Raw genomic sequence first — 232445 nt, forward strand, 5'->3', positions numbered from 1 at the left:
GTTGCCTCTATGAACATCGTTCTCAAGAACCTAGTATAAGTCTCTTTCTGATAAAAAAAAGAAAGAAAAAAAAAATATATAAAATGTTAACATGTCAGGGAAGGACGCATGATTCACTATGGTTGACAATCCAAGATACTAGTGAATCCATAGTCCCCATTATATCGTGGAATCTCTCTAGTAATATTCTCTTTTTTCTGGGTAGATAATAATATTCTTGAATGATGAATAGGACGTTAATGTGTAATATTTCATTTTACCAATAAAATGTTAAACTCAAACAAAAACAATTTGGAGGAAAGACAAGTGTTTTCGCCTGATTATTCGATAGTTACGATTGTGTCTGCATCAGAACCAAGCCAGTAGTACCCAACTGGAACACGACAGTTCGTCTTCTGCTTAGGTAGGTTATCTGAGGTAAATCTATGCACAGAAAGCTGTCACCATCTTGCTAAACACCTGAACTTCATTGCAGATACGAACTTTGTCTATCTACATGGGTGGAAGCACGCATGACCAACAAACTCCCCATGCCTTTCTTGATCCGACCAATCCTCACTGGCGATTTCAGACTAGTGTTTATTCAATTTTTAGAGCATGAAAGCAAGCATGTTTGCTAAATTGCCAGAAGCACGTGTATTTTTATGGTTTTTCTGGTTTTCTCTTCTGCCAACCAAAATTATAAAAGGGGGTGTTTCTTTGCAATAGCCTCCAAATTCCCAGCTAGTTAAAACCTAGTTAAGAGCGGTTGGCTATTACAGTCTCCTTGATCTTGCTGGGTTCTGGACATTGGGTTTTGCTTAACAAATCAAGCGGAGAGGTAAGAATGGAGAACGGGCTGAACAAATGGCATTTCAAGGCGAGGAAGGATCTTACTGGTGGTTCGGATGTCACCGTTAGAGGGATGGTCCACAAGCTCTTTGCTGCTATTGATCCCAACGACACTAGACCCACAGTCTCCCTTGGCCATGGGGATCCTTCTGTCTTTCCTTGCTTTCGGACCACTCCGGCAGCTGAAGATGCCATTGTTGAATCTGTTCTTTCTGCTAAGTTCAACTGCTATGCTCCCACCGTTGGTGTTCTTCCCGCCAGGAGGTAATCATTAGTCTTCTTATTGGTTTACGCACACAGCTACACGCGTTTGGCTTCAATGCTAGGCAGCACTGAGCTGAGAATAGTGAAAACAATACGGGTGGTCGAGCAGAATTGATCATCACCCTTCACAGCACTGAAGCACAACCCTAGTTACACACCAGTGCCATCCACAATCCCACAAATCACCTCCCCATCATGAGCCACTTATGCTTTTCCATCAAACAATAGGGGTGAAAGTGACTAGACCTGTAAATGGATAGCCAAAATCCGCCTCCGAATTCGCATTCGTATTCATTTAAGGGTATCCGTATCCGGAATTTTTCTTACCGGAAAATATCCGTATCCGTCCGCTAAGCAACCGGATCGGATTCGGATAATTGCTTATCGGATCGGATAATATCCGGATAAAAATTATCCGGATAGAGTAAAGTATTTAACATATTTTCTTTAAAAATGGATGATAATCGGATTCGGATAGCGGTATTCGGTAATCGGAAATTAGAAACTTATAATAAAAAATATAAAAAAGTGACAATTATCAATCAATAATTGGATAGTTTATTGGATCAGATTATTATCGGATATCCGATAAAGTTTCGGATTTGAATTCGGATGCCTTCTCTAAATTTTTTTCTAGATTCAGATTTGAATTCGAATAGTGATTCGCTAATCGGATTCGGATATTGGTGTATCCGAGCCGAATCCGATCCGTTACAGGTCTAGGTGAAACTCATGTGAGATTCAATAAAAATCCCACATTGGATTCATTTTATCAGTACCCAATGGGTAAATTCTATCCCTCTTGTGTGACATAGAAACATGAAAAAACTGCAGAGTAAAGAATTCATACTCTAGAAATTCATATCAGTTTTACTTAAATATTGATTTTCTTGATTTAGTAGGTAGCGGATATAATTCATATCGGATATAATTCATATCATCTCCACCGCACACTGTTGCCCAAGGGGTGTCCCAACCTGCCGGTGCCTCTTTCTCCCACAGCAAAAAAAAACTCAGAGGGACTAATATAGATTAGCAGTCACCAATGAGAGGATGAAACCTTAATCGTGCGGGTGCATCTCGCAAAAAAAAACCAAGGGACGAGCAGGCGATAGCCCACCAGACAAGCACACATGTTGCAGTCAATGAGAGGATGAAATCCCAATCCTGCTGGTGCATCTTTCTCACACAAGCAAAAAAAAAAAAAAAAAAAAAAAAAAAACCAGAGGAGAGGGCGACAGCCCACCCACCAGACAAGCACACACGTTGCAGTCACCAATGAGAGGATGAAATCTTAATCCTGCTGGTGCATCTTTTTCACACAAGCAAAAAAAAAAAAAAAACCAAAGGAGAGGGCGATAGCCCACCCACCAGACAAGCGCACATGTTGCAGTCACCAATGAGAGGATGGAATCCCAATCCTGCTGGTGCATCTTTTTCACACAAGCAAAAAAAAAAAAAAAAACCACAGGAGAGGACGACCAGACAAACACACCTTGCAGTCACCAATGAGAGGATGAAATCCCAATCCTGCTGGTGCGTCTTTTTCACACAAGCCAAAAAAAAAAAAAAAAACAGGATAGATGATAGCCCACCAGACAAGCACACACGTTGCAGTCACCAATGAGAGGATGAAATCCCAATCCTGCTGGTGCATTTTTTCACACAGAGAAAAAAAAAAAAAGTCACCCAAAAAAAAAAACAAGTGATTGTTTGTCATTGGATTGGTACAGGGCAATTGCTGAGTACTTATCAAGTACTCTCCCGTACAAGTTATCTCCCGATGATGTGAATATCACCATTGGTTGCCAGCAAGCTATCGAGGTTGTTATATCAATCCTGTCTCAGCCTGGTGCCAACATCTTACTTCCGAAGCCAGGATATCCTGCCTATGAATCCCGTGCTGCTTTCAGCAACGTCGAATTTAGACATTTTGATCTCCTGCCAGAAAGGGGTTGGGAAGTTGATCTTGATGCTGTGGAAGCTCTTGCAGATGAAAACACGGTGGCCATGCTTATCATCAACCCTGGGAACCCCTGCGGGAATGTTTTATCTTACCAACACTTGCAGAAGGTCAAAACAGAGTAGAAATATCTTTCTTTCTCTATCTGGGTTGTCAAATATATTTATTTCAAAGTCATTAACATCTGATTCTATGCTGTTATCTTTAGATTGCTGAGACTGCAAACAGGCTTGGGATAATGGTTATTGCTGATGAAGTTTACGAACGTATTGCTTTTGGGAATAAACCATTTGTGCCCATGGGTACCTTTGCAACGACCGTTCCTGTCATTACAGTTGGGTCCATTTCCAAGAGATGGGCAGTGCCTGGATGGAGATTGGGTTGGCTCATCACCAATGATCCCAATGGCGTCCTCAAAAAGACCAAGGTAACAACTCTCTCCCTCCTCTCTTTCTCCAAACAGCTCTGTTCCACAGGGCAGGGGTGCCTGGTTTCAACCTTCACAGGGTGTTGAGACAGTACTTTATTGTCTTCTTTAGCTTTCCATCTTTTGTGGAGCTGTATCTCTTCAATTTTCAATGTAGAATGCATTCAATCTGGACAGCTATCTTGACTTCCTTTGTTTCTTCTTTATAGATTGTGGAGAGTATTCATGGCTGTCTCAACATCTGCGCTGAGCCTGCAACTTTCATTCAGGTTTTTCTCATTGCTTGATCTGAGGAACATATCCATATTTGCTAGTTGTAATCCTTCAACATTAACAACTTGCAAGTATGACCATGTAGTTACCTGGATAAGCATAGGAGTAGGCATGGAGTAAGTACAGGAAGAGATGAGTACACTTTTACTTTCGCAGCATTTTAGTATTAATTGCAATAAAATATGAAGCTACAACTTTGGCCCATACCAAATTCGTTAGTGTAACCTTCAAAAATTAAAATTTTATTACTTAACATGATCTGGATAAGGATACTAAGGGAAAAATAGTATCTGTACTAATTATTTTAGATCATGAGTTGAAACTCCCTAAATTACTTTATGCTGGGTCTATGTATTTGATCTTCCCCCTCCCTCTTCCAAACCTAATATAGAAAAAACAAGAAGAATAACCAGTCCTTGCCAGTACTTTGACTGCACAATGCTAACCCCTTTTGTAGTTCATTAACACCTTCAAGCCCTTCTAATCATGCTCCTAGAATTAGAATGTAAAGAAATACCAAACTTATGAATGAATCTCAAGAGTTCAAACTTTTACTGCTAGAGAAGAAAATCAAAAAGTATAACTAAAAGAAGTCAAGTTGATGAATCTGAATTGTGCCACACCAACATAATAGTAATATTTGGCTGTGTGCACTTGTGCTTAGATGTTACCTTCTGTAGATAAGGTTAGCCCCAAAAAATGTGAAATGCAATAGTGATATAATAGAGCTATTAATAATTGTCATGTATTTTATCTTTTCTTTTCGTATGAATTACAAATCTCATTTTGGAGAATCTCGAGGGTATGTGGCTTCTTGTTCGATATGTGAATTATTTGACTTTTAACCAATACATTTAAAATTGACATCAGTATATTGAAGTTGACAAGATACCATCTACCCTTACCATTGCTGTTGTGTTACCTAACAAGTTATTCATCGTAACAGGGGGCGATTCCTCAAATTATTAAGAATACAAAAGAAGATTTCTTTGAGAATATCCTCAATATATTAAGGCATGCTTCAGAGATTTGTTACGAGGGATTAAAGGATATTGATTGCCTTACTTGTCCACATAAACCAGAGGGATCTATGTTTGTGATGGTAAGAATACTGACCAAGTTATGAGTTTTTTTTTGCTTGAAATAAAAGGATTGTAAAAATACTTCTTGCTTAACATTTTGTGCTGCAGGTAAAATTAGATCTATCATGTCTGGAAGATATAGTTGATGATATTGACTTTTGCTATAAGCTGGTCAAAGAAGAAAAGGTGGTTCTTCTACCAGGTGAGGTTTCTGCCTCTCTATAATTGTTTTCAAATATACTAAGTAGGAAACTGCTTATTTTTAAAAGTTTATTTTATAAAATGTTTCTCTCCCCCATCCATTACTACTGCAATTGATCTGCATTCTTTATTTGTTAAATAGCTACTAGTTCTTTAGCACTTTTTCTTTTATTTCCATTTTGTAGTCGTCTCTATTAACTCTTCTCCGGACTATTACTTGTTAGACGCTGAATTTCATTGTGATGACTTCTTAAAATTTACCTCTTTTCTTTACTACTATGACTTCATGATGCTAAACTTCCTGGTGATTTTTCCCTAAACTGAATTGTGTTCTCTAAAAGTATGGGAGTAGCCAGTGAAAATCATTGCTTTCCATTTTCCAGTAAACATGAATCTGTTTCAGAGAATCATTTGGTTCTCCACAGTAGCTTCATAGTGAATTTTATTTATGTGGATATCCCAGTGCTAAGAAATTGGTAAACCAGCATTCACAATTCAATACTCTTGTGAATTGGCCTATTAATCATATACTGTTTTAGAGCTTAAAGCAGTACGATAAACAATGCTTTTGGTTTTATAATTGCATTGGTTTGGGTTATGACTGCATCAACCTTACATTACATATGCACCCAAAAAAATCTTCCATTACACACTTGTGAGAGAAGCAGTCAGAGATCACTAGTGCACAATAAAAAATCTGCAACTAGTTGCATCTTTACCCCAATAATTGATTCCACGTAAAAATTACAGAAGATCGTGACAATGAATTCAACTTTGAAGCTTCCTAATGCTTCCTCTACAAAATTCTTCTCCTATAAAATCATCTTCTTGTGTTTAAACTTTTCTGTGAAAGTTAGCTAGGTAAATTATTTTTGCAAGATATTTATTTGTTTAAAAATATTGCTATTTGACTGTGAGTCCTTTCAGGTCCCTTGTTTTGGGTGATTGGTGGTAGAGTTAAACTAAGAGTGTGTTTTGCGTTGCCATTGATGACTTTGAACGCTATTTGTTGCAGGTGTTACTGTGGGATTGAAAAATTGGATCCGCATAACTTTTGCTGCCGAGCCAACTTCTCTTGAAGATGGCCTAAAGAGGGTGAAATCATTTTGCAAAAGGCATGCCAAGAAGCAGTAACAAGCCACAATCATGGTGATCATCAACAAGACGTTGTATCCCATGCTCCATATTATTATTAGTATCATCTGTGATCATTTGTTCAGTGATCAACGCATGTTTTCATTTTATCAAAGTTTTCCACATTGGATTCAATAACGAGTATTGTACTAAGATTTCATGGTGATTGTCAACATGACGTTGAATCCCATGCTTCATCTTATTACTATTGTATGCTTATTATCCAACGATCAACAAGAAATGTTGTAATTTAATTGGAACTGTTCCGTGTTTCATAAATTTATCAGTATCGTATTAAGCTTTCTCAGTCTCAGATTTGAGTATAAGATCCACAGATCAAATATGTATAAATTTCTACCTAGACTCCATACTGTATCGTAGGCATTGCAGGGTAATCATCACCCAAAGAACTTTGGCAATGGTTCTGCAAACGGTGTTTGAGCAGCAACTCAAAGCCCGAGGTACCTTTCTTCTCTATAGATAAAGTGAAATCATCGCGTTTGATCCTATTTGGATCTCTCTCTGCCTTAGGAGATTCCATAGAAGATGAACAAAAATTATAGAGACGGAAATTGATAATGCAAATAAAACCCAGAAGAGGGTAGATTTTTCCCAGTGAAACTGAAGACAAAGATTCATAAACAAAAGCAAAATAGAATTAGCCCAAAAAGATTCAAATCTCAAGTTAAGAGGGCCGGCAAAAAGAACATGTTTCCCAAACCTATATGACAAAAAGGCATGCTAATGAGGTTGATTTATGCAATTGCAGAAAACACAACTACCATTAGATTTAATTTATTTAGTTGTCTTACCGTTCACAGCTAGACAATTATGAATGGCACACCAAAGAAAATTTTTAAATTTGAGATGCCGTTAAAGGCCTTCAAATGCTTCCAAAATCTGGTTTCGTTTGGATCCAAAGAGAGAATTACAAGAATCATCTGAAGGATTGTGTGTATTTTTGAGAATTTCAGTTATGAAATGGGCAGGGAGAAAGGAAGACAGCTTGTCCAAACCTCAGGTGCCATTGTTTGTAGAAGGACCATGATGCAAGGAAAGAGGAATGCCAGAGTTAGGGATGGAGCGGATCCAAGGTCCTCCCAAAAGAAGGAGTCCAGAGAATGAGAGTTTAGGCAATACCACTCTAGATTTTTTTGTTTTTTTTGTTTTTTTTTTTCGGTAGAATACCATTTTGGATTCTGGATCTCTTCTTTTTCCAGATTTTGGGTTGAATGGGAAAGTACGGTAGTAGAGACTTTTCCGCCTTATAGTCTACATGATAATATGGAACGGTTCCCGGGCGCAAAAAAAACCCTAACCAATTCTTGTTTTTTGGTAAAACTTCTTAACCAGTTTGGATTCTTGATTGAGAATGGTTTTTTTTAGGTTTTATTTATTTTGTTTTCTACATTTTCCATTACATCCTCCGTAGATTTTTTATTTCACGTTATATTATGAGATTTTTTAAAATTGTAATAAATCGAAACATTTCTATTATTCTAAAATTTCCAAAATAAAGGGTTGGTCCACTATTTCATTATCAATTACATAATTATTTAAAGATAGATAAAAAATATATTTTATGTCATTAACAAATAATATATGAATAAGGTTCATCCGCAATATGAGCTTCTTCTGTCTCACGACCCAATTCCTCAAGGTCATGTCCTACATATTCACTATCTAGAGAAAAATATTTGGTAAGTTTCAAAAGACTTAGCAAGATCAAATCCAACAAGATATAAACATGTTTAAAATAATGTATTGAAATAATACAAGAAATAGAATCAAATACAATAAATTATGCAATAATGCTAATGCATAAAATTATTATTTTATTTTATTTGAAAACAATACAATGCTCTATGCCGTTAGATGACCTGCCGGCGTTACACACCCTTGACATGTGTATTGCTCTATTTGGAATTCAACACATCATACCCCATGGCCCATGCCGTTACATGGCATGCACGCGTTATACAACCTTGATATGTGTGTTGATCCCTCCAGTATTATGATGGGTTTTCCCAATAAGAATGGATCCATGAAAAAATGTTTGGCTAGATTTTTTCGGTTGCCGACTTGACACACCAACCCTCCTCCTTTACCCGGGTTTGGGACCGGCAGCAAAACTTATGATAGAGTCCCTAGAGCGTTAATTTAGCAAGTACTAGAGAAAAGAAGTATTGCAAGTAAATATGTAGATATAGTTAAGGATATGTATGATGGTTCGGTGACTAGTGTTAGAATAGTGGGGGGACAAAGTAATGAATTCCCGATAACAGGTTGGGCTACATCAAGGGTCAACTTTAAGCCCATATCTATTTGCACTGGTAATGGATGAATTAACCAAAGACATTCAAGATGAGGTCCCCTGGTGTATGCTTTTTGCGGATGATATTGTGTTGATTGATGAGACCCAAGTGGGGATTAATACCAAATTAGAATCATGGAGAGTAGCTTTGGAATCAAAATGCTTTAAACTTAGTAGATCGAAGAGCGCAATATCTAGTTTGTAACTTTAGTCATGATCGGAGATGATGAAGTGGTGATACTTGACGATAAAGAGATTCCTCGAGTGATTGTTTTAGGTACCTAGGTTCAATCATAAGTAAAAGAGGTGATTTAGAAGATGAGGTTTCCCAAAGAATTAAAATAGGGTGGATGAAGTGGAGAGGTGCATCCGGGGTCTTATGTGATCGGCGTATTCCATTAAAGCTTAAAGGAAAATTTTATAGGACCATTGTCCGACCAGCTATGATGTACGGTCGAGTGTTGGGTGTTAAAAGAATCATATAGATAAACTCGGGAGAAATGAGGATGCTAAGATGGATGAGTGGCAAAACTAGGATGGATAAGATAAGAAACGATCATATTAGAGTTGGTCCGGGAGTTGCTCCCATAAGTGATAAGCTTAGAGAAAGTCGTTTAGGTGCACGGCCACGTCAACGGAGACCTATAAAGCCTCCTCGGAGAAGTGATATAATCCATATTGAAGGAACTAGAAGAGCTAGGGGTAGACCTAAGATAACCTTAGGAGAAGTGGTGAGAAAGGATATGTATAGCTTAGGCCTTGTATCTAGCATGGCCTTGAACAGAACCGATTGGAGGGCAAGAATCCATGTAGCCGACCCCATTTAGTTGGGAAAAGGCTTATTGTTGTTGTTGTTGTTGTCCCAATAAGAATGGATGAAGATTGAATTTCATGTCTTCGTAGATTCTTAAGGAAGATTCAAGATCTTGGCTTCTCCAACAAGACAAGTGCCACACTCAATTTGGACTCTTTATAGAGTATATGTTGATCGAAGGGAGCAAGGGATTCTTCTCCACAAATTATAGTGACTCCTCAATACAAAGGTGATGGACGGAAGATAGAATGCAGGTTAGGTGAGAATAACAATAGCATTTACTCTCCTGCAATTACTCCAAGGCATTGAATAATCTTTGAGTCCTATATCCCTTACCACAAGATCTTGTGTTACCTTGAATCTGACTTTACCATTTGAGGTGGCTTCCCATTCTTAGAGGCGGCCCACTTTAACAGTTCTTTATTTGCGGAGTCAACAAATTTAGAACCAGTTCAGTCCATCTTTGGACCAACTCAGGACCTCTGCAGATTCAAGAGCAACAGGTATGATAGTAGGACTCTTTCTATTTTTCTGGAAGCCGAAGAAGTGTACGATTAGTTATAGGGGGTGCCTTGAATAAATAATGAAACATTACATACAAACTTGGAACATCAAATCGTGTTAAATCCCAATGTCTTAAGATAAAAGTAAGAAAGTAAAAATAAAAAAAATGGGGATATAAGTCAATGTTTTGAAATTTATGGATTCAAATAATGAAATAATTTCTTCAGGATGAATCTGGAGAATTCATTCTACAGATTTAAGTAGCCAAACAATTTTTTAGGATGAATCCACATATTTTATTTTACAAATTCAATTTAACCAAATGGTTAATTTTATGAATCATGACTTCATGAATTTGAGATATCTAGATATTTCAAATCTCTAGATTGAAGTAACTAAATAAGCCCTTATCCAATGGATAAAGAATCCCAACGCCCAACTCGTTTCTGACTAGATCACAACAATTCATCTTTTTGCCTAAGTTTTAGGTTGTCAAAAGTAAATCTATTATATATAGAAAGCTATCACCATCAAAACACAATGTGCATATATAATTAAGTGAAAAAAATTACTTTTTCTTTAAAATGAATCGTATCAGGTGCAAATAAAATTTAATATAAATAATGTGCATCTATAATTAAGTGAAAAAACTACTTTTTCTTTAAAATGAATCGTATCAGGTGCAAATAATGGGCCCAAACCCCCCCCCCCCCCCCCCCCCCCCCCCCCCCCCCCCCCCCCCCCCCCCCCCCCCCCCCCCCCCCCCCCCCCCCCCCCCCCCCCCCCCCCCCCCCCCCCCCCCCCCTTAAATTTAATATAATCCACTAGGATAGGCAGCATCCAAGGATCGCACATCATCACGTGAGACGCACTAGACAAGAAATATCCCGTATAAGAAGCAAATGGGTTAGCTCAAATCGCATCATTTAATGCTTTTCGTTACCAACTCGGAAAAGCATATACTGTATCGGCCGACACCTGAAATATATCTCAGTCACGTACCCTTCCTCTGGGTGGAAGCAGACAACGTTTGCATTTGCACAATTCCATGCTGACAAGCAGCAATGTCATCAAGAACTAAACACGCTTCGTATTTTTGTAGTTTCCGTTGCTTTTGTCTTTTGCTAACCAAAGCGTCCAAAATTATCAAGTGAGTGTTTCCTTTCAAGTTCCACTAGTCTCCAAATTGCCAGCTTTTCTAAAACCTATTTAAAAGTCATTGGCTATTACAATTTACAGCCTCCTTGATTATCGGTGCTGAAGATTGGGTTTCGTTTAACAAATCAAGAGCGGAGAGGAAAGGAAAGGATGGAGAACGGACCCAAAAAATGGCATTTCAAGTCGAGGAAGGATCTGACATCTGCTTCGGATGTCACCGTTAGAGGGATGCTCAACAAGCTCCATGGAGCTATAGATGCCAACGACACTAGACCCACAATCTTCCTTGGCCATGGAGATCCTTCTGTTTTTCGTTGCTTTCGAACGACGCAGGCGGCTGAAGATGCCGTCGTTGATTCTGTTCGTTCTGCTAAGTTCAACTGCTATGCTCCCACCGTCGGAGTTCTTCCTGCCAGGAGGTAAACACTAGTGTCTTCTTGTTGGTTACACACCGCTGTTTTTTTACAATCCCACCGGCACTCTTATTGCGTCTTTTTCAGAAAAAAGAAAAAGAAAAATGTTAATGTTGGGTTGGAAACTTGGAACAGGGCCATTGCTGAATACTTATCAAGTAATCTCCCGTACAAGTTATCCCCCGATGATGTGAATCTCACCAGTGGTTGCTCGCAAGCTATCGAGGTTATTCTATCAGTCCTGTCTCAGCCTGGTGCCAACATCTTACTTCCAAGACCAGGATTCCCTGCTTATGAATCTCGCGCTGCATTCAGCAACCTCGAATTTAGACATTTTGACCTCCTGCCCGAAAAGGGTTGGGAGGTTGATCTTGATGCTGTTGAAGCTCTTACAGATGATAACACGGTTGCCATGGTTATCATCAACCCTGGAAACCCCTGCGGGAATGTATACTCTTACCAACACTTGCAGAAGGTCAAAACAGAGTAGAAATATCTTTCTTTCTCTATCTGGGTTGTCAAATATATGAATTTGAAATCGTTATCATCTAATATTTCTACACTGTCTCTTTAGGTTGCTGAGACTGCAAGCAGGCTTGGGATAATGGTTATTTCTGATGAAGTTTACGAACGTATTGCTTTCGGGAATAAACCATTTGTGCCTATGGGTACCTTTGGAACGATAGCTCCTGTCATTACACTTGGGTCCATTTCAAAGAGATGGGTGGTGCCTGGATGGAGATTGGGTTGGCTCGTCATTAATGATCCCTATGGCGTTCTTAAAGAAACCAAGGTTACAACTCTCTCTCTCTCTGCCCCGACTGCAACAGGGCCGGGCTTTTGCAATCTCAAGCCTAGCCCTATATATTCTAATCTAAGTCCATTCTCGCCGATCTTAATTCAGGGCCAAAGATTATTGTTTATAACCCTAAACCCTATAGGGCCAAGTCAAGCCCATTCCAGCACTAATTGGCCTTGTCCCTGGCTCTATTGGCCCTGTCCCTAACCCTGATTGGCCCTAATTGGTCATGTCCCTAGCCTTAATTGGCATTGATTGGCCATATCCTTGTCCATGTTCCTAATTCATTGAGATCAAACATCAATGTCAAAATTAGGGCAAGGATTAGACCAGAATCAAGGCCAGGGTCAGGGCAAAAAATCAAGGATGGGTCGAGATAGGCCAGCGGCCAAAGAGTAATCTTAAACCCTGCCCAATAATATTTTGGTCCTAACCTGCCCTCAAGCCAAAATCTTAAGCCCAAATAGGGCTCAAGATGGGTCAGGGCTGTCAGGGCCAAACTTACACCACTACCCCCGAACCATTTGTGCCTATGGGTAGGGGTGTAAATGGATAACCGAATTCGCATTCACATCTGTTTATTGGTATCCGAATCTGTCTGATTACTAATAAAATGCGGATATGGTATACCCTTTCTTATTGATTATTATTCATCCAATAAAATTATCTGATTAAGTTATTTATTTAGATTTATTATTCTTATTTTTATAAATTTTTTACTTGTGATATGTGATTATTTTTTTAGATTTTTTCTACTAAAATAGCTACCAAAGTTGTTAAATTCTTAAATTTCAAACCTAGCCCTCACAAATAAAAGGGTAAAGATGTAAACAGGTGTTGCAAACTTGTATTCAATCTGTATCCATACCTATTTAGTAGAGTCTACTTAAGAAAATAAATAATCTGATTATCATCCAAATTCGACAGAATCCATCCAAAAACCGATAGGATATAATCCGAATCTATTCAAATATAATAGAATACAGATATGATATTACCACTATCCAATCCGAATCTTGTCGGCTTACACCCCTACCGGACACCCTACCTATGGATGCCAGTTTTCATCACTGGGTGTTGAAACACTTTATTGTCTTCTTTAGCTGTCCGTCTGTTATGCACTAAGTTCAACTTTCCCGCATAAGACGGCATATCATCACTTTCCTAGGCAGTAACTATGAAACACTCATGTATCTATTTTGTTATAAACACAAAGCACTTCTTTAAAATATAAAAGATAAATCTAGTGGGGGGTTTTGTCTTTTCAATTTTCTATGTAGAAGGCATTCATTCTGGACAGGTGTCTTGACTTCCTTGTTTCTTCTTGTATAGATTGTGGAGAGCATTCATGGCTGTCTCAATATCTGCTCCGATCCTGCAACTTTCATTCAGGTTTATCTCATTGCTTGTTCTGGGAAACATATCCTATATATATATATATATGATAGTTGTAATATTTCTGACATTAACAACTTGCAAGTATGACGATGTAGTTAAGATTCCAAGAACTTTACCATAAAGATTATTTTAACCAAGGCATTTGAAATTGACATCAATATGTTGAACTTGACAAGATACCATCTACCTAGCTTTACCACCGCTGGCTGTGTTACCTAACAAGTTATATATTCATCATAACATGCAGGGGGCGATTCCTAAAATTATTGAGGATACAAAAGAAGATTTCTTTGAGAATATCCTGAATATATTAAGGCATGCTTCAGAGATTTGTTATGAGGGATTAAAGGACATTGATTGCCTAACTTGTCCACATAAACCAGAGGGATCTATGTTTGTGATGGTAAGAACACTGACCCAGTTATTAGGGTTTTTTTCACTTGAAATAAATGAATGGTAAAAATACTTCTTCTTAACATTTTGTACTGCAGGTAAAATTAGATCTATCAGTTCTGGAAAATATGATTGATGATATTGACTTTTGCTACAAGCTGGTCAAAGAAGAAAATGTGGTTTTTCTACCAGGTGACTTTTCTGCCTTTCTATAATTGGTTTAAAATACACAAGTAGGCAACAGCGTACTTTTAAAAGCTTCTTCTATAAAATGCCCCCCCCCCCCCCCCCTTTCATGGTTTCCATATTTTCTGACAGTAAAAATGTTCGCTTGCATTAACACTGAAATTGAAAAATCTGGATCCTTTATTTGTTAAATTGCTAATATTTCTTTAGCACTTTTTCATTTTATCAGATTTATAGTTGTCTCTATTAACTCTTCTCCTGACTATTACTTATTAGATGCTGAATTTCAATGGATGACTTCTTAAAATTACCTCTTTTATGACCTCATGATGCTAAGCTTCCTGGTGATTTTTTCCTAAGCTGAATTTTGTATGTTCTAAAAGTATACAAGTAGCCAGTGAAAATCATTGCTTTCCAGTTTCCAGTATACATGAATCTGTTTCAGAAAATGATTTGATTCTCTACAGTAGCTTCATAGTAATCTCAAGGAGAATTTTATTTATGTGGAGATCCCAATGCTAAGAAATTGGTAAAACCAGAATTCATTATTCAAATCTCTTGTAAATTGCCTACTAATCATATATGGTTTTAGAGCTCAAAGCTGGATGATGAACAATGCAATTGGTTTGGGTTTTGGCTGCGTCAATCTTAATTACATATTCACCCAGAAAGGGAAAAAGAAAAGAAAAGATCTTACTTTACATATTTGTGAGAGAAGCAGCCAGCAGTATCAGTAATACTCGATACAAAATATGCAATTAGTTGCATCTTTACCCCCAATAATTAATTCCAACGTAAAATTAGAGAAAATTATGACAGTGGATTCTTTGAACCTTCTTAGTGCTTCCTCTAATTACAAAATTCTTCTATGAAATCATTTGCTTGTGTGTAAACTTTTCCTTGAAATTTAGCTAGGTAATGACGTTTGCAAGATATTCGTTTGTTTAACAAAATTGCAATCTGATTGCTTGCTCACTCTTTCTTTCGGTACTTCTTGATTCAGATGGATAATTCAACTTTGTCCATTTGAGAAAAAACATATGGTTATCCACTATAGACCTGGTGATCTTCAGTCAACATGCTAAACTGTTTTGACAGTAGGGTGTCCATGCTCTAAGAGAAATGAATAAACTTTTTCCAGGAGGTATCCTAAGATACTGAACGATATCATGATCCGAATCTAATTGAACCATCCAGGTTATATGCATATGCTTGCAAATTACTCTCACAACATAGGCTGCCTGAATGTGTGCGAAATAGGAAATAGAATTCTTACCTAATGATTCTTGGAATCGCCTAGCATCAACAAATTGGTTTCTGCTTTCCTAGTCCCAACTCCTATTGTCTATGGTCTTCTATCCCAATATATCTCTTCCAAGTCGATCGGAAACACATCTTGACACGCTTCTTCGATTCTGTGATTTCAGTTCTGATGGATAGCTAAGATGACCTAAGATCTTTGAATTTTATTTTCATGCTCTGAGGCACGGAGCGATAACATTGCAATTGTAGCTCTCATGTTCCACATTTGAGTGCAATAGAGGAAGATAAACAGAAAAAGAAAAGAGAAAATAGGGGAGCCCAAGTCAAGTATCAGAGTGTTCAGAAGCTGTGTATGCACTGGGGATTAAAGGGTATGAACCAAGAAATCAGTAGAGGTATTGAAAGAAGCAATTGCTTGGTCTCTTTCGTAACCTGTATATACAAATATGTTTAAAGTTGACAAACATGTTCCTTTCCCTTCAAAATTTGCACCCATGAGCTAACAGCATCCACAACCCACCAACCTTCACCATCATTTGTTCCTATAGAGGCAGTGCGTGACATTTACAATTTGACCACAACATGGTTGTTCAGCATAATCATGTGGTCTAAAATAGCTATCTAAATGAATCGTTTGAAGAAGGCTGTGAGTCCTTTCAGGTCCCTTGTTTGGGTGATTGGTAGTAGAGTTCAAATAAGAGTGTGTTTATGTTAGCCATTGATGACTTTGAACGCTACTTGCTGCAGGTGTCACTGTGGGATTGAAAAATTGGCTCCGCATTACTTTTGCTGTTGAGCCAACTTCTCTTGAAGATGGCCTAGAGAGGGTGAAATCATTTTGCAAAAGGCATGCCAAGAAGAAGTAACAAACTGCAATTATGGTGATCATCAAGAAGACGTTGGATCCCATGCTTCATTTTATTACTGGTATTTGCATGCTTATTGTCCAATAATCAACAGGAAATGTTGTCATTTAATCAGAACTGTTCTATATTTCATAAATTTATCAGTACTGTTTTAAGCCTTCTTGCTTTCAGATTTGAGGATAAGATCTACTGATCCATTTAAACATGTAGAAACAGGATATTATTGAGACATTATTACTTATCTTGGCCTATGGACAGGCCATTAGGTAGGTAATGATCCACTGATCTACATGAAATGGATCCCAAGAATGAAGAGGTTCTGTCCATCCACGCGGTCCTCACACACATCCCTTTCCATCCTTCACACACATCTTGGGACCCTTCTGCCCTTTGCAATCCTCAGTTCCAAACCTTTTTTTCTTCTCCAAAGTGGTTCTCTTTTTCTTTTTTTGGGGGGCCCAAAACTCCAAAGTTGGTCAACTTTTAAAGTTTAATTTATTTAGAATTTGCGTTTTATTCAAAACAGACAAATGAAAATGACCAGGGGAAAGAAGGAAAAAAAGCTACTTCATTTATTTTCCGTGAATTGTGAACTTTCATATGGTTTCATACAGATTCTTGGAACAGAGATTAAATTTTGTTGTGACAAATGTGAAGAAGTCATGAACCGTCTCAAAAAAATCGCGTAATAAACGATTCCCAGATGTCAACCAAAAAAAAAAAACTATTGCCAGATTTCAGAGGTCAGAGGATATGCTTCTCTGAAGAACACCAAAAGTTACTTAGCAAACTCCCCCCAGAAAACCATAGCAAACCTCACTTGATTCATCACCGTCACATGATGGATAATCTACAGTGTCTTGATTGATAACTAGATAATTGGATTCAATTGAGGTACGGGGTTTAAGACACAAGTGACCATAATAAGCTGAGGAGGAATAAGTTGGGAAACAAATTATGGGATGAAACGGAGGAGCAATTCTCCTCTTTTCTTTTATTTATGGATACCCCATTCTTCCATGTAAAAGAAACACATATACAATATCAACAACTGTACAGTTCAAGTGGTATACATGTTTTCAAGTTACAGAGAAATTCTTTCCGAGTCTCAACCAGCAAGAAATCAATCCCAGGAAACCTGACTCCATTGTTTGGGAACTTGATTTCTCCCCCCTTTCTATAACTCTTATGAACTCTTCTGTGCTTAATTTTCCATCTCGGTTTGTATCAAACAAGTGGAAGACAATATCAACCACCTTGTCTGTGAGATCGACGCCACATACCTGTATCAAATAGACCAATCCATTAGGAAATAAAGTGACAACCTACTCACATATACAACATTTGAAAGAACTGAAAATTGGAGTTATACATGGGATGCAGCTCGTTGGAAATCTGCCCTTGTCAACAAACCATTAGTTTTCCCCTCAACGAAAATAGCCATGGACAATGGCAGCAGTTTTTTTCGAAGCTCTGCAAAATCCTTGAATTCATTGAATGTAATTCGGATGTCTCTGAGACGTGGTTCATCATTAAGCACTTCAACCCGATCAAGGAACTTGTTTATGTGTCTCATATCAGCCGAAGCAACCATTGACAAAGCAAAGTCCTTTGCTGATATGGTTCCACGTAATTTGTGATCATAATGAGCAAACTCCAACCGCACAATCTAATTCAAGAAGACATGATTATCATCAAATAAATGACAACATAAAGAGTAGGAACATAAAATTCACTGCAGCGCAAAAGATCAAGACTGGTAATATGATCAACCGCAAACTTGAAAATGAAGGCCTCAGCATTATTGTAGAAGGAACAAATACCTAAGTTTAAGGGATCAACAGTGGAGAAAACAGGAGATAAATGAAAGAATAAGTAAAAACTTAAAAGGGAACCTAATTCAAAAAATATACTTCCCACAAGCATGAGCACACAAAAAAAAATGCTATGAAAAACGATATGATGTTTTAGAAAAGTTCATATTTAGAAGTCAACCAGTAGGATCTCTATAAAAAATAAAAAAAACAACAATGGCCTATAATATGTTACCCCTAGGCAGTCGAGTAATTCAAGAATCAAGTAAAGAGAATGAAAGAAAAAGGATGAAAAGAAAGGGGAAGACATACCTCATCATGTAAATTTCTCAAAAACTCAACAAACTTGTCATGTTGCAGCTGTCCTTTCCCATCCTTGCCAAAGAAGTGTTCCAGTAAACCCCCATTTTCTACAGGAGTCCCAACTTTAAGCCCAGTTCGCCGTCCATCCCTATGTTGATTACCTTGTCTGTTATAGGCCCGCATCAAAGCCATCACTTTCTTAAATTCCTCCTTGTCTATCTCGCTGTAAACGGATATAACTGATCAACATCACATACAAAGCACTAGCAAAAATAAACAAGTGGCAAAGCCAGCAATGTAAGTTGGAAAACCATTTCAAATGGTGAACTAGCGAGTAAATAGTTACCAGAAGTTAATAGAGTTATATTTTTCAGTAAGATCATTTATCAAGAACACTGAAAAGAACAATATTTCCAATTAATGCATGAAGAACAAACTTCAAGCTGAAAACTACCCTGAGGAGGGCATTTGACAAAAGCTTTAGTTTCTCTTCCTAATGTACCCCAAGCCAGACTTTAAACTCATTTCACAAGAGCACCATATTACCACGCCAATGCTGGTCACTATATGCAAAAGAAGTTGAACAATTTTCGGTTAATATTTCCTAGCATATTTGTTGTTTCTACTGACAATGATACTCCACTGACAACTGTATGGATGGCATGTCCTAAATATGTGCTGCATACTTTCTTCTTCTTCTTTTTTTTTTTTTTGGGGGGGGGGGTCAAAATGTGCTGCATACTTCAAAAGTACATGGAAGTTTTTTCTCAGCTTCACAAAGCTAAAGCCAGCAAGATGACCTACATATTGAATATAAGGACCATATACTATCCAACATCCTATTCCCTCAACCACTTCCATATCCATTAACAGTGACCTACTCAAAGGGACAAGGCAGCAAGTTACGAAGACGAAACATACCCATTATGATCAAGGTCAAACATTTTGAATGCCACAGAGAAGCTAGATTCCGGAATGCTCAGGAGAGTTACAAAAAAGATATACCTGATAAAAAACAAAAATGAATTGATTGGTCAGAGTTTCAGTAACAAGTAAATGATTTTTTTGGAAAGAATCTTAGAATCTGATTGAAAATCTGATTTGAGAAAAAGTTTTTGAGAAATAGAGAGTATAGGTTGGCAACTAACTCTGCGAAAGAAATAAGTCCATCATTATTAGTATCAAAAAGCATAAAAAAGTTTGAAGGATCACATCGCAACTCGCCAGGTCTTCTCTCCCCTCTCAAATACCCTTCTCTGACAAGATTTGATTCAGATGGAGGAAATACAGGAACAACTGCTCGCATCAAATCTGCTGGTGTCATAAACGATTCCCCTTCTGGTGTTCGAAAAGATGCAAAATACTCAAAAACCTGAAGACATTGCACCAGTGATGTATCAATTACTGCCTAGTACAGTCCAAAAAATCATTTTTGTGACATGGACCTTTATTTTCAATTTTTATAAAATCAGATGTGATAGAGACTTGGTTCAATATGGCATACAGTTTGCAGCTTAACTAGTCTAATGAGTTGAAGCAATCTCTTCCTGCTGTGTGTCTAGATATTATCTAGTATATTCTTGTTACTCTAAGCATCTTGTTCAAAAGGACCTCAAGTTGACAATTCAGAGGGGGCACTAAAAGTGTGCAACAATAAATGATTAAATTCCTATTCAAATGACACTTAAAGAACCTTTAAAGTCTTAAGTATTCAGATCTTCAAGTAGATGCAGGTGAAAACAGAAAACAAGTAAGACAAACCAAATACCTTAGTAAAACTTAAGGATGGAAAATGGTGGATAGTAACATACACATAAAGAATAGAAGTATTATTGCATTTGTGTATTACTAAAGAAAAAGCCGTCTGAATTTACCTTTTCAGGAGGACTTTGCATCCTAATGCGCTTTTCATAGTTAAAGAAAATTTTCCTCCTAAAATTATCTGCAGAAACACGGAGATAGTTATTCCGAGTTCATAAGTTGTATCTTGGGTTAAACATAAGAAAAGAAGGGACCAACAGGAACACCAAGAATAAGAAAGAAAGATGACATACATAAACTGGTATAAGATAAATTTCGACGCAGGAGTAAATGAAGAGTTTGCCAAATTCCAATTTTTGGGCTTCTGAGTTATGTAACTCAGATTTCATGAGCTGGACAAACCTTAGTATATAGAATATTTTCCTCCCAGTACATTCAACAGTAAGAAGCCTTCTTGCAATTTTCCACTTAGCATTGATTTGTCAAAGAGGAAACCATCCAAGTTGATGTAACAGAATAAGACAATAAATAGATTTTAATAGCAACAAGCATGCACTAGATAAAATTTAGATGCACAGCAATTTAAAAGCAATTCCACACCACACAAACTTTAATTACCTTTCCTCCAAGTAACAAAATTTTCCCATAGTTTTCCTCTGGATATTAGGTTTGCAGAAAAGAAGAAATCCATTAAAAGATAAGTCAATCAACATATAAAAACAACTACCTCAATGTCAGCTTTTAATGAAAAACACATTGTTCAATACAAGGGGGAAAATATATACAGAACACTAATAATATGAAAACAAAGACAGATTTTTATTAAGAAAATACATTGTACAGAACAAATTAAAGAAAATACCTCCAAAAAGAAAACGAGAGTTATTTTCTGCAACAGCATCTTCAATGGTGGAATGCAGTTGTGGATCCTCCTTGGCCGCTGCAGTTGACCAATCGGCGTAAGTGGTAGAAGGAGAAGAATACCAATACAAGAACCCGAATCCGGAACCGACGGCAATCCCTGAAATGGATTTTAGGAAAGAAGCAAATGCAGAGGGTTCCCACTTTTCTCCGTTGACGTTGGCCGCAACAAACAAGCTGGATGAAGGAGAACGAGAGGAAGACGGAGATGAAGATGAAGATAAACCTCTTTCTTGATTAGAAAATGGACGAAAGTTGAGCCTGCAGATCACTGCGAAGCGGCCGATCGAAGGTTCGTATTTGTTGAGTGAAGCTCGGGAATACATAGTATGGATTTGTAGAGACACAGGGGAAAGAAGAAGCAGTGATTTAATTCGTGGAGAGACCAAGAAAGATGAAGGATTTGCAGGTGAGGGTTTATATATTTAGTTTTTGAAGGCTGGGATTCGGAAATGGCGGAAATGCTTGGATTTTTAGGCATTTTTAGTTTCTGTTTTGTCAGTTTCTGTAACCGATTTATTGCTTCTAACGGTTTTTTGTAATGAATGATCCGCCATTCCCGCGCCCGGTCTAATTATATTCTTTGGGCACAAATGTGTGACCCGCCGAGCTTGGGTCACCCAAACCCATTGGTCTGGAATGCTAGTGGCTCGAATTCACATCCTCTGCAACCACTACCACAACGGCATCAGTCATCGGCCAGCCCCTTAAGAAAAGTCTTACATTTGGAACGTGATGGATCCAAAGGTGGAAAGACGGTGATACTCCTTTGAATTACTATACTTTTTCTCCACCATTGGATTGGTAAATATTTCACGTGGTTGACTCTCCTTAAAGATTTGATGGATGACTGATACCCTTGTAACTATAGAGAATGTGAATACATAGGTGGTTCTGACTATCATTGGGCCATAGAAAAAGATCACTTGAACCAGGATCAGCCAACCAAAGGTTGAGTAGTGGATTCCCCTGAAGAAAGGTATCCCAATGTTGTACCGCAAACCATGGAAGATTCCTTGACTATGGCTGAATAACATTCTAGCTTCTTGTTACAATCTCAAATGCTAATTCTAAACCTCTTAAAAGGCCTTGATATTTTCTTTTTTCTTTTCTTTTTTTTTCTTTTTTTTTTAGGTAGAAAAAGGCCTTGATGTTTTCACTTCTGGAAAATTCATTACGAAATAGGTGGTATGTTAAAACAGTTAAAGACCCAACTTCCCTACGGGAGGTCTTGGGTTTGCACCCACTCGGCGGCATTAATATAAAATTCCCCCTGAGAAAGTAAATCGTGGTGCGCGCAAGCTGGTCCGGATGAACCTCAGTTCCCAAAAAAAAAAAATTCATCACGAAATAGACCACGAGCACCCCTGATGTCTTAGGATTACCAATGGTACACCCATGAAAATTCAACTTTAACCACCCACACTACGAAGAAATCTCAAAAAAAAAAAAAAAAATCCTCCAGCTGGGCGAGCTCGATTTCTAGAGTCTAAATAATCCCCTGTTAAGGGAGAAAATTGGGTGCTCCCCTGACGCTTCCTCTCCACATAATAGTGGTAGGTCTGGTCCCACCAGTAAATATTGGAAGAAAAAAACTAAGAAATAGAATTTCAACACTCTATTTTATGGTTCAAAAGTGTGCTCCTTTCCCACGAGTAAATGTTGGAAGAAAAAACCTAAGAAATAGAATTTCAATACTCTATTGTATGCTTCAAAAGTGTAGAGGAGCACATTGTTCTCTCTCCAGACGGAGAGTTGATCTACAGTTCTACACACTGATTTCTACTCGCCAAGTGTGGTCTTTTCTAGGCTTTTAAATCGATGGACCCGAAGATTGAAAAAGAAATGACTTGGGAAACTGAATGGGCTGGGCCACATTCATGACTATATGTAGTGTGGGCCTACACCTCATCCAAACCTCACCACATGTGACAATGGACATTTGGCTGGACCATAACCGTACCTTAGAAACTGTGGGATCCACCAAGAAAAAGAAATTTGAATACGAGCTCAACAGATCTTTTACAGTCACACTCACACCCAGAAGGGTTTTTCCACAGAAAAGAAGATTTGCGGCCAGTAGCAGACAAACCGTTTTTTTACAAATCACAGATAAGATTCCACAATCAAAATGTAATCCATTCGGTTAAAAGGCTTAGCTTGCTTTAGGTTAACCTAACTCAATAAATAACAAGACACAGTTCACAGTAGAGTTTGAAATCATGAACCCTTAATACATTCCCCACCATTCTTCTTTCCAAGCCGTGATTGATGCTAATCTTCTCATTCCAAAACAAAACATTGGGTGATTAGATCACATGTCTAACAGTTAAGGGGATTTGGATCCAATTACAGCCGAGGGTCCCCATAGCTAATTTGTCAGTCTCAACTACTCTGCAATTGAAGTGAACCCAGAAACTGTTGTGCACATTATCCCCTGCTTTATATATACACGAATAGACAACACACCCACCTATATCTCCCAAATTCATTAAGATATCTATGTTCACAAGATATGGACTGGTTCTCCTGGTTATCTAAAACTGAGATTCAGCCTTCACTTGTGCAGGAATACAGCCTTGCTTTTGCACGCAACGAACTTGGGGAAGAAGATATAGCTTACTTTAATCATGAGTTCCTCCAAAGCATCGGCATATCCATAGCCAAGCATAGGTTAGAGATAATCAAGCTTGCTAAGAAGGAGAAAGGTGGAAGCCCACATCCTGTGTCGAGGCTTATTATAGCTGCAATCAAGAAAACCAAGAGGTGTCTTTCCAGTTATATCCACACATGGGTTCATGGTGATGACTCTGCTCTCATGGTTGTCCAGAAGCCTAGTAGTGGTAAGCGTTGGAGAGAAGCCATGTTGAAGAGGAATAAGAGGCAAAGGATGCTCAAACAGGGGAAGTTGATGCTCTCAAATGGAAATCCAGGTCCTAATGGTGGTGGGGGAAGTCCAGTGGCTCACCAAGTCCACAAGGACCAAAAATTCGATGGCGACTCGAGTGCTGCTGAAGAGATCAGGTGGGATGCTTTGTTTCAGGATTTGAAACCAACATGAGTTTCTATTGAATTCTTCTTCCCATTGGAGAGAAACCGTTTTTAAGTAATTGCACCGCCAGAATCTTCGCTTCTGCAAGTAATGTTGGGGTATGAGGTAATAACACACTAAGCTCCATAGGATCTGCTTCTGTCACAATTTCTTTTTACCTATTGTGTTGCTGTGTTAGCAAAGAGAGCATTTGTGAGTCAGGCTTGGTTTTGAATCTTTCTGTAAGCGATTTCAGTGCTTGGTTTCTTTTTAACTGCTAAGTAAGAAATTCAGTGATCGTATCAGCATAAACTATTACTAATCCGCTGAAGAGACTTCATTGCAGAACACGTAGTTGCAAAGCTGTGCAAACCAGCATACAAGAAATAACGTGCAATCCAATCAATCTCATTTATTTATTTAGGGGATGGGAGAGAGAGTGGGGGAACACAATCCAATTAATGTCACAACCACCATTAACAATGGGAGCACAGTTGAGAGTTATAAACCCACAGATACAAAGAAAAAAAATCTGCAGGAATAAATAAATAATGAGCTTCTACCATTTATATCCTCGAATTCCACTGAAGACCGTATCTCCAAGTTCAAAATTTTACACACAGAAAATATGTAATAAATCTTCCTCCAGTCTTAACACCATGGGTACCAACCACCCTTATATTCGCAATAGTACATGATTGAATGGATCACCGGTATATGAAACACCCACTTTCTACAATAAAGATAGGTGTAAATAAGGCTTTAAGACAAAAATTGGCACTCACAAGTCACCCCAAAAAAAGAATTGGCACACCAAGCATACCTATATCTAAATCCAATACCAGTAACATCTTTTGCTTGACAAGCATGAAGATGCATCAAATAACCAAGATGGGTGAAGAAAGCTTTCCATGCAGCAAAACACACCCAATACTGCAAAAAATCTCCAACAAGAACCCTAAATTCTCTAAATTTCGAGGGCACATGCACAGATTCAAAAACAGCTGAGGCAGCCAAGGTAGAATGTACTCCCATATAAACAGTTTACCTTTATTACTATTCAGGGGCAACAGAACATTGAACTCCCTATCAATGACCTGCATTTGGGTGACGGAAGGAACCGCCGGCATATAGCATCTGATAAACAGGTTTGATTCTAATACTGATGATTAAGCTCAGCACAGATCCAAGACCACAGAAACCGGCTAGGACCAAAAATGTAAGCCTAAAGCAACTAGGACCCAAGCAGGAAGCACTTTTTTCAAGCAAACCCAAGGCGTGCTGTTTTGCTGCCTCTTTATCGTATATATAACCAGCAAGAAGGCCTGAGAATAGAAATGCACCAAGAGGATTACCAATCCCTATGAAATTGTAAATTATACCAAAGTTCTTCAAACCGAAAAGCTCAGAGGCAGTAGGAATCATTATAGAAAAGTGAGCCCCATAGCAGATCCCAAGTAAAGCAATTGCTGCATAGAGGGTACCACTGAGAGCTGAAGCGAACAAAAGGTATACAAATATCATGATTACTTGCATGAATGACAGCCAAACTGTTCGAGGGATTGTTTTTGATCTGCAAACAGAAGAATCTCATACATCAGAACAAACTCATATAGGTTCATAAAACAATATGGAAGATGCCTGTAATATCTTATCTAGATGCAGCCTCATTGCTAGTTTGCTACACAATAGCAATGTATGGTTATACCAACACAGCAAGCCCTGAGTGTAGATACCTCACTGATGAGATCATAGTGCAAGGATCAAATTCATCAGATCATCATAATCATACAATCAATTGCTTTCTGTCAGGTGGTTATTATAGCAGGATAGGAAATAACCAATCAGAATGATTTTGGAATTATGGTCTCCGCAGCAAGAGCATACTAACCTCATTATATTGTATGGATCAGACGGTTATAATGTTAGACAAAGGAAATTCCAAATCCTACTTGTCCCTAATAATTACGTTCTCTTTCCACGAGATATGGCTAATTGATCAAAACAGAAATTTTCAATCACTGTGATTTAATTCTACAATTAAATGCTTAATGCCTATTTTAATTTCATGTAGTTTATTCAAAAGGGATAAGAGTTCCCAGAGAACATTATACTAAGGGGAAAATAGTACTGACCTGACAAAGTACTCAGAAACAGCACCTCCACCAAGCCTGCCAAGAAAATTGCAAAAACTGAAGATAGACAGCAAAATTGTTGTATCATTCACACCCTGTGCAATCCCAATCTGCGCCAGATTATTGAGAACAGTAATGCCTGATCCAACACCAATGAAGTAAACCAAGAACAGAAGCCAGAAATCCGCTTTCACAATAGCTTCAAAGAACTTAAAATCATCTCCTCTCCTTGGTCGCCTCTTTCTCTTCACTGCTCCCTCTCCTTCAGCTAGGAGAACAGCAATGCTGGAAGCATCATCAGTTTCATCTAAATGGCCAAGCTGTGTTGCTGATGTAGATGGTGTCAACAATGGCTCTGTTTTGTCTGACTTGCCTCCATCTGCAGTCAGACTCTCTGAAGAGCTAAATGGCATGTCAAGTATACCCGATTTCTTATGATCAGATGGATATAACGTCATCTTTACTGGGATTGCAAAGGGAGCCATGAGAATGACAACCATGATAGCAACAAAAATATAGGAAATGGGAGCACTCAAGTCGAGCACATTTTTCAATAAGTTGACTGTGAGAAGATATATGCTAAGAACAATACTGGTAGCTTGGACAAAAAGAAAATGACTATCTTCTGCAGGATCATCTTCCGATGCAGGCATACAAGGCCGAACAAGATACATTATTGCAAAACATACAAGAGGGACACCAAGTGTGAGGAACAGCAAGAGCTTCGAAGAAGAGTTCTGCAGCACTGCACTGTAGATCTCCGTATAAACTGCAGCAGATAATCCTGTATATCCTTTGAGAATGCCAGCAACGATGCCCCTGCTGAGAGGGAAGTTCCGCATGTTAGTTACAAGCCCAGCCGTGTTGAACCAGGCACTACTGTTAGTGGCGACACAAAGAGCAAGCCATAACTGCCATAATGATGACACTGATGTAAGATAGACGTACAGATACAGCCAAAAACAATATTCACAATGAAAGTAAGATATTAGGCAGCATAAGTAAAACAGGAGAGACAATAGAGAAAATCCGTTGAAATTGCAAACAATAAATTACCTAGACGTGAGGCATGAAAGAGACTAAAGTGGTATGCTATAGATAGTTATCATAGCTTTCTGATCATTTATTAGCATGATATTTTTACTCAGTGAACCTCACTAGTTGACCACATCAAGCAGGTGCAGCTTAAAGCTCTTGTGTTTGAGGGAATCCAATACAAATCAACTAATTGGATGATGCTAAACCGATTTTAGACTGGATCTACACATATCTGCTCCCAACACTACTTACTAAATAAGAAGGAATTTGTTGGGATCCTACTCATGTAACAGAGGGAGACCGACATGAAAATTTATGATGATAGAAGTGAAGAGAGCTCCATTTTCTCATGTCATCTCACATCAAATGGTTAGATGTTAAACAGGATTGGAAATGGAAGACTTAATGGACCCAAAATGCTGGAGGCTCCAAGAATTTGTTACACAAAATTTATTTTTTTGACTTTTTTTCTTTTCTTTTAGGGCTGGTTTCTTCATTTTCGGGGAGGGAAGTGGGGAATGGGTTTATTTGAGGTGCCAACATGGGACATTATGTTAGTCTAACATAGAGGTTCCTATATCCAAGACTTTTTGGTACCAAAATATTGAAGGGTTTCGGGAATTTATATTGTTTGTAGGACTAAAAGGTCCCAAAAGTTTTGAAACAGTTCACAAATTGGTACTTTTGCCAAGATAATATATTTGTGGGAAGGATCTTGCTCTGTTCTACTCACTGAAGCAAGACAGTCAGCAGCAACCTATTGTTTGGAACACAGATCTTTCACCAATTAACCATGCCAACACTATTACCCGTAACCCAACAAAATCTCAAATTATTATACACTAGCAAATGAATTTCCACTCTCTAGAGCAGGGCCTTAATGCCCTGAAGACTTTAGTTGTAATCAGGTTCCCAACAAAAGTAGCCATACCATTGTATCCTTCTGGCAGTGTACAAACACTATCAAAAAGGATTCCATGAAGCTGAAGTCAAGGTTTGAGAAACATAAATACCATGTCATACAGTTTACAATCTCTAGCCTCATTCTAGAGAAAAGGGTAAGGAAGCTAACTCTCACAAAGAGTTTGATTTATGGAGCTGAATAATAGTTTAGCACTGATCCTTTCATCATGAAGGAATACGACATATGACAAGTTTCGTAGCTTTGTAGCTTTGATATTTAATTACTTAAGTCAAACTTCAGAGTCAAGTGTATTCATGTCTACTGAATATTTCTTTAGGCAAAATAGATCATGACTGGAGTTCAGAGGTATCTTAAATATCCTGTTCTGCTAATTAGCAAAATTCTGAAATCAAATAAATACAGAGACAAAACAAAACCCTATAATCAATCACTGCAACCAAATTAATTGGCTTATAATCCTTCAAATCCTGAACCTGGAACCTGCCCCATTCTTACAACCTATTCATTTGTTTTTACCCAATCATCAGTGAAGAATCCTTAATCCAATCATTGTCACTTATTCTACCAATTCTGACATCTCTAATCCAACACCAAAACTTTCCCACCAGGGCTGGTTTTGAGCATGGTGAAAAGTACGTTAATGTTGAGCCAAGTAAATTATAAACAGAATAGCAGCTGGGTGTTTGGTCTGTCCTGTAAACTAGAAACCAAAGTGAACTACCTAACTCTAAAATTGTTTTGAGACAATGAGTTGGCCATCCAAATTTATAATGTCATGCAGTTCCCAGGATAGTAAGCAAAAATACTTTCCAATAGACAGTCATTGTTTTGTGCATTTAATTGCCTATAAAATTTAATTTCCAAAAGAAGAGTTATTTCCACCCACACATTGTAGGGTCTGTTAGTTCTACTTTGCTTACGTTTTATTTTCTTGGGGAACCAAACTCCCAAAATAGTTCTCACCTTAGGTTATGTTTATTTTTCTGTCCCCGACTATACTCACTTTGCTCGCATTCGATGCAAATCAGATAAAACCAGGTCCAACCCCCAATTAATTTCATTTTCCCAACCCAATCCTCAAATTCCATTTCAATGCACCGTCATTGCATCATATGTCGATTATAGGTTGTAGGTCTTCCTATCCTGCATAAAACCCAAAAAGCATCTACATCCAATTACCATAATATTATCAATAACAAGTCGAAAAGAAATAATATTTGACTCATTATAGCAGTGATACCAAAGTCTTAACCACCTAAAGGCAATGAATTTGATAGCTGAAACTCAATTCTGCAGCTTACTGCATCACCCATTTAGTAGAATGTGAGTTTCACTCCCAGTTTCTAGTACTCTAGAAGCAGCAATTGAATCTTCCCTACTTCTTGGAGGATCTTGCTCCTTATTTTGGCTAAAATAGCATAAAAAAGCAGCTTAATGTATCTCCCAAATTAAAAACCAGTAACCATCCTTAGGCATATCTTCAGATAAGGTATTGTAAAAAAGTTGTTTTGTAGGGGGGGGGGTTTAAAGAACCCAAAAATTCCAACTGGAACTTTTACACCAGAATTTCTACCATATTATTTGATGAGCCCTTAAAGGACAATCACAAGAACATATATGATCCTGTAATTTGCCACACAAATCCAGACAAAAGAAGAAGAAGAAGAAGAAGAAAAATATATTTCTTCAGGGTGGAGAGGCCGAGGAGTTTACTAGATCATGCTGCTAGGTCAAAAGTGCAGACACATATGCATATATCCTAGCTCACTTATCTAACAAAAATAAATAAGCAAATAATTCAACTCAAAGACAAAGGCCATGCTTGGCATTTGTCTAGCGATTGGATGAGGATGATCGTTGTTTTATTTTAACCATGCACAGATGACTATATTATCCAAAGGTCCAACTGATTATTTGAAAATCCAATGCTCATAGGGAGATCTCATTATACTCGTTAATCCGGAACCGAAAAAGTACAAATTGGTTTATTCATGAATCATGACTAGGATAAAATCAATATCAGTAAGTACGCAACACAAGTCAATAAACTGCATAATCAAGTGCTGAAACTGCAAAGCCAACTACCACTACCACAAACTAATAAATCCCTGAAGCGCAGACAAGATTTTTTTTACTCGTTGTCCAAAAGATAGGTTTGCTTTTCAGTAGCCCATCGATCGCATTAAGGAAAATAAGTGAAGAAACACATTAAAACATGCTAGAAAAACCATTGATCATTAATGCACAATAACCAGATCAAATCGTCCTCTATCCTGATTAGTAACCAATTAGAGGACGAGGATAAAGAAAGAAAAAAAAGGATTAAACTTTGGGAAAAATAACATAAAAACAAATCCTTAAATGATCAAGGGTGGAGATGAACTGACCAGCCAGTAAGGCAAAGACTGAACTGTCTGGCTTACAGCAAGCCAAATAACTCCATAACCCAAGAAACAAGAGCAAGCTCCAATGAAGAGAATAACCCAAGGAGGAAGTATATTGCAGACGACACCGGGAATGATCCCAAAATTCTCACCAATATCATTGGCAACTCCAAGCATGGTGAGCTGCTGTTGGTTGAAACCCAGAACAGATTTCAAAGAATGTGAATAGAGAGGGAAATTGTAACAGTTCCCAACAGCCACCTGAACCCAAACACTGGATCCAAGACCCACCCATGGAGGCCTACTCCCTGCTTTCAGAACCACCATTTTGGTTATTCTCAGAGTGAGAAAGAACTAATGTGGCTCCTGAAACAAGTCCCTCTGTGTCACCCAGACTATACTCTCTTGCTCGTCTTTGGTACTTACGAATTACGATTCATTTTGCCTCTCTTCCTAGCCTCTTAATTCCCTTTTAAGACAAAAGCGACACAGAGAGAGATGCGTAGAATATAAAACAATTTTTTCGGTGGGAGAGTTGGAAGGTACCCATTTTAATTTTTTTCTAGGCAGATGGGGTAAAATGACAAAGACACTCCGTGTTCCGTGTTCCTTGTTTGCTTCTTTCTTGTGCTTTTCACAGAGCAAATGGTGATATGGGACGGAATGTGAAGGTCATTTGTACAACTAGCAATGGTAAGAGGTGTCATTTTGATTTCGATCTGACGGTTAAGACTCCATTGATAGGCCTAAACGTTCCTGTTAGCTCATTTCAGACACTTGTCAAGTTTACAATGCTTAGGTAGGTGGTTGCCATGCCATGAACGGTGCAAATTTTAGGTAAACTCGTAAGATTGATATGATGGTCATTAACATCTTTTATTTTTTGATAATGATGGTTGATTTGAAATATAAATTTCTTTAAGCAAATTGCTTCCCATCTCAGAAAAGTTACCTAATTCATTCACATCCCATTTTATGTCTTATAAGCATACAGTTTCAGTTATGTGAGAACCATTAGTGTTAAAGAAGGAATACTGTTAAATTGCGAACTTGGGTTTGTGTCTATTAGTTTGAATACTACTTAGATTGATCTCTGTAATTCCAGGGGCTGTTGAATGAAACAAATCCTAACCTGAGCATCCAAGAGCAACTTCAAAGGGAATCGAGTTGTAATCATAGTAGATGATGTCTGGACTGAAAAGCATTAAAGAAGAATAACACGATGATTAGGAAACTGTTCACAGAATGGACCAAAGTGTCCAAAGTAAAAGTAAGTCCAACTTTTGGTTGTCTTTTCTTATAAAATATAAAAAGATTGTGAATGTATTAAAAAGTAATTTGCTCAATTTTTTTTGAATATTTTTACTTTTGATAATTTAATAAAAACAATTTTTTTCAAAAAATTGTATTTTTTTTAAAAATTATGTCTAGAAAAAAATTTTAAAAAAAGAAATTCAATATTTAAGAGGTGAATTGACTTCTAGACTTTGACATAGGAACAAGACACAAACATGCTTTCTCTTTCAAAAAGTCATGTAAATATACAAAGATGAGCAAGATTCCAAATCAGCTCATGACATTCTTTATGTTCTTGTCATTCTTAGGACATTTTACATTCTTTTTTAAAAATTTTCCTTTCATTAGTGCCGATGAAAATTTTCTCAGAAAAAGGGAGACATAAACTAGGATATGGGCTCCGTTGTGAAAATCTTCATTGCTAAATCTTGATCACATGTTAGATGATTTAATTCATCATAAATTTAGATGAGATCTCAAAAAAATCTAAAAGTATTCTTAGAATTACTTAAACTTCTCATCATCTTGCTTGCAGCCCATTATAGAGGCCACTGAAAACTATCATTTTCATGGTGGGCACCTTCTCATTCTCTCCACAATTGTTTTGAAGGCGAGGGTTTCTATAATTAGATTTATTTATTTGTTTGTTAAGCGAAAGTAAAATTTCTTAAGTTGTGAGCTTCCACTTTGTGTGGCATGAGTCTTGCTTTTCATCTTTCTGGCCTTTTTAATTTTGACCAAAAGTGTAGTTTTGTTCCACTTAACACAGTGACAACCATGGTTAACTGAAACATAATTTAGTATAAGCTGTCATGTCATAGATTCAAAGGTTTTTTTTTTAATTCGAAGGTGGTACATAAACATCATACATGTGTGGGCCACTGCAGCCCCAGGGCCCCAGAGTGAGAGAAGCATCAAGAGCACAACATATACATCAAAGGCCCACCACCCACTAAGCAACTCGGCCCCCCAGAGTTTAATGATTAATATCCTTAGTGAAACTTTAGTTTATGATTTATTTCCTCTCTGGGCCGCAGGAAATGATCTGTTGAACCAGGTTCAGCTAACCAAAAGTTGAGTAATGGATTCCCCAAAAAAATGAAGAGAAGCCCAGGAATCCCGGTTGAGGCTTGTTGTGATGCCCACCCAAGAAAGGTCCACAAGCTTGGCTTGTTAGGTTTATTTTGAGACAGGTTTACTTCCTCACTGTGGTAGTTATAGGTGTCCCAATTCCAAAATCATTTGTGAAGTTGTAAAAGGGAATCCAACATTGTGATTGACACAAAATTGAAGTAGGACTGGGGGTTGAAGAGGAGAATTTTTTTCAGATTGAAAAAACCCACCTTTTAATTAATCAAGCAAAGGTTAGAGATAATCAAGCTTGCTAGGAAGGAGAAAGGTGGAAGCCCACATCCAGTATCCAGCCTTATTATAGGTGCAATCAAGAAAACCCAGATGGGTTCATGTAGATGACTCTGCTCTCATGGCTGTTCAGAAGCCTAGTAGTAGTAAGCGTTGGAGAGAAGCCGTGTTGAAGAAGAATAAGAGGCGAATGATGCTCAAACAGGGGAAGTTGATGCTCTCAAATGGAAATCAAAAGGCTGCAGCACCTACCAATGGTGGTGGGGGAAGTCCAGTGGCTTAAAAATTTGATGGCGATGCGTATTGGTCTAGTGCTGCTGAAGAGATCAGGTGGGATGCCATGTTTCAGGATTTGAAACCAACATGAGTTTCTATTGAATTCTTCTTCAACTGGGGAGAAACCATTTTCAAGTCATTGCACTGCCAGAATCTTGGTTTCTGCAAGTAATGTTGGGGCATGAGGTAATAACACACTAAGCTCCATAGCGTCTGCTTCTGCCACAGTTTTCTTTTTCCTATTGTGTTGCTGTGTTAGCAAAGAAAGCATTTATGAGCTAGGCTGGTTTTGAATGCTCCTATAAGCTATTTCAGTGCTTGGTTTCTCCGAGTAAGAAACTCAGTGATACGTACGTATCAGCATAAGCTATTCTCACCCAAATGAACTGCAGGCAATGGAACCTTTACTAATCCACTGAAGAAACCTAATTGCAGAAGACTATGTTGCGAAGCTGTGCAAATTAAACAGCATTCAGGAAATTAGGTGCAATCCAATCAATCTCATTTATTTGTAATATTTTAGGGGATGGGAGACACAGTGGGAGAACTAATTAATGTCACAACCACCATTAACAATGGGAGCAAAGTTGAGGCTTATAAACCCACAGATACAAAGAAACACTCTGCAGGAATAAAGAAACCCCCACTATTCAATTTGAAGTAGGCGACAGAGGATAAATCATCAACAGTATATAATGAGCTTCTACCATTTATATCTCTGAATTCCACCGAAGAACGTATATATCCCCAAGTTCATGATTTGTAATAAATTTCTCTCAAAGTCTAAAACACAGAATGAAGCCAAGGAAGCAGCAAGACCATACATGATAGTGTGCAATAGCACCTCGATGTCTATGGCACTCAACCTCATTTAGAACCACCTTCATTTTGTTATATAACCTTGGATACTAATTAAGATTTCCAATTTTCAGCAACTTCATTTTTTCCGAATGTTTGACAATTATCCTTATATATGTTAATTTATACAATGAAATAGTCAATACTGATACAATCATCAGATCTATATAAAAATAGAGGCATTATACAAATAAAAATAAGAAAATGACACCAACTTATTGGAGTACTTTAATAATTAATCTTCTTTTGTAAAACTTTGGTTCATGATTCATTATAGTGTGGACACTTTTTAAACCACATAATATGTGTAAAGTCATTCTACTTTAATTCTGTAAGAGATTTTCATTTGTTATATTTTTCAAAAAGAAAAGGAGAATGGGAAACACTATCAAATTGCATGATGCCAACACCTAGGCAAATGAGCGTGAAAAATGCTACCATTAATGAAATAAGAAAAATAGCATTAGCGTGTTGCCGCAGGTTAATGCAACCACGAACAAGGAGACAATTATCTCTTTGTCTCCCTCTCACCCTGAAAAACCAAAAAAAATATATAATATTATTAGAATACATCCATAAGTGCAATATGCCTTGCCACATTAGTGATGAAGTCACAATTGCAACAGTATGCTCTTGACCTTTCAAACCCCCTTCCCCTTCTCTTAAATATGGGTTTCTCTCATCTCTAGATGTATTAGTAGTTTTCATGGAAAGGGAGTATAAATTTTGTTTGTACACACTTGTGTTAAAGAGTTGAATGAATCCTCTAGGGAAGGTGCCATCATGGGGACTGAGAGAGTCCTCTCAGTTTTTTATAGGATGACACATTTGCATTATCTTGGAATATGACTGGTCTCCATAGTTGGATGGGTTCAATTCTTATTGGCGGCATATGTAATATCCCTATTCTTACCCAAACTTTCAGTCAATTCTTTTTGAGGTAAAAAAATCTCAATCCGATGTCTGCATTTTTTTTTCTATAACAGTTTTTGTACATTTATTGCGCACGCGGCCCTGAAGCAAAACTCCAGTGATAGTGAAAGACGTACGAAATGGATTTCGGTGGCTTCTAGCCTCTGTTTTTGATGCCTTGGAGCATACAGTTGTGGTTTGGAGAATCTTATCCTTGTTGAACGGCGACTGATGAGGAAGACATGAGTGGCGCGCACGCATGTAACTGATGAGGCATCTGTGAGGTTCCTGTGATCAAATGGACAAAAAGTGGGGTTCACCCCCATCATGTCCACAACCAACTTCGCAGGAAGAAACACTGAGCCTTATCTCCAGTCCTCATCATCTCTTCAGTGGGGTTCACCCCTGATGTCCACAACCAACTACCCAGGAAAAAACAGTGCCTGCTTGTTCCCAGTCCTGATCATTCCTCATCACTTCATCCTTTAATTTCAGACCCACTCTTACACCTGAACATCTAATTGTGTACTTAACCGTTCGATCGCTAGCTCATATCCCCTCCTCTTGCAGAGAGCGGTTCCTGAAGCCTCCAGGGTCCAATTTCCGCTACTACAGATAGATTCCAAATTTCCCACACATCCTCCATTGACAGAAGTCAAGATTATACACGTAGAAATGATTTAAATGGATACTAGAAAGTCTGAATTCCATTTGTACGCATACCTCTCTGGGAAGTGGGAAGCACATCCACTTAATTGGATTGATTCGGAAAAAAAATTCTCTGCTGTGTTGTATTTTCTTATTAAATTATTGACTGAGATTAAAATTTTAATTTTAAATTTAAAAATTCTCAATAATTTTGTATTTACTTTGTTTTTTCAATCAATCATTGGGTAGATATGTACACTATTTTGCACAGCGGATGATATTTTCCAATTGATTCAGTTTTTTGTGTTTAACGCTTAAAGACACAATTTGTTTGCTAGAATAAAAGTGAAATAGAAAAAAAAATCATGAAATCTAAAAAGTATAGTTTATTTAATTCATGAAGTGAGAAGTAAACAAATTTTCTTAATTTAAAAAAATTAATTAAGAAAACTTGTTTAATAAAATGGCATCTTAATTTTTTTAGTTTCATGTCTTTTCAAAATTCTTTAGAATAAGTGTAACTTTGCAGAAAAATATAAAAATTAATAAATTAGAATTTACATTTAACATTTTTTCAGAATTTTTTTTTCTTCTTTTCCATCTCTTCATTCCATTATATATTGGGCCAAATATTATTTTTTTCCCACTCTTAAGAATTAGTTGATTTGCTCTGGCATTCATTCCATGTTACATTCAGCCGCAATTGGCTCGTCGAATCACCAAATCCGTACGCACGACGACAGGTGGAAACACCAGTTACGGATCTCACCAGACAGATTCCACCTGGACAGCCCAGATGTATCATTACACTCTTACAAAAGGACCTACGCTAAACTAAAGATAGCGATAACACACCATAACCGCCGCCCAAGCACTCTCTTGACTCATTGAGTCATTTCACAGATGACCCCATGTCATTCCACATTTCCACCCCTACAGTGGTCCTCTCTATGGAAGGTTCTAGCGCTGAAGGAATTTAATTAAGCACCTCCATGCTTTATCCCTTCATTTTACCCCAAAAGATTACTCAGCTAATAATTAATCTTTCTTAGGGAATAGATCATGAATTTGATCTGTCGTAGATGTTATGCTCTCTATCCCTAATACAAAACCATCGATACTAAAAAGAAAATTTATATTTTATATTCATATTTTAAATTTTAAGAAAAATTTAAATATGAATCTCTTAAATAGACCATAAATTAATATTGAGCTTCTTTAATATAATATATTTCCAAAAAATATATAATATATTATTATATTAATCTCAAGTAAATATATTAAAATTTTAAATGTAAAAAAACTAAAATACTTTTCAAATTATTTATTTTATTATTTTAATATATAATTTTAAAAAGAAATATATTAAAAAATATATAATAATAAAACATATTAAATAATCTAAAAGACATTTTAGTCTCCCATGTTTGAAATATAAAAAACGGTGATATTAGTTTGGTTAAACCACACCTAATATATTTCATTATAGAAATCTTATAGAAATAGTCCACCAAATCCACCCTAACAAAACTCAAAAAAAAAAAAAATTATGGTTGGTGAGTAGCTTAAACAGCTGTCTCTGCTTCTCGTCCCCACACGCATTCCCCTACCTCTCTCCCCCCGCTCCCATTCAAAAAGAGGAATAAAGTATAAAAGAAAAAGGTAAAAACAAAATTCCTTCCAAAGATTTCTCCAACCTAAAAAGCGGAAAATGCTTTCAAACGTAACGGGAACGATCCCCCACTCCACCACTATGGCACTGAGCTCTGAACCCTATTTTACCCATTATTTTACCCTCAAGGCCTCAACAGATATGCCTTTTAGTAGTCTTCCAGTCTTCCCATTTCTTTTCTTCCTTTTTTTTTTTTTTTTCTTTCAGCAGTTACTCTTTGCAGCTTTACTGCAGCTTTTTAAGGGCGCGCAACTCAACAGCCTCGAAATTATCGAAATTATTTAATTAATCAAGTATGAATTTCTGTATATTGTAACTGAACGTCAAGCTTTCTATCATAGCAGCCGGTGGAAATTAATTTGTCTTTTAAATTAAACAGGGGATTTGTTGGATCAATTATTGTTTGACTTCCTTTGGTTCCCCCATCTCTTCATTCAGTTTTCATTTCCAATTTAATTTTTTCTTTTTAATAAGTGTTCCAAGTTTTAAAAATGTATTTTCTCTTGTCCGTCAAGAATCATCATAGCTGATTCAAGACTTGCAAGTCCAAAAAGTCCGATACTTCAAGATCCATTTATGTCCAACCCCTGATAAATTATGATGTTCTCCGATTCTTGCTGATTCCAACTTACTGGGGGTTCTTAATTTGCACAGAAGATCAAGTCCCAAAGTCCAAATTTCCAGAAGTCCGTTCAACCGTTGTTCATTAAGATGTAAAGAAGACGTAGAAGCAACAGCTACTCGTAAAACAAGCAGGCAAATGAACGCCATACCTGCAACTCCAAAACACCAAACCAAATAATCATAATAAACAGAGTTTAGTTGAACAATCAAAGTCAAATTAAATAAAAACAAATGAAAAATAACATACCTTCACGCAACGCAACGAAGTAAACGGATACGAGCAACGCATATACTCAGGCCGGACGAATATACCTGGCACGGATGACGGGAAACGTCGAACGGGAATGGAATGGATATACAGAACATGGAACGGAAATCACCACACACTGCATACACAACAGATGCCAGACCAGATCGTTTAATGAGAACAGATCACCGGTTCTGTTAATCAAGATGCCACACAAATTAATTGATTGTTCGTTTAGATAATTTTATGTTCCAGTTTTAGATTTAAGGTATGAATTCTTCGAATCATGTCCGTCAATAGCCATCATTACCACCAAATTGGCATATATTTATATATACAAGTCGGGTCGGTCCAGTCTCTGCTTTTGGGAAAATTGGATCTCTCCACCTGGAGAGTACAAAAGAAGGGGGGAAATCTTCACGACGCCAAACGGCCGATCGATCTACTGCTCCACGCCACAGCTCCTGCTCGCTCGATCAGAGCGCGAAAACGCAGCTACCTCGCCGGCGTTTGCCATCGCCAGTGGCCAAACACGGGGGAATACAAGAGATTTTTTTATAGGGGATCGAAGAAATATAATGAACGAACCTGCTCAACATTTCATAAATCTTCGGCTTTCGACATGATTGAAAGCCGGCTAGGCCTTGGCTGGAAAGCGGCTCTTCTCCTCTGCTGATGAGAAGAAGGTCGGATCAACGCAGCCAAAGCCCTTCTAACCAAGTCACCTTCAACTGTACCGATCCGAACCAAAGAATTCGTCATCGCCGACCTCCGAGCGTTCAGCCGATGCGAGGGATACGATCCTGAGTGATGGTGATTCTGAGGATGGAAGTTTTTGTGGAGACTGCAACGAAACGATCCAGGATGAGTCGTAGGCGAGCACATGCAGGTTCTCCTTTGAGTTGGAGCAGCAGACAAAGGATTCTTATTGTTCTTCACGACCTGCTCACGAGGTGAAGCAGAAATCGACCTGCCAGGAGAAATAGACCGATCGATCGAGAATCGAACGGAAGGCGCAGGAGGAATGGATCCATAAAGGTTGACACGAGTCGGAGAAGACGATCTGTGAAAAAAAGCAGACGATGGGGAAGAAAAGCTGGAGGTGGAGAACGCAAAAGCCGTCGACGACGAAGCCGCCGTCGACGAAGAACAGAACCTCCCTGAAGGGGAGATCGATCTCGGATTTAAGACTGGTCCACTGGATCTGGTTCTAGAAGAAGCCGCCATTTCTACTAGAGAATCAGGACTGAAAGTGAAAGAGAAACAGAAGAAGAGGAGAGAAGAAAAAGAGAGAGATGGGAAGGTAGAGAAGAAGATCCTTCTTCCAAAAGGCCCCGTTGGCTCTCTATTTCGGCAAACCTAGCTCGCCTCAACCGCTTCATTTATAGGATCGAAAAGCAGGAGACGAAAAGAAACGGTGGTTAAATGTCGGTGTAGGGTTTCGTTGTTAACGTTAGTTAACCTAACCAGAGCAGAAGTTGGTTCGGTTAGGACAGAAAGTGGGGTTAAGATTCCGAATTCGGATCCAACGGCTACACGAGCTGTGCCTGCACAAAGAGACGAAATTTTGAGCCGTTTTGTATAACAGCTTTTCAGGGCCAATTTTAAGGCTGCCACGTATTCGCTGAATTATTAGTCCCAGAAATGTTGTGAAACCTCGAAAATACCTGGTTCCAGTGTTTGTTGAGATAACTACGGATTATGCCATTTTCATATGACGAATATAGCCTTCTTCTTTACTTCATTTTTTCATAAAAGCCATCCCATGTAGGAATATTTTATAGAGTCACTCAAGTGACTCAACTCTTGAATCTCTTTTAAAAAAAAAAAAAAACTCTTGAATCTTGAAAAAATGAGAAAATCCTGGCGTCACCATTTGCGTTGACAGACGTTAAACAGCGGATCTGTTCTGCCACCTGGATGAGTGATATGAAGATCTGACCGTTGGATATTATTTATTAGATTTCAATTATTTCCTTTTTTTCCTTTTTCTTTTAAGTTTCGTTATACACCACCGTTTCAATAAATAATCACAAAATATATATATATATATATTTTTTTTTTAACAAAATATCCTCGCCCAAAAGGCAAGAAGTAAAACTCAAGTCAACAAAAGAAGAAATGACCAAAGGCGGACAACCACCTATAGCCATAAAAAAAAAGCAAGAACAGGCAAGAAGAAAAGGTGGGAAATCGAAAATAAATAGAAAGGAACATAAGTTTGGGCAAGATAAAAATTGTTAAAAATGATAGTAAACAAGGAGAAAAGAAGGAAAAGTAGGTGTTATAAAAGAAATGTATGACTATTACCCCATCTACTAGACTTGAAACCACAAATGAAGATAATGAAATTCATCAAATCCATAATGGCAAAAGTTCATTATGGATTTTGGAGGTTTTTCATTATTTTAAATAAAAATAAAATTCAGAATAGATGCCAAACAATTTAAAATAATGAAAATTTCTCATAATTGACAATGATAATTGATACCAAAAAGAGCCTTAAGTACATGCAATGTTCAATTCTTTCAAGTAAACATAAAAAGCACATTGATGATGTAATTGTGGTGCACCCAAACTGGCCTAAATAAACCTCATTCCAAAAAAATAAAAAATAAATAAAAATACAATAAAAAAACATAAATTATCAATTTATTCAATCTATGTCTTGTAATGAAAAGTAAGAACAATACATAACACATGATCGTACAAGGTATAACTTTCAATCTGACTTGGTATTATTTTTGTAGTCAAAATATTAGATTGGTAAACCCAATTTTGCCTGAATTTAAGATAGTCGGAGCAAGAAACTTATGCTTTGATACTATAGCGTCACACCCCACTTGAAGTGCATAGGCTCAAAATATGACCGACATGCCACAGTCACACCACACAATCCAACATATTTGCATGTACTTACCTGATTCTTATTCTTGAGGTTTGATTTGGTATGAGAGAATTATTACTTTCCTCTAAGAAAAGTAAAAGAAGAAAGCTTGAGAATTTGATGGATATAAATTGTTCCTTTCATATTGGTAGGATCTTTGATGGTTTCTGAATTTGCACGAAAAGTTAGGTGGATGGTAGGTTATTTAGAAGACGTATGAAGTAATTAACCATTCCTAATCTGTCTGTAATGAAGGTTACTTATTTTTGTTAACCATTAATCTCTAATCATCCATCATTGGTTTGTGACTTTGTGTGGTGGTGTTGGGTTTGTTTGTTAGGACAGCCAGCTAGGTTGGGTTGGAAACTTGGAACTAGGAAGTTGGAAGTGCAATTTGGAGATTCCATACAAAAGAAAATGGTCCCTTACTTGAAAGTTGAGAAACGGCGGTCCCAGCACCAATTAAGGCAATTATGTCGGTCTCACAAACACAAACTCAACCCTTTGAGATAATAGAGGTCGTCTCGTGTCGTGTCGTGTAAGACTTGAACCCCACGAGCACGCGCGCGCGCCACGTCCCACGTCCCACGTCCCACGTCTATCTCTCTCTAGTCTCCTCTTTGGGTTGGATTTCAATTTTCAAGTTGAAGTTTGAAGTTTGAAGTTTGAAGTTTGAATGGTAGTTTCGTTTCTTCCTTCTGGAATGTGACTGGAAGCTTGGAGGACTAATTCAAAGCAAATCACGCGCGTCGCGCGCTTAACATGTAATAAAATTCGTTAATGCCCTTAAACGATACCGGCCGACGACGGAGACGGATCTTCTATTTTGTCACTTCTCCACGTGTTCTCTCTCTCACTTTCATCTCCGTCTGATAGTGATATTTCAAACGATTATTCTCAAATTTTTTAAAAATTTATTAATATTTTTATTTTGAAAAATCAAAAGATTACTTAGTTCTGCAGATATTGAATATTCAGCTTATAATGACTCCCTCGTGTTAATGAAAAAGTCATGGGATCGAAAAATTGGTAGTATATTTAATGTTTCTATCTTTTAATATAAAATTAATACTTTTAAAAATTATATTTTTTGTTTTAATAAAAATTAATACATATTTTGTTTAAATGATTTTGATTGATAATGACATCAATTTAAATCGGTCAAAATTAAGATTGTGTTCACAATTTTGATCATGGTTTTGAAATCAATAGTGATTACGAGATTCATTTAAGTTGATATAGATTTAAATTGATCCTTATCAGCTTGAACTGAATGAGGTTATCTCTGACTTTTGTCTCAGAAAAAAACTAGAGTAAAGTACAAATTGCACGTTTTAGTGAAACTTAAACTCTATGTTGCACGTTTTAGTACTATGAATTATAGATTGTACACTCTCAAAATTACAAGTTGTACATCATCACTTTGCATCCAAGATTCTATTCAAGGTGCGAAAGCTCGTTGGTTATTGCCAATTCGCTACCCAACGAATCGGACAATATGACGAGATTTTGTGTAGCAAAATTTTACCGGCACGTGAAATTTCGTTGGACAGAGGAAAGAAAATTGCTTAAGGAATTGGCAACGTGAAAGACGGATTGAATCTCAGGGGAAAACATCTAGTTTCACAAAAGATAGAACTTGAACCAAATCGAAAAGGGTTGGATGATCATTAGCTAAAAGAAACCCTAAAACCATCTGTAGAGGCATTTCCACATGTGATCGCAAGTTCAAGACTAGCAAGAACGAAGAATGAAACGAACAAAATATACCAAAATCAAATAAAAATTGCAAAGGAAGACAAACAGAAAACAGAATTTTCAAAAATAAACAAGAATGGAAGGGGAAACAACAAAAGACAGAGAATCAAATTGATCGATGCGACTCTACGGATTCCTAGCTGGTGGGTTATCACGAAGAAATGTAAGAGAGAGAGAGAGAGTCAAGAAAGAACGGAGAAGGGTTGGCCGGTGGTTGCAATTCAGTGAATCGACGGTATATCACCCAGTTCGGTGATAAAATGGTGAGATATACGCCGAAAATTCAGCGATATCTTGCCCAAGTCGTGGTTCGGTCTCGGTTTCAATTCGCTATGAATCGAAACCACTGAAATTCGACGATATTGCGTACCCTGATTCTATTAAGTTAGGAGCTAAATCCATATTACCCTATTTATGGTACAATGATCCATCTACCCTCATTTAAACTCTCTCACACTCAACTCTTAGGTGGGTAAAGGAAGGATTTTTTCCACCCATCTTCACTACACCTCACTAAAAATGGATCTAAATTGATCCTTATCAATAGGGGTGTCAACGGTGAGGTTTGAGGCAGTTTCGGGCTGAGAACACCTAGCCCAAACACGGCCCATTAGCAAAATAAGGCGGGCGTCGGTTGATGTGGGTTTGGGCAACGGTGATTCGGGTGACATCGGTATGGGTAAAAAACAAGAAAAAACAAGTGAGCATCCTACAATAAAAGCAAAAATTATATGGAAAGCATAGTTGCTATTGGTCAATTTCCATTAAAAAAAAAAACCCACCCATTCTATAGAAAATCAATAACCTAGATCTTAAGTAGTAAAATGATTATTTGATCTTAAGTAGTATAATGATCCATCTACCCTCATTTAAAAATTAAACCGTCTCACACTCAACTCTTAGGTGGGTGAAAAAAATCTAGGATTCCTTCACCCATCTTCTACTTACACCTCACTACAAATTGTCAACCTAATGAAACCCCCCTCTAACCAATTGATTCTTTATCAGCTTGAATTGTTTGAGTGTTATCTCTAACTTTCATAATACATCTTTATAGCTCTTTGATGCTGTTTCATTTACATGAAATTGACTAGAAATCGAGAACCACTATCTATATCGGATAATCCGATATTTTCAAATTTGTTGGTTTTTTTTTTTCTTTCCCTTTCCTAAAATCACTTAATTTCCAATATTACCTAAATACAAATATGAATTAATTAACTTTTGGAGCCCTCGTTAGATAACAGTGATTAATTTAATCAACCATTGGAATCAATATTATTGATGAAAGAAACAAGATCATCAGCTGGTCTCCCACGATCTACTAGTGTTTCTGTGCATAAATATCAGGAGGAGGAAGGAATCTAAGCTAACGGCATCATTAATAATTAATGGAGCCAATAAAATAAAAATAGAGAAGTAGTAATTTAAACAATAATTAAGAAGAGAAGGAAAGAGAATTAGTTGGGGAACGAGCCCAAACCCTAATAATAATCTCTTAGAAAGTAATTGCTGGATCCGGAAAGTGTTGGAGTTTAGGTGATCATGCCAGCTAAATCCATCCTTAAATTACACTAAAATTCAGTTTAATATGGACCAGCCATGAGTTGGCAGTTGGACCTTGGTACAAACTAGGTTGCAAATTCCAAATCCTACCCAAATAAAATAACTCTAAATCAAAAGACCTGAAAAAGATTTATACATATATAAAGAAATTACTTTTTACAAAGTGTTATTGGAGAACTGCCCATCATTTGGCAGGAAAAGATTAAAAAAATAACCTTATTCATTAACTAATCTCTAGAGATTTATTCACTTTGACAAAGTTAAGCATTTTATAAGTAAAAGGTCAAGAGTTTAAATTTCCTTGGAACCTAAGATTTTGTTCGTCTATATATTAGATATAAACTCTCTCTTCCCTTGCCTATATATCAAGCTACACCTTGAGGACTAGTTGAAGTGCTCGTAATTAAAAACCCCTAGGTTGATATTAATAATTTTTTTTGCTAAACTTTAAACAAGTATATAATGATGATAAATTTATTTGAGTCTCTTCAAATTATCTCCCGAACACTTGGTTTGTTTCGTCCTATCAAACCGTAAAGTCATTACCAGTGAGAAACTTTTATCATGGTTGAACCCAGATGATGACATGAAAAGATCTTTCAAAACAAAAAAAATAAGAAAATAGACCTTTTCTTCTTATCCCTTAAGTTATACTTATCTTGTTTTTAGATATTTATCTCACACCACGATGTAAGTTACGTCTCTTTTATACCTTAGTTGTCTATTGTGAGCACTAAGCTAGCCTCGATTTTTAGTTACTTTGAAAGGTTAGCATGATCATAATTCACAAGATAATATTGAATTGCTCATTTACTATTTTTTTTTTGACACTGGGATAAAATTATGATTGGTGGTTGATGAAATTGCTTGATCCAACATAGTTAAAATTGAGCCAAGTTGTAATATCTTAATTTCAAGATTAGTTCTCTATATTCCATTTGTTATTGATGGCAATTAAGTATGAAAACCATTATTTATGTGAAGAAAATGTCTCTAAGCCAAGGTGCTTTTTATACTATCTGTAGCTTATGTAGATATTTTTCATCAAGAAAGAATGATGGTAGGTACCTATTAATTCTAGGTGATGTAACATTCATACAAAAGAGTAAAAAGTTGTAATATTTTCAACCTTAGTTTGCATGATACATGGTAAATTAGAATGATTTTTTTGGTAGAATTTAGGAGCATTTGGGAGAGTACAAACTGATGAAGCATGGAATATGTTCTTCTGCAACATAATTTTATATATACTTTACTCCAATAATGTGGAGTCATGTTTAAATTATTATTTTCTTAAAAATTTTATGCAAAGGTGTTGTCGTTGTTGCTTGTATTTATAAAAGACCTAATCCGCAAGTTGTGATAGACAACCTTTTTAAGCATATAAAATCTTGATGATTTATGCATGATAAACAAGGAATATATCTTAATTTTTCTTCGTTAATAAAAAATTTGAGGAAGTATGAATCAATTGGGTTCTTGGAATAATTTTTTTGGAACTAAACAAGGGGTTAATTAGATATAATTAAAATTTTATAGTCAAATTTGGTAGGTTAAATTCATGATGTGTGTTGATGGAGAAATAATCATCTTATATGCAGATCTACATGCCGCATAGGTGGAGAGTCTTCTTGGTTTTCTGAGAGTTCAAGTTCAGCATGTTTCGTCCATTACTAATGAACTTGTGCAGGGACTACTAAAACAAAACTTTACAAAAATACGAATAATGTTTATAACTACAACTACAGTCACACACTAATTAAATGGCTGCCTCTACAATATAATGCACATTAATTCAAACCCAATATTTTCAATCTTCAAATGTTCCATTAAATTGATGCTTATTATATTAGCAATATTTAAGCTCTATTGAAACAGTACTAATAGGAATCACCCTTTCTCAGTGTGAAAAGAAATAAGAATGAAAGCTTTGAGATTTCTTGAGCGGCTAGAGAATAAAATTGAAATTGAATTCCAATATATTTGGTTCTTTGCAAAAGAGTAAAAGAAAGCAACTCCCATCCTCTTTTGCTTCTCTTTTCTTGTAAAGAGGGTGACAACACGCTATAAAGATTCCTACTTGGTTGGACGTTTTGAACCAAAGCAGCTTCTGAAAGGTCACAATTGACAGCCATGCCCAGGCTAAGAACCTTTCTTCTTCTTTCTCTTCATGTGAACTTTAACATTCAAAGGTGGCTTTGGTGGACCAAAGAACTGGTCCTGAGAGGGACTGAACCAAACTACTAAACTAGAAGGTTGGAAAAATGGAATCCCTAAAGCTGTCATGGCATTTGATGTTCAACCAATTCTACCAAACCAGCAAAAAGGATATTTCCAAGCCTTTTTCTTTTTTTTTGTTTTTGAGGTAATCAAAATATCGCAAGTCCTTACCTATATGCCGTTTAAGTTAGGGCACACACAAGCGTATATGTATCACCATTGAATTGTGATTTTCATGTGTTCCCTAAAACGAATCTTTTGGGTCTATATATCAAACTCCCTTTGCGAGATATGGTGAGACATTCTTAGGAGATTTCTTTTGTTAGGCACCGATGGTGGGCTGATTTTAAGATATTGTAACCGTAATTTGAATGTTGACTATTGACCAAAGATAGAGAGTCATGCAACTACATGTATCTCACCTCTTTGATTTATTTTATTATTATGAGATTAATAAGGTATGGCAAACATTTCCAACTCTACTGCAACCTTACTTAAAATTATAGGAATATAAGCGAGTCCAATATTCACCTAAGGCTTTGTACCAATATTTATTAGGCAATGAAAAATATGGTAAGCCATTCCATCATCACAAATATCTTTATCATAGAATGAGGACTTGTAGATCAACATTAGATGCAATGGATCTTCCTTTTAATGACTTCTTATCTCGTGCTATCCACATTTAATTGTATAAAATGACGTCGAGAGGCGCTCCACTAAGGAGGAGAAAGACAATAAGAATAGAAGTGAGAATAATCCCTCCAAATAATTAAAATCTTTTTTTACCTTTTTTTTGTCTTTGTCTTTATTAAATGCTTGATGTGCGGTGAATAAATTTCAAATTGAGCAGACAGATTACAAGATATGGGATGAAACTTAAAAATATTTAATTACATAATTAAAAATTTAGTAGATGAAAATTTATAGAATTTGTTAATTGGTGATATCAAAGTAGTGGTGATTAGGAATGAATATAATCAATATTAAGACAAAATTAAGGATTGAATGAGTCAAATTCTCAATCTTAATTATATATTCAAGAAAATATTTAAATGTTTAACTCATGTTAATATTAAAATTTGAACCCAAACCATATTTGGAGTTTAGATTGAATAGGAAACAATAGGAAAAATTACACCTACAAATCATTAAAGAAAAGTTTTTTATATATATACATATTTGTTTTTTTTTTTTTTTTTTTTTTTTTTTTTTTGAAAAATACCATTAACAATTCTACCAAAAAAGGAAGACCTCTATTGTAATTGTTTATTGAGGCGCGTTCATTCTTTTTCTCTTTGCAAATTAATTTTATTTATTTGTTTATTTGATGCACCACCCTTACTCATAAAATATCGTTTCACCCTTGTCATTCCCTGAGTTGGAGATTGAGTTTTCAATTTCCACACGAAAAGAAAAACCAAAACCAAAACCAAAAACCGAAAACTAATTAGATATTCAATACAGTTACTGAAACGATCCATGGGTAATCTTTTAGTCAACAAACCTATGAAAAGATGGAAAGAAGAAAACAAAGATCTGGGAGAAAATTAGACGATGATCTATAATACGTTTTTGTCTTTCATTTCCATAGTATCAATACAAGAAAATTAATATACAACAGTTCATATTTACAGAAAAGAAAAAGAAAGATAAAGACACGCAAATAGAGATGAAGAATGAATCCAGGAATCCATGATCAAGAAACAGCGAATGCATCTCATGCAGTGGGTGTAGCTAGCTATTCCTCGTCAAATAGAATCTGGTGGGTTTGGGCTGGAAATTCCTTCTCCTTCGAAGCTTATGGTTGGAGGGTTTGATGATTTGGAGAAGGAAACCCTTAAGGAGACTATCCTTAGAAGCGATCATCTTCGACGATTCCAATATGTTTGATCCGCTTGAGAGCTTGTTACGTTGCTGGGTTTTACGGTGGAAAGTACAGCGAAACGAGCCTGGGTGTGTTGTTGGAGAGCACAAGCAGGTCGATCGAATGCCTCTATTACTCTTAAGGGATTTTGAATTACTGCGAACTGAGCTTCTTGAGGCTGCCATGGCATCACTTTCTTCTTCTTCTTTCTCTCTGGTTTTATTTCCTTTTTGGAGTCTTTGGTTAAGAAACCAAGGAACCCAATCGTGGACGGTGATATAATGTTTGAATATATACTCACAATCATACGATGTAAGTACAAAAATACCCTTAAGACTTTCATGAATTTTACTTTTTAATCACTTTCTTGTAGGGCTGCAATCAAAGGTTTAAAGAATCTCACGATACCAACGATACCAGCCAATAGGTATCCATATTTGACCTAACCAATATGATACATCTCGATATGTCTCTCCATTGAATTACACTAAAATATAATAGTTAGAGCGATACAATACTTGATAAAAGGCCATATGTCTCTTAAAATCACTTGACTGATACGATACTCTAAACCTTGGCTGCAATAAGGACAGGTTGGGTCGGCCTTTCCAAGATCCAAAACTACCCTCCTGGTGGTGGTTAAGAACATTTCCACCTTCAGCTTGACTTTTTTTTTATTTGTTGGGCAAACCCTCACCTTGCCTCAAGGCCTATTATTCTTTTCCTCGACTTTAAACCCCCTGATGGCCATGCCAAGCCTAAAATCGCTTGATTATCCTTGATTGGACCTTGTCGAGACAGGTTGGTTTGTCATTGTCTCTCCGTATCCTTGGCTATTCTTGAACTTTGACTCTATGCCGCTAATGAATTTGATATAAAAAACAAACGAAAAATTATGTAATTAGCTATTTTTAGGTTTTCCTTTACAAAAATAACCACGCAATGTATCACTTAACAAAAGTAGCTAAAAAAGAGTTTGCATTTACAAAACTAACAAAAATAGCTAATTACATTATTTTCTCAAAAACTAATCAAATTAAAGAGGAAAAATTACTATTTTGTCCAAAATGAAAAAATCACTTATTTTTCATACCCTTTGGACATTTTTATTCCCATATTGGTATATTCAATTATAGGGGTAAAAATGTCCAAAGTGATGAAACACCATCATTTTGGTTAGTTTTATAAATGCAAATTCAATTTTAGCCAGTTTTGTTAAGTGAAATTTTGAGTGGATATTTTTGTAAACAAAAACCTAAAAATAGCGTTATTTCCCCGCCTGAGATAGGATGCGTCTACCTGAAACACCACCTAGCGGATAACCTAAAATACCTGAGGGCCCTCGGCGAATCAACGTGATTGGGATTGAAAAACTAATTACTTGAACCTAGAAAAAAAATACAAAAGTAGATAGCATTAAATGTTAAACAATGTCATTAAAAAAAAGGGGGATAACTCTTGTTATCCCTTGTATTTAAGGGTGTCAATCAATATGGTTTCGGTAATTTGGTATGATGCCAATTTTGAATACTAAAAATTAGAACCGTACTGTACCGAATTTACATAGTACAGTACAATTTCAGTATTTGCAAAAACGGTTCGGTATGGTTTCATTATTAAATCGGTGTGGGAAAATATTTTAAACACAATATCTAGTGCAGTATAATTTTGATACGAACGAATCCATGCCACTTTTGTTATTAGTTCATTAAGATCCTAATGAAATTGCGATCAAACAATTGATAGAATATGATATTAATAGAGACAAAACAAATGAATCTAAAAAGATGAATGAAGAACAAAGTAAGCATATCTAATTAAGGATAGTGTAGAAGTAAAGTGTTTTAATTATAAAATTACCTTGATATCCCTTAAGTTGGTACGGTACCAATTCGGTACGGTTTCGGCACATACCGAGACGGTATGAGTACCTAAAACCTGAACCATATATAACCAGAATAAATTCGGTTTCGGTACGTACCATCTCGAATTTTGAACTGTGCGGTACGATACAGTTTTAGATGGCATGGTTCAAGATGGTTAAACGGCTTTGGTACACAATTGACACCTTTACTTGTATTATAGCTTAATTACTACTTTATCCTTTATATTTTATGAAATTACTAATCCAACTTAGACTTTACTTGAATTACTATTGTTTTCCCCTACCGTTAAACTTCGTTAGTTAAATAATGATGATAAATTATTTAAAATTTTCAAGATAATTTATTCTACTTATTTACACTTTATATTAAATTATATTATTACCTTAATAATTAGAAAAAACAGTTTCCTATTTCCTATTGGCTGGTTTCCTCTTTCTCATCTGATCATATCATATCCGACCTTATCTGGTAAAAGAGGAGAGAGAAAGAACAAGGCACATGTTGTGCGCCTTTCCCAAAAATAAAAAGATACATGTGGGCCTGTCATGGACATTTTTGTGGTGGACGTCACCATCTTACCAAAGTCCATACTTCAAGAGCCGGGTCCAGTGCATCCAGAAAACCTAATAAGCCCACCTGGCCCACCACATCTTTTTCTCTTGTAGACTTCCCATGCCTATCTATCTCTCTCTGTCCCACCATCTGGATTCTGGCCAGACACAAGCGAGGCATAAAATATGACCATCTGCCCTAGAGTAGGGCCCACCTCTTCTGGTGTCCGATTGGAAGGATGCAGGTCTTTGGAGAGGAAATCAGAACTTTTGATCTTAGGAAATTGGAATAGGAAAGGCATGTAGACCACAACAACAGAGAAATGAAGGAAAAACAAGAGAGGATGATTAATTGAGTTGCAAAAGAAGTGCACAGGAGAAGGAATTTTACATTATATTCACATAAGTCAGAAGTCATTGCTACAAATGCAGTATAGGCAAAACTCATGGCTGATTTAAAAAAGATCATGAGCTGAACTGGAGCTGCTTCTCCCACTTCTTGTTAATGGTCCTCATCATGCTGTTTGATTTGTGGATGATCAACATCATAATGCTTGGTATATACATGGTGTTTCATCTCTCGAGGATAGATTATCCAGAAGATCAAAGAAAACATCACTGAAGATGACATTATCACCAATCCGACATAGACCCATTTACTGGATCGGCTAAGACCAGGACAATGGTCCTTACTGATATCTGTTAATGTATCTTGCACAAAGGTGCAGTCTGTCAGCTGAACTAGGAACGGAGAATAGCGATACAATCCATAGCTTACATTCACTGAAGCTGTCATTTGGTTATAGATGGCTGGTGTCATCCGGCCTTCTGTTGTACAAATCCCATCTTTTGACACCTCACAGACATACTTCTTCCAAACCTGCATGAAGCACCATAAGTAGTTATGGTTTGTTTGAACAGTTCTTCAATGTGTGTTAGCTCAATACCTGTGTTGCATTGACCAATTCCACTTCTCCAACTACACATTTCCTATCCATCATGTCGGGAAAAAAGGGGTTGCAGAGGAGAGGCATCAAGGGACCAGATTGATTGCAATATAACTGCTGAAAGTTGGGACTGAAGTTTCTGTTGGAGACATTGCCAATGTAGTTGTTCACCACATTGACCAATTGATAACTAACTTGCTTGGTTCGTAACAAGGATTCAGTGGCTGTTGCATTGTCCACACAGGGGAGAATATCATCTAGAACCGTATTGAGAGCTGGGTTTTGGACCCATTCATTCATTGCAACACAAGTGTCCGCAACAGCACTAGTACATATGGAGAAAATGAATTAGACTTTCATTTTTATTCCCATGTTTGACAAAACAGTTATTACGAGAAATTTCTCAATCAGGTGAGGAAGCCTAAGGATGATATACCCAACAAATAATATGCTGAGCACAAAGGAATTAGATACACACAATAAAAACTGCAATAAATATGAATCTGAATGAAAATAGAAGTAGACTTGATTTGTTAGCTGCCTGGAGATCTACATAAAGAATAATAAATGCTTTTGTACATTTAACCGATTCTAACTAATAAACTTACTTGTGGAGCAGAAGAAATACACCACATAGAATAAATGTGCATGCTACAAGAATCCATCCAATGATCAACAATCTGCAACAATTATTGCAAAAGCATCAATAAGAAATTGAAACAGATATGTGACAGCAAATGGATAGAAAGGAATGATCAAGAGATCTCATAATATATAATCACTCACATGTACACAAGAAACTGCATGCCGAAAACAGACAATACTGCAATAGATAATCGAAAATAAAAACATTATTGATAACACACAAACATCTATAAATTGGAGAATCAATCATCAAGTGTGTGGCTAAAGATATGAATAGGCTTACGAAAACCAACAAGGGCCAACCCCAACATCACAGCTGCAAGTATATTAAGAGCCTTTATCCTGCATTGCACAACAGGAGACTAATTTGATACTCCAACAAAGCATAAACATTGTCTGAAACAGAATTAAAATTCTTAAAAGCATTAGTGTTTACATGGTAGTCACCCCTCCTTTTATTTGATTTGAATTATCAGTGGCACGATTTAAAAGAGTGCCCATAGAATTACTAATCATCGCGTCATCTTGATCGATCTTGGTTCTGAGATCTGGGGTCATGAAGACATTATTCAACCCAGTATTCTTTGAAGAGGCAAGATATACTGCAACATTCCTAAGGTTATCTACGACAATATCTGCTTGCATCAAAACATAATCCATTGTATCCACAATACTCCCATGAAATTTCCTCTGGCCGGTGAACGAAACTATGGATCCAATGCTGAAACCATGGAATGAAATACCCCCAGGGGGTTGGTCACACAAGTTAGACAAACAGATATCAAGCAAAGAATCTGCAGGAAAGAAGCCATTTTTCTTCTTCTTTTTCTTAAAAAGAAATGAACCTACATTGCAGCAATAGTAAATATGATGAGAAATACAAGGGAGACAGTACAAGCAATGTTGGAGTAGCCATATCGTGGTGGTCTTCGGTGACAGCAACAACAAATACAGATGCAGGACAAGCATATCCCAAAAACCACTAACCAGATTGCAGCAATGATGAAGAAAGGAACAGCAGTAAAACCTACGGACTGAATTCAAAAGCAAACTTTAGTGGTTGTATGGAACAAATTAGCTAATCAAAGCTGAGATATTTCAGAAACCATGAACATTTGGAAATTGCTTCATTTATGCATAAAATGTATCGGGGAATCGGCCAAAAATAAACACAGGTGATAGTTAATCAATTCAGCAATTTAGGAACTCACAGCAAAGTAATGTTTGTTCTTGAGGTTCCATCCACCAGTATAATACTTGAACCCATTGAGAGGGTCTTTCCTATATGTTCTATGCTCAGCAAATATGTGAAATGAGGAGTTGGTTGTACCATTTCCCTCAATGACGGACCTCCTGGTTCCCCAGGGAAGGAACCCACCAGATAGTTCCTCATCAATCAACCCTGCAAATTGAAAAGAGATGGGAGAAGGGGAAAACAAAAGCCCATTTTGAAATTAACAAGAAGGGTTCAAAGTAATGGAAAAATAGGCCTCGAAAGTCACCTGAATCGGGTTTCTCTTGAAGACGTTGTGACTGAATAATTCCACCAGAGAATGAGTAGGCGGTTGTGGAAAAGAAGAGAAGAAGGGTAACTGAAAAAAGAAGAAGAGGAGGTTGAATACCATGATCTCTGAAACATGGCATTATGGGCTATGGCTCCTCCGTAGTCCTCCTATCACATTCTCCTTCCTCTTTTTTTCCATTCCAAAATTATCTACGACTGATTTTTAAATTTTATTTTGGGATCGGATAACGGCCCAACTGATTTTTAAATTTAAAACCGTCAAAAATTGTCGGTTTTGGAGGATTTTCCTGGAGAAAATACCTCACGGTCCGTTGTCCAACTGAATCTGAATTATAGCTCGGGCACTGAGTTGAGCTGTTCCTAATGAAAAGGTTAAAGTTCTTGAGGGCATAATGGTCATCTTTTATGGCAATATGTGTAAGACAAAAAAAAAAAAAAAAAATGTAACATTCAATTTTTGAAAGCTTGAAAAACATTGAGGAAATCAGGGGCTTATTATCATCCCAAAAGCAAGTAGGGGAAGTGAAAAGGATCTGGATCGGCATTTTTGTCAGAATCAGCTTAAGAGTGATTTTACAATTTCAACAATTAATATAATCTTTCAGTTACTTCACCTTTACTATTCTCATTGTTTATAGTCAAGATGAAAATTGAAAACTGAAATTAAGAATTGACTGCTGTCTGAAAACCTTGTTTAATTGGATCCGCAACTGCTTGGCTAAAAAGCCCCTATCAGTGGATGAAAAACCCTAACATGGAGAATCAATTCATGCCCAAATTCTCCAACGATGACCCTGATTTGGGTTCTGCAGGGTTTAACCTAAGACTTCCAAGGTCTTATTCCACAAGCAAAGTGGGTAGTTTCTAGTGAGGGACAGTGTTGGGTGATTTCCAGCGGGGTGAAGGAAAAGATAGGTAAGTTAAGTATGGTATGAGAAACAAAGGTATTTTAGTATATTTATCTCTTTTAATTTCACTAGAAAGTACTTTGGTAAACACGAGTTTTGGACCATTTTAAATGACTAAAATGTAAAAAACTCTATTAAAGTACCATAGGAACAAAATTCACGATGACTTTAAAAAGATGAGCTAAGCTGGAACTTCTGAAGAGGCTTTATGTTCTTTTTCATTGTTCACATCATGCTGTTTGGTTTGTTGATGATCAACATCATACTGTTTAGTGTAGACACGGTGTTTTCTCTCTCGAGCATAGATTACCCAGAAGATCAAAGATAGCATCACTGAAGCTGACACTGTCACCAATCCGGCATAGACCCATTTACTGAATCGCCTAAGTCCAGGACAATGGTCCTTGTTGATTTCTGTGAATGCATTTCGCACAAAGGTGCAGTCTTGCAGCTGAACTAGGAATGGAGAATAGCGATACAGCCCATAACTTATATTCACTGAAGCTGCCATTTGGTTATAGATGGTGGGGGTCATCCGACCTTCTGTTATACAAATCCCATCTGCTGACACCTCACATACATATTTCTTCCAAACCTGCATGAAGCACCATAAGTAGTTAGTTTGAACAGTTCTTCAGTTGCTAGTGTTAGGTTATGTGTGTTAGCTCAATACCTGTGTTGCATCGGCCAATTCCACTTCTCCAACAACACATTTCCTATCCATCAAGTTGGGAAGAAATGGGTTGCAGAGGAGAGGTATCAAGGGACCAGATTGATTGTAATATAACTGTTTATAGTAGGGAGGGAAGTTTTTGTTGGAGACATTGCCAATGTAGTTGTTCACCACATCTACCAATTGATAAGTAACTTGCTTGCTTCGTAACGAGGATTCACTGGCTGTTGCATTGTCCACACAGGGGAGAATATCATCTAGAACCGTTTTGAGAGTAGGGTTTTGGACCCATTCATTCATTGAAACACAAGTGTCCCCAACAACACTAGTACACAAGAAGAAACTGAATTAGACTTCCATTTTCATTGAATGTTTGACAAACACTTATTACAGGAAAACTTCTTTCTAAGGTCAGGAAGCCTAAAGATAATATACCCAACAATCATATGCAGAGCACAAAGGAATTACATACACGCACAATAAAACTGCAATGAATATGAATCTAAATGAAAATAGAAGTAGACTCAAATTTTCTTATAAACAGGTGCAACCCTGGTTTGCTTAGAGAATTAGCTTTTCCTAACATATACTTGGAGCTTAGATTAAGAAGTAACAGCAGCATTATATAGTGATGAAGTATATATGTTTTTCAATGGTCCATCATCTCTTGTATGATGTCTCTATGTTTCTGGTTCACACACACGGTGCAATCTATGAGACAATACATCAATTTGTTTTCAGTTGCCTTTCCATAATCATTGATGCTACAATTGATTCCCTCACTTGTAAAAGCAAATGTGAATTGGAAAGTTTTTAGTCACTGATGGACTCCCAATGTTTGGGGCCCTATAAATTTTTGGCTCACTACATTGATGATGTTCTGGCTAGGTTCAAGATGCAAGATTTTAAGTGATGAGATGTTCATTTCAGGCATGGGATGAAGTCAACCAATACAAAAAATGAGGAGGATGGTGATGAGAGCAATTGCTTCGAAAGGAAAAGAGGGAAGAAAAGTTTCAAGTCTTCTGACTCATCTCTCCTCCCTCACTATGTGTCATCCATTTAGAAGGAAGATGAAGATGGTTTCAGTCCCTACCTACATATGAGCTCTCTGAGAATTTCTTTTCTCATGGCTCTAGTACTTTGGAAGCTAAAATCGTCTCTTCTCTTTCTATGAGAAATTGAATTCTTTCTCCTTATTTTGTTCAAGAGTTGAACAGTAGTAGCAAATGTTGTCGTTGGAGTATGTCACACTGTGTCCCCTATTTTATAAGGGGAAAACGCTTGACTAATAATCCATGAAGCACGTTTTCCTTTTTTTTTTTTTTAAAGAAAAGAGAAGTAGTCTGCCACCACTAAAATTATAAGAGAGAGATAAACAAGCAAAAACTGTTGGGCCTGGTACTACTCCAGCTATGAGAGAAAGATATGAGCAGGTCAGAACTATGGAGATAGATTAATTGGTTATCAACTTCAGAAAGCAGAGGCAATTATTTCAAGAACAAGAGACTATGAAGGAACTTTACAATAAATCATGATTATTGAAACATCAGAAGATGACGAGAAGTTTCAAGCCTAAGAATCATTCAATTGATTGAGCAGGTTGATTGAGCAGGTTGACCTTTCATATTTTTCTTTGGTCAGTTCAAATCACAAAATGATGTTTAATGTATAGGTGGTTTCAAGCTTATACAAGACAATGTTAAAGTAGGATTTTGGGAAGGGATCCTGCAAGGAAAGGGAACAATTTCATATTAGAAATGCAAATCATTTTATTTCATATGCTTCATGGTGAAAAATATGATTTCATATGTAGGATGTATGATCCTTGGTGAATCCTGTTTCGAGAAAAGCTAGTTTTGGTGGAAATAAAAAATAGTCGTAAAGCAGCATATCCTAACAAAGAATTTCAGATCCCAACATTAGCTGCCTGGAGATCTAAATAAAAAATAATAAATTTATTTAAGCATCAACACTATTCTTACTAAATAAACTTACTTGTGGAGCAGAAGAAACACACCACATAAAATAAATGTGCCTGCTACAAGAATCCATCCAATAATCACCATTCTGCAACAATTATTGTAAAAGCATCAAGAAGATATAGGCGATGACAAATGGAGAAAGGAATGATCAAGAAATCTCATAATATTTAATCACTCACATGTTCACAAGAAACTGCATGCCGAGAACAGACAATACTGCAACAGATTATCAAAATAAGAACATTATAGATAACCCAAAAAAATCTATAAATTGGAGATTAAATATCAAGTGTGTGGCTGAATATAAGAATAGGCTTACAAAAACCAACAAATGCCAAGACCAACATCACAGCAGCGACTATAATAAGAGTCAGTCTCCTGCATTGCACAACAAGGGATTAACTTAATACTAAAACAAAGCATAAACATTGTCTGAAACAGAATTAAATTCATAAAAGCATTAGTGTTTAGTTGTTTACATGATATTCACTGCTCGTTCTATGTTGTTTGAATTCCCAGTGGCACGATTAAAAAGAGTGCCCGTAGAATTACTAATCATCGCGTCAGTTTGATTGATCTTGGTTTGGAGATCTGAGGTTATGAAAACATTATTCACCCCAATATTCTTTGAAGAGTTAAGATATTCTGAAACATTTTTAAGGTTATCTACGATGGTATCTGCTTGCATCAAAACATTATCCATTGTATCCATAATACTCCCATGAAAATTTCCCTGGCCGGTGTACAAAACTATGGATCCAACGCTGAAACAATGGAATGAAATAAAGGTGGGGGTCACACAATTTAGACAAACACACATTAAGCAAAGAATCTAAAGGAGAGAAGCCAAAAAAAATTGAGAAAGGAACCTACATTGCAGCAATAGTAAAGATGATGAGAAATATGAGGGAGAGTATATAAGCAATTTTGGAGTAGCCATATTGTGGTGGTCGCCGGAGACAGGAATGATATATACAGATGCAGGACAAGCATATCCCAAAACCCACGAACCAGATTGCAGCAACAATGAAGAAAGGAGCAGCAGTAAAACCTACAGACTGAATCCAAATGCAAACTTCAGTGGTTGTATGGAACCATATTCACCAAATAACTTAGAAAATTGGTCAATCAAGGCTGAGATATTTCACAAACCATGAAAATTGGGAAATTGCTTCATTTATGCATAATAAGCATCGGGGAATCAGCCAACAATAAGCACAGGTGATAGTTAATCAATTCAGCAATGAAGGAACTCACAGCAAAGTAATGTTTGTTCTTGAGATTCCATCCACCAGTATAATACTTGAACCCATTGAGAGGGTCTCTCCTATATGTTCTATGCTCAGCAAATATAAGAAATGAGGAATTGGCTGTATCATTTCCCTCAATAGCGAACCTCCTGGTTCCCCAGTGAATGAACGCACTAGATATTTCATCATCAATCAACCCTGCAAATTGAAAAATTGAGGGAGGAAAGGGAAAACGAAAGCCCATTTCAGAACCATTTCCCGCCCATTTTGTAATTAACAAAAAGGGTTCAAAGTAATGGAAGAATAGGCCTCGAAAGTTACCTGAATCGGATCTCTCTTGAAGACGACGTTGAGACTGAATAATTCCATCAGAGAATGAGTAGGCGGTTGTGGAAACGAAGAGAAGAAGGGTAACTGAAAAAAGAAGAAGAGGAGCCTGAATACCATGATCTCTGAAAAATGGCATTATTGGCTCCTCTGTCCACCTCCTATCACTAAGTTTCTAATCTTATAAGCATTGTGAAGAGAGCAGAAGAGAGCAGAATGGCAAAGCCAGCTAACAGGTAACGAAGTTACAGTTTACGCGCTTTACTGAAAATGGGTCCCTTCCCCACACAAGGAGACGAGTCAGGGGAGCAAGAGGGGAAGCCAGATCGTCTCATGAGTCGAGTCAACGAATTCATTTATTAGAGTAGAAGTAGAACTGTAGAACTCCCTCTCCCTCCCTCTCTCGTAACGTGGACATTGAAGTCGTTCCCCACTACATTTAAGTGGCGGGACCCACTGGGTTTTGTGCCATGTGTCAACTGGGCCCACAAGATGTATTACCCATAGATTTCGTTGGGCTCCCACGGTGACTTACACAGTTACACCTTAGGGGAGAAAATATAGGAAGGAACATTATTTACGGCTGATTTTTAAATTTCAAACCGTTATGACATATAATTGTCGGTTTTGGAGGATGTAACGGTCCTAGTTCCTACCCAACTTGACAAGGATGTAACGGTCCTAGAGTCTCCGACATGGATGCGATTCGTACTCTCTCTCACACTCTTTCACAGCACATTCAAGAAGGAAGATGGTGTTGCTGGTAAAGATTCCCAACTCATAGCCATCTGCGAAACTACTAACATACCCCAAAATGCTTCAGAACTCTGAAGTAAGACTTGGTTAGGATTTCATTAATCCAGTCTCATGTTCCAAAAGGCCCCAAGTATTAGGCTGGCAGCTGCTACTGGGGGCTGTGAATCTGTGATGTTGTAAGGCATAAGATGTGCAGAGCTGGGCTGGGCCCATATTGGAGTTCTGGTTCGAGTGGGCTCAGTAGCCCAACTACTATTGACCATGGACAACGATTGTGTGTGGGATGGAAAAAAAGAAGAAGAAGAGAGAGAGTGAGAAAGAGAGTAAAATAATTGGAGCTATACAAGATCCTTAAAGGACATTAGAGGCTTGCTCTCTTCCCAGGACTAATTTTCAGCGGCCTCAATTTCTAGACACAAATGTTGTAGTAGATTCTCTAGTAAGGATGGTCTTGTTTTTAGCGAATGAGAAAAAATGCTTAAAATCTGATCCGTAGATTCTTGATCTCTAAGTAAAATGTTTCAAGCTCTGCTTGCATTACTGAATAAATAATCTTTCTACCAAAAACATCAATTTGTAAAAAGTAAGTTGGACATGTTGATTCCGGGAAACTACTAGGATAACCCATTAAAGAGATGAACATATAAGACAATCAAGTCTTTTTTAAAAAGGAAGACGCATGCTAGACAGACCCCTTTGATATATATATATATATATATATATATATATATATATATATATATATATATAATAGACCCCTTTGATATTGAGTTGTAGTTTACTTCTTTATTTAATGTCGGTTTTCCCTAGTTGGTCTCTATAGTTTGTATTGGGCTCTTTTTTAGAGGGAATCTCGATGAATACCAGTTATAAAATGCAATAACATATGATATTAAATCTTGGATTAGAATTCTACACTTGACTTCCCCTTTGAAGGAGAAGACTCAAACTCCTCTACTTTACTTTACAGTGATAATATCCTTATTTCTTTTTCAAAATAAATTAAAGAAGCAAAATCATCTTGTCAACTAGAGGTAATCAAACCAAACCACCAACTGGAGCTCTTTAACTCATTTTCATTTACCTTCTGCTACTACTCCTCTTGTTTTGGTGTAAAAATGTGAAAAAGTTATCCCGAAAAAGTTAAATCTTGTTAAGCTGGTGAGTCTAATGTGATGCCTATGATGCTAATCGACCATTGGATAGCTACCACCACATGAATTTCATAAAAACTCAGCCACACAAAAGACAAGTGCAGGTTATACAAATTTAAGTGAAATAAATCATTTTTTCTTTGATAGGAGCTGAATCATTTTTTAGTGCAATTGAGATTTAATGGAATCTACGTGATGTTCATCGGACATCAACATTGAGTATCAAAGACACCACCACATCAGCACCAGCCTAGTAAAATCAAAAAAGTCAACATAAAATTGTATTTATTAATAAAAATTTAAATTTTTTGTCTTTTAATGGAATGGAACATTAAATAATTTTCAACATATAAGAATTTAAATTGGTTGTGAAATGTAACATGAAACAAATTGGAAAAATTACAAAATTAATCATGCCCTCTCCACTGAGAAGTATTGATCTCTCTACCACTCTACCAATCTACCAATCCTGCATTGGCACTATTATTGAATTTCACTTAATAGAACTAACCACTGTTTCTTTATTTCAATTTACAAATAAGACAATAAGAAGTTTAGGTTTACAAAACTAGTAAAAACAGTGTTTCTCCTTCTTTTAGGGGCATATTTGGTTACATGAATTTAAAATCTATAGATTTATGATTCAATTTTTTTTTTCCTTTGTGGAACTCATGCTTTTTTTAATATTCAAAATGTTGTTTGCAAGGGTTGATTCTACTACCTTTCCATTAAGAAATATGGATTTTATCACTAAAATAATCTTGCATTGACCATATTAAAAAAAATAACTGTTTGATTAGCTTCAAATCTATCACAGTTTGTAGAATTCAGTCCAATTACTCTATGTGAATCCGTAAATTTTCATCCATCTTAAGAATGGAATCCATGAATTTCGCTCAATACCCAAAAGTGAGTCGGTTCATGTTTTTAAGTATTAAATCTCTGATTCATCAATGTAGGGATAAATCCCTAGATTCGGATAACCCAACAGGCTCTTATTATGTCATTTTCGCCCAGTAAATCCTCCAACCCATCCAAAGACATACGTCCCTGCCTTTCTTTGCTTCAAAACTCCGACATCCACGAACGCGAATGGTGGTGATGGAAGATGAAAGAACCTCTAAAGAGTTCTGATGTTAATTAAAATTTTGAAGCAAAATTGATCATAAGCATACTAATTGTTGTCACGAAGACGAAGACAATGGTTTTAGTATATTTTTTTCCCCTCAAAAAACTGATCAGTTCTTTGGTCTCGTTAAGAAGTCGGTTGTCAGAGGCGGCAAGGTCAAGAGGTTCATAATAGTCTTGACAATTGCGGTGGAAAATATCGACGTGGGTACACAGGAGCCTGGCTGAAGAGTGAAGACGATGGCATGGAGCGGCGAAGCTGGGGAAGAATGGTATTCTTGAGATTTCCGATCCATTCTTCATGATAGTAAGGGCGAGAGCTTTTTTTTTTTTTTTTTTTGACCAGTAGTCAGGCCAACTGCTTTCATCATCTTGGAAAGCAGCTTTCCTTTTCTAATCTTGCTCTTCCTGGTTTCTATCATCCTTGCAGAATAGCATCTGGAGACTCGAACTGGTTCAATGGTTTCGTTCAGATTGATGTTTTAGTTGTATAATATACTGGTACAGATACAAGATGGGTAAATATTGGGGTTTCAGTCACTGAAATCTTAAAGAATTTCAATTATTCCTCAGCTTTTTTCTCATGAATTCTCGTTCGATCATCATCTAATAGGTGAAGCTCAATTACATGAAGATTCTTTCTCCATCCCAATCAAAAGAAGGGGCTGTGTGGTAGAACATGGAAGTGGGGTGGCTCCATTGATGGTAAAGGAGACTGCAACAATGGCAGCCTCCAGAAGATAGTGGTCGAGAGGATGAGATGATTTACGATAATATTCTAAACTTAAAGCCAAAATTGATTAGGTTTGTAAAGTTAAACTCGTTGTAGACACTTTTGTAAAAGGAAAGCTGAGAGTGGATAATCTTGTAGTTTTCCCAAACAAATTTTCTAAAGTACAATTTTTGAGCTTCTGTTGATATTTCACCTTAATTATAATTAGAAATCTATTGCTTTAGTATGAATTCTCAGTGAATCTCTACTTAAACAATGATTGGACATCAGGTATATTCCTCTCCACAAGGGATTGAATTCAGAGACACAAAGGTGATCATTTCAATTAATTAGTAACCTTTGAATGGGTTGGTTTACAAGCTTAACGAATAGTTTTTTTTTCAATTGATATATACGTATTTTAAAATTGAATAAAGAACTAAAAAGAAAGATTCCAAGATAAATTGATGGAGTTGGGATCCCTATCCTCAATCCACAGACTAACCTATCTGTAAAGCAAGGAATTTGTAATTAAAGAGCATTCTGGTACTATCTAACTACCCTAAAACATATTTAATCTCAAAAGCAATTTGTCTTCCATTGAGTATTACCGAGATAATCATGATTATGCTAGTCGCTTTAGCAAGTGGCTAAGTACCCAGCTAATGACAGTTACAAGAAAAATATTATGTATAAGCAAGATTAGTTTATTTGATCTTGAAATAATGATATCAAATGACTAATAATAATCAATGAATTAAGCATTCTTTATCACAACCCCACCATGAATTATTTTCATCATTGCAATCTCATCTCCATTGTAATTAATGAAATTAATTTACAAGAAAATTAAAAGCATGAACAAACCACAAGTCTTTTCCCTTGGGAAGAAAAAGAAAAAAAAAATCTGTAGAACTCGCCATTAACCACCAATCACAGACAAACAACAAGAACACATAATGATCAATAACCACAAGAAGCAGGCACACCACACTGAATCAATCAGATGTTGTAGTGTCGATATGAAAAAAGCGGGAACAACTATAGATGGAGCAGAAAGCTTGCAGAGTGGTCAACAACAAGAGCATAATAGCTGCCAAGAATGTGAGGAATTGCCATGAACCAAATATGTAACTCTTCAAGAATTTCTTTGTCTTGACACTCCATCTACCATTGTGATACTTGTTGACATCTTCAATCACCTTATCCAAGAAGGGTACTTTGTTTAATCTTACTGACCTACTCATACCATTCCATAGTTCATTCACCTCTTGATCACTGTTCAAATGGTTCAAGACAATTCCTTTCTGTCTGAGAACTTTGACATCCTCTTCTGAATCTATAATCCCATTCATCAATTCAACATAGCGGGTAAAGAACAATGGCCCTGATGCATGTGATGCTTCATATGCAACCAAGTTTCTTAATACCACTTCAGTGTTGACATCTAAGCTAATACTGGGCAGTCGAAATGTGAATTTTTTTGCATCAAAGCTGATGCTACTGATGTCACCTTTAGTGGCTACAAATCTGATACCTGATTTGTAGAGCTCACTTGCTGAAGGGATACTGATCTCCTCCAACAAAGGAGCCTTGCTGTGATCTGTCGACGAACTTCCGTTTTCGGCTTTGTCGTCTTCTTTATCTCCGGCAGAGAAAAGATACTCCACAGGTTGTTTTAAGAGGGAAAGCACAGGAAGACGAGTGATGATTGTCCAGGGTAATTTAAGCACTAACCTAACAGGTCTTGAAAGTAAGATTGTTTTAATGACACGTACCGGGGTTTTGTTTAGTTTGGATAGCAGCTTCCATACATAATTGAAGAGCTTCTTCACATCACTAGAATCCCCAAAATTTTCTTCTTTCTTGTCACCCTCCATTGGATTATCATGTTGATCTTCAGGAGCAGCTTCGATGGTGATTTCGAATTGTGCTTCGGATTTGGGTACAAATGTTTTGTACAGAGAATCAAGCAAATGAGCACAATCAGTGACTTGGAAGTCGGGCAAGTCGTCTATCATCTTGAAAGGATGAAGCTCTTTACATACACCCATTAACATGGAATGCAGTAAATCATCTGCTTCATCCAAAGATGAACACTGAACTTCCAAGATCGTTCTCAATATGAAGAGAGGAATTTGATTCTCAAGCATAAAGAGATCTCTAAGGATAGCATTATGAGCTGCTTTCCTTCCTTCATGGTCCACCAAATGAGACATCATAGGCACAGTTGGCTTGATGGGTTTACCTTCTTTGATGGCATAAACTTGGAGGAACTCAAGCAAGAAGCAAGCATCCACTGCCATCATCCATCCTAGTGTTTCGCCATTCAATTGAAGGTACTTGTGAAAGCAAGCACGGATCCTGTTCTCATGTTTCTTCAATTTTTCAACAAGGTTGTCGAATTCAAGGCTTTGGATGAGATGTCTCCGAGCCCTCTTGGCAGCAGCAACCTTGTATCTCTCCATCTCATAAAGCTCTGGTCGCCAAGGGTGGTATGGGCCAATTGCAACTTCTTGAGGAACATAGCAATCAGGCTTGTTAGCTAACAGAGATTTGGGAACACTGAAGATACTCACTGGCACCCCTGAATCGTCTTCAAGCTCTTCATCGAGTGTTCGACGGATATGAGAGACCCAACCAGATTCATCAAATCTGGAATTTGATCTTGGTGTGCTCATGGTAGCAGCGGTAACTCTGGGAACGTTACAGACACCTTTGATTTTGCTGGAGCTCAGAAAGACCAAAGAAGAGACTGTTATGGATTCAGAAATGATGTTTTGATGCAAACTAATGTTGTACTTTGTTGTTCTTATAAAGTGGGCGTTTGGACTTATTGCACACATTTCATGTGAAAATTCACTAAGCTAAAATATTTATCAACTGTAGAAGAAAATGACACTGCCAGCCTACCCTTAATGACTTTTTCGGCTCTTTGGTAAATTCCAAGATGTTACAAGGAAATTATTATACATACCACTACTAGCGCATGGTAACATGGAAACCCTAATTATGTTTTGGAATCTAGGTGTATCTTTTGTGTAAAATACACTTCTGATAGTCAGGATTAGTGACAACAAGTAGGTCCATAACACCATTAAAATACATTTGGATGGAATTGTTGATCGAAAACAACACAAGTTAGGTATTTCAAAACCCTATAAAGTATCTGTATTACCAGGCGTTATTTTGACCACAAGTGAAGCCATCCACAGTCCAATGGAATCACGCACGTGCTTTTTTTATTTTTTTTTATTTTTATTTTTACTTTTTTAATTATATTATTATTATTTTTTTTCCAAAGACAAAATCCAGGAAGAACTCTTGTGTCTTTTGAATACTTAGCCTTCAACGGGAGAGGGACTTGAGAGTCGTTGTTCATCACGTACCAGAGTAACTTGATCAACGCCATGCTCTTCACATTTTTATTTCTGGGTGGGGTAGTATATCTAGGTTGAACTCACATTTTAGGAGCCCAGAAATGCTGGTGCCATATCCTTTTCTCAAATTAACAATATGTATACCTTTCTTACAATTTAAGTTACTGTATTCTTGAAGATTCAATTAGAAAAACTAATGGCAGTGTAAGTTTTATTTGGTGCCTGCTTCATATGTAGCCTACATTCGGCTAGATGCATGTGGAAGGTATTTTTATTTGCAGAGAATAGAAGCAAAAGTGCCCAGTGATGATGGATATTGTGTGTGTTCTGGGAAGATTGTAGATTAGAGCAGTGACCACATGAGCTTTCCTTAGTTAATGGCCGTCACCACATGATGAGTTCATTCTTTTCCTTAAAGGTCACATTCAGTACCTTGACAGCCTAGCCAAGCAATATCCCTTTCGATCTCCAATAATATGATCAATTTGGATCATCATCTCTGAGTTAAATTGTCCAGGGATTCTATCACTGCCTTCAACAACCAGTCAGTGCTCCGGGTAGTCTCATGAAAACAGTTAGAGATCTTTCATGTCAATTTGTTCAAGTGTCCTTATACAAAACCATCTTGTAACACAAACCATGAAATCTTACGATTATGAAACAAAAACACACGGCTGCCGTCTTGACCACCACCACCACCCAAAGCTTATCTACCCTTAGCTACTTTCTGGCACGTTTCAAACCTCTCACTATCGTTTCTATCCCTAATCAATAAATTACATATTACCATGGAAATTTGTGATTTTGAAAAATAAAACAAGCTGCCATTGAGTCCGCCTCCACCCAATGGTTATCCATTCCTTGCTTCCTTGCACTTTCCAAACTTCTCACTTCTGCTCTTCATTGATAAATTACATATGATTGTCGAATTTTGCGATTCTGAAACAAAACCATAGGTATGCTACTATTGAGTCTGTCTCCACACAAAGGTTATCCACTCTTAGCTCCCTTGCACGCTCCAAACCTCTCAATATTGCTTCTGCCCCCAAATCAAAATTGTATATGTTGTAATTTGTGTAGTTTTACTTGAAAATTCAAAAATTTTCATTTGCTAGAGGTTGAGTCTTTTCCTAAAAGGCACCTAGATGCCCAATGGGTGTATCTTTTGGAAGGCTAGTTTGGTGGCTAACAAGCACGCCTTAAGGGAAGAGATATATCATTTGGAGACAACCTTCGATGGTGTCTCTTGCTCTCTTATATAAAGGTGGGAGGAGTTTGTTATTTTTGCACGAATGTTTTGAAAAGATTTGGTTTTCTTTAAATTGTGTCATAGAAAACGAATTGGTGAATGTAACTTTACGGATTCCTAAATCCATTAATTATAGAGTGCACCGTGGTTGACTGATCTTGGGGGTGAAAACACATTGTTGACACGTGTGCACAATTCGGGGGTGTTTAAATATTTAAATACCTTAAAAAAAGTGCTGACCACTATCGGCACGTTTCAACTCCGTTACCTTTTGTGCATCATTAAATAGATATATACAATGATGCTTTCAATAAGGAGATCATTCATGCTATTCAAAATAAGATAAGTTTTCATTCTTATGATTGTATGTCTTCATTTTTCTTATATGATTGCCCATGATATCATTATTTCCCCAACAATATATTACCAATTTTGCGATTTTGAAACAAAAGCACAACTGTCATTGAGTTTGTCTCCGCCCAAAGCTTATGCACTCTTAGCTATGGTTCAAAATGATGTTAAAACAACAAAGAAACAATGCCAAACACAATAATGGATTGAAAAATGAAGAATTCTGTCTGTCAAAAGTTTCTTCAGAATAACAATATTCAGCTAATTTTCAAAAGATGCACAAAACATGATTTTATAGTGCCAAGAAACTCTACGAGGAAAAAGTACAAAATTAATAAAATGCCATTGAAAATAGTAAAATGCCCAAAACGCCCTTAAAACGATCACAAAATGCAAAAAAAACGATGTCCACCTCCGCAACACGTGATTTCTTCTCACTAGCTCGTTTTGGATCAATGTGACTAATTTCAGCCCATTCCAAGCCTGGGACCCTGTGATACCCCATATGCATCATTAAATATCTTGTGAGATTTCAAAAATTTTGAGGTCACCAAAATGAAACATGCTTACCAAACGAAAATGATTAGTATATTGCAATTCTAATGAAATTTCATCGATATTTCCGTATTTTCGTCGGAAATCTCAAATTTTCAATTGAAATCTTGGATTTTAAAAAGTAAGTGTGAGCCCCACTCAAAGGATGTAGTGAATTGATTTTTGTGGACCACTTCTTCACCAACAACAACATATGATCAATAGGTTTCTTCCATGGTACAAAGTGTCGGCGATATATCGCCTTGTTGTTGGGGGGGGGGGTGACACGACTCCCCCTAGCAACACGACACATACCAAATGTCGAAGATATATTGCCGAATAATCAGCGATATGTTGTGAAAAGTCAAATTTTTTGCGATATATCATCAAATTTATTATATTTAACAGAACATACTCAACATAATTGTATAATGAATTGTAGACTTTAGTACTTCTCTTCACTAGTTTTGTATTTATGTTCTATTTGCATGTTTACATTAGTTTATATGAGTTTTCCGAACTTCTAGTTTTGCCCATACATAGCCGAGCATTTGTCAATCAGAAACTTTAGATTAAGTCATGTTTTAGGCCAAAATAATGCTCCTAGTGTATTTATTAGCTTCAAATTAAGTTGCACAACAAAATTCAAGCCAAAACAACCTTAAATACCCCCGAAATCAGGGGTCGAATTTTCATTGACACCCTGCCAAAAGTCACCGACATGTCTGTGAAATGTCACCGTCGGTGGTGTCACTAGCCACATAGTCAGAAATTTCGGACCTTGGTTTCTTCACAGTTTGGCCTATTTATACCCTATGAGGGAGAGGGTACCATGTGACTTGTCATTGGGTCATAATATGTATTGATGTGTTGTGGTTATAATACATGGAAATTGGACACAAGATGGGTACAGAAACAATATTTGGAAATAGACGAGCTCAATCTTTCAAAGGGATGAAGTGATTAGGGCCCGGTTTGTTACATGAGTGAACCCATCAAATTTTTTTTTTTCTTGGGGTGGGTGGGTGGGGGGTGGTTAAACAGCCCATCAATTTGTCACGTGTTTTAATTTCTCACTTCCTTTTCCTTCTGAAACTAATCATGAATTTATATGATTGAAAATTCTGCAGTTGGGTTATCCACCTCATGCAAATCCACTAAGCATCCAAAACCCAAATAGCCAAGGACAAAAACAATAAATGAATTAAAAAAAGACAAACGCAGATTATGTTATTTAATTTTTGAGGTAATTATAATAGGTATTTGATTAAGCATGCCTTGTCACAACCCACTTGACACAGTAACTTGACTCATCCAATTGTTGTGTTGATACGAAGTATACCAACACAGCCAAATACAGAGCAAAATGCTTGCAGGGTCATCAACAACAAGAAGAGAATTGCTGCCAAGAGTGTCAGGAATTGCCATGAACCAAACACATAACTCTTCAAGAATTTCTTAGCCTTGACCTTCCATCTACCACTGTAATACTTGTTTACATCTTCAATCACCATATCCAAGAAGGGCACTTTGGTTAATCTAACAGACTTACTCATACCATTCCACAGCTCTGCTACTTCTTGATCTGTCTTCAAACGGTTCAACACAATACCTTTCTCCCTGAGCAGTTTCACATCCTCTTCTGTATCTAAAATCCCATTCATTAATTCTATGTAACGTGTGAAAACCAGAGGCCTTGTTGCATCTGCGGCTTCATATGCAACCAAGTTTCTAAATACTACTTCTGTGTTAACATCTAAACTAACACTAGGGAGGCGAAGTGTGAATGTTTTTGCATCAAAGCTAACTGTGGTGATATCACCTTTGGTGGCTACAAATCGCATACCCGCTTTGTGGAGCTCACTCACAGATGGGATACTGATCTCTTCTAACAGAGGAGGCTTGTTATGATCATTTGAATTCGAATTTCCATGTTCGTATTTGATATCTTCTTCAGCTTCACTAAAGAAGATATCATGCACAGGCTGTGCAAAGATAGAAAACCCAGGTAGACGAGTGATAATTGCCCAAGGTAGTCTAATCACTATCCTAACAAGCCCTGGAAGTAACATCGTGTTGATGAACCTTACAGGGCCTGCTTTTAATTTGGATAGCAGCTTCCATGTCACTTTCAAGAGTTTCTTCAAATAACTTGAATCTTCCACTTTTTCTTCCTCATCATCATTAGAAGGAGCTTTTTGATCTTCCGAAGCTTCAACGATATCGGATTGATAGGATTTGGGAACAATTGTTTGGTACAAAGAATCGAGCAAGTGTGCACAATCTGTGACTTGGATGTTGGAAGAGTTCTCAATCATCTTCAATGGAGAAAGCTCTTCGCATAAACCCATTAGCATGGAATGCAGTAAATCATCTGCTTCATCCAAGGAAGAATACTGGAATTCCAAGATCTTCCTCAATATGAAGAGAGGAATTTGATTCTCGAGCATAATTATATCTCTGAGGAGAGCATTGTGAGCCGATGATCTCCTTATTCCTGCATGGTCTACCAAATTTGACATTGTGGGTTGGATTGATGTTTGAACTTTGCCATCTTTGATCGCATAAGTTTTGAGGCATTCAAGCAAGAAGCATGCATCGACTGCAACCATCCAAGCTAGAGTTTCAGTATTGAAATCAAGGTACTTGTGAAAGCAAGCACGGATCCTTGGATCATGTTTCATCAATTGATCAACGAGGTTTTCCAACTTCAAGCCTTGAAGTTGTTTTTGAATCCTCTTGGCAGCAGCCAACTTGAATCTCTCCATCTCATAGAGTTCCAGCCTCCAATAATGGTATGGACCAATTGCAACTTCTTGAGGAACGTAGCAATCTGGCTTGCTAGACAAAAGAGTTCTGGGTACATTGAAGATGCAAACAGGCACCCCGGCATCGTCTTCGAGCTCTTCTTCAAGTGTTCGACGAATTTGAATTACCCATCGCTGCTGATCAAAGCTGGATTTTGAACTTGAAGCCATTGTTGCATTCCTAGAAGATAGAGTGAAGGTTTTTTTGTTTTTCTCCTTCTCTTCTGAGAGGACACAGTTAGTTACTGTCACATAGATGTGGTTTAATTAATTCAATGCTGTGTTATTCTTATAAAGTATACGTTTTACATTATTGCCTTTAACTTCAACGTTTCACAAGATAGAATACCTCTCTTGTCTTGGCCGGTGATCAAAACTTTAACATTTTTCATGTGAAAATTTTAGTAGTTAAATTACTGCAACGTAACGGAAATAAAGTGATCTTACAATTTTTTCTGGGAAAGTGATAAAGTTAGATCCGCGTCAATTCATTCAAAGATTCTTTTCTGGCAGAGAATTTAAGCAACGACATGGTTGACTTAGTTGGGATTTCTTTTTCCTGTCCTCGGCTGCACGGACGTGAAGAGGTTATGACAGCTGTTCAATTTTCATCCAACATGCTTCAGAGCGGGTGAAAAATCCAAAATAAAATCTAAGACCTAATCACTGCAGAAATCATATTTTGTGAATGTGAGAACCGCAGCAGATATGGGTGTTAAGGGATAATCGAAATTTGTTTTTGAATTCGTATTTGCTTCTGAATTCAAATTCATCCGATTGCTAATAAGATGCGGATATAGTAATGTTATTTTCGACCAATTGTTATTCATCTAATAAAATTATTCGATTAAGTTACTTATTTGGATTTATTTTCTTATATTTATAGATTTTTTATTTGAGATATGTAAATAGATTTCTAGATTTTCTTCTAAAATAAATACCAAAGGTACTAGATTCTTAAATTTCAAACTTAATTCTTACAAATAAATGGAAAAGATGTCGAAAAGTTGTATTCAAACTATTCTCATACTCATTTAGAAGAATCTACTTAAAAAAATTAATTGTCTGATTACCATCTGAATCAGTCTAAAAACTGATAGGATATTATTCGAATTCGAATATAATAAGATGTGGATATAGTATAACCACTACTTGATCTGAATCAGATCCATTTAAACCCCTACTAGCCCACCTCCTCTCCCTTGACACAATCCACCTTGTATGTCTCGATTTCCATGGAGTTTTGGCAGAGAAAGAGAACTACAAATTTTCCTATTTCAGATACTTCTTTGTGACGGCTTGTGGTAACTCCATCCAATTAGTGCTTCTCAGGAACAAATCAATTTAGGAGTTCTTAAGATTTTTCTCGAGAATGTTACTAGTGATGTTGTTACTTACCCAGAGCACTCAGAACAAGCTCGCATGAAGATCATGACCACGATGGATATTTCACCGAAAAAAGAGAAAAAAGAAGAAGAAGATCGCCATAGATGTGGTTTGTACTTTGAAGAGGTAAGGTAGGATCCCTTATGTGTTTGGAGGTTAAGGTTAGGGATTGGTAGAAAATATGTATTAATCTGTGGGAGTTTTAGCCGTAAATTTCTTTCATCAAGCTCAAATCCAACAAAAGGAAAAGGAAAGTTGTTGATGTTGATTTCATGAATTCTTCTTTTATGTTCTACGTGACAATGTCATAACTTGACGTCTATGCGGATAGCGCGAACAAAAATCGTCTCAGTTGGCAAAAAGACTAATGCTTTATGACATGAGGTCAAAAATTCGAATCTTCTTAGAATTTGGGATGAAATCGTATTTTATATAGAATAGTTAACCTCCCCCCCTTTTATATAGAACTACCATTTCTTTTGAGTTTTATTTCTTTATTTATTTATTTTATCCACAAAGAAATTTACTAGAAAGTAAAAGAGAATATATAAACCAACCAAACAAAGTCCACCCTAAGAGGGAGAACAGAGAAAAGATAGAAATTGACAAGAAAAATATAAAGCATCAAATCAGCGAATTAGGTGAAAAGAAGGATCGAGTGCGAAATAAAGTCTAAGAGCCCTAAGAAGGGAGAAAAGATAGAAACTGCCAAGAAAGATATGAAACATCAAAATCAATGAATGAAACAAAGGTGAATAAAAAAGTTCCAAGTGTCCTGTGAATCACCACATTCAAGTAGGCCTAAGCCTTTACTTTTTAAAATGTTTATTTGGAATCATTTATCCTCATCAAACACATTTGCTTATTTGCCGTTTTGAACTCTTTCTTCTGTCACATAAAAGTCTTAACAAACCTAAGAAGGGAGTAAAGGTAACCCAACAAACCAAAGATGGGAGAAAACATAGAAATTGCCAAGAAAGAAATGAAGCATCAAATCAATGAATGAAACAAAGGTAGGAAAAGGTTTGAAGGGAATCTTTTGTCCTTTGAATCACCACATTCAACATTCCGGATCATCTCTTTGTCACGTGAGCACAACCACATAATGCAGTGGAGTTCATAAGTAAAAAATAATAAAATATTTTAAAAAAATTATTACATAATCCTGTGAGCCCCTGTGATTACAAAGACATCGGAAACCCCGAGGGGGAGATGATGCGGATTCCATTCAATAGGTCCACAGTGTCAATTTTCTAAAATGCTTATTTGGAATCATTTAGATTTTTTTTCATTTAATTCATTTAAGTTGGGTCAAAACTCTAGATTGTCTACTTAAATAGTAAAAATTGCATGCTACCTACACTAAGTCCTTTTAAAAAGTTACCAGTTATTCATTGTTATTTTTTTGCTAACTTTAAATGAAATGACCATTTTGCCCTTTACCCTTGTTGATGGACAATACCAAAATACACCTCAGTTGAAAATTACTAAAATGCCCTCCCATCATCCCTCTCTTCAATCAATAATTCTGGCGAACGGATTTTGATGCTCCAAGCAGAACTTGAATTTGGAGGTGAAGACCTGACTCTGTTCAACCCTATATCCGTTAAAGATTCATAGAGGGTTGAATCCATGGTGGTTATATGAGTCTATACGGGTCAGTGGCGTAGTGCAAGATGGTGGAGAAGCTAGGCATAGGAGTTAAAATTTGGATCTCCACATTTGGGAGGATTACTTCTTGACCCTTTTCGGCTTTTCCCACTTCTGGATTGATTTTCCATCATCAGATCAGAATCCAAATCTTCCTTCGTCTCTTCTTTAATGGTGAAGGGGAATCATGGAGGTCCACATAGATTCTGCAGCATCAAGAGTTCCAAATCTAGGGCATCTTCTTCAATATTCATGGAGGGAGGTCCACATAGATTCTTAATTAGTTGAAGCAAAATAAAATCTGATTTTGATGTTTTGCATGCTAGTAATTGCCTCAAGCAGTGATCAAGTCTTTAGATCTTTCAATAATAGCATTGTTGTAGTTTCAAAATTTTAGAGGACATTTTTGCCATAAGGATGTGTGCGCAAGGTTGAACTGCAATCAACGACCTCACCGGTGAATTAGAGACCTTTTTTTGTAAATTTAAAAATTTAAGTGAGCTTTGATAAGATAAATACAAAATTTATTTTTTCTTTCAACCCATAGAAAAGTTATGTTTTACCAATAAGGTCACCATCTCAGAGGGTCCACGGATATGAAAGAGATCTAGGGGTTTTTCAGTCATTTCCGTCCAACTGTACTGGACATAATATTAAGCCCAGCCCAGCCCAGCCCAGCCCAGCTTTACCAAATATTAGGTGACCACCACTTGGGCAGGTTACTTTGGTTAGCTCGACCCAGCTAGCTGCTTCTTGTTGGACTTTGGCTTTGGGCTAAATTGGAAAAATGAGAAATTTGAGATGAGTCTTTCTTCGGAGGGTACGTATAACCGTATAAATGAAGTATATCAATCTATTTATTTAGAAAGCGATAAATACTTGCGTTAAAAAAAAAAAGAGAGAAAGGGTAAAATGGTAAAAACTGCAAATACAAATGCAAATTACCAAAAAGGATAAAATTGTATTATTGCATTAACTATGCCCAAGGTACCGGTTGTGACCAATACTCAATATATATCAACTTGTATATATTCGGACTAGCTGAAAATTTTCAAAAGAGAAAAAAAAAAAAAAAAAAAAAAAAACTTTATAATCTACATAAATGCTATATATATGAATTTTAATTTTCTTTTACAGGGAAGAAGGGGAAAAAATTAATGATTGTCTAGAAATTGAAGTAACATTTGATCATCATCTTTTCATGGGTTATAGTTAATGTATTTTAAAGTGCTCTAAGAAATCTTTAATGCCCCTCAACAGAGGTCACGTTCAACAGACCCTATAAATGCCTATGTAGAAAGAAAGCTAAGAACAAACCTAAAATAACCTTAAGAAATGTTGAGAGAAACGATATGCATAGTTCAGACCTTGTATGATTCCAAACAAAACTAATTGAAGGACAAGAACTCCTCTAGCTTACCCCAATTAGTTAGAGAAAGGTTTATTATTATTGTTGTTGTTAGTTGTTATCATCTAAAACATCTTTAATGTATATATACAAATATCTAAGGAACAAGACAAAAATGAGAGAATAAGAATACTAATGGTAAGCATGGGATAAATTTGACTGGTCAAGTTAACTTCTCTCTCTTTTCTCGAGGTATGTAGCAAGTGAAGTTGTCTCTAATAGTCAAAGTCAAAGGCAGCCCCTTCCTTATCAAGGAAATTTCTTCTTTTAGAAAATCCATCAAGAGTGACAAAGATTTTAGGATTTTAAACACTTAAAAGAAGATGACAACATTAGTTAAGAAGATGGCTAACTAGGTTTTGAACTCATTAATTTCAATTTATTACTTTCACTATATTACTTGAGATGATTATAATAAGGCAAGGGCACGAGTGCATCTTTGAAGTTTTTTATTTATTTTAAATATTTTCGGCAAAAGAGAATTTTGTACACCATGTAGCTATGTTCACGTGGAATGACCAAATAAAAATATGTATAGTAGTATCAATAGGTTATAGAGTGGTCATTATCTTGCAAAGAGACAAGCTAGTCATTTCACCTCCTTTTGACATAATTGTTAAAATTTGTATTTTTCTTATTATATAATATACAATCTTATATCACATTACATCTCAAGGTTCTTGTTTTATTTTCTCAATTTGCTGATAGTAAAAATTTTCAAAAAAATATAATAAACTTGTCTTCTTATTAATTAAATAATTTTATTTAAACCAAGACACAAGGTGCATAGTTATAATGTCATGTAATAATGCAACTGTTGTGACATGTGAGCACCAATAAAATTGAATATTGCATGATGGAACCCTTATGCTCTACATAATATTTTATTACCTAATAGAATTATATCATAAATAATGTTGATAATGTCTTCTTGTTCCAATGCTTTGATGATCCTAACAATCAAATTACATTGATGGGTATCATGAATTCTATCCTATCTGATATCATGCTCTAAAAACTAACTGAGGTGAAATTAATCTCATAGCCTATGAGTAAGGAGGAAATATTAACCAAAAAAAGACAAAGTATGGGTTATAAGATTAAAACGTATAGAACCCATATGAGCCCTTACTTATATCACATCCACCTTGTTATGGCTTAAAAATCTACTGCATAAACTTACTTAACAGTTTCAGTTCCCAATGAAAGTGCATGTATATATGCATATATGCTATTCAAATAATACTGAAGCAAAACCCCGAAACCAAGGAGATTTGAGTTTTTGATTTCTTACTTAATGAGGTGTTTTGGTTTACAGAGATGAGTGTAAAAAACAAATATCACAAGAGTATTTTAGAATTTGTATTAAAATGTCATTGAAAATTTAATTTATGATTAATTTTTCAAAACAATACGTGGCCTTAACAAGGCAAACCATTATCAAAAGCTTAAACTTGGAGAGCCTTTGGAAATTGTACAATCGATGAACTTGGAATTGGTAAACACGTGATGCCATTAAGACAAAGTCCCCGGCCCCGACCGATTGATTAATCTAATTAAATTAGAACCCAAAACCTATGAAAATGGAAGAAGAGAGAGAGAGAGAAGTTGGAAGCAGGACCTTGAAGAAGAAGAAGAAGAAGCTAAGGCAGGCAATTGAAGTCAGTTAATTAATTTGCTACTTAACACAGAGGAGACCTGTGAGGAATCCTTTTTCTTCTACTCATGCTTGTAGCCATGTCTTCTTCTGAAACTCTATTAGCAGACCTCACACACACGTACAGACCAGTAGTCCTCTTCTTTCTTACAAACTCAGTACAAACCATGCTGCAGCTAATGGTCTCAGACCCTGAGGATCCCGAAGAACTCATCATGGGTTCATCACAATCCACTACTGATGAATGGGTTGTCTCATTCGTCGTCTCTTCATCTTCTCCTGTGTCTTGAGGAATCAAGAATTCTGGGCTAAGTTGTAACATCTTGCAATTTCTCAAGTATGGTGAGAGGTCCTTATTATGCTTCAATGCAAATTCCACCTAATTCATGATTATAAACAAAATATAAGTGACAACATAACTCACCAAAATTCAAAGCTTAAATTTCAAGAGATTCTTATAGCAAATATGATATAAGATGTACCTTGCACCCCAGTGAACAATGAATGTAGGGTTCTTGAAGGCATCTATCACATGAAGTGCAGTAGTTGCCAGTTCCCTTAAACTGTCTACTCTGAGGTCTCTTCTTGATGAACACCACTTTGGCACTATTAATGGTGTAGGCCTGTAGCCACATAATTCAACAAATAAAACATATAATTTAGTCATGATGAAGTTGAACCAAAACCTTAATAAGGATATGAACAGTTTTAAGAAGAAATTAGGAGAGAGGACTGAATTCTGCTTTCTTTGAACACTAACCTGAACATTTAGAGCAGTCTATGAGCTTCTCAAGGTCTTCCAGTCGAACAACATCGTGATATACATATCGACGAATCTGAACGAGCCGATGAAACCGGTGAGAAGACAAACAGTGGGGGCAAAGACTGTTGCAACAATCCAAACACAAAATATTCTTTTCATTCTTCTTTGCAGTCTCATGTGTTGAGCAGCCCACAAAGAACTTGTGTGTGTAAAGAGCTTCTAACCAAGCAGGCTTTTGAATTCCCTACACAGAATCAGAATTGAAACTTCTTAAACAACAGAGTAATGAATTGAAGCTAGCCTTCTCAAACAATTGAGTAAAGACACAGTAACTGATAATCAAACAAGAAACCTACCATGATCAAGACAGCTCTCCTTGCCTTAGTTATTAACTAAGAACGAATAGAGTTTCAAGAGAGAGAGGTATTAGGTTATGGAGATAACAGACTATTTATGGAGTGCCCTAAGAGAAGATGGAGAATATATTTATTCCTTGGTGAGATACACAACATTTTGTCAAGAGTACCTGTTGTAAGAAGAGATACAATAAAGAAATAAAGTGAGATTAAGATAAGAGGAGAACGTGGGCGCTGTTTCCGTGTCTCCCATTCTCTACCCTTTAAACTATTTTTCTCATCTCCCATGGCACAAGAGCTCCAAACCCTTAAAACAAATCCATTTGAACCAGTTAAACTAGAAACACTTTTTTTTAAATTCTTCTTGCTGCTTGCCCAGTATGTATATGTGCCAATCAAGTTTTCTTTCTTCTGGGTTTAGTCTTGAGTACTATTGGGTGATGAAAGAAATAAAAATAACGAAGAGAAACCCAGATTAAATAGTTGATTCGATTCATTAGTATGAAAGTGATGGCATTTGTGACCAAAAAAGGAGAAATATCATAGGTAGAACCCCTGGAAAAATGGGACCCATGATCACCGGATGCATGCCACTAGCTGATCACTGATTGCTGGAAAAGTATGGCAAAAACATATATAGGTGGAACCCTGGTTTTGGGGATGTCAACCATGACAACATTCAACTGCTCCACTATCTATAATTGTGCTTAATAATTGTGTTTTGTTTTCTAATAATAAGGTTTAAAATGTAAGAAAACCTCGGAAAAAAAATACATTACTAGTTAATCACAGCTCCAGTTCTTAGGACTTGATGATTTAATTTATTGGGTTCTTGATACTAATCTCATGTGGGACTTTGAAGCACCCCAAGGCAGCTGTGACCAAGAGGTAATCTCGAGAGTTGAACTAATTTTAAGTTTTAAAGTAAAATAGAAACTATTTTGAAGTATCCCTAGGCTGTAACGACTCTTGTCTCCAGAAACTAAGTGTTTTTGGTTTTAATAACCATAACATATGCCTTGTAGCCTTGCAGGAGCTCTTGTATTTACTGTTAATTAAGGAATTTTCATGATCTGGAGAGTCTAGATAGCTTGCATTCACAGTTTTAAGGGTGGCGAGCATCGCATGGTTTTTAACTACCATACAATCGCTAATGTTTAATTCTGTCTTTCATTCAAAAAATTCCCCATAGATCAATTCCAGAAAGCTTTTCACCTGAAAATCTCAAAGTGAAGATGGGGAAAAAGGATGATTGCTCTTGTTTTATTTAACTATCACCAGACATGTCTACTTATTTGATTCAATGGCTTTTCATGTTTTAGAAAACTAAAACGGAGTCAAGAATATACACATTCATAGCAACATTGAATATTTGCCCCAAAGAAAAACATATAAAAATGTATATATATATATATATATATATATATATATATATATATATATATATATATATATATATATATATATATATATATATATATATTTTTGTTAAAACTAACTAAAATATTGATTTTTTAAACCTGATAGACTTATTTATTAGTGATCATCTAGACAACTTCCTTAACGCATTGTCAATCATTATTTTGGTTGTCTGAAAACAATAAAATTGAGGAATTGAACTTAAACAGCAAATAAAATAGTGTATATAATGAAAACATTAGTTTTATTTACACAGAGGAAAAAAAACTGATCCATAGAAATAAAGAACAAATTCAGGGAAGTCAAAAGATAGAGATACATTCCCAACGAATTCACCAAAAAAAGAAGGGGAAAAGGAGAAAGGGGCAGCAAAGTTATATATAAGCTTAGAATTAATTCTAAAAAATAACATGGATCCTGTGTAATCCACATACAATTCATAGTAACCAAAGGTCAAAAAGAATGATGATATTTTTTTTTTTTTTGTTACTACGACTTTCATTCGGAAACAACAGACTGAGAAAAAACAGAGAGACACAGGAATTCAAGACAGAATAGCTAGCTAAAGAGATAGTTTAAACAAAAGGGAAATGTTAAAGAGTACCCTTGCTCCACCATGTAAAAATGTCTAAGGAATGATCTTAAGGCATCAGATGGATGCACCTTCCAAAGTAGATAAAGGCGCACATCAATTCGAAAAAAGCAAATGAATTATACATCTATGGGATCAACTGAAAATATTTCAATTATTACAACAAATTTTGCTTATCAATAGAGCAAAGATTACGATGCCCTTCTCCATAGTAAAATTCAGACTATGAGATGGCACATTCTTTTGGTGCCTTAGTAATACTTTTTTAGTTATGGCGTCTCCTTTCTCACAGCCAATGCAATTTCAAGTGGAGAATTGCAAAAAGTGGCTTTCTGTTTGACAAATATTTTGGTTATCAAAAATTTATAATGAATCTTTCATTTTATAAATGGTGTCTCTTTTGAATTAACATATAAAATAATCTAATAATAAACAAAGTTGGCTACACGTTTAAATTTATAATGAATACCTTGTAAATATTGACACCTTTATTTTCAAAAGGTTGTGCCATTATATATCATGTCTTCAAATGTTGCTTAATTAATTATTAGCACAAAACGTTGTTGTGAATTGACCTAACTTAGACAATCATTCAATTTGGAGGCTGCAAAGATATTTCATTTCTCAAGTGGTTAAACAACCTTGTCTAGTGCAAATTGTAATTTTTTTTTTCTGATTAAAAGAAAATCTATATAGAAGAAGAACTATTACGAATAATGACATATGATTTACGTACGAAGTCAAAATTTGAAATTTTGCCGGACTTTCAAAAAAATTGACCTTATTTATGGAGCACGGTAGTTAATTTGCTTATCCCTATGTTTAGCCACTAGAGAAGAACATCTAAGTGAAGTAGAAGAGAATCTCCTCCTAGTGAAGTACATACATGTAAAGAGAAAGAAAAAAAATTGTTCTTGACTGTAATGAGTTGCAATCTACTTTCATCCATAACCTCGATATCAGGATTCTATGGGGATTTGTCCTTGAATTTTAGCAAAAACTAATCACTTTTTTTTGACATGCGTTGATGTGCATGCGTGCCAATAGAGAATGTGCAAACACACAGAATAGTTCAAGCACATAAGAACAAAATAGGAAGTTTTATGAGATTAGGAAGGTGGGTAACAAGCCAACAGGGAAGATTGGTTGGCCCGTTTGGTTCCAAGAGCTAAATGCCAGGGTCTGGTTAGAAACGTAGAACACTGAGAATTCTGATTAACTAAGCCATGATTTCAGGTTTTGATCAGGTAGATAAGCCAAATTTCATTCTCAAACCTGACAATTAGTTCATATAAAACCCCAAGTGTTGACTTAAGTACCCCAGATGAAACCACGAATTGATTCACCTGATCTGATCTTTTGTTTGCTTACCGTAACGAAGGATTAACTAATCTTCATCAAGAACAGTGTTGAGGAACCCAACAAATTAAAGAAGATAGTAAATTAAAAGTCATAGATATCACCGACTAAATAATCCCCAAACCAAGAAATTTAATGCGAATGCCTTCAACTGGTAGTAATAATACTTAAATGATGAATTAAAAGATCATATTTGGAGTCACTAGCAAAATTAACAATAAAACCATGAAGAGTGATTTGAGCAACGAATCAAGTTGAACCATGTACCTATTGACTAAGGACCATGGGACCACAACTGAAATAAACAGCCCTCCAGCAACCCCTTAGTTTTCTAAGGCATTGTGGTGGTCCTAATGACAAATCTCGTAAAATTCTTTAAGGTTCATCAAAGATTGATTTTGCTTCAGTCTTGCGCATTTGATGTGCAGGACTATAACTGTTAGATCAAGATGAAATCTCGACCACTGGTTGCTTTTAAACCAAAAGAGTAACGAGTCAATCCAATAGTCGTAGGATGGTAGGACTGAAGCTTGGTCAATCAAAGATGCCAGCTGAGCCCTTTAGACTTGTTTTAACATCTTTCGTGCCCATTTACTTCTATTTTACTTTAATTTTTTAATCTTCTATGGAATCATTCAAGTTAGCAACTTTACAAATTGGATTAGCTTATAACACTCTAAAATTATGAATTCAAAATTTTGAAGTAGTGGGCCAGAGTTTTTTGAGGCGAAACGCCGAAACCCAACTCACCTGAAACTTAAATTATTTTGTTTTTGGTAGAACCCTGAAACTTAAATACGAAAGGTTAAATATATTAAAAATTATTAAAAAAAAATAAAGCCATTTTTTATTGTTACCAAGCTATTTATTTATTTTCCCCTAATAGAGGACCACTAGTGCATTAGTCATAGCGTTAGCCTAGTTCATCAATTGATGGACATTAATAATGAAAGTGGTAATTACCAAAAAAGAAAAAAAATATGAAAGTGGTACATGCATTTGGAAATCGAACTGGAATCGACTGATTTTGATTCATATTCGTGCTGAATTTTTTTTTTTTTTTTTTTTTTTGAGGGGGGGAGTGTTGTAGGGAATTTAGACTATTTAGTATTTTCACATTCCATCACTTGCATAGGTGCATTGACTCCCAAGGTCTACTAAGAGGCCATAAGGGCCAAAGGCCCCTAAGTCCGATGGAAATTGCACTCACACCCCTTACGCGTCAATTTACAATATTAGGGTCTCTAGAGCTTATTCGCGGCATCATTTTGGGGAGTTCCTAGATTTTTTAACCCAATGGATAATTAGAATTTTTTTCAGTGATATCATGCATATGAAAAGTTTGTCTATGTCAATTTATTTCTACTATTACAAGGGATGCAAATGTTATTGCTGATTCTATCTCCAGGTCAGTCTTTTCAGTTCCTCCACACATCTTTCGATCTCAATTTTCCCTAAACCATGAATCGATCTTCAGCTTTCACTTTTTTTTTTGTCACTAAAATATCAGAAAAATAAAATACACAAGGTTCTTGGTTGCGTGGACAAGCTTGCTTCTTCCGGATTGTGTCATTTTTCTGGAATTTTAACCGATTGTGGCCAACTCCCAACCAATTTCGATCTTATTGGTATAGAATCCATTATGCTGTCCAATTTCCGTGTTTTATGCAGCAGTGTTGGGTTAAACTTAAACCATAAAATAGTAGGAGAAGAGGTGGTGCGCACGTGCGTGGGGGGGAAAGGAAGGTCATATAATAGTGAAACTCACGTGCAAAGGAGGATCTAAGGGTCTCAGAGATCTGACTCTGAATTAAATTTCAGTCTAAGTAAGTGCATTATTCTTAATTGGATTGATCATCTCCACAGAACCCTGTACCACCCGAAGACTACCCTTAATTTAATTGCTTTGTTTGGCTTTCTTCTCTGCATTTATGGTCAAAGACTAAGAGGCCCACAGACACTATCACTGCACGAGGGAAGGAGAAGAGGGAACCAAAGCCAAACAAATGCGATTAATGACATATACTAACACTCTTTGTGGAAAGTCTGATGAACTCAGTTGAGTGATTCAAAGATCTACTTTGTTTTGTCAAAAGTTTCGGCAAAGCTTCTCGTATAATTTTAAATTAATTAGCTTTTGAAGCCATCGAGGCCATGTTTTCCGTTTTGTCTTGACTGTTGTTGAGTTTCAATTTGTTCTTAGTTACTGGGTTGGCATTTACCTGCCATTGAGATGTCCATCCAGTACCATTCCCATGTAAAATCTAAGTGAAATGGCTTCAGTGGAAACTATCTGGGTTTTTTTGGCTAACACATTGCCGATACATATGTACAAGCTAAAACTTGCAGTAGCCTACCTACCATTTATTAAAGCAAATATAGGACTTAGCTATTTAATCATCAAGGCCACAATAGTTTGTACCACCTTTCTTTACTTGTGTTCTGAGCAACACATCCAGTCATAATTTTGCAACTTAATTAATTTGTGATGGTAGTCAAATCTCAGCATCCTCATCAACTACAATCATTCTATAATTTGTTCCTTCCACTAACAGTATCCTGCAAGTCTGCAACTCCTGTTCTATAATATATTCCTTCCATTAAAAATATCTTGCATTTTTGCAACTCTTGAGAATGGGCTTTCTATAATTTTCTGTTTCAGTTGTAGGTTTTTAATTTGGGATATGAATGACTGAAGCAAGTTGAGAATCACCAACCTCATTTAACATAGCAGAGCAATTTATATCATCAAGCTAACTTTCCACATTATAGCATCAAGTTGTTCTAAAGGCTTCTCACCATCTCTCTCAAACAAGGTTTAAAGTATCCCACGATACCATACGATACTAGCCAATACGGATCCATATTTGACCCAACCGATACGATACATCTCAATACTTCCCCTCTATTAAATCACTAAATACATTAACCAAGGATCAATACCGATCAAGACAATACGCTCTAAAATCACCGCCAACACGATAATCAATACCGATACTTTAAACCTTGCTCTCAAGTCTCAAAGATCCTTAGGTTTCAACTACCTTAATTCTAAACATCTGCCTATTTCCATTACATATCATCAATAACCTATAACCCTGAGCTTTATTGATCATATTCACTAGTAATCTCCAAAAATAATCTGACCTGCTTTTTCTTAACTCCCCATGTTTCAAAGTACCTGTCTTCATTATGCAGCAGAAGGCCATACCTCCATATCCCCCCTCATCCTTAGGATATTCTAAGCGAGTCTCACCCACTTGCAAGAAAAACTCAATGTATTCCACCACTTTGTATCATCCAAAATAGTAAACTAGTAATTGACCCAAAATATCAGCTCAACATGTATGTATATGTATTGACAATTAACCTGACCCTCTGCATTTATGTCATCAACTTCCCATCTCCCTAAATCAAACCGCATTAGACCAATGATCAAAATACAACCCAACTTGTTAAAGGGGCTGTTCTAAGGCTCATACAACTGTATCATTGAGTTCCAAAGACCAATGATCAATTGAAAGCCCTAGATCCAGGCTGGATTCAAGTCTATTGCTGGTCCAGCTGATTGCAGACTCAAGTAAGCTCTAGCCACTATTGGCATGATAAAATTTCAAGTTGAACTAGTTTGGTCTAGAAATATAAAAAAGGGGATCTGGACTTATAAGTTAATTTTAGGTTGAGCCTGGCCCAACTTGTTGGGCTCGAACTAATAGTAGAGCATACACATCTGACTCAACTGAATTAGGTCTGACAAGATGTAGACCCTGAACAAACCAAATTGGAGGTCACCCTCACTTCAGTTCTTTGATTATTTACATTGTGCAGACTGCAACAAATTCTAACCTTTCAAGGCTTTGGATTCTCCAACCAAAAGAAAATAACAAATATGTGGTACAAAATGAATTTTATTATACATATCATACAAAAGATTGACAAGTAACAATATATGAATTGTATATGGGAATTGTTTAAATGAAGCCAACCTGGTCTCAAGGCTTCTGTGCAGAAAACATAATGAATGATTGTTGCACTTTGCTGCTATAGTTAGTGAGACCACAGGATGTGCACAAGTCCTCAATCTCGTTTTCAGTCAAATTGTAGTAGGTGTTACTTTCCAGCTGTAAGATAGTCTGCAATTGATCACAAAACAATCAAGCTTGAGTCCCTAAACATATTTGGACAAGAATTCTTACAATTGACTTGGCCTTAAGGATAGTGTACGATCAGGCTGTAAACATGAGGCACGCACATAGGGATGTAATCTCTAAAAAAAGAAAGATCAATAATCTGACCTGCTTTTTCTCAACTCCCCATGTTTCCATATGCAGCAGATGGCCAGAACTCCAAATTCTCCCTCATCCTTAGACTCTACTCTAAGCAAGTCTCACCCACTTGCAAGAAAAACTCAAATGTATTCCACCACTTTGTATCATCCAAAATAGTGAATTAGTAATTGACCCCAAAAAATCAGGTTAACATGTATGGATAATGTATTGACAATTAATCTGACCATCTGTATTCATGTTATCAACTTCCCATCTCCCTAAATCAAATCACATTAGACCGATGATCAAAAGACAACCTTACTTGAACAGGATCTGTTCTATAGGCTCATACATCTGCATCCTTGAGTTCCAAAGACCAATGATTAATTGGAAGCCCTGATCTAGGCTGGATTCAACTCTAGTGCCGGTCCAGCTGATTGCAGACTCAAATCAGCTCTAGCCACTATTGGCATGATAAAATTTCAAGTTGAACTAGTTTGGTCTAAAATATAAAAGAGAATCAATTGATAACAAAGTGAAGATTTCCAGTACGGAGTTTTTAAAGGAACACAATGTATGGCCATGTGCAAGCAACTTAACAAAATTCCCAAAAAGGAGACCTTATATGCAATGCAAAAGAAGGGTGGGGCCACTGCATGTAATTCTTATTTTATTCTTCCAGGTCAAATAGCAAAGTAAATGTCGAATGGTCCACAAAGTTTATAAGCTAATGAAAAGCACAAGGAGATTTAGCTACATGCTAACTTCTAACCATTAGAAAATTCAATGTATCTACTGAGTTCACCAGGTCAAGCTTGCTGGTAACACACAAATGCGTGGTGTCCCATTTATAACCCAATATAACCAATGATGGATCTGGATTTATAAGTTAATTTTAGGTTGAGCCTGGCCCAACTTGCAACTTCCCCACAATTCATTGGGCTCAAACTAACAGTAGAGCATAGACATCTGACCCAACTGAATTAGGTCTGACAGATGTAGACCCTGAACAAACCAAATTGGAGGTCACCCTCACTTCCGTTCTTTGATTGTTTAAATTGTGCAGCCTCTGCAACAAATTCTAACCTTTCAAGGCTTTGGATTCTCCAACCAAAATAAATAACAATTATGGGTACAAAATGAATTTTATAATACATATCTCATACAAAAGACTGACAAGTAACATGAATTGTAGAAGGGAATGTTGAAATGAAGGCAACCTGGTCTCAAGGCTTCTGTGCAGAAAACATAATGAATGATTGTTGCACTTTGCTACTATAGTTAGTAAGACCACAGGATGTGCACAAGTCCTCAATCTCTTTTTCAGTCAAATAGCTGTAGGTGTTGCCTTTCCAATGGTAAGATAGTCTGCAATTGATCACAAAACAATCAACCTTGGGTCCCTAAACATACCGGACAAGAATTCTTACAATTGGCTTGGCCCTAAGGACAGTGTACAATCAGGACATGAGGCACGTACATAGGGATGTGACAACAGAAATGGACAATGGTCTAACCTAGAATCTCTTCCAAGCCAAATATCAATCAACTTGGATTGTGGTCAGTTGAAATTATTGTACTCATGTGGCCAATCAGAAGAGAATGTACAACCAGTTACCAAAATTTGGATCAAACCTCCAGTTCAAGATAATCTTTTAAAGCTGACATATTTTACATCATGGTTTTCAAATCATCCACCTAGGTAGTAAGGCAGTTTTTCAATTGCCTGGCTTGCCACCACTTTATTGAGATGCAGTTTTTCAGTTTATTTTTCACCTAATCGTTACCACTTTGTCGCCTTGTGCACCTTATTACTGCCTAGACGCCAAAGTGGTTGCTTTTTTGACATGTTGTAGATAATAATATATACATTTTTTCCAATCAAATTTTACTCTACAAAGCCATCTATGAATTTAATAGTTAGTCATTTCAGAATCGGGAGTCAATGAATCATTAGATGGACAAGGCACTTATTTGGCATCATACTATCATGAGGTAAGTAAAATGTAAAATTATTACTCTCATTTCATACTTATAATTTGATATGGTTCATACTCATATGTTATGATGCTTGATGAGATGAACTTATGTTTGTATTCTTTTTTGGATAATCTTTCATAACTATGATTCTTTTTTTTTGGATGAATAAATAATATATTAAAAGACAAGCAAACAACCAACAAGGGAAAATACATGAGAACAAAAGGAGAGATTGGGGGAGGGGGGGGGGGAAGAGGAGCACAAGCTCAAGAGAAGGAGCAGCGAAACCCGAACAACAAAACCTATTCGGGAGGGGCAGGGGAGGGGAAGAGAAAGCAATCCAGAGGAAACATCAAAGAAGATGGCTTTCCAAATCAAATCCAGGGATCGAGACTTGGAAGTTGGAAGTCCATCCTCTAAGGTTGCACTCCCGCCAGATGTGATGGATGGAGACACCAAAGACAAGCTTGCCAAGGCAGGCGCAAATAGAATTACCAGCAAAATTCCTCAAGATCCAAGACCATTCACGAGCAAACCCATGTGAGCGTCTTGAGCGGGGCCAAATGGAGGCAAGGCCTTTGTCCCAAAGGGGGCAGGAAAAAGGGCAAGCGAAAAATAGGTGATCAATGTCCTCTGAACCATGATTCTTGAATGCTTATTTTTTTAGATAAATGTGATTCTTGAATGTTTGTTTAGCTTGTAATAGAAATTTATTAGTTTAAAAGTAGTTGTATTGAAAAAAATTGACCCAACCGCTTTTGTCGCCTTATTGCCACCTAGGCGCCACTTTGTCGTGTAATCGCCTGGGCAAAGCCCCAACTTCTTTGGTCACCTTGCTGCCTTGACAACTATGTTTTACATGCAATATATATGTCAATATAAGGGCTAAGATACAGCATGCAGATTTTACCCTTGCACTCCACAGGATGTTGCATGTTGACATGAGTGGTAGGCCTTGCTCTTCAAGATGAAAATGGGTAAACACTGAGATAGGTTTGTTGACCTGACATTGCCTGAAAAACCTAGATTGGTTTTTCAGATATAAGGCAGGAACATGGCTGGGATATCAACATTTCAGGTCCATCTGTTAAGTCAGGGTGGCAGAAAACGAGCTATTTGCTGCTGTTATCTTTATTTTTTGGATTATTTTCTATGTTGCTAGTCAGAATAACTTTCTACAGCCCTTTATGTTTGGGGGGGGGGGGGAAAGGGATATGGCCAAGAGTGGGCTATGGTATATATGACCCAACACCCTTTCCCTGCCCTCACCCTGTGTGTCATGTACTTCTGAAAATAAGAAAGAGAATAATAAGTGTGACTATACTAAGATCAGGCACCTTGTTTTGTTTAGTAGAATCGGGTGAAAAACAAGAAGGCTTCTCTTACCAACTCAAATAGACAAATGATGGATGAATAGGGTAAACATTCAGACAGAACCAATGCAAAAAAAAAAATTATCATTCATCTCAAATGAATCATCCTCCATGTCATGGAATCATGGATATCATTTTCCACTGCAGTTACAACACAACAATTTTATTATTATTATTCTTTTTTATGAAACTAGATTTCTTATTTCTTATTTTGCCATATTTAATTCTGTCTGTGATGAAAAAACAGCATACAGATACTGGATGGCAGGGCCTATTTTATACCAAATGTTGGCAGCTAGATACCTACAGCTTGTACAGTTTGGGAAGGGGTTTTGATTGATCAAAAGAAGAATCTACTTCAACCGATATGCCCTTAGGCACGGCCATACATAACATAGAAATCACACTCGGAAAAGGTGGACAATTAGCTAGAGCAGCGGGAGCTGGAGCCAAACTGATTGCAAAAGAGGCTAAATCGGCCATGATTTGCTTGAATCTTATATTTCGGATACCAAGGAATCACATAATAGAATATCCCCAGTTATTTTGATCTCTTTGTTGAGATTCAGGAATAGTAACCGATTCCATAAATCTATGGAGTTCCCGAAGTAATTGATTTATCTTATTAAGATATTGCAAAGCACGTACATGGTGGAACTGCTTTTCCACCCCTGCTTTTCCATCTGATATTCCTCTCTTTCTATAATTATTTATCTTTTTAAGCCTATTGGGCTGCTCATTTGTAACATTGGTTTTTCATCCTACATGACAAACTACGAGAAAGTTATTTGAGGTTCATTACCATGTTCAACAAAGGCCTTGGGTGCCTCAATGCTGAGAAGTGATTTGATTCAGATGGAAGGAACTAAGGCGGGCAGGCCTAAAAAGAACCTCGGAGAATTGGTGAGGAAAGATATGACTAGTTTAGGCCTTGAATCAAGTATACCTCAAACAGAGCTGATTGGAGGACAAGAATCCATTAGCTGACAACACCTGGTTGGGATAGCTTGAGTTGTTGTTCAGGTTTTGATATCGTGTGTACATGATATGGAATGCTAGGCAACCTTATCTAAGGAGTTTCAACCGATCGCTAGAGCAATTGCACTAGAAGTTAAAAATATTCATAAACAATTTTTTTGTGGAGGGGGTTGAATAGTAAGTAATTCAGAATATAAAATTGGTGCATTGAATCTACTACCTATCCAAGGAGTTGTAAAATATTTGGACACCCTTAGGGTTTTCGGGTGCCCCTTGTAAGACATAATAATTGCAAAAAATAAAAATGCCATGTCCAGTAGGAAATATTCACAAAATATGGAATAATGGAATATAAAGAAAAGAAGGTGAAATACCTGTCTGTAGGGTCTCAGGAATGAATTATTGAAGCCAATTGCCAGAAAAGTAGTTCCTACAAACACTCCACCACTTCGCAAGATACGACAGATTTCAGAAACCTGGTCGATGATAACATCGTTAGTCACAATAAGCTTAGCTGCAGTTTCAGATTGGAATCAAAGTCTGAGTCAATCATCAAAATATATCAGGTTCAAGAAAGAGAGCATGTAATGCCACAATAAGAATAAAGAATAGATGGGCACACATTAATTGACAAATACAAAACATAAATAACAGAACTTGATAACATCACTAATAAGTTAAATGATGAAGTAGAAGATAGGTTGCCATATGCAAAGAACTGATGAATTCATCGATATAGATTGACATGGCACAAGTTGATGCTGTTAAAATGACACGGAGTGGCAAATATTATCACTTGCACTGAGGTGGTGAGGTAGACATCAGTCATCATGAGTTAACATCTGACCATTAAAAACAGCGAAATAGCAAACTTAGTTCATTCATCCAATCCCAAATAGTAGGGCTAAGGATTAGATGAGTTGGTTGAAACAAGACCATATTATGGCAAAAAAGAAAGAAACAGATACTTGTCATGCAAATAACAAGAATTGTCTCACTGCTTTGAGATATAGATGGAACACATGCAACAGCATGCCATAGCGAGCTGTAACTCCCTAACCTAGTAAATGAGCTCAGTTGCATTATCTCGAAGACAGAATACTCTCATGCATTATATTGGGGCCATTGGAAGCATGTTCATTTATAATATAGATAAAATCATAGCCTTTACATAATTAATATAAGGACAACCCCAACAGCAACAAAGGACATACCCTACGAAGAATTACAAACCACCCCTGACTGGAAAAGTGTCATGACCAAGCATTAACAGCCGCCCCCCTCAAGCTAGAGCATCTGTATTCTAAGCTCCAGCTTGGAAGAACAAGGACAAACGTGACGAGCAGAAACTAACTTAAGTCTTGAACAGATTAGCCATTGTAGAAGGTGGTAACCTCCTTTCAGTTGCAACAACAAGATAAGCACATTCACCATTAGTAAAGAAGTAGGAAGGAAGATACACATCGCAACAAAGAAATTCAGGTACCAGATGAACAGCAATGAATACCAGCCACAGGCCAAACAATTAATAGCAATAGTAAAATATTTTAGGCCAAACCTGGTAACTAGCAGCAAGGAAAGATGAATAAATCATCATTCCAGGCTAACAATCTTCAAATAAGAAATACAGATAAGAATCTGACTGAGACACATGCAGTAACTTTCATAAGAAACCAAGCAGTAACCCTCGTGAAAGGACAAATAAAGATCTTTACGAGGAATGTGGTGGTAATAATTTCCACAAAAGTGACACAAGTATTCAATAAGGAGACGCAGAAGCAAATATGCACTCTTCAATAACCATATTGAATCTTCAACAATCATATTGAATCTTCAACAAGAAAAAATCATCTCCAATATCTCTGAACTCCCACTCATGTGCAGTACCATACGTGGACAACAAAGTCCATCATCATGTTGTAGAACAACCAGCATTAGCAACATAAAAACCAAAAAATAAAAAAAACAAGAGCAGATACAGTACATAAGATTCTCAGATTAGTCACATTTTAAAAACCTTGAGCACAAAAAAAAAAAAAAAAAATCTCCATTAGTGCCAACTGCATTTGCAAGATGTAGATGGTAACAACCATAGCTATATTAATGAACCAGTGCCACAAGGTATGATCTAAACAAAAAGACAGCATGAGACATGACAGACAATGATCTGAGGAGGATCAAATCACCAACCATGTTAAAAACAAAATAATAAATAAATTACAGCAATAGCATCAGTACATGCAAGTACCGATCTTCATGATTCCTCATAATTACAGCCTAAACCTTGCTTTGGATCGCTATGGACCCAGCCAAAAGGAGAGTAGCCAAAAGTTGAAAAATACTGGAAATACAGTAAAAATTTCAACATTTACAAGCATAATGGCAATCTAGTAATTGATTGAAAGTTCAAATGCTAACAGAAAGAAAGGTTGACTTGGATGGAATTGGATGATAAGTGGAGGGTAACTCTGGAAATAAATAAGGAGATTAAATAAGCATAATAAATAGAAGATACAGTAACCTTAAAATAACAATAGGGTAAAAATAACATCAATTTGGGAATGGGGTTCAAACCATCATTTGAAGCATATCTATAACATAAGGCCAGCAGTAGAATCATTCAACTTCAAAGAAGAGATCTTGTTCATACAACCTCCAATCAAACTGAGATTTCATAGGTGGACTCCTACTTTAATGTCTTCTGATTAGCAACCACTAGAAAGCCAAATCACTGACCAACAAGGAATACTAAGTTTGTAAAAACTGGTGGTGAAAGGTGAGGCAGGTCTCTATATCAATTTGATTCTCACAGAGTTTGATCACCCTAGGGAGAGCTTCCTTCAACCCAAGTCCAAATGATGTAACCCCAGGTTTGGGCTACAAAAACTTCAGGATCTCTCCTTAAAAACACCTCCACTGCTGCCTAGGCAACTTAGAGAAGAACCAAGAGAAAAAGGGAGAGTTTGAAGAAAATTCTGGGCAGTAAAGGGAAACCGAAAACAGAAAGGAGAAAAGGGCTTGAGCAAATAGCAAAACTGCTCCTCACTTACAATCGCAGGCCTCAAAAGAGCAAAGAACTTCTGAAAAATTAGATGGATGAAGCACAAAACCAGCCGCAGGTTCCCCTAGGGTTCCCCATGACTCTCTCAGCAGTCAGGTAATCAAAAACAAAAAAATTTATTCATCAAAAAACTGTCTTTGCTTACAACCTAAATTGGTATTTATAGACTCTACTAATTCTTTCCTAATTTGACTCAAACTAGACTCTTGTGAAAGGAAATAACTCTTTCCTATTTTGAATCAAACTTAAAAATAGGACTGATTGTTTTTAAAAAGGAAACTACTGCCAACAGTTTACTTAACTCAAACTCTTACCTAATTGGAACCCTATGACTCTAGCAGAACCCATTCCAGCTCTTAAGACTTATCCTAGGGGCAGTAAAAGACACTAATTACTCCCCTGTTTTTATGAATTATGCTAGAGGCTTTAGCCCCTCTTTTGGCCCTGCCTGGACTACCACTGGCTGGATACATCACTAAATGTGAAAGAATAGAAAGGAGAAAGCTATAAATCTCATATGGGGGACCCCGAGTACTGCTAGAACAAAGTAAAAATAGTGACCAGGTTGGTTCCGCCCAATTATTGTACTTTTGTTAGAGGTGATCTCATTACATGGTGAGTAAGAAACAAACAACTATTACGAGGTTTAGCGCTGAGGCAGTAGTAAAGAACAATGGCTCATAGAGTTGCTGCAAAGTTTATGTGGCATCCCTCATCATCTCTGAATATGGTTTTCATTTGCCTACCCCTATGAAGATGTATTGTGACCACCAAACTGCAATCCATATCGACAATAATCTGGTCTTTCACAAGATGACCAAGCATATAGAAGTAGATAGTTATTTTGTTTAAGATGCAGGCTTGAAGAAGTTTATTGAGACAGCTTTTGCCTCTTCAACAGCTGAGTTGGTTAACATGTTTAATAAGCCCTCATTTGTTCCTAGTTTCACATTTTTGTTGTTACAAGATGTGGATGGGGTTCTCTGTCTTTCTACTCACTTTAATATTTCGGAAGTGTATATATATATATATAAAAGAAGGCCTGCAACTAGGTATTCTGAATTAGCCACAGGTAGCCTCCTCCCCTTGGCTGCTTGTCTCAATCACTCTATTCTCTTCTCTTTTCTCTGTTCTCCTTCCTCTTTTTTAATCTTGGATCAGGATGACTTCTAACAAAGGCACAGGGACAGGCCTAAAATGATCTCAAAGAAGAGGTGAGGAAAGACATGCATAACCTAGGCTTTGTATCAAGTACGACCTCGAACAGAGCTGATAGGAGCGCAATGATCCATTTAGCTGGCCCCATCTCATTGGGATAAAGCTGAGTTGTTGTTGTTGTTTATAAAAATAACCATCCCAGTAGGCAATGGCAACTAATGAAGAATTACAGAAAACTGGTTTGCTGGAAAAATATTATTATAAAACATCCTAACAGTATAGTATCAGTACTCTTATTGGTAGTCTGACAGCCCATGGAGATATCACTGGATTGGACCATTATCTGTACTAATGAAATTCCTTCAAACCAGACAGAAAGGGAAGGGTTGCAGAACGTTCAACAATGAAAAAGACAAGCATCCAAAACAGAAGTAAGAAAAATAAGTAAAACTAAAGCCTCCCCAAAAAAATTAAGAAAACTGACTCATAGAAGTCAAGGACAAGAAAACACTTACTGCATTGGAAGGAGATGGCCAGCAATGCAAAGCTGCACCAGCATGAACAGCATCAACTGAACCCGATGAAAAGGGAAGCCTAGAAACATCTGCCCTGACCAGAGCAAGATTGCTGCACACCACAACCAGAGCACATGAAATATTATAACACAGATAAATCACACAAGTGGGGCTCATTTTATTTAAAATACATCACATGCTGGGTTATATATGTATCGGGCCTTCTATGTAATAGGTAGGCATACGGGATTAATTTTATTCATTTAGTTTTGAGTATTTTATTTTATTAAGAAATTGTTATTTCTTTGTTTCCCAAGAAATGGATAGTCTTGCATGAAATGGTTTTAATCATGTGGACATTTTTTCTGTCTAGTTATCTAAGATAGGAACACTAATCCTAGCTTTAGTGGGAAGAAAATTTCCTATATCAATTTCTTCTCTTTCCTGTTGCAAGTAAACTTTTAGTTTCTATTAAAAGAGCCCAGGCCATCAAGCCACCCATGACTTTGATCAATAAAGAAAGCTCTTGAATATATTTTATATTTATCCAAAAAAAGTAGTCCTGTGGTGAATCAGAATTATGTTGGTTCAACAGGTTGGTTGATTGCTATTCAAGCCTAGGTCATGGGTGGTGATTCTCAGTTTATATTCTTTCTCCTTTCTATCTTTGTATTCTATTTATAGTTGCCGAAACTCACGTCAGTAAGAATTTTATCAGTTTCTGATCTAATTGACCAATTACTTATACTCTAGTTGCTCCAAATTCAACACCAAATTGGGCTTCTTGCCTTAGGAATAATTCTAGAGTAGGTTAACATGTACTAGGCCTTTGATCCATGGGTTTACTTTGTGATAGGCCAATCTTATGGACCTAAAGTAGGGGGGATTAGACTAAGCACAAAGATAGCTTCTATACTACACTAATTGTCTAATTCCTTTTAGTTAGCCGACCCCATTTCATTGGGAAAAGGCTGCTTGTTGTTCTTGATGTCGTATAATAATTCCTTTTAGCTGAATTGCATGCAATGGTTCAATTGGTTCAACTTTGATTCAACTTAAGTTAGCACATGACTAATACATGATTAATTAGTAGAATCTAATTAGTATTTTATTCTAAGACTATTTTAGTTCATTAGTTTTCTATATTTTTATTCTTTTTTTTTCTTTCGTCCTTCCTCTTCTTCTTCTTTTTTTTTTTTTTTTTTTTTTTTTTTTTGGGGGGGGGGGGGGGTGGTTGGGTGTTGGAGAGGTAGACACTTTGAGTTACCTAATAGGTTAAGGATTTGGTTAGGCCTTTCCTTTATAAGATAGAAGTCCATTTTTTATCCTTTTATAAAAGGTTGTAAGTCTTCTTTTCTTTTCTTTTTTCTTTTTTTTTTAGATGAATAAATAATATATTGAAAACAACAAGCAACACAACAAGAGAAGATTACAAAGGAGCCGAAGGAGGGGGGGAAGAGGGAGCACCAAGCTCAAGGGGGGGGGGTGAGAGAGCAGCTGAGACCCCAGAAACTAACAATTAACCTATTTCTGGGGTTGTCGACAAAAGGGGATGGGGAAGGGAAAGCAATCTAGAAGAAACATCAAAGTAGATGGCTTTCCAAGTCAAGTCTAAGGATTGAGATTTGGAAGTCCATCTTCTAAGGTTGCACTCCCACCAAATGTGATGGATGGTGGCACCAAAGAATAGCTTGTCTAGGCGATCACAAGTGGCCGGCAAAGTTCCTCAAGATCCAAGTCCAATCACGAACAAACCCATGTGAGCATCTTGAGCAAGGCCAAATGGAAGCAAGGGCTCTATCCCAAAGGGGACGAGAAAAACGGCAGGTGAAGAAAAGATGGTCAATGTCCTCAGAACCACTCCAGCAAAGGGTGCAGCTCGGGTTGGCGGAGATATGGCGGCTAATGAGGTAAGGATTGGGTAGGAAGAGCATGGTTGAGAGCTCTCCAAAAGGTGAGGGTATGGCGGGGAATGTGACCTTTGAACCAAACCAAATGGGACCAAGGGATTGGGGGATGAGGGGAGTGGAGAAGGTTTTCAAGCAGTGGAAGTGGTGAAGGATTTGGATGGCGATGGGGACCAAATGGTGGTATCACGGGCAAGTTAAGGATGGGGGGGGGGAGAGCATCCCAAAAATGTGTGAGACTGGGGTGGGGAAGAGGGAACCAAGCCCCGTTGGAGATGAAGATGTCAAGGGTGGCAAGTCTTAGGGATGTGAGTCTCATAGCCAGTGCGGGGGCCAAGAAGGTTGTAAGTTGTAACATGGTCTATCATTGAAAATGAATTGATTCATGAAATTGCTATGCAAGCTGCCACTGTGTTCTTCTATTTGTGTGAGAATTGGTGTTTAATGGCTAAAATCTAAATTGTGGTGGGATTGGTGCACAAAATCTACTTAACTCCTTATTGGAACAGTTCAAGTTTTTGACCAAGACGGGCCAAAATTTCAGTTAAATCTCAGTTTGCCAAGAAACCGAGATGAAACGATAGGGTTAGTTCTGAAATTCACTGGTTTTGACAAGTTAGGTTTCAGTATTTTTTTGACAAAATATGACAATATTTCAAAACTCTGATAGTTCTCAACCAATATATACCAAGTTATGACCAATTTTGACTCATTTCAACCAAACCAATTTCAGTAGCTGTCACTAATTTCAACAAGTTTCAGTAGTTCCATAAGTTTCAATGGTTTTGACTAGCTTTGACCAGCCCATCACAGGTCAATTTTTACACCCAAAATCCTTTATTTCAACCTATCTTGGCCATCTCTAATTCTGGCTGGACAAAACCAGCCTTCAAACTGAGATCTTGATCCTTGCTAGTTAGTGGGAGGTTTGGGAGGTTCTAATTATGCTGCCCTTTCAACCAAGTGAATATCTCCTCCATCAACAAGGTTCTAATTCAAGTTTTAGACTCAATCAAGCTGCTTTTAAAACCTGCAACTACCTACTAGAAAATCAAACACAAGATTTTTTTTTCCGCAATAATTCTGCCCAGCCTGCTGAAAGTTTGACCATTAAAGCATAACCCATAGGAAGACACAGTCCAAGTTTCATACCTCATACACCCAGCCTATTGATTGAAATGACCCTTTTACCCTTCGGTCTCTCCCAGGGATCCTCCATAACTCCATGTTCAACAACCTCGTTTAATCGTGTGTGTGTATATATATATATATATATTCTCTACCCTACATCAACTTGACATAACCTCACCTTCAACCCTGATCCCAACACTCAAGTGGGCCCCACAGCAGTTTTGGCCCATTCAAATCGGCTGATTCATTCATGATCCTGGTTAACTGGCTCCCAATGGTTCCCTTCAATGCCACTACTTGGTTTTCAATCATTCATATTTAATCCTCCATTAGTGCTATACTGCTTCAGCAAGTTCAGCATGTTATGACCATTGAATATTCTTGTTCTTGAGTTCCTTGCTCGTCTGAAATTCTTCAATCTCCTAATTCACCCATCAGAATTGCAAATTTTAGTAAGCTGTTCTTGGGTTAAATATACCTTTCAACTAGCATATTGACCAGATATACAAACCTGATATTCTTTTTTTTTTTTTGGGTAAAACTGTAAAAGATATTCTAATATTTATAATATAATCAAATGTGGTTCCTACTTTCCTGTGCTTCTGGAAATTTCCATTTGTTTCTAAGCTCTAACTCCTAATGTCCTAGGAGACTCAAAAAAAATTATGTTAATATTTTCTTCCAATAGAGACATAGTTCTATAGAAATCAAACAGATAAAGCACTACAGATTTGTACAACAGAAAGTCATGTATCTACTCTCAACAATTTGAGGCAAAAAAACACGTACGAAGTCAAAATAGTGTCATCTTTCTTAATAAAATCATAGCATTGGCGAAGCATATTCTCAGAGAAGTCCAATGCTATAACTCCTGAGTAAGTCCCAGACTTGGCAAATTTTCTTGAAAACAATCCACTTCCACAGCTCACATCCACAAGAAGACCACCTTCTGCAGGTGTGAAGTATTCCTGAGCCATTTTGAACTGCATGGAATTGATGATGCCACATGATTAGTGCCCAGAACAGCCGCAGAAAAGATAAGAGGAACTACCTATGATATCAAGATACTTCAATTGCTTGAAGTACTCACTTACACATTCACCAAAATTGCTCCATGATACTCCTTTTGTAAGAATATTTATGGATATTATATATTGTATTCACATTCTTACAGTGACCAAAAACAAGTTAGCATCAGAAAACTGAAAACAAAAAGGAATACCTCTTCATCAGGACCTGGAAAGCCACTCCGACCAAAATTTTGGCGCCACCCTCTCTCATACAAGAATGAAACAATTGGGCTCCTAGCATGCATTCAAGTAGAAACAGATATTACAATATTAGCCAATATTAACATGGATTACATGTCAAAAATGGAGTCTGCATTCCGAAGAAGAAATATCCGGTTCCAATCAAACTACAATATTAGAAGTTAACAACAATGTTAGAACTTGGTCAATAAACTACAATAATTTTTTTGGTGAGCATATTTTGCAAAACTTGAAACTATGCAAATGTTATACATGTGAATTGCCAAAGTACAAAACGAAAACATGTTTTACATCAAAGATTAACATAAATAAATACCAAGTTTTCTTTTTGATTTTCAAATGAATGGGTCAGCTAAATGAAAGAAGGAAATTCCAGCCATCATAATGGAGAAAGCATACCTAGTTACTCTAAGGCAAAAGCAAAACAACTCTTGCCACATATGACTGGAGGTCACAACTCTCCCAACATACATAGATGGTCAATCAACCCATGCAAGGATAACTCATTTGCAAGGGAATCTGAAAAATAGAGCCCAAAGTTTTGTGCTTTTCTGACATGTGACAAAATTTTCAGTGGCCACTACTAAAGAAGGATAACCAACCATAACCGTAAACAAGTCTATGAACCATCTCTAGAAAGTAGAAAGGGCACCCACAACAAATATTTGTTGATTCTTTCTCTGACAAAGTCACTCAAGCTGAGAATCACAGTATCAACACCAAAGATTTGCATATGGAAATAAATCACCACCCAAAATGAGTGTTCGATGTTTGGATTTGACTCGTTTTTTCTCTTCATCAAGAAGAATGATGTGCATCATCGGTCTTCTATGGAAATCCATAAGAAATATGACGACAGTCTCATTTGATCTCTCGAATGATTAACTTTGTTATTTTAGCACAACTACCTACCATGAATATAAACTGTTCCTCAGATACATGTGGACAAGCATTCTCTATTTGCATAAGTAGACTGGCATAAATCCAGTGGAAAAGTTTCATTCTAAATAAATCATGTTCAGGTCCCCAATGTGATGAGAATGTCTCCCACCACATAAATTCAAAAGAAACCAGCAAAACCATTCTATTACAGGCAAATTCAGTTTGCAAAAGAAACAGCTCCGATGCTTTTTCTTGTAACAAGAAAGGTAGTATGTTCTATATTGTGAACAAGGTAGACCCCCCCACCCCCCCCCCCCCCCCAAAAAAAAAAAAAGGGGGCCCGAAACCCAGACTCAAAGGCCCAATCCAAAGCTGGCTGAATACCCAAGGGGTATTTTGGTCATTTTCCAGCCCTTTTGGGCTCAAGAAGGGTCTGGTTGTAACCCCCTCGATCCAAGGGTCATGGACCTATCTTTATTTTTTTTGTTTGAATTATTATTTGCAAGTTATTTGAAAGCCCTTATGTAGGTGAGATTCCCAGTTAGGTTGGGATCCCGCAACTTGAGTCCACTTTAATCTCCTAATTGTTGGGACTCCATATATTTGGATCTAAGTCCTCTGAGTTAGCTATTGAGTTTTTGGGGTTAAAATACTCAGCCAAAATTAGAGTTAAAGATGGAGTCCTAATTGGAATACATTTTAAATTAAGATTCCTTTTGGATAATTAGGTGTTATTTTCCAAGATGGTTTCTTTCTATTTGTGGTCGTTACTCATTGAGTTATAAAGGGGATCCTAGTCTATAAGAGATTCCCTAGTTGAGTCAAGTTAGGTTTTCTTATTAGAGTCCAAGTCTTTTTCCTCCACTCTACTTCATTGTAAGACAAGCTGAATTCGTAATGTCGTGGTCTTGTTGCTGAATTTGAGTGATCTTCTTCTTCAAGTTCAACCATTCTTCTTCAATTTCAGCAAACAATCTTCAAGTCCAACAGCAGCTTACCTTCAACTGCAAATAAGTATACAGCAACCCCAGCCCCTTCCCAACCCCTTTTCCCCCTTCTCTCTTCCATCTGCAGGACTCCCCTTCCCTTCCAGCAATAGCAGCCCACCCTCTCCCCTTGAAACTCCATGAAACCTAGCCCTTAGCTGCTCCTTTGACCCCTAGAAGGATCAGAGACCCTAATCCTACCCTTAGAATTCCCATTAGGCTGCAGAATTTCCGCTATTCATCTTCTTCTGTGAAACCGTGAAACCCTGAAACCCTAATTGATTTAGAATTCCTAATATCTCCCTAATCCCAACTCCAATCACCCTGCCCATTTAAAATTAGTCTCCCACTCCTTTCCTAGCACTTGATCCAAGCCCTAGCCCTATCCTGGGAAACCCAAACCCACTGGGACTCTTCAAACCAATCTTAAATCAACTAGTACTGACCTAAGCCTACTGGACTAAACCTGAAACTAGAAAACAGCAATATCAGCCCTTCCCAAGGCAAACTGAAGCTATCTAACCCCATTCCTAAGATCAAAGCACTTAAAACCCTAACATGGAGATACACCACAGAAACAGCAGAACCCTAATTTCTTTGTTCTTCAACTCTAAACCCTCCTAGAACCAATCCCAAACCAATTTCTAGACAGAACCTAATTACGGCAAAACATTGATCCTTAAAACCTTCATTCTTTCAATTTCTAGCCTGGCCGAACCCTTCTAGGGTGCTGTTAGTTACTTAATTTCTCCAAGAAATATCCTCTAAGACCGCTGGTTCATAGAGAGAGGATCCTGGAGTGAAACAATTCTAGGGAAATAATCCTACAAGTCAAACCCTAGAATTTGGTTTACACCATTCTACGGGTCAAGAACATGTAAATCTGCACAGCTCAGCAGGTGGGCCCATTAAATGGGGATATCTCTAAATCAAACCTATATTCCATTAAAGGAATTGAATAAAATGAAGGTAAAAAGTTTTATCTATACAAAATCTGTTCTTCTTATTATTCATTTTCCCATTCTTTTCTTTTAGGGTTGTCTTGTGCATGTGTGTGGGGGGGGGGGGGAGGAATTCAGAGTACTTTCATCATTACAATAGATAGATTAAATTTATGGAAGCAAAAGCTTAGACTCTCAGTAAGTATATGAAAGGCATAACCAGTTGCCCAGTGCATGAGGCTCCCACCACTGCAGGGACTAGAGTGTCATAATATATGCAGTCTTACATCACTGCATTCACAAACAGGCGATTTCCGGCCTTGGGCAACCTTCTCATTGCACCAACGCCCACCCTCATTTTGTAAATGTATGTAACCTAAAATATTTGGACAGAAAATGGCCCCACGTTGTAAACCAACAAATTTCTAACCCTTGAAATACTGCATAGTTGATTGAGTTCATTTAAGCAGCTCAGCATTGTTTCTGGTTCAATGCATACAGAATACTTATATTTAAAGTAAAAAAAAAACACTTCCCATACCTGAATAACTCAGTTCTATTTGGTTTGAATTCAGTGTAATTCTTCGCTCCAGAAGTAACAGTGAGATCCAAATAGAGATCCTTGCTGGAGTATGCCTTGTTACATCGTTGACACTTGAAACCAGATCTGTATATTGCTGGCCTGCAGTTTACACAATTGTTAGTCAGATGAAACAGGATCAAGCATCTGAAACAAGTAAATTAAATGGTTGCACTCACCACATATTGTTACTTACAAGTTAAGACCTGGAGGGCCCTTTCTTATCAATGGTTCATAACATACTGGGCATGAAAACAAGTCAAGTTCCAAAGAACTTTTCTGATGAGTGCTAGAATCCTGAAAATGAAAATTGTTATCCATTCAAACAAATATTATTTTGTACAAGAACATTAAACCAAGTAGCAAGTAACAGTTGAACAAAAAATTTCAACAACGCAGTGGTAAAAACTGTAACATGTACATATATTAAGGAAAGGACTTGGGAGGATTAAGAAAAAATCTGAGAAATTTCTCATTGGATTAACCATGCAACAGATGAGCATCTTTAACAAATCCTCCCGAATGGCACATGAAAAACATCTTCAAATTGTAGCATTATTTAACTGAAATTATGAGCACAAGGACACTACTATGGTGCAACCACCACTTCCGAGAAGCTCCTGCCAGAATCAGTGCTCCTTGCAAAACCTCAAGGTTCTAAGCCCCAACTCATTTATTTATTTAGACTACATGTCTCCAACATGGCACCATAATAACTATTCTTTGAAAAATGTGAAATTAGTGAGGGGGATATCATAGATTCACGTTATGATGTCTATGATTGAGATGTTAAGCACCTCTATTCAACCAAAGATCTTAGCTTCTGTAGTCAAAAATAAATAAATAAAAAGAAAACAACCCAACCCACCGATGAGCACAACTTTCTATCTTGTATGAGAAGATGAATGTAGGATTAGTGACCATCTAGATGCAACAATTCCATTTTAAAATCATTCTACAAGATGGAGTAGCCCCAAATTTAACAAAATACACGAGTAATGAAACATAGTGAGTGCTAAAATGAATATATAAACTTAATTATGTATATCCTGGTAGGTATGGCTTTTAACTTATAACCTATTACACGCTCACAGTAAAACTAATTCATCATCAAAGAGAGATGCACATGGTTCTGGAGCAGAGTATAAATCTACAGGACAGAATACAATCACCATCTGAATTTTTAAGCGATTAATTGGTTATAAGATGTTAGACACCAAACATACTACAGTTACCTCTGCATTCTTTACAACTGACCATCGAATTTGTTAGCAAATGCAATCTTACCTCCGAAGCTCTTGAGAGTAAAAATGCACATAAATGAAGCAACCCAAATTCCATAAGCCAATTCATATCGTGAAGGATAAAATTAATACCGGTTCAGTAGCGACTGCAGAGCTGGCTCGGATTCTGGTGGGAAAATGGAGTGATAGACGACGCCGGGGAGGAGAACGACACCCTAAATCGTAAGAAGGGGAAGAGTTATTTCGTGAAGACATGGAAGCGGATAGGACAAAGAGACGTAGAGGCCATCATCGTCGCAATTGAATATCAGAGCTTTGAGTTTCTTTACTCTTCTCCACTCGCTTCGCTTCGTTCTTCTCCATTTTTAAAGGTGGAAGTCGAATGCTGCAGAAGTGTCGTAAGTCGTAACCGCTACAAGATCCTCAAAAAACAAGTGCACATGTAACAGACACGTGGCAGTACCCAAGCCCCAGTCAGATAGTTGTACAGTTGGATGAAACTCCACCATCCGATTCGTATCAAAGAAATGATGGATCGAAGTCACTGTGGGACCTACTTAACAAGCGGGGTGAAACAGAAGGTCCCCGGACTCCCCCTCTCTCGAGCAATGTGGTTGCAGACTTGCAGTTTGCTGCAAACCCATTTCAAGTTCAAATTGATTGGGGAATTTTCAATCGATTATTTTCATCTTCTTCGCAGTTAGTCTCTATTATTTTCAATCGATTGGGGAATTTGACCTCTCCCTGCATGATGAAGATGAAACCATGAAGGTAAGAAATATCTTTTTCATATCAGTTTCAAATTGAATACTTCGTTTCTGAAGAGTATGGAGTTCTACATTTACATCAACCAGGAAAACTGAACTAGATCCTTTCTGGTTCAACATCTGATCCAATTTGATAACTACTTTCCGACAATAGAATCACGGTATTACTGTACGTTTAACACAATGAACTCTGATTGACAGATGCTTCTAAGGTTCCATTCCAATGCCCTCAGCCGAAGGACCGTCAGGGGTGATTATCGAGAATGATATCCTTCGGCACCTTGGTCTTTCACGTATTTGCAGCTGACGGACACATCTCACTTTCATCAGGTAAATAAGCTTCCTTGAATGTACCAATTTGAACATTTGAAACTTGTATGACTGCCCATGATGAACATCTATACTTGGTATAGTAACATAGAGAGAGAGCGACTTTGCTATAAACTATTTAAGAGAATATCCACATAATCTTCGAGAACCATCTGAATTTCCAGTTATAAGACTATGGTTCCTGTCTTCCTGAGGCTTGATACTACCTATTTATGGCTGTCCCTTGTGTTGGATGGCATGCTGGAGAGCTTGCTTGTTATGCAGCTATGTTGGTTCCTCATCATGTATTAGTTGCAACTGAGTAAACAGAGAGTGGATGCCTTCAGCTCCAATTTGAAGGCATGAGAATGGGAATTCTGTTCAAACCAGAAGCCTTGGAATGTTTATTCATGAAGGAAATATTTGTTGTCTACTCTTGGTTGAAGCAACATAACATCCCATAACCCATGTTGAAAAGAACTGACATGGCTCGGATGCTTGGATTGAAATTTTTTACTCATACCCAACACCGTAATAACCAAGGACGCCTGCAACTTCCAAAATTTGTGCCAAACCTTCATGGTGGCTCTCAGACATCACTTTTGAAGAATAATTTGAATTGAGTCTCTGAAGTCCTGCTATCGATGCAGAGTATGGAGGCCAAGCAGAGGGGATGCTCCCAAAAATTTACTCAGCAAAATGTATAGTTTGAGGTTGAAAGATCTTAGTAAAACATCGAGGAAATGATAAATATGTTCCATTTAGTAATAAATACGAAGCATCAACCTGATCTCTCAACGAAGATATTTTGGAACAAATTCTGCTAATTCAAATCAAATTTGCACTCAACTGAAATATTAGGTTCCTTTTTGAGGAGAAATCATAAGTTTAAGTTTCATATTGTAGATACATAAATTTCTGTTTTCTTACTTCTTGGGTGCATTTGACAGTAGATATTTCTATATCTGTAAAAGACGGAAGAGGAATCATTCAAGATTTCTTCCTGGTCTTTTTCTTCGAGAAAGGCAGATAAAATGAGAAATGAAGTTGAACCTTATCACGTGATTGATATTCAAAGTTTCCAAAACGTTTAGGTGAAATTTGAAATGTCTTCTCCTTTTTGGTGCATAAACGGGTTGACATACCTAAAGTTCAATAATGTCTGCATTTTATAAGAAATCCAAGAAGTACATTTTGTTCATGCATTTCCAATATTACAATTGGTTAAATAAAAACTTTATTGCCAGAGAGATACTGAGTGCATTCTGAGCAAAGCATACTAGGTTCAACAATCACATATAGTTGATTTCAAATTGACAAGACAATGTATCATTCCTATATCCATTTGAATACTTGAATTCACCATACAGCCAAAAGGCTTTTCTGGAAACTCCTTTATTCATAGCTGCTAAACCTTCCTTCTGTTGCCACCTGGCAGTCTACGCCTAGGGATGCCTGAGAATCATGAAGGCCTAATCCTAGCTTGGCCAATCTAAAACTTGTTCACCATGAAACCTGCATACCCATTATCCATAATCAATTAACAATATCAATGAAGAATGGCAAAAAATAAATGATGTAAATGAGCAATTCTTACCATGGAGATTAATTCCTTCCGCAAAATAGTGAAATTGAAATAACATAACCTGTTAGACAGTAAGACTACAAGTTTTTTGGAACATTGGAGTCTAGGGTAGTCAGACCAGTGGATTTGCAAATGGGGCAGAGGTTTTTACATCTTAGCCATTGCTTGATACATGCACTGTGAAAACCATGTCCACAGTCCAGAACACCCAACTCATTTTCCTCCACATACTCATCCTGTCATTAAGCCAGTGCACCAATATCCTGTCACTCTTAGTTCTCTGCAAGGATCTATGAGCAGATTAACCATTAGATTGAAATAAGTGAGAAAGTCCGAAAATATGGTACCTGACAAATACTGCAGGATTCCTTCGAAGAATTATTGTCCGAGAATAAGAAGTATTTTTGAAGCTTTAAATAGTGGTTGATTACTTCTTCGGACAGCCCTGTGCATACATTCCCTATATGATCTTCCAAAGCCAGTAACTCCTAGGGAAGATCAAGATACATAATATGATAATAGATGCAGGGTGGGAAAAGTGAATCATACTTAATAGAAAAAGTTCATGATGTTACCTCATAAGACATGTTATCCACGTCTAGATGCATGCCTCCATAGTGGTGTTGCAAATCAGCTACATCAGATGATGGTGATCGACTTAGAATCAGAATATCCTGCTTATGATCAGCAGGTGCTTGTAAGCCAATGCAAACCAGTGAAATTGTTGATTGACATTTGAAATGTACATTTTTTTTTTTTGGTGAATGATGTTAGAAAGTTTTAATCATGGAAACACAAACAAAATAATTTACCTTTGAACAGGAAAAATTAGACCTCAAAATTATGGTACTTTATGAACTGCATTTATGATTCTAGGATTCTGGCATCTAGATGAATACAACACATAAAATGAAATAACAACTGTGAAGCGTGAACACTTGAAAATGATTGTTTTGTTTCATGACTAATTCTTTCCCCAGCTGTGTCAATTTCATTGCAATGATTCTTTCATGTCGATAGTGCTTATAGTTCATACAAGTAAATGAGTTGGTACAGGTTTTACCAAAAAAAGAAAGACGAGGTGGTATGGGCACTAGTCCAAACTGACAGGCAACCTGTATTTGACTCTTCTTACCTGCTTGGGGCCAGTTACTTAGGATTTAATTGGTTTTCCACTTAAATCCTTTAATGTCCTTGTTCTGTGACTGTGGGGCTTGCATGCACAGACCAGAGAAAATAGTCAGGCTGTAGGCCTGATACACTCATTAAGAAAGAAAAAGAAAAATAAAAGTGTACAAGTAAATGAAAACCACATGGTAAGTATTTTCTTCTTAGAAAATAAAAGTGTTCTTTTTTTTTTTTTTTTTTTTTTTTTTTTTTTTTTTTTGGGGGGGGGGGGGTGTTGGGTGCATGGGGGTGCTACTGCAGTGAACAAATCAAAATCTTAGTTGTTCTTGTCCAGAACATCTATTGAACAGTACAAAATCATCATAATTTTTGCAGGAATAGGTCATTCCTAGATATTAATTTCCTACCTAACCTTTTAGAGCACCATCTTTAATTTATTCACTTTGAACATGAAACTATTCCTTCAGTTATCAAACTGTCATCTGTAAATAGTGTAGTTAATGTTGGATTTGAAAGTTTCTGTTGGCTAGCCTTTTGTCCCAACAATAATTAAATAAATGGTAACTGTCTTCTAAGTAAAATATTGGAACAGGGGGGACATACAGGGAAATCACATTATGCCAGTGTCCAGATGGATCATATTCTGGAGATGTCATGGACAAAAGAGATAAAGAAAATGTGGTACTGCAATGAGTAATAGCATTTGTGACCACAGACCACTAACTCATCATGGCCTGGTAACTTATGCAAATTGGATGTACTCAGTACCAACGGAAGTGTAATCTCAGCTCCATGACTGTATGGTCTCATATTCAAGTCTGATGCAATGCATTATTTTGGGTGTTATCATAAATTCCCAGTAAGGTAAGCCTATTTATTGTCAAAACAGGTGTAGTGTTTATCTTGTTTCTACTATGTTTATCATTACTGTGGTTTGTGTATGTTTTACTGTGTATGGATGAAGGTGTTGGCTTAGAAAATGGAGATGTAATTAGTGCTGAATCAGAATGGGATGTGAAGTGAATTAACCTTCAGGAAGATTGAGGTTTGAATTTTCCTAATAGGAACATTTCAAAAAAGAGACAGACACTAGAAATTAGAAAAGGCTCTGGTTTTACATGAAATGGGACACTAGAGATGTCAGTTTAGCAGGTAAAATGTCCAAGCTACAGTTAACCTTTGACTAACAAAAGTGAACTGATTTTGGAGGAATTTATCCAATATGTTGGAATATGGAGACATACACTATTCCTTTATGCATTACATAGATTGAGTTAGAGGTAGCTTAGTAGGGAGACATCTATCATAGAGAGGAAAAGACAAACCTCAGCTGGATGCCTGAATTGTCCTTCACTACCTGCTGTTAACATTCTTAATAAGATTGAACCTGCTATTATACCATTTTCCAGCCTCTGCAAGAAAAGAATGGATTGCAGATATTGCTGTCTTAAAGGATCCAGTTCACTCACTGACCACATTTCATCAAATGGCAATGAAGGAATTTGGGGAAGTTGGGCAGATAAGGTATTTCCACTTCTGGAGCTAAATCCAATGGTAGGAAGGACAGACCTCTGGATCACGGCCGGAACACCACGAGAAATTCGAGGAAAAGGAAGGCAGCTACTAATTACCCAACTCAGTGATGGTGGCTGGCAATTAACTGAACTGGATTCTACTTGAGAGCCCAAAAAAGTGCTGCCAATAATCTCAAGTATGTTCGACAATGGAGGTTGTGAAAATCCTGAGATGCCTCTGCCTGTGATTGTCTCTGGCAATGATGTAGGATCCCTACTGTAAATTACCACAGCAGTGGATGAACTAGCACCTGTTGAATTATTTCCTGGGATAGATCCAGCATGAGGTAGAAGCTGTTCTGGATCTGATATGTGAAGTGAATATGAGTCTCCTGTCTGTGAACCTGAACTGTACCATTCTGAAGTTTGACCAAATAACTGATCAAATGGGAGTGATCTTTCATATGTGGATGCACAAATCTGCAGGATAGACACAGCTAAAATTGAGTCAAACTGGAGGTTTGAATTTTGAGACATGTAGCAACACGCATCTTTTCAGACTAGAGCTTTAAACATGTATTAGCCTCGGTGGCTACAGAGTGAATATACCGAACCTGCTCCATACAAATTAACCAAATCCTGGTTGACAAAGATCCATCAAATTTGTATGTTGTCATTGACTTTGAACTGCCCTTTATACCATTGTTAGGGCTTGAAGCCATAAAATGTTCTTATAAGGAATTAATGCCATTAGTCCAATTGTAACATGTACCAGATTCATAGATGGAAGATGCAAATAACACAAATGTATACCAGGACAGACTCACATGATCAGATTTTGACATGATATCAACCCTCTTAGACCCAAGGAGAGAAAGTACTCCAAGGTCATCATCCAACTGTAACAAACTTGGAGTTCCACTTAAAGGTTGGTCAGAAACACCTTCAGAATTCCTATCATTATTTTCAGATACATCACCCTGTAAGCTACTTGCACTGTCCTTACCTCTTCTTCTTTCACTCCTACATCAAAAGAATGAACAAAGGAGGGGGAGAGGGAGCATAAGAAGTTACGAATTTTTCTCATTCAACAAATGGTGAACAACAAATGTAACCAAATAGAGAAACCATTGAACCAAATTCTGTGGTAGACTGTAAATTGAAGCAATTTTTTTGTGAAAAATTTTAACTGTGATGAATGTTATGTCCAATGAAAACAACAAGCAAAGTACAACCCAACTTGACCAGTGTTAATGATGCAATACCCTCTGCACTCTCCCCGTGTTCAAACCCATTTTCATTGCTCACGAGCAAGAAAAGTAAGTCTATTATCCAGATATGAAGGATAAAATAAAATAACCTAAAACCAGATGTCTTGTTGGTACTTCAAGGGTGATCAGAATCTATGAACTTCAATTCAAATAAAAATTACAACCAAGGAAAGAAATCCACTTACACAGATCGAATTTGTGTGTTCTCACCCGAGGGCAGCTGAGAAAATCGATGCATGATTTCTCTACAAGAATGGATGAATCTGAGAAGAGAACAGAAAGAAAGATGGATTGACTGGGGAAATTAAAGCAGACAAAGCGAGAGCAATGGATTGGTCGGGAGAAAAAATCAAGCAGCTCTAGCCATCTTGTGAATCCAAGTGAATATAGGAGGGAATTTAGTTATGGACGGTTCTGGTGGCGGGAATTTCCAACGGTAATTAACGACCAGGTGTACCGGGAACCAACGACCTCCAAACTCTGGATTCCAATGAATTCCCTATTTTTTCTATTTTTGGAGGGCAATTTGGTGATTTTACGAAAAAGGGAACGCCTAACCGGCACCCCACGAAAAAGGGGATTTTGAAGCCCTAGAGTGCTTGCAATTGATGGACTGGGCTAGACTCATCCAGGCCCAAAGACCTGTTGTCCGTTGAGATTGTAGCCATGGGCCGCATGGTAGATTTGGGCACATCTCTGGCCCATACAGCCTGCTTTTGCTTTCTAATCTTTAATATACTATTTTTTTCTTGTAAAAAATTTATCACCACCTCTAGAGTTATTCAACTTATCAGAGAGCCCGTTATTAACACCATTGTAGGTTTTAGTTAATTTTCACTTATCTATTTCCAATACTACCCCACATTCTAAGTTTAAAAACACTATTCATGATGCATATCTTCCAAACTTTGTGAGGATCTATGATTGCAAGAATTAGTAGTCATTATCTCACAGATTGGAGGGGGAGAAAAAAAATGAGTCAAGCGTGGATTTTTGTTCAAGGTCATTCTTCTTATTTAAAATATTTAGCTTACTCACATCAACATTTAACTATGATTTTTTAAAAGCATTAGATGTCTTTGGTATACTTTTATCTTATAATGGTCTAATTGATAAATTGGATAACTAAGGGAGTGACATTAATTTTAAAGGGTAACTCAAAAGGTGGCGCTAAAAATTTCTTCTTCTTCTTCTTCTTCTTTTTTATATCCAGAGGAGATTCACACAAACCAACTTATACGCATGTTGACTATATCCTCATAGACATAGTTTTTATATATAAGTCAAATATAACACAAGGCTTTGCCCTTAGTAAGTTAATCTTGAAGGGATTTGAACTCTTGACCTCACACTATGAGGTATTAATCCTTTACTAACTGAATAACCTATAGATCTTGTTTAATATGCATTTTCTATTCCACTACCTAAAGAACAAAAAAATAATAAATAACACGGGGAAACCCACAAGATTTGGATCTTTTTTTCCAAGATATTCAAACCAAAAGTATCATTTTCTAACATATTCAGAAGATCAGAGCTCAGAGTCCTGATGAGTTGAAGAGATCCGCTATTCCCTCCAAATGAGCAATGGGTTCTTTCATTAAACATCTGAAGAGACAAATGAAGATTCCACACGTAACTTGCTTGCATGGAATGACATCTCCCACACTAAATCAACGGGCACGTAGGACGAAGGGTACATCTTTTCTCATAAAGATGTTTGGTTGAATTTCAAAAGAATAATAAAATTGCACGCAGTGCCACAGACATTGTGTTGTTCAAAAAAAAAAAAAGAATTGCATCAAAAGCTGAAGACCCGCTATAATTGATAAGAATCATACAACACCGGTCGGCAATCCAATTGAGCATCACTGTTACGACGTGATTTCTTGTTCTACATTTTCATGACTGTCATTGATAGAAGACAACGACACCACTTGCAGACGAATAAGAACAGACACAAAAGTAAGAAAAAACCAAACTAGAAGCTTCACCATTTTTGACCTTGACAGAAGCATTTCTCTTGGGACTCCATCTAAATACAGTGCAAATAGACTTGTGGTTGGAAGACCCAAATGAATTTAAGTTCCTGTTATCTCTTGTCTTGCAGATGTAGGTCAGGAGTGAGTCAAGTCACATCCAAGGGTTGGACACATGGTCGGACAATTCATTAGCAAATGTTTGCTAGAAAAGCCATCGCCATTGAATCAAGCTTGTCAAGTAGTTGAGTTCATATATGCAGGAGAGAAGCAAAGGGAGGGAGGGTGTGGGGTTCTGGGGGTGTGGGGGGCTCACTTCCATGTGACTACACATCAGAAACATGTGAAGGTTTTAACATAGGTATGGGAAAACTGAAACCATATGGTACATCAACAAGAAAGAAATGTGAAGAACAATTATATTGATAGTTTTTGTTTGGCTATCACAAGTTGAGACAATTATGGAGGTGATAATTTGGCCAAATTTTCAACATACAGACATAACATGGCGTGATATTACCTGTGATTGTGGAATTTGATAGTTCTTGTATAAATATTCATGTAGTTTGAATCGGTGGTCTAATCGACCAAAGCAACCTAATTGATTGAGGTGCTCGACTCTGTATCTTCAAGAATAAATCAATACAGAGGGCTAGAGCCAAAAAGCATTAATGCTGGAGAAGAAAAGGAAATAGAGACAAGAACCACGGACCCCCCCCCCCCACTAAGGAGAGTACCAGTCAATAGGAAACTGAACATAAGGCCCTTATGGATGACGCGTCCCTGAAGGAGAGCACGAAATAGGTTAAGAGGACTGAAGATTAAGCTAAGACTTGCTTCATCTAGACTCTTAACATGTCAAGCAAGCAAGCAATTGCAGAAGATCCAACAGGCATTCCTTGACAGATTAATCTATATAAACTGTAGCTCAATATCAACCGAAGGTAATTAAATCCTACCCACTCTAATAGATTTGTCTTCTTCTTTGGCTCTGCAAATTTTTAATTTAGGGTTCTTAGCACCAAATCTGCTGGGAAAATGTAATACTCCACATGTAACTTGATCGTCAGAGATGATTACTTGATTAATACACAACCTTGTTTATCTTCTTGAATAAGTGCAGAGTCAATTTTCAGAAGCAATCACTGAGCCATCTATCTTCAATTTGGAAATTCACTTAAATTTGTTAGTTAAATGTTGATGCATACTTTACATGATTGATTAATGCGAATTCTTGCTCTATGTGATCGTCTTGCCCTATATATAATTGTTGTAACAAACACCATGAAATAACGAATAGAGAAACAAAAAACGAAAACACATAAGGATTTAAAGTGATTCACACACCAATATGATATGCTACCTCCACAAGCGAAAAAGAAGAGTTTTTCACTATATAGAATGAAGAAGAACAAAATGAGATCTCACAACCAATCGCCAAGAATGGTGTTACAATAACTCCCACCCAAAATCCTAATTGAAAATTCCAATCTCTCAATAATGTGATAGGTGAACACAAGATATATATATATATATATAGACTCCAATTCGGTAAATGGGTTGACCTATCAGCCCAAGCCCTCTGCTATCACCACAAATCTCTGCAAACAAGTCATTTGAATCACCCACTAAAATATATCGGTACGGGTCTAACATCCAAATCGGATATAACAATTCGGATAAAAACATATCAATAATTTCTTCGTCTTCTCAAGCAAATTAAAGAATACATAATTAATCTGTTAACAGTGACCTAAACTACTTGATGTTGGCTTATTTCAGACACTGGAGCAAACCTGAGAGAGGTAGGTTGGGCAAGATTCATTGGGACTTGGATCTTAAGCTTTGAATGGTAAAATTTGAAGTTTGAACACGGCATTGTCAACTCGTATAACTAAAGGAAATCCTTAGAAATGGAAGTTTTGAGTTTTACCAGACATGGATATGGGTGCATTAAAGTTGGGTTCTGTGGTCCAATTTACCTCAACACCAATATTTCTAAAAACATGTGATGTTTCCATGTCTGCAGATATTTGTTTCAATCCCACCCAATTGTGTCTTCTCTTTTTACATTGCTACAACCAGACCTAACTTTTTCATATTATAAGAAATTTTTTATTGTTACACGGCTTTCAAATCCATAAAAACGCTCCAGCTGTTAACAAATCCAAAAATAATACAGTAAATCTTACTTTCATTACAGGGAACTGATGTTGGTATTAGGAATCTGAAATTTTTTTCCAAGTGAAAAAACAATGCTATTCTGTCATGTGGTTATTTTCTTCTAAGCATAAATCAATGTCTTTGTGTTTCAAAAGATAATCCAACCACAAAGAGTAAGACCGTGAAATTTTAGTTTAAATGACTCTAGTCCATCTTCGCTTGTCCTGAACTTAATCTGAAATAGGTTTCTCACCCATGCAAGTTGTGACTCAAGTCGACTAGAATTGAAATTAAGGCTGAAATTTTACACAGGAAGATCATGATTATCAGTTCATGATCTTATAGAAGTGTTGAAACTTATGTCCTACGGCATTAGCCTATATAAGCCATTTTACTAGGTAAACTAAGTCTTCCAGTACTCAATCAAAGAGAAACAATGTTGCAGACTCAATTAAGCTAAGTCCCCGAGTTGATAAGGGACTTAGGGATGATCATCTAATAGAGCGTAAGGTTTTGAGTTCTACTCTTCATACCCTTGGAGGTACTCTGAAAGAAAATTGAATAATTCTCATTCAAACTCGAAATAACTAATCAACCCTTTGCAGCTTACTGGTTCTGGGCCTTCCAAGTCTGGAGCTGCTGTCCACTTCCCTTTGCAGGACTTTTCTTTCATTTGTAAGGTTTTCTTCTTTTTCTTAATAAATTTATACTTGTAAAAGTAAGAAACCACCTCTAAAGAAAATAATAAAAGTTGGGGGATATGTACAATTCAAACATCAGAAAACGAAACAAAATCTTTAGCAGGTGAAAGCTCTTTAATTTTCTTTTCATTTGCTTCACTGGGTTTAATAGGAACAGATGCTTTTAATGCAAATCTAATTCATAAACCCAAATTAATCAGTTCTATGCAGTTTTTGTCCACAGCTGCGCGAGCCATTAATTCATATCCCATAGAAACCAACACAACCGACAAGGTCCGCATGGTTTAAACGCTTTGTGTGCACTTGAGAAATCTGAATGGGATCCAAAGTCCCTCAAGAAGGAACATTGTTTCGTAACAGACAAATTTTGATAGATACGTTTATATAAGAAAGCAAATTGTACTTTTTTTTTTTTTTATGCTCATTATTTTCCGCTCTTTTAGTATATATATCTAGACAAACACAAGACAAGTTATCGACCATTCAAGGCCTTTGCCCATCTCAAAGTTCTAAGAGTGAAAGAAAGAAACAAAAGAAACCCATCTCATTTTGGTTTCCAGGTCTGTTATTATTATCAATCTGCCCTTTCCTCTTCATCTTCCTCTTCTCCTCTGCGTTCCTCTTTTCAGTTCAGCCCCGGACAGAATGAGACCTGCTTTACTAGCGTTCCTCATGCTCTCTGTTGTAGTAGAGGCTCGAGGTATGAAGTCTATTTGTAGTGAATGTAAGAATGAGAGGGTAGTCTTTCTTTGGAACTATTGTCTAATTTGTTTTTCTCTGTCTGAAATTTAGGAATTCGAGTACTGCAACAAGAGTTTGCTTCAGCTGACCATCAGATTTTCCATGTGGGTATTTGAATTTTCATGTTGTTAAAATGATTCGTATGGACTTTTCTCTATTCTTTTCATGTTGATTTTAATGGTGACAAGGGTTTGATGATGCAGGACGAAAATGAGAGGAATTCGAGAAAAGAAAGTGATGGTGTTGGTGTTGGTGTTGGTACTGTTCTTTGCAGAAATGGGCAGTGTTCAGGTACCACGAAAAGATTTGTAGATTAGACAAACAAGCAAGCCCATTAATATGGTCCTAGGAGTCACAGACCTAAGCTTCTTAATTTCGATCTCTATACCTCTACTGTTCATCTTCTGACTGGTTACAGACACTTATATTATTTGATATCTGACATGAGAAATGGGTTTTTGAGAAGAATAAACACCCAAAATCTTTCTCTTTGTCCAAAGCTTCTCCACGTATCACTAGAAGGTCTCTTCTTGTATGTACAGATGCACAGCTCGTTACAATAGTTCATAAGATAAAAATAAAATGTTCTTCAGGTTTGAAACTAAACTTATGAAGCTCCACTATTATCTATTTTTGCAGGAACAAGAAGTAGAAAACTTGAGAACTTCTCTACCTCTTCGACTTCTACAAATTCAAAGGTTAAGCTAATTTTAAGGAAGTCAAAACATAGAGACCCCTTTCCCACCCTCTCTCTTTTTCACTTCTGTGTGATTCTAATGCTCTTCAATATGTTTACAGAAAGTGAAAAACAGTGGGGAGGCAGAATGAAACCCGCAACAAAGCATCTAGACATACAAAGAGATGAAAATTTTACCGTTGAATCAATGCCCGTTTCTGGACAAAGGAAGGTTTTGCCAAAGCGGTATCCAGATATTATAGACATAGCAGGGATGGATTACTCTCCGGCAAAGAGAAAACCTCCTATTCACAACTGAGTATACCTGGCGGCTAATGGAACAAGACAAAAACTGGGTGCTTGAGTTTGAGAGGAGAGAAAAGGAGGATAAAAAGTGGCAGTGTAGCAGGAAATGCTGCAGTTTTTAGGTTTAGGGTCTATTAATCGATCTTGTACATAGTATCATTATACCATTTTGATGATCATGTACATGCTATTTACTCTCTTTTTTTTTGGTAGGACATGCTATTTACTCAGCCCTCAGGGTTTCAGTGTTTCAGTAAGCTTTGCAAGCTATCAATTATTACATATATGGGAAGGTGCCAAAATAAAATGAGTATAATTTAATGCCCTTGAATTGTTAGTTTCATGTCTTTGTTCCGTTTGATAAAGAGAGTCAGAGAGATAAATTATGAGAGAGATTCTGCTGAAATATTTTTATTTTATGGTTCAATGATGGTACACATTACAGAAGCTTTAATGGTTTACCAGGGTACAGATCACAGAAGCTTTATTGTTTGTTCCTGAAACACTGTTTAGTTTCTAGTCCAATCAATGATAGTTCAGAAGTTCAAATTAAGAGAATTTGGTGGAACTTAGAAGAGACAGGGTCACAGGGATGAGATAAAGCAAGCCTCAGCTAGCTTTTCTCTATACTGCAACTCTGATCTTGAAACAAAGCTACTTGCATAAGGTCTCAGAAACTTCTTGAGAACATATATGAACATGACAAGGCCTATGTCAAGCCCCTAACCAACAAGTCTTCTTGTCAAACGGTATTGGTATGCAAGGTTTAAAGTATCCCAAAATACCATACGATACTAGTCGATACGTATCCATATTTGACTCAACTGATACGATACATCTAGATATGTCTCCCCATTGAATTACACTAAAATATATCAGCTAGAACGATACAATACTCAATACAGGACGATACGTCTCTTAAAATCACTTGACCGATACGATACTCGATACCAATACTTTAAACCTTGTTGGTATGGCCTGACTAGATTGGCTTCAACCGTATTCATATTAGTTTCTGTAATGGGTTGCTTTGGTTTGGTTTAGATTCGAGACATGCTCGATCGTAAATTATGAAAAACTATGATTTCTTGATGAATTTCGTGCTGGTATCATGATATAGATTTTGGTATGCTATTTGATCAATTTGGATTTGTTTCATGGGCTAACTTTTATATATATATAGGGGAGAACCTCCGACCCCAAAAATAAAAACCCAAGGAGATTTGACTTAAAGGGTTGTTGATGTTTCCACCTAAATCAACCCCTTGGGTTAATTTTTTCTAATTTTTGACAAAGTTACCAAGGTTCCTCTGGAGCTAGATATACCAAGTGAACAGTTTGTACACACCTTTATGAAGAGGAAATTGTTTGGGTGCTGCGTAGTAAATGTGCAGTGTTGTGTTACGTAGTCAAGATCAAAACTAGGATCAAGATTTCGATCTCGACTGTTCATCTCGCAAAGTTATTCTCTACACTTGTAAGAAACAAGTGGTCATCAAAATCTCAAGACCATACACTACACAGTACTACGCATTAAGTACGCAACACCCAAACAAGACCCTATGAACAACGCTATAATGAACCTACACATTCTGATGAACCAAATCTCAGGTTCATTTATACTCTGTAGATATGGGTCACAGGAGGAGCATGGAGGTGTGTAGGGTGCCACTAGAAAACATCAGAATGGACATCACAGGAGTGGTTGGGTGACTCAATATGATAGGTTTATGGCATTATATGACCAGACCATTTGTGTGATGGTGTATGGTATTTTGTTACTGTAAGCGTACAAAGGCCCACTAGGAATTTCTTCATGGGCTCCTTTGTTTCCCCAATTGAATGCACTGGTTGAGTGGTCACATCTTCGGGGTTGGATGTGGGCCCCCATTATTTCTCTGTTGGGCCATGCAACGGTTGGTCCAGCTTTGGAGAGGTTAGGGACGGAAGTCGGAATAGGGTTAGATTGCATTGAAGGCAGGCATGATTGTTCCTGGACAATAATGCTAACAAATAGTAGTAGCATACATGCACTAAATGTGAGGTGTGTAAAGTTCAACATGTGTTTCCGAAAAGTTGGACGTTTATCATCATTGAGATATCTATGTATGGAATAGCAAAGCCCATGGGCCCTACCTTCTTGGACCACTGACCACTCATGCCGTGCCATCCCTGTCTGATAAGAGCCATGCCCATGCACGGTGAATCAGGTTAATTGGTGACGGTAATTTACAGAAGTTTCTTCTACAAAATTATTAAATTACCCTTGGTTGTTAGGTTGGAATGTGGTTGGATAGCCGCCTCCGTGGGTTAAATCAGAATCAGATTTAATAACAACACCATCACAAGGATGCGATTTTACAGCTCTAAACTAAATAGTTAGGGAGTAATGGGAGAATGATTGAACATTACCATTCAATGATTTAGGTGGGTGGGGGTACTAATAGTTGAACCTGATCGTTGAGGGTTGTCCGATCATCCAGCTGGCCCAGATCTCCTCTTTGGTCCACATATTAGAAGTTCATGTTGACCAACCTAACCGTAGGGCTTTAATTAACTACAGTGTTAGGCTCTACCATGCACAAGCTCTCATTGGTGATACAACGGCCACATTGCTTGAGGCGGATCTCTTGGTAGGTGAACATATTTTCTTCAATCTAGAGGTGTAAGTTTGGCCCTGATGGCTCTAACCCGCCCTAAACCCAAGTTGGACTTGAGCTAAAGGCCCTGAACTAGGGTCAAGGGCGGGCCTGGAATAATTTCCTGGCCCGCCCAGTTCATCCTTGATTTTGACCTGATCTTAGCCCTGATCTTAGTTTTAATCTAGGCCCATGATTTGAGTCTGAACCCTTCACCCATATGAAGATGAATTAATTCTAATCCACATTGGTGAATACTTGACATGTGTCAAATTTTAAAAACATGATCATGTTTTATAGAAAATTAATAAAAATAAATTATATCTTCATTACCAATGTAGTAAGCATCAATCTAATTTTGGTCTTGATCCTGACTCTAATTTTGGCTTTAGTCTTAATGTTAATTTGACCCTAATCATTTACTAAATTTTTACCCTAGTCTTCATATTAACATTGATATAACTATAAGTCTCGATTTTGACCTTCAATCATTTTGATCATATTAAACTATGAGTTTTATTTTTTTATATTATGTTTAAGGTAATTTTTATTTTTCCGAACTAAGTCATTCTTAATTCCTAAAAAACATTGATTTTTTTTTAGGACTAAGGTGAGATAATATATTATAAATAATAAAAACTAGTATATAGAGAATCAATATTTAACAAATATACACCCCAACTTCTCATCATGAATATTGACATCTTTCCTTTGCCTCCAATGTGATATTTCAGAAAAAATTATTAAGGGCAAATGGTTGTGTTTGTAACTAAAATATCATTTTCTTTAACTATGAAAAAAAATTAATATTAAATTATCGTTGATTTACTTGTTAACAAGGTTTTAAATATGAATTTTTTTTTTGTTGAATAAGGATATCAATGAGAGAGGTTTTCAAATTTCCATCACCAAAGCAATGGGAGACTCTCAGAGCTCAATATAGAATTAGGGAGTGAATTTATTTATGTTTATAGCAACATTATTAACTTATTGATTATTTTATCATTTTGTAAGAGCTTGGATTATCTTAAATTTTTATGAATTTTATTTTTATTTACTTGTAATATTTATATTTATTTTTATGAATTTACATTTGATATTTTAGGTCCAAGGATATGATCAATTAAAGCTAGGGACAAGGTCAATTAAGCCCGAGGGAACAGGTCAATCAGGTCAAGAACAAGGCTAGAGACGGGGGTCAATTCGAGCCAATCGGGGTTAGGGAGGGCCAAGTGAAGGTCGTGGCAATCGAGGCACGAATATCAATCACCACCCATCGCGACCGAACCAGCCGACCCAATTAGTTGAATGAAGGAATTAGGGCGGGAATGCCTGCGACTTGGCCCTAGAGAAGCGGAAACAGCTAGAACATATATAACCAGACATCTGATCAGCAAGCCTGGACTCGAAGAGAGAGCCCCTCTATCAGGCTTGAGCGTGGGCATTATCCTCGTACAACAGAGGAATACGCAAGCACAGTGGTGTGCCTGAGTCAAGAATTGACTCTCCTAGGTGTAGTCATGATCTTTGGCGGTTGTTGCTCGGGAGGTCCGAACACCCGTTCCCAAGCACTGTCGATTTGTCTAGTCTAATGAGTACCTTGGGTTTCTCCAAGCCAGAAATCTGATCAATTAAAAGTTTAGATCTGAGCTTTTATTTACTTGATTTTTGTTACTTTTGGTAGTGAAAAGGAGAAGATTGGATTCATCAGAACTCTGGCTTATAAATCCCAAAGAATTTGAGATGATTAAATAGCACTATTTGAATCGCAGATTAATTAACCTAATCTAAGATACTGGGAAACGAAACCGATTTAACAAAAACAAAGAAAAAACTGTCTTGCCAAGTTCCAGTTAAGTCCGATTCCTGGATCTCAATGCTCTTTTTTCAGTTTTGGCTTGAGTTTTTCAACAGGAACTGGAGCTATCTCTTCTTGTCTTCTCTCTTTCATCTCTCATCTCTCATCTCTCATCTCCTCCGCCTTCTCCCTCTTAGGCTCCGGCAGTTTCAAAAACCGGAGGAGTTTGAGAATGAAAGGAGGAAAATCCTCTTCGGCTCTGGCAGTTTCTTAGATCGATTTTGAAATGCGGTTTGAGATTGAAAGGAGGAAAATCCTCTTCGGCTCCAACAGTTTCTCAGATCGGTTTTGAAATTATAGTTTGGGACGATTAAAAACCCTAATTGTTGTTTCATCTTTTACTATCTTTGCTGCTCTGAAACCTGTAATTCGTAAGCTTTGTGATTGGGGGTTTAAACTAGGGTTTTGTTGGGTGGTCGGAAAACAAGAAATGAAGAGCACTATTGATGTAAGTTAGATAGGGTAATTACGTAATTTCCTTGTCTTAGAGCGAATTTAAGTTTTAAATAATTTAAATAAAGTAAGAACAGTTGATAATTTTATAATTCATTTTAACAGCAAATGTAATTGTGGATAACTTTTAATTATTCATGTGGGTACCATTTAATTTACTCTCTCATTTTTGAGTGATCTAGGCAACATATCATAACAACCTTAGTCTAACCAAGTTAGGTAGAACGAATCTGTTGGTAGAGCTTTGAAGAAGGTTTTCCAATTTTTTGGGATTATGTGAAAAAGGGAGTTACTTAATTTTAGCTATAGTTGACACAAGGTGGAATATGTCTGATCTTTGTTTGCTGCTGCAGGGGTGCTCGTGCTCCTGGATGTTCTACAGTCCGGATCACCTCTCCACTTGGGGAACATATACGTCTTCATCAACGTTTTTTCACCACTAAGTAGGGGTGGGACCTATATATATATATAAGACTTACTAGGGTTCCCACCTTTGAATTATTTTCTCAATACTCAGACATAGACCACACACTTATTGGGTGGTGAAGAAAACTACTTCCTTGACAAAGGAGGTGGTCTAGACTCGATGCTTTTAAGTATCTTTATTTTTATCCAACACCCAAAAACATTCTAGGACAATTATTGAATTAAGAAAGAAACAACTAGCACATCCATGGCCCAAGGAGACATCATCCAATAGTGAGAAAGAAAAGGGATTTGTACCATCCAAGCTTTATTCAATTATTCAATTAGTAATGATAGACACCTCCAAAATGAAGAGGTCATTCATTGAGTTCAACATTATTAGTGGCACATTAATAGCCACCACCCCTTAATATAAAACTACCACTTCCAACATCTGAAATAAAATTTCCCACCCTAAAAGCTGCCTAACCCAGTTTAGGTTCGGGCCCTACATCTATGACCCTTCCAGATCCAGAGGCAACCTATCCCACATCCAGTCTCTTCATGGTTCCCTACTTAAATCTCTGATCATGTGACTAGTATTGTTTTATTAGGACTAACGAACAATAATGAGACTTATTAGAGTTGAAGCCAAAGCTTGCCAAATCATCCATCCAACTGCACCTCATTAGTCTAAATGATAATCAAGCAAGAACCGAATGGTTCAAACATAAAAGAGCCTTGATTCTTCATGTATGGCTTCTGTTTTAACACCTTCCACATGTGGCATATAGTGGAATACAAGCCAAGTAGGGTTAAAACAGAAGCCATACATGAGGAGTCAAAGCTGCTAGAGGGGTTGTAAATTTTGCATGCAAAAAATCCCTCGCTTGCATGCCTGAAACTGTCAAGAAGGCTGCTGGTGAGAGCTGAGTTAAATTATACAATAAATGTTCAAAGAAGAAACACCACCAACTCCTGTCTCATAGAAGATAAGAGGGTTTTCACTTTTCAGGTGGAGAGAAACAGGAGTGCAAACCATTTCAAGGAAGTGACCGATCAAACACCTTGTAGGCAATAATTGATGGTCTTGGAAAAGTAACATTTTTTATTGGCCTCAATGCTGTTTTGGGGCATTGCTTTGGACTTGCCATTACTCATTGCACGGCACCAGTTCCTGGCAATTATAAAATCAACTCAGGCTTGGCAAATGGTATACGAAGGAAAGCATATTTGACATTAACTACAATTGGAAAACGCTCACTGCAGGAGTACACCATGCGTTTTTTCCTGTTCCCCTGTGACAATAGGAGAATGAAATGACCTCTTTGACATATGGTAGTCCCCTTGTCCATGAAACTTCTTGGGGGCCCAAGTAAGTTAGCTTTAGCTTTAGGAATGGATGCATACGGTACCATACCATAACTACGATGCTTGCCACTCCAGCTGCATTATGTATTACTAAGGACTGATTTGCTCATATAATTTTGCTTTATTAAAAAAAAATACAATGGTCGTAATGGCTACAAAACTTCATGCCCTAGCCATGGATCCGATCAGAGTTCAAATTCTTACTGATGACGACAGGTTTTACATTCAAGTTCCATGATGGGATATTTTAGTTTTTTCTTCTGGTAAATGGGAAATTCTTAATTTTTTAATCCATGGTTCATCTAGTCAACTCACGACATCAAATAATCAATTCATGCACACCGATCTACATCCTCTGGGTCAGCTTACGCATACCTCAACTACATTTAACATTTTGTGAGGGTGTCCTCTGGCATTACAGCCAAGTGAATTCAAATTAAAAGGCAAGAAAGTGGGAGTGGACCTTTTAACATGTTTTCTAGTTTTTGAAATTCTTTTATGTTTTATTTTACTCCCATTTTTAGTTTGCTTTCATGGAGCGATCCATCCATGTTGTAGTTAACAACCATGTATTCTTCTGCGTTTAGAAAATGAACCACGTTCTTCCACAGGAGACTACTGCTGCTTCACAAAAAAACCGTACACTTGAAGGAACTTGCTTCAGTCTTGTGCATTTACATCATGCGAAACAATGCAAGATGTCCAAATTCAATCACAACCATTAGTATTCAACGGTCGAGGTCAAGATCAAAATCTCAACTAAAATCTCATGTCCTACGGTCCAAAATTCTGCTTATGGTTAACCGAAGCAACCACACAGTTGAAGAGCACATTACAAACATGCTTTCCAAGTCGGCCCGAATGATAAAGAAGCCTTTCGTTGGACGGAGAGTTCCGCATTTACTATATCAATGAAATCACTGATTAACTTGCACTGCTAGTCTGCTACAACATCCTAGCTCAAAATCCCCGAGTAACTCCAGTCTTCATGCCCCTAAAAGGTGAGTTGTTTTAACCAGACATTTCACCTTCGCTTGAACCGCATAACCATATAAGGTTAGCATTTTCCAAGTTACAAGAAGGGGTGAGATTATGAATCGAATCAAATCGAATGGAACTAAATGTTTAGCAGCTGGATTAGGCTGAGCTTGTCAGATCTTATTTAGTGCTTTGAAATTTACTTGAGAGTGTACGAAGCTTGCAGCCTAGTTTGCGGATATTTTCTGATGCAACTACCCTGCGGTTACATGTTACAAGGTACTCCCTCGCAATTCCTCGCCTTCCCACCACTAATTTATAATAATCCCCATTCCGTGCAAAAGACCCTAACTGATGCGCTGCTAGACAATGGTCATATTCCTTTTGAACCAATTCTGCACATGCTTTAAGCCCAACCAAACATCAAGATGTGCACAAAAGCCCAAGCATGGGAGTCAGGCTCAATCTTATGTAAAAGGCCAATGAAGAACTATCTTCCAACCAGAGACCCCATGACCACCAATTATTCCTTTTGGTCAAGAAAAAAAAGGAAATGAGAGTCAAAAGTAGTCAAGTCAATAACCTATAGCAAGACATGAAAACCAACCAACCAAACGACATTGAATTTCCTGTAAGACAAGAAATCCATATATCTGGCTCAAGCTTATAGCTAATGTAAGCTCGTAATTTGAGTGACCTTGGGTAATCTCAAGAGAACATGATTTGAACAAAACAGAAAAGGGTTCATATGTCATAGTAATATTAAAACCTTCAAAAATGGCAAAACTCTTCAGCCCTACACAAGGAAATATGAAAAGCCATAATCGACATCATCTGACGAGAACTGGAAAACCTCTCACATGCCTGTAAAGGCCTTCTTAGCAACTCCACCAGACGATCCCGCAGGAATCACTTTCACCACATTAAACCTCACTGTCTTTGACAGTGGCCTGAAAGAAAGGGAAAAGCACAAATTTATCAGTTTATGGCAACCTCTCATCGATAAAAAAAAATTTCCAACATTAATGGATAGGAAAATATAAAGTGAAAGGATTGAACCTGCATTGGCCAACTGTAACATGGTCTCCTTCCCTCACACGGAAACATGGAGATATGTGTGCTGCAATGTTTGAATGCCTCTTTTCATATCTGAAAATAACAAGAAGGAAGATTCAAAAATTTCAGCCCAATTATATTGAAAGAGGAAAAAATAGAAATATAAAGCAAGGAGGTGATAGCAACCAGATCTTTTACCTCTGATATTTTTTGACATAGTGAAGGTAGTTCCTACGGACAATAATAGTCCTCACCATCTTAGCACTATGACAGGTTCCTGATAGAACACGGCCCCTGATTGAAACATTTCCAGTGAATGGGCATTTCTTGTCAATATATGTTCCTGTGAACAAGAAAATGTTTATGTTATCTGCAATTACTAAAGTTCCAAGATAGACTACCTACAAGAACTCCAACAACGTACCATTTTTTATTTTTTTTTGTAATCACGTACCATTAACATTTTATCATTACAAATATTTGACAATCAAACCAGCCTGTAAAGTACATCCACCATCTAATTCTGGAAAGAGATTAGAATCAAGACAGAAACTCAGACAAAGAAGTTCAAAAACCAGAACTGCAGTTCGAACTGAAGGAGTGCCTCTTGAGAGCATGATGGAGTCATGGCTGGAGTCGTAACTTGTAAGTGATGATCTTCAAGAAGTTTATAACCACTTTGGTGATTTCTTCACAACATTATTAATTCTAGGTTCAAGTCATTGTAAATACCTAATTGATCTTTCTGACGATTGGAGATATCACTTTTGATAACTTGCTGGATTGTAATACCATTGTGAATTGTTACTGGCAAGGTGATAAAATTCTAGATGGATCTGAGTATTATTCACAGTAGGGGTCCATTAGTTAAATATTGAGGCCCCTCATCTTTTGTATGACCAAGGATTGAAGCAACTTAGATAGTTGCACTTGTGGAACATATATGGTGGACATATGAAAGAAACCCAATTTGGGTGTAGAACCATGGATGTACAATGAGTCAAAACTAAGTCATAAAAAGTAAACATGAATATGGCAATGAAAATGTCCACATAAGATTAAGAAAAAAAAAAGGTCTACATAAGCTGCCTAGAACCTAACAGAACAATAAGTCCCGACTACCTGCATTTTTTTAACAAAAACATATGTTGCTGTGTCAAAAATCAAATAGAAAGAGCTAGTTTTCTCCTGGTGAACTATGATAGTGAATAATAGGACCTAATCGTAAATTGACCCACTATGGATGAACAGAATTTTAAAATACAATTAAAAATAGTTTCTAAGTCCCATTCATATGTTGGATTACAGGAAGAAAATCACCACATTATATTATAATTGGTAAAATGAAGTAATTAAAATCATAATGAAAATAAATTAAGACTAAAAATAGATCCAGCTGTCATTGACTATCAATGGTGCATGGTTCACAGAATTTTACACAAGTATTATACGTATTTCTAACCCTAACCATCATATAATAAGATTATTACTTTCACAGATCATGGGCTGCATAACATTCAGGGCACATCACAAAATAAATCTATTTCAAAATCTTTAAGACGCAACAGAATCAACTGACAAAAAATCCCTGGGCAACACTTCATAAATCTTCACTTAGAAAAGACCAAAAATTTAACCACTCTACACACATGCCGGATTTTATTCTTATGTGGAGAGCAATGTAGTCTGTTTCGTTTCGGTGAATTAGGAAATTGGGAGCCAAAAAGTTCAATTACTTCTTCTCTTTCTAATAAGATAAGTATTTTATACATATAAATATGCATTCGTCAGCAAGGATGTGTTTAATTCATATGAAGAGAATTATCAGTAGGTCTTAAGTTATCTTTGTGAAAACAAATACCTTCAAAGTAAATGTTAAGTGACAATCGACCAATCACCGGCAAAAAAGCAAAATCCAAATGAGATGCTAAAATACTCAGAAGTACTCAAACAACTTAATAAAAAATCTGGGCAACAGAAACTACGATAAGGAGAAAGCAGGACACAAACCTTCAATCGCTTCTCGAGGTGTCTTAAACCCCAACCCAATAGTCTTAGAGTAGCGGTTGCCACCTTTCCCAGGCCTCTTTCCCTTCCCAGATTTCTTCGAGCTGCAGATTTCAAGATTATATAAGCAAAGAAACCAGATCCAAGCTTTAAAGGTCAGGTATATATATCTTACCATAAGAACACCTTAGGCTGCTTCAGAAATGCCTTCTCCGTCTGATTACAAAGAAGAACAATTTCAATTCGATCAGAATAAACGAACTGCTAAGTACATACGAAGAGCGCCAATGAAAATACTATTGAAATGCAGAGAGAAAGAAAATTTTCTGTCTCTTCGTATTAAACTGGAAACCAATGGCTTACGAAATAAGCGAATACTTCAGATACGCACCTGTTCCGCCATAGCTAACGACTATCGACGAGACTGAGATGCACAAAGGCGCAGAGAATCCCTATCACCCGGCGCAAACCCTAAACCAAGAAGAAGCGGAGAGTCCAAAAACCCTACCCTTTGTTGAATATAAAAGTGACGGGAGAATTTCCTACCCTAATTTCCAATTTTACCCTCAAATTTTTTTTCCTTGTTTTTTTAATGCCAGTGGGGTGAGTGGAATTTTGGTTCGCATTCGCGCACGGCTCTGGGAGCCCGTCACGTGGTGCTTTATAATCCTACGGCTAGAAATGAAAGTACGGTATGATCTCTATTGCATGTCAGGAGAGCAAGTGACGATGGAGATTTTCACTCCCCTTCAAACTATCCCAGCAGCCAAGGTTTAAAGTATCCCACGATACCATACGATGCTAGCTGATATGTTTTCATATTTGACCAAATTGATACGACACATCTCGATACATTTCTCCATTGAATTACACTAAAATATATTAGCTAAAGCGATACAATACTCAATACAAGACGATACACCTCTTAAAATCACTTGACTGATACGATACTCAATACCGATACTTTAAACTTTGCAAGCAGCAACCTCTCCTCCCAAACCCTCGCTCCTCCTTCCTCCTTCTCCCAAACCACCCAAACTGAAACCCCATCCTCCAAACAACCAAGACCTAAACGATGGAGAGCTTCAATCAACATTTCAGACCCTTTGCTTGATGGCATTGATATGAACCTTGAGCCAAGGTTTAAAGTATCAATATCGAGTATCGTATCGGTCAGGTGATTTTAAGAGACGTATCGTCTTGTATCGAGTATTGTATCTCTCTAGCTAATGTATTTTAGTGTAATTTAATGGAGAGACATATCGAGATGTATCGTATCGGTTGGATCAAATAAAAATACACATCGGCTAGTATCGTATGGTATCATGGGATACTTTAAACCTTGCCTTGAGCAGCCCCTTTTTAACCCCCAACTCTATAGAGATGGACATGGACCCATCCCAGGGGTAGCAATTCGAGTCCTAAGCTAGAATGTTCAGGGATTGAAGAACCCTTCAACTAGTAGAGCACTGAGAAATTCTTTGAATTTGAATTCCCCTGATATTGTATTTCTAATGGAGACTCATACTACAGTTAGGAAAATTAAAAAATTGATTAAGGCCCTGTTTGGTTACTTGAGTCTAGAGATTTCAAAAATTTAGAGATTTCACATTCATGGAGTCATGTTTCATAAAATTAACTGTTTGGTTAGCCTAAATCTTTGGAATGAAATCTGTAAATTCATCTTGAAAAAACATTTATGAAGTTATGGTTCAAATATTTAACGTTTTTATAGTAGAAGTAAAATCTCCAGATTTCACCTCATACCATAAATATCCAAATTCACGTTTTTAGTGTAAAAAAATGATTCCCTATATTTCATAAATCTAGAGATTCACACAACCAAGTAGGTATAAATCTCTTATTTGTGAATCTAGAGATTTCAAATCTTTGAATTCATGTAACCAAAAATGCCCTAAGTCGTTTAAAATGGCAGTAGCTTTCCATGTTGAACATCAAGGAAAAGCTGGTGGGATGATTATTATGTGGAAGGAGTATATCAAAATTACCATTAAAGAGGCTGACAATGGTCATTGATACTTAATTGTCAGTTATGAAAGAAGACTCATTCTATTATGTTTTGTATGTGGTGATCCCATCCAGAGTAACCGCTAGAAGGTTTGGCAACACATTTCTACTATTGGAGTATCAAGAACGGATCCGTGTCTATTGGTTGGCGACTTTAACTCCCTCACATGGCAAGAAAAGAAAGGAGGTAAATCAAACTTTTTTTCTTTTTCTTTTTTTTGCGAGGTTCATCGCAAAGCAACGGAGCTTTATATTAATGCCGCCGAGTGGGTGCGAACCTAAGACCTCCCCTAGGGAAGTTGAGTCTTTATATTAACTGCTTTAACATAACACATTTGGCAGACTTACCTTATAATTGTGCAAACTTTCAATCTATGCTAAATGATTGTGGTTTGATGGCTTTGGGGTTCAAAGGAGCTATGTTTACACATCCAGAGGGTAAAGAGGTGAGCATCTTAACTTTGTGGCAACATTGTGAAGGGGATCCTACGGTTAAGTTGGGACAATAAATGAAATTCAATCAAAAGGCATATAAAGCTTAAAACAAAGATACTTTTGGCCGTTTTTTTTTGGTAAATTAACCTTCATTCAATACAGGAACAACACCTTACCTCAGACATACAAAGATCTCTAAGCCAGGGAGTGGAATTTGGCCAAGACGTCCTTCCTGAGGTGGACGCAGCCTTCCTTGTCAGTTACCACATCTAGCAATAAAGGAAAATAAACAACTAGAGAAACAACTCAATATAAAGGAGCTGAAAAGGAAACTAGATGTACAACTAGAGGCACCACGAGGTTCACCTCTACCCAGGGAGCCTTATATTAGCGGCCGAGTGGGTGTGAACCCAAGATCTCCCCTAGGGAAGTTGGGTCTTTAACCGCTTTAACATACCACCTTTGGCAAGCTCCAGATGGAACTTATTCTAAAGAGAAAGGTGCAACAGCTCAAAAATATGTTAGATGAAGAACCAAGGAGAGAAGAGGAATTTTGGCTTTAAAAATGTAAAATTCTCTGAAATCCTAATCCGATAATCCATCGTTTCAGGTCTGCGAATGCGGAGTTCAAGTAGAAGACAACTCTGGACTATTTGAGTTGAATCCGAGAAATTGAAAATAGAATCTATGGAGTTGGATGAACTAGAAGAAGACCCCGCTGTTTTATTTGAGTTCAAGAGGAGAGAGAAAGTCAGTTCGAAAAGCATAAAAAGGAGATTTCGCATGCACGAAAACTTATGCTAAAGGATTTAAATGCTAAGGTAAATTATACCATTGATTAGGAATGTTTAGAAGTACCTACCCTTCGAAGCCCGTCGAAAACAGATTTTAGAGATGAAAGTTATGGGGGGTGGCAAGTCACTTTGACTTATTGCCCCCACCTAGAAAGAGGGTATTTTTTGAAATCCAGCCTTTAAAACGCTATTTTATTGCTCAAGTTGCTCACAAATGAATTCTTTATGATTTTTTGAAGGCTGAGAGCTTGGGAGAAAAGAAAGGTGGAGAGTTGAGTCAAATCATTGTAGATTGAAGTGTGTCGAATCGTGGATTGTGGAGTTTATCGAACGAAAAGGCAAGGAAACCTCTCTCTTCTTTTTCTATGGGTTATTTCGGTTGGTGGTTAGCATTTGTGTTAGAGAATGTTGGTAGGAGAGTAAATGCTTGCTATTGAATGTTGGTTGGTATCATTTCACCTATTTGAGACTGATCGAACCTTTGTGAGACATGAGCAACTTTGTAAGAGCCAATTTGGGGATTTTGAATTAACGATTAATTGGAAGGATTAGAATGTGTTTTTGGGACAATATTAAGTAAAAATGTCAATTTTGGTACGGTACCTGAAATTTGGTATGGCACCATGCTGTAACAAATTTATATAGTACGATTTCGACATAAAATTAGTACAACAAAATGGCACGATTCAGTACATGGTATGACATAATTTCATTTATAAAAAACTCATTATTCTAATATTCTAATTTGTAATGTTGCCACAAGAAACTAAAGTATTGGCTAGAGCATATTAACATTATTAGTTTCGATCGTCTAGTAAAAAAAATACGGTCAACCCAAAGAATGTAATTCCAAATGCTACTGAGTTATAAGTTATAGTGCTCTCCACAAACGGTTTCTAAGAAATTTGAATTAATGCTTCCCTTACTGAACACTTTAATGTTTGAGCATACAACTGATCCCTCTTCCAGTGACACTCAAAGACGGTGGAAGTTATGTACAATGGAGGTCCGAAAATTGGAAATAGGTGACCCTGGAAGTTGTTTGGCAAACGACCCTTGAGAATCCTCCTAAAAGGAGACAATGAAATATACCATTTGCATTTCCCAGAAACGTTAATTCAGGCAGGAATGGGGTATGGTGGCTAGGGTCACCTATTCCAGTTTCACATATTTTCTGCAAATGTGCAACAGAAAGAAAAAAAAATGCCTAAACCTCAAATTGAAACCCAACTCACGTGAGAGAAATAGAAAAAAAATACTTGATAAAGTACATAAATAAGTTTAAAGTAAAATTACATAAATATTCCTCGTATGGCACGATTTTTGGTATATGGTAAATCGGTATGATATTTGGTACATACTGATGGTATAATATCTGAAACTGATATTGTACTAAACTGAATTTCAAAATTCAATTGTCATACATACCGTACCAAATTTTAAAATGGTGCGGCACAATACGATTTAAACAATGCAGCACAAAACAGTTTAAATGGTTTCGATATACAATTGACACTCTTAGACTAAGTTTCATTCTGTGGCACTAAGTCCAAAGAGGTTATAGATATGAACCTCCACCCCTACACACCTCCCCCACACAACCCTCGGGCTTGTGGGCCCCTAGTCAATACGATTGGTTGATGATGACCAGCCAAAAAAAAAGTTCCATGGTTTTTTTTTTTGGGTAAATAATAATTTATCAATATTACCATGTATAACACCTAGAGGGCTAAGTACCCAACAACCAAGGAGTGGAATGTGGTCAAACAGTTATTCACAAAATAGACCAGGCCCTCCAAACTAGGGAGTTTGTTAATCCGTTAGACACCCTTGGAACACAGTTAAAAACCCAAAGATCCAACTGTACAATAATATGTTTTACATGAACTAAATGTTGCACATCCGTTTAAAGATCCATGGGGACACAGTATTCACCATCTTGCATCGCCTATACTTTTCCAATTCTTACATATCAATCTTTAAATGATGGAAAACTTGAAGAAACACAAATATAAGGAAAGGAATGGAGAAACACGCATTGAAGCGGAGTTGAATACACACAGGCAAACAACTAAATTGAGCGAAATCTTCATTAAAACCACAATCTCCTATGAATTCACCATGTAAATCTTGCCGCATTTGATGTTTATGAGCAAATTCTTTGACCATTGGAGTTGAAACTCAGAACTAGGTTGCGGTTGTTTGACACGTATTAAATGCTAATCTGACGGTAACTATAAAAGGTAAAATAGTAATTGTAATTTAATTATTTAGTTTATAAATTTACAAAAGACTATCTCATTAAGAATCAAATTTACAAAGTAAATCCAAAAACCTAATCAAAACGATTTGCGAATTTTTGAAAACCCTATCCGTTCGGCAACTTTGCTTGTGGCTCAATACACCTTGCACATCGAATGAATTTGTTGATTGTTATTTTAGTTGAGTTCTCCATACCACTGTGAGATCATTTAAATGGGCGAAGACATGTTGATGAACTAGCAAATAGTTGCTGAAACTAAACATAGAAGAGTTTTTTACACAGCACCCCCCCCCAATTATTAGAGTAAAACTAGTGTCCACCCACTATTATGACCTAAATTACAAAACACCTACTTTCAAAAATCCAAGTTACTCACAATTAGCATTTTCTTTAAAAGGCAAAAGAAGAGAGCAATGTAATCTAGATCGGTGGGTTTGAGCTTTAAATGAATTTCAATTAACTCACAGAATGATTTGTTCTATGATTTTTCTGTATATTTGCTAACACACCGTTTACTCTATCTCGTACGTATATGACTTTTTAATGGTGGCTTCTCTGGATTACTGATCTTGTCTATCTAAAGGTACCCAACTACTATGTACGAGACATCTTACCAAAAGCAAAAGTGTCTTGAGCTAACCATCTATGGGGGTGTAATGGAAGATCTAATCGCTACAACCTTTGTATTGGGTCACCGGAGAAGTGGGCAGTCGCTAGGTTTTCAGATTCACAAATCATTCTTTGCTGATTAGGTTTTTGGGTTTCTGTTGTAAATTCAATTTTTATTGGAATAGTCTTACCCTTTATAGTCATCATTAGACAAAAATCCCTGGCAATGAAGATGGTATACAATAGCCAGAAGGGTGCTTAGTAGTGAGCGTCTAGATCAACTCTCTGCCCCAAGGAGAACAATGTGTTCCCTTGACGTAAAGGTGGGGTTCACATAAAATTCATTGAAATTTTAAACTTTTTTAATATTAATATTTACAGGGGGGCCTGAACCCTTTATACTGTTCTCCCCTGATATCTAGAGAGATTCAGACTCTAGCAGTGAGGTCATGGAAATGTACAAGGATAAGGACTGGACCGGTTGACACTAACAAATACCTTCTAGTAAAGAAGTTAGGTTTGGACTCTCCATGGTCATACATGTGATAGCATGCTTTCATGTCAAACGCACTACCCAAGCAAGCGAAGATCATGCTTTCACTACAATGGAAAGAGAAAACTACTGCTTTGACGGCATTATGGCTTAAATTTTTCTTCCACAAACACCCCCCTTTTCCTCTCCCCTAATGTGGGCACCAAGAGCACTAGTCGTCATGTATCCATTCATCCCATTAATGAACTTTGCTTCAGATAATGCGCAGGACTGTCAAGCAAAACACATTTGACCATTAGATCAAAATCTCGACCGAGATTTAAATCTCACTTGACATAAATGTGCATGATCCAAGCAATTTCGCCTACTAACTCCTAAAAGAAGAATTCACCAAAAGTCAAAAGGAAGAAATACATAAAACACAGGGAACTTACCTTGTGCGTTTTCCTTGACTACTCAAACGTCAATTCAGCTCGGAGATAACCATAATCTTGTTACATGCTTATTCAGATGGTTTACAAAATCATTTAACTAACCTTATGAGATACACAACTGCACGAGACCCAAATAGTTCCAACTTAAGTAGGAGGATAAAGTTCAGGATTCTGTCACAAAAGCTAGCAGTCAGTCTTCCGTTTGAAACCCCATTCATTGGACATACAGGAGCATTAACCCTAGATCCACACTGAACTGTGGTGAAAGGTGAAAAAGAAGTTCGCTTTCAAAACTAAAGAACAAAGTAGAGAAAATTTAATTAAAAAAAATAATCAATTGCCAGATATGTTCCAACAGTATTTCAAAGCCACCACAAAAATTGGAGTTCTCTAGACTACAAATTCAATTCCTCAACACTAATGTATGAAGGTCTAAAATACTCACATGTACATATGGGTTTGAATTCAAGATCACAGATGCTGCCAACTGTTCACCTAATAGAAAAGAAAATTGTTTATCTTTGTTAATGATCCTAGTATTCTAAACCAGAGGGAGTGACAGCGAGGATGAGAAGAGGGAGAGGGTCCCAATTACTATCACCTGCTGACAATAATGCCAAATGAAAAATCAAATTCAAGATATACATCATGTATTTATGGCACCACTGCATGCCTCCCAATATAACTCCATTTAACACAGCAATGCTTCCATGCTGCATCATCATTCTGATCTTACGAGAGCTCAACATTTTCAGATACATCACTCCCTCTGCATCAAAAAACCAAAATTCAAAAACAGGAACTGAACAAATGATACAACGTGAGGGGGCATCATCATTCTCAACTAACCAAACAAAAAGGCATGTTCTTAATATATGAAGAGCCTCTGTCACAAACTCATAATAGTAAAGAAATCAGGTCATTCTTTTTCTTTGCTCCCTTTCTGCCCTGCCTAACCAACAACCTAAATTCTGAGCAATCTAAAAGGACTTCACAACCTCTAAAATATTCAAGCATGCACCAAGACTACTAGATTTTGTTTTCCAATGTGATATTTATTTTTCAACCTGATAGAAGTACGGAGATACTATAGTGCCCCTTCAATTTGATCTCGACATCATCGACGAATTTATTGATCTATAAATACAGACGTTTAGAGTTTACTGTCAAGGCACCAATTAAATATGATGTAGCAACTTCTGAAAATAACGTTCATTAGGCTAGCAGGATGTACAGAACTTCCACCACCCATTAAAAAGTCTAATTTCATTGAAGTGATTCCAGGTAATCTATTTTGTTAACAAGAGTTATATATAAGGCTTTAGCAACAACTTCAATCAAGGTCAGCAGTTTCCTCGATGCTCGGTCATGCAAATAAGCAAAATTAAATAATAGAAAGAAATGAGTACTTGACAGCAAACCTTTTGACGCTTCGAATTTGGTGGATTCAGAGGATCACCACGCTGACACGATGTCCCAACATCTGGATTCTCCTCAGCCTGCATACATTTATTGTGCAGTTAAGAATGCACATGCATAATTCTCATGATGATTGAAAAGACAGACAGTGCACACACGCGCTCATACAAAACTTTTTCCGAGTTGTGATATAATTACATCACAGATCTGAGGGGACAAAGGAAGGATCTTGGTACATAGATATCTGCATAAGGGAGATGGGGGGAAGGGGAGGGGAGAGAGAGTCATGCATACCTGTGTGAGGGAGTCGGCATCTCCACTTTGAGATATGTAAGGCATGACTTGTCGAAGTAAATTAGAGAAGAAAACTCCATCAGAGTCAACTCCTGCCACCGCCTCCCTTGCATCCACGGCACCTCCAGTTGTCCCAGCACTTTCAGTGGCTGAAGTTGTAGGCATAGGATGGAAGGTGATATCACTGATGTGCTCCCCAGGGAAAATTGTCCTCAGCAACTCCTCCAATCTGTTGAAATTTGGAGTTCCATGGCCACTTTGGGTCCCATCACTTGATGAAACGTTATTACTTAAATTGGATTGTTCAGGTTGTCTTGAACTCGAAGTTGGAAAGCTTCCTATGGAGAACATGTAAGCTGACATTCAGATCAAGCTAATAATTCCAATAGAGAATGTTCAGATCACTTGATTAAACAAAATCCTATGCCAAAAGTGACAGATCACAAATATATGTCCAATTGAGTCGTTCCGACTGCAACCATCGCCACAAGTATGTTGAATATTACTAGGTTTAATTATGTGATTGAAGGCATGATGATACTCTCCAAAGTGAGGTCGAGTGAATATAAACAAACTGGACAATCTATTGACCAACGTAAATAAGTCAGTAACGGATGCATCAGCATTTTTAGTGTTCAAGCCACACAGGTCACAGTCTAAAATCTGACTTTCTCAACCTACATGATCACAAAGTACTAAATACTAATACAAAACATGTTTGGGGTAGTAGTCTTTGTTACAATTGGGAAGGGTATATCCATTCATCATACACAATGACAATGTCAACAGACTCAAAAGTTACGAAATCAAATTGTTTGCGCTTTCCAGCTTGTAAAACAAAAGGACCCCATGGATCGTAGGGCTTTACCACTACATCTCTCCCAGTCCCTTCGCCTCAACATTAACCTTCACTCCCCCCCCCTCCTCCATTCATAACCCTCATAGTTCTGTTTACTTAAGACTAATTCATAAAGGCATCTCTTTGCTTTAATTCCTACTCACTGCCACCCCCACTTTTTTCTTCACAGCCTCAGCGTTTCCTAGAGCCATATTCTAATTTGTTAGTTATCAAAGCAAAAGACTTGAGCAGCCATTCTATTTTCTTTGGCTAAATTCTTTAGCATAATTTGCTAATTAACACAGGTTATTCAACATATTCCTTAATGGAGGATACGAATAGGAAACAGGCTAGTGTATAACAATAATTGAGCATATTTCATATCTATGTAAATTCTTTTCAAAGCTAAAATCTTAAAAACTGCAATAAGATACACAATTTAACCCAATTTGACATGTATTCAATTAAGAATACAATTTTGACTTCCAGTTATTGGATGTGAGAACTAACAAAAACAGTGTTTGCATTAATAAAGCTTTATTTAGAAGTAAAGGACACTAATGATATAAACAATCTGAGGCCAAACAGAAGGCATCATCCCAAATTAAAATTTGAAGTGAACATCAAACCTCATCTGAATCTCAGAAGAATCATTACCTTGCTGGTGCTCAGTCACCGTGGATGCTGAATTTCCATCTCTAACAGAAACAAAAATGTTCGAACCTATATTTTGACCTTGCACTGAAAATGCTGGGACTGGCTGCTGCCTCGTTTCAGGAGCACCAGGCTGGTGTTCACCGGCCACTCCAGAGCTTCTTGCATTATCTGAATTTCCCGAAGTAGCATGCTGAACCCTAGCTAAAAGTGGATAGAACATGCCTACTGAGCCACCAGATGTACTGGATGGTGGTCGACTGATTGGAGCAGGTACTGCAGCAACCACAGTCCTGATGGGTACTACCCGTACTCCGGAATCTGCAGTAAAGGGTAGGCTACCTGATGCCCCTGAAGGTACTTGGTGGACAAATGTTGCACCACCAGAACTTCTTGATGTATCTGCCCGCATCTGGGGTTGCTGCATCCCTGCCTGATCCCCATTAGTACTGGGTGTAGGAATTGAAGACCCTATCAATAAAATGAACATAGATCAATAACAGATGATTTATGCAAACCCAAAATCAAGAGAACACAAGCTACGTATCAGAAAAATTAGCACCTGTGCGTATCCGTATGTCGATGTTCCTTGGGACAAACCCAGAACCAAGAGTCCCGCCAACCAAACCAGATCCAGGATTCACAGCTCCCATAGGGATTGCACCAAAATTTGTTCCCGGTTGAAATGGAAGAGGCTGTTCAAACAAATTCATGGTGAATAAAGAGCAATAATGGGGAAGAGCTACAGAAATCACCAGAGAATCTTCATGGAATACATATAACCTGAACCATTATAGGATTTGGGCCAGATGTGGATATGAATACTGCAGGGCCAGCATTAACTACAGATTCAGACTGTCAAAATACGAGTCATTACCATTTGTGGATATAGTGATAAGTGATAACAGAAAGGAACCCACTGGGGAAAAGAAATTTACCGGGGCACGGCCCATTCGCAATGTCATTGTTGTCCGACCAAGTTCAAGTAAAAGGGCCCCTAAATTTTGAAGTAGGATTCCAGATCCTAAGGCACTAGACTGAATGTTCATTCGTGCCAGCGGATCAGTTACATTTCCTTGATCCTCTAGTTGTCTTGTAAGTTGCTGCCAGAAGATATGAAAAAATACATAGTGTGCTAAGATACACCAACAACCAACAAAAAGAAAATTGAGCATCAAAAATCTGAGAAATTACAAACCCCTTCTCCTAAATCATGGATATCAAGACTTCTTGACTGGGGGTGTTACTAAAATAAATTTGACATGCACCCAAACACCCCAAGCTTTATTGTACAAAATAATCTTTAGAATGTACCTACCTACCCACCTCCAAAGAAGAACAGCTATACATTTGCTATCCTTTACAAATTACAAAGCTATAAAAATATATAGAACGAAGGATTGTCCTTAAGCACATACAAGTAGGCACTCTCCAGCTTGATTAATCAACATTTGCCTTGTAGATGAAACAACTTCTGCCAAAGCTGCTGGTGTCGGCAGCAATTCCTGCCCAGCATCTAAACGTGAAGGAGCACCTGGTTCTCGTGCTTCACTCCCATGGATGCCAGCAACCTGAATATTTCTGTTCAGGCTTCCACCTGCCAATGGCCATTAAGTTTTCAACCATCAAAAGAACCAGAAACATGAAAAGTGAAATATAACAAAGAAGCATCTGTGACAGGAAAAACTACTAACCATGCATAGTGAATTCGTTCATCATGCGGCTTAAATATTGGGATAAGGTGGTTAAAGAGTCGGGAATAACCTACAGAAAATGGAAAATTCCAATCACAGAAGTAATGAAATGAATGAAGTAAGGAAGATGTATGACTGATCCGGCAATTGAAGATCATGAAACTTACTGGTGGATGCAAAGGCCCCAAAGAAATTGCTGATGGAAATCGAAAGCCACCATGTGGTGGAGCAGATTGAGCACTGGTGGTAGATTGCTCAGGTTGAGAACGGACTGCTTGTGAAGGACCACTGGCACCAGATGTTCTCTCATGTCCTTCTGAACCAGGTTCCTGTCCGAAAGGAGGCTTTATAATTACAAAAAAGTTAACCACTTAAGGCATAAAATGAGAACTGTAAAGTAATTGACAGTATAATCTGCAGGATGCATCATATGGAAGAACTTGGGCCAGCCCCTTGAACATTGATTCCAACAAGCCATTGGATTTCTCATGTGAAGAAATGTCAAGGAGTTCCAGGCCGAGGCTTATAGGCTAAATTCTGGAAGATATATGGCATGGAAAGGAAGTTCTTCGTGGCCTTCTAATGGCACTCTTCAGTGGCTGGTAAAGTAAATGTAAACTACTGAGTCAATCAGGTTCCACCCTTTGGGAAGCATATCAATATGGAGCTGTCTGGCCTCAAAATCCAAACTCAGATCATATTTTCATACTAAAACTTTTTGCCTCAAACTAACAGATTTACTGGTTCTTTTTTCTTTTAAGTTTGATCTCAGATTTCAGACTGTCATCAGGCTTATTATTGGAATCTGCTTCGCGGAAGCTTCCAATGATTCTCAGATCCGAAAATTTCTTTAAACCCAACAGTTAGATCCTAAGAATCTAACCAGTGGATTAAATGTGAATTCTGATATCATATTCTCCCATAATTAAGAGCCTGAAAAAATTATGGCAGAATCTTATCCCTTGAATTTTATATTAATAAAATACACAAGAAATCTGGTTTCATTCCTTGAACCTTTAGCAAGCTGAAGTCCTGTTTATCTCATTGGTTTAATAATGGCACTGCATTCTTGGCTTGGCTGGATAAAGTATTTATAGCTGGTTTTTCTTTCTTTTTCAGCTTCTTACATATTGTGTATTTCTTCTTCAACCATCCCAGCCCTGGGAATTTGGAGGAGAATGATTTCTATCCGTCACAAAAGTTTACAACAAATAATATCCATTTCTTGTGTCTTACCAACAGTCTATGCAACTAACATTACCAACAAGATTCCAAGATAAACCAAAATTTGAGCCTACTGTATCTTTGGAATTTGGTACCACAAATTTGTCTGGTTCACCAATTTAAAACTAAGCTCCTTTTTTTGAAAATAAAGTCAAGCTTATTAGTTCTACTACAGGCCATCTCCATTTTCACTTTTCATCGAAATCGATTGTCATTTTCTATTCTGTTATTGATTTACATGTCCAAAGGAGAGATTCAAATGAATCCTTGAGGTTCTCTCACGTCATACTTCACCGACCATCAATTTGCTAATTTTGTTTCAGCTACCCTCCAAAAACAGTAGAGATTCCTCCAATGTGAGCTAGCAGTCAGGGTGTTCAAGTCTAGAAACAGCCTCACGGCAAAACTAGCGGTACATTATCAACCTCCCAGACCTTGCAATGGCAGTAGCCTTGTGCATTGGGTAAATAAAGAGACGCTTTTTACTTTTCCTTTCTTTTTCCTTTCTCTTTTCGGGTAAGTTCAATCAATGTCCCTCTCACTAGCCGGGCATGTGTGTGACTATGTGACAAGTAATAGTGCCTTGGATTCTATATCCAGCTATTTCTTCATTGAGCTTTTGCTACTCAATTTAAAGGTTTCCGCATTCTAAGCTACTCTTCTTTCTCTACTACCTGAATAAATGCTCTATTCCATTCCCATCAACCACCTTTTCAAATGTTTATTGGACTTAGTTATCTTTGATTGTAGAGCTGGAGCTTGAGAGCTACTATATTCTTGTTCAGTTGATGGGTAGTTTTTCTTTTTCTAATGTCAATGCGTTATTCTTGAGAAGGGCGAATACTGAAGACCTTCATCCCACAGTTTTCAGATCCTTGAGTAAGATAACTCTTCAAAATTCATCTCCCAAATCAATGGAAATAACACCACCATAAAAATCCATTTCTTTAAACTGTAGTCCCAGATCCCCAGGGTCTGAAAAATATATGGTTAGGCTCATGCATTTGTTTTTCAACATCAATCCTTTTGTCTTCTGAATAAAGCATCATTATTAATTGAAAAAGGGTAATGCAATTGCCCCCAAATAAAACAGATTGCAAACTCAGAATGGCCAAATGGTACATTTTACCTATGGCAGGCCTCACCCTCTTAGTACCAACATGAACCAACTTAAAATGATAACTCAGGTGACTTTGGGACAGAAGGGGGTGACTGGCTGAGATGGGTATCAGAGATGAGCAGTCATTCAGCTAACACAACCAGTCATTGACCAATAATGGTCAGACCACAAAAACTCCCAGAGGAGTGATGCACCAGTTAAACTTACACCATTGACATCCGCATTTTCTACCAAGTAAAATATAAATAAGAAAAATAATAATAGGTCTTATAATCTCTATTGTATTGTCATTGAGTGTTACCCTATGATTGACCCCTTCGCTACCACTTCCAATATTGCTGAAAATAGATGTCAGAACAGTTGAAATAATCTGCTAAGACATACGAGAAGAGGGAGCATAATTAATCGCAGATGAGACATAATAATAAAACAAAAATTCGAGCTCCATCTCTACTCACTACTCACCCGGTTTAGATCTGGAACACCACCATCCCCTTGGTCCGCTATGTTGAAGGTTCCAAGTACTACACTATGAGCCACATGATTACCTTGACCCTGATCATTTGCTGCAAATTACAAAATTGATAGATCAGTTAATTTCTTGAACTGAATTATTCATTCAGACAAATATGCATACTGAATATAAGATAACTAATGCATTATGGCAACCTAGAATACAATCAAATATGAACAACCTAGAAATAAGAAGGCAAAGATGTTCTCTTCAAAATGCACAATTGATGAGGACATCCAGTGGCGGAGCCACGTAGGGACCGAGGGGGGCCATGGCCCCCCCGGATTTTTGAAAATTTAAAATTGCCTACATATTTTCCTAATTTTTCTCACTTTACGTGTGAAATACCACTATTTGCCCCCCCCCCTCCAAAAATTAAAAATAAAATTTAAGATATAGATGATGGGTACAAGTGTCATTCTTAATCATAATCAAATGGTTATCATTAAACCCCTAGTTTTAAGGAATAAAGGGTTAAATTCTAATTAACCAGAATAGGTCCCAGTGCATCCTGTATCACTGAGCAGGTTCAACATTCCTGTTCATCTTTTAATAGCTAGCACATCACATGAAAACCAAGTAAGCTAGTTAAAATAGGTAACATAATCCAATTTTTCCTAGTCCCAGATTTCACCTATATGAGCTTAGACACAACCAAGACTCACCCACCAGATGAGTTTAGATACACTATTGAAGTCAATTTTTCAACCAGAGAAAAGGTATTGAAGTAAATTTCTACATTGATATTTAGCAGGTCAACATAGAATAAACCTGAATCTTTATACATATTTCCTAGTCAAGAAATACACATATTTGGTTTTCTTTGGCATTTGCAGGACCTCTACCATCACTTTGAAAGGCTAAGGTCAATGAGGCCAAGTGCCTTCTCATTTCTTTGAACACCTTTCAACCCTAACCACTGATGCAAGGGTAAAACTAGTCTAGGATAGATGGAAACAACTGGGCTACCAAAGATAAAACTGCACATTTGTATATAGATATGAGTTATATCAAATGTTGAAATTTCAGGACCTTATTCTTTGTGAAGTCTAGCGGATACTCTTTTATTGTCCTAAGGTATTCTTGGCTCGATATTGTCTGTTTGGAAATCATTTGCATATTACTTTTTAAGTGGTCTGCCTTGTATCCTACGGATTATTAATTAAAATCTTTACTACATAGGAAATAATGTGGGGTTTGTGCTTCAAATGTTAATGCTCCATTAGCTTGATTACCCATTATCACAATTTTAAAGAAAGCCGACAGTAGAAAAACATTATTGAGGCTACCAAGAAGCAATTTACAAAATCTGATTCATTTCATGTGTAAAAAAAGGGAAGGGGGAAATACACTCAAATTTATGTGCTTCAAAAAAGAATTCCAAGAGAAATAGTAAACCTGGGTGATCAGGTAAGCTCTCAGGCCCCATAAAACCCACTGAGGACGCAGATGGAGGGATTGGTTGTCGAGCAACCAAATGCAAAGTATGACCATCTTCCACATCTAAATCAAAGTTAAGGACTCATTCCATAATGCTTTTGACCATTCAGAAAAAGAAGAAATTTAGAGCTGACCAGGTAAAGAAGAATGACAATTGCACAAACTGCAAACAACACCAAAGGGTGACATCCAAACAGAGAAAAGTATTAAATATCACAAACTCACTATCAATAATGTAATTAAGGACCAATCAGAGAAACTCAAAAACACAAAGGAAAACAATAGGGGCACTCAAATAATATACACTTGCTGTTTATTCATTAATCCATGTAATCCACTGCAGCCAAAATTAAGTAGGATCAATATGATCCATAATGAAAGGTATACATGTTTTTCTCAAAGATTCATCAATAGATAACAACCATTGTTTTACTCTCAATGTCTCTGCCACGGGAATTGTGCATCTAAATAACAATTACCACTGTAACCATATGTGCTCAGGTCCACCATGACAAAGCGTGTGTAATGCGCTTAGCATGAGTATGAGAGTGCAAAATGCAATAGCGACAATTAAGGAAGTATTATCGTAAAAATGAATGTTGCATAATGCACATACTATAATACAGAGCAAACCAACAGCCATACTTTTGTAGAAGTAGCAGAATAAGTACCTCAATCTGATGTAGAAAACCCAACATAAGTACATATTTTATCCACAGATCATATGTAAATATGAGGGAAGGTTACAAGGGAAGGTTTCAAGTCAATATTTTCCTCCTAGCCTCGTATGTTTAAGAAGAAGAAAAAAAATTGAGCACAAAGCGTCTATACAACCAAATAATATTAGAGCCTGACAGAAAAGTTTTAAGGATACGGTAAGCAGATAGGAGTTGATCATCCTTCAAGACTTTCCCACGGCATATTAAACGCTGTTGTTCTGATAGAACCCCAGTAACAGTAGCAATCTCCTCCTTCAATGCAGGAACTGGCATCTGCAAAACATACAGAAAATTAAGCCCCGAAAATTTAACGATCTGAGATAATTCAAACGTTGCCTTTGCTGAATCTACAATTTTTGGTTGCCATGACACCAAAACTACTTACAGGTTTACAACATGTGGACAACAACAACCAAAAGAAAAGACCTGAACTTATCACTAAACGGGGTCGGCTACATGGATCCAAATAAAAAAAGGGAACTGAAATCTAAGAAAAAGAAATCAAGATTAAGAAGAGAGAAAGATGGACGAGATACGAAAGAGACACAGCCCAGCAAGTTAGTTAGAGACTCAGTGAGATGGCATCTGCTACATGGTTTGTGGCCCTTCAATTGGTCGAGATCATACTTGGTACAAGACCTACACTATGCATGTTCTTTCTCACAATTTCTCCTATGGTCTTCGAAGGCCTTCCCTAATTCTTTAGCTCCTTCAATCAGAACTAACTCTCAGCCTTAGCAGAGCATTTCTAGGCCTTCATGAGCACGGTTCTACCACCAAAAATGACTCTCTCAGAGCCCGTCATTGATCAGGGCAAGTCCCAGGTCAGCTCTAATACGATCACTCCTTACCTTATCTTCCCATGTTTTTCCACACAACCATCTAAACTTCCTCATCTCTACCACACAAAGCTTCTCAACATGACACTTCTCACTTCTCAAAGCTATTTATGAGTGTACTTATACTAATTGGATGACAAATAAGCTATCCTTCAGCCAATTCTAAGATTTTACCTTTCATAAAGACAAGAAACCTCAACTCTAATTCATGGACAAGTATAGCAGTGCTGATGTATATTTCCAGCCACTAGGTTGGTTTGATCAAGGTGGATTTGGTACATTATTGAACCCGTTCTTTCACTCAAACCTACCCTATGCGTGTGTAAATTTTGGGATTCCTAAAAATCAAGATTCTAGCACAAGCTGGTATCTTATAGCTTCTTTTGTCCAAGAATTACCTCCAGCTTCAAATTTCCTATACCTTAGGAAACTGATATTGCATCATTCACATCCCACATATGGAGGAATTAGACTTCAAATCAGCCCCTATAGGCTCAATATGAAGAAGATATGCCTTTATCATATGTCAGTTACAAAAATTTTATTTTTTGTAGGATCTCTCATAACCTTGGGAACTGCTTCAAGGAATTATCGCATAAGGAGAATTTCTTATATGAGGACAGCACCTGTAGGCCATTTTAAGAGTTAATGATAGATTTGGTGGCATTTATCTTTAGCTCAATGTTTTATTTGTGTGGAAGATTTATACTGTGTCAGCCTGGGGATACTAATGTGTTCTTCTGATTTTTAGGATCTCACTAAATTATGGGTATGGTTCTAATGTAGTCAACATCCCACTCTTTTATAGCATTGGGAGTTGGGAAGATCAATTCCGTTGCTCTCTAAAATATTACAAGAGTAAACGGAAATTTAATAACAATAAAATGTCCTGAAGAATTAAAGAGATGTGGTTGCTAATCACATAGCTATGGGAAGCAGTGGGAAGTGAGAAGCTCATTTAACTATCACACTCCCTTATTTTCTTCATTATATAAATGAAAAGAGAAAATAAAATCCTTTTATTTAGTTTATTTTCACAATTTCACTGATCCAGTTGCAACTCCACTATCAGTGGATCTTCCCTTAATACCACAGATTAAGAACTCACCATGATCTTGGTAATATCTAGGTTTTTTGCAATACCAAGATGAGATGCTTCAAAGTTCAAACACCTAGGGTACCACAACTTGAGGAAATCATGGATATCTGGGAAATATCTCAGATATCTTAGTCATATTCTGAATATCTCCGATTAGAAATATCTAGGACATATTCTGAATATCTCCGTCCAATTATCTTGGAATTTTATTGTAATTTTATGCTTCCTATCATTAACTGACTTTGATTGTATTCAGAAAAGTAAAATACCCACCTCTGTTGAGATTGAGACCAGAAAAAGCTGCTGTTGGTTTCACTAGGCTGCCATCTACAACTACCAGGTTCTTTAGTGGGCAGTGTTACTTGTAGTCAAGAGGATATGGGTTACGATTCCTGTTCTCCTCCCCCCCCCAGGGCGGCTCCAAGTGTGATACCACCTGCATGTTGGTGCTTCTTTTTCTTCTCCAGCATCTGAAGCTCAGAAAACTTTTTTTATATTTTTTCTTTTTCTTTTCTCTCTCTCCATGGTCCCACACTTTCCCATTTTAACCTCACCTTTTCTCTCATCCAGCCAGCTATATCAACGAAGCAGTGCCAGCAGGGGGTTTTCCTTTTTTCTCTTCCTCTGCACAAGCTCAGGTAAGCTTATTTTTATTCCCCATCTCTTTTTCTCCTGCACAGATGAAGATGTGCCCAGTTTTCCACCCCTGCCCATGTTTTCTCCTTCTTTATTTCTTTTTTTATTATATAATAATAATAATAACAAACTTTTATTAATATTATTATTTCAATCCTAGGATGCTGCTGTTGATCATCTAAAATTCAAGATAATGGCATGATGGTTTTTGTGATTGTATGATCATGTGATCTTAGATTATTTTATTTTGTGTTGGTTATATGAATATTTAATTCCTTGATTGTTGACTTGATTTAATGTTTAATCTATGGACTATTTTCATTCAGCTTATTTTAAGGAATCTAACGCTTTCGGGAAGAACATAGAATAGTAGAGGATCCAGCATGCGGAACACGGCGATCATTAGAAATTCACGAATTAGAAATGCTGTAATATACTCTTTCCCATAACTTCTCATACCAGACCAACCCACTGAAATGCAAATAGGGATCAGAAATGTGGTCAATATCACGAAGAATAAAGAGATACCGTCTATACCCATATACACATTTATGTTTTCATAAGGAAGCCATCAAAGGCTTTCCACAAATTAAGATTTGGCCGTGACTTTTAATGATTCTTTAATATTTACTTAGGGTATAAGTAGAATTATATAATTTCTAATATGCTTTTTGTGCTAAATAAAATGCATACATAGGAAAAATGATGCCTTGCCACCGCCATATCACCAAGGTGATTAAAAAGGCCTCCAAACATCATTGGCACCACAATGTCTCAATAACTATGGTAGAGATATTGGCATAAACCCTCGATGCCCTAAATAAATTATTGTCTCAAACTAAGAAAACAAAACCCAGGGTCCACAAAACACAACTACACTCCTACCTGATATTAATCAACCACTACATACACAGACTACTCTAAGTAGAATTAAGAATGGAAAATAGATAGCGTTTACCCGTTTGTTCACACGCAAAGTATAAGTTTGAGAATCCAATGTCTTTATCTTTATCTCAACAGTGGCCTCGGAACATTCTGCCTCATCACCTCCTGATACCATTACTTCATCAGCACCATTACTTCCCATCCTTGTCAGAAACCCACTCAGTACCTGAAGGGACATCAACATTTAATAAATGAATCAAGTTAATTTCAGTGACAAAGTAGTAACCCAGATAAATAGCACAAAAAAGCAATTATTCTTAAGAAAATGAGTTTGAGAAGCTAATCCAAATTGCTACTACACATGATCAAGTTACAACAATATCAAACATATGGTACGGATCTTCTGAAGATCATAAGCATTAAGTTAAAATACTGAAAGCAGACTACGCATAAATGATTATCCATGACACAACTTCTCTTCTGGGTAAAGATAATGTCACCAACATTTTCCTCAAAACCAGTATATCACATTGTGAAGAAACCAAAAAGCACCAATGCAAAGCTGAAATGAAATTTCAACACCTTCCACAAAGACAGATGAAAAATGTGCCTTTAAAACAAGTTAAAAGGATCTGGTGTGAAAATATGTACAAGAAATAAAAGAATATTTGGTAGGGTCTTCTATTTATACTATGCATTACTAGAATTGTGCATATGTTTGGCATGAAATTTCACACGAAAGTTTGCAATTAGAATTTCAATCGATTAACACTAAAGCACAAAAAACTATGGCCCAGCAAGATGTATGAGAAAATGAAACAGCAGATGGCTGTAGATGTTGCCGAAGTTCAGTTACATATTTCAGCACCCACAATTGAAGGTGGTTTTGAGATGCCTTTTCATAGGAGGATTCAATAAACTCCCTCTTGATTCTGGTAGCACCTCCCAGCAGAGGAAAAACCAGTAACCAGTGATATAACCGGAAAAAGGGGAAGCAGGCATGGAGGAGAGAAGAAAAAGGTGAACAGAACATCAAGGGACTAGATTCGAACCTAATTCATTGTAAGTTTACTCGGTGCCAAAAAAGCAGAAGTTTCTGAGCATGCAGAAGGGAAGAAGGGATTTAATACCACACTCATGGAGAACAAAACTCGAACCAGCATCCTATTCATTCTCCAAACCTTCAAATCTGAGATCTCCTACGTATTACAATGACCATAAGAAGCTCCCTAGCATATTTACATTGATAACTAAATAAAATAGTAGATAATCTAAATTAGGCAATTACCAAATAATGCCTGCATAATCTACTGTTATGGTCATTACGGTTCAAGCCACTGAACCGGAGCGGACCATTCAAATCAAACCAATAGCTCAGATCTGGTCCAAGGTGGTTCAACCGATGCTTCTCAGATGAGGCACTTCTTGGAAGAGATGTCTGCTGAGAAGTTGAGAAGTATGCCTTATAGTGACACACAGCTGTCCCCATGCGACTTCCCGGCAAAAGCAGCTGTGATAGGAGATTCGGCGTACCTTTATCCCAACGTCAATCACAGCATTAAATTCAACATTGAATGCACTGAGAATCATTAAATGCTCATTGCTAGCGAGGAAGCTGCTCATTTGTCCAAAGCCAGCCTCAACTACTACACACCCACGTTTTGTCTCCGCAACTGAGGATTGATGTCACATCAAGGTCAACTTGATGCTGACCACTTGAGTCACCGATGAGATCTCCAACTGTTGTGAAGACCACACGGTCTAGCTTGCTAAGCAAGCCACTCCAAGAAGTCATCTCCACCTTTCATCCCCTGAGATGAGCATCGTAGGGTTATGGAGCGTCCACTATCAGTTTAGGTATGGACTAGCTATATATATCATCACTATGCATGAACAATAGTAAGACTTGAATACTCCAGCCATTACTCTCCTGCATTTACCCCTGAAGAAACATTTTCTTCTTCATCTCCTTGAACATTTATTTCTCAAGGGAGAGACTCTGGTTTTCTTACCTGAATTGACTTAATCATTGAAGGTGGCTTCCCGTCCTCTAAGGCGGCCCACTCTCACCCTTGTTTTGGCCTCAGGAACCAGATTCAGGTCAAGAACGAACCAAGGAGCTCCTAGCATATTTTCACTACAACATCTACCCACCCCAATAAATACAAATTCCAGGCTTGTATTAGCTACCGATCCCCTTTTAAAAAAAAAATCATGTTGTGCCATCTCAGTATTGGCTAAGGCCTCTAAAGAGAATAATCCCAGTCTAGCCAAGCCAAGGCAACTACATCATCATGCTTCAATCAATGTTTTAATCAATGAAAATCTGATCTGTCCAAACTTAAAAGAATGAAAGAAGTGCTTTTTATAACGTAAGCTGCACATGCAAAGAATAAAATCAATGCACAGTAACTAAAAACAAATAAGCCAGTGAAATTACTGAAAACTGGGGCTATAACCTATGAAGGCCAAAGATTCAAGTAGCAGTTCGAAGTGGTTCAGACGTCCAAATATACAGACTTGGAAATCAAAATTGAATTTCAGTGTGTGAGCATGTCAGTTTCAAAGCTTCACTCTTTATGCAACAGTCATGACTAAGATTATTTATCTAAAACATAGTCTCTTCGTCCATATAAGTGATGGTAACACCAATTCCCCCCCCCCCCAAAAAAAAAAAAAAAAAGAAGAAGAAGAAGAAGAAGAAAAGAAAAGAAAAGAAGTTGGCTTTGGTTCCTTAATGTCAATCTGGCATAGGCATTGCACTTAACATGAAGGAACCAAAGCCAGCAAGATTGAGGAGAATTGGGTGTTACCATCATTAATATGGATGAAATGATTGTTTTGCAGATAACTAGTATTAATTGTTACTAAGGCATCAAGAGTGAAGTTTTCATACCAACGTGCTTGCTAAGGATGTGACACAAAGAAAAAGCATCATTATGGACAGAGAGATTGCATGTATGTGTATTATAATTTATAAACCAAAAGGTAAATTTACTAAAAGAGAAAGAACATAAAAGGCCTGTATTTTTGGCATCGGCAAACCCATTAATAGTAAGAAGGGCCTTTCCGGGATTCGATTCACAAATTTGGATCGACGGGGAAAGAGCTCCACGGTTTTGGTAAATTTACTAAAAGAGAGAGAACATAAAATATATTCCTAAGACAATACAGCGCTAACATTCTGATGGCTGTAAGATCTAGAGTGCACACAAAATGACAGATTCTTTCCCCTAGTAATTGCATCTCTCATAAATTAACTTTGATAACACTATAATAATTGTAGGCAAAACCTTCAGATGTCCATTAAAACTAGCATGTGAAATGGTGCAGACCAACAGAATCATCTACTATGAGGAGCTTCACAGAGTGGACAGAAGAGGAATGGGAAAAAGACAGAGAAGAGAGAACTCACATTTATGCACATTCACACACAGCTTCACTAATAAAATATCATTAAGCACACTCACGCACAGCTTCACTAATAAAATATCATTAATCAAATCTAAGCTCTCATTGCATAGTTACATATATTTAAAAAGGAAACCCAAAAATAAAGGAAACCAGCTCCAACTTGGAAAGTCAAATAAGGAAACCAAATCCCAGTAGCTTTCCGAAACTGAAATAAGAACCTTATGCAGCTTGCACAAACAATTAAAAGGAATAATAAACAACTTATTAACTAAGGCTCTCTTTAGCATAGTTTATGTTTATGTTTATGACCTATTTATAGATAATCAATTATGATAATAGGATATAAGTAATAAATAATTTTCGTTTGTTACCACTAGACAAAATATATTATATAACAAGAAATATGTCTGGTATTATTGGGTAAATAATATATTATGTATCATTACTTTGGTTTTTGGTTTACAATCGGCTTTAGTTTTGATTTTGGCTCACTTTTATTGGTTTGAATAGTTTTTTTTACTCTTAAAATATCGTTACAGTGGAAATGGGAACAATGTGGAGGTTAAAGGGAGAGAAAAACAAAGTTGCGTTCTAATTATTGTGGTAACTTTACCTTTTCACCCCTACCTATTAAGTAATTCTGCACATGTTCATTGATGGTACCCACATAAACAAAAATTAACCGTTCATGGTGATAATTCATAAACAGGTCTTGACCTATTTATGAATTTATGTTTAAATCGATTTATTTTAATGAGAAACAGGGGACATAAATTATACCAAATGCATCTATTTATATTTATATATCAGATAATTATAACTATACCTAAGAGAGCCTAAAGCATTCCAACCCCTGGACCAGTTTTATCTGGGCTTGGGTACCTTAATGTCTTAGAAGACATAAAAGAATTAACTTATTACTAAACTAGTTCCATCCATTGTTGGAACAAAGACCCTTGGACCAGTTTTGTTTGGTTTTGGGTTTACAAAGCCGATCATCCTTGTCTAACAAGTCAGATGCACCTGCATTGCAAAATCAAGCAAGAAGTTGTCCAACAACAATTTTAGTTAGCAAAACTCTTGATCTTACAAAGAAATAAAGGATAGTTTCATGAATTTGCATGGGAGAAGTGTCAAAATCGACACTTTCCTGATATGGACAAAGATTCATATCATGCAGAGAAATCCGCACAGCAGCACTCCAGCTTTACTATCATGAAATAAAGAATGATTTCCTTTTCAAGACAACTCATGCCATTTACAGGCACTCAAGAACATCAGCAGATACTTCATGCAAGAACTTCACATAATTTTATTTTCAGGCTTCTTTTCTCTGCTACAGTATATTAAGTCTATAAATAATGGAAATCAAAATATTAATTTATGATTGAGCATCCATGGTTCTCATTCTCTCCTCTTTATTTGCATGGTGTAGTAAACTACAAAAAAGACATACAGCATTTCCATTCATATTCAACAAGTTGACACAAAAGGCATTCCTACTATAATGAATCATTTTGTAGCTGCTAGCATCTGCTTACTGGTAATAAAGCTAGTTTCATTTCCCTCAAGTGCAATTCCAGTCCACCTTTAACTTTCGAGATCATAAAACCATAGTTCAAATCTCTGTGAAACCAATTTTGAGATTTCCAAAAACTCCAGAAACTCAAGCTAGTTGAGACAAGATAGCATACGAGCTCAAAACAGATGCCAAATTTTGAAAATCTCAACAAAATTTTAGAATATTCCGAGAGTCTCAGTAATATAAACTTCGTGAAATCCCAAATATTTCAAGAATCTCAACCTCAGTAGATAATAGGCGGTCACATACTCATAGAATTGTATTGTAGAACTTAGGAGGTTGAGATGTGGAAGACTAGGGTAGCAACTAGGCAATCACTTGTTGGAAGTTGGGACTTGGAAGACTTGCGACATCGAAGAGGAGGGTGTCTACGGCTTATATATTATTGTTCATTGAACTTGGTAGAATGATCTATATGACAATACGATTTATGTTACACTGACTTATTCATAAATGTGAGTTATACTTTGTATTAGAACCTTTTAAGTCTTTACTTTATGAGTCCCATCCATTGTTGCATAAATTTACGGGTTATATTTGCCAATCACATGTCATACCGTTCAAAAAAAAAGTAACAGGAATTACATTAGCCCAAACTACCGAGGACCAACCAAAGGTGCAAATCCCAATTACCAAATTGGGTGTTTCTAACTTCAATTTAAATATTTAAAATATGTTTACTGAACCTAAAACAAGCTTCCCTTTAAGTTTCAAACCAACCATGGACATTTGACAATAAAAGGAAAAAATGCACTCTCGCACTTGAGACCTCAAGATTTTGAGAAACTCGACTTAGTCGCAGTGGCTGTTCAAGACAAGTTTGTAAACCTGGCATAAAACATAATAAGATACTTGTATGCTAATTATTCCAGAATACAGAATGATCAATTCTTCTAATACCAGTTATGAGGCAAACTTTTATGTGACCTAAATGGGTCATTTGACAAAACAGGTTGGCAGTATTTACTCTGTTCCACCAGATTAGAGTTCCATTTTTATTCTTCGTAGTTGGCATTCCCGATTAATCAAATCAAATGAAAGCCTCCCATCAAGGCACCCTCCAACTAAAAGAAAAATTACAAACTTTGCAGATACGAAAAGGTAAACCTCAGAAGTCAATACAATTCAAGAGAGAAAAATTATCTAAAGCACGACCATTCCATCCCTAACGCGGAACATCATCAATTCAGTTGAAGCGCAAAAATTAACAAAGTTCGTACAACTTGTAGAAGGAAACCTCCATAAATCGATATATACTTCTGAAGCAAATCGATAACTATTTGTAAGTCGGCCCCAAGCGTAAGTCGACAATACAATTAAACGAAGTCATTTACAGTGTCAGTAAACAACTCAACTTTCAGACACTAAATTCAGCAAACAGATTTTGCAATTTCTGTTACTTTGAACTGACACGCAACTGAATCAAGAACCATGATCAAATCTCATCACATTGACGCTACTATGGTTATCGAGAGACCGTACATAACAGTCCAACAAGCTTAGGGTTTTTGAACCAGAAACAACATTCATGCAACCGTATCCAATACCAAATGCAGTATCTGAGGAAAGGAACAAGAATCGCAACAAGGAAAATCAAAAAATTAAACAAGAAAATTATAGAAATGTTGTCGATCACGTACGTCAACTGCAAAGAGAAAGCACAAAAGAGGAGAGAACCGAGATAAGAAGTACCCGAGAAGGTCTGTATTGTCTCGATGAGAAATTTATCAAGAAAACCTCGGGAGAGATGATAATCAGAGAGGAGGGGAAAGCCCACGCAGAGCTTCTTTCTCTTTTTTCTTTCTTCTTTTTATCTTCTGCTCTGCTCTCTCGCTCTCTCTCCCTTCCCCTTCTCTGTTGTAACGTTGTTGTGTTCTCACCCGCGTGGCGAACGCAGCAAATTGAGGCTTGTGAAGTCCCGTTTTACTCGACTCCAATGCTATTCATCTGATTTTTTTTTATTATTATTTTTCATTTCTCCTTCTTTTCGAAGTTCTCTATGGCGTAGGCTGCGCACGTAGCGAAATATTATATTATTATATGATATTGTATATTCAAAATATTTATATATTATATTATTATGGGAATTTCTAGAGATTTTCATCTTTTAAGTAAGAATTGCTCAAATCTACATAAATCGAAAACACATGTACAGACTAATTTGGGTACTAATTAAAAAATAATTACTATTGTTTCTTGTATTATAGTTTAATTACTAATTAAACCTCATTTTTTATAAAATTATTGTTGCCCCCTCACTTCGAATAGCCTTAAGAAGCTATTAACATTGGATGTATAATATTCATTTTGTCCTTAGTCGAATAAAGAATGTAAAATACGATATTACCCGAAAAACCAAATGGTATACTAATTTTTTCTTATATTCTTTTTACTTTGGATTTTAAAAAGTGATGATGAGATTAATAAATAATAATAAACCTTAATATTATTTTGAGGTTTTAAAAATATAAAAATGCTACATCATTAGTTAGCTAATAGAGTTTAACACATATGCATACTGAATTTACCAAAAAAAAATTGAAGCATATTGAAAATATTTATTAATGCCCTTGACCCAAAAGGAAATATTTATAAATGATAAGTCACATAAAATATTTTTAATTTTTAAGAAAGAAATCACATACAAAAAATAAAAATTCTCAAAAAAATAAAAATAAAAATGTACCAATGCCATGATCTTCCATGGAGTGAGAGGATGTTCAGCAACCAACATATATGCAGCTACTAAAAGCATTTCTAGTGTCTTTCTCTATACGTGTTCATATTTAATGAGGAATATGAAGTGTCTACTTAGCATAATCATTTATATGCTTAGCTTAAAATTATCAAAAGTAATCTTTTGTCTTCTATTTTCTCCCTTTACTCGTTTATCTACACCACTTTTTTAACAAGTAATTTTATCGAGGTGTTATGGTGGTGAGTTTTTTCTCGAATTTCAATCATTTGTTTTCCTCTCATCTTCATTTGAGATGGTTGTTAAGTTTCTCCAGTGTTTCATAAAACCTAGCTCAATTCCGGTGCTTTGTAAAGTTAAAAACTTAAAATGAATGAAGAATAAGTTGGAAAATTCAATTTCACACATTTCAGTTTAATAACATATAGGGTAAAATGGACTTTTTTATTTTGATCCTAATTGGAAACAAACTAACCCATTGGTCCCATTCATAGGATTTGAAGTAATGTTTGAAAAGTTAAAGAGAACAAATATATTTTGGGACAAGTAACAACGGGTATGGGGGTACATTACCTTCACATAATGAATTATCATGTCGTCATAGAAAGTCTAGATTTTGTTATAATTTTGGTATGAATTAGGTAAATCTACTTTGATGGAAAGAATATATACAAACAATAAAAGATCAAAAATCCACATTATGAGGAATAATCATAACTACTCTCAAAGATATTTCCTTTTCTATTCATTAATTTTTGAAAAATCACCAACATATGCCTTCTCGGATCAAGCCTAGCACTCGCATGGGTTTCATTCAACATGAAAATCTTCAGTTTCGATAATTAATTATCCTTTGGAATATACATCTTCTTAGGGAGTCGTTAGTTTTGGTGGAGCAAAGAAATGTTCCTACAGAAGACGGGGGAATCAAACAGGATCAACGGAGTTATAATTATAAAAGAGTTGGGGGAAGATCCAAAAACATTGTCGGGTGTTTGGGTGCGAGTTTTTGATCCGGTTCCCCCATAATCCGTCCGTTTAGTGAAATGGATCCAGTTTCTGTCTAGGTTTTCAACCAACGGGTTTCGGGTTCATGTCTAAGTTGACTGGTTCATGTAACCAAACAGGCCCTAAACTTTTCTCGATTGATGTTAGATTCACTTTTAGTTTGGATATTGGTTTAGGTAGGGGTTATTTGATAACAATAATAGTAGTGTTAATCTCTTCAATCAAGATTTACAACTAATGAAGATATTAGGTTCTTAAATAATCTTTTAAAAAAAATTAATTCATTGAGATTAATACGTGATATTAACAATATGCATTAATGATGTCAAAGTGTTAAGAAAACCAGTAATATGGGAGCAAACCGTATCATGGAACAAGACAAAGATTTGATTTCATATGTTATTTTTCTATGCCAATTTTGGTGTGTAGCTTAAATCATTGTTATTAAACTGACTTAGTGCTATAAAAGAGGAATATAAATTACCACTCCTGGATGAGTACCTGCAAGGAAAAAAATGAAAAAAATCGACAGAATGACCTAATTATCCTCTAAGCAAATTAGAAAATCAATTGAGATAAGAAAGTTGTGGATCTAACGGAAGGGTGAATAAGGTTTTTCTTCTTCTTCTATTTTATTTTATTATTTTCTTTCAGAAATTGATATCTTTATATTAGAAGGTGAAGACTATTATATATACTAAAATAAGGAGATTTTTATTTGCAGCAGCTACTGTTGATTGCTGCCAATGGTGGTGATCACGCCTGATAATCAAACACGGGAGTTTTACTTGTAAATATATATTTATTTAATTTTTACATTTTAAGGATTTAAAGTTTACTAATTTATAAAATTAGACCCCTCATTTATCCGACTCCCAAATCCCTATGTGGGGACCAGACTTATGGGAAACCAAAGCACTCCGGTGACATAATGATCTCACTGTTAAAAGGACTCAAATTATGGATACCTCCATCTTCCTCTTCAATTATAAACCAACCTTGGGAGGAACCACAACATCGACCATATGTTTCAAGTAAATTTACCGTCAAAATGTTCATATGATTGAGACTAGAAAAGTGAAGTTGCTAACTAGCACTTGTGGGATGATCAAGCTTTTCTAAAGAAATCATTATACAAGGGAGCTTAGGAAATTGATACGGTTGTCCTTTATTGGCGTCATGAGCCATTGATCTCCACGGTTTATAAATAACACCCATACATTGAAAGCTCACCTTACCCAACATTTGTACTATCAAGTTGAAGACTTCTATTGAAAATTCACCTTACCTAACACATGTGCTATCAAGTTGAAGACTTCCATTGAAGTGCAGCTATATGGTTAGTCAAGCCTCTAGTTGACAACAATCCACACTTTTTATTGTGGAATTTGGTCGAGTAATGGTCTCACACAAAAGCAGAGAAGGCATCCTTCAAGCACTTGAGAGAATAAATGCCAAAATTGCAAACAAACAATGTTTGAACTCCTGAGAATCGAACTCATTGGAATGTAGTGAGATCATTATGTCACCGGAGTGCTCTGGTTTCTCAAAAGCTTGGTCCCAAGTCATGGGGATTTGACCGGACAAAATGAAATAGGAATTTAGGAGTCGAGTAAATGAGGGGTCTTATTTTGTAAAATAGTAAACTTTAAACATTTAAAATGTAAACATAAAGAATAGTATTTATAAGTAATCCCTCACTATTTGATTCTCAATCATTTGATTTTATTTTAATTACGTGGCGGTAGCAGTTGCAAATAAAAATCCAAAATAAGGGGTTAAAATCTTCTATAGTGACCAATGTAGCGGATGGCCGCTACCAGGGAGCCGCCACGTGTTTCTTAACATATCTCAACCATTCAATAATTTTAAGTAATCAGTCCCTGTTAAACTGGTCTAGTTAAGATGGTTCATCGATAAAACCATTGGATGAAACCTCGATCGACTCACAAACCCTCGTCTCCACCCTCTTCCCACAACTTCGCCATCATCGATTCCGGCAGGCATGCATTCAGTTGCTGGAATCATCATACTGGAATCAAAGTTGCTTGGCTTTTGTCCCTCTCATATAGTAATTTGTCTACTTTTCTAGAATCCGTGGCTTTTTCCAAGGCTCAAATGTGCTTGAAAATAATAATAGACATAAGGTCTAGTGGAATTTTCAAGAGGATCATTGTCAAATGCGTAGTTAGATGATGGGTAAAATTGATGAAACCGCTTTGGTTGAGAAAAAATGTGGGTTTTGTATCGATTTAAACATCAAATTAGGTCCTCGGCTGGAAACTAAAGGATCTGAAAATCCCATGCCAGTGGTAAGGTTTCATAAGTAATTTATCTGTGGTCTTAGCCGATGTTTCAATGATTGCAATAAGTTTTGAAGGCAAATGTCATTTGGAGGAGGTTAGAAACTCAGAAGGTGATTTTGCGGTGACTTAAAGAGGTCGTCTGGTTACATGAGTCTAAAGATTTCAAATTTATAGAGACATAATTCATAAAATTAATTGTTTGGTTAATCTGAATCTGTGGATGAAATATTCGCTTTTATAATAGGTTTTCATACCATACCCATAAATCTATAGATTCATTTTTTTTGTGTAAAAATATGAATTTCTAGATTTCATGAATCCAAAGATTTTCACAACCAAACGGGTATAAATCTTGCATTCATGAATCTAGATATTTGAAATCCCTGGATTATGTAGCCAAACAAACCCTAATGAGGGTGCTTTCGAAAATCATAAAATCTGAAGTTTTGGAACCGTTGAGAGGCTTGTGAGTGAGAGCAAGTGATTTTTAGGTTTGGTTTGATCGTTGACCAGGATTTATTAAATTGGTTTAAAGATGAGTACAAGTGTACAATATTCAACTATTGAACGGTTGAGATAGTTGAACCTTCCCACGTGGAATGAGAGTAACTGAAGCTAACCGATTTTCTTCCAAGGTGACAAAAGCTCATTCTTAATCTAACTGATTATCTGGCATAATCTTCTACACATTATATTAGTCATATTAGCTTCTATCTCCTTCGTTCCGATCTTCTTCCCTTCGGAGCCAGAGAGTTCCACTGGTTTTCAACCATGGAACCCCAAAAACTCATCGTAAGCTCACCATCCTCCAAAGTGAAGCCCTTCCAGAGGTAGCTCTCTTTATGATTTGCTGTTAATTATAATCTGCTCTAGAGTCTAGGGCATCGACATTTATTTTTCTGGGTTCTGCTTTGTTTGCACTTTGTTAGAGACAAGTGCTTACTACCCAAGAGAGCATGAGCAGCAGCTCAAGGAAATCAGTGAAGCCACCATTCAACATTATGGTTTTTGGTGAGCCCAAACCTAAAAATACGACTTAATGAATTAAAAGCTGGTCGTAAAAAAGAGAACAATTTTGGTGAAATTTTAGGGATTCATTAATGTTGATTGTTTATCAGGTGTAACAATCCTACAGGGAATTGTAGGAAATTGAATTACAAAGGACTTGCATCCGAGAATGGTAGACAAAAATAAAATAAATTGGGTTCAGTTTGGTTTCATTTGGATAATGTTAGTGGTCTCAATTCGAATTAATTCGATCTGAATTCGATTAATTCTAATTAAAACCAACCCAAATACTAAGTAAACTTTTTACAAAAATTAAAATTTGGCCAATCATACTAGTTCACTTGCCCAGGTTTCTGCTCCGCAAGAAGAAAGAAAAGTGGATGTACTTTGATCTAGTGATGATTAACTATGAGTACCGCAGGAGCTAAATGCTAGTTCCTGCAGACGAGGAGCAGTTCTTATCGATGCTTTTGTAGATCATAAATGCCAAGAAGACCTTGGAGATCGGAGTTTTCACTTGTTCTTTTCTCCTTTGGAGTTTTCACATGTTCTTCTCTCCTTTTTACTGTTCTTGCATCGCCAGATGATGGTAAGGTAGGGGATTATCAAAGTTTAGTTACAAAAACTTTCTTTTCATTTTGAAATTTATTGAATCCTACCTTCCTTTATAGTTCCCTGGTAATGGATTGGTTCTGGGATTGGCCAAAGACATCTGTACCTGGAACCAAGGGAAGAAATTCTTTAAAGACATGTTAATTATATCATGATACTATTTGTCTTTGCAGATAACAGCAATTGATTCAGATAGGGAGGCTTATGAGACCGGTTTGCCACTCATAATTTCATACAGAAGGCTGGGGTGGAGCACAAAATCAACTTTATCAATTCGAATGCTATAACAGTTTTAGATGAAATGCTGGTCACCGATGTAAGAACTATCTCTGATACATGCACTTGCTGTGAATTTACATATGAATTGACATATCTCATATTACCCAACAACATTTATTTGAAGGCAGCATGCATCATCTTCATTTTGTAACTTTTGTAGGGTGGTGAGCATGTAATGGAGTTCTTTGACTTTGCATTTGTTGTTGCTGATAAACCTAATTACATCCATTAAAAAATCATGAGAAGTTAATGAAATTGGATGACAATACCCTATGGCATGGAACAGTCACTATTGATGGAGTGCAGGCCCCTGAGATTTTAAGGGATGAGAGGAGAGTAATCATGGATTTGAATACCTTCTTGGCCTCTGATCTTCGTATAGAAATGTCACAGATTTCTATTGGTCACCTTATGTAGACACATTCGATAATGTCAAAATTAAATATACCTTTTTTATAGACAGACTCAAATGTTAATTCACTCTTACTCTCATGTTTCAACTGGGAATGTAGATGTAAAGACACTACTTTTTATTCAGTTTGTGTTCATGTATAAAATCATCAGTTTTAAGAAAATGAAAATCTAAAAGCTATTCAAATCCATTCGAAAACCTACAGATTTAAATACAAATTATAGTATGGCTGGTTTGAATTGATCTGTTTACATACCTATGTGTTGATAACAGAAAATTACTTGGATGCACTGTCCTCTTTTTTCCTCTTATGACATGCATGTTCATGAATGCTACTACTGCACCCAAACTTACCTTTCAATTGCTTCCACAAGCTCTCCTTTCCTTTCTCCTTTCCTTTCTTTCTTTGGAAAGTGCTTCTCTGACCTATCGCAATCTCTTTCCTCATCTTATTACACTTCTCCTCCAATTCCATCACCCTTCCATTCATCTCCTCCATCTCTGTTCTCACCTCCTCTTCCTCACCCCTCGGCACTGTCACCTTCTCTTCCTCCCTTCTACACCTCTCCTCTAAACCCTGCATCTCATCAGCAATTATATTCCTCATCTGCAATTGCTCCACAAACAGTACTTGCACCACCACCTGCAGCGGCAGCCTCTCATTCGTCACTGCATGCTTACGTGCCGCTGCTGTCATACTATGGATATCCAACACACTGCATATCTCATCCTTCTCTGTTTCCGTCAGATAGGTATGCTTGTCCAAGTAGATATCTATGGCTCTGTACATCCCATCAGCATTTCGTCCAGTCTTGTGTGAAGCTGCAACGGATATCCCTGCTAATAAAGATATAAATGTATCTTTTTGCATATCAATATCCCCTGCAACCTCTGCCAAAAACTCATCCATTAGTTCTGCAACTATGATGAGGTCTTTTTCAGATGGATAATTCTCACAGAAGTAGTTCAAAATTCTCATAACACTTTGTGTGTCATACTGCATTTCTCTTGCATAACTTTGACAAGGAATCAAGAGATCTTCTACAGTGGCTTCATCAAGTTGTTTCCCAATCCTAAATTCAAACCCATTTATGCAGCGAGAGCCAGCATGCAAGGTAATTGCTGCTTGTAGCATTTCAGACAGTAACTTGCAGGGTATTAAGCTTCTTTTATCAGGCAACAGCCTCTCCACAACTTCAATAACTTCTCTCTGAGAGACCATCTTCATATGCCTAAGAACACCTGACTCTCCGCAACTTGTGAAAGCCCACTTCTTCGCATACTGGAAAAGTGACCCAGCAACATAATCTGATCGAACACCGTGCTGGACCATGGCCAACATGATAAGTTTATAGAGACACAGAGGGAATGTGTTCAAATCTTCAAATTCACGGTCATGAACAAAAAGCCGCCTCTTAACCCTTCTCAATCCATTGTCGTTGTTGTTGCCATCAATCTCGTACTGTATCGATCCACCAAGAAGGGTGGGATCTGTAAGTGCCTTCTGGGTGAGTGAATTTAAACAGTCATCGACCAAACCAAGGTTGGAAGCCTGCATAAGAACATGCTCTGATGCTCTAAAAGCCTTAATGGTTTCATTCCAGCTGCAAAGGACCCTCCACTTGAAGAAGGCAAGGGACTTGTTCAAGAGGTTATTGGGGCAGTGAGCTTCTGTCATCTCTAGATAGGAAGCAAGAGATATAAGAGGGATAACAATGCTTGCAGAAAATTTTGGTTCATGACCATCGAAGAATCCTGCAACTAGCTCAAAGGTTTCGGGGTCACCAGGGATATCAGGGAGTGAAAGCAAAGGCTTCCTCTCATGTTGGCTTTCCTTGCTTAGATGTGCTAGCTTAGCTGATTTTGCAACCACAAGATCCTGCATGTATAGATGTTAGGAAAGAAGATGAAAAAACAGAAGGATATAACGTAGTAGCAAGTGGTTGTCACTTGTCCGTTTGTGTTTTATATTTGTTCTTACCCTGTTTAGCCTGTAGATCCTACCATGCACATGAAGTTTGAGACCAGGTGATGTAGAAACAAAATTCCTGAATCCAACAACAATTGAAACCCCATCCAAATTCAGATCTCAATTGAACAATCAACAAAGAAACCGATATAACCGTGAAATTATCATATTCCCAGAGGGGAGAACCGAATCAAAATGATTATCTGGGCATTTTACTTCTCTTGCTTTCCTGTGTTCTGTGGTCTAGGATACTTAACTTTTAGAACCTATTGATGCATAAATGGGTTCAGTGCGTCCACATCTGCTTGTCTAGTTGAATTCAGTGTTAAAAGATTACAGTCTAAAATCTTCCGAGAAGGAACATCAAAATCTAAAGTAAATTGAAAACAACTAATACTCACAAGCTTATGAACTATTCAATTTGGTTGGACTTTATTTTAAAAGCAAGAGATTCAAACACAATGGGAAGATCTTACCATGTTCTCATATTAATTTTTTCTAGTTGCAGAGTATAGAAAGAGAAAGCTTCTCTGAGAAGGTTGGAAGCAGAAACAAAAGATTCAAACAATGACAATGGGAAGATCTTACCTTGTTCCCATATTAATTTTCTATATGTTGCAGAGGATAGAAGAGGAGAAATCCTCCTGCGGAGTTGGGATGAGATAGAGAGAGAAAGAGATGCTGAAGAGTAATGACGAAATAGATGGAAGTTGGTTATTTCAAAGAGGAGTTCTACTGGACTACTAACTGAATCTAAGCATCTCTATTCAATTATAACTCTTTGAATATTTAAACTTTTTAATTCTTAATTTACACTTTCTTTATCTTTAAATAAATCTACTATTGTTTTATTAATAGTAATCCAAACTCCTGGCCTTATTTCCATTTTTTCTAAAACAATAATTCGAACTCTAATTACAATTTATCATAATAATTCCAGCTAAACCTAATTCTCATAAATTATTAACCAAAAAGTGTATTCCAAACAAGTTTATCCTAATAATTCCAGCCAAACCTAATTCTCTTTTACCCAAAGAATTTTTTTTTTATCCTAAACTATATTTATTTATTCCAAAAATCTAAAACCCATTTGAAAACTCATTTAGTGTTTCTATTTAAAAGAACATCACAAACATTTCATGATGTTTGTGCTTCAAGAAATACTTTTAATGGCGATTGATAAAATTGTATGACTTGTATCTATGCATTTTCAGTATTTGTAGACTTTTGATAAAAATTACTTCTTGAAACGTGTCCATTCTTTCAATTCAAGGAAGCTACCCGTTCCCTCTATAGTCTTTTCCAAGCTCTTAAGTAAATACAATAGGACAACCATTACTTGTCTTGCATAAAATATACTGACATGATTTGATGGGTGCAAATTAAAAAGAGAATCTTACCCAAAAAAAAATCAGAAAATCATATCTCACTGTTCAAACTTATCTCCTTCATGTTTGATTAGATGGAACCTGACAACAGAAAGAAAGATGATCTTCAGCTTAATTCAATGGATGTTGCTGGTGGATGAACCGATAGCTTGAGTAAACAATTATACCTGTGATGGAATTCGGATCATCACCCCGTTGGTGAGCACTGAAGGTTTTATCACCACAAAATCAGTGGGTCCTATAGTTAAAAAATATTAAAAAAAAAACTCCCATCACCCAACCCTGGGTTCCCGTATTTAGGGGTGGTTTGTGCTCCCCCGATGGGGTGTCGCAGATCGGGACTCCCTGTGATGCTAGATTGTGGCTAACAGATGATAGATGATACCTTAGGGACTTAATAGATTGAAAAGAAGATGCCTGTTGGTGGAAATTGAATGTTATGTTAAACTTCTTCTTGCTCTCTTTCTTTTCTTTTCTTTTTCTTTTTCTTTTTATTTTTATTTTTTGGTTAATCCAATATTGTTGACTTAGTGAGTTATTGTTTTAACAGCAAAATTGTCCCGCATGGCCCTCCGTCTTGTCCATCAGATAGGTGACATGTAAATTTGTTCAATTGCAACTATAGAAAGAAATCACGTCTTTGGGAACAAGCTAATTTCACTTAAAATCACCCTGCAACCATTTTTGCTTATAGAAACTAATGAAACAACAAATAATTGTTGTGTCAAATTTGGTTATTGAGAATTGAAAAACAGACAAATTTCTATTTTTGATTAAAAAATAATCTAATACAAATGTTTTTGTTTTTATCAGTAATCATCCTATTTTTTCACATTTTTATTTTTTTTAATGTGTCTGCTATTCATTTTAAATCTTCTTTTTGTATTAGTGAAAGTTGCTTATAATAATCTAAATGCATATTAATGGTATAATCGTAAACATGCATTATTTTTATGAAAACTCTATCATTTCTCATTTTTCTCACTTCCAATCTCTAACATTCCGTTCTCAACCTCTTTTTCTTTATGGGCCAATTTCCATTCTCAAATTTTTAATTAAATTTTCATTTTGACATATCAAATTTATTTTTCATTACATAATTTATTCTCTATAAAATGCTCCAAATTAGTTCTTATTTTTTTAACAAAAAATAAAATGACTTATTGAAAAAATAGGGAGAGAACTGATTAAAATAAGCCAAAAATATGTTTATCAAACGGTTTTTCGTTAAAAAAAATTATTTTTCGAAACACATAACACTAGAAACAGTTTCTGGTGCATTATCAGAACCCCAGGTTTTCATTTTAAAAATCTAATATTATGTCTATTTGCAATAATGCAAAATCAAATATGACTAGATTTTTTTGTATTAATTATCATTCTCTATTAGGCCTATTTAAAATAAATAAGTACAAGAATTCATCATTGGTAAAGAATGAAAAATGGTTTGGTGAATTTTGTTGAAAATAAATTATTGAATGAAAAATAAGTTTGATATGTTAAAATAAAATAAAATTGTTAGAAAATGATATTGAGAAAATGAGAAAAGAAAGAAAAAATATGATTTTTATAAAAGAATGTGTATCGATTATTTACCCTCATCTAACTATAAAATTTCAAATAAACTGCACACAAATGAAGAAAATGAAATTCGCACCATAATCCATAATAAACTTTTTAATAGACAAAAAATTTATTATAGATTTTGGAGGCTTTTTTATTAATTTAAATAAAAATAAAACTCCTAATAAACACCAAATATTTTAAACTAATTAAAAGTTTTCATAATTGAAAATGATAATTGATACAATAAAGAGCCTAAAATTTATGATAATTGAAATTTAAAAATAATAGATAAATATCAATTAAAAAACACTTTTTATAATAACAGTCTTCTATGGATGTAACTCTTTCATAACCAAATGATTTTCAAAGACAGTCAAAATTCTGCATATACCAAATACTTATAAGTTATCATGAAAAAGGCCTAATTATATATATGTATATATATTAAATTTTTTTATTTATTTGTTATTTTGTGTTTTGGTTAATTTTCACATGTTATGTAAAATTCTATACAATTTTAATCTCATTATGTTTTTTTTGGAAGTTGAGTTTCATTTGGGCCAGTTTATCCGCACCTTGATTACATCCTCAGAGAGACACTGTTTGCAAGGATCGAATCCATGACCTCTTTGCTAAGAAGTCTGGATCTCTACACTCTACCAATCATGTATTAATTAATTTTGACCTCATTTCCATTTGAAATTATTAACAACGTTAGTTATTATGTATTTTGGGTTTTTTTTTTGTTTGTTTTTTGTCTGAGGTTTATCCAAGCCTGCTTGTGCATTCCTTGATTACATCATCAGAGGCATTAGAGGGAGCTTTGTCGTCCACAAGAGTCAAACCCATAACCTCGTTTTTTAACTGATAAATAAAGAAAATATATTATTTATGAATCCCGTTAATGCAAATTTCGACATGTTATAAAATGAAATGTTTAATTACAAGACGATGATCTACAATGTAATGGACTCATGGGTCCCACTAGGTCTAGGAAACTAGGGCGTGAAGCTATCGATTGGCATATTGGTCATGAGTATTGTCCATATCGGGTATTTTATTTTACTAGCCAATAAATTGCAGAACAATCCAATAGAGATGTATATGGTATTTGCTTATATGACTTATATATCAAATATGAATACACATCAGCTTAGTATTGTACCGTAACGTTTCGTAGAATACTTTAAACCTGGAACAAAAAAGTAACTACACCTCAATGCCTCATGGTCACCGTCACAGACGTATTTCGGCCACGTATTTCATAAAAAAATCTGGAGTTGGGCTTGGCAATTGGCATCAGCTTCTTTTGCTCTCTTCTCTCTTCTCTCTTCTCTCTTCCGCTTGATATTTACTTGTTCTTGGTACTTGTCCTTCAAACTCTATCACCCTCGATTTCTCCCATCAACCAGATTCGCCAAATCTTATTCTTATCCCTCTAATAATTGTTATTTGTTTCTCTCTCTTCCGTTCTTCAGTTCATTGCTCTCTGTAATTTCCTAATTCTCGACTCCTTAGATCATGTGTGTGGACGAGGAAGAAATGGCAGGGGAAAGTAAGGAAAACCAAGAGAAGACTTGGGAAGGTTTCTTAAATTCCAGCTTGCAGAATTGGGTACAGGATTCACCTTCGCCGAGGAGTAACTCTAATCTGTTTCCTTCTGGAAATGATTGTCTCTTCTCCAATTCATCTCCTGTAAGAGCTTCAGATGTTCTTCACCTCCCCCCACCCCCTTTTTTATTTGGCCACTCGCACATAGTAAAACGAAGAAAAAATTGACGAACCCAATTAGCAGGACTAGTGAATGCCGCCGATGGATTTCCGTTTAGCTTTTTTCACGGCTTACTTTTCTGGGTTTAGTACTTACAATGGGTTTTAAGTTTGTTGCTCTTCATTTAATTTGATTCTTCACTTAATTGTCATTGATTTAGTTTCCCCTCTTATCATTTGAAGCTACTTTAAGAATAATTTTGACCCTTCATTTTTCCCCCTACGTTTTCATTTCACTGAAGCTATTGCAGCATTGCTTGTTCCTCTTCTTCCCTGTTATTCTTTAGTCATTCTTTTTGTGTTTATGTCATTGTCTCCTTTTTTTTGACTGGTCATTTCCTTGTTAAGGTACTCTTTCTAGCGGATTCTTCCAGTTTCCTTCTTGTGTCGGTCTCCTCGAATTTCTGGGCTTTAGGTAATTCAGAATTAAGGGAAAAAAATTAACCAGGTTATAGTTCTCTAGTGAATTCATTTGTATGAATATTTATGAGTTCGTTGAGATTCAGAAAAAATAGCTGAAAGTCTACTCTTATATTATTTTATTTTTCTGCGGAGGGTAGAGCTGAATTTGAAGAAGACTCAAATACTAGATTATTCATTGAATTGTTCAATATATGTCAGATGGTGAATGTAGGAAATTCTTCCAGAAGTCTTCCCAGTATGATAAATTTTGAAACTTCTACCATTGTTTTAGTTTTCAACACTAACCCTTATGCTTTTTTAATCTCATATTATCTTTGGTACTCAGCAGCTCGAAAGCGTTTGTGAGGACAAAGTGGTTGCAGATGTTAAACAAAACAATTCAGGGAACTTTGTCCCAGCTATTCGGTCAGGGGAATGGGCTCATATTGGAAGCCGCGATCACATGGAGGATACCCATGTCTGCATTGGCGACCTGGCTAGGAAATTTGGCCATGATTTCCTTGACAAAGAGGCTATTTCCTTATTTGGTGTAAGTGCTTTGTCTAATCTACCTAAGTTGATTCTTATCGATGATTTTGAGCCGAAACAAGTAGACAAGTTTCAGATATAGTGTCAAAAATAATTTGATTGGAAAAAGAGAAAATATGGCTGTTTGTCTAATTTCTTGAAGGTTACCTATGTTGATGAGCAACCAAAGTTATCTTACACTCAAAAATAGTTTAGAAAGAAGCTTTGAGAAGAAAAGGAAATCTAGTACTCTTAATTGGAGGATATATAACAAAATATGACAGGATTCAGTCTCTATATCCTTGAGCTGGCAAATGTGTCAGCAATTTGATATCTTTTATGGATAGTTCCGGTTCTTCTTCTCAAGAGTTATAAGAAGGTTAGCTTAGTGGGTGTCCCCCTGTCTACCCACTAAATAAAGATGCCAACGGCCATCTATTCATAATCCATATAACCGGAAGCTGAAATTGCAATGACTTTTTCTTCACTTTAAAGACAGTAATTTTGCATTTAATGATGGACTTATTGAAAGAAGAAGAGAAAAATAGGCAGAGATGAAGCAGCCTGTGGTCCTCTTTTTGTGTAAAGCATCTTATTATTAAACATCCCCTACTGGGTATTCTGTGCAGAGTAAGACATCTGATAATGAAATTTGTTTGAACTCTTGCAGGTATTTGACGGACATGGAGGGAAGGGTGCCTCGCATTTTGTACGTGACACTTTGCCGAGGGTCATAGTGGAGGATGCAGATTTTCCTCTGGAACTCGAAAAGGTCGTTATGAGGTCATTTATGCAGACAGATGCTGCATTCGCAAAAAGATGCTCCCTGCAGTCTGCCCTGTCTTCTGGCACAACTGCTCTTACTGCAATGATATTTGGGAGGTCAGTCACCCATCCGTACTGCTCATTGGGCACTTCTGCTCTTCAAATTTGTGCACAAGCAAAATAGGGAAACATGTATATAATTAAAGAAAATAATGAGACACCAAAATTGTGACTGAGAAAGAGGAAATGTAGCATTAAGTTCAATTTACTAACCCTTCTGATATTGTTCGGACAGATCTCTGCTAGTTGCAAATGCTGGGGATTGTCGGGCTCTGTTGTCACGTGTTGGAGTTGCCATAGAAATGTCAAGGGATCATAAACCCTGCTGTATAAAGGAAAGGAAGCGCATTGAATCCTTGGGTGGGTTCATTGATGATGGTTATCTGAATGGAGAATTGGGTGTAACCCGGGCTCTTGGGAATTGGCACCTTGAAGGTATGAAGGAAACCAGTGAGCAAGGAGGACCTTTGAGTGCTGAACCAGAACTGAAAATGATTACACTCACCAAAGAGGATGAGTTCTTAATCATTGGTAGTGATGGAGTGTGGGATGTATTTTCAAATCAAAATGCTGTTGATTTCACTAGGGGGAGACTCCAGGAGCACAATGATGTGAAGCTGTGCTGTAAGGAAATGGTGGAGGAGGCAATAAAGCGAGGGGCAACAGACAATGTAACAATTGTGTTAATATGTTTCCACTCAGACAGACCTCCCCGTTACCTGGTGCAAAAGAATAAAGTTAGAAGGTGTATATCCGCAGAGGGGCTGCACACTCTTCACAGTCTCAGATGTCTTTAGGAGATAAGTGATGTATGGTAGCTGATCAATTAGTTACTCTCTAGAGTTGATGTTTCTTATACGAGAAGTAAATTGTTTTTACTTTTTTATTTTTCTTGGTATTGGACCTATTGGTATGAGAAGTGTAAGCAATTTTCTCTGTGGCACTTTTCAGATCATCAATTTCTTAAGCTTTATATTCTAAATTCTATACAATCAGAACGCTTTTATAGTTTAGAGGGTAATATTTGACTGGCCAGCTACCGGTTGATTAGGGAACTGTTGCATTCAGGATTTGGATTTGATTTCCGATGAGGCAGTGACTTGAAACATTACCTCTCTTTGGATTGTCCAGTTCAAATGCAGTAGCTCAACAAAGGGGAAATAAGTTTGTCCAAGGCTCTAAAGTCCATGATTCATGTGATTGTCCAGTCATCTACCTGCATTTCATTTTAAACCATGCATTCGCGGTGGGATTGTTGTCATAATCAGGCCAAACAATCAAGGGCTGGACGCACACTCTAGTGTATTACCTCCGATGAAATGTTCTCCTCATTGAGCATCTTTTCGCTCCTCATTCACGGCCAACACCCAGAGATCCTACTCCTACCATCATCCTTCGTAAAAGAGCATCAATGTATGAGGAAAGGCTGTTACCAAGTTTTGAGTACAGAATTAACAGGTTGCAGGCCTGGACCAGGAAATCTTGCTGTTGTACTATAGAAAATTTAGGTGAAGTTTGTCGGATGCAGTTGTGGTTCTGCACCTAACTGATGAGATTCAGGTGGCGGTTTCCCCATGGCAGAAGATGGAAATCAGAAAACTTCCAGCATAGCCTAAAAACCTGCTGATTAATGAGGCCCTTGAAATGTGTTCCATTAAATGTTAGCCTTATTGCCTCATTGAAGAGAATAAAAAAGGTACTACATTAACAATGAATGCGAGCATAACTGAAACAATCTGACTCTTTCTTCCGTTGTTCCTGGAAAATAAGATGGATTATAGCCACTCTATAAAGGCTTTCAGTCCATTCTTCACACATTTCAAGAATTTTGTTAATTGAGTCCAACTATTACCTTGGACAGAAAAGGATGCTTGTCACGGATATGTCAATATTGAAGCCACGATCAACTCCTATTTCAATGGTGGGTTGTTTCTGCAACCGTTCATTTAGCTTTTGCCCAGCTCTATGTTGACGGCTCATGGACCCAGGAAGATGGTACAGGGGGACGTGGATGTATTCTGTGGGATGAACAGGGAATTTTCTTGGCAGCGAAGACAACCGCATGTAGGAGTGTATGTGTTATTTCTGTTAAGTCCATCAGGGATGGCATGTTGCTGATGAAGTCTCTTGCAGTGCCCAGGCTTTTGATTTCTTCCAATTGCCGATCGGCAGTAGATGTTCTCTCTGTAAAGTCTCAAAGCCTCGATTGGGTTGGTATAGGCATGGTGAAGGAGATCAGAAAATTTAGTTCCTGTTTTTCTTTTGTAGGTTCTCGTTTTGTTAATAGGAACCAGAACACTTTTGACGATTTTCTTGCTCAAGGAGCACCAATCTTACGGTTGTTCAGGGTCCGGAGGGATACACCCCCTTTGTTTTTGATTGGCAACTCTTACATGGCCTCCAGAAACTTTGGTATGGAGGGCTTTTTACAAATTCCAATTTTGACCAAAAAAAAAAAAAAAAAAAAAGTTTTTGTCAGCTGCATACCAGAACTAGGCAATTTGAGGTAAGTTGATATTGATGACAGTTTAGTGACTGTATAAAACAAAGCAAGAAGGCAGTAGTTTCCTGTACATTTCTATTTCTTCAATATACCTTACTCAGTGAAGAGAAGAGTCTAGCTTGGTTAATTTCTCCACCATCTGATTTTCTGCTGATGCTCTCACATTTCAATTCATCAACAAAAGCTATTTCAACTTTCAAGGACTTGCTTTGGCAGATAAAGTATCTTAGTAAGCTGGATTAGATCGTTTGTACTGATTAACAAATCCATACTTCACATTTCCAGACATATTAGGAGCACTCTGTATGCTGTTTGATATATTTTTGACTAAATGCTCATCTTAACCTGCTCTGTTCCATTTTCCTTATGCCTGTCTCTATTCTTTTTTCTTGTCTTCTTAATTTGGGGTTGGGGGCAGCTGTGAAGTTTACATTCCTGAAACAACAGAGGACGGTGGTATCTTTTCAATGTCCAACAAGTTGGAAGAAATGCTTGTGCGCCACTGATCTACCTATCCAAGACTTAGGTTTAAAACCAAAGATAAATGGACAATTGGACATACAACTTGGAATTGTTACTGTTACATGAGCATGGAACTCTGAAAATCTATTCAAGCCCACCTTTTTTATTTGAGTAATTCATGATATAGATTGAAATTATATACTTTGCATATACAGTAATAAACTTGAGGAACTAGGACAGAGAAATGCAATCATATGCAACCATTTCACACACAAAAAACAGAACCATACTAGGGCCAATTTTCACCCACATGAAATATAGCCATCAGCATCCAAATTTAATAACCTTAATCTTTTTACTTGCAAAGGCAGCAGGGACTTCAAATGGAGAGATTTTGAATAAGCAAATAGAAGTAGCTACCCAGTAATGAAGGATATATTTTTCAAAAAGAAAAAACAATTTTCAAAAAAATGAGGGCATCAAGGGGACCAAATATCAACTGGTCCTGATCACTGGATGACTATATTATCGCTGCAAGAAGATACTACAAATAAATGCAAAACAATTATCTTCTTCCTGATTTTTAAGATGCAGATAAACAAAGAACAAAATCAGGGAATGGCCTTGCACTGCCACTCCCATTTGCCGATAGTGGAGGGCTGCTTAAGCTTATATTCCAGTATCCAACTTTTAGCCAACTCATACAAGTATGAGTTCTACACCTACAGTTTCAAGATTACTCCAGGGCACCGGAAATAGGGTGCATCTAGCATACCCTAATAGGTGGGCTTAGACTTTCTTCATGCCACTCAAACAAACAATGACCTATCCAATCACATGAATCTTGGCATATATCTTCAACCATCAAAATGAGATTAGGATTTTTTATTTCCTTTTTAGTAACTGAAATATTCTCCATGTCGAAAGTAACAATCGTCATGTACAGCAGCTGGTGGAGTGTTTCCACTTATTGCATAGATCTTATTGAAAAATGGAGCTCATGACAAAAGGAAACTCATGGTAATTGTAATAAGATACCTTACCTAAAATTGGTTAAAATAAGGCATAAAACAATTAACAGGTTCCACCTAGAAGATCTTGAAAGCATTAGTAAAACTCTTCCAACTAGAATTGAGGAGCCACCAGCATATTCAATCCAAACTAGAAGTTACCTTGAAAAAAGATGGGGGCGGGGGGGGCTTTGGAAGTGCAAAGCACCATCTAGATCACTTTGATGATTGTGATCCGAGTACCAGAATCCAACATAGCCGGATTGAAAGTGCTCATTAACCCAACTATGTCCTTCTCTTGAAGAATTCAAATAGCCATGGAGCTGAAGTTCAAAACGATGATTCAAAAGACCATGAAATTACAGAAAATGCTGTTAACCGAGAGTGCCATACTGTGTAACCACAAAGGGACTGCCTCTACAATGGACACAGTCTCTTCTTTCTTCTTATTTCGCTTTCATAGCTGTATTATTAGGGAGTCTGTTTAGCAAATCTTTGTTTTCTAAATATAAATGATCAATGATCTATGTTTTCCAAGTCTAAATATAAATGATCAATATACTATGTTTTCTATCCAAAGAAAGTATTGGAAAGGGGGGATACTAATATCAATAGCTAAACTCTCTGGTAACCTCCCACCTGGTTTTCTCCTTTCACATTTCTGGTTTGTCTTACAGTTTTATTTTCCAAAAACAAATGACCAACAACCAGTGGAAGCAATTCAACACATTGTTCATAAATTTATAAAACAGGGAAGAAAAAAAAGAGAAGGCATATTCAGATCAAAATAAGAAAAAGAATAGGAATCCCAAGTAATAAGAATATTCTGGTAACCTATTCTGGTCAAATAGGTATAGTTACAGGAACTTCAAATGCTGATAATGCCACAGTAGAAGATCACTACACATGTTACAAGAGTGTGTCGCCGCTCCCAAATAAAATAGGAGAAAAATGAAGAAATTCATTTGTAATGTTGTACACATTTTACAAGTATAACTACATATCAAAGTTTAGCTAAGTGTGAAGAATGAGAGAACAAGAGACATACATGAATGTTGACCAAGCAAAAAAGAAATTTTCTCACCTCACTGACATGCTTTCCCAAAACCATTTCCCCTCAGTCAACAAGCCAGTAAGCTCAGCTCGTGCAAGGCGAATCAAGAATAAGACCGCAAGAAGAATAGCAACAATAAGCATAAAAAATACGCTGTTCCATCCTGCAGAGGAAACATATCCCGTCAATACAGGACCCAGAGCTGCCCCAACCGAACCAGTACCATCTATAATGGCGGTCACTGTAGCGAGAGCATTGGAATTGCCTTTGATCAAGCTCTGTGTTCCCAGATCAGCAGAAACGGCGGTTGTAATTAAAGAGTATGGACCATTCACAAGCAATCCACACAGAAACATCAACCCAATACTGGAGTGCATAGAGATGCTTCCATAAGTTCGATATAAAATAAGAGCTGGGACTGAGAATATCAAGAATGTAACTGAAGTAATTGCACGAGCCTCAATCCTATCAGAAATATATCCTGCCAAAATCCCTCCAAATACTCCTCCAACATCAAATATTGTAGAAAGCATTCCAGCAGTTCCATGTGATAATTGCACGCCAGCAACAGCTTCAATGCCAACATTAATATTTCATCAATTAAAACCAAAAGTTCTACAATCAAAGACAAAAACTTCAATTCTAATAATTCTACTGGGTAGTGTAAGCTTAAGCATACCTGTGTGCCTTATATAGAAGGGCAACCAGTACAGAAAAGTATAAGCGACAAGCTTGGAAAAGAAGAGACAGAACGCATACGGAGCCACCCCAGGCAATCTCCATGCCTCAAAGAATCCAATCGCAGGAGCAGAATCAGGAGATCCAGACTGAATAAGACTTTCTTCTTCCCCTCTGATTTCTTCTTGAGCTGTCACATTTTCAGCATCTGATATCATCTCTACGTCTTCTATAGCGGATTCAAGCCCTGCATCTTCCGGAGACACGATGAGGAATAGGAAAACCACTACTCCGACCACAATGATGAAAACTCCAGGTAATACGAAGGACCAACCCCAACCATATACTAAGACTGATGATGCAACTATCGAACCGAGAATATTACCAACCGAAGTTTGCGAATTCCATATACCCATTATGAGCCCTCTTTTCGATTTTCCAAACCATTTACTGACAACGGAGACAACACAAGGCCAACCCGTCGACTGAAACAATCCACTGATGATCTGAACCAGCAAGAAGAACCCAAAAGAATGAATCTTCCACCAATAAGCCAATCCAAAGACAATAGTAGAAATCCCACTAGCAAACATTCCAAATGAAAGAAAATATCGAAGATCGATCCGATCTCCAATATGTCCAGCAAAAAACATTCCGATCGAGTAAGCTGAGAGGAAAGCGAGATCGAGCTCACCCAACCTGTGAGGTCCATCTTCACCATCGAACGGAGCCCACCCTGTATCGATTGAGCTCGAATTCTTGTCTATTATAGCATCGCTCGATTGAACGTCTGGACCTAATACACTCTTGACGATGCTTTGAGGCTTCCGAGAGGCATGAAATGCAGCGTAGGCGGAGAAAGTGACGAGAAGCACTAGAGTCTGATAGAAAACTATACTCCTCCCAGAGTTTTGGGTCTTACATAGGAGCCTGAAACCGGGAGCTATGGTTCGAGGAATGGCTTCCATCTTTGACTTTCAGTTTAATGAAGACCTGAAAACGAAACATTAGCAAGTTCAGAGAATTCGAGCTCGGATCTTCCGTCGTTTCCGTGTATCCCTCCTCGTTGTTGGGTTTCTTCCTGTTTAGATCCTCTCAACGTTGTTCTGGCTCGATCAATTTGGCGAAGGCCGGCCAGACAAGTATGCAACTTCGATCTGCTCCCCATTTTCTTGATGCCTACGAAGTGCCGGCGTCTTTATATCTCAATCAAGACCCGACCGCATAGTGTGTACCGGCCGAGCCGTTTCCAATTGTGCTGTGACAGCCCACAGGACTGCATGTTAATCCCGGTTTTGTCTTTTCTGGCTTCAACTCTAGTGCAGCATGTTGCGTAGGGCTGTGTCTTCTTATTAGGCTTATTGAGTGCTATTGGATGGACCGGATCAAACTGGACTTAAACCAATAAAACCTTGATTCGGATTGTTTTGGTTGAGTTGCTGTCCTACGGCTCGTTACTCCCGTTGCTTTACCCGGAAACATGGGGAAATTTATCCGTCCATTTCCTTGTCATTGTCAAATGTACTATGCGTCCCAAATCTTTAATATCTCATTTGACTTATAAATAAATTTTAAATGAAATAATGCGATATGACTTATAGATGGATTTTAACTATTTGATGTGATGTTGGGACACATGACACACATCTACAAGAAAATGGAAGACTTAATATGAGTTCGAAAACTTGCAACCTCGATCACCTTCTCAATAAGGGGCACACATGGCTTCCCCCAAGTGCTTCTTCAACTTACAAGAGGTGTGATGCTATGGTTGAGTAGTGATAAAGTAAGAGTCAACTCCTATTGTTTTCTCACAATACAACATGATAGACCAATTAATAAAATGAATTAGAAGAGAGATCCATTAAGCTGCATCCATTTGTTGGGATTGAAATGGGGTGGAAAATTTTTTTTGAAAAAGTATATTTTTTTATTAAATTTTAAAAGTATGATTCATTTGCTTTATAAAGTAAGAAAGTTGGTGAAGTGGTATGTTAATTTTTTGATCTTATTACTTTATAGGTGAAATCTTGTAGAAACATCAAACATATGAAAAACAAAAAAGAAAGACTTACATTTTAATATTTTCCTATAAAATTCATTATTTTCTTTTTTTTGTCTTCATTCCATTATATATATAACCTACATGTTTTTTTTAGAAAATTGTATTGACATTATAAAATGGAGGCTTTAAAGCATTGACACCTCACCTTATATTTAAAAAGCACAGAGACCCAAAATTGAATTTTCATTGAATATAGTTATCAAATTTATCATTGAAAACAATTAATCGAAGTTTATTTAAAAATATATTTATTTAATAAACTGTGTTTAAAAGATTTTAAGTGACAAATTAGATAAATATATATCCAATAAAAATTAAACTTTAGGATTTCTATGCTTTTTAAACATAAAGTGGGAACATCGGAGCTTTAAGACCTTTATTTTAGGACATCAGTGCAATTTGCTCTACTTTTTTTTTTTGTCATTTATTTTCTTTTCACCGAACCTTTGCAAACAAACACAATCTTAATAAATACCGACAAGAAAGTGATCTGGATTCATAAAATAATTCATAAATAAAATATCGAAAATATTACATTGGTCCCCCACCTATTATACAGTGAAAAAGCACCATGGGAGCAGTGTATGTTCCCTGGACCCAAACACATAAGCCATCCAGGAGTCCACCCCACCCTACGTGGGCCTAATTGAACCAGACTGAAGCACTTACATACAGTACTCTGCGATGCCAGCAGGACCTCTGTTTCAGACAACCACCAGCTGTAACCATAATCAACGGTCCACGATTTTCAATCTAATGTTCTATCTGACCTGGGATTGGACAATCGATGTCTCAGGATTCACACGTGTCAGAAGGTGAGCAATAGCTATACCCGCGCCTCGAGCAACTACACTGCGGCCATTATTCAGACCTCCCGTCTTCTTCCCCGCCCTCTCTCTCTCTCAGAAGTCAGCCACTTCTCTTCTTACTACTTCTTCCTTCTCCGACTGCGGACCAAATCATCAAATAGCAATCCAAAATATCTTCCTGGTCACTTCTTCCTTCTTTGTCAATGCTCTTTCGTTGCCCCAAATCCCTGTGACGATCCTTCCATTGCATTTATTTTCTTTGGCTGCGATTTCCGAGAGGCTGAGAAATCTCGAGAGTTTATCGGAGTCTATAGGTGTTCAGATGGAAAAGGGATAAAAGATTGGAGCTTTCCTGAGATGGATGGTTCTTGGCAGATCAAATGCAGCTCCACTTGGCAGCCGTCCGCGACTCCTCTGCTGTCTTCGTCGTCAACCCTACCATCGCAGGCTCATCGAAACCAGGTATTAGAGACAATCTAACTCTGTGATGCTCATTATTATTGTTATTCTTCTGTTTGATGATGGCATGCATGAATCATGGCTTCAACGGCGGTTATTAGTAGTGTATAGTATCACGGACTGCAGAATCAGTAGAATGTGGTTCATACTGGGCTGAATGGTGAAGGAATATGGGTTTACATTGGGTCATAATGGCTCTTGCTCTACCGTAGGATTAGTTATCTAGTCCTCCATGGTCGACTGGGTAGCTGAGACCTGGATAATGCCAGTGAAGATAACGTTAATGCTAGTGGTGGAGTGTGGCATCTCGTAGCTTGTCGGTTGTACGGTAGTTAATGTAACTTGATTGATTGGACTGACCACCAGTGAGTGATTTTGTTGTTTCATTCATGAGACTATATGATTGGGTAGGAAGATTCTATAAGGCTAGATTTTTCTTGTGGTTCACCTTTGAATGGCAAAAAAGGAAGGGTAAATAAAAATTCTATAGTCCCCCCTAAACTCTGGATGCAGAATGAATGAAATTGGATTGGCATCATATATTCTATCGGTTATCTCTGGCCGTTACCATCAATGCAGTTGTAGTGATGTTGGCCACCTAGTTCAGTGTTATCCTTCTCTTCTTTTTGTACTGCTTATGCGTTTATTTTTCATGGTTATAGATGTGTTATGTGTTCCTTAATTTGTATCACTTTTGCCCGTAGATAGAGGCAATTGCAAATCAGAGCTTTCATCCCTTTGGAGAACATGGATTTAGCTTTACAGACAGTGGAGTCACACAGCAACCTATAATGCACAACAATCTGGACTTAAGTGCCAGTCAGTCAGGCAAGCCTGACATGGCAAATTCATTTTTAGCGCTCCTCTCTGGGTCATCACCACAGTTGCAATGCGAGTTTCAGCAATCAAGTTCAAAATCAGCCATGACAACTAGTAAGCTTCCCGAGTATGGTAGCAATATTGTGGCCAGTGGCGCCCATTGTGGAGTTCCCATCTCACCTATTATGCCATTCAATCAGCGGCTACATAATGGAAACATGGAGAATGCAGCCGAGTTTGTCCCTTCACGGATGGCCTCAACTACCAACTATGGTTGTACTTCATATCTGCGTGATAACTTTCAAGTGGAAAACTTCAATCTTCAGGGTTCAAACTCTACAAGTACAGGTTTTGATCGTGCAGTTTGTCGTAATGACAGAGGAATGAATCTGAGACAAGGGCATCCTAGTGCAAACCCTGGCAATTCTTGCTTGTTCAAAAAAGCAACCATCGATTCTTCACCAAAGTTTTCATCTGAATCAAAAGCTGTAATGTTGGATTCCCCTTCTGCCTTCATGAAAGGGCATCCACTTGTATTTTGCTTGGGTAAAAGTGAGCATTTGACTCAAATCTTCTGTCCTGCTTTCAGTTGTGATAATTTTATTTATTTATTTTTATCATTAATACCATCTGACTTTTTTCCCCTTGATAATTTTGAAAAGCTGGGTCTCTACTTCTTAGCAACACAGGTCTTCTTGGTGTTGTCTGCTTATGTCATAACTTGCACATGTCTATTGCTAAGTTTTGTGGGGTAAAATTTCTATTTTCTTAGATTCCAAATGAAGTTTTTATTCACAATTGAACCTCTCTTTCCAGAATTGGACATGTACTAGTTTGGAGTGTAAATTTATTCTTACTACTTTTATTTTTCAGCATTCAGGATTACGTGTTGTTAACCCTGGGGATGCTGTCTTCTTAGAGAGTGGGGAGTCTGTTTCTCAGTGGAGGCGACTCTACTTCCAGAAGTTGGGGGTAAGTCCATTTTAGTTCCATGTCATTTAGAAATGTCTTCAGTGGGTATTTGGACCTCAAATTGCTAATTGGATTATATTTTCCTTTTTGGCTGTCTATCATGCTTTATTTTGGGGTAAATCTGTATTTTACCATGGTGGTTGCGACTTAAGTTGTAAAATTGTTACCTATGATTTTCTATCCTTAAGATGGGTACAATTTTCTGCTACAGTGAATCAAAGTTTTAACTTATTGGGATGCACTGTAATCGGAAAATAAAATAATACAGCCTCAACTGTCCTTTGAGGGTTATATGTTCATCTGGAATCGTCTGAAGATGACAACTTGAAAATGCCAAACTGAACCAAACCATCTGATGAACATTTACCGCATCTCCTGTCTGCGAAATTTCTTGATCCTTCCTGTTCGTCTGAAATCCCTAATGTAGGCCGTGAGGTCTTGATGCATTTGTCCTCATAGGAGGTTCAGAGAGAAAGTATCATTTTTATCTATTGCTAGGTCGTCAACTCAGTTGACAAACCCGACGTCTCTGCACATATATTGGATGCTCGATTTTTATTATAAAATTTGATAGTTAAGGCTTACTAGTAAATTATGGGAGAACTCATCCTTTGCCATGGTGGGGGTGATAGTCATAATTTGATGAGAGATCAAGTAAGAGTGAGAGCATCTGCAAATCTCAAGCACTTTGAAGTGCTCAACAGCTCAACAGCAGTCACATGGTAAAAGGAGGAATGGGTTGATGGGATCCTTACTGCTTAGAACCTGAATAAAAAGTCATTCTCAGGAGTTTTATGGATTAAGTTTGGGTTATCTATTTGGTTAAACTCAGATCTTCAGTTATTAAGAAAGGCTCTTTAATTTAGAATATAGTTGTCACAGCATGATAGCATCTAGGCAAACCAAGGCATTGGAGGTGACCAACATAACTATGGTTTTGAATGACAGTTGCAGGTGAACTCTATTTTCCCGATGGACTGTGTGTTTGTTGAAGTTTGCCTTCTAAATTTGTGTCCTTCTTGAAGATACATTCTTTGCTGCAGAGCCGTCTGAGGAAAATATGATGGATTATTCTCCATTCCTAAAAAACTCGAGTCTATTGTACTTGTGGTTGTGATTGTGTCAATAAATTTTTTTGGAGTATTGAAAATTTTGCATATTTCGATTGAACATAAATGAGATGATATTTTGAAACAAAAATGCAATATTTTGGAAATCTCAGTCATGTCATTTCAGGATCTAAGAATGCACTGTTTCATTGAAATTCTGGTTATTTAATTTTGCTATTTTACACCCTAAACTGGCCAAGAAGAACTCTGGAGTCTGGATAAAATAGTCTTTTGGCAAAAATTTGTTGAAATGGTCTTCTGTAATGTGATTTAACACTACGATGGTTAGAGGGCTTTTGCTGGTTCTGTTTTCCTTAAGGTGGGTGTTAGAGCTTCTCGTTGCGGAAATCCCACCAAATTGCCCAGATGAAGGATTTTTTTTTGGCCCTGTTCTACATTGGGGCTGGAGAAAATAGATTACCTGTTCATCCTGTTCTAGGATCCATGCCTGCCTTCCACTGCAATATGGTTGTGGACCTTTATCTGTGGAAGAGTGCTGTAAGTTTGACATATATTAGGTGGGCCTAGGGCACAGTCTTTACCTATTCAGGTCCAGGCTAAAATCATCTCTCTTCCTCCACCTTCTTCAGCAATCACACCATGGTCATGGTGCGCCCACCACATTACCCAGCCGTTGACCAGTAAAAGCAGAATTTGGGGGATTCATATATCATTTCTTGTGAAATTCCCAAACTATCGTTTGAGCTGAGATTGTTATCCTGAATTAGGGGTTCTTGTGATTTATGTACTTAGAAGCCTCTAAATAAGTGAAATGTTATTATTAAAGGAAAAAGAAGAAGCATGGTAGCAATACTATCTGTAATCTTCTTGGTTGCAAACAGACTACACTCTCCCCAACCCCTTTTTATTTTTAAATAATAGCACATGCAGATGGTGCTGTGTTTCCCTCCTGGCCTTTTGCCCTCTTTTGGTATTTTAATGTGTAGAATAGCACCTGCAGATTATATGTGTTTCCTTCTTAGAGTTTATACTAACTATTTATGCGTCATAGAACTTTGTTGTCAATACAATTATGGTACCTACCCTAACACAAAATTATGTTAGTGATTGAGATTAACTTGCAGAATCCTAGTTCACACCTGGGTGGCTGCTGTTGAAATTATATTGCCTTTTGTTGAAAGTGGATTTACCAGGTTTTGTGTCCTACACAACAAAAGTGTAATAGTATCTTGTAAGTAGCATTTTGAATTCGCATTCGAATAAATGCTTTCTGTGATGAAGCATGAAGCAAGATAGTCTCATCCAAACTTTTTCTCCTCCTTTAGGGTTTAGGTTGAAAAGTATAACAAAGGGTGTTCTCGGTGCACAAGGCTCCACCATTGCAGGTTCCTTGGAGGGTCATAATTTTAGCTGATATGTGTTTATACTTCTATTTCTGTGGGGTTATAAGTTTGATAGAACTTGCTGTCTGTAATGCAATTGCAATCACGTGTACGGAAACTTTCTAGTTGTAGATCACTTGAGGATGCTATTTCTTGATAATTGGGCAATGAGGTCAATATAGGTCCCAAGATCTACCCCAAATGGAGTTCCAGTTCTCAAAGGAAGCCCTAGATCTGCCACCCAGCAGGATAGGACCACTACTCAATAGATCAGGGGCAGTTTGGTAATTGCACAAATCTTGCTTGATGCCAGCAGGGAATACTTATAATTAGAATATCATTAGGGTTTTTAGTCCTGTCTTTTAATTATTGTTTTAGTCTTGGTTACATCAGATCTATTAGTAATTAAATAGGCCTGATATGGAGTCCTTTTAGGTTAGTTATAAGAATCTTATTTGAGTTCAAGTTAGAATGTTGAGTACGACCAGGAAGTCAGTATTAATGCTATAAATAGAAGGCCTATGCATGTAACATAACTCAGATTTCAGAATACTATTAATAGAGAGTGTGTTGCTGCCTAAGAACAATGTGTTAGTAGAGCTTTTTATCAGTGGTAAGGGACCTCCAGGTGGTCAAGTAAGCATTTTAAGGATTCAAACTGAAGGTTTTCTCCTTCGGCAGATCTGGCAGCCTGCCTACATCATTCCATCTCCATCACAGCCTGTTGGTAGACTTGGTTACAGGTAAGTAACAAGTCAGCCTTGTTCAACTCATCCTTCTCCTAATTTAAATTGCTGTTTCTGCAAACCCTACCCCTTTTGGCTCTTCTTTTCTTCTTCGTAAACCCTAGAACTCATAATTCTTAAGCCCTTTCATCAGATCCTCCCCTCCTTGGAGATCCATAATCCCTCTAAAGCCTCTAGCACTTGATCCCCCAGCCTTGTTCACTCCTTTAAAACACTAAATTCCTGCTGCCCTAAATTCCCTAACCCTAAACCTAAAGCCTTAATTCTGAAACTGTGATCCCACAAAACCTAGATTCAAAACCCTAGTTTCACAATATTAGTTTACCCTCTAGAACCTTGACAGATCTAACCCTAGACGTGTAACTAGTGTTGTCAAAGCGGCCGCCTAGGCGGCAAGGCAGTTTTTCAACTGCCTTGTTTTGAACCGCTTAATTGACGTGCTGTTTTTTTGCTGCTTTGTTGCCTTGAGCGCCTTATTGCCTCCTAGACGCTAAAGCAGCATTTTTTTTTTTATATTTTGTACATAATATTTTTTTTATTAACTTTTTTTTTTTTAAATAAAAATTTATTCTACAAAGCCGTATATAAATTTAATAGCTTAGTCATTTCGGAATCGAGGTCCAAATTACAAAGGAACTCCGAGGCCCAAAGTGACATAGGACCTCTATAAGCTCCCGGGTTGCTGCCCTTGGACCCCATGCCCGTCGGCAACAAAATGTGAAGCATGAGCCATACTCAACATCAAGAATCAATGAATCATTAATTGGACAATGACTTGGAAATTGGAATAATGAGATCTATTAATTTATCATGTTGGCCCTATTAATTCATAGTCATTGTTATGATGCTTGATGAGATGAACTTATGTATGTGTTTTTTTTTTGGATAATTTTTCATAATTATGATTCTTAAATGCTTTCTTTTTTAGACAAATGTGACTATTGAATGTTTGTTTAGCTTATTATAAAAACTAGTTGTATTAAAAAGTAGTCGTATTGAAAATTTTTGACTCAATTGCTTTGGTCGCTTTATTGCCGCCTAAATCGCCTAGGCAGAGCCCCAATCACTTTGACTGCCTTGACAACCATGCATGTAACTCTATACCAGTTCCTGTAAACCCCACTGGAGAAGCCCTAAAACCCTAAACGAACCCTGTAAACCGTAAGCATTGAATCCTGAATTCAGCTTACCATTAAAAAAGAAAAAAAATCCTGAATTGAGGAATACAAGTCAGCAATCTGTTATCTAGACAAGGCAGAATCAGAGGATCTATTTGGAAGTTCAGTTCTGTTTTAGAAATCAGAAACAGAGGACTTGATTGAGAGTTTAATTTTAGATTCAGAATTCTGTGTTAGCCCTAAAAAACAGATTGACTCAGTCCTAGCCAAAACCTCTTAGTTCCTAGTTATTTCACTGCTGTTCATCTAAGGATCTTGGCTTTTCTGGCCCTCATTATGTGAGGCTACATCAAAGGGCTAGGACACTTGGTACCTGTCATGGAATGTGTTGTTAATTTATATTTGGCCTATATGAAAAGCAGAGTTCCTGCATTGGGGTTCAACCTGGAAAAATCGTAAAAGTAAAATTTCAATTACTTCCTGTGGCTATGATGCATCAATTGTGGTCAGCAGGGTCAGTTATGAATAGGAACTAGTATCATTGGAGGTAGTTATGAACATGGCATCTAGCTTTTTGCCTTCTTATTTTGTACAATGAGATTACATTAAGAATTTTACTCAAGCTTTTGCCCTCTCCTTGTTTAGATCATATATAGGTTTGGTTTATTTTATTTTATTTTATGAATCACATATAGGATATTGCATTGCTGTAAACTTTTATCCGCACCATCCTTTCACCTCGCTGGCTGAAGTTAGTGATTTTTAGATGGTAACAGGTCTACAGAACAATTCCTATGGTTTTGTTTGGTTGCAAGGGCAGTTGGAGGGGAAGGAATGGAAATTTTCATACTTAAAGAAATAAACGTTTGTAATCAATATGCTAATTCCAACTCATTCCATGATTGGTTATCAAATTGTACTTTTCTTTGCATCCAATTCCCATTGATTTTAACAAGCAAATAAAAGCCACATGTAAAATGTATCATTACTAAATATGGTACAGAATTTAAGTGGCTTAAACTATTACATGGCATAATGGTTACAAAAGTCTCTTTTTAGGTTAAAAATTTTCACTTCCCTATTTTTTTCAGTTTCCTTTGCAACCAAGCATAGTGTACGGACTACTATTTTCAAGAATAAAATTGTTAATCATCGCAATGTAAAGGGCTACCATAGAAAGCAGATGAGCTTCCAACTACTATTTGAGTGGCATGTAAGATCTTTTGAGGTTGGGGAGGACATAAATCATAATCAATGGGGAGATTTGTATGGAATTAGAGGACTGTTGCTTTAGGAGTAAAGAAACTTTTTCATCCAGTCTTTGTGCTGGGATTATTATCTGTGAGTTATAGGTCAAAATTGCATACAGAATATATTCTGTCATGTTTATGGCTGACATCTGTACTGTGGTAATGGAAAATTAATGGTTTTCCAGAAGACAATGTATTTATGTATTGGATGGATGAAGTTCTCTTTGGAAACAGGCAAGTTGCTACCTGTGTGTCTTATCTATTTTATGATGTTCAGTTGTGCAGTTCTGTAGTGCCCCCCCCCCCCCCCGGGCTGTCTTTTCAATTGAAAGCTGCTTGTTTGTTGTCATGTTATTTGTGTATTGTTTAAGGAGAATTGAATGTGGATTATCTCTGGTGCTTTAGATTAGAGTTCCAGATGAGCACAGTGAATGGGATTGGCCTGAGGAATTTTCAGCAACTGGCGGTTTGGTGAAATGTGGAGACACTGTGCCAAACATGTCCACTAAGGCTGATATGTCTCTGCCAGTTGAACCAGGTGGAGGAATAGCAACGTGTGGACAAACTAGAAACAGTCTGGTATCTCCTAGAAATCCTCGTACAGGACGAAGTGTTGTAGAAAAACCGGCTAATATTATTTTGCATAATGCATGGCAGAGGAATGGTCAGGAGGGACACAATCTTGTTTTTGATGGCTTGATTGGCACCTCAAATATCATGTTGCCTACTTCGTCAGCTGATGGCCAAATAATGACGGAAAATCATATTCCCAGGGGTTGGCCGATGCCAAATACAGATGTAAATGTAGGCCGCCAAGACAGTGGGTATCGGTCGATTTCTGAGTACATAGATCTTCTTAAGGCTGGGAATCCGTTCACTTCCAACCCGAGTTTGGAGAGCTCAAAATCCTCTGGGATTGTCTCTGATGCCAGAAGATTTAACGGTTCACTGGAGGGATTTGTTGTTGGGAAAACAGCCGTTTCCTCAAACGTTGAGTTAAAGCTTGGACAACCGTCTCAGAATAGTCATAGAATGGGGAGTTCAGTTTTGTCAACTGTGGGTCCTCAGCCATTTAATTCTGTTGGCGATTCCCAGAAGACACCATACCAAGGCCATGTAATTTGTAACAGTGAGTTGAACAATGCTTATTTCTTTTGTCTTTTTCCTGATCAAACCAGAAACTATGTATAACTTGTTTGTATTGATGTCTCCAATTTTTCTTCTTTTTTCCTTCTTGACTGCACAACATTGTTTAGATGAATAGTCCTGGATTATTTGATGCAGTGGTTAATCCTTGGGTAACTGAAGTGTCTAGACCAAATATCAGCTGCATGCCTTTGGACACTTCCAATCTCAATCAAAGGGAAGCAGAAAGCCAGTTGGACTTCAGAAACCATGCTCTTGGAAGTGGCAATGCTATAAATGCTGTTGAATTGTCTAATGGTGATGTGGACAAGAATTCACTGACATCAATGTTTTTCCAGCACTTCAGACCTCCACCTGAAGGGGCCATTCAATCTCAAACTGCTAATAACATGGTTAATAGGGTTGAGCATTTCTTGCCTAGGGTGCCCAGTGGTGAATCTCATGTCGCCAAAAGTGACCCAGCCAATTTAAATTGGAGCAGAAGCAATGGAACTCAAAAGCAATTAAGCACTCATTGGTTGGGACTCCACAATCATATAGATAAGGGTAAAGGGATCGTACTTGCTGATAATTGCCCTAAATTCTCAGTTGAAGGCAGCTCTACATTTCAAGGTAAGAATACGACGGATTCAAGTCCATTTAATGGAGTGATCAGTGGATATTCTCTTCCAAGTAGTTCAGCAGTGTTGTCCTCTTCGTATCTGGGTCTGTCACCTGGCATGCTGCCTGATGCTAACAAACCCTCGAACCCAAATGTTCAGGTTCCTTTCTCTCGAAGAGATGGCCTTGATCATCCTTTCGTTAGATCTGTTCATTCTTTTCCAGTGAATGCTGGACCAGGTATCCCATTGTCTACTACTTCTGTGGGCGCCTCTTCACCTGCTTCAATCTTTAGACCTAGTCCAACGCCACCTTTGATAAATAAGGAGAGCAGTGATGCAAACCAACAATTGCTCGACGAGAATTTGAGATTACTTCTTTTGAGGCACGTGGCTGAGTTGTCTAAGCAAGAGCATGAGATTGCCTTCCAAGAAATGAATCAAGATCGTGGAAGGCTTCATAATCCTACTGGCATGGAAGTGCAGAGGAAGTGTTCTTTTCAAGCTCCATTGATATCTGAACAACTTAGAGAAGGGATTTACCAAACCATGGAACAGGATGCTTCTGAAGTTAAACCTCTCCAATCTTGCTCCAATTGTGGCTTGCCTGGTGGTATTGAAAAGCTGGCTGATTTGACTGGTAAATGCCATACATTTATTGTACAGTTATTCACAAGTTGAAGTGCTGTTGCTGAAGTGTGAAGACATTCTGATGTCTGAATGATGGACCTCATATTTTCTTGTGGTGACATGGTGTTTATTTATGATATTTCTATGCAGGTACTAACTCCTGGTGCAGTTTCTCAACAGTAGCTACTCAAGGAAGTGCATTATGTTCTAAAGACCTGGGCATTCAATGTCCATCTTCTCAGGATCCCATTGTGCATAAACACCCTGTGCTGAGGTGATTCTCAGATAACTTGATGGTGCCATTCTATCCATTTAACTGGTAAAATTGTAGTTTCGTTGATTTTTTTGAAAAAAAGAAAAAAGAGATGCTATAGCATAACTATTAAATGAGACCTTGACATTTGCTTGAATATGCGATCCTCAATTCTTGAGGGGTGAAGCATGTATAACTGAATTTCCTTTTCTTTTTGATCTTTAGTTTCAGAGAGCATGGAATGCATCTCTTTTGTGAGGTTATTGTCGTGAAATATGCAGATCAGTTTTTCACCCCTTCCTAGAGTGTTCTCACTAGTGAATAACAGTACCAAGAGAAGGGTGTAGACTCTGTAGAGAGATCACTGAACAGTTGTTGCCTAGCTATTCTGTTATATTTTGTCCTCTTCGGTGTTATGAGATCTGCACATTTTAGTTGAATGAATGCCGTAATAGGACAAAAGATCAAGTCACTGTTAAAATGGTTCTGGGTAAAAGTCAGAAGAGAGGAACTAGTTGGTTTTACTTGATTTAGGAAACTTGAATCAAGATTATCTCATTCTTCTAGGTTCCCTGGCATGTGATTCTAGGTTTTATAAGGTTTATTCAAATCTCCAGCCCATATGGGTTCTTCTCTTTTCACACTTGTTTTTCCTTGCTGTTTGTTGTTTGTCATTATTGTTTTTTTTTTTTTTTTTTGATGTTTAATTACCACCTAGGAATTTTTTATACTTACTTCCCCCCCCCCCCCCCCACTACGGACACGAAAGAAGAAGAGGTAAGCAGTGAAATTTAAATTTGTTAGCCTTCTCAAAGAAGGGATTATGACTCGATGCAAAAGCTTAAACAATGGTGTAGACTTATGGCATATTGTTTTGAAGTGTAATGTCAGTGATAAACAGCAGATGTGTATACTATAAACCAACAAGAAGTGATATGAGATGACTAGGAAAGGGGTGATCGCTGTAATGGGAGAAGTTTGTTTAATATGTGACACAGAACAAGTTCAAGTAAGATAACTGATTTCAAAGTAGAAAATACATAGCGAATTGTCTTAGCACCTTAAATGCTCTGAACTGTTGATAATTGCTCTGGAACGTATGCTATTCTGGCACCAGCTAGCAAGGAGCCATGGATTGGGAAAAAGGTCTGGATTGGGCTTGAACTGTCCTGGTCTACCTAGCAAAAAGGTGGGGGGGGGGGGGGGATCCTGATCTGGATTGGTCAATCCAAACAATGCACCAGACTTGATCATCCAGGATCAGCCAATTGTTGCCAGTATGTTTTTGAATCTTTAGACCACAAGTGAGAAGAAAGTTAGAGTTCTCCGTATCTTATCCCTTTTTTTTTCTTTCTATTTGGTCATTCATTTTTCATGATGGTCCTGTTCTCTTCATGATGTAGTGCTTGTTTTTGTGGCACCTGGTAAGTGGAAGTATGGAAGCCTTGCAGAGATGCAACCATGTACTGTGATCACTGATCCCCACCCCATGCAAACTCTTTTAGTAGGGTACTGTGATGTGATGACTGTTGGATTTTTCTTGATTTATTCTGAATATTCTTTTGTGTTTAAAGCAATGGCAAATTGCCAGGGTTGGTGCCTGGGTTCAAATCTTGATGGAGGTCACTTTGTGTAAAAATGCTTTTATTTTTCAATCTACTTAATCCTTCCCCATACAAGACAATGTGTAATCTGCTCTCTATACCCTGGTGCTGAAAGGGGGATTCTCTATAGCATCTGTTTTCTCCAGGTGGAATTTGAGAAGCAGTACCTCTCATGCTACTTCAATCACACCCCTGTTCTAATCGTTTGTCTTTTATTTATTTCTCAGACTTGGGAGACATGAAAATAAGAACATTGCTGCATCTGGTGACCATGCAAAATGCTTTCATAAAGAACTACAAGCCTACTTCCCTGGAAAGTGCAGCTGCTGTGTTCACTCAAAATGTTTAGCAGGAAGTGTCTCAAGAGGAGAATCTTCTGTTGGTGCCTATAAGGAACATACTGGAAGTATTGATGGCAAAAACTCCCTGCTTTTTGCATCAGCATTTGATAAAGCTGATGTGAGATCATGCGAAAAAGTGGTTGGTGTCAGTCAATGTAAAAATGTAAGGAAACAAATCTCTGTAAACGAGGACTGTAGTGATATCCAGTGGAATGATATCTCATGCAGGGTGATGGGGGTTCATAATGGAAATTGTATCAGAATGCCAGCTGAGGAACTGAATGGTAGGGAAAATGTTGATCAATTTGTAGAGACTGCTTCTAGAGGTTATATAGGTGCTTCTTTTGAAGCTGAGCCCCATAAAGAGCAACAAATGTCAAATATTTGTTCTGGGTGTTCTGCCCCTGCAGTCACTGAGGTATCAATGGAAGTTAACAATATGGATTCATCTACTGTTGATGCTGGATATGTGACTGATCAAATTGTTGATGAAGGATCTGGTGTTGAAAAATGCTGGTCATCTGATGATGCACTTGACAGCGGAAGAAGTGTCCACACTCCTCTTGTTACAACTAAAGTTGTTTCAACAAGGGGAGGATCCTCACTCTTACCAACTCAATCATCAAATGCTGATGAGATAAATATGAGGAAGCAGTTGAGATTAAAGAGAGTCTCCAACCAAAACACCTCTGTGTGTGCAGTTCATGATAACATCAACCATGTGAAACAATTTCAGAGGGTTGTGAAAACTGAGAAGAAAAAGAAGGTGATGAAATGGAGGAGCCTGGATGCATCCTTTCCTCCCCCTGGTCTTTCTTCAGTACAATTTAAGTTAGACAAATGTGCTGGGCGTGCTGAACCGCACTCATGTTCATCTAAAGAGGTGCAGTTTTCTTCTCAACTTCCTGCATGTGGTCATACTGGTGGTTCTTCTAGTCTCAAACGGAAGCGTTCTTCAATAGCTTCTTCCAAGGTCCTGACTCAGAAGAGAAGCCTCCAGGGACTTGATGTCCATCATAGAGGGCCTGAAGATGAAAAACACAAACAGTTGAAGGAAGGCTCTAATTTAACTAAAGTACCTAAACTTTTAGGTGTTAAAAAGGCTAAATGGCTGGGTTATCAAAGTGTGAGTAATCAGTTCCACCAGCAGGACATGAGTCACATGGAAACTGATAAAGCTTCGAAATATTCTTCAGTGGGCTGTATGAAAAGCTTCTCCATTGCCGACAAGGATACTTCTGATAAAATATCAAAGCCTATAGTATGTGGAAATTCTGGCATTATTTTTAATGCAAAAGTGGCTGAAGGTCTGGCGAAGCCACCAAAAATTGTTTCTCTTAGTATGATTCTTAAGAAGTCTGGAACTGGGAGATGTACTATGAGTGAAAACAAAGAAATTGCTCCAATCTCTAAGCTGGAGAAAAAGAAATCAAAATTAAGAAGCAAGGGATGTAAAAGTAAATTATCTATTTTGAAAAAAGAGAGAGATAATGGAAGTAAATTAACCGTCATAAATGATGACTTGGAGCATGGGAATTCTATGACAGAAACAAATAAAGCATGCTTCAGTAGAAATGGAGACTGGGATGAGCCGTCCATGTCGCAAAATGAAGAAGATGATGATCACACAAAATGTGGTGACCTACACAGTTTTAGTGCTCCAGCAAAGCCAAGATTTAAGGAAACTCGTAGGCGTAGCCTTCATGAGTTAACAAGAAGAGGTATTAGTTGATTCCTATATTTATTCATGAAGCTTCACCTTGGAAGTAGGATGTCTGTTGAGATTTCCTCTTCATTTCACATATGGCCAGTTAGGCTTCTGTTACAAATTTGGTTATTGTATTTGAAAGTCCTATCATCTTCTCATTAAGGGTCAACATGGCTATTATATTTCCATTACCCCTTGCAGTACAGTTATTCCAATTCATCTCTGACCATTTGATTTAATATATACCTAGGTAAGAATCCTGGTTATGCAAACTTTTGTGGTACCAAGGTTTCAAAATATATGTTGCAAACCAAATATGGGTCTGATGAGAAGTTGCATTTAGAGGATGCTGAAGGTAGTCAAGAATCCACAGGTGAACTGTGTCATGTAAATGCCAAGAAGTAAGCAACATGGTTTTGACTAATCAATATTAAGATTTCCCCTTAATTGCACATGTTTTTTAGCTAAATGCTTTGGATGAAGTCAGCTGTATCTGATTTACCCTCATTGGTATGACTCAGATCCGTTAAAGACAACTACCTGGCTTCTGCTTCAGAGTCAAGTGCATTCTGCTGTGTTTGTGGGAGCTCAAACAAAGATGAAATGAATTATTTGCTAGAGTGTAGCTGTTGTTCCATCAGAGTACTTTGCTACCAAATTCATGTCTGTCTAGAGTATGGTTTCTTTTCGTTGTCCTTGTGTTAAATGGATTGGTAATCATTGAGCAGGTGCATCAAGCATGCTATGGTGTTACGAAAGTACCGAAAGGTCGTTGGAGCTGTAGACCATGCAGGACGGGTTCTGAGCATATTGTAAGGAACTTTAACTTTGTGTCATTTGATTTGGTTGTGTACTTTCATTACCCCCTACATTTTCCTGATTCACTACTAGTTTCCCTTGAATTAAGTGCTTTTTCTTTTTGTGCTTTGTCTTGACACCTGGAAAACAATGTGAGTCCACAGATCCTTTTGGAAGTATCAGTCACTATTGTAAAGAAAAACCTTTCTTCTTACCCCTTTTTGACTTGCTAGATTTGAAGTAAACATGGCTGGTTTTGTTTCACTGTCCTATGTAGTCTGCAATTCGTTTGTTGTTTCATTATCGTATAGTCTGCAAGACCATTCTACATGGCATATAATCTATCTTGAAAGTGCTATCATAGTTACTTAGTTAGCTATGAGATGGAAGAACTTCACAGAGAGGAGGATGTTTCATTATTGAACTGAAGCTTGATATTTGTGACCAAAAGGTGGGTACGTATTAGTTAGCAAGTTTTCTATTGGGGTGGGGGGGTGTTTCAACTGTGAATTCTCTGCCTGGAGAATGGTGGTGGTATGCAAGTGTCCCATGGGGGGTTGGGATCCAAGAAGGGTGGTTTCTGGCATATGGTAGGAGTTTGTCAGAAAATAATAGACGTGTAAGGTTTCATGGGTAGGGCAAGGTTCAAAGTCTGAAGCAGTACAGATCTGGGTTAAGGGTGGGGGTGGTGCAAGACATCTGCTTGATGTTAGAAAAACTGGCACTTTTTGATGAATGCATGCAATTTATTGAATGCTGTATTCTGGAGGAATCTGCGTGAAGATATTAATGTAATGGCTTATTCCAAAATCTAAACTGCCAAGTAGACAAATACAGGAACATGGTAAGCGGTTGAAAGGAATAAATTTGTTTGCAATATCTGAGCTTGCTACCATCTTGTTTAGGGGTGGCTTCTGCTTGGCTAGCTCCACTTGAGAAGGTAGGTACCCTAATTCAACTTTGAGATGGTATTTTCTCTGCATATTTTAGCAAGGAGGAAACTGCTAACCTGTTGTCCTTCATTCCTCTCTCCTAACTTCTCGTTGTTTTTATTCATCCAAAAAAAAGCTTCTCAGCATTTTGTATGGAGTTTCTTCATTGAGCTTTATCATGTAGCTTTAGTAGTTCCTAAGGACATCTGATAGCTAGCCATACACTCACTGGCTAGGTGGCACCATCATTCCAAATAATTGGGGTCCTAGTTGAATGAATATTTATGTATTCTACATTGTTTAATATCTAAGCTAAATGCCTTATTGTAGTAAAGGATGGATTGCCTTACCTTTAGATCATAGCAAAACAATGTTCTTCCACATGCTTGTGCCAAATATTCCCCCAACACCCCCCCCCCAAAAAAAAAAGGATGGGGAAGTTGTAGATGGATAGAATAGAAATATTTGTTGGGCTCCTAGAGATTTTATTCTTATTTTTCATTGTTTTATAGAAGATATGATTTTGAGGTGGAATTGTAGAATAATATTAAGCAGCTGCTTCAATATTGCTGGATTAAACTTTGGATGACTGATTTTCTGCAGATAGGTAAAAATATTCAAACTATTAAGAAAAAGTTATCCAGAAACTGGATGTTACATGACAAGATTATAAGAAGCATTTCCACATGCATGTGTGTGAAATTGTACATGGATTTCTATTTGAGTGGGAGTCAGATTAGGTGAGCTAGATCTGAGATCTAACTAAGGTGCATGTATTGATATGAAATTTATACCGTGGCATGTGTAAGCTTTAGCTTCATGTTGGAGGATCTAATAAACTCTGAGGGCAACTCCTTAGGACTCAATAATGCAATTATATTGGAAGTGTAATGTGGAGGCAGTCAGCTTCTTTGTTGAGCTCCCTCCATTGACATGCATTTTTATGTACATGTTTGTGTCATTATTCTTCCAACTTTCCAAGAGCTTGGGAATTATGCATGTATGGCCCCTAGACCCAAATCCATATCTGGTTGTATGGACTAAGGGAAACCTTTTTTTCTAGGAGCAGCAACACCTGCTTTCTGAAGCAGAACCGCAATCATGAAGTGAACAGAAATATGATGTGTAGTTGAAAAGAAAGTTTTCTGATAGATTAAAATCTTGGATTTTAGTGAGATTTTTAACCCTGCTAAATTCCTGAAAGTGAAATTTCGATATGTGAAGCATTTCATTTTGACCCTTGTTGGAACCCTAATATATCTCGCAAAATCTGTCCAAAACTTTGAACCATGGCGATAAATGGATGGTAAAATGAGAAAGTTTGCCAAATGGGACAAGTAAGGACTGATTGAAGGTTAACTAGATGCAATTTTGGCTGATGAATGCACTGAGAGGAGTGATGTTTTGCAATTTTCAGCTCAAGTGGGTGAAAGAAACTCCTGAAGGAGCTTGGTTATGAAGTTTTTATGAAGTATGTGGGGAGAAATGGATGCTAGTGGAATGGGAATGGATTTGTGACACCTGCATTGCATGGTTCATATTGGCTTACTTAGGCATTTTGTTTCCTAGGAGAGATTGTTTGCATCCATTTCCTGTACATATATTTGTCATTTTTTATTAATGTATCTGTTATACTGCTGTTTTTCTTATTAGATCCAGAGGCTAGTGAAGCTAAATTTGTCAATCTGATCCACATACTTATATAATTATTTTGTACTTTCTCTCAGCTTATTCCTGCTTTTAATCATTCTGTTTTACTGCAACTCAGGCTTGTGTTCTCTGTGGTTATGAAGGCGGGGCCATGACACGGGCAATTAGAAGTAAGAATGTAGTGAGAAGTCTTCTGAAGGTCTGGAATACTTCAAATATATCTGCATCTGGAAACTCAAATAGGCTCTCCAAAGCTTTGCAGGATGAATCTAGAGCCTTGGATGCTTTAGTTTCTGTGCATGAAGCTGATTTAGTTACTACACTGAGACCTAAAAATTCCAAACTATTTCCCAAAGCTGCAATGAAAATGGATATACAAAGCCAAATGGATGATGTAAACATGAAAGATGGTTCCTCCAGTACTCCAAGAGTACATAACACTGTAACTGCAGGAGTACTTGATCCAACTATCATGCAATGGGTGCATATGGTTTGTGGACTCTGGACACCTGGTACACGATGCCCAAATGTTGATACCATGAGTGCTTTTGATGTATCTGGTGCTCAAGGGTACAGAAAAAATGTTGTAAGTGATTTACTATATTTCTGCTTGTTACATGCTCTTTTTCCTACTGAGTTTTGTTCCTAAACTGGTGAACTTTGTTTCAATGGGTTAAATTTGCCATGATTTCTCTCTCTCTATGACTCACTGTACAACAATTTATTTTGCGGCTTTCAAAATGTACTAAATTTCTGAGAAGTATTTTAATACTTTTTTGACTTCATTTTTTACTCTGTTAATCTCTTTCTCTAGTGGATTCCCCCCCCCCTCTTTTTTAATGTTAAGTATTAACTGATTCATTTAGTCATCATTTTAATGATTTATTTCCCAGGTCTGCTCAATGTGTAAACGACTAGGAGGCTCATGCATACGGTGCAGGGTTGCAGATTGTTCTGTTCAATTTCATCCTTGGTGTGCACACCAAAAGGTTTCTTGTTGCTCCATAAGCTGAGGCTTTGTCTCTATTAAATGTGCTAAAGTTGCATATGGGGGAGCAATTTATTATTAGTCTTGTTTACAGTTCATTTGAAACATTAATCTAGGTTATGGTTCAATGTTGCCCAGCCATTAAACAAGAGATGCAGATTCAAACTAGCTCCTGCACTTTGTGCCCATACGAATAACTAATATAATGTTACTTTAAGGGAGATTAATTTGATATTTATATGTATTGGAACCTTTTATGCATTTCGCATTGATTGTGTGAGACAGGATTTCCATTTTGGTCATGCTTTATTTGTACATTCATTGTAATAACTTTCTTTTCCTCATTGAATACTGTGAGAATCTGCCGCTGTCTTTAATGACAAGTAATTGAATTTCTTGTTATTGTAATGTCAGATTGGTCTTTTCTTGTAGAAGACCTATATGGTGAATAATACAGTGTTTTTGTGCTGGATGGTCAACAATTGTATTATTAAATGCAGAGCCTCAGGCATGCCAGCTGTAAGTGTTCACCAGCTATACATATATTATCAAACAACCAAAGTAGATTTTTACTTTTGGCAGTCTCAATAAACCCTATGGGTGTTGTGACTTGTTGCTTTCTAGAATATCATATAGGCCTTTTGACTTTATATGGTTCTTTGCAGAAATTTTTTTAGCCAGACAGGAAACTTTGGCCTAGAAATTGCTTTTGACCTAGATGGAAATATTTACTATAAAAGATCGTGACAGTAATCTGTCTAAACTTCTATCAATTTTGGTTGTCTAAATGATGTAATATGAGACTTAGAACTAATTTCTCGTCGTAAATTAACAAATCTGTCTAGAGTTTATACAGACCAAACCTAAAGGCTGTGTAATTGGGCTGGCAGCAACATATGTAATATGCATGCATGATAAAGCAACAGTTTGAAAGAAGATGAACAGCATAATTTCAAGGTTAAATGTGTTCGATTCAGTAAGGAACCAGTTTGGTAATGTAGGGATCACAATGCAATAAAACGAAAGGGAGTGGGGGATGCTAACTTGTGCAGGAAGGGGGATGGATCCATGATGAGTTGATGACAAAAACAAGGTTACAGGAAAAAAAAGAGAAACCTGTACTCTCATGCACTCATAAACTGAAATAGAAATAGAAGTAAATAGATAAATAAATAGAAAAAACTAGCTAGACTGGAACTCATCATCAATCCACAGAAGTAGTGGATGGCTGATGTACGACGTCTTCTCCGGTAAATATAGAATCCTTGATAAATGTTACGGTGTCCTGGTCATTAAAATGATGCAGATCCAGCACCAAATTGTGCCATTATTCCTAGGTATAAGTCTAGAATTGGGCTTTTTGTTCCATGGACTTGGTACTGGGCCTAAAACATGAGTACCAAGGTGGTACATGAATTTAGTATTAATTGATTAGTTTAAATTCTGTTTTGGAATATGAACCTGTTCAAGTTATGGTTCAATGTTGATTTTCTAGAGGTCATGTGATTGCTTAGAGGTCACATGAATTAATTAGATTTTTTTTTGGATGAATAAAAAATATATTAAACGAAGGAAAACAAGAGAACGGGGCCTTTAAGTGGAAGGCTGAAAAGGAGAATTAAGACCCCATGAGACAACAATGAGCGTGTTCCTTAGGGTATCATCGACAGGGGGATGGGGAATAGCTAACAGCCTAGAAGAAACATCAAAATAGATGGCATTTCAAATCCTATCTATAGAATGGGATTTGGAAGTCCATCTCTTAAGATTGCGCTCGCACCATAGGTGATGGATCAAGGCATTGTAGACTAGCTTACCAATCTGATCGCAAATGGAAGAGCCTGAAAAGTTTCTCAAAATCCAAGACCAATCTCGAAAAAACCCATAGGATCGCCTCGACCGGGGCCAAATGGAAGCTAGGGCTTTTCTCAAGATAGATTTGGAGAAGGGGCAAGAAAAGAAAAGGTGCTCAAGGTTCTCCAAACCATTCCAGCAAAGGATGCAATTGGGATTAGTAGGGATATGGCGGCTAATAAGGAAGGATTGGGTTGGGAGGGAGAAATTAAGGGCTCTCCAAAGGGTGAGGGAGTGGCGGGGAATGAATCCTTTGAACCAAACCGAAGGGGGCCACGGGGGCTTAGGGTCATGGGGTCTGATGAGGTTCCAAGCAAAAGAGGTGGAGAAGGTTTTGGTGGGGGAAGGGAGCCAAACAATGAGGTCTCTAGAGGAGTTAGAGATGGGGGGGGGGATTCCCAAACCTGTGTGAGAATGGGGAGGGGGGAAGGGACCCATGATCCATTTGAGATGAAGTTAGACTAGGGGGTGGTTTTGGGGATACGGGTATCGTAAACAGAATGGGGGCCAAAGAGGTTATAGAGAATGCCCAACGGATGCCATAGATCAAGCCAAAAGGAGGTGGTGGAGCCAGAGGAGATTGTATTGTGTTTTAGTTAGGATTTTATTCCTTTTTAGATTAGAACTTTCTAATTGGCCTAAGGCCCATTTAATATCTCATTGTGGATGAGTAAAGGTAGACTATCATTTGTGAAATTGCTCATGCAAGCTGCTGCTGCCGCCTTCTCCATTATGAGATCTTGTCTAAGTGAATAATATCTTGACTCAAACTTGGGGAGTCACATCTAAGTTGCATGCTTCTAGTGTTGGACAAAGAAGCTACTGGTTGGAGTTAGTGAGTAATATTCAATCCCTAAATTTAGCTGTGGAATCAACCTTTACAGTTGATCTGTCACATAAGTTTGTTGACTTGAGAACACTGGCACTTGGTTTGGAGTTCATCCATCCTCATCCCTTTTCTTTTGCTTTTCTGTTTTCATTTTTTAAGACCGTATTTTTCAAGAACCTACCTTTGTGAATTTAATCCACACTTTCCATATATTATCTAGCTGCCCTGCACCTTGATCCAAGTTGCAGCCACATCAGACCATTAAAACCTGACTTCCAGCCCTTGAGTTTTTGGGTTCCCCAAGAAGCCCTTTCTAACTTAGGATCAGATCAATCCAACCATTAGAACGCTCCAAGATTGAACTGCATAGTCTGCATATGCCCTATTCATATCCCCTTGATACAAGATACAGCCCATCCGATGACTACAACCTTGGTTCTTTTGTACTCCACCAAGATGGCCCCCTAAAACCCTGGGATTTCAAGAAACATGCATCAGACCACTGGAATTGGTTCTAAAGTGAAATAATTGTTTGTTACCTCCACAACTTTCATTACAAAACCCTTTTTGCTCCTAGCAAAATCCCTATGCCCCTAAAATTGATGCTCAAGCTACCCTATTATCCCCCTTTTTGATTTGGTTCTTATACAGACTTTGGCTATTGACCTTCAATTCTATAGAGGCTACTTCAGTACATCTCTATGATTCCTATCTTATAATTTTGTTTGCTTGCCAGGATCAATTTGGTTGGTACCTGGTACAAATGTACAATCTCTTTTTGATATGCCCTGCCTAGGTGTTTCTTCATGTAATGAAGTCCATTAGGACTGGGGCAGCATTGTACCACCAACTTCATGGCCCTCTGTGACTGATTAAAATAGCTGAAGCTGAAGTTGTCTTGAATGAGATCTTAAACCAGAACCCAAAAATTTTCTTGCTAAACAGATTAACCTGTACTACTATCTCAGATAATTTTCAGTTTGCATTTGTATTTGCCATTGCCACTGTAAGCATTTGATGCTTTCTTAAAACAGCTCACTGAGGTTTAAAAGTCTTAAAAGTGCATGATTAGGAACATTCACTGCTTCTTGTTTCTGGCAATTTCTGTGCCAGTGGAACAGAATCTTCTGTGTACACTAATGGTCTGTTTTTATGTGCCAGTGAAACAGACCAGTGTCTTTTTTGTGCCAAAAACACAGTTTAACCCTAATTCATCAATTCTCAAAACAATTCCCCCCCCCTACCTTATTGAAAAACTGACTCCAAATATGTGACCTTGTGCCAAAAATTTCTATAGTCTCAAACAAAGGAGAGGGAAAATGTTATTTTTTTAGTAGACGCAGGACAAAAAAAAATGTTTTTGGGTGAGAACCATGTTTTTCAGAACAGAAGCATCAACATGCAGGCCCGAAGGGTCGTAGAGATTCTGAGAAGTTCTTGATGAATAATATCCTTCAAATGTGACGTCCTGGTCTTGGACTTTTGGGGGGGGGGGGTGTTTGCCATGTGTTTCATTTTTGATACCTTTGCCATGTTTTTCTTTACATTGAATACTGCTCAACTCAGCCTTACACCAACTAAATGAGATTGTCCAGCTTGTGCCTGTTGGCTGCTACATTTTCTTTCAACAAGATTTTCATTTTGGATGGTGACTAATTTTCTTATAGTTTTGTTATGCCTCAACCTTCATGAATTAAAATGCCTATAATAAAATAAAGTTAAATATGTAGCTCTTTAGAGTTTAAATATTGCTTCTTCATTCCATATTTAACTTTAATGGTCCCTGTTGCAGGGTTTGTTGCAAAGTGAGGTTGAAGGTGTTGATAATGAGAAGGTTGGCTTCTATGGCAGATGTGAGCTTCATGCGGCACATCACAAAAATGTTTGTGAAGATCATCTTGTTGACATTAAAACTGAAAGTCCAGAGCATAAGGATACAAGTTGTGCACGTACAGAGGTATTATCCCACCCCCTCCTGCCTGTTGATTTTCAGAAAAAAATTATCCTCGCAATGATATAACATAATATTTCATAACTTTCCCCACAGGGTTACAAGGGTCGCAAAAGGGATGGTTTCACACAAAATCAATGTCGGCAGTCTACTACGGATAATGGGGGATGTCTTGTTCCCCAGGAACAAATAAATGCGTGGCTGCATATCAATGGGCAAAAGTCATCAACTAGAGGATTTCTAAAGCCACCAGCTTCAGATGTTGAATATGACTGCCGGGTACTTTCAAGTGGCTAAGTATTGCTGTTTGCACTTCTTCATTCAAGTTATCTAGAGGAATATTTTTACATAGAAACTACATGCTGGATTGAGCTGAGAAAAACATGAGATGTAGTCTTTCCTTAGTTGTCAAAGAGAACACCACCATGCAGCTAATTGGATCAAATTATATGGGTTTGTACTTTGGTACATAGTCCAGGAACAAAGCCTCTCGTCACTTCCTAACAAATGACCTAGAACTTGTCTGCCTAAATAATTTAAAAAAAGTTTGTTATGTTAGAAAAAAGACCTCTTCTACGGTTATATGTTTATGTTACAAAACCTTATCAACCAGAACCTGGAAAGAAGAAGAATAAGAAGAGAACAGATCTTGCAGGGAATCCTACTAAGCATGGATCAAAAACTCAACAGAGAATTGTTGAACCACCTGGATATCTTGTTAGGGAAATGACCTAACTACCCTTGTCACAAACACATATAAATTTTTTTTTCTAACATCCACTATTGTGATTAAAAATAGCCCAAATACCATACAAGAGGATACTCAGGCAGAGTGTACATTGCCCTGAAGTAGTCTGTGTGGCATCCAAAGACCAAAATTAAGGGACTTAAGACATGGAGGACCAAAATTGGACTTACCTGCATGCAAGTACACTTTGACTTGTAGCTTCTCCTCATCCCCTGATTGATGATACCCCAAGGAACAAGCTTATTGTTGTCTCTTGGGGCCTTAACCTTTCTTTCCAGTCTTCCCCGTAAAGACCGTCCTTGTTTGTTCCTTTTTTGTTAATATATTATTTATTCATCCCCCCCCAAAAAAAAAAGTACACTTCAAAGGCTCAAAAATGAAAAAAAGACAAGCCTAAAGACCTTGCATATAGAATAGGAAAGTGACACATTGTTATAGCATGTACTTTCAAGCTTGCATTTTCATGAAACTAATCACATGGCAAAAATGTCTATTAGGTCAGTCCTTGGGGGTATAAATGGAATTTAAAGTAATTTTTGCAAAGCCCTATAAAATCCCACGGACTTTGTGCCGGTCGACCGTGAGACAAAATGGCCTGATCGATTGTCACCTCTTTAGAAGCCTCGCGGTACCGTGGGAGGCTCTTGGTTGACCATCTGCCCACGGTCGTTGCTACAGTCGATTGTGAATTGACTGTTAGGCCAGCTTCTTACAACAACTAGCTTTAAACGGCTACTTTGAGCCTGTCAACCTTGAGAGTACTTAGGTCGACCATGGGTTTAAAAGTGTGGAAATAATTGAATCCTTAGGTTATCAATGTGACCCCTAAGCATCCTATTTATAATAATATGAAATATACAAAGTTACATAATTACCCTCACTAACCAACTGAATAATAATAACTTGAATAACTTATAATTAAACCAACCCACAAATAAACCGAACCAACCAACAAAAATTATGACTGTTTTTTATGTAGCCTCACTAGGATGAGGACCAACAAACCAAGATCCTTGATTATCAGCAAACAAACTAGGGCTTCCAAACCCTACGGCTAGGGTTTCAAGGCTGTTTACGGCTTTGGGGTTTCTAGGTTGGGTGAATTGGGTTTGAATTAGGGCTATAGGCCTAGGGTTATTGAAACAAAAAGAATCTGAACCGTATTGATTTCAGTTTCAGATTCAAGTTCCTAGGTTTTAGGGTTTTGGAAATTAAGGTTTCAAGTTTTGGTTTTAAGAAGATAACTAGGGGAGGGACTAGGATCGAAGGCTAATGGGAGTTGGGGGTGGATTTAGAAGAAAAGGGGATTCCGGGGAAGGGATTAAGAGATATGAAATTTAGGGTTTGGGGGAGAAGAGAGATGGTCGAATGGGTGAGGGAGGGGAAAGGACAGCAAGGTGCAACGGGGGGGAATGTATAGGGTCAATACGAATTATCACTAACCTGTTTTAGAAAGCCTGGAAAGGAGGATGGATGAATGGAGGCAGACCAGCAGCTCTGCTGAAGGAACTTACTTCAATCTGAACCCTAAAACTCTAGTCTATTCCTGCTTTTGCTGCAACAAATGATGCAGAATTGAAGACATATTTACAAAAGAAGAAGCCCATTGGATTAGGCCCATCAAAGGCTTAAAATTGTCACCTGAATCAGCCCATGGCTTTTATGGGCTAGGGCTGTTTTAGTGGGTTAAAGTTAGCCCACATATGTTGAACTTCATAGTCTAGACCTAAGCCTAAATCTAGTTTTTGGAAAGTCAATAAAAGGGGCTTTAGTTTGAAAATAAGAGAACTCATTGTCAAAGGAGTTCTCCTTTGTCAAGAGTTAGGTAGTAGTTGAGTTATTAATAGGTAGGTGGTGTTAGCTAGTGGTTAGATGTTGCCATTAATGTTTATGTCTCTTTAGAATGCTATATAAAGAGACTTATGTAAGTGGTGAAAAAACAACTTATGAATTGAAATCAAATTACTTGCTAGCATTCCTCCTCTTTGGAGAACCCTTGTGTTTGATCAAGATAGGTTGGTGTTCGATCCAATCGATCCACCTTGCGGTGTGAAGCCTGGGTGTTACATGTTACATTGTTATTGTCACTTTCTTCATTATACTTCTGCCCCTATTTGAAGATCTATTCAGCCCGTTATAATACCATTCTAGTTTCAGCCCTCTTTCCCATCTAAACTATGTTTCACCTTAAGTCCATCATATTTGCAATTGACTCCCTGTGAGAAGGTCCTATTTGGGTATTGTTTTGATCAATCAAATTCGGTATCTACATTATTTGGTATCAGAGCCATGACAAGGAGTGAAAATTCTGGACCATCCAGTCCAACTAATCCTATGGCGGCAATAATGGAGATGGTTCAACAACTAAGCAACCAAATTACTGTGAACCAAAAGCAAATGGACGAGAGGTTCTCAGAAATGGAGGCTAGAGTTGTTGCCTCTACTCATGTTCCTCACCCTCCACTTGGTGAATTCCATCCAACTCATTCTGTAGCCAATTTTCTTGCTCGAAGAAATATGGGGAGAGGACCCCAAAGGATTCCAGTTGTGCAACCAACTTTTGAGGAGCACCTACGAAGTTATTTTGCTGGAGAACAACCTACATGCAATAAGCATGTTGGTGACTCTCACAATGTTAAGCTTGAACTCAAAGAATACTCGGGTAAGCATGATCCTCAAGTCTTTTTTGATTGGTTGGCAGCGTTGGATGACTATTTTGATTGGTATGAACTCTCGGAGGTACGAAAGATGAAGTTGGCACGTACCAAGCTAGTTGGAGCTGCACGTGAATGGTGGAGAACTCGCGAATATGAATTGGAAGATCGTGGTAGAGCTCCTACTACGTGGGAGGAAATGAAGGAAGAATTGAGAGAAAAGTACTTGTTATCTACTTTTCGATTACGACTACAAGACAAGTTAAATTCTCTTCGCCGAGGGAACTTGTCAGTTGCAGAATATATGGAACAATTTGACTCTCTTTCTTCTCGTACAGGAATTCGAGAGAGGGAGATCCAAATCTTGTCACGTTTCAGATTGGGTTTACGGCCTGAAATCAATAGGGCCATTGGCGTTGTGGATGTAGAGAACGTGCGGGATTGTTTTGAAAAGGCCCTACGTGCGGAAGAATTATTGGCATCCAACAACAAAAGGTTTGGATACCAAGCCGAGGAGGCTAGGCGAAATTTTCCAGCACCAAAACCTACAACAACAACCCCTACTCAACCCACATTTCCTACCCGACAAGATAAGGGCAAGGCTCCTATGACTAGTGGCAGCCAAGCACAATGTTTTCACTGTCAAGAGGTTTGACATTATGCTAAATATTGGCCACACCGTCAAAAGATTAATGCTGTTGCTGAGATAGAAAAGTCAGCAGAGGAAGAAGATCCTGATCTATTCCCATACCCGCTCGATGATGGCGACTATGACGGAGCTGCATATGATGAGGATGATGCTAATAGAGGTGATGCTTATGGCATTCATATAATGAGCCGCATCTTGGTGGTTGAAACCAAAGGAGAGGACTGGCGGCGCAATTGTATCTTCTACAGCCGTATGAGGTCCGGAGATGATACCGCTTTGGTGATAGTTGACAGTGGGAGCTGTGTCAACGTTACTTCAGACACCTTTGCGAAGAAAGCAAACTTGAAGGTGGAGAAGCACCCTCAACCATATCGGGTATCCTTGCTGAATGGGAATACTCTGGAGGTAAATCAACGGTGTTCCGTACCACTGAAGCTTCATCGATATGAGGAAGAGGTATGGTGTGATGTAATCCCTATGCATCTTATTGATGTTCTGTTTGGTCGACCATGGATGTATGATAATGATGTTATGGTCGGGGGGAAGAAAAACCAATGTGTATTCAAGTTCAAAGGACTTCACGCTGTCCTCCACCCATTCAATGTCTCAGCTGAAATGCGTCAACGGAGGTCCTTGAGGACCAACCAAAAGGGGACCAATGAAGCACAAAAGTTGTTGTTCATACCGCAAAAGAAGCTGCTGGTTGTTCCTCACAAGGAGTTCATTCACACTAGCCATGATACAGGGCTGGTATTGGCTCTTGTTACAAGGGTAGTCACGCCTCCACCTGAGGTGACATTCCCTCCACCCATCAAAGAGTTACTTTCTGATTTTTCTGATGTGGTTCCTGATGAGTTGCCTAATGAGCTACCTCCTATGCGCGATATTCAACATGCCATTGATTTGGTACCGGGTTCAGTGTTACCAAACCTACCGGCTTATCGCCTTAGCCCAACAGAGCACAATGAACTCAAAAGACAGGTGAATGAGTTGCTACATAAAGGATTCATTCAGGAGAGCTTAAGTCCATGTGATGTACCAGCATTACTGACTCCAAAGAAGGATGGCTCATGGCGCATGTGTGTGGACAGTAGAGCAATCAACAAGATTACAGTCAAGTATAGGTTTCCTATACCGCGGCTTGAGGACATGTTGGACATGCTATTCGGGGCTAAGATCTTTTCTAAATTGGATCTTAGAAGTGGCTATCATCAAATTCGTATTCGGCCTGGAGATGAGTGGAAGACTGCCTTCAAGACCAAGGATGGACTATTCGAATGGAAAGTCATGCCTTTTGGTCTAACGAATGCACCTAGAACATTCATGAGGGTGATGACACAGGTACTCCATCCTTTTATTGGTCGATTTTTGGTCGTATACTTTGATGATATATTTTGATCTACAGCAAGCATCCAAATGATCACATCGATCATCTACGGCAAGTCTTGAGAGTGCTTCGCCATGAGAAGCTATACATCAATCTCAAGAAATGCTCCTTTATGCTGCCAAAGGTTGTGTTCCTTGGTTTATTGTCTCATCACAGGGGGTTGAAGCTGATCCAGAGAAGATAACAAGTATAACAGATTGGGCTACACCAAAGACAATCACTGAGGTTCGTAGTTTTCATGGACTTGCATCGTTTTACAGGAGATTCATTTCGGAACTTAAGTGCAGTCATGGCACCTATTACCGAGAGTTTGAAGCAAGGCAAAGGTGAGTTCAAGTGGACAACAACGACAACCAAAGCCTTTCATCTTATCAAGCAAAAGATGACAGAGGCTCCAATACTTCGCTTGCCAAATTTTGACTGTATATTTGAGGTAGCAACTGATGCCTCACATATTGGTCTAGGAGGTGTATTGATGCAAGGAGGGCACCCTATCGCTTTCTACAGCGAGAAACTCAATGATGCCAATTGACGCTATTCGACATATGATCTATAGCTCTATGCTGTTGTCCAGGTGTTACGCCATTGGAGACATTATCTCATCGGCAAAGAGTTCATTCTCTATACCGATCATGAGGCGCTGAAGTATCTACATTCACAAAAGTCGATAAGCAACAGGCACGCTAAATGGGTTGCTTATCTCCAAGAGTTTGTGTTCGCAATGAAGTACAAGGCGGGAAGGAGAATACGGTGGCTGATGCATTGAGCCGAAAAGTACTTACTCTTAGCACATTCTTAGCACATGCAGTTAGCATTGATCAGATACGTGATGAGTATGCATCTGACGAAGATTTCAACATGCCATACAAGGAGTTACAGCAAGGCAAGCAACATCATAAATACTCACTTCACGATGGGTATTTGTTTTTGGGAACTCGGTTATGCATTCCAAATTCTTCCCTACGACATCACATCATACGGGAGCTGCATGGCGGAGGTTTGGGAGGTCACTTTGGCAAGGATAAGACTATCGTACAAGTTACTGATCGGTATTGTTGGCCCCATATTGCAAAGGAAGTTGATCATGTAATCAAGAGAGGCAGAGTCTGTCAGCTAGCCAAGGGAACCAAGCAAAATGCAGGTCTGTACTCACCATTACCAGTTCCTCATGCACCTTGGATTGATATTAGTATGGATTTCGTACTTGGGCTACCCTCCACAAAAGAGCGATCAGACTCCATTATGGTTGTGGTTGACCGATTCTCAAAGATGGCTCATTTTATAGCATGTCAAAAGACCTTTGATGCATCTCACATTGCAAAGATATTCTTTAAGGAGGTTGTACGACTACATGGGCTACCAAGTAGCATTGTTTCAGATCGTGACGTCAAGTTCACGAGCTACTTTTGGAAGACATTGTGGCTGAAAAGTAACACAAAGTTACAGTTTTCAACCGCATTCCATCCACAAACTGACGGGCAAACAGAAGTGGTGAATCGAAGCTTGGGAAACTTACTGAGGTGTTTGGTTCATGACTATGAGAAGACATGGCAGTCCATACTCGACATAGCTGAGTTTGCTTACAACAGCTCAGTTAATCGTACGACAGATCGTACTCCTTTTGAGATTCTACTTGGAGTTCAACCCCGACGGCCTATAGACCTCATTCCATTACCACCAACAAGCACGCGTGAGTATTGAGGCTGATGAGTTTCTGCGCCATATCACAGAGGTACATGCTGATGTTCGCCAAAGAATAGCTCTCAACAATGATGTCTATAAGGCTACAACAGATCATCATCGACGATATGTGGAGTTTCAACCAGGAGACATGGTGATGGTTCGTGTCAACCCAGAAAGGTTCCAACATGGGGTCAACAACAAACTCCATCCAAAGAAGATGGGTCCATACAAGGTGCTGAAACGCATTGGACCAAATGCTTATGTACTCGAGCTACCAAAAGAAATGAACATAAGCAATGTCTTCAACGTGGCTGACTTACATCTTTATGTAGGACACCACTTTGATGATGGAGACACTGAACAAATGTTGAGGTTGCCCCAACTCAAGCCACCAATCACTGACATCATTGAAGAGGTTTTGGATGACTCTTACAAAACCACTCGTCGTGGCACTGGATATCATGCTTTCCTCGTCAAATGGAAGAATCGTCCACGACATGATAGTACTTGGATTCATGCTAATGATTTCAAGAAACTCGATCCCGATTTGTATGAACGTTACATGTCCTTCATTCATTCGTCGGAGACGAATGTTTTCAAGCCGGGGAGAGTTGATGCAGAATTGAAGACATATTTACGAAAGAAGAAGCCCATTGGGTTAGGCCCATCAAAGGCTTAAAGTTGTCACCTGAATCAGCCCATGGCTTTCATGGGCTAGGGCTATTTTAGTGGGTTCAAGTTAGCCCACATATGTTGAACTTCATAGTCTAGACCTAATTCTAAATCTAGGTTTTGGAAAGTCAATAAAAGGGGTTTTAGTTTGAAAATAAGAGAACTCCTATAAGAGAACTCATTGTCAAAAGAGTTCTCCTTTGTCAAGAGTTAGGTAGTAGTTGAATTATTAATAGGTAGGTGGTGTTAGCTAGTGGTTAGATGTTGCCATTAATGTTTATGTCTCTTTAGAATGCTATATAAAGAGACTTATGTAAGTGGTGAAAAAACAACTTATGAATTGAAATCAAATTACTTGCTAGCATTCCTCCTCTTTGGAGAACCCTTGTGTTTGATCAAGGTAGGTTGGTGTTTGATCCAATCGATCCACCTTGCGGTGTGAAGCCCGGGTGTTACATATTACATTGTTATTGTCACTTTCTTCATTATACTTCTGCCCCTATTTGAAGACCTATTCAGCCCGTTATAATACCATTCTAGTTTCAGCCCTCTTTCCCATCTAAACTATGTTTCACCTTAAGTCCATCATATTTGCAATTGACTCCCTGTGAAAAGGTCCTATTTGGGTACTATTTTGATCAATCAAATTCAGTATCTACATTAACAAATGTCTTCAATTTGGGCTTCCCCTCATGACCTCACTGTTTGGCTTCCCTCTCCCACCAAATCCTTCTCCATTTCCTCAACTTGGAACCTTCTTCATTTGCCTTCCCCCCAGCCACTTTGGCCCCCCTGGTTTGGTTTAAAGGTCACATCCCCGCCACTCTCTCACCCTTTGGAGAGCCCTAAACCTAGCCCTTCCCACCCAAGCCTTCCTAATTAGCCGCCATATCCTACCTAACCCCAACTGTATCCTTTGTTGGAATGGTTGAGAGGACTTAGAGCACCTATTCTTCACTTGCCCTTTCTCCCGTTCCATTTAGGGAAAAGCCCTAGCTTTCATTTCGTCTCGTTCTCGGAACTCCTTTGGCTTTGCTCGTGACTGGTCTTGTCTTTGAGAAAAATTTTACGTAGCTCCATTTGTGACAGGATCGGTAAGCTAGTCTTTTGTGCCATGGTCCACCACCTATGGTGGGGTGGGAACACAATCTTAGGAGATGGACTTCCAAAGCTCTTTAGACTCAATTTGGAGTGCCATTTGTTTCGATGTCTCTACCAGGCTCCTCTCTATCCCCCATCCCCCGGTTGTTGATACCCTAAGAAACAAGCTCATTATTGTCTCCTGGGGTCTTAACTCCTCTTGGCTATTTCCGGTCTCCTTCTTGAAGGCTGCTCCCCCCCCCCCTCTTGTATCATTCTTTGTATTTCTCGCTGTTTAATTTACTTATTTAATCATCCAAAAAAAAAAAAAAAAAAAAATTCAATTTTGTATTCATCAAACTGTGATTTGTTGCAAGCATTTGTTGTATATTTATAGCCTTTATTAGAGACTCTTAACAATATTTTAACATAAATAGAATTCAAATAGGTTTCTACTTAGCTCAAAGCTCAACCTAGACTGATTTAAATAACAAATTAAAAACAGATTTGGACTCCTAATCATAAATAGGACCATCTGGGTTCAAGTAAGACTGCGCAACCTAGTGTCGAACCATGCTTCTATGCTGGCGGAGTAACCTAGGCTGCTGGGCAGCAAACCTAGTTCTTCTTTCGGGCCTTGGAGATCTTGTTGGGGTGGGTGTGGGGACCTACATCAGTTTTCTATCTGTTGGGACCAATTCAAACCTAGTTTTTGGCTATAAATAGGGGTCTTTTTGAATTTCTGAAGCATGAATTCCAAAGCTATTATTGTGCTTTAGCTCTAGCCATTTAGTCTTCCTAACCCCAGAATCCCTTGGGAGGTTCATCCCATTTGTTAAGAAGGCTAAGGTGTTGATCTCAAGGTTGATTTCTTGGAGTTTGGAGACCAATCAAGTGCATATGTTCTAAGCTCATACAAAGGGTTTGTGCACCCTAGAGATCGTTATTCTTTTTTATTTATTTATTATTTTGTTCATTATTTATAATTGGGTGCTCTTGCCTTGGTCAAGATTTTGTAAAGGTGTTTGTGTCCCCACCCACAATTGAAAGGTACATACTAGTGGAAAATCCTTCTGAAGTTTTAGAAGGAACTGGACGTAAATTCAGTTGAATAGAACCACTATAAATCCCTGTGCCCTGTCTCTCTTTGTATCCTTGCTAGAAATTTTTTATTATTGATCAGTTGTGAGAACAATGCATAAATCCACTAGTCTCAACTCTCAACCTATTCACATCCCCCCGGGCGGGTGCCTTCCGGGTTGACTTTCACATCTTGCTTCCATAGAAACTGCAGAATATCAACGGAAACATGGTATAATCCAAGGTACTGCACTGGATGAGATGGGGGAAAATAGCAAAACAGATCTTGCAGGGAATCCTACTTAGCATGGATCAAAACTTGATAGAGAATTGTCAAGGCCACCTAAATATGTTGGTTTCCTAGAAGCTGCAGAATATCAACTAAATCATGGTAAAATCCAGGTACCGCACAGGGTTCTATACTTCTATTTCGATCTTTTTCGAAACCAAAAATATATTGAACATAGACTTGTAGCTTATTTATCAAGTATTCCATCTTGCAATCTAACCCTACTTGCTCCACCATGCCTCTATACCTCTAAACTATGTGATGTCAACGATTTGATGAATAGTAAACTATTTGTTGGACGATTTCCTGTAGCTGGAAAAAGGTGAATGTCATAGATGAGCTGGCTTTCCATGTAGCAAGATTCTGTTGACAGTTTTGGGAAGGAATGATGCAGTTTGCTTGTATAGAGAACCAGACGTTTAGATATTCTTAATTCTTCCCTATACCAGCACCTGAATGGGTGTAGAGATCCCTCTAAACCAGCATCAGGATAGGTGTTCGGACACCCCTTTGTGCCAGCACTAAAATCATCGAGTAGTTTACGAATATTCAAAATTATATTTAGTCTTTAATCAAGTCTTATCTTTACTCATAATCCTAATGGGGATTTGAAGTAAATCCTGGCAAAAGTTTTGACTCCCAATTCTATTATGGATCCTAGTTTAGTGCCTAGCTTCTAATTTGGAGCCCAGTTTCTGGGGTCCTAATTGGACTTCCGATTTCTTATCTTCTCCTGTTCAACTGTTAGGCTATATATATGTAACACCTCGTCTCCCATATTTGTATGCATATAGATTTCTATTTTTCCTTTTTTCTTTTTCTTTTCCCCAATGCAGCCTATTGAATTAGCTATTCTATTTCCTATCACCTTGTACTGAATCATTCAAGCAACCCCAATATGCCATATTTATCCATTCAAGCTCCATGTAATTGCTGGAGATTTTGTGCAAGATTAAGTTTTTCTTCAACCATTCAAGCTGCTGTTCAAAAAGATGTTCAACAAATGGTAAGTTGGATCATCCCCAACACCAATTCTTCTTCTAATCCTTCAAACCATAAACCATAGCTTTTTCCCCATCACAAGGCACCATCCACAAGCTTTGAAAACTTCGGACCTGTTCAACTGTCAAAAACCTGCCATACTTGGATCAAATTTTACTCCCAGCTCCTGGAGTACTCAATCCATACATCTGCCACAAATTCCGTTCGTAAAGACTAGATTTCATTTTCTTCACTTTCTAAAACCTGGGAACCTTACCCTACTTCTTTTGTCAATTAGTACCCGCACTATTCCACCATTAACACATCAAGAAACTTTCATTATTAGGCATAACCTCGCCATTAAATCCAAGGTCCTATCAAACGCTAACCCCAGTTTTGACTTGAAACCCTTTTTCACCTATTCAAACTACCTGCTCAGATCAGATACTGGTAGAAACGGCTTCTAGTTTGTCTCCTACCAATCTGAAACTACATCAAGTGATGCCACTGGAAAAAGCATGTTGAAGGATGTGAAGCGATTCACATTGTTTAGCTTTTGGATGTCTTTCATAAATTTGCTGATGTCTCCTATTTAAATTTTATCCAGTAAAATGGTAACCAGTTGTCTTATTATGTTCACATTGCTAGACTTTTTGTCCTTTCTTCATGCAGAAAGAATATGCCCGTTACAAACAAGCCAAGGGATGGAAACATTTGGTTGTCTACAAATCTGGTATACATGCTCTGGGTCTTTACACATCTCGGTTTATCTCTCGTGGTTCAATGGTAACATTCTTGGACTGTTTTCTTTATTTCGTACTTCAACCTGAATTTGAGATTTTAAGGTAATTGCATTTCTCTAGGTTGTTGAGTATGTTGGTGAGATTGTTGGGCTTCGTGTAGCTGACAAGAGAGAAAATGATTATCAATCTGGAAGAAAGCTTCAGTACAAGAGTGCATGCTACTTCTTTAGGATTGATAAAGAGCATATTATTGATGCCACCCGCAAAGGAGGGATTGCTCGATTTGTTAACCATTCATGCCTTGTAAGCCTCTTTTACCCAGCCATCTTACTGTACTGTAAATCATGAAATATCTCAGCTATGAGTAAATATTAACTTGCTCTACCACTCATGTAATAGTGCTTGCTGTTGACGCTAAATGGTTACGCATTTACTTGCTCTACCACTCATGTATTAGTGCTGGCTGTTGACGCTAAATGGTTACGCATTTACTCTTGAATCTTGCATATTTAAAAATGCATTCTCAGACCCCTCACTGTTGTGGAACATTCTTTCAAATTGTCTGTGCTTTCTTTTCAATCATAGGAACATTTACTTGCATGCGTTTGTCAATTTCTCTTTCTTTCTTTCTTTCTTTCATTCGTTTGTTCTTTTATATGAATTTTAATTCTGTTCCTTTTCCATGATCAGCCAAACTGCGTTGCCAAAATAATTTCAGTGAGGAATGAAAAGAAGGTACTGTGAAAAACATGGTTTACTATTTCTTGGCAGACAATTAATGCTATTTTGCCTTCGCTTTTTTAAGTTGCTATTAACTGACTGAGCTACTGGTGTTGGCACATGAATCCTGCTTCACTATTCTGCCTGTTGAGGCATGGTCTTGAATTCTGCAACATGTTTGTTATATCTCCTCAATTTTATTCTTCTGTTGACATTTTAAATATAGATTATAGATCTGTTTGTGATTGTGTATTCCGTAGATGGATTTTGGACCCAAAAAAAATCGGATTTAAAACAGTTGTAGCAAATAGTGCTTCCATGGAGGATTGGCTTCATGGATGCACCATTTGAGAGTTACATGTATATGTTATCTCCTTGCTCAATGGATCCTGTCGGTTCTGGCATCATGCTCGTTTGTGATGCTAGAAACCAAAACCATTTATATACCCCAAATTTTATTTTGCAGACTGGTAATACGTATATGTTATATCAGCTTATGGTTTGTTCTCTTGCAGGTTGTTTTCTTTGCGGAAAGAGATATTAACCCGGGAGAAGAAATAACATATGACTACCATTTCAACCATGAGGATGAAGGAAAGAAAATCCCATGCTTTTGCAAGTCAAAAAATTGTAGGCGTTATTTGAATTAGTCATTCATTACCAATAGGAATGAATCTTGATCTCTTCCTGGCTTACCAGTACTTTATTTGTAGGCCCTTTGGGTGAACATGGGAAGGTATTTTAATGAAATCATTGATTGTAGTCGAGGTTTCTGTGGTCTCCACTCTTCAGCAATTTATGAATGGCTACCTTCCAGTGTTGTCCCCAGTTTTCCTTTTTAGTAAATCAATTCTACCCCTAAAAACAACTGAAGAATATGGTGTAGAGAATCCTTTCATGTAATAAGCTCAACCTGAGGTAGAGGTTTGTCTGATGGATAATCTTTTTCCAGTAATTGTTTGGCTTTCCTTACCTATCACCCAACCCTAGTGGTGGTGATGAGCCAGGCACAAAAGCCCCCATATCTATACTCCACAAGGATCTCAACAACTGTACATGTGTCATCATGAAGTGCATAACATTCGTCATCCACAAAACTCAGGCTCTAAACCAGCAGCAACACTGTGAACTTGCCTATGCTCCCCAATTAGGGAGGTTTTCTGTTGCTTCATTTATCATTTTCACCAGGGTCACCTGTTACATTCAAGTCGCAAGTAGAATCAGAAGAATAAGATCATAAGAGTATGAAGGCAGAACATACTACTAAGATTTAAGAAACAGTAACTTTCTGCATAAGCTCTGCATCCCCGAGGCAATCACACTCAAAAAATTATTACCATAGGAAAGACTCGGTACAGCACAAACCAAGCATACAATAATAGCTTAATAGGTGAGCTGCAGAATATTCATTCAAAATAGTTTGGGTCAAAGTAAACAATACCAGAAGCTAATAACGCACACATGAGATAATGATCATGGAACCATATACTGAGATATCTTAGTTTCCCTTAAGTCCAAGATGAGATGATCAGTCTTCAACAATATTTCAAAATTTTCGGAACTAACACCAAAGTTTTGGCCGAATTTAACGACCATCCTAGTTTTGATAGTTTCAACCTGTTTCAATGGTTCCAGACTAGTTTCTGCCCATCACACAGTCAAGTTTTACCCAAAATGTACCTGGTTTCGACCAGTCTTGATGAAATTCCAGTTTCTGGCTGGTCGATTGAAATCTCATCCTTGATTATTTTCGTGAATGCAACTGGAGAACAGTTAGGTGGAACTTCCATGGACCTCCATTCTATCAACACATCATAGCATGTCTAATAACATACGTACATATGCACCATCTACACAGATGCCTTAACTGGGAATCAAATTTGTGCGAAAAGATAAAAACGTACCACACTATTAGGGACACCAGCTGGAGGTAATGGAAGATTTCTTGGAGGTACTACGTTAACATATGATCTTTTGTCAAATCTCCATTCTCCTTTCTTCCCATATGTTAACTTACCCTGCAACAAAGCATGTCTATCAAGGTGACATAAACCTAGTAATACATTATAAAGTTATTATGTGATCTTTTTCTTTCTTGGGCAAAAGTGAACCTTTGTATTAAATGTATATAGAACGAGTAATAACTATAAGAGGCAGCAGTACCTTCATGTCATAGTCACACCCATAGGTATAATGGATTATGAACTCCTCATCAACCTCTGTATCCCAGGGAGGCTTTAGTGTCACAGAAACAGGTAAAATGCTTGTCAGGTAGTAAATATTGAAGTATAATATGTTAGACACATCTTCCCATACTTTGTCTATTCTATGTCAAGCTGGAAAGATTTCCATTGTTGATACATATAGCCTAACGATGGTTAGTGTACCATTAAAATAAGACAATTAGAGTATTTTTTTGCATCTAAGACCATCTCTTGGTGATATCTGTCCTGAGAAATACACATTCACATAGGTTGGGTTCTGAAAATATCGGTGAATAACTCCACTGGAGGTTATAACCACAGAAGATTCAGAACAGGTTGACCTGTCATAATCGGAATAGATAAAAGAGAAAATAGAACTCACAGTACCAGAATCATGAAGTCCTTGTACAAGATATGACTCACATTATGCAAAGCTGATGAAAAAGCATAAGCATACCTGTATAAAAGTATGTAAGAACAAAAAACGACATGATCAGGTAAGACTGCGGCACAATAATTGAAAGAGAAGAAGGGAAGTTAAGCCATGAGAACAAACAGGTGAGATTCTTACCTCTCAAGTACCCAACCAGATGCCTGAGCTACTTCTGGATCCCTCAATATTCCCCAAGAAATACTCATCCACGTTGGAAGAATTCTACTAAGAGATGCCTAAACCCAAGTGACATAAGTGTCGACATAACACAACTATGGAAAGGAAGAAAAAAAAAATCTCTGGTAAATACACAGACTGAGGAGATACCTTCCGAATGATTACAGGAGAATTCCCAATTGGATCAATGTTAGGGACAAGTCGGTTCTCCTTAGGGTAGAACTTTTGGAAAAGTGACTCATATTCTTTAGGAAGATAATGGAATGCAGCTCCAAGCCGATACGTTGATAGGTTTGGTATAGGTTTAACAATAATATGGTCTGGTTCTGCCATTAGTATGTAACTGTGAACAAAAAAGTTGATACTCAAATGGTAAGGTGGTAGTAGAACATAAGATAAATTACTAAAGACCAATTATCCAATCTAGCCTCAGGATAAAATTTTCATACTCTTCTTCGATGTCAGCATTCTCAAGCCAGTGTTGATAAGCCCATGGTCTGTTAATAACTATATACTCCTGATATTATGAGATGAGTATAAACAATTAACTAGAAGCATATAGGAAACAACACATCATTAAATCCAAATTAAAAGTACTGCTCGATGAGAAGAGCCTGACAAATGCCAACATGTAAAAGCATATTAAACTAGCATGGTTTGCTTATGACGGAAGGATAAGAATATGAACTGTAATAATAACTTCTCAATCCCCAGATATGGTGTAGAGCTGATACGAAATTAGTCATTAAAGAGGGGTTAGCCACACAGTTCTGTGGAACTGACTACCGAACCTTACTGCAGTCTCCATCAATTAAGCAACCTTTGCATCTTCACGTGTTGGTGCACTTCTTACCACACAAAACAGTTGCTAGCAGACAAAGGCACTAGAATGCTCCAGTACTGATGAGGGATCTGATTCAGATTAAAGGAGCCAAAAGAAGTAGGGCAAGCCTAAATGACCATGGAGAAATGGTGACTAGAGACACGCATAGTTAGGCCTTCTACCAAGTACAACCTCAAACAGACTATTACAGGGCAATGCCTCTAGGAGAACCGATGAGGAAAGACATGCATAACTTTAGGCCTTATGCCATTTATCATGTCTAACCTCACATAGAGCTGATTGGAGGGAAAATCCATTGACTTGGGGCTTCAATGAGTTGATGCTGTCTGTTATATATTGACGTTCTAGGCCTGGTTGTTAAGAATGTCTTACTATTTACAACATACAATGCCAAAAAGATTCTATCATTATGCTAAAGAATTGAAGCAAAATCAGCTACAGAAACTTCAAATTCTAATTTCCAGAAACAGGATTGTTACTAGTAGCAGGTCAGTACACTATCATATTCAAAACCCACAAAGATAAAACTACATGAAAAAGAAAAGAGGAGTAGGGAAGAGGGTGGTGGAATTTGAAGCCAGAATAGTGTTCACTTTGCGTGTAAGAGGTATTAAGATGTGACATTTCTGCAATTCAACTCCCAGCCAAGAATCTGTGGAAAACTAGGTTGAAGTAAAACAAGAGAAAAGAAATACTAAAAGTCTAAAACACTAAATATACCTCATCAGTTCCATGAAGGTAGGGCTCAGCAACGTAAGTAGGGATCTCATCCATGAACTTATCAGGCTCCCCAGAGTGCAAGATCCTGGTGAAGCCACCCATTTCGGCGTTGGTTCCATTCTTGAACTTCTTGAACCAGTAGTACATAATCCTGCACTGCCATGTGTCGTACACCGAATCTGAAGCCATGACGACCGTATGAAAGAGCCTCTTCTCCGAAGATGTCTTGAAGCGACCCAACGGCATCTTCATAACGGGGTCCACGGAAGAAGAAGACAATGGCTTGACAGGGTCAAAGAAGTCCTGCTTGAGAGAAGCATTTGCAGAGATGATTAATAAGTAAGTTGTTAAAGCCACTGGGAGTGTGATGACAAGGGCGCAAAACAAACTCGCTAAACCCATTTTCCATTGCTCAAAACCCATTTCCCCTTGCTCTCTTCTTCTTCTTCTTCTTCTTCTTCAACCCACTCGAACTCGCAAACCAATTTCACCTGTTTTTCATATCATACAATTACTTTGGACAACCACAATGCAGTGCAGTTAGCTATATAGTACTAACCCAGTTCCTCCCCAGCCATGGTGAAGTTTGAGAATCTTGTCCATATAAACCAGAACAACCTTTTTATAATAAACCTCCCCAGTTAAGGATCATACACTTTCCATCAAAGATCAAGAAATGATGATTCTTGATTTCTGGATGGGTAGTTGATCGCAATCAAATCTCGAAAAATTAAAGCTAAAATGTAGAAGGTCGGTGTAAAACTGAAAAAACTGAATTCTGGGAAGGTCTTGCTGACTGCAGATTCTTACCCCAAAAAAAAAATAGTAATAATAATAATAACAAATGAATAACCTTCAGGGAGAAATAATTAAACTATAGATGAATACGAAGTTCCCACAGCATATGTAAAAAGGGTGGAGAAGCGAATTATATTTTTAACCACATGAACCTGAACTGGTGAGCTCCCACTGGTTATGATAAGATTAATACTAACTGTTTTGAATATGAGTTCACCTGAACCTTACCATCTTTCTAGAAGACCCGACCTCATTTTCATAATGTCATGGCTTCTCCTTAGATATTTGTATACTTACGTTGGATATGAAACTGCTCAGAGGCACTTTCCTCTCTTGTTTCTAATTGAAAAATCTCAGTTTTCCTCGTTGGCAGGTGCATCAGAGTTTAACTTTGTTGCAACCCCACTATAAGAAAATTCCAGTACTGTTAGATCATGCGGCATATCTGCCCTTAGATTCAAATGCATAGGTTGACAACGTTCACCTAAGATGGACTATTGAAAAAATTGTAGTTCAACTTCAAGAAGCATTTAACAATAGGTCTTTGAATCAGAAGTATGATGGATGAAGACTGGAGAAGGAATATGGTAACCATCAATGTAATGAATTTCTGGGTCATTTCAAATAGAAATTTATGTACAAATAAAAAATTATTTAAGAGCATGTATAACTTATGTAATCTATTCCAAATCCAAGAACTTCACTTTGTGGAGAGCGATGGATTAGGTAGATTTCAATTATAAAGCTTTTGGAGTTTCAAAACTCTATAGTCCATGCAGAACTAGTAAGAAGTCCCCAAGAGTCAAAGAAGTCAACGTCACATTCTGAACGAACTACTTCTAGCTGAAACTCAAATCTCCTTTACCCTTCGATGTACAGAAGGCTTCCCAAGCGATAAAAGTGTATCAATTGTGAAACCCAATTTCTTTTAGATCAATTTTTTTAAGGTTGTACCTGGTTCAAACTTCTAAATGGTAAAACCAAGGTGATCGAACATCATTGCTTGGGACAAAAATTGCATCCATTGTACAATGCGTCGGCGATATGACGTAGGGCGATTCGCTGGGGTAACGCAACACTTACAAAGTGTCGACGATATATCGACGAGAAATCGGTGAAATATCGTGAACGGTCGATTTTTTGATCGTTTTCTCGGTAATATATCGTCTAAGGTCGAATTTTCGACCGAACTTCTTTCTTGTCTCCAAACTTCTCTAAAGCCTCTCTTATTTCTTGCACTTTTCACCATATTTTGTATTTTTTTTCTTCTTCCAATGCTGCCTATTGAATTAGCTATTCTATTTCCTATCACCTTGTACTGAATCATTCAAGCAACCCCAATATGCCATATTTATCCGTTGAAGGTCCATGTAATTGCTGGAGATTTTGTGCAAGATTAAGTTTTTCTTCAACCATTCCAGTCTTCAAGCTGCTATTCAAAAGGATGTTCACCAAACAGTAAGTTGGATCATCCCCAACGCCAATTCTTCTTCTAATCCTTCAAACCATAAACCATAGCTTTCTTCCCATCACAAGGCACCATCCACAAGCTTTGAAAACTTCAGACCTGTTCAACTGTCAAAAACCTGCCATACTTGGATCAAATTTTACTCCCAGCTCCTTGAGTACTCAGTCCATACATCTGCCACAAATTCCGTTCGTAAAGACTAGATTCCATTTTCTTCACCTTCTAAAACCTGGGAACCTTACCCTACTTCCTTTGTCAATTAGTACCCGCACTATTCCACCATTAACACATCAAGAAACCTTCATTATTAGACATAACCTCGCCATCAAATCCAAGGTCCTATCAAACACTAACCCCAGTTTTGACTTGAAACCCTTTTTCACCTATTCAAACTACCTGCTCAGATCAGATACTGGTAGAAACGGCTTCTAGTTTGTCTCCTACCAATCTGAAACTACATCAAGTGATGCCACTGGAAAAAGCATGTTGAAGGATGTGAAGCGATACACATTGTTTAGCTTTTGGATGTCTTTCATAAATTTGCTGATGTCTCCTATTTAAATTTTATCCAGTAAAATGGATACCAGTTGTCTTATTATGTTCACATTGCTAGACTTTTTGTCCTTTCTTCATGCAGAAAGAATATGCCCGTTACAAACAAGCCAAGGGATGAAAACATTTGGTTGTCTACAAATCTGGTATACATGCTCTGGGTCTTTACACATCTCGGTTTATCTCTCGTGGTTCAATGGTAACATTCCTGGACTGTTTTCTTTATTTCGTACTTCAACCTGAATTTGAGATTTTAAGGTAATTGCATTTTTCTAGGTTGTTGAGTATGTTGGTGAGATTGTTGGGCTTCGTGTAGCTGACAAGAGAGAAAATGATTATCAATCTGGAAGAAAGCTTCAGTACAAGAGTGCATGCTACTTCTTTAGGATTGATAAAGAGCATATTATTGATGCCACCCGCAAAGGAGGGATTGCTCGATTTGTTAACCATTCATGCCTTGTAAGCCTCTTTTACCCAGCTATCTTACTGTACTGTAAATCATGAAATATCATGTATTAGTGCTGGCTGTTGACGCTAAATGGTTACGCATTTACTCTTGAATCTTGCATATTTAAAAATGCATTCTCAGACCCCTCACTGTTGTGGAACATTCTTTCAAATTGTCTGTGCTTTCTTTTCAATCATAGGAACATTTACTTGCATGCGTTTGTCAATTTCTCTTTCTTTCTTTCTCTCTTTCATTCGTTTGTTCTTTTATATGAATTTTAATTCTGTTTCTTTTCCATGATCAGCCAAACTGCGTTGCCAAAGTAATTTCAGTGAGGAATGAAAAGAAGGTACTGTGAAAAACATGGTTTACCATTTCTTGGCAGACAATTAATGCTATTTTGCCTTCGCTTTTTTAAGTTGCTATTAACTGACTGAGCTACTGGTGTTGGCACATGAATCCTGCTTCACTATTCTGCCTGTTGAGGCATGGTCTTGAATTCTGCAACATGTTTGTTATATCTCCTCAATTTTATTCTTCTGTTGACATTTTCAATATAGATTATAGATCTGTTTGTGATTGTGTATTCCATAGATGGATTTTGGACCCAAAAAAAAAATCGGATTTAAAACAGTTGTAGTAAATAGTGCTTCCATGGAGGATTGGCTTCATGGATGCACCATTTGAGAGTTACATGTATATGTTATCTCCTTGCTCAATGGATCCTGTCGGTTCTGGCATCATGCTCGTTTGTGATGCTAGAAACCAAAACCATTTATATACCCCAAATTTTATTTTGCAGACTGGTAATACGTATATGTTATATCAGCTTATGGTTTGTTCTCTTGCAGGTTGTTTTCTTTGCGGAGAGAGATATTAATCCGGGAGAAGAAATAACATATGACTACCATTTCAAACATGAGGATGAAGGAAAGAAAATCCCATGCTTTTGCAAGTCAAAAAGATTGTAGGCGTTATTTGAATTAGTCATTCATTACCAGTAGGATGAATCTTGATCTCTTCCTGGCTTACCAGTACTTTATTTGTAGGCCCTTTGGGTGAAACATGGGAAGGTATTTTAATGAAATCATTGATTGTAGTCGAGGTTTCTGTGGTCTCAACTCTTTAGCAATTTATGAATGGCTAACTTCCAGAGTTGTCCCCAGTTTTCCTTTTTAGTAAATCAATTCTACCGCTAATAACAACTGAAGAATATGGTGCAGAGAATCCTCTCATGTAATAAACTCAACCTGAGGTACAGGTTTGTCTGATGGATAATCTTTTTCCAGTAACGGTTTGGCTTTCCTTACCTATCACCCAACCCTAGTGGTGGTGATGAGCCAGGCACAAAAGCCCAGAACTCAGGATCTCAACAACTGTACATGTGTCATCATGAAGTGCATTGCATTCGCCATCCGCAACTCAGGCTCTAAACCAGCGGCAACACTGTGAACTTGCCTATGCTCCCCAATCAGGGAGGTTTTCCGTTGCTTCATTTATCATTTTCACCAGGGTCACCTGTTACATTCAAGTCGCAAGTAGAATCAGAAGGATAAGATCATAAGAGTATGAAGGCAGAACATACTATTAAGAACAGTAACTTTCTGCATAAGCTCTGCATCCCCGAGGCAACCACACTCAAAAAACTTTTTACCATAGAAAAAACTCGGTACAGCACAAACCAAGCATACAATAATAGCTTAGTAGGTGAGCTGCAGAATATTCATTCAACATAGTTTGGGTCAAAGTAAACAATACCAGAAGCTAACGCACTCATGAGATAATGATCATGGAAACATATACTGAGATATCTCAGTTTCCCTCAAGTCCAAGATCAGATGATCAGTTTTCAACCGTATTTCAAAATTTTCGGAACTAACATCGAAGTTTTGGCCGGTTTCAACGACCAACCTAGTTTGATAGATTCAACTAGTTTCAATGGTTCCAGACTAGATTCTGCCGATCACATGGTCAAGTTTACCCAAAATGTACCTGGTTTCGATCAGTCTTGATGAAATTCCAATTTCTGGCTGGTCCATTGAAACCCCCTCACTGGCGTTAGTGGTTTCCTGGACCTCCATTCTATCAACACATCATAGCTTGTCTAATAACATACATATGCCCCATCTACACAGATGCCTTAACTGGGAATCAAATTTGTGCGAAAAGATAAAAAAAAACGTACCACACTATCAGGGACACCAGCTGGAGGTAATGGAAGATTTCTTGGAGGTACTACGTCAACATATGACCTTTTGTCAAATCTCCATTCTCCTTCCTTCCCATCTGTTAACTTACCCTGCAACAAAGCATGTCTGTTAAGGTCACATTAACCTAGTAATATATTATAAAGTTATTATGTGATCTTTTTCTTTCTTGGGCAGAAGTGAACCTTTGTATTAAATGTATATAGAATAAGTAATAACTATAAGAGGCAGCAGTACCTTCATGTCATAGTCACACCCATAGGTATAATGGATTATGAACATCTCATCAACCTCTGTATCCCGGGGAGGCTTTAGTGTCACAGAAACAGGTAAAATGCTTGTCAGGTAGTAAATATTAAAGTATAATATGTTAGACATCTTCCCATGCTGGTCCATTCTATGTCAAGCTGGAAAGATTTCCATTGTTGATACATATAGCCTAACGACAGTTAGTGTACCATGAAAATAAGACAATTAGAGTATTTTTTTGCATCTAAGACCATCTCTTGGTGATATCTGTCCTGAGAAATACACATTCACATAGGCTGGTTCTGAAAAATATAGGTGAATAACTCCACTGGAGGTTATAACCATAGAAGATTCAGAACAGGTTGACCTGTCATAATCGGAATAGATAAAAGAGAAAATAGAACTCACAGTACCTGAATCATGAAGTCCTTGTACAAGATATGACTCACATTATGCAAAGCAGACGAAAAAGCATAAGCATACCTGTATACATTATGATCAGGTAAGAATGTGGCACAATAATTGAAAGAGAAGAAGGGAAGTTAAGCCATGAGAACAGACAGGTGAGATTCTTGCCTCTGAAGCGGGGCAATTGCCTGCTGTACTTGTGTTTCCTCCTTCAGTCGCCAAGAAAAACTCATCCACGTTGGAAGAATTTTTCTAAGAGATGCCTAAACCCAAGTGACATAAATATCGACATAACGCAAGATTTAAAAGGAAAAAAAAAAACACATAGTAAATACACAGACTGAGGACAGACCTTCCGAATGATTACAGGAGAATTCCCAATTGGATCAATGTTAGGGACAAATCGGTTCTCCTCAGGGTAGAACTTTTGGAAAAGTGACTCATATTCTTTAGGAAGATAATGGAATGCAGCTCCAAGCCGATACGTTGATAGGTTTGGTATAGGTTGAACAATAATATGGTCTGGTTCTGCCATTAGTATGTAACTGTGAACAAAAAAGTTGATACTCAAATGGTAAGGTGGGTAGTCAAACATAAGATAAATTACTAAAGACCAATTATCCAATCTAGCCTCAGGATCAATTTTTCATACTCTTCTTCGATGTCAGCATTCAAAAGCCAGTCTTGATAAGCCCACGGTCTGATAACAGCATTATACTCCTGATATTATGAGATGAGTATAAACAATTAACTCGAAGCATATAGGAAACAACACATCATTAAATCCAAATTAAAAGTACAGCTCAAACATATCTGAGAAGAACCTGACAAATGCCAACATGTAAAAGCATATTAAACTAGCATGGTTTGCTTATGACGGAAGGATAGGAATATGAACTGTAATAATAACTTCTCAATCCCAGATATGGTGTAGAGCTGACACGAAATTAGTCATTAAAGAGGGGTTAGCCACAGTTCTGTGGAACTGACTACCGACCCTTACTGCAGTCTCCATCAATTAAGCAACCTTTGCATCTTCACGTGTAGGTGCACTTCTTATCACACAAAACAGTTGCTAGACAAAGGCACTAGAATGCTCCAGTACTGATGAGGGATCTGATTCAGATTAAAGGAGCCAAAAGAAGTAGGGCAAGCCTAAATGACCATGGAGAAATGGTGACTAGAGACACGCATAGTTAGGCCTTCTACCAAGTACAACCTCAAATAGACTATTACAGGGCAATGCCGCTAGGAGAACCGATGAGGAAACACATGCATAACTTTAGGCCGTATTGCCAGTTATCATGTCTAACCTCGCATAAAGCTGATTGGAGGGAAAATCCATTGACTTGGGGCTTCAATGAGTTGATGCTGTCTGTTATTGACGTTCTAGGCCTGGTTGTTAAGAATGTCTTACTATTTACAACATACAATGCCAAAAAGATTCTATCATTATGCTAAAGAATTGAAGCAAAATCAGCAACAGAAACTTCAAATTTTAATTTCCAGAAACAGGATTGTTACTAGAAGGTCAGTACACTATCATATTCAAAACCCACAAAGATAAAACTAAAAAGAAAAAGAAAAGAGGAGTAGGGAAGAGGGTGGTGGAATTTGAATCAAGAATAGCGTTCACTTTCCGTGTAACAGGGATTAAGATGTGACATTTCTGCAATTCAACTCCCAACCAAGAATCTGTGGAAAACTAGGTTGAAGTAAAACAAGAGAAAGGAAATACTGAAATACTAAATATACCTCATCAGTTCCATGAAGGTGGGGCTTAGCAACGTAAGTAGGGATCTCATCCATTAATTTATCAGGCTTCCCAGAGTGCAAGATCCTGGTGAAGTCACCCATTTCGGAGTTGGTTCCATTCTTGAACTTCTTGAACCAGTAGTACATAATCCTGCACTGCCATGTGTCGTACACCGAATCTGAAGCCATGACGACCGTATGAAAGAGCCTCTTCTCCGAAGATGTCTTGAAGCGACCCAACGGCATCTTCATAACGGGGTCCACGGAAGAAGAAGACAATGGCTTGACAGGGTCAAAGAAGTCCTGCTTGAGAGAAGCATTTATAGAGAAGATTAACATGTAAATTGTTAAAGTCATAGGGACTGTGACGACAAGGGCGCAAAACATAATCCCTAAACCCGTTTTCCATTGCTCTAAACCCATTTCCCCTTGCTCTCGTCTTCTTCTTCTTCTTCTTCTTTTTCTACCCACTTGAACTCGCAAACCAATTTCACCTGTTTTTCATATCATACAATTACTTTGGACAACCACAATCCAGTTCCTCCCCAGCCAAGTTGAAGTTTGAGAATCTCGTCCATATAAACCAGAACAACCTTTTTATAATAAACCTCACCAGTTAAGGATCATAAACTACCCATCAAAGATCAAGAAATGATGATTCTTGATTTCTGGATGGGTAGTTGATCGCAATCAAATCTCGAAAAATTAAGCTAAAATGTAGGTCGGTGTAAAACTGAAAAAACTGAATTTTGGGAAGGTCTTGCTGACTGCAGATTCTTACCCCCAAAAACAAGTAGTAGTAATAATAATAATAATAATAACAACAAATGAATAACCTTCAGCGAGAAATAATTAAACTATAGATGAATACGAAGTTCCCACAGCATATGTAAAAAGAGTGGAGAAGCGAATTATATTTTTAACCACATGAAGCCATGAAGGACGTTAACCTGAACTGGTGAGCTCCCACTGGTTATGATAAGATTAATACTAACTGTTTTGAATAAGAGTTCACCTGAACCTTACCATCTTTCTAGAAGACCCGACCTCATTTTCTTAATTAAGTTCATGGCTTCTCCTTAGATATTTGTATACTTACGTTGGATATGAGACTGCTCAGAGGCACTTTCCTCTCTTGTTTCTAATTGAAAAATCTCAGTTTTCCTCGTTGGCAGGTGCATCAGAGTTTAACTTTGATGCAACCCCAGTATAAGAAAATCCCAGCGTTAGATCATGCGGCATATCTGCCCCTAGATTCAAATGCATAGGTCGACAACGTTCACCTAAGATGGAATATTGAAGAAATTGTAGTTCAACTCCAAGAAGCATTTAACAATAGGTCTTTGAATCAGAAGTATGATGGATGAAGACTGGAGAAGGAATATTGTAACCATCAATGTAATGAATTTCTGGGTCATTTCAAATAGAAATTTATGTACAAATCAAAACTTATTTAAGAGCATGTATAACTTATGTAATCTATTCCAAATCCAAGAACTTCACTTTGTGGAGAGCGATGGATTAGGTAAATTTCAATTATAAAGCTTTTGGAGTTTCAAAACTCTATAGTCCATGCAGAACTAGTAAGAAGTCCCCAAGAGTCAAAGAAGTCAACGTCACATTCTGAACGAACTACTTCTGAAACTCAAATCTCCTTTACCCTTTGATGTACATATGGCTTCTTGTATCAATGGTGAAACCCAATTTCTTTTAGATCAAATTTTTTAAGGTTGTCCCTGGTTCAAACTTCTAGAGGGTAAAACCAAGGTGACCATCATTGCTTGGGACAAACGTTGCATCTACTGTACAATGTGTCAGCGATATGACACAAGCTGATTCGTTGTGGGGGCGACACGACACTTACAAAGTGTCGACGATATATCGACGAGAAATCAGTGAACTATCGTGAACGGTGGCTTTTTTGACCATTTTCTCGGTGATATATCGTCTACAGTTGAATTTTCGACCGAACTTCTCTCTCCTCTCCAAACTTCTCCAGAGCCTTTCTTTTTTCTTGCATTTTTCACCATATTTTGGTCCGATCTTTCTCATCTACAATTACATATAGTTGTTGATGGTGGATTGTTTAATTTGGTACTCTTGCAAATGCAGTATGCCAATTGTCACTAGGGGCTACCATATATCATGTATGTGTGGGCTAGCAGCTAATTCAGAGTTTTGGTCTTGTTAGGTTTTAGATTACGTATTTACACTTATATCAAATTAATTATTACCCTTAACAATTAGGAGAACAATAATAATTAAAGAAAAAATTTGTCTTTCTCCTCAAACATTTTTTTATTACGAATATGATCCTACAAAATCTAATTCCACATAATCCTGATTCTTTAGAACCATGATTCTGAAGCAGATTTCCAGGAAATTGTAGATACAAAAAATCCAGGCCCTTAGTGTTTTCTAGGACTTAGGGTTTCTCTATCTTGTTATAAATAAAAGTTAGGCTTTTTGGTGATCCAAGGTTTTCTCTATTTTGAACAAAATTAGGATATTGAGCTTTCCCTATCTTCAATCCCTTTCCTTTTTTGGAAACCCGAATCTGAAGAAGGGTTGGAGACTCATAAACCAATCATTTTGTAGTATTTTGAAAAATGTGATCGAAACCACCAAATAAAACCGGAATATTTTGTGAATACCTTTAATTTTCAAAATAATTATTTAAAAGTTTTTACGTTTAAATCCCTAAATTGAGTACGAAATTCAGGTGACGCCCCTATTATCCATATATGAAGTATGACTTTTTTTTTTTTTTTAGGGTAATTTTCATCTGGACCCCCTGAGGTTTGGTCTATGTCATTTTTAGTCCAAAAAAATTAAGACTTTGCATCCGCCTCCTCTGTACTATAAAAAAAGTCAATTTAAGGGCAAATTATCACTTCTATGATGAATTTGCCATTTTTTAAATTTAATTTTTACATTTTAAAGAGTTAAAATTTATTAATTTACAAAATCAGACCCTACTTCATTACCCGATTCCGGAATCCAGTTCTATCATTCTAAATCCTTATTTTCCAAATCCTAAGAGGAGAAGTTGTTCACCCTTATCCCATTCGCATCCAACAGTGGTGGTGCCGTTGCTTCTCTCTGCCGCCGGCACTTGACACACTCTGTATTTATGCTTGTAGGGACGGAGGATTGAACGTCAATGCTTGTACGGCGAACGGATAGACAACCGCCGCCGACTGGCTCCTCCATACCCCTGCTGCCAACCACCTTGCCATCACGAGGAGGAGGAGCGAGTAGTTGAGTTGAACGGCAGATTGGACACAAGACATGAGCAGACAACCAGATGTCTATGCATTGGGGATGAAAGAAATGGCCGCAGAAAGGAATCACCTTGATGGGCTCTTGCTCTTTGAATTCGTTGAGGCAAATCGGGCAATCCAAGGTTTCCTTTGTCTTAATGTTGCCGTCGTAAGCAAAGAGGGGAAGGGATTGTATTACAGAGGTGTCAAGACTAGAGGAAGAACCTCTCCACCCTTGTTGGCGTCGTCGGTGGTTGTCGTCTGTGGAACTATCGTCTACCACCAGATGGTGGTTGGATGTAGACCGAGAAGAACCCAATGAAGAAGAGTACGTTAAGGAGGATCACCACTGTTAAGGCCATGGAAGAATCGAACCGAGACAGGTCTGGCTGGTTACTTGACATTCCAAAATCTCTGGTTCTACCAGTTCTAATAGAATCTTCAACTAGGATTTAAAAAATAATGATTTAGAATTGGTAGAACTAGAGATTTGGGAATCGGATAATGAAGGAGGGTCTAATTATGTAAATTAATAAACTTTAACCCCTTAAAATGTAAATTTTAAATTAAAAAAAAAAAGAAAAAGGGCAAATTTGTCATAGAAGTAATAATTTGTCCTTAAATTGACTTTTTCTATATTATAGGGCAGGCAAATGCAAAGTCTCAATATTTTTGGACTAAAAATGACATAGATCAAACCTCAGGGGGTCCAGATGAAAATTATCCCTTTTTTTTTTTGGTGAAAAATGCCATAAATAGGTTTCAAACAAGGTCTGACATGTCAACCTATATCGCCGTGTCGGTGATTACTGACACGGTAACAGAGGCCAACATATCGGGCGATTTTTTGTGGGGGTTTGATGAAAAATCGACCCCCTGTTTCAAAGGGCACTTGGGGTCATTTTGGCCTCAAATTTGACGTGGAGCTTAATTTGAGGCCAATGAACACATTGGAGTGTTATTTTGACTTAAAACATCACTTAAACTAATGTTCTGAATCGACCCATTGTTCAACTGTATGCGAACGAAAGCCCCAAAACTAGAAATCTGAAAACTCATATAAATCAAATCATCTAAAGTCTACAATTCATTATACAAGTATATAGAGTCATCCAATCATATAAAATCTCCAATTCTCAATTTCAAGTATTGTGTCTAGGTAGATCAAACTCCATTTGACTGTGTTGTCTCCAATGATCCCCCAACAAACTCACATATTGATCACATCTCATAGGATATTGATAGTGCTCCAAATAATCATCAATTGCAACTTTATAGCGGTCATCTTCTGCCTCCAAGAGATCTCCCATGTGAGGGAAGTGAGAATAGGATCAAAGAAAATACTGCATGCCTGATGATGTTGTTGGTGCCAATGACTGTGAAGTTATAGACTCCTCAATAGAGGAAACAACATGATATCAGGCAATAACGAAGCAAAATATACTCGTAGATGTCGAAGATCGGATCCAGTGCAAAAAACAAGAGAGAGGCTTTGGAGAAGTTTAAAAAAAAAAAAAACAAAGAGAAAGTCGACCGAATCTCCTCTTATCACTGACACTCGACAATATATAGTCGATTATTTGATTTTATCCATGGTACGAAAGTTTGGCGAACTGTTTAGCCAATATTTTTAATTTCTAGGGTATTGTATAGTTTGTGGACCATGAGTTTCTCATAAGTTTGAAAGTAATAAAACAGTAATAATTACTTAAATTTGTAATACTTGCAATCTTTGATAATTCTATCTACATGCACCTATTTGACTATCCAGCTAACCCTCAAAAGGATAAAAGAAAGGAAATTCAAAAGGAGCCGCAATTCCCAGTTTTTTATGAAAAATTAATGTAAAAAAAAAAAACGGAAAAACGTCGAATGAGATTTTATGATTCTTAGAGAAAAATCAAAGCGGTGGAGATTTGAAAAGAGAAAAATCAAATGGTGGAGATTTGAAATACAATTCTTCAAAAAGCTGTTAGGCTTGATTGGGGTTTCAAAGGAAAAAGTGTAATAATTATAAAAATGTAACATTA

General features: G+C 37.4%; 21 protein-coding genes, 2 long non-coding RNA genes and 2 pseudogenes across 29 annotated transcripts; 9 read left to right on the plus strand and 16 right to left on the minus strand.

Moving 5' to 3' along the window:
- Positions 1-467: 467 nt before the first annotated feature.
- LOC149025285 (nicotianamine aminotransferase 1-like) lies at positions 468-6520 on the plus strand. The gene is made up of 7 exons (XM_089145510.1): positions 468-1095; positions 2829-3168; positions 3267-3485; positions 3695-3754; positions 4705-4860; positions 4949-5042; positions 6057-6520. The coding sequence occupies exons 1-7, from the start codon at positions 827-829 to the stop codon at positions 6173-6175; spliced, it is 1257 nt and encodes a 418-aa protein (XP_089001636.1). The 5' UTR covers positions 468-826; the 3' UTR covers positions 6176-6520.
- Positions 6521-10996: 4476 nt separating this feature from the next.
- On the plus strand, positions 10997-16630 carry LOC149025286 (nicotianamine aminotransferase 1-like). The gene is made up of 7 exons (XM_089145511.1): positions 10997-11384; positions 11514-11853; positions 11953-12171; positions 13510-13569; positions 13823-13978; positions 14067-14160; positions 16165-16630. Exons 1-7 carry the CDS (start codon positions 11116-11118, stop codon positions 16281-16283), a joined length of 1257 nt encoding a protein of 418 aa, XP_089001637.1. The 5' UTR covers positions 10997-11115; the 3' UTR covers positions 16284-16630.
- Positions 16631-17362: 732 nt separating this feature from the next.
- Positions 17363-21408, minus strand: LOC149025287 (calcium uptake protein, mitochondrial-like). The gene is made up of 7 exons (XM_089143560.1): positions 21024-21408; positions 20275-20342; positions 19549-19772; positions 19322-19405; positions 18410-18623; positions 17656-17952; positions 17363-17566 (listed from the first exon to the last, which is right to left on the minus strand). Exons 1-7 carry the CDS (start codon positions 21406-21408, stop codon positions 17363-17365), a joined length of 1476 nt encoding a protein of 491 aa, XP_088999686.1.
- Positions 21409-23597: 2189 nt separating this feature from the next.
- Positions 23598-24143, plus strand: LOC149025288 (uncharacterized). Its single transcript, XM_089143561.1, has one exon. It carries the CDS (start codon positions 23598-23600, stop codon positions 24141-24143), a length of 546 nt encoding a protein of 181 aa, XP_088999687.1.
- On the minus strand, positions 23706-31120 carry LOC149025289 (protein NUCLEAR FUSION DEFECTIVE 4-like). The gene is made up of 3 exons (XM_089145512.1): positions 30599-31120; positions 26249-27159; positions 23706-25686 (listed from the first exon to the last, which is right to left on the minus strand). Exons 1-3 carry the CDS (start codon positions 30920-30922, stop codon positions 25203-25205), a joined length of 1719 nt encoding a protein of 572 aa, XP_089001638.1. The 5' UTR covers positions 30923-31120; the 3' UTR covers positions 23706-25202.
- A 7371-nt stretch (positions 31121-38491) lies between these two features.
- LOC149025290 (uncharacterized) lies at positions 38492-39835 on the minus strand. Its single transcript, XM_089145513.1, has one exon. It carries the CDS (start codon positions 39715-39717, stop codon positions 39091-39093), a length of 627 nt encoding a protein of 208 aa, XP_089001639.1. The 5' UTR covers positions 39718-39835; the 3' UTR covers positions 38492-39090.
- Positions 39836-55085: 15250 nt separating this feature from the next.
- Positions 55086-59786, minus strand: LOC149025291 (uncharacterized). Its single transcript, XM_089143106.1, has 9 exons — positions 59480-59786; positions 59166-59356; positions 58782-58966; positions 58388-58672; positions 58228-58286; positions 58088-58124; positions 57922-57993; positions 55924-56248; positions 55086-55845 (listed from the first exon to the last, which is right to left on the minus strand). Exons 1-9 carry the CDS (start codon positions 59622-59624, stop codon positions 55432-55434), a joined length of 1713 nt encoding a protein of 570 aa, XP_088999232.1. The 5' UTR covers positions 59625-59786; the 3' UTR covers positions 55086-55431.
- Positions 59787-63938: 4152 nt separating this feature from the next.
- LOC149025292 (putative UPF0481 protein At3g02645 pseudogene) lies at positions 63939-66003 on the minus strand (annotated as a pseudogene).
- A 4056-nt stretch (positions 66004-70059) lies between these two features.
- Positions 70060-71749, minus strand: LOC149025293 (putative UPF0481 protein At3g02645). The gene has a single exon (XM_089143562.1). It carries the CDS (start codon positions 71725-71727, stop codon positions 70060-70062), a length of 1668 nt encoding a protein of 555 aa, XP_088999688.1. The 5' UTR covers positions 71728-71749.
- A 5022-nt stretch (positions 71750-76771) lies between these two features.
- LOC149025294 (protein RGF1 INDUCIBLE TRANSCRIPTION FACTOR 1-like) lies at positions 76772-78883 on the minus strand. Its single transcript, XM_089143107.1, has 4 exons — positions 78777-78883; positions 78427-78664; positions 78140-78288; positions 76772-78036 (listed from the first exon to the last, which is right to left on the minus strand). The coding sequence occupies exons 1-4, from the start codon at positions 78777-78779 to the stop codon at positions 77683-77685; spliced, it is 744 nt and encodes a 247-aa protein (XP_088999233.1). The 5' UTR covers positions 78780-78883; the 3' UTR covers positions 76772-77682.
- A 7005-nt stretch (positions 78884-85888) lies between these two features.
- Positions 85889-104793, minus strand: LOC149025295 (S-adenosyl-L-methionine-dependent methyltransferases superfamily protein). Of its 2 annotated transcripts, XM_089145515.1 has the most exons (8): positions 104554-104793; positions 103374-103474; positions 103139-103279; positions 99740-99821; positions 99307-99500; positions 95480-95591; positions 91120-91221; positions 87644-87782 (listed from the first exon to the last, which is right to left on the minus strand). In XM_089145515.1, exons 1-8 carry the CDS (start codon positions 104674-104676, stop codon positions 87738-87740), a joined length of 900 nt encoding a protein of 299 aa, XP_089001641.1. In that variant the 5' UTR covers positions 104677-104793; the 3' UTR covers positions 87644-87737. The 2 variants fall into 2 exon arrangements, with proteins under 2 accessions (XP_089001642.1, XP_089001641.1); XM_089145516.1 differs by lacking the exons at positions 87644-87782; positions 104554-104793 and adding an exon at positions 85889-86279 and having other exon boundaries at positions 103357-103446.
- A 232-nt stretch (positions 104794-105025) lies between these two features.
- LOC149025296 (uncharacterized) lies at positions 105026-109858 on the plus strand. Of its 2 annotated transcripts, XR_016171714.1 has the most exons (4): positions 105026-105192; positions 105390-105518; positions 108803-109074; positions 109709-109858. It is a non-coding gene; the product is annotated as an uncharacterized LOC149025296 (long non-coding RNA). The 2 variants fall into 2 exon arrangements; XR_016171713.1 differs by having other exon boundaries at positions 108803-109858.
- LOC149025297 (E3 ubiquitin-protein ligase MBR2-like) lies at positions 107152-111448 on the minus strand. Its single transcript, XM_089145514.1, has 6 exons — positions 111181-111448; positions 110552-110747; positions 109536-110204; positions 107658-107756; positions 107430-107570; positions 107152-107318 (listed from the first exon to the last, which is right to left on the minus strand). Exons 1-6 carry the CDS (start codon positions 111231-111233, stop codon positions 107160-107162), a joined length of 1317 nt encoding a protein of 438 aa, XP_089001640.1. The 5' UTR covers positions 111234-111448; the 3' UTR covers positions 107152-107159.
- A 4877-nt stretch (positions 111449-116325) lies between these two features.
- LOC149025298 (uncharacterized) lies at positions 116326-117959 on the plus strand. The gene is made up of 5 exons (XR_016171444.1): positions 116326-116538; positions 116631-116683; positions 116783-116870; positions 117219-117277; positions 117378-117959. It is a non-coding gene; the product is annotated as an uncharacterized LOC149025298 (long non-coding RNA).
- A 7902-nt stretch (positions 117960-125861) lies between these two features.
- On the minus strand, positions 125862-128829 carry LOC149025299 (small ribosomal subunit protein uS17). Its single transcript, XM_089145517.1, has 6 exons — positions 128720-128829; positions 128504-128544; positions 128332-128432; positions 126520-126664; positions 126325-126414; positions 125862-126215 (listed from the first exon to the last, which is right to left on the minus strand). Exons 1-6 carry the CDS (start codon positions 128729-128731, stop codon positions 126122-126124), a joined length of 483 nt encoding a protein of 160 aa, XP_089001643.1. The 5' UTR covers positions 128732-128829; the 3' UTR covers positions 125862-126121.
- A 5902-nt stretch (positions 128830-134731) lies between these two features.
- Positions 134732-155670, minus strand: LOC149025300 (Ubiquitin-like superfamily protein). 2 transcript variants are annotated; one of them, XR_016171715.1, is made up of 17 exons: positions 155448-155670; positions 148833-148985; positions 145456-145573; positions 144540-144644; positions 143093-143193; positions 142929-142997; positions 140451-140612; positions 140284-140353; positions 140008-140186; positions 139528-139692; positions 139373-139444; positions 139152-139284; positions 138593-139060; positions 137098-137435; positions 136806-136883; positions 135986-136153; positions 134732-135879 (listed from the first exon to the last, which is right to left on the minus strand). XR_016171715.1 is itself a non-coding variant. In XM_089145518.1 (16 exons), the coding sequence occupies exons 2-16, from the start codon at positions 148959-148961 to the stop codon at positions 136145-136147; spliced, it is 2196 nt and encodes a 731-aa protein (XP_089001644.1). In that variant the 5' UTR covers positions 148962-148985; positions 155448-155670; the 3' UTR covers positions 134733-136144. The 2 variants fall into 2 exon arrangements, 1 of the variants encoding a protein (XP_089001644.1); XM_089145518.1 differs by having other exon boundaries at positions 134733-136153.
- Positions 155671-159653: 3983 nt separating this feature from the next.
- LOC149025301 (caffeoyl-CoA O-methyltransferase-like) lies at positions 159654-162093 on the plus strand (annotated as a pseudogene).
- A 238-nt stretch (positions 162094-162331) lies between these two features.
- On the minus strand, positions 162332-164643 carry LOC149025302 (BTB/POZ domain-containing protein At5g17580-like). The gene is given in 3 exon segments (XM_089143564.1): positions 162332-163954; positions 164057-164123; positions 164633-164643. Coding segments are annotated over 3 exon segments (1701 nt in total).
- Positions 164644-168324: 3681 nt separating this feature from the next.
- LOC149025303 (putative protein phosphatase 2C 27) lies at positions 168325-172267 on the plus strand. 2 transcript variants are annotated; one of them, XM_089145524.1, is made up of 4 exons: positions 168325-168693; positions 169517-169720; positions 170369-170580; positions 170759-172267. In XM_089145524.1, exons 1-4 carry the CDS (start codon positions 168520-168522, stop codon positions 171318-171320), a joined length of 1152 nt encoding a protein of 383 aa, XP_089001650.1. In that variant the 5' UTR covers positions 168325-168519; the 3' UTR covers positions 171321-172267. The 2 variants fall into 2 exon arrangements, with proteins under 2 accessions (XP_089001650.1, XP_089001651.1); XM_089145525.1 differs by having other exon boundaries at positions 169520-169720.
- Positions 172268-175420: 3153 nt separating this feature from the next.
- G3PP5 (Major facilitator superfamily protein) lies at positions 175421-177447 on the minus strand. Of its 2 annotated transcripts, XM_089145521.1 has the most exons (3): positions 176232-177447; positions 175818-176123; positions 175421-175715 (listed from the first exon to the last, which is right to left on the minus strand). In XM_089145521.1, the coding sequence occupies exons 1-3, from the start codon at positions 177196-177198 to the stop codon at positions 175579-175581; spliced, it is 1410 nt and encodes a 469-aa protein (XP_089001647.1). In that variant the 5' UTR covers positions 177199-177447; the 3' UTR covers positions 175421-175578. The 2 variants fall into 2 exon arrangements, with proteins under 2 accessions (XP_089001647.1, XP_089001646.1); XM_089145520.1 differs by having other exon boundaries at positions 175421-176123; positions 176232-177441.
- Positions 177448-179164: 1717 nt separating this feature from the next.
- Positions 179165-216324, plus strand: LOC149025305 (uncharacterized). Of its 2 annotated transcripts, none has more exons than XM_089145522.1 (19): positions 179165-179566; positions 180268-180934; positions 181045-181133; positions 181256-181354; positions 187326-188049; positions 188205-189305; positions 189446-189569; positions 191380-193214; positions 193452-193602; positions 193723-193843; positions 193930-194013; positions 196700-197167; positions 197475-197570; positions 202045-202209; positions 202300-202482; positions 214099-214212; positions 214290-214472; positions 214860-214904; positions 215405-216324. In XM_089145522.1, exons 1-19 carry the CDS (start codon positions 179462-179464, stop codon positions 215537-215539), a joined length of 6489 nt encoding a protein of 2162 aa, XP_089001648.1. In that variant the 5' UTR covers positions 179165-179461; the 3' UTR covers positions 215540-216324. The 2 variants fall into 2 exon arrangements, with proteins under 2 accessions (XP_089001648.1, XP_089001649.1); XM_089145523.1 differs by having other exon boundaries at positions 180321-180934.
- LOC149025306 (hydroxyproline O-arabinosyltransferase 1-like) lies at positions 216024-219669 on the minus strand. The gene is made up of 8 exons (XM_089145526.1): positions 219268-219669; positions 218153-218220; positions 217854-218046; positions 217665-217762; positions 217481-217550; positions 217053-217124; positions 216794-216907; positions 216024-216083 (listed from the first exon to the last, which is right to left on the minus strand). Exons 1-8 carry the CDS (start codon positions 219667-219669, stop codon positions 216024-216026), a joined length of 1077 nt encoding a protein of 358 aa, XP_089001652.1.
- A 2547-nt stretch (positions 219670-222216) lies between these two features.
- On the plus strand, positions 222217-223504 carry LOC149025307 (histone-lysine N-methyltransferase, H3 lysine-4 specific-like). The gene is made up of 4 exons (XM_089143565.1): positions 222217-222284; positions 222362-222544; positions 222838-222882; positions 223385-223504. The coding sequence occupies exons 1-4, from the start codon at positions 222282-222284 to the stop codon at positions 223502-223504; spliced, it is 351 nt and encodes a 116-aa protein (XP_088999691.1). The 5' UTR covers positions 222217-222281.
- Positions 223505-223551: 47 nt separating this feature from the next.
- LOC149025308 (hydroxyproline O-arabinosyltransferase 1-like) lies at positions 223552-227575 on the minus strand. The gene is made up of 8 exons (XM_089143566.1): positions 227153-227575; positions 226050-226117; positions 225750-225942; positions 225566-225660; positions 225403-225472; positions 224978-225049; positions 224719-224832; positions 223552-224051 (listed from the first exon to the last, which is right to left on the minus strand). Exons 1-8 carry the CDS (start codon positions 227573-227575, stop codon positions 223992-223994), a joined length of 1095 nt encoding a protein of 364 aa, XP_088999692.1. The 3' UTR covers positions 223552-223991.
- Positions 227576-230182: 2607 nt separating this feature from the next.
- Positions 230183-230972, minus strand: LOC149025309 (RING-H2 finger protein ATL57-like). The gene is given in 2 exon segments (XM_089143108.1): positions 230183-230716; positions 230718-230972. Coding segments are annotated over 2 exon segments (630 nt in total). The 5' UTR covers positions 230820-230972; the 3' UTR covers positions 230183-230188.
- Positions 230973-232445: the final 1473 nt, after the last annotated feature.

Source organism: Hakea prostrata, chromosome 2 (assembly GCF_041222555.1).
Source record: "Hakea prostrata isolate BN-2017 chromosome 2, UWA_Hpros_2, whole genome shotgun sequence".
Taxonomy (NCBI): Eukaryota; Viridiplantae; Streptophyta; class Magnoliopsida; order Proteales; family Proteaceae; genus Hakea; species Hakea prostrata.

What these genes read in the sequence shown, in the direction of transcription:
- LOC149025285 (XM_089145510.1), top strand. Translation starts at nt 827, where the DNA reads ATGGAGAACGGGCTGAACAAATGGCATTTCAAGGCGAGGAAGGATCTT. An exon ending in GGTGTTCTTCCCGCCAGGAG is followed by an intron (nt 1,096 to 2,828) that starts GTAATCATTAGT and finishes GGATTGGTACAG; the next exon opens with GGCAATTGCTGAGTACTTAT. An exon ending in AAAGGTGGTTCTTCTACCAG is followed by an intron (nt 5,043 to 6,056) that starts GTGAGGTTTCTG and finishes TATTTGTTGCAG; the next exon opens with GTGTTACTGTGGGATTGAAA.
- LOC149025286 (XM_089145511.1), top strand. Translation starts at nt 11,116, where the DNA reads ATGGAGAACGGACCCAAAAAATGGCATTTCAAGTCGAGGAAGGATCTG. An exon ending in CTTACCAACACTTGCAGAAG is followed by an intron (nt 11,854 to 11,952) that starts GTCAAAACAGAG and finishes CTGTCTCTTTAG; the next exon opens with GTTGCTGAGACTGCAAGCAG. An exon ending in AGGGATCTATGTTTGTGATG is followed by an intron (nt 13,979 to 14,066) that starts GTAAGAACACTG and finishes TTTGTACTGCAG; the next exon opens with GTAAAATTAGATCTATCAGT.
- LOC149025287 (XM_089143560.1), bottom strand. Translation starts at nt 21,408, where the DNA reads ATGTATTCCCGAGCTTCACTCAACAAATACGAACCTTCGATCGGCCGC. An exon ending in TGCAAAGTCCTCCTGAAAAG is followed by an intron (nt 19,773 to 20,274) that starts GTAAATTCAGAC and finishes CAATGTCTTCAG; the next exon opens with GTTTTTGAGTATTTTGCATC. An exon ending in TTTGACCTTGATCATAATGG is followed by an intron (nt 18,624 to 19,321) that starts GTATGTTTCGTC and finishes ATCCGTTTACAG; the next exon opens with CGAGATAGACAAGGAGGAAT.
- LOC149025288 (XM_089143561.1), top strand. Translation starts at nt 23,598, where the DNA reads ATGGACTGGTTCTCCTGGTTATCTAAAACTGAGATTCAGCCTTCACTT.
- LOC149025289 (XM_089145512.1), bottom strand. Translation starts at nt 30,922, where the DNA reads ATGGTGGTTCTGAAAGCAGGGAGTAGGCCTCCATGGGTGGGTCTTGGA. An exon ending in AGTCTTTGCCTTACTGGCTG is followed by an intron (nt 27,160 to 30,598) that starts GTCAGTTCATCT and finishes TCATTATGGCAG; the next exon opens with TTATGGCTTGCTCTTTGTGT. An exon ending in GTTTCTGAGTACTTTGTCAG is followed by an intron (nt 25,687 to 26,248) that starts GTCAGTACTATT and finishes TTCTGTTTGCAG; the next exon opens with ATCAAAAACAATCCCTCGAA.
- LOC149025290 (XM_089145513.1), bottom strand. Translation starts at nt 39,717, where the DNA reads ATGGCGGCTTCTTCTAGAACCAGATCCAGTGGACCAGTCTTAAATCCG.
- LOC149025291 (XM_089143106.1), bottom strand. Translation starts at nt 59,624, where the DNA reads ATGCCATTTTTCAGAGATCATGGTATTCAGGCTCCTCTTCTTCTTTTT. An exon ending in ATCTTTACTATTGCTGCAAT is followed by an intron (nt 58,673 to 58,781) that starts GTAGGTTCCTTT and finishes CCATTGTTTCAG; the next exon opens with CGTTGGATCCATAGTTTTGT. An exon ending in GTGTTTCTTCTGCTCCACAA is followed by an intron (nt 56,249 to 57,921) that starts GTAAGTTTATTT and finishes CTTGTGTACTAG; the next exon opens with TGTTGTTGGGGACACTTGTG.
- LOC149025293 (XM_089143562.1), bottom strand. Translation starts at nt 71,727, where the DNA reads ATGGCTTCAAGTTCAAAATCCAGCTTTGATCAGCAGCGATGGGTAATT.
- LOC149025294 (XM_089143107.1), bottom strand. An exon ending in GAAGCTCATAGACTGCTCTA is followed by an intron (nt 78,289 to 78,426) that starts AATGTTCAGGTT and finishes GTTGAATTATGT; the next exon opens with GGCTACAGGCCTACACCATT. An exon ending in ATTGTTCACTGGGGTGCAAG is followed by an intron (nt 78,037 to 78,139) that starts GTACATCTTATA and finishes ATCATGAATTAG; the next exon opens with GTGGAATTTGCATTGAAGCA.
- LOC149025295 (XM_089145515.1), bottom strand. Translation starts at nt 104,676, where the DNA reads ATGTCTTCACGAAATAACTCTTCCCCTTCTTACGATTTAGGGTGTCGT. An exon ending in GATGACACTATTTTGACTTC is followed by an intron (nt 95,592 to 99,306) that starts GTACGTGTTTTT and finishes TGTGGTGTGCAG; the next exon opens with CAATCTTGCTCTGGTCAGGG. An exon ending in TCCTGAGACCCTACAGACAG is followed by an intron (nt 87,783 to 91,119) that starts GTATTTCACCTT and finishes GATCAATTGCAG; the next exon opens with ACTATCTTACCATTGGAAAG.
- LOC149025297 (XM_089145514.1), bottom strand. Translation starts at nt 111,233, where the DNA reads ATGCATCGATTTTCTCAGCTGCCCTCGGGTGAGAACACACAAATTCGA. An exon ending in AATTCAGGCATCCAGCTGAG is followed by an intron (nt 107,757 to 109,535) that starts GTTTGTCTTTTC and finishes GATCATAAGCAG; the next exon opens with GATATTCTGATTCTAAGTCG. An exon ending in AATCCTGCAGTATTTGTCAG is followed by an intron (nt 107,319 to 107,429) that starts GTACCATATTTT and finishes GCTTAATGACAG; the next exon opens with GATGAGTATGTGGAGGAAAA.
- LOC149025299 (XM_089145517.1), bottom strand. An exon ending in CAGCCTAAGGTGTTCTTATG is followed by an intron (nt 128,433 to 128,503) that starts GTAAGATATATA and finishes TGAAATCTGCAG; the next exon opens with CTCGAAGAAATCTGGGAAGG. An exon ending in TATGTCAAAAAATATCAGAG is followed by an intron (nt 126,415 to 126,519) that starts GTAAAAGATCTG and finishes TGTTATTTTCAG; the next exon opens with ATATGAAAAGAGGCATTCAA.
- LOC149025300 (XM_089145518.1), bottom strand. Translation starts at nt 148,961, where the DNA reads ATGGGAAGTAATGGTGCTGATGAAGTAATGGTATCAGGAGGTGATGAG. An exon ending in CTTTGCGTGTGAACAAACGG is followed by an intron (nt 145,574 to 148,832) that starts GTAAACGCTATC and finishes TATGTTTTGCAG; the next exon opens with ATGCCAGTTCCTGCATTGAA. An exon ending in TCAACTCCTATCTGCTTACC is followed by an intron (nt 144,645 to 145,455) that starts GTATCCTTAAAA and finishes ACTTTGATTTAG; the next exon opens with ATGTGGAAGATGGTCATACT.
- LOC149025303 (XM_089145524.1), top strand. Translation starts at nt 168,520, where the DNA reads ATGTGTGTGGACGAGGAAGAAATGGCAGGGGAAAGTAAGGAAAACCAA. An exon ending in AGGCTATTTCCTTATTTGGT is followed by an intron (nt 169,721 to 170,368) that starts GTAAGTGCTTTG and finishes GAACTCTTGCAG; the next exon opens with GTATTTGACGGACATGGAGG. An exon ending in ACTGCAATGATATTTGGGAG is followed by an intron (nt 170,581 to 170,758) that starts GTCAGTCACCCA and finishes TTGTTCGGACAG; the next exon opens with ATCTCTGCTAGTTGCAAATG.
- G3PP5 (XM_089145520.1), bottom strand. Translation starts at nt 177,198, where the DNA reads ATGGAAGCCATTCCTCGAACCATAGCTCCCGGTTTCAGGCTCCTATGT. An exon ending in CTTCTATATAAGGCACACAG is followed by an intron (nt 176,124 to 176,231) that starts GTATGCTTAAGC and finishes TTGGCATTGAAG; the next exon opens with CTGTTGCTGGCGTGCAATTA.
- LOC149025305 (XM_089145522.1), top strand. Translation starts at nt 179,462, where the DNA reads ATGGATGGTTCTTGGCAGATCAAATGCAGCTCCACTTGGCAGCCGTCC. An exon ending in CGCAGGCTCATCGAAACCAG is followed by an intron (nt 179,567 to 180,267) that starts GTATTAGAGACA and finishes TTTTGCCCGTAG; the next exon opens with ATAGAGGCAATTGCAAATCA. An exon ending in TCATGAGTTAACAAGAAGAG is followed by an intron (nt 193,215 to 193,451) that starts GTATTAGTTGAT and finishes ATATATACCTAG; the next exon opens with GTAAGAATCCTGGTTATGCA.
- LOC149025306 (XM_089145526.1), bottom strand. Translation starts at nt 219,669, where the DNA reads ATGGGTTTAGCGAGTTTGTTTTGCGCCCTTGTCATCACACTCCCAGTG. An exon ending in CTCCTGTAATCATTCGGAAG is followed by an intron (nt 217,763 to 217,853) that starts GTATCTCCTCAG and finishes ACTTGGGTTTAG; the next exon opens with GCATCTCTTAGTAGAATTCT. An exon ending in TCTGGTTGGGTACTTGAGAG is followed by an intron (nt 217,551 to 217,664) that starts GTAAGAATCTCA and finishes ACTTTTATACAG; the next exon opens with GTATGCTTATGCTTTTTCAT.
- LOC149025307 (XM_089143565.1), top strand. An exon ending in TTGTTAACCATTCATGCCTT is followed by an intron (nt 222,545 to 222,837) that starts GTAAGCCTCTTT and finishes TTCCATGATCAG; the next exon opens with CCAAACTGCGTTGCCAAAGT. An exon ending in CAGTGAGGAATGAAAAGAAG is followed by an intron (nt 222,883 to 223,384) that starts GTACTGTGAAAA and finishes GTTCTCTTGCAG; the next exon opens with GTTGTTTTCTTTGCGGAGAG.
- LOC149025308 (XM_089143566.1), bottom strand. Translation starts at nt 227,575, where the DNA reads ATGGGTTTAGAGCAATGGAAAACGGGTTTAGGGATTATGTTTTGCGCC. An exon ending in AATGCTGACATCGAAGAAGA is followed by an intron (nt 225,943 to 226,049) that starts GTATGAAAAATT and finishes TTTTGTTCACAG; the next exon opens with TTACATACTAATGGCAGAAC. An exon ending in CTCCTGTAATCATTCGGAAG is followed by an intron (nt 225,661 to 225,749) that starts GTCTGTCCTCAG and finishes ACTTGGGTTTAG; the next exon opens with GCATCTCTTAGAAAAATTCT.